We start from the raw sequence: 288358 nt of genomic DNA on the forward strand, positions 1-288358 counted from the left end.
CATTCTACAAGCCCAGGAAACTACCCCCTGTACCATTCAGAGGCCTCCAGCAATAACAGAACAACAACCTGAAAGCTTAAAGGTATGAGTCCAACGTCTCTGTTACAAAACATAAAAACATAACTTCAATCCCTGTGGACCTTTCCAAACAACGCATTTGAATAAATATGAAATTCATTCATATATAAAAAAAAATGACAAATCAGTAAATTCTTATAAAACTTGTTTTATTCCACAACCTACTTTGCCAATTAACAGCACAATTAGAATATATTAATGTATGTTACGTGTGTGTTGTATTCTGCAACAGCATGCTGTAAACCTGCAGTTAAATAGCCGCCTTCTATAATTTCTGCTCCAGTATAAATCAATTAGTTAAGGTGCAAGCGCTACTCAAATCTGTTTGATTGTTAATCACATTATTAAAAGCCATTGTAGATGTTACATTTTTCATGCTCATTGCAGAATTAAATTAGACAAAATTGTAAATGAATCTATTTACTGCACGGCACCCAGAAAACAGAAAACTTCATTAAAACCAGATACTCATCTGCCGTGGCAAGTCCTTAATAACATTTCTGCCAGATTGTTTATGTTCCAGGAAGTCATTACACAAGCTTCTTGTTTTTTTTTTTTTTTTTTTTTTTTTTTTCAATAAACAAATTCTTAGTCAGGACACTAAAACAGAACAAGGGGCTAATCGAATTGAAAGGAAATTGCTAGTGGAAAACCATTTACATCTGAAAGGCAAGAAACAGAGGCAGCTCATAAATTATTCACAGGAGAGCACAGAGTTTAAGGGATAAAGGATTTTCTATCCCCTGCCAAAGAATGACTCAAAAAAGGTTTTGGTCTCTCTCTCTCTCTCTCTCTCTCTCTCTCTCTCTCTCTCTCTCTCTCTCTCTCTCTCTCTCTCTCTCTCCCCTAGCTGCCAGAAAAAGACAGATGTGACAAGATGATTGTAATGACTGCCACTACCCTGTCTCTGAGGAGAAGAGGTAGTAGAAATAATAAAGAGACGAGTGGCCCATCTCTATGTGCCATTTGTTTTGAAGTGGTTAAAGGCCAACTGGGGCTTTGAGACACAAAGGAGCAGCAGCGATATGATTTCCAGGCCCTTCACAGTTCAGAACCACTGACTCCATCAAACTATCGGCTATATAGAATTGGCAGCTTACCATATTATAACACCTTGCATTTTTATTTCAGCGTAAAATGTATTTGGAAGTCAGCCATGATTTGTCACCTGGGTGACATAAGTTCTTTTGTGTTACAGTATGTGTCAGGTGTAAGCAACATTTCACCACCTCCCCTATTCAACACCATCCCTAACTTTAAAAACATTCCAATTATAAAATTAATGGTCCAGTAGTATTAATAATTAATGGTCAAGACATACCGGTGCCAAGATGACTGTAATATTTAATTACCTTCCAGCGACAGCGAGTGGAAGCGACAGCGAGTGGGAGAAGTACAGGCGTGGAAAAGTACAGAGCAGTTTAGAAGCAGAAAGGAGAAATTGCATCTTGAATTGCTTTAATCAGAAAACATAGGACATTGGGGAAACACAGCAGCAGCCGCGTGTGTTTTTCTGATAACAAACAAGCTGAAACACAGAGCAGCTGATTCAAATTCAGCGCCGTTTTGAGACACGGGCGAGGGGAGGAGCCGACAGCACAGCAGAACAACGCAGTTAAACGAGGCAGTCTTCCCAGCGACAGCGAGTGGAAGCGACAGCGAGTGGGAGAAGTACAGGCGTGGAAAAAGTACAGAGCAGTTTCGAAGCAGTTTGAAAGCAGGTTGACAGCTGCAGAAGAAACTAAACTTAAAAAAAAAAACCTCAACATGGTCTTCAAGCCAGTAATCTGTGACACCTGCTTGATGTGGGAAATCCGAGAAAACCCAGCAGAGCTAAACCAAGTGTGCGTAAAGTGCCGCGCGATCCAGGATTTGCATAAACTAGTAAGCATGCTAGAAATGGAGCTGGAAGAAGTGAGACAGCAACAGGATCTTGAGGAACTGGCACACCCACAATTCATGGAAGTCTGCATCACCCCTAACAGACTGAAAGCCACCAGGGAGATAGAAGGTCAGAACAGCTGGGTTCAGGTAGGCAGAAGCAGGGAAAAAAAGAAACTTCGTCAAACACCACCAGAAATCAAAACAACCAACAGATTTGAGTCACTTCAGAATTGTGATGAGCAGAACCAACAACAAGAGAATGAAAGGAACAACATCCAGGACCCTATTGACAGTGGTGACCAGACAGCAAAAAGAAGGGAGGTCATGATTGTTGGGGACTCCATATTGAGAAACACAGCAAGTTCAGTTCGCAGTTTGGACCCCCTTACTACAACAGTGTGCTGCCTTCCGGGAGCCTCGGTCAAGCACATCACTGAAAACGTGGACAGGCTCCTAGAACGAACAGGAGACGACCCGGTAGTAGTCGTCCACATCGGTACAAACAACATTGGAAGAGACAGACCAAAATCCCTGCAAAACAAATTCAGAGAGCTAGGAAGGAAATTAAAAGAGAAAACCAAAACTGTGGTATTTTCTGGTATACTACCCGCACCTTGCAAAGGACCATATGGACAGCTGGAAATAATTAATCAAAACGAATGGTTGAAGACGTGGTGCACACGGGAAGGCTTCACCTATCTTGATCATTGGACCACTTTCTACAACGAGGACTATCTGTATAGACGGGATGGACTGCATTTAAATAACAAGGGAACTAGTCTACTTGGAGAAAAGATCCTCGAGCAGGTTCGGAAGCATTTAAACTAGAAAGGAAGGGGGGAGAAATCAACAAAAAAACAGAAGGGAGACCGCATCAAAACAAGAACAACAACTCAGGTAAGACAACCATTAAATGTATTTATCTAAATGCTAGAAGTATCAGAAACAAAATTCTAGAACTTGAAGCTACTGCACTAACAGGTAACTATGATGTGATAGGTGTTACAGAAACTTGGTTGTCTGAGAGTGATGGGGACGAATATAATATTTGTGGGTATACACTGTATAGGAAAGACAGGCAGGACAGACGAGGAGGAGGGGTAGCGCTATACATAAGAAACAGTCTTGAAGCCCAGGTGTTAAACCTGGACAAAGAAAATAAAACCGAATCAATATGGGTCAGAATAACAGACAAAAATTCAAAAGGCATAATAATAGGAGCATGCTATAGACCGCCAGATTCAGACGGTGAGCACAATAATCTGTTATACAATGACATTAGAAATGTGTGTAGCAAAGGAGAAGCCATACTAATGGGGGATTTCAACTTCCCCCAAATAAAATGGGAAAACCCGGTGGGTAGCACGAAGGATGAAATTGAAATGGTGGAAATGACAAATGACTGCTTCCTAACACAATTTGTGAAGGCACCCACTAGAGGGGAGGCATGCCTTGATTTAGTCTTTTCAAATAACGAAGATAGAATAACTAAAACAGAGGTCAGAGAACCACTGGCAAACTCAGACCACAACATGGTCTCATTTGAAGTGTTTTTTAAATCCTCAAAAGTAAAGACTAAAGCTAAGGTTTACAATTTTAAAAAGGCAAACTATGAAGGTATGAAACAGAGACTAACAGAAGTAGATTGGAGTAAAATAGAGAAAACACCCACAGAAGAAGGATGGTTGTTCTTCAAAAACGTAGTACTAGAGGCGCAAAACAATTACATCCCTAAAGTAGACAAATCTAAATGTAAAACTAAATTGCCAAAATGGTTTAATAGATCAATTAAAAAAAAATATTCAGCGAAAAAAAGGCACTTTACAGAGCATTAAAAAAGGACCAAAAAGAAAGTACACAGAAAGAGTACACAGAACTGCAAATGCAAGTCAAAAAGGAAGAAGGAATTAGAAAGGCCAAGAGAGAAATAGAAATGAACATTGCTAAGGGAGCTAAAACCAATTCCAAAATGTTTTTCCAATATTACAACAGCAAGAGAACATTCAAAGAGGAGATTAAATGTTTAAGAGATACAAATGGCAAAATCATAGATGAAGAAAAAAAAATAGCAAATATGTTAAATGATTACTTTTCACAAGTTTTTACAAAGGAAGATACTGACAACATGCCCCACATGTCATCCAGTTCCTATCCAGTTTTAAATAACTTTAGCATAACTGAGGCAGAGGTGTTAAAGGGACTAGGAGCTCTTAAAATAAACAAATCCCCTGGGCCGGATGAGATCCTCCCAGTAGTACTCAAAGAAATGAAAGAAGTTATTTACAAACCGCTAACCAAGATCATGCAGCAGTCTCTTGACACAGGGGTGGTACCGACAGACTGGAAAATTGCAAACGTAATACCGATCCACAAAAAGGGAAACAAAACTGAACCAGGTAACTACAGACCAATAAGCCTGACTTCTATTATATGCAAACTTATGGAAACTATAATAAGATCCAAAATGGAAAATTACCTATATGGTAACAGTATCCTGGGAGACAGTCAGCATGGTTTTAGGAAAGGGAGATCGTGCCTAACTAACTTGCTTGATTTTTTTGAGGATGCAACAGATAATGGATAATTGCAAAGCATATGACCTGGTTTATTTAGATTTCCAGAAAGCTTTTGACAAAGTCCCGCACAAAAGATTAATTCTCAAACTGAACGCAGTTGGGATTCAGGGAAACACATGTACATGGATTAGGGAGTGGTTAACAGGTAGAAAACAGAAAGTACTGATTAGAGGAAAAACCTCAGAATGGAGTGTGGTAACCAGTGGTGTACCACAGGGATCAGTATTAGGTCCTCTGCTATTCCTAATCTACATTAATGATTTAGATTCTGGTATAGTAAGCAAACTTGTTAAATTTGCAGACGACACAAAAGTAGGAGGAGTGGCAAACACTGTTGCAGCAGCAAAGGTCATTCAAAATGATCTAGACAAGATTCAGAACTGGGCAGACACATGGCAAATGACATTTAATAGAGAAAAGTGTAAGGTACTGCACGCAGGAAATAAAAATGTACATTATAAATATCATATGGGAGATACTGAAATTGGAGAAGGAATCTATGAAAAAGACCTAGGAGTTTTTGTTGACTCAGAAATGTCTTCATCTAGGCAATGTGGGGAAGCTATAAAAAAGGCTAACAAGATACTCGGATACATTGTGAAAAGTGTTGAATTTAAATCAAGGGAAGTAATGTTAAAACTGTACAATGCACTTGTAAGACCTCATCTTGAATATTGTGTTCAGTTCTGGTCACCTCGCTATAAAAAGAGATATTGCTGCTCTAGAAAGAGTGCAAAGAAGAGCGACCAGAATTATTCCGGGTTTAAAAGGCATGTCATATGCAGACAGGCTAAAAGAATTGAATCTGTTCAGTCTTGAACAAAGAAGACTACGTGGCGACCTAATTCAAGCATTCAAAATTCTAAAAGGTATTGACAGTGTCGACGCAAGGGACTTTTTCAGCCTGAAAAAAGAAACAAGGACCAGGGGTCACAAATGGAGATTAGACAAAGGGGCATTCAGAACAGAAAATAGGAGGCACTTTTTTACACAGAGAATTGTGAGGGTCTGGAATCAACTCCCCAGTAATGTTGTTGAAGCTGACACCCTGGGATCCTTCAAGAAGCTGCTTGATGAGATTTTGGGATCAATAAGCTACTAACAACCAAACGAGCAAGATGGGCCGAATGGCCTCCTCTCGTTTGTAAACTTTCTTATGTTCTTATGTTCTTATGTTCTTATTACAATCATCACTGGACAATGTATACAAAGAAACAATAGTAAAATAATATGAAAATCCTGTTGTGACACTGCTAGTTTAGCCACCACATGGTCTCCCAGGATGGCACAAGTGTGTACTGGAGGGATTCAGTGCTGAGAGGTAAGTGCCAGCTTTTAAACTATTGAGGGCAAACCAATGAGCGAAGAAGAGGGGCTGCCTTTAGAATCAGGGTATTTATGGATTCCAAGTTAAAGTGGGTGTTAGCAGGTTTGCGAGTTTAAGGGTTATGGTATTTAGATGTACCGCTGCTTGCATAATTTTAAAGATATATTTAATGCACGTAGTATCTTATGGACTTTCATGCGTTTACTACAGTATAAATAGATTCATTAAGGTGGGACTATTGCTTTGAAACCTGTGTGCTAAACGGGTGTACTTTGCAGAAAGGAAAGAACAGGAGAGTAAAGTGTTGTGAGAATAGCTCACTATCTCCTTTATGAACCCACACAGGGGAGTAAAGTATTGTGTGAATAGCTGACTATCTCCTCACACAGTGCTGTGTGAACAGCTGACTATCTCCTCACACAGGAGAGTAAAGTGTTGTGTGAATAGCCCCTCTGTCTTCTTTATGAACCCACACAGGAGAGTAAAGTGCTTCGTGAATAGTTGAATATCTCCCCACACAGGAGAGTAAAGTGCTGTGAGAATAGCTATCTCCTCACACAGGAGAGTAAAGTGTTGTGAGAATAGTTGACTATCTCCAAACACAGGAGAGTAAAGTGTTGTGAGAATAGCCCTCTGTCTCCTTTATGAACCCACACAGGAGAGTAAAGTGCTGTGAGAATAGCTGACTATCTCCTCACACAGGACAGTAAAGTGTTGTGAGAATAGCTATCTCCTCACACAGGAGAGTAAAGTGTTGTGTGAATAGCTGACTATCTCCTCACACAGGAGAGTAAAATGTTGTGTGAATAGCTGACTATCTCCTCACACAGGAGAGTAAAGTGTTGTGTGAATAGTTGACTATCTCCTCACACAGGAGAGTAAAGTGTTGTGTGAATAGCTGACTATCTCCTCACACAGGAGAGTAAAGTGTTGTGAGAATAGCTGACTATCTCCTTACACAGGAGAGTAAAGTGTTGTGTGAATAGCTGACTATCTCCTCACACAGGAGAGTAAAGTGTTGTGTGAATAGTTGACTATCTCCTCACACAGGAGAGTAAAGTGCTGTGTGAATAGCTGACTATCTCCTCACACAGTGCTGTGTGAACAGCTGACTATCTCCTCACACAGGAGAGTAAAGTGTTGTGTGAATAGCCCCTTTGTCTTCTTTATGAACCCACACAGGAGAGTAAAGTGCTTCATGAATAGCTGACTATCTCCTCACACAGGAGAGTAAAGTGCTGCGTGAATAGTTGACTATCTCCTCACACAGGAGAGTAAAGTGTTGTGAGAATAGCTGACTATCCCCTTTATGACCCCACACAGGTTCACAGCCCTGTTAGAGGCGATGTTCATTTTTATAGGGAAGTGTCTCAAGCGAGGATAGGCTGGAGTGAAGTTTTCCTTCCAATGGCAGCTCTTGGGAAACATGATACAGAATATTAGTTTTAGTGAACCAGGATTCAATTGGGTTCCTTTGTGTTTGTTGCACAATACACATACAGTATATGGAGATTTTTTTGGCAAAAGCAAATGGGTAGTTGTATTATGCTATCCCTCCTGCTGTTTATTAAAACAACCAATTAAGCACAGAGCAGTAAAACAACATGTCCCGGTAACAATTAAATGAAATAACATGTTTTTAAAACACTCCTCTGGGATATTAAGATGTAAATCCCCAATTTGTCTGAGAATATGCCCCAGGATTTCAATTAAGCAGATGGAGCTTTAACAAAACTGTCCTCCACTGGTACAGTACATGCTTTCCAAGAGCTTAATACCATTGCATTACTGTGACACTAAAGAAATAAACCAGTCCAGTGTTCAAGTAGGAATAAAATAAAGCGCACATCAAATTCTCCTTATAATACAAATATGCCATATACATCCTTTGCAGTAGTATGCAAACATTGGGAATGAGCTGATTAGAATTTTTATCCATCACTATAAAACACTGCATAGTATTAACTGTGTGAAACACCTCTACAGGGGGTGGACAAAAAAAATTTTCTCTTGCAGTTTTTGTAGATGATGTAATACAGCACATACCAGGGATGCCACCATCTGACAACTAATTTGCACAAAAGGATGTGTTATGCATGGCAGATGTTTCTAATATTATGTCCAGCTCATAAATATAATCCATTCTTGAGCTAACCTAACCTTTCCTAAAAAGGAACAACATTCTTAAATCCTTGTTGAGCCTCCATGGTCTGCAGACGAGAGACATCCAGACACTTCAGAGGAAGCAGCTTTTGTATGTCCACCGCTGTATAAAGAATGTGCCCCCTGGGCAACGCACACTTCCTCAATCAATGCAGCAGCCAATGGTTTGCAGAGCAAATGCAGAATTAAGACAAGCTTAGGTGCTGACCTTGATCTTGGTGATTCTGCTAACGTTAAGGAATGCTCTAGGAAGTCGATTTAAAAGAGATACAGAGTCTGTGTTTACGAAATTAATTTCCTACTGAGAGTATTTGTTGCAGTCTGTTTCATTTAAAACTGCCTGGGTGGATATTTAAGATACAGTTGTGCAGTAACAACGAGGGTAGCACTGATTTTTCTAAAAATATTCTTATGGCTGCCTGGGGACTGCCCAGCGTTTGGTTGTAGCCAGCAGCACACTCATTCACAATAGTCTGTATGCATGCATGAGTAAGAGAAGAATGTGCTTTGTACCTGATCCAAGGTTATCTCCAAGCAGCCTGGTGAAACCCTCTGCAGAACATCTACCACAGAAACTTTGTATCTGTTTTTAAAAATAATTTTGTAGAATTTTGCACTACATATGTAAGTACATAATTGTATCGAAAGGGGTTTTGAGTTAGGGACCGGGTACGGTTTTGAGTTAGGGACAGGGTACGGTTTTGAGTTAGGGACAGGGTTTGGGTTATACCATGCAAAAAGATGTACAAATTAAGTACATTGTAACTATGCATGATAACATTGTAATTATATGTAAGTACACATGTATTTACTAAGTAACTACTGTGTAAGTACACAGTAATTAGAGGTATCATGCAAAGTGTTATCTAAAATAATATTGTCTCTGACAGGGAACCTACATAATTTAAAAGAATAAAGGTTATATTTTGATGGTTGAATTCTCTAATGAGTATCTATAATTTTACTGAGTCAGTCTGGTGCTAGTAAAAGAAGGTGACACTGAGTTTTAGGGCTGTGATCTTTAGTTTGGAACACTGTCAACTAACATTCTTGCTACTTCTATTCAGGTATCAGTTCAAACTGTGGTATTCCTAAACATACTGATCACAGTCTTTGTGAGTCTTCATTGTTTATCTGTGTATGCTGCAGGTGACTGTCAAAACATCATCCAATGTCCCTACACCTGTAAGGTCAAACGGCAAACTTGTTTCTGTGTAACTTCTATTCATAAAACAGCTATGCAATACAATGAATTTCAAAACATTTAATCTGATCGCAATTAATCCTAAAACACCCATCAAATGAAGGGTGTGTTCTCATCATCACAACACAGTGAGTGTTGACAGAGATCTTTGAAACTATGAAAGGGTGACTGATGCTCACAGTAGTTGTTTAAAGCTTTGTATGAACACTATGTATAAAACATTTATGGAAACTAACAACATTTTTAGTAATACCCTGTCCAGAATTAATTTACAGTAAACAGTGAAGTCAAGGCTTGAAATTATAAACACAGGAATGTGTTAATGTGATACATGCCGACAGAACACTTAATATACAATTATCAAAACGTGAACAATCTACACAAAAAATAAATTAAATGAATTTTCAATACAGTACTTTATTGTAGAAATATACAGTTATTTGGTTTAACAATTAAACAGTCAGCCCCTGTGCCTCCATGTGCTGTATGAGAATCTGAACCCTAAAAGATTTCTTAAAGCAAATTAATGCACTACAGACAAACCACACCTTTAAAACACGAAATCTGCTTGCAGGTCATCTCATGACTCAACTGCTACAAATAATCAACTGCAAAAAGGCTCCTGCATATTTTATTTAGCTTTTAAAAATAGATTTTGTTTTTAATATAAGACAAGTTCCTTTAGTTCTCCCCTACCACCCGGACATTCGGTGAGCACACTACTGCAGCACTAGAAGCTGATATAAATAGATGTGCATTTTGCCTGACACCAAAGACACAGTTCCCAAGTGTTTTTCATTTCCTTAGCAAGCAGTACGCTCAGTTTGGAGAGTTATTTCAGTAAGCTCATAACCTGGGAGCTCTAGAAAACGGCTGCCCCTAAGTTTGCCAAGATGGTCTCACTGGCACCTTTACACTTTTGCTCCTGAGTGGGCTCTTTCCTCTGTTGTGATTGGGTGACCTCTGAGCAGTCTGCAGGTGGTGGGAGGAGTCTTGATCTAATGTAGGAGCCGTCACATCAACCGATAAAGCTTTCTTTAAAATGCTGTGTTTGGGTTGAAGCAGAGCTGCATGAGTGGCTCCCCTTCCAGCAGATGTTGCCAGCAGTGCAGCTTTTTTGTTCTCAGTAGGATTTTTCGTTCTCACTGGGCCTCCTTCCCCTCCCTCAGCGTTCCCGGTCTCAGACTTTTGGGAGTGCTGGCTGGAGCCTTTGCCCTTTTCTCTGCGTTCCTTCTCCAGAGAATGCAGGCTCTCCCAAGCTTGCTCGTACTCAGCTTTCAACGATTCCAGCTCACGAGAGGCCCTGTCCCTCTTCTCTGCACAGTCTATGAGCAGCTGCTCTAGGGAGTGAAAGAATTCCTTCCCAAACCGTGAGAGGGCCTCATCTCCTACAAGAGGAATAACAGACAGGACGTCAGGTTAGAGACAGTGTGCAATACACTGAGCTGAGGTTCCACAGTGTGAGAGGCTTGAATGGGAAATGAGCGGAACCATGTCACAGTGCTTTCCATCTAAATACATCCAACATGGTGTATTAGAAGTGCTGAGATGTTACTGTGTGAAGGCTGGCACTTCAGTCATTCCTTAGTTTACTTTACTTTCAAAATTGCTCACCAGGCAAGATCACTTTTGAAAAAGCAGCATCTTGTTTCCATCTCCTGCTTCTGCACAATTTGTACAGCTGGGAAAAGTGAATCACATGAAGAAGGTTAAGAGACTGCAGCTAAGTTTAGATTATAACCCTCCTGGCTCTTAGCTTTTACCCAAATCATCAGAACAAACTGCAGAGGTCACAAGAGATACCATATGTGCCCAAACCTTAATCCCTCCCACCAAAAAAGGCCTAATAATATTTCCAACCCAGGATATTGTAACATTTTTGTGATGCCAACAAGCTCCTCTGTGTGAATAAAGTTAACGTGGTAACTGCGACATACAGTTCACATTGAGACAGGAGAGTAGTGGAGATTTATGAGGAGTCATGTTTATATTTTAAAGTTTTAAAGGAGGGAAGTGTGAAAAAAAAAAACACATATAAATCAAAGCTATCTTCTGATGTGGCTTGGAATGCCATAAATCTTCCTCATGTATGGGTTCACCTGGTTTTCACAAGAATACCTTCCTCAAACACTGACTGCCTGCCTTCCTGCTCAGAGGAGGCTTCAATCTGCAAATACTGAGGACTACCTGACCCAAGGAAGCCAAGGGGTTCATACCAGACTGAAGGAAGCGACAGGTGCTTGCATGTTTGGTGTGTCTTAAGTGTTGTGGAGCAGGTGTGAAATATTCACAGGAACAGATTTCTGCCTGCAGATAGACAGGTTGAGAGACAGATATACTGACAGAAACACTGATACAGAAATTAAGACAGATAAAGATTGGCAGTAGAGCTGTTAAAAGATACTTTAGATAGACACCCCTACAGAAAGACAGAAAAAATGGATCTATATTTGTCGAGTTTGATGTATTTCTTTCTGGATGGATCTAGATGTTGCTAGGAGAAAAGTGAAACATTATACATTAGCTAGACAGGTATCAAGGAACTTAAATGAGATGATGTCTCTTGGATATAAAATGTGATCACTACATTATAAAGGTTTATTACCAAGATTAAAAAGAACAGGTCTTGTTTACCAAAGGACCAGAAACACAGCTCATTGAGGTTTTCAAAAACATCTGCAGCCCAGGTTCTGTAGAGTTCATAGTCAAGAGCAGATATAACACCCACTGTTAATAATATGGCAGATTCCTTGTCCTGATATGTAATGCCAGAGGACACCTCTAATCTCATTGTATAAATATTTAGGATAATTTTAGTAACAGTGAAAGGTACCAGAACTGGAGACTGACAGCTTATATTAACCTACACAGCATGTGAAGTAAGACCCTGCCACAGTGAAAGCTTCTTACTCACAGGCTTGCCAGCACAGCCACAGCCCTGCCCTGGAGAGACCACACACTGAGCTGGTGACTCGAGCCAACGCCTGGCCTCTCCACTTATACTGCCAAGAAATATATTCCATTAGATTATGGCATTGTGATGTTGGTCATTGCCACTAGAAACCGGGGTTAGACGAGGAGATTCTTTGTAGTTTCTTTCAAGTGTTCTTGCTCGTGATAAGCAAACACCCTGAAATTAATTACTTGCATAAGCAAAGGAATTTATAAAACATTATGGAAATGCATATCATTTATTTAAGACTTTAACAGTGATATCCCGTTCACACTCATCCAGTTGTTTTATATTTTTAATGAATACTTATTGTGAAGTCCATTGGGAATTTAGCTACAGCAGAACTACAAGTCATTGAACTTTGTCATTTTACTTTGTATGGATGTAGATGGATCTACTGTGTATGTCATTGAATACTAAGTACTTCTCTGCAAACAAAACAAAGTCGACATCCTTAAGTCTCTGTTTTATCTTTTTTTTTTTTTTTTACACCTAATCGTCTCTCCTCGGATTAGTAGTGGTTTGTCTGCATGCTGTGTGAGTTGTCAGAGGAGTTAATGTTTTTGTTGTATTTTACAAGGTAGCCAGGACACCCAGTTACTGTGTTCTCTACAATAGTACCATAGGTTACCGAGTGCACAGAACCTATAGTTTAACCTTTCATCTGAAGAAGTCTGATCGCTTCCTAAACCATCCTATTGTCCCTCATGATTAAGACAAAAAGCAACACAGTATCTGTTGCTACACTTTGTGAGAAGATGAAGAGAGCTTTGATGCTGGTGAAGAAGAAACACGGCTCTAGTCAAATGCATCAGAGAATTGCAAAGTTTGGGATAAAAGCTAAAGAGGATGGAGAGGTTGGGATGTATAGTGGTTTACAAGGAACGAAGACTCCAGTCTGCACTGCTCAAATTCATTCTAATATTGCACTAATAAAGACAGCATGGGGCCTTCTTACACAATGGTATTTATTTAGCAGTGCATAGATCGTTACGATAATCACAGCGCAGTTTGATATATAAAGTATAGCAAATAATGTTTGAATTAGTGATCATTAATGAATTTTTTATTCATCTTGTATATTCGATTTACAAAAAAACCTAAAATGTCAGGCTTTTTTTTGTGCACCAAAAATATAAGCTAAGCTTCAGGTTTATAGCATTAAACTTTTACCCCACTCTCTTTTGCCCCCTTAAAATGTCCAGATATAATTGTGTTTAAGCTTACTTTAGGATGTTTAGATATTCATTTAGTTAGATGCCAGCTTGACTAGCCCCCATTTCCAGTAGGCATCAGTGGTCATAGTGTTCATGTACTGGAGGGGCATCATGTTAGCTTCATCTCAGAGGCTGAGATTCCCCGGGGTCGTCAAGACAGGTTGTTCCTCATCATTAAGTGCTGGAGTTCTGCCAAACCTCCCCTTTTCATCTATGAGTGCTCAGATTCAAACACCCTCCAGGCTTGAAGACAGCTGCTTCCAGAGGAGACTGGCCTTGGGCATGTAGCTGTTCACCACCAATAGCGAATCATATTTGGCTCATTAATCTCTACAATATGTTCCTCTGCAAGTGAAGTATCCTCTCTGACATTCTTTAGTGTTCTGTTTTGATATTGCATGATGCCAGTTTTACCTAGTATAGCCAAGTGAAATCAAAATGGTTTTATATCAAAAGAATAAAAGAAAGGTAAGATAAACACTGAGTGGTTTTAGCGAGTTTGTTCATGACAGGCTATATAAAACCAGAGTGGTTTTAGTTAGTTTGTTCATGACAGGTTATATAAAACCAGAGTGCTTTCTCTTAGTTTGTTCATGACAGGTTACGTACTACATTTTTTGGTACTGAATAATTGTGTAAACAAGGGCAGCCGAGGGAAGGCTTTTTGCTGAGAAATGAATAAATGTTCTTCCATTTAATGAATCCTAACAACTAAAAAGATCTTAAAGCAACTGTGCTGAAAATATCTTCACACCCATACTACATATCTTACAAGTGGCTGTGGTCAAACTGTATGCTCTTAAAATCATTAATGCTATGGTTTTATTTTTGGATATCGCTTTTAGGAAAAATTCCCATCTCACCCACCTTTGTCCTTTTGCTTGGGTCATTTTTGTTCCAGTTACTCTGGGTAAAACAAAATAATCAGTGACTCTAACTTGACTTTTTCTAAAGGGAAGCACTCTATGTGAGAGCTGCATGTTGAATAAGATAAAAGCCTCCCTGTGTTGCCTTTCTTTGCTCACCTTGGTTCTGTGATGGCTTCAGAGCCTCTACTGCCTCCTGGATCTGCTCAGAGCTGTTTTTAAAGACTGTCAGAAAATTCCGCAGAGCACTTTCTGAAGCTGTTGTTTCCAGGCTGTTATAACAGGAAAGCACCTCTGCAAGAAAGCAAGGAGGCCAGGGTTTTAGGAGTTGCTTCAAAAACTCATATGAATGTATTCATTGTGTTTTTCAAAAATGGAAACAATTTTATTTTAACTATTGTAACTGTTGTCATTTAACAACATTTTCATATGACCTACTTTGCTGTTCTAAATTAGTTTGTAGCCACAGCCACAGCTGATCTTGTTTATTTTTTATGTTCTGAGTCATTAATCAGACAGATTGACCAGCCTGGATAGTGACCAGCATTACTGTAGCCATTTTGGGATTTAAACATCACATTTCTGCACATTTTCCAGTATAAAGGGTAACAACTGTGGTGTTAACATGTTTCTTGCTTTATTATTTGATAAGATTAATGTAATAACCCAAGGCCAGTTTCAGACGGATGCTTCAGAGGTGTGCCGAACTCAATTGAAATTAACTACTCGTTAGAGCCGCACTTCATTAAATTCGATGAACCAACTGGTTTCACACTGGCAAACCGAAAACGTATCGCACCAAAGGTGTCTTAAATAAAATTGCATCGTAGACAAATGATGACATATGGTTATTATAAAGAAAAACTGTGTTATTTGAGAACAGTAGGCCTACACAACACAGTTCACTTGTGTCAAACAAATACACAGGTAAACAAGTTTCAATGACATTTAACCATTATTTATGTCAACTTTATTGTAAAATAATAATAATAATAATAAATAATAATAATAATAATAATAATAATAATAATAATAATAATAAATCTGAATTTAAAAGTTTTCAGTCTTTAGGGACTGTTTTTCAGCGAGCAGATTCCCTAGGTAGAAGCACGATTTTCAGTCAGTTAAAAAATAGTGCTCCGTGCTGCTGCTTGGAGTTGTGCTACAATATATTGTTTTCAGCAGCATTTCTATTAAGTTGAGTTACAAGAACACGATGAATCACAGCATCCCCATTTAGTTAAAAAGTCTGTCACTGACAATTATTGAAATAGTGATTGTATTGTTGTTTTATTTCTGTTTAGATCTGCCCGAATGTATAAAAGGATCAAAATAAATTGCTCAGATGAAACTAACAGAAGTCTGTGCTCACGTTAATATTTATTTATTTATTTAGTTAGTTAGTTAGTTAGTTAAAAGTTTATTTATTTATTGATTTTAGTAATATGTATAAATCAATAAATCAATACATAAATACATTAATTAAAATGTAACACGTGTTTCGCTGAATCACAATACACATATTATAAATTCAGTTTGCCTTAGGCCTGTATTACTCAGGATTTTTTTTTTTAAGACAACATTTAAGACATTCTTAAGAAGAAATTTAGGATGATCATAAGAAAGGTTGAAGAATTGGACTTAAGAACAATCTTTGGAAGATCTTTTCTTACGGACTTTCGGAAGTTTTGCCTTAAGAAGACTTTCAAGAATACGGCCCCTGGCTCGCTGCTCCTCTGTGGGCTCTGCCATGATTGATTAGCATTGTGGAATGCATGACACTGTTTAGCATATCATCTGTGTATCATTTGTGTATGTTAGCATTACGTGCAGCTTAGTTCAGTTCACCGGTAGAGCTCCTTATGAAACCAAGGTGCAGCAAAGCCACTTGGAGCGGCACAGGAAGGCGTGCTGGCGTCAAAAGAGCATTGAGGAGAACTTAATTGTTTCAGGAGGTGCTTTACTCATGTACTTAACTGGGACTTGAATTGAGCTTGGCACACCTCTAGAGCATCCATCTGAAACTGACCTAATGCTTTACAGCCCCAGAGGGAACTGCTTGTCTTGGTGGAAAAAGTGGGTAACTCTTTGTACTCACTGAATTACATGACACTATTGCATCTGTTAATTTACAAAAATGGATCCATGTTCATTAAAATGAGAACAAGACTACTTCGTCTTCCAATAAAAAAGAAATTCATTAAATAAATATTCTTTGTCTTTATTGTATTTTCCCTTCAAAAAATTAAATGCAGACCTTGAAACGCAGCTCCTGTTCGTGTGTTCAACAGTATATCAGTGCACCTAAATGGTTCACTATGTACATCTTTAATTAACAAAGTAAGAGAGGCATTGTGCCAGTGGCTGTTCTGCATTCACAAATTTAACTTTTTCGATCCAGTGAATCCGGAACAATGAATTACCAATGGCAGTAATGTATATAATATATGAATTACCAATGGCAGTGATGTATATAATATATGTTCTACATAGCTAAACTCTTGTGAAGCAGCGATCATGCTTCAGCTGATAAATCGTGTTCGTCTTCTTGACTCACGTCTCCACTGACTGACCTTGCAAAGGGGCACACAGAGTCTCTGACACATTCTTCTGGAACACTTGGTAGGCTTGCCTGACTCCCTGGATCAGTGCTTCAGTGTATTGGATCTGGAGGTTGTACAGGGACCTGTGGAACTCCAACTCTGCCTGTAAAGCTTCCACCTGGTTTGCAAATAAAACACAGCATAGCTTACTTGTCACATGCATGTCCAGGTAACCAATATGTTTCCATTTGACTAGGGAAAAAGTAAATAATTTATTTAACATATCTTCAAGTACAGATACAAATATGTTGAAGAGAATATAAATTGAACAAAATATCACTGTTATTGCCTAAACAGGCCTGAGAGTTGGTTAGATACAATCTACTTTGAGAACAGGAACTGACAGGCCAGAAAAGCTGATCAACATAACATACAGAAAAGCTGATCAGCGTAATATACAGAAAAGCTGATCAGCGTAACATACAGAAAAGCTGATCAGCGTAATATACAATAGAACTGAAATAAATTGCAGAAGGTTAAATAGGACTTTAGACTTAGACATGCCAATACAAGTATTGTATATTTGTAAATATTGTGTTTGGGCAGCATCTATAAAATTGAACCCCAGCATGCCAGTATAGTTAAAACAAGTTAAACTGCTGAATGTTTCCGATTCAGCCCCTAGCTGCGCCAGGTATCAGGCTGATAGCTTTTCTGCCCCGTGGTGATGTGACCGTGCTGCTAGGCTTCGATGGTCACTTTCACTCTGTACATTCAATAGGGAAGGTGAGGTCCAGTAATAACAAACACAAATCGCTTCAAAACACATGACAAATAATACATAATAACTAAAAGCAATAATGTGTGTGTATGTCTGTGTGTGAGCTGCAACTTGAATCCACATCCTCCTACACAGCATTCTAGCTCTGCAACCACTGCAGCTACTCACAAATATAAGACAAAGAGAATGGAATACAAATGTATCTCTTAATCCTGAAAGTCTCTCTGGGGCATTTTACTCACACCTTCTCATACTGCATCCTTATCGGTCCAAAACCTAAAAAGCATCCTGATTAATAAACAGACAATGAACCTCACTGTATGAAAGCAAAACAACACCAAAATAAATCTGACTGATGTCAGCATCAAAGTGTGAAAAAATATAATGCTTGCGCGTTTCGTAAACAAAGATAAAAGGGAATAGGAAACTTGATGAGGCTTTATGCAAATACCTGGAAGCCGGCTTGAGTGAAATGATACATTTTGAATGTAATTTACATCGGCTTATTTTGCATTTTTAAGTCTTGGATCTGCAGTCCTTAAAAACGCATTACTGTTATGCTCCATACCTCATAGGTTGAGAGTGGAAGAGCGACAGAGGTGTTGCGCATTAATCAAGAGCACCTAGCTATGGAAGGGTTTGTTTATTATTAATGAGCACTGTCCTCTCAGAATGCTACAGCACAGCTCTTACCTGGAATGGAAGGCTTTGTTTATTATTAATGAGCACTGTCCTCTCAGAATGCTACAGCACAGCTCCTACCTGGAATGGATGCTTTGATAACCTCCCAGAGTAGAACAATAGAAGAACATTTGGCACCCTCTGTCCATCACAGATAAACCGCATGGTTTTCAGAATGGCTTTTATAGCACCAATTATCACCTACTTGTTTCAGATATCTGTAAATGTATTTCAATCTGTGTTTTATTCTAATGCAACGCATTTCATAAACATTTGTTTGGTTACCAACACAGCAAACTTACTAGAACTTCTGAGATATCTTAGACAACAGTGTGTTTTGATGGTTGTGCCCTCAATGTTTAAATGTTCAGCTGGCACAGTGTTTATGTCAATGTGCTTGTGTTCCCAGTAAGATGCAATAGAAAAGTAATAAAACTATTGCTCTAGTAACTAAAACAGGCTTCAAAATGAGGCTGAATGATGTATTTTATTCTACCTGCCCTATACAATTACCAGTAGTGAGAAAGTGAAAAGTGATTGAAAAAAAAACAAAACGTCATCTCTGTGACCCATCAGAAAAGGTCAAATAAGAACAAATATAACACACAGTAATACGGAGAATGAAATACGGCTACGACGATAAGAAGGCATAATTGTATCCATAGGGCGGTAACTGCATGTGCTCGGTTTTTGAAAATGTAGAAATGATCGCTTGTAGGCCCTACTTGTTCTAAAGCAAATTACATCATTTCCACTCTGATACGTCCCATACAATCTCAGCAGCAGTAGTCTATTAATATTTACTTGGATTAGCTGCCTGTTGTTGGAAAAATCCTTTTACAGTATTTTCAAGCTCCAGTTACCCAGAACAAATTACCTCAAGAGAATGTGTATCAAACTCTTAAAGAACAAGCTTTTTTCCTTTTTATATCTTTCCAAAAAGAAGTCTATAATATATATATATATATATATATATATATATATATATATATATATATATATATATATATATTTTTTTTTTTTTTTTTAATGTACAGTACATTATGAAGGACATTATAACATCGTAATTACAAAAAAATTGCATTTTGCATTTGTAAGACTCAGTGCTTTTACCCAAACCTTCTAATTTGTCCCACCTGCTGCAATGCCTTCAGTCGGGAGTAATCTGCGGTTTTAACTAGGGCCTCAGCAGCTCTCCTCGCCCGCTGCTGAGGGGCCCCTTTGGGGAGGGCAGGCAGCACTGAAAGCACATTCTCTGCAGTCAGTTCCTGGCTCACCCGCTGCTCCACTCTCGCCTGCAAAACATTCACATAGTCACGCTGTGAGTATCCAAGAGTGCATTTTTTTCATTAATAGCACCCTGGGAGCTGGCGCATTAAAATATGAAGCAAAGGAGAGTAAACACACACACACATACAGAGCACAGGTGTGAAGACATACATCACACACTGAAAAGTTACAAATAATGTACCCAACTGTAATGGAAGGGTAAATTATTTGACAGCTGAGCTTGTTGTTTTACTTGACTAGGCCCCTGCAACACTTGAAGTTATTGTTATTGCTTATATCCCTGTATCCATCAGGGCAGGAATTCCACAGGCAGCTGCAATGCAAGTTTCCTGCTGAAGCTCCAATGTGTGTTGACTGTCTTGGAAGGACCACCATGTAAGTGTTGGAGAAAGCTCATTCCAGTCATTGGCCACAACTGTATGTAGAACAACCAGCTATAGTTGTGTAAATGTATACTCATACGAACACTTCATGAATGTGACCCATGCTACACTATATTTTCCAGTGGAAGATCTATACTACAGAGGAGGAAATAACGTTTAAAAACTAGTTGTATGAACAGCAATGGACAACAGTTTTACAAGACCCTGGAGAATATCTTATTTTGTTTCATAAAGTCGAATGAAACCTGCTGAATAATGTTACGTTAGCATTTTAAATTACATACAGCTTTGTAGTTTTCCATATACAGTGGCTCTCAAAGGTATGCACCCCCCTTGGACTTTTCCACATTTTATTGTGTTACAACATGGAATCAAAATGGATTTAATCAGGAGTTTTTGCCACTGATCAACACATAAAAAGTCCATAATGTCAAAGTGAAAAATAAAATCTACAGATTGTTCTAAATTAATTACAAATACAAAACAGAAAATAATTGATTGCATAAGTAGTCAATATTTAGTAGAGGCACCTTTGGCAGCAATTACAGCCATGAGTCTATTTGGATAAGTCTCTACCAGCTTTGCACATCTGGACACTGCAATTTTGCCCATTCGTCTTTGAAAAATTGCTCAAGCTCAGTCAAGTTGGATGGAGACCTTTGGTTTTCAGCAATTTTCAACTCTTTCCACATATTCTCAATTGGATTGAGGTTCAGGCTTTGATTGGGCCACTCCAGGACATTGACCTTTTTGTTTTTAAGCCACTCCAGCGTGGCTTTGGCTGTATGTTTGGGCTCATTGTCCTGCTGGAAGATGAATCTTCTCCCAAGTCCCAGGTCTCTTGCAGACTTCAGCAGGTTTTCCTCCAGGATTTCTCTGTACTTTGCTGCATTCATGTTGCCCTCTATCTTCACAAGCTTTCCAGGCCCTGACACAGAGAAGCATCCCCATAGCATGATGCATGATGGTGTTCTCAGGATGGTGTGCGGTGTTAGGCTTGCGCCAAACATAGCGCTTAGCATGGATGCCAAAAAGCTCTATTTTGGTCCCATCAGGCCATAGAATCTTCATCCACTTGGTCTCAGTGTCTCCCACATGCCTTCTGGCAAACTCGAGCTGAGATTTGATTTTAGTTTTTTTTTTTAACAATGGCTTTCTTTTTGCCACTCTCCTATAAAGGCCAGTTTTGTGAGCACCCGGGCTATTGTTGCCGTATGCACAGTGTCTCCCAGCTCAGCTGTAGAAGACTGTAACTCCTTTAGAGTTGCCATAGGCCTCTTGGTGGCCTCCCTGACTAGTGCTCTTCTCATGAAGATACTCAGTTTTTGAGGATGACCTTTTCTAGACAGATTCACGGTTGTACCATATTCTCCATTTCTTAATAATGGACTTTACTGTGCTCCAGGGGATATTCAATGCCTTGGAAATGTTCTTATATCCTACCCCTGATTGGTGCTTTTGAAGAACCTTATTCCAGATTTGCTTTGAATGTTCCTTCGTCTTTATGATGTAGTTTTTGTTAGGAAATGTACTAACCAACTGTGGGACCTCCCAGAGACAGGTGTATTTAACCTGAAATCATGTGAAACACCTTAATTGCACCCAAGTGGATTCCATTCAACTAATTATGTGACTTCTAAAGACAATTGGTTGCACCAGAGCTTATTTAGGTGTGTCATAGCAAAGGGGGTGCATACTTATGCAATCAATTATTTTCTGTTTTATATTTGTAATTAATTTAGAACAATTTGTAGATTTTATTTTTCACTTTGACATTATGGACTTTTTTGTGTTGATCAGTGTCAAAAACGAATTTAATCCATTTTGATTCCATGTTTAACACAATAAAATGTGGAAAAGTCCAAGGGGGGGTGAATACTTTTGAGAGCCACTGTACTTAACGTAAATTGTGACATTTCGAAATGTAACATGAAATACTGTACTACTATTATGGCTTCCAGTTGACTTTTGACATGCTATTTTGTAGTTTCTTAAATTACATGATGTTAAATAAAATATCTAAATTATGTTAATGTATTTTTTTTCTTAATTCAGACTCAATCCTAAAATTCTAGGCGATGCAAAACATTTGGTCATAGCTGTAGATTTTTATGAGTGTCGCAGTGGTACCTGTTATCAATTTAAGATTGTCGTCTTGTGTATTTTTTAGTGATGCCAGCCACAACAAAGAATGTATGATTCCATTAAGGTAATGAGTGATGCGTCAGTGTACATATTAACGTACAACTACGTCAGCAGTATTTTGTAAATTTCCTTGTCCAGGTTCCTCCCCACTTAATGAAACTGCTCCGGTTACGATGAAATTGTAAAGCTTGTACATTGTACTATTAAAATGTGACTGTTGGTCAAGATGACAGCTTCCAGTTGACTTTTGAGATGCTATTTTGTAGTTTCTTAAATTACATGATGTTAAATAAAATACCCAAATGATGTTCATGTAGTTTTTCAGTTTTTTATTATGTCTCAATCCTAAAACTCTAGGCGATGCAAAACTTTTGGCCTCCAGGTGACTTTTGAGATGGGCGATTAGTGTCAGTTTTCTGTATTCATCTGAGTCAGGATTTTACAGATTAAATTACCCAATATCTAAATTAGTTTAAGGCATCGATTCAAATAAGTAAACAGGGACACATAAAAAATCAACTCGGGTCGGTGTTATGTTTCAATAGGTGCAATAAACGTAAGGTGAATTCCCATTACCACTACCAGGCAAGTGTTCTCTGAAGAAGCTCTGTATTCCCCATGACAGTCAAAAAGCGTTAAATGCGTCCTAAAGGGGAAGAATCCTACTATACTGATCTACCAAACCACTCTGTCGTTTCCTTGGATATTATGTTACGTTCGGGATCCAAATTCTGTAAGGATTCCATTAAGGTAATGAGTGATGCGTCTGTTCACAAGATGACATTCTTACGAGACATAAGTGTACTGTAGTTTTTCTAAAGAGGACTTTTTAGGATGATATGAAGATTGTTTGTGAGCCAGCAAAGGAACTATCATAAATGAAAGCCAGTTTGTAGGGGAAAGGGTGAAACACTGACAGACTGTACAGTCTTCACATGTTTAGAGGAGGAGACAGGAAAAGCTTAAACAGTTCAAGAGAGTCATCAGTACCTGTGAAATATATACAAGGAAGGTTAAAGGTTAAAAGCCTTTTCCATCATTGTTTACAATTAACAGCGTAATATATTTGTTACAAGCTTGTGAATTATTAGACACAGACGCATAAACACCATCCATTGTCCTGACAAAATGAAATGCTTCACAAGCTCACTTTCCCCTTGAGGTTCCAGAGAGGGGAACGTGCAATACAGTCAAACCTTTGATGCAGGATTTTCCTAATGGAACTTTCAAATAGTTCAGTGATGATTTCACTGATTTCACAGGAACCGTGAATGGAGGGGAGGGGGGGGGGGTGTCTCCTGCTCAATTTGCCTAATCAGGTAGGGCATGGGAAAGCATGTCTGTTTTAGATGTATTTGGATTTGCACTCACAGCACTATGGTGTAAGGCATATTTTACATTACACTTGTATACTAATTCTAAAGGCAATGTGATTGTTTGAAGCTCAAAACTGGTTTCTAATACCGCCAACATTAAATATAACGCACCAAACAAGAACACTCTGTGCAGTAGTTACAAATAACAGCTGTGCATCTTCTGGGGAGCCCTGGGGCTGATTTCACTGGACACCAGAGTCGCTGGGCATTGGGAACACACAAAGTTTGAGTGGCTTGTTTCTGCAGTCTCATTACACAAGGGTGTGACACAGGCCAGCTGATTTTACTGGACACCAGAGTCGGTGGGCATTAGGAACACATTCACTTTGAGTGGCAAGTTTCTGCAGTCTCATTAAACAAGGGTGTGACACGGCCCATCTGCTTTCAACAGTTATTCCATTTGGTACAAACTCCCAGCTGGACCAACTGGAGTTCAGGACTTAATTACTGTATTGTCAGGGTTTGATCCCTCTACCTTCCAAGCAAACATGTGATATTGTGCTCCTGTTCTTTGAGAATACTTTGTGTTTTGCTCATGTGTAAGTCAAGACCAATCTGAGCTCCCATTGCATGTGAACCTGCATATTGCACTCCATGTCCTTGCGCAGCTGTCTTCCCTGGCGTGTCTCTACGGCCACCTGGATTTCGTCTCTGCTTGTTTACACATGCTCAGCCACTCTGTTTAGTTGTGTGCCAATTAGGTGCAAATTAATTGGTGGCAGCACACTTCGGGGTTCCGCAGTTCCTTTTCTCTGACAAGACTTTTATCTTTCTTGACAGATAAGGTGTCTATGTTGTGTTTAAACCCCTTCTTGGATTACAGACAATTCATTGAAACAGAAAAAGAGTTACAGGCCTATACTGCTAAGAAATGTCAGGCTTGAAGATTTATAGCACTCTTTTTTTAACTCTGTGCACTGCTGTGTTTTGGTGTGTGTGTGTGGGGGGGGGGGGGTTGTGTACTGGGCTGTTTCTGTGCCAACTGTGTGAGTTGTTTGAGTCAGATTTTAAATACAGATTCTTCAAACTAAGAAACACTGGACAGTGGGGCCTTTCTCAATTTGGTAGAGAATACACTCTGATTTTCAGGCCAGTGCGAGGGGAAAATGTACTAAAGCACCTCCCTGAAATGTGTCAAGGTTAGTAGCACAGCCATTTGTTTCAATTTCTGTAACGACAAGGCACTTCAGATCAGAAAAGAGGGTGTCCTGTGTATATATCTGAGTACCAGAGTAAAGCCAGGGTGTAAACTAGTGAGTGTTTCAAGCACTGTACAAAGGAGCCGTTACAGAGCTTGCAATCTTGTCTCACTTGCAGGGTCAGAATTCATAACAGCAGTACATCACACAACATTACACACTTTTTCATTTGAGCTTTTACCTTTATTTTAATTAAACCCAAGGTAGATTAGAATTTTCCCTGTACAAAATAATGATTATGTTAAATCCTATAATTCTCAACCTTACACCCTCTGAAAAACGTGACATTTCTCTGGATGTTGTAAACATTAATATCAGTGCATCAGGCAAATGTAATGAAAGACAAGGTCGATGACGTAGCAGGCAATTCTCAATGTCACCCCAGCCTTCCTGCCTGTCAATATCAATACCAGCATGATAAATAATATAACATTGTACTCTAGTAACACAGGAGAACAAAGTAGAAGGATATGTAAGCATCTGAAAAGAAAACAGTAAGCTTGATGTGCTCCAAACTCTGAAACTGTTTTCAAAACTGACCATTATGTCATGAATAGCCCCCAGTGGAGCCTGGAAGAAGTTCTCATGTATATCAAACATCCCACATCACTGTCACGATGAGCAAGCTGCAGGCAATGCACTCACAGTACCCATAGCGCTGGATCCACATTACTGACACATTTCACACAGCTGTAAACTGAACTCAATGACTGGGCACCGTACAATGAATTTGTTCCAATTGCACTCTTACATGACTATAGTAGCAGTATCAATGCATATAGCACCTACCACTGGAACTGTAGAGGAAGCACAATAGATATATTGCACAGCAGGACCAGTATCTTATGAAGAAGGCTTACTGATGCTTTCCTAAAACGCCTGTGAGTGCCAGTACATTTTCTTTAGCTATTTCCTGTTTACACTTCTTTATTATTTTATACTTACTGGCAACAAATAATATAAACACTGTGCATCTCAGGATCAAACATGCAATTCTCAATAAACTCCATCAAGAAAACGTGCTTCCATAACTATAAATGGATATCATATAAGGTAAATAATGCATTTTTCATCAACATTTTTGTATTGGTTGTTCAAGTTCCTGTTAAAATGTTTAAAGAAGATGGTAGTTTGTATTCTCTGACTATTCTTACCATTTTCCAGCCTTCATCCTGACAGGAGTACTCAAACCCTGCTGTTTGTCACAGATGCCCGACAGAGGACACTGAGAAGCTGTGGCTGCACCATCACTGCTGCCAATGCACACCTGCTCTTGGTTCAGTAGAGCACAAGTATTCATTCCTCCTCGTGACTTTGTTAAATCTGTACATCTCAGATGTTTTTTTTCTGTTCTATAAACCCCATATCTTTACTCAAAGTCCTACGTTACATGGTCTATTCATTGGGCCTACTGTGTATGTTGTTTTAATTATTAAAACAGGGACCTTCCTGTTGTTTTACATTGATACACAAAGACACATAATGCAAATGACCACTGGTCAGATTCATGCCATAACCCCTGTGACAGAAATACAATGAGTTCTGGTGATAAATCTTCCTCCCAACCTGTGAGGGCGCTAAAAAACGAGAGGAGAAGTATCTGGAAGGGCTGACCTGACAGTTCATTTCCGGGACAGGGAAGTGGGTCAGCCTGGAAAGAAGCGAGACTCTGTTGTAAGACCGTATTGACTTGAAAGGTAAACGAGGGCCAGCTGCAAGTAATAAGGCAGCTGCAACCGTTTACCTAGATGTCATGTGGGATTACATACAGGGGCCAGGGAAACGCTGACCTTTTCCTTCGTTTGGGTGAACGCTTGGAGAGAGAAGGACAGAGAGAGGAGCTCTCGTTGTGAAAAAGAATACGTGTTGTATATTGTTGTGATTGTCTTTATAACTGTCTGTGTTTTCACCACTAGACAGCTAAACACACAAATCTGGGGCTGTCGGCGAAGGTCAGTACGAACCGGATCACCACTGAACCAACCGTCACGAATTACCCGTGTCTTCACCACCGCACACACATGTCTGCACTCACCCAGAACTGGTGACCGTGTGTTTGTTTTGTTCGGGACTGTGCCCTGTTATTGCTTTCCCCGCGCTTTACACATTGTTGTGTATAGCCGGGGGTTTATTATTTTACGGTCACCAAACCTGAATTACAAATAGAAGCACTTTTTCACAGGATATCGTTGTCTGCCTGTCACTCCTGCATCACATCACCGCTACACCTGTTCCCCTTGACCAGCCACTTTGCCACACCCCTTACCTAGTTACTGTACTGCTTCATAAAGACAATATTCACCATCACTTGTCTGTTTCATTTCCTGCACCCCTGGTACCCATTTCAAGCACTGTTCCATGTTTTAAAATGTCCTCATATTACTCTGGACTGCTGTGTGAAGGTTCTGCCTCACATCAAATGTAATATACTTGAGCCTAGCACACTAGCAATAGGCTACCAAGCCTAATAAATCAAAGGATTCTAGGAAAATATTTTTTTCATACTCACACTTTTTTTTTTTTTTTTTTTTATCATCTGGGTTTGCATTCTTAAGCTGACCTTTATCAAATCCATTTCAACAGAATAAATACAAATTATATACCATCACGATGAACCCTGCATATTGTTATGAAAGAAACAATTACTGGACTTGCCATGTATGGATGGTGTTACCTGTGAAAGTCAGAAGAAATTACATTGATAAAAATCTTAAACACAGACAGGCACAAAACCAGAATGCCAGTGAAAGGACACAAAGGGTGAGAAGGGACTAAGGGAAACGGGAAACTACACGCCTGAATGAAATAGACAGAAAATTGGAAAGACTTTTTCTATGAAGGTTTTTGTGTTGTTTTTTTACAGAGCCCCCTTTTTGGCAGCCCAGCTCTGTACCGAAGACATCCTGCTGCCATGTTGTGGTGAGCTAGAGGCTGGGGAGACCCTTTCTATTCTTGTCCGACTTCTGCAGCCCAAACAGTGCATTAACAATAATGAAGAAAACAGTAGACTGTTTGCCTCTGCTTGCTATCATGCAATATGTGTTCTTAGTCATCATTTATTACTGGTTCAGCATTCGTGGATATTTGGCAAGTTTAATAAAGTCACCAGCACATTGTACCTGATCACTAGGATACACGTAATCCCCATCACCACCACCACTCTAAAAATAACTATGAAATCAATTATTTTTCTGGGATTTCAACACATATTTTGCTGTTATGCCATATCTGTAAGGCATGAGTTAGTCTTAATTTACTTAAGACGGGAAGCATCAATCCAGTTTTAGTACTTTTTACCTGTATGCAAATCTGGAGCCAAACAAACTTTAAGCTCAGCTGTTGTGCATACAATAAGAGACAGGTAAACTATACAGTATTACCATAGTATCTGCAAATGCACAACTGCACAGTGTCTCATAGATAGTATTCCAGGCTCACAGTTGGCTCCACTAGCATTACAACATGTATTTGTTTAATTAGTATTGCAATGTTTTTTTTATTCTTTTTGTAATATTAACCAATGCCTCATTACAATAATTGTAGTACAGCATTTGTCTCATAATATTGATGGCTTACCATGCACTTAATCCAAATGCAGGAGCCATGGTTAATGTTGTCTTCTTATTCTGCTCACCAGAGAAATACATATAAAAGGCAAAGCTGGTCTCAGTGGCACACAGCTTAATAGGAAAGTTAGTGTAAATAAGTAAACAGAAGAGATTGTTGAAGTATTATAGAGTGCAAAAGGTCCCACAGGGGTTTATACAAATTAAAGTCTAGTGTACATTCAAATAGAACAATGCATATCAACAGAAGTCTGGAAGCATGCAGCTGGGGTCTTTAATTTTTATTGACTCAAGCTGTGTGTTAATTCAGCAAAGCTCACGCAAAGGCTTAATGCACTCTGCTGTGCCGGCAACTTGGTGGAGGCTTCAGCTTGTTATAGAACGTTTTTAGATCTCAAGCATGCTACTGTAGCTTGGTCTTAATCACCACTATGTTACATGTTCCCGAGTAGACTTTTTATGTTTTGTTTTACAGTCATAACCACAAAGCATTGGGATAGATGAATAAATGGAGAACGCCCCATATTGCATAAAGTACCTTACTTAGTAAATATATTGCTGTCTACTACTATTTTTATGACCAATGAGCACCACAAGTGGTGAACTGGATTACTGCAGAACTTGAGAAAAGAAAATGTTCTCAGAATTAGACTTTCCCAGCATCCATCACGTTGTGTAGCATGTTCACCCAAAATATGAATGTGAACCACATTCTGAATAATTGCAGTACAGATGCATATGAGTGACCCTTGGATGGCAGCAGATACGTCTGTACAAGTAAAATTTACATATCAATTAAACAGCCAATTAGAAAGCGTTTTTTACAACTTGGCAGGGTCAGAAGTCACCTTGGCTCAATGAGAACAGACATCCAGTGTTTCCTAATCAAATACCTACTGGTTAAGGTGCTTGTTTAACAGGATATCTCCATCATTTTAAATCCCCATTATCCTGGCTGCAATTCAGTCCCATTTAAGTATTTTACTCTGTTTTTAATGTGGTTTTCAACATATTTAAAATACTCTCCTCTCCGATTCTCAGCCACAAACGTGGAGTCTGTGGGTGCTGTGGATGCTGTCATAGGCGTGGGTGCTGTGGGTGCTGTCACAGGTGTGGAGTGTGTGTGTGCTGTCATAGGCCTGGGTGCTGTGGGTGCTGTCACAGGTGTGGAGTGTGTGTGTGTGCTGTCATAGGCCTGGCTGCTGTGGGTGCTGTCATAGGCCTGGGTGCTGTGGGTGCTGTCATAGGCCTGGGTGCTGTGGGTGCTGTCACAGGTGTGGAGTGTGTGTGTGCTGCCATAGGCCTGGGTGCTGTGGGTGCTGTCACAGGTGTGGAGTGTGTGTGTGCTGTCATAGGCCTGGCTGCTGTGGGTGCTGTCATAGGCCTGGGTGCTGTGGGTGCTGTCACAGGTGTGGAGTGTGTGTGTGCTGTCATAGGCCTGGGTGCTGTGGGTGCTGTCACAGGTGTGGAGTGTGTGTGTGCTGTCATAGGCCTGGCTAATGTGGGTGCTGTCATAGGCCTGGGTGCTGTGGGTGCTGTCATAGGTGTGGAGTCTGTGGGTGCTGTCATAGGGGTGGAGTCTGTGGGTACTGTCCTAGGGGTGGAGTCTGTGGGTGCTGTGGGTTCTGTCATAGGCGTGGAGTCTGTGGGTGCTGTGGATGCTGTCATAGGCATGGAGTCTGTATGTGCTGTGGATGCTGTCATAGGCGTGGAGTCTGTATGTGCTGTGGGTTCTGTCATAGGCGTGGAGTCTGTGGGTGCTGTGGATGCTGTCATATGCGTGGAGTCTGTGGGTGCTGTGGGTGCTGTCATAGGCATGGCGTCTGTATGTGCTGTGGGTTCTGTCATAGGCGTGGAGTCTGTGGGTGCTGTGGGTGCTGTCATAGGCGTGGAGTCTGTATGTGCTGTGGGTTCTGTCATAGGCGTGGAGTCTGTGGGTGCTGTGGGTGCTGTCATAGGCATGGAGTCTGTATGTGCTGTGGGTTCTGTCATAGGCGTGGAGTCTGTATGTGCTGTGGGTTCTGTCATAGGCATGGAGTCTGTGGGTGCTGTGGGTGCTGTCATAGGGGTGGAGTCTGTGGGTGCTGTCATAGGGGTGGATTCTGTGGGTGCTGTCATAGGCGTGGAGGCTGTGGGTGCTGTCATAGGCGTGGAGGCTGTGGGTGCTGTCATAGACCCTACCTCGGTGAGTGCTGTCATAGGGGTGGAGTCTGTGGGTTCTGTGAGTGCTGTCATAGGCATGGCGTCTGTATGTGCTGTGGGTTCTGTCATAGGCGTGGAGTCTGTGGGTGCTGTGGGTGGTGTCATAGGCATGGAGTTTGCAGGTGCTGTAGCACACTGGTGTTCTGTCTCTTAAAGAAGTGAAAACAAAGAGAGAACGATGCATCTGTAACTTTACATGGCAAATATCACTAAGGGCTCTATTGTGATTATCTACACAATGGTGCATCTAAATACTGCCTCCCTCATTCAGTATTTGTCATATTATTATATGTAAATATCTTGTGTTAAGTGAGTTAACTATCATTCCCTACCACAAAACAGTTATAAGAAACCTTTTCGTGTTCCCCTTGATTGTGAAACTGAACAATTTCTCCTGCTTTGATGATCACCCAAACAGTTTAATACACTGTTATATAGAGAACACTGCTTGTACACTTGTGTCAATATCCTAGCAACCATTGCAGTACTCATAACGGACAAAGGGCAGAGATTTGCAAACAGTGATCAAATCAAGCTATATTTAAACCTCATTAAGCAGGCATGCATTCTTTTTGAACAAGTCAGTCTTTTGTACACATATCAGCCATCATTTCACAGATAGTTTAACTCAAAAGATGTAACTAGAGAGATAAGATTTGAAACCAACACTGATAAGAATATCTGGAGGTCTTTGTGCCTCAGGGTAGGTGCAGATCACCGAAGACGTTGAATAATTACATCTTATCAAGCCACCATTTTCAAATGATCCTACCCCTTCTGTGTAGAAGTATACAGTCTAATTCCAGCTCCAGGTTAGTAGTACATTACACATGTATATGCACTTACAGAAAAGAAGTACAGACTGCAGAATCTGCTACCCTACTCTTGTTTGAATTCCGATCAACACTACCTGACCATCAACTTATTTTCTACTTTTTTTCAAATCCTGGCTCACTCACTGACTCGCTGTGTGACCCTGAGCAAGTCACTTCACCACCTTGTGCTTCGTCTTCCAGGTAAGATGTTGTTGTAAGTGACTCTGCAGCTGATACATAGTTTACACACCCTAGTCTCTGTAAGTCACCTTGGATAAAGGCATCTGCGAAATAAACAAATAATAATGACCATTTTGGAGATCTGGAAAGAACAAGTGGTGAAGATTATAGATAAACTGATTGATTACTGCTTAGCTGAGCAAATGAAGAGCTACGGTCTGCAAGCTGACTCAGGGTTTAAAACTCTGCTAGATGAAAAGGGACAGATCTAGTTTGCTGATACGAGCCCCGAAGTATCCTATCTGAAGTTGTATTTATTGAAGGTGGGGGGAGTGAACGCATGTTCAATATAGAGGACTGCCATAGGGAATGCACAGCACTGATGAATGCCCACCTGGCTGAATGGCACACAGCTGCTATTGTGTTAAATCCATTTTAATGGCAGGTACCAGGGACATCCCCAGATCTTTTCTCCTTGAAACTCTCCTGAGGCTGGTTCTTCAAAGATTTTCATCTCAAACTATGAAATCCAATGATTCATTTTCTGTTTTGTTTTTTTTCTTAAAGTGTTGTCGATCAAAGGAAGGGAATTTAGACAGGGGTGCAGTGTGTATACTGTTCTATTGAGAACAATACCATACAGCTAACAAGAACTTTTTCAAATTGAGCCACTACTCAAGACACTTGTGATAGAATCTCCTGTAAATAAGTTTCACAGGTGTCTATTAGAATTTTAAATTGAATTATTGACTTTAATAAAGCTGGAAAGAAAATACCTAAAGAAAGACTATGAGAGTTTTCTGGATAAGAACTTGCTACCTTTAAACTGTGTTCAGACTAAAAACGATTTCAGATCCTGGAGATCGGTTCTGACAAAAGATCTACTCTGTTCATACATGGTTCATTTAATCAACCTGTTTCTTTTTATTTTAATGGCAAGGAAAAACAAATATTCAAAACAAGAAATTTTCAGATATTTCTAAAACAGAAAACAGAACTTTGCAAAATGTAAAAGAAGACAAAAAAATGACAAGAATGATAACTGAAAGAAAATAGTCTGATGTAATGTTTTAGTCCAGCACTTCTTTGTGATTGCCAACGAGGAATATAGGCTACTGCTTTAGTCAATTTCTGGAATATCTAAAGCAAACCCTAAAGTCATTCAAGAAATCAAAACATAGGAAAAATATCCCTTAACCCTTTAAGGACCGTGATCGTGTAAACACGATCATACTGAAGTGTCATTCTGAGCCTGTGATCGGGTAAACGCAATTAAAAAAAAACACACTTTGTTTCTTTGATTTACTGGGCCACCATACTTTGCAGTACAGCTTGGTAATGCATATCACTGGATAGAGGAGGGATTGGATTTTTAAAGGTGGAGACATTTCACAGCAGTAAGCAAAGACAAAACATGACACAGGAACTTGTTTACAGCTAAGAAAAAAACGGGGAAACACTGTAAATCCGATGTATTTGACTTAGTTATAATAGAACATGTATTCTTTCTTGTGTGTTTTAATATTTATGCTTATACACATTTATAAATATCAATAATTGATAATAATGGAATGAAGAACTATTATTTTATTTATAAATATTTATTTTGAAAAAATAAATCAAGACTATTGTCCATTACTGCTTATAAAGATCCTGAGAATAAATGTTTATTATGTCTTGTAATTTGCCCAAATATTTTTCAACAAAACTACAGAAGCATTGCAAGGTCCCTCAGGTTATAGAAGAACATATTTCATACACGTACCTCTAAGCAGAATACATAATAAAAAAAAAAAAGAAAAAAGAAAATAAATAAATTAAAAAATGAAGGAAATATCGTGTTGAAAAAAAAGTAAAACGTTTATATGGTTTCTGAATTATTTTAGTGTTCCCCAGAATGTGCTGGAAAAAAAGGACACCAATTCCAAGATGCTACTGTAAGAAATAGATTTTTGTGAATTTTTATAGGAAGCCAAAAAATACCCTGGCCTTGGGGTAGCGGCAGCAAACTGAAACGTGCTTGGTCCTTAAAGGGTTAAAGACAATCTTATTGTATGTTTGCCTGTGAATTAAAAGTGGGTAATCTGCCATAGAAGAAACTCGTTAGATGATCAATCAATTTTTTATATTGAAAGTTGCAATTTACATACAAGACAAGAGATTCAAACACTGGATTTATTCCATTTTGGAAGGACAAATATACAGTAAGAGATAAATAGACCAAATGAACAACAAAGACAGACAGATGGTAATAATTCCATCAACGCTCTGCTGCTTTTCTAATTAAATAAGGAATATGCTGTCCTAACCACAGCCAGCCACAGTTCAGGAAAAGGTTTGTAGGTCTGGCACTTATCAATTCGCTGACCAGACAGCAGTTAGCAGGGGAACAACTAAGTAACTAACTAACTTAACACACTGTAATAAATTGACATCTTAGCCCATTGAACTGAATGGATCAACGACGAACATCTTACCGTTTAACTAAAGAGCAAGCTCTGTACTGGAGATGCAAGTACAGGTCTTGTGCTAATGTCAGTATTATTAACTCATCAGCTGCTAGGAGAAGAGTCAATATAACCCACAAAATAAACAAGGGTCACAAAGAGTTAATACAACTCACAAAATACACAGGGGTTTCTAGTTACTATACACAATTGAAACACATCACCAGAGGCAACACTAAAATCTGTACTGCAAAGAGGCACTGAGCTCATTGTCAGCTGTACTGGAATTACCCTGTGTCTCGACTGTACCGAGAGCGTAGCCTGCTCAGACACGAATGCAAAGACCAAAAAAAACACAAATACCAGGCCCTCTGTGTAAAAAAAACTGTACCAAATACAAATAAAACATCCACCCCCAGTGTCCTTTATGCTACTAATCTACATATTCATCTGATTGGGGCAGCCGCTGCTTTTCTATATGGTCGTACACTGATTTACAAAAACACAGTGCTCCTCAAGCCCCCAAAATGCATACAATATGCTTTATAGCAATTCTTCTATACAGTAAACTGGTTGTACCTCAGTGTAAAAATAGCATTCCAATTACCTTATTGCTTCAACTTTTTTTTTAATTTTGGAATCGCCAATTATTTTCTCCCCAATTTGGAAAGCCTAATTATTTTTATTTCAACCTGGCTCACCGCTGCCACCATCACACTGACTAGGAAGGGATGATGACGGACACGTGTCCTCTGAAACGTGTGCTGTCAGCCGTCCGCTTCTTTTCACTCCGCAGGCCCGCCAAACAGCCACCTCAGAGCTACAGCGTCGGAGGACCACACAGCTCTGGGCAACTTACAGGCAGGCCCGCAGGGGCCCAGCCAGTCTACAGGGGTCACTGGTGTGCGGTGAGCCGAGGGCACCCTGGCCAACCTAGCCCTCCCCACCCGGGCGGCGCTTGGCTAATTGTGCACTGCCCCCTGGGAACTCCCGTCCATGGTCGGCAGTGGAACAGACTCCACGCAGAGTGTCTTTACCGGATGTGCCACTTGGGAGCCCCCCTCAAGACACACTTTTTAAACCACCTGATCAGTTCAGCTCTGGGCAAGCTTTCTTGTTTACCACAGCAGCAGCACAGCTGAATCAGCGACAGTGTCCTCCCTGTCACAAAACATCATAAGCTTCCTGAGGAATTCAAAGTTTTTAAAATTTCAGCGTTGTGTTATTCCAGTCAGACCGTATTTTTCTACTTGCCAAACAATACCATAGTTCACAAAAAGAGAGAAAAACGCGTGTGAGAAATCACAAATGTAAATGAAAAGCAGCGTATGACTGTAATGCTCTGTGTGACAGAGGACTGGAAATGAGAAGCAGCGCATGACTGTAATGCTCTGTGTGACAGCGGACTGGAAATGAGAAGCAGCTCATGACTGTAATGCTCTGTGTGACAGCAGACTGGAAATGAGAAGCAGCGCATGGCTGTAATGCTCTGTGTGACAGCAGACTGGAAATGAGAAGCAGCGCATGACTGTAATGCTCTGTGTGACAGAGGACTGGAAATGAGAAGCAGCTCATGACTGTAATGCTCTGTGTGACAGCAGACTGGAAATGAGAAGCAGCGCATGGCTGTAATGCTCTGTGTGACAGCAGACTGGAAATGAGAAGCAGCGCATGACTGTAATGCTCTGTGTGACAGCAGATGGCTGCAAACTGCCACCATACGTCGTTTGTGTATCTATTTGGTTTTTGATTTTTTCTTCAAGTTGAGGGTGGGACTTTTGGGCTGAGTCTTAAATTCGAGGGCATCTTGAATTGGAAGGAAACGGGTACATTTCCAGCTACAAGCCACAAATCATTGGGTTGTATCAACATTCAAACATTGGCAAGAAAATCTTTCCCTTTACACCTTTTAATTTAGGAAAGCCTTTTCTTGAAGAGATACTGTACACAGTTAGCTTTATGGCATTATTTTGTTTTGCCATCTCTTGTAAATGGACCAGATGATTTTTGAATAAATAAGTAAATAAATATGACTGCTTATATGAAAACAAATGGGACTCTTTATGTATGCAATGTAACTTTCCCATCTGAAGGTACAGTGACATCTATCTTGTCAACATGAATGTGGCAACCATTCAGGGAGCAATGGTGATCTTGATTCAGTTTCTGTTTTGTTTACGGAGGGCTACAGCAATGATGAATGCCCTGCACTCCTATTGAAGTTCTTGATATGTGCACCATCACTCAAGCGGAAAAAAGGATTTATACATGGCTTTGGAGTCCATCAGAAATTATATGAGTGTGTTTATTCAACGAGGCTCTAAGCAATACATTCAGCAGATGGGACCTATTCCCCAGCCAGCAGCCTGGCCCTGTCCTGCAGCCAACAGGCCAAAGCGCTTCTGCTGCTGCTCTCTATACACCGGTTATTAGCTGTGCGCGACGAGAACGAGGGAACGCTTTCCTTACACCTGCTACTAGCTGTGTGTCGATGAGAACCAGGGAATGCTTTCTTTACACAGGCTATTAGCTGTGTGCGACAAGAACCAGGGAACGCTTTCCTTACACCTGCTACTAGCTGTGTGCGACGAGAACCAGGGAACACTTTCTTTACACCTGCTACTAGCTGTATGCGACGAGAACCAGGGAACGCTTTCCTTACACCTGCTATTAGCTGTGTGCGACAAGAACCAGGGAACACTTTCCTTACACCTGCTACTAGCTGTGTGCGACGAAAACCAGGGAACACTTTCTTTACACGGCTGTTAGCTGTGTGAGGCGAGAACCAGGGAACGCTTTCTTTTCATATGGACAGCAAGTCTGTTCTTCTGTTTCCATTTTCTTTCTTTTGACATATTTTATTTATCGCTTTTAAATACTTCATTATTTCAGCAAGCTTCATTTTTTCTATTCTTTTTTGTCCTTTCTTTCCTCCTCAGTATTAGTCCCTTTTTAATTAATTCCTTCCCTTTTCTTGCCAGCTTTCCAACTTCTGTTACATTTTAACAGCTATATTATTTTAACCTGAATTTCTGTGTTGTTTCTGTGGTGAATTTCCTTTTTTTATTTTCTTCAAAAATAACTCCCCTTTATTCATTATTTAGTTTAAGAACTAATTTTAATTGATTTAATTTCAGCTCATTTAATGTCTACTGTAAATTTTATTGTGTTCTGTAATGTTGTACAGTTAATAGGACAATGCATATACAACAGTACGTTACGATACATTACTATCCATAACTTGTCTTTTCAATATCACTTTAAAAAGGGGCCTTTATTGAAACATGTCAACTAAACTCATCACACACACACACAAACATTATATATATAATGGAACAGTGTGTCGGACAAAGAAAGAGTTTTCTGATAACGAAACAAAGGTACGGGTTCTGACAAAGAAGTGCTTAAATGTGATTTGGATTAGGTGATTTGTGGAATTAGTTTAAACAGGGGAACAGGCTTACCCTGCCCTGCATTAGATAGCACTACTGTTAACCAGTTTAGTTAGCGCCTAAAGAAGGGCTAGGTTTTGTTTTGTGTTTCGTTTGTTTGAAACATCAGTTTGCTAATAAACGTACGCCACGGCGTTTACAGAGCACTTCCATTGTATCGTGTAATAATTAAAGAGACAGACACCTGTTTGAAAGAACAACACGGACTCCGGCTGAAAAGGTCAGAAAATATGTTACTATATATATATATATATATATATATATATATATATATATATATATATATATATATATACACACACACACACACACACACACACACACACACACACACAATGCCTTGTAAAAGTATTCGGACCCCTGACCAATTCTCTCATATTACTAAATTACAAATGGTACATTGAAATTTCGCTCTGTTCGATATTTTAATTTAAAACACTTAAACTCAAAATCAGTTATTGTAAGGTGACATTGGTTTTATGTTGGGAAACATTTTTAAGAAAAATAAAAAACTGAAATATCTTGCTTGCATAAGTATTCAATCCCCACATATTCATATTTGGTAGAGCCATCTTTCGCTGCAATAACAGCTTGAAGTCTTTTGGGGTAAGTATGTACCAGCTTTGCACATTGTCGGAGTGATTTTGGCCCATTCTTTTTGGCAGATTTGATCCAGGTTGTTCAAGTTGGTTGGACAACGCTTGTGGACCACAATTTTCAAATAGTGCCACAGATTCTCAATGGGATTGAGATCAGGACCTTGACTGGGCCACTGTAGGACACTCAACTTTTTGTTCTTGAGCCACTCCAATGTTGCTTTGGCCTTGTGCTTGGGATCATTGTCCTGCTGAAAGGTGAATTTCCTCCCAAGCGACAGTTTTTTAGCAGACTGAAGCAGATTCTCTTGCAGTATTTTCCTGTATTTTGCTCCATCCATTCTTCCTTCAATTGTAACAAGATGCCCAGTCCCTGCTGATAAGAAGCACCCCATTCTTCACTGTAGGGATGGTGTGTCTTGAGGCATGGGCAGTGTTAGGTTTGCACAACACATAGCGCTTTGAGTTTTGGCCAAAAAGCTCTATCTTGGTCTCATCTGATCACAAAACCTTTTCCCACATCGCAGCTGGGTCACTCTCATGCTTTCTGGCAAACTCCAGACGTGCTTTCAGATGGTACTTTTTGAGTAACGGCTTCTTTCTTGCCACCCTCCCATACAGGCCAGTGTTATGCAGAGCTCTTGATATGGTTGACTGGTGCACTATTACTCCACTCTCAGCCACTGAACTCTGTAGCTCCTTCAAAGTGATTGTTGGCCTCTCTGTGGCTTCTCTCACAAGTTTCCTTGTTTGAGCGCTGAGTTTTGAGGGACGGCCTTTTCTTGGCAGTGCCTGGGTGGTGAGATGCAGCTTCCACTTCCTGACTATTGATCCAACTGTGCTCACTGGGATATCCAAACACTTGGAAATTATTTTGTACCCTTTCCCTAATCTATGCATTTGTATTACTTTATCACTAACTTCTGTAGAATGCTCTTTGGTCTTCATTTTCCTTCAGATTCACAGCCTTACCAATGATCCTTCAACAGTGGGGTTTTTATCCAGAAAATGTGGCAGCAACCTTAATGGTTCACAGGTGGAGGCCAATGGTAAGGTAATTGTGTCCTCGTTAGGGCAATTTCTTTCATCGGTGCAAACTGGGAGCTTCCACAGCACAGGGGTTGAATACTTATTAAGCAAGATATTTCAGTTTTTTTTATTTTTCTTAAAAATATTTCCCAACATAAAACCAATGTCAATCTTACAATAATTGATTCAGAGTTTCAGTGATTAAAAATAAAATATCAAACAGAACGAAATTTCAATGTACCATTTGTAATTCGGTAATATGAGAGAATTGGTCAGGGGCCTGAATACTTTTGCAAGGCACTGTATATATATATATATATATATATATATATTATATATATATACACAACACACACACACACACACACACACACACACACACACACACACACACACACACACACACACACACAGTATTTCTTTTAATGAAACCCCTACTGTGACTGCTTTTACTTTAAAACATGTGTAACATTTGGTTTGTCAAATCTGTTCTGTAATCTGGTGTAGAAGCTGGATTTAGAATCTCGGTTTGTGTTAGGAACATACGTGCAAGCTTCAACTTGGACGTGTGCCAAGCAGCAATCAATTAACAAAGTTGAATTTGAAAGAATTTCAAGGAGTGGTTTTCTCTTGGATCTGTCAGTGATGAGTGAAGAGAACAGAGAGGCTGTGCTGAGTTCTCCTGTCACTTGCCAGGTCCAAGAGATATCACTTTTACTCTCCAGGGAGATCTCTTCATGATGGTACTGACCGTTATAGATAAACTAGATTCTGCGCCAGAGTGAAGCTTCCTGCTCTTTGCCTCTTATCCAGTTAACTTGTCTCTGCTATATACAAGATGATTCTAACACAACAATCGATTACATGATTTTTCTAGTTGTTTTTTAAAGAATTCTGGGACAGATGTCTAACGTAACAAATATTCAGCAATAACGGACTGTAACTGTGACTCCTTTGTGATTTAAAAATGCTGCTGCAACAAGCACTGATTACATTTTTCAGTAACGTGTAACTGTTCCTTTTTCACACAGATATAGGAATGTGGTAACGGATTACAGTTATGTTTTTCATTGCTTTTAAAAAAGGCTTTTGCAGTGATATGTTCAAGTTACATCTTTTTGCATGGAAGGCATTGGTTGCAAGGGTGTGCGGTTCTTTGATGGACCCAGATTCAGTTAAAATGTGTTTGCCCACTGACGATGGGAATGAGAATGTAGAGTTGGGAGCCCAGCTAACGAGATTTAAGTTTTTGCAGGTATCAGGCTTTTAAAGACCGTCACCAACACCTGTGTGAAAACATGAAACTGACTCACTGAGAGCAGAAACTGACCCAAGACTGTCACAGCTATTGGAAGCAGGCTGATCTTTGGGAAACAAATTGAACATGTGAGAAACTGCACCAATATTAATATATTGTAATAACTGTACTTTGTTTTAAAGAATATAAAGCCATTAGAAAATATTATTAGCAGATCTGTGTAAGGCCTGTGCGAATGAGTTCATTGCACTGAAGGTCAGAATGGCCTACTGAAAATTCCAAACCTCCCTTATCAGACAAAAGCATCTGTTTTAATTGGACTCAAAATATTAAGATCCAGTGAAAGCAGAATGGCAGAATCTGTGGAGCACAGTTAATATGCCAGAAGCAATTGAACTAGGTCTTATTATAGTAAGAAAAACCAACAGTATTTAAATAAATAAGAAACCGAATATAATAACATTAAATAAATGTATGAGCAGTCCTAAGTTTTAAAATTCAAGGTTTCACTTGTTGCCAAGCAGGTGCCTATAAAAATTAACCTCTTGCCTTCTGTGCATGTCAATGGAGTAACTGATTATAACTTATAAAATTACAATTTATAAGAGATTGCTATATTGAAATATCTGAATTGGAACTACATGTTATAAAATCATTTAAAGTATAAACTGTAACTTTACAGATACAGTGAACCGATTTGTAACCTCATCCTTACCTGCCTGTAGTAAAAGCAGTGTTGAAGGTGACTCATTGGTTTTGGCCAATGAAGTGGGGATTTTTGATGGTCAGCGATTTAAAAGCCAAGATCCTCTATATAATGAGCGATCTTGTTAATATTATCAAACAAAATACCTTTTGGATAACAGAAGATAGGAGTTTATATTACAATAACCATTTTATATATATATATATATATATATATATATATATATATATATATATATATATATATATATATATTAATTAATCTTAGGACCGTCCTTTCATGGAGAAAAACAGAAATTAATTAGAACCTGGCAGGAAGAGATGGGAATGGAAAGCGTAGGACGTGTTAATACGTTAAGTTAGATATTGGTTTGAAATACTGGAAAATGCTTCCGACAGTGTTTCATATTAATCAACCCTAAAACTGGCAAAAAACAGAGGTTGTCTCAAAGCCTGCTTTAACTGGATTTTGTATGAACAGTGATGAAGGTCAGACTTAGTTCAGTCACTATAACACTATGGCATTCTAATATATTAATGATAGCCTGTATTTAGATATAAATAACTGGACTTTCCATTAAAAGCTTGAAAGATTTATCAATGGAGTAAAATAACATTACAATTTCTAGGAGCAACTCTTATACTGAAGTAACTTAATTAGAAATACATCTTATAATGCCATTTAAAGTTCAATTGTTGACAGCACACAGTATAAGTTTATTTTAACAGAAGCAATGCATTGTCAATATTGCAAACATATTGTTAAGACACATTTGCAATAATGTTCTTTTAATTTAATCAATTTAAGAATTAGTTCAGTTTCTCCAACTAAACTAAAAGTATTTTAGACATTACAATATTAATTAAACTAAAGAATATAAATGTTTGAAGTATATAAAGGTTTTACTGCAGTAAGAAACAAAGGGATTTATTTACAGGGAAGCTGTAGAGTGAAAGTTTAAATGTTTGTCTCAGACACACAGTAGAATTCTGAAAGGCCATTAGACGTTAAAAAAATAAAGCTTAGTCTTTAGGACTAAGCAGGATTTGGTGTTGGCTCTTGAACGTGAGATTTGCCAACCTTGAATATCTGTCAATGGAAGGTGCTTTAAGAAAGACAGGAGTATGTATCTCATTATAGTATAAGAAAATAATGAGAGCTTATTTATAAAAATTAGGACTAAAGTTTTTTTTTTTTTTTTTATCTGAAAAGATACTGATCCAGGCGTCACTTGAAAAATGACTTCATGGGGTGAATTTGGAAAAGTGCTTACAGTGGAGTTTCATATTAATTAAAACACTAGGCTTGGCAAGTAAACAAGGTGTGTGGAAACCTGCTGGTGCAGGCAACTTTTAGAAACAGAGAGAGAGAGAGGTCGGTTTTAGCAAGGCACAAGTTAATACAAGGCTATAATATTTAACATGTTTATTATAGCCTGAATTTAAATGAAAATGAAAAGGTTTGTGATAAATTCCTACAGTCTTTTTGTTCTACACTTTGTTAACACACATTTGTATATGAAGTTAAACTGACCCATTGACAACACACTGAAAAGGTAACATAATATGCGGCTAATATATATTATATATTAAATATATTTTTTTGGCAGAGGTTAATACAATCAAGAAGATCTGGTGTTACATATTAAAAACACCTCTCATATATACACATCTACTTGTATTGCATTTGGTAGCAAGGACCCTCTGAACTCCAGTTCACCTCATTTTTAGGGAAAGAAGGGGTGAAGGATAGTGAACCATGTTAATTTTGAAAATGAAGTTGACAGGATCCTTCTGGAAAATATAATTAACTCAAAGATAGGAACTGTGAAGGCAGATTGATGATCAGATTTAATTGGGACTCCTGATGTATTCAATGGAGGGAAAATCCTATAAAAACCAAGGTAAAACCCCAGTCAAGTATCGCGCGACTTGCTAACTATAAGTTGTGTGGTCCATGCTCGGAAGACCTGTAAAGGCATTGGAAACACCCAGGCTGCTTAGCAGGGATCCAGAGTGGCTTGTAACCACTTGATCAGTTTTTAAAACATTTAATAAACCAAAAAGAGCACTACTTCTTCTCTGGTTCATTACAACTTCAAATTAAATGAGTCTGTAAGAAAGACAGGACAGAACACTGTAGAATGGAGAAAATAAGAGGGTGACCTATCTTAATGCAGCAGCTAACAGAGTACATAAGTACAGTACATACAAGTATTATTTATATACGCAAAAAACTATCAATAACCACAATGATTAAATAAATTGTGATTTTATTATTTTAAATAATTTTAAAAAATCAAAACGAAGCAATGACTTCAGCCGCTTTGTTAATACTGCATGCATAAAAGCTGAGACTACTGGCCACTGACAGTAAAGAGAATTAATAGAATCTCTACTGGAGTTGTGCTACATGAATGCAGCATCTGAACGAGGTTCGTGAAGAATTCACTCAAATGAAACTTCGAATTGCTCTGGATTCTTTCTATTTGGATGAACTTGCACCAGCCCAAAACTTTTTGTTGGGTTGGGATTCATTATTTTTTGTGCCGTCGTCCCTGAAACACAAAATATTATAGCAATAATCTAATTAGTATGCTTAAAAATAACAGAAGTATGGGGTATAGATGCAAAAGCATTACTCAGGAAGGATACGGGACAGCAACCAGAACAAAAAGTAATGAATGGAAGACAAGAGAAGCAGTGAATGAATACCAGTTACTGTTTGTGCTTTGCTGTTGAACTGATGGCGTGCAGATTCAACAGCACTTTTATTTCTATACACTGGTACCACAAAACACTCTGACACTGAGAATAAACCAGAGCATTAAAAAACAACACCACTAACGAAGTTGCGTGTGCAGAACATCACTTTGTATCTCACTTAAGTGTCTAAAGGCACTGGCAGCTCTGTGTGATTTTATATCTTGCCTCGGGGACAGGGGGTCATAGGGTCAATATACATCTCACCACAGCATGTAGATAGGAGCCTGCCCTTCAGCTGAACAGAGGAACCACTTGCTCCATGAACCTAACACAGAACTTTTATTTCTACAAAGTTTTAGTCTGTGTAAACTATTTAATGAGTTTACCCTCATAGTTAATGCTGTTCTCAAATTAAGTTTTTTTATTTGCATTCTCGTGTAGACTGATGGAGACCAACACTGAATTGCTAAAAACACAGTCTCTGAATTACATGTTTTCATGCAGGTAGGTATATAAAGGATGCAAATGACACATCTTGAGGTGCTCTAATACATTTCCTCACTACTGTATAACACTGAAACCTCAATTTAAAATAATGATGTTGGAATGGAGTTAATTTTCATTAATTCAACCTTGAGAAGCCTCACTGCCCAATCCAGTGATCCTACATTTACTGTCTAGATGCCAGTGAAGGCTGCCTGACTTCTTCCCAGGCAACACAGCATTTTAAAAAGCACTGTGAAACCGTGAAGGGATGTAAGGGCTGCTTGCACGTTTAACTTTGTATGTGAGCCTACATCCGCAAGCAGCATGGACTCACCCACGGAGCGGAGGGGACTATGAGAGACAGGGTCAGCAGGTCCAGGCAGCACTCCTCCAGTGCCAGGTTGCAGCATCTTGCATGATTTAATAGTCTAGCATAGACGGCTGGCGCAAGGATCTTCCTGGCTTGTTCCGGAGGGTCTGGTCCTGGGGCGAGGATCAAGCCCAGTGTTTGCCTCATGCCATGCAGGTGTTTCAGCAGCTGGCTGAGCTTGGATTCCAAAGCACTCTGATGAGACACGAGAAGAGGAGAAAACTACTGTGAGCATTGTCAAGCAGAGCTGACTGCTGCTGGGAGAGAGGTCAGGGGGACCTTGTTTCAGCACCTGCCAATTCCAAACTTTAAACACTGACCTGTCAAATGCAGGCTTCGGTAGGCATTAGAGGATTTAAAAAAGCTTCAGTAGTGCAAACTGCTGCTGTGTGTTTCAGAACCCTGTGTGTCACTCTGGGTGGTGTGAAAACAAAGTGTGCTGGAGGGTTAGCCCACAAACACCACAGCACAGTAATTCATGACTTCAGCCTTTAATATATGAAAACAAAGATCGAACACAAAGATCTGCCCTAAGCAGCACTAATACCACACATGAAAGGTGTGGCAGGTTTCCTAAGCCTATTAACAGTCATTAACTTGTCACTGGAAGAGATCCAGCAACAAGTTAACAAGCTCTCTGTGCACCCAATATATGATGTATACTATGCAGTAACATTGCGTGAAAGGGTGCATGCTATAGCTGGAAGATTACAGTAAACATATCTTCTGTCAACATGTTGCTGCCTGATTAGGTTTTTTTTTTCTTATGCTGATATTTCTGCTGCTTGCCTAGTTGATTTTGATGCTGATGTAGATATTGACAATGTGCTAGCTGTGGCATTAAAGACTCTTTCATCCACTTCATCTGAGGAAGTCAAACAAACAAAGTGCTGTGCACACACTAAATGAGAGAGACACAGAATATTAGCATAATGCAAAAATAATATGTTCCTGCACCTATACTCACTTTTATGGTTTTAATGGCAGGCTGGGGAAAATGTCAAAACTCTTGTAACAAAACAAAAAAACCCAATCAGCAGTTACACAAAGGGTAAAAGCCCCAATCAGCAGTTACACAAAGGGTAAAAGCCCCAATCAGCAGTAACACAAAGAGTAAAAGCCCCAATCAGCAGTGATACAATGGGTAAAAGCCCCAATCAGCAGTGATACAATGGGTAAAAGCCCCAATCAGCAGTGATACAATGGGTAAAAGTCCCAATCAGCAGTGATACAATGGGTAAAACATCCAGTCAGCAGTGACACAAAGGGTAAACCTCTTCCGCAGCCCTTGTTGACTCTGAGGGGGTATTTTCAATGGAGTGCAATGGTGCTTACCATTGAGGATGGTTTTCTGTGTAAATGTATGCTTAGAAGTATTTTTAATATAAGGTTATTAACACAGTGTGTGTATATATTATAATATATAGATATATATTATATATATATATAATATATATATATATTCATATATACTGAGCATATATCCACACACACACACATATATACAGTGCCTATAGAAAATCTACACCCCCTTTAAAAATTTTCACCTTTTGAAATGCATTAAAATAGTTTTTTTTTTTTCATTTATCTACATATCATACCCCACAACTTCCAAGTGAAAAAATATTCTAGAAATTTGTAGAAAATTAATTAAAAATAGAAACTGAAATAGCTTGGTTGGATAAGTGTCCAACCCCCTTGTAATAGCAATCCTAAATTAGCTCAGGAGTAACCAAGCATGGTGAAGCATGGTGGTGGCAGCATCATGTTATGGGGATGTTTCTTATCGGCAGGGACTGGGGCACTTGTCAGGATAGAAGGGAAAATGAATGGAGCAATGTACAGAGAAGTCCTTGAGGAAAACCTGCTGCCCTCTGCAAGAGAGCTAAAACTGGGACGGATGTTCAGCATGACAATGGCTCAAAGCACACAGCCAAAGTTACACTGGAGTTGCAAAGGAACAAAAAGGTAAATATCCTTGAGTGGCACAGTCAGAGCCTCGACTTAAATCCAATAAAGAATTTGTGGCATGACTTGAAGATTGCTGTCCATCAACGCTCCCCAAGGAACTTGACAGAGCTTGAACAGTTTTGTAAAGAAGAATGATCAAATAATGTCAAATTTAGGTGTGCAAAGTTGGTAGAGAACTATCCCAACAGACTCAAAGCTGTAATTGCTGCCAAAGGTGCTTCCACCAAGTATTAACTCAGGGAGGTTGAGACGTCAGTTTTGTATTTTTAATTTTTTTTTTTCCCCCTTAACAGTGTGGAGTATGGTGCGTAGATAAGTGGAAAAATAATCCACATTTAAATGCATAAAACTCTGAGGCACTGACAACAACAAAATGTGAAAAAAGTTCAAGGGGGTGTAGACTTTCTATAGGCACTGTATATATATCTTAGGAGGTAAAAAGGTCTAACATTTTCCACCCATCAGTAGTCTCTGGAAAGCAGACAATCCCCATCTACAAAGAAAAACTGCAGATGTGCTATCTATCAGCTATATAGGTCAGAGGGTACATAGGTCATGAGCCTCATATGCAACTTGTTACTACAGACTTGTGAACAATTTGTAAACGTGGGGCTGCCAAATTCAGTAGGTTTGGGGGGGTACTGAGAATGCCACAGAAGTGCTAGAACATGCTGAACTGTGAAATCATTCCAGATGACATACTTCACTTCCATGTGCAGAGCTAACAGGCTTAAAAGTGTTAACAGCTACTGGAGGATGAATCCCAAACCAGGTGTTAGTGAGGCAGAATGGAATCCAGTCCTCTACAAGTGTGATTATTTATTGCAGCACACTGCACGGAGAATCACACAAGCTGGGGAGAATTCATCTGGTTCTCTGGGGAATGTGTTGGTGCAAGGAGTAAACACTCCCCCAATTTTATGGTTTGCTAATGTTAACACAGTAAAAAAAAAAAATGCAATCCATATCTCCAGTGGTTCAACCATTAATCCTACTTGGCCAGAAAATGCAGCATGGACAGGATGCTAGTTACCAAATTGGTCTTCACTGAAACAATGTTATATTATCCAAAACTTTGAATGCTCAATTGTAAAGTCAAGTTGACAAACTTCTATAAACGTTCACAACTGCATATATAAGCTTGATATTAGGGCAATTCCCTACAATACAAACTGAAAGCACAAAAACAAAGCATGTCATGACATACACCCATCACCACGGAGGTAGACACAAAATCAGAGCACCTCCACACAGCACAGTAATTCCCCATCAGCAGTGACTGTAATGAACACTTAATAATGATAATTTACTAAAAGAAATAGAATAATCTGTCCACTATTAAAAACAGGAATACTGAATTGTTTGTTTTCCACCCCAAGCTCATTAGAGATCTCAGCATGCATGTTGTGACAAAGCTACAGCTCCGGTTCATTTTGTCTGAAATAATGTAACCCATGTTGCTTTCTAAATAGCTTAGCATAGCTTGACAATTCTTATTCTGACAGAACAATCCTGCTGTTTTTCCTCCCACCTTGGCCTCAGTAGCTGTATGTCTAAAATCCATGTTCTGGCTCAGTGTTGATTCATGTCACTCAGCTGGTAAGTACATTACTGTCCTGTCAATCACCTGCAGAGTCAAACTAACCACAGGCAGGAATTTCAAAACTGTGGGCTTGCAGAATGAAATAGTTCAGCGCCTATTTTATCTTAAAGAAAAACTTAAATACAGAAATACATAGAAATATGCTTTTATATAATCCCCTTCAGTCACTGTGTGTATAATTGTACCATGTTAAGTTTCATATCTACTGTATGTATCTATCTTATAATATTATATATTATATTATTTTTCCTTTTTTTTGCATATGTTTTCTTTTATTTATTTCAAAGTTTTGACAGGGCAACTTCTTCAACTCCACAAAATTCCCACAAACTGTTCTAACAATTAAGTTAAAAAAATGTGATTGAAGGTGTTGTTTTAAGATTAGTACTGTAGGCTTCCGCAGATCAAAACAGCGATGGTCTATTATTCTGAACTGGCCTATCATAATAAAATGCATGTGGATAGCATCTGTAGAACCCACACTTCAATATTATAATCATATGATAAGTATTTAAAACATTTACAGTTATCTGTATTTTTGGATGAACTATACAGTAAGTATTAAAAACTTAAAACAAAAACTAGACAAGTCATTTTTAGTATGGTACAGATTGTAACAAAGAAATCATCTAAACAGGGTCCAGTCAACAGGTTCATGTTAGCAAGAGGCTACTGTATATACAGTTTCATATTTCTCCAATGGATACTTCTGTAAACACAGCAACAAAAACTACCACTACTTACTGACTGATTTTCGGGCATGGGACATTTCTTATATGTGTGTGTCCTTTTCCAGAACACCAACACCAAATATATTGAGAAAAGCCATCACCCATAGATTACTGACAAAATGTTAAATGTAAGTGTCTTATACGTCTATCTAGAAAGTGAAAAACAGAGTGGAAGGCTGCTACTCTATATATCAAATACAACAGAACCCTGATAAAACAGTGCTCCCAGGCCATGCTATTTCCCATGTCAGTATGCAATGTGCTTGAGTGCATATATTAATACTGTCACTCTAAAGTGTAAAAACCTTATTTTTATTTTTTTTTCTTGCAAAGCTCATGTCACTGTATTTGTATCGCATGGATAAAGCCCTGGGAGAATTTCACAGCTGGAGTGACCTAGAGTTAAGGAATGTCGGTCTTCAGATCCATTCTAAAATCCACAAGATGTTTTGGACTGCACCACCAGATTTAGTTTGTTAAAAGATTACATAGACAGACAAGGGGAAAGAGTAGGAGTGAGAAAGGGGACTTTCTGGAAAGAAGCAAAATATTATAGAAGTGATTGCATTACATTTATTTTCCGGCACCTTTACCATAAATTAAGCCCGACCATGACTGCTAGGCTGGGCCACAGGCTGTACTATTTAAGCACATTAAATTGATGTCTGACAAGAGTTTCTGTCATTTTGTCCAGGCTTTAGCACAGTGCCTTCTGAAACACCCAGGACTGTAAAGGGAGCACTTCAGCAGATCAGTGCTGCAAAAGGCTAATCACTGAATTCAGTCATCCACAAAGCTAATAACATTCACTCTTTCTTCTAGTTCAAAGAAGGCTGCTCAGCCAAAATGTCAATTGCTAACCTCCCTTAGATTACTAAGAATAGATTGTGTGTGCAACTTGAATTATAATAAATAAAACCCCAAAACTACTACTACTAATAATAATAATAATAATAATAATAATAATAATAATAATAATAATAAATAAATTCTGCTGAAAGGCTGATGATTGCTACTGTTACAGCAGCTTGCTGTCGTTATGTCTGGCTCCTTTTTTCTTTCTCTAATTACAAAAGCAGTAGGGAAAGGTCATCAGAGTCAAGCCTCCAATGATTAATGATGAAGAAGAGGGCTCTGGCTCGGGCATCAATCACTGCCAGCTCTCCTCATCTTCCCTTCACAGGAAGCTTCCTGCTGTCCTGAGCATCAGCCTTCCAGAAGATGGTGCAGCACCATAACAAACCCAACATCTGCTTTACCATCTGGGTAAAGGGTGAGTCTGGAGAGCTGGAAGCGCCTCAACTGTCTGCAAACATGTCTGAAGGTGGGAGGCATCATGAGCTTAGCACTGGAAACAAACATGTGTTTTGTATCAGTGCGCTGTACACATTTATCAAATCTCCTTTTTTAATTATAATAATTCAATTTTTTTCCCCATCAGTTTTCATGTACTGTAACCTTTGATCTTTTTTTAAACCAGCAGTTCTGAAAGATAACCACCTAATGCCCATAAAAGAAAGAGATTGATGCACTCCTTTGTAACAGCACATAGCACTCTGTATTAATGTAATATAACCTATAATATATTGGAGCAAATCCAAGCAACGGCAATACCACTTACAATGGGTGTTTGTCTTGGAATTCACTACTGAAATACAATACTCTACTTGTATCTATTTTTATTATTGCTGTCACTTGGTCAGCTTGAGAGCACTGTAAATGTATGCGATTAATATGCACCTAGGGCACTCTGGAAAAGATACACAGAATTACAAACTTTGTTTAAGTGTTTAACAACCAAACAATATGAACACATTGTAAATAGGTTACTGTACACAAATGTGCTTTCCATCTGACTATAGCATACAGTGATTTAAAAACCTTGCAATTAACTGATTGGGAAAAAAACAAAATATTAATATACTGCAGGAAAAAAAAGTGTTTTCTGCTTCAAAAGGTTCAAAAAAGAAAAGCTACTAGTCAAAGCAACCCAGTTTAATTGGTGACAATTTGAAATTCCTTACTCGGAACATTGTACTCAAAATGAAAAAGGAATCAGGAAGTATCAGATTCCATGGAAACCCAGGTATTCCTCAAGTGCACAGAGTCAAAACACTCAGCTGGTAGCAGTAAAACCAAATGGCTTTTTCTGAGGGACATCCAAGCTATTTCAAACAAAATGAACAAACACTTTGCAGCTCTAACCTGTGCAGGTACATGTACACACACTCACTCACACACACTGTCTGATTACTCTCAATGTATATACAAATCAATATAAGTAGTAGAAAATACAGGAACCATATGGTTTTGATTACAGGCATTTTGTACAATATTTGTAGTAAACAAAATTTTAACTCCAAAGTATTATTGCTATTCTGACTCTGTACACTAAACAGATCTCTCTCTCTCTCTCTCTCTCTCTCTCTCTCTCTCTCGTATATGTAATTGAAAACATCACACTGATAAGGTTAACTTATAAATGTCTATTGAATATTTTTCATTTGCAATATTTGCAATGTCAGAACGAAGTAGGGAGCTACTTGCAATTCTATTGTAACATAACCATTTAGGCCAGTAGATATTATTATATGAATGTGGCTTGTGAATGGATCTCTGTGTATATGGTGGGGTGGGGGTTGTACAGTTTTCAAATGTAATCAATGAGTATCCACAGACTCCACATCCAGCAGGTCACTCCACTGACAGCATCTTGAAAGACTCCTTTATCTCTCCCTTTGCATGTTGCCCTTTTCAGCGTTTCCTCGCATTGGTAGCAATATGTCATTCTCTTGCTCGACTTCCATCAAATATATTCCTGGGAGGCACGTCAGTAAGAGCTTGTGAGCAGCTGTGTAATGTTTGTAGCCCCACTGGTAATCAGTTGTATTGCCCTCTCGTGAATGAAAGAAATCCACTACAATGATTCCATTTAACATGGTGGGCGAACTGAGTTTGGTTTAGAGAAAACGGTAAAGCAAACCACAACAGTCTCTGCTGCTCACAATAAAAGTGACCTCATGCAACTACTGTGTAGGTTTGTAATTGGAATCTCCGTCAATTAAGCGCATTTACTGCAAGATTATGTTACTGATATTAAAAACAATTTGGTGCAGTAATAAAACAAAAATATGATAACATTATATAGCCTATATTCTGTTCTCTCAAAACCCATTTGCATACAAAAAAGAAAATGATTGCTCATAGTCTGAAATTGCAGCAGACTAGGTTTACTAAAATATGGTATCCACGAGTCCATATAACTGGTCCATATTGTTATTAATGTGTCATTCAGTGAGCGAGATATTAAGTGTATCAGGTACCTGCTTCCATGTGTTTGTCGTGTATTTAAGTGCATCAGGTACCAGCTTCCATGTGTTTGTCATGTATTTAAGTGTATCAGGTACCAGCTTCCATGTGTTTGTCATGTATTTAAGTGTATCAGGTAAAAAAAACTAAATATATTAACTATACATGATGAAAGAAAGCTGAATTCTAAAATGTGTTTTAAAGCTTACAAGCTGATACTTGTCATCTGTGTTTTGTGATGCGGGATGGTTTGAGACAACCCTTTTAGAGACTCCTCCTCCTCATCTGCACATTAAGAGAGGAAGTCAAACTGAATTCCTTTTTTTATCAATGAGCTCTAATCTCTTAGCACAGGTTACAGAGAATGAAAGAAATACAAACACAGCAGAAAATACAACTGAAAACATGCAGGACGAGGAAGCCGCTATGAAATGTCAGTTTAAGAGACGTCATACACAGAGCTTACTATCACAAAAAAAAGAAACACCTTATCTAAAACATTTATAGAGCAGTAAAGAATTCCTGCAAAGTTCCCAGTTACTTCAATTGTCTATAAAATAAGAATTGACTAGAGTAGATTTGTCAGTACAAGTGTTCTATATACGTGGTTTATTTAGATTTCCAGAAAGCTTTTGACAAATTCCGGCATACAAGATTAATTCTCAAACTGCGCACAGTACGGATTCAAGGAAATGCATACATATGGATTAGGGAGTGGTTAGCAAGTAGAAAATAGAAAGTAATGATTAGAGGAGAAAACTCAAAATGGAGCGAGGTAACCAGTGGAGTACCACTGCTCTTTCTAATCTACATTAATGACTTTCTGGTATAGTAAGCAGATTCTGGTATAGTGAGCAAACTTGTTAAATTTGCAGACTGCACAAAAATAGGAGTGGCAAAGACTGTTGCAACAGCAAAGGTCATTCAAAATGATCTAGACAGCATTCAGAACTGGGCAGACACATAGCAAATGACATTTAATATAGAAAAGTATAAGGTACTGCATGCAGGCAATACAAATGTGCATTATAAATACCATATGGAAGATACTGTAATTGAAGAAGGAATCTATGAAAAAGATCTAGGAGTTTATGTTGACTCAGAAATGTCTTCATCTAGACCAGGGATGTCAAACTCCAGTCCTCGAGGCCCACAGTGTCTTCTGGTTTTCATTCCAGCTTAAGCTCTCAGTTATCATATTTGATCTAACTATTTGTTGAATTTGACATACTTAATATTTTTCAAGGTCTTTTACAGTTGATGGTTTTAAAAATTCACTTGATTCAAGGTACACTACCTATAAAACATTTTGAGGCCTGAAGAGAAGTGTTAAATGTGTCCAGTTAATCAGATAATTAGACTAATTAAGTTACTGGGAGCTCGGTGGAACAAAAGCCAGAAGATACTGCGGCCCTCCAGGAACTGAGTTTGATGCCCCTGATCTAAACAATGTGGGGAAGCTATGAAAAGGCCAACAAAATGCTTGGATATATAGTGAAAAATGATTAATTTAAATCAAGGGAAGTCATGTTAAAACTTTACAATGCATTAGTAAGACCTCATCTACAATATTGTGTTCAGTTCTGGTCACCTCGCTACAAAAAGGATATTGCTGCTCTAGAAAGAGTGCAAAGAAGAGTAACCAGAATTATTCCAGGTTTAAAAGGCATGTCATATGCAGACAGGCTAAAATAATTGAATCTATTCAGTTTTGAACAAGAAGACTTTGTTCAAGAACAGAAAATGGGAGTCACTTTTTTTACACAGAAAATGGTGGGTGTCTGGAACCAACTCCCCATTAATGTTATTGAAGCTGACACCCTGGGATCCTTCAAGAAGCTGCTTGATGAGACTCTTCAATAAGCTACCAACAACCAAACGAGCAAGATGGGCCAAATGGCCTCTTCTCGTTTGTAAATGTTCTTATATTCTTATGTATATTATCTGTAAAAGAAACAACTTTTCTACAGAACATATATAGACTGAACCAAATGAATTTATTTTATATGCCAGAACCATTTTGCCTCTATAGTTCCAAGTACAACATAAACTTTCTATATGATTCAAATATGCCTGTTTAAAAGAAAATTGAGGGAAATGTGTAAATGAATCATTTTCAAACATAAACATAGACATTTAAAAATCTTGTCTTACTCCTTAATATAAAAAAGTGTCAGACAGCCATTTGAACAATGTTATCAGTTTTCATAAACTCAGTGTCATGATTTCACTTTCATTAATAGCATATGTACCAAATTCATAGTATCAGCTATCTGGCATTCAGGCAAAAAAAACAGAAGCCAGCATTAGGGAACAGTATAGAAACGTCAGCACAAAGTTCAGTTGGTCTATATATATATGGTCAATGTAATCAAGTATAAAATACAGTAACACATCATTTGTTTGTTATAAACTTTACAGAAGTTAAGCCACTGCATTGATGAGAAGTATCATTTCGATTTCTTGAAGAATCGCTGCACGATTCTTTAATACTGATCTAGTGGAAAAAAAGACTTGAAAAAAATGTACTTGCAGTGGTTTGATAGTGTCGATAAGTAAATACATTTCTTTCCACAAGAAAGGGTGACCCAAACTCCAACCAGCACTGACAGAGTTCATATTTAACAGAACAGTATAATCATTTTATTGTATTTATTTTGTTGCTGTTCATGAGATTTCTTTCTTTCCACAACGCTAGAGCTGACTCTACTCTTTAACCGGGAGTGAAACATCTGCCCAATGGCTTCTTTTCTCTGATGAGCCGAAGCAGATTCTGCCAAGCTACTAAGCCCTGGAGGAGAGATTTCAGCTTGCGACCTGACTAGTCTTTCCAAGATTTGTTACAAGCATTATCTTAGTGCCTTCACTTCATCCTGAACTTAAAACAGCCTGGTCGTTTTACTTTTTAAACAGAGCAGTCTTATGACCAAACTGAAAGCAATTGCAGATGGATCATAACAGGGAACATGGACTCATCTGTGCAGAAGTACAGATGAATGACTGGGAACAGGAGGCACAGTATAGCAGTGCTCCTCCACATATGGCTTTCAGTCACGAAACTAAAGCTAAGAACAGTTGCATTTCCTATAGATGAGAGCTGTCTCAAAAACTTTGCATTTATTTGGTATCATCCCACAGAGCTGAAGTAAAAGGGTTTTGTAGGAAGATCCATTGGTAAGCCTCTATCTAATCAGAAAGGGTTACTGAAGAGCAAGCGTTCTCCTTTGGTCAAAACTGTCCGCAGGGTATATCTGTTTATACATTTAGGTTTGTTCATGTTGTTGGCGCCACAATCTACTAAACGTATTAGTGCTTTCTGCGTAAGGGTTTCTATGGCATAATCAAGTAGCAGCGTCTTGTTACCTAGGGAATATTTACACGCAGCCATGTATAACTCCAGTGTAATAATTCTCGAGGTCACCCTGGTGATGCTGTCCCATTATTTGATTTATATTACACTTGGGATTTAAAGTTTACAGTTCTTCTATGTGCACACTTTCAGAATGGACAGATGTTTTGACTTCAAAGTGAAGGAGACGGTGCTGTGGCACCTACGGGACTAACGATACAGAGTAACTGCATGGCTATATCTAGTGTATGGTACTTCTTTAACTGTCTAACTACAAGGTTAAGGGTATATTTACATGGCTTGTGTTGGATTTGTTTTTGCGTAAAAGATTACAGTAATTGCATTGAATAATATAAAACTAAAAACAGTTTAGGAATGATTTTGTTAGCAAACAAACCCTAGAAGAATTGACAAATCATGATTTCCCCTCGTGTACACTGAAAACTAGCCAACCTCACTGAGTTCTACCCATTGCTCTGAATACATATTGTATACTGTCACGTCTCAGTGAGATACCTCCGGGGACCCATTCCCACTTCAAATTGAAACTGGTAGACCAGGTTCCCTGTTATGTTTTTAACAGAAATAATGAGGCTCAGTAGGGTAGAATTGATTAAAAGAAAATGAAGACCAAATGAAGAGTAAATATCTGTTTTCCATTCCAAAGAAAATTATTTAAAAATACCAGTACTTAAACAAAACCTAGTAATACACACATTTAGAGAAAACCACCCTGTCAAACTCTTGTTGAATCTTTCAGGGAATGGATTTATTTTAGGGTACCAGACGTCCCGATAAAATCGAGATCGTCCCCGATATTACGGGCTTTGTCCCGATTTTTAGGGTAAACATTGAAAATCCAGTTGTTTGCTTTGCATCTGTAGTGTGCAAGGTATATTTGTATTTTGACTAGTTTAAATTGTAATAACTGAATACCTTGTTTTGAATTCAAGTCATGTAGAACCCGACCTTTATCGAAATAATCAGACCAGAAAGACCATATATCTAGTGAAAACAAAGTAACAGTTTTATTAGAAATAAAACTAAATCAAGGAAAAATTAAAGGTGCAACAAATAAACTAAGAAAATACAGAAAGGAAGAATTAACTAAACTAAACAGTACAGAAAATAAGGTTCAAACAACAACACCCCCACTCCCGTTGGTTGATTAGCGATTAGCAATTCAACGCAATCTATGGGAGATTCCCTTAAGGTTACAACTGCATTCCTGACAGCTATTTAAGACGAAGGTTAGTCTCAACAGGGGTATCGTTATTAACACAAATATTCACTTTCGTTAATATTTGGTAATCAAAGCAGCTTTGGATATTGTGTGAGGAGCGTCATTTCAATGCTTTTGTATGTCTCTTTCTACCCCTGTGATTGGATAGTTAATTTGGGCAGTGCCTGAGCCCACGTGAAGTGTTTTTCATTGGCTGTTCTCATACTGACGAGGCGCCTTGTTCTCCAATGGTCCGCTAGTCTGCACCCTGCTGGCTGGATTTATGACATAGACTGGTTCTCGTCTTAAGTGTGAAGACACCTAGAATTGTTTGGCTTGTAGCGCCGAATGAGTCATTGAGCGATCGTGAAGATAAGCCATGTGTCCAATATTTAGTTTACGACTCGTTTTGTTATTATTATTATTATTATTATTATTATTATTATTATTATTATTATTATTATTATTATTATTATTTATTGTGACTGTGAATCACAATAATCAAAATAAATTTCAGCATGAGTTGCAAGGAGTTATACAGTTATGTCATCGGCAAATAGGATGTTATGCGCATGGCCAAGTCATCTAGTTGTGGTACTTGATTCCCTACTAAAACAGAGTGCTGTCATTTGTTAAAAGGCATGCAACATCTCCCAACAGTTGCTGCCGACATTCTCTGTCTGGTGTGGATCTGCCCATACATTGAGACTGCACGTCTGCATCCACTGAATTGGTTGGAAGTGTAAGGCAAAGCTTTGCCAAGTTATACAGATGTGGACATCAATTAGAAATAGTCCCAAAACTCGGCTACCCAAAGGTATCTGGCATTCTTTAATGAAGTTTATATATGCAGCACATTCGTTGTCGTGCTATTTGTCTCATCCAGGAATTTATTTTATCAGTACCGAGTCAAAACAAAGAAAACATGCCTGTTCCCTGAAAGGCAAACCGTTGGTACTTCCTGTCAGCTGGTTTTATGTGGATGTGGAAATAGGTGTATTTGAGGTCCACCGTGGTGAACCAATCATCTGGTCTGATTGACTGCAACAGTTGTTGCATTGTCAACATTTTGAACCTCCTTCGGCTCAGGTACAGGTCGAACTGTCAGAGCTAGAGGATCAGTCTGAGGCCACCATCCCACTTGGGCACTAGGAAGTACCTAGAGTAGAAACCTTCCTTCAACTGAAGGGGGTCTATCATGCGAATAACCTGTTTCTGCAGCAGAGCTGCTACCTCTCGAGACACCACTGCGGTGTCCTGCGGGTCCGTGACTGATGTTACATTCATGCCCCGGACGGGCTTGAACTGCAGTGAGTAGCTGGTCTGAATGGTAGTAAGCACCCAGATATCCAAGGACAATACTCCATGAGGCTCCGTGAGAAGGGCCCCTGGGCCTATGGCAGCAAATTCCTTGGTCTAGCACAACGCTGCTGAGCCCAGCAGGTGTGCGCGTATTTCAATAAAGCATTTCCCCACAGAAAACAGTAATAACACAATTACAGTTCACAAAATAAACATTTAATTTAAATCTAGCTGATTTCACTTGGGGCACAAGGCATAATACAGGCATAAGCAACAAGTACTTCTCTAATACCAGGCTCCCCTGTCAGGCCAGTCTTGAAAGCAAAAATGACATCTGTGAGCGAAGTAAATTTATGTCCTTGGGGCAGGCCTTGACTGCGTCACAGGCTAGTGGAACAGCTTTGATATAAATTATTCAGGTTTCCGGGTCTTTAGGAGGTAAATACCCATGCGGTCATGGTTACATTTCATACTTGAAAGGGAACCTCCTTGTACTTTGTCCTTCGGATGAGATGTAAAACCGAGGTCCTTTTCGAAGTGACTCTGCAGCAGCAGTTGTGATGCATAGTTCACCCCCTAGTCTCTGTAAGTTGCTTTGGATAAAAGTGTCTGTTACATGTGTAATTACTAATAAAAATTAATAACACAAACTACAAATGGATTGAACTGTAATTGTTAAAACATTCAGAAGTGTGTTACCACTCAAAGATAAAGCACACTATACTGCTTGGAAGTTAATTTAGGCACTTAATGTCTGCCTGCAGCTTTTTAAATGGAAGGTAGCAGCTTTGAAACAGTTCCACAGGGGACTCCAGGAGGAACTTATCCTGTATTAGACACTGGCTGTTCAACTTCCAGGGAGTGTGCTTTAGCCCCAGGGAGCCCCTTGTAGACAGCATTTATTTCAACAGTGATTATGGTTCCCAATCAGTTTGAAGGGTGCAAAAATTACAATGATGACCTAATTTATACAGCGGTGAAGATAGAAGTAATTGACTATTCATGTTGCAATTAGTACTGTCCTGATTCAACACAAAGACTCCAACCATTACAGAACACAATTTAATATGTCTGCTTTAATGAGTACTATTTCAAATCTGCATGAAACTGGATGTGACCATTAGGCTTACTCCGTGATAGTGTTCCTTAGTCACAGTGATTAAATAAGATTAGATTTCTATAACAACAACATTAGCTCTTTTGAAACCCCAGAGCAGACTGAATGTAACATTCATACACAGAGAGATGAACTCCAAAAGATTCTGGCTCACATTACAAGGATCTGGTGCGTTGTCCCTTTAGTTTAAAACAGACTTTATTTTAATCCCAGTAACGCCTTCACAGACCCAATGTACCCAGCAGACAAGCACTGCTTTACTTGCTGCTATTCAGAATATACACTACAGCTCAAAAGTTTAGAAGCAACAAACTATTTACAGAGCTGCTGGGGGTAGTGATTTACAGAGCGACTGGAAGTAGGGATTTACAGAACGACTGGGGGTTGGGATTTACAGAATGACTGGGAGTAGGAATTTACAGAACGACTGGGGGTAGGTATTTACAGAACTACTGGGGGTAGGGATTTACAGAACTACTGGGGGAAGAGATTTACAGAATGACTGGGGGTAGGGATTTACAGAACGACTGGGGTAGAGATTTACAGAATGACTGGGGTAGGGATTTACAAAGTGACTGGGAGTAGGGATTTACAAAGTGACTGGGAGTAGGGATTTACAAAGTGACTGGGAGTAGGGATTTACAGAATGACTGGGGGTAGGGATTTATAGGACGACTGGAAGTAGGAATTTACGGAATGACTGGAGGTAGGGATTTACAGAACAAAAGAGAGAGAAACAACAAACAACTGCATATGAATAGCCCACATCACTTGTAAACAGAATAGCCATCCTGGGGGTTTGTGTCTGTTTGTCTCTGTCCTTTGTTTGTGGTTTTGTTCGTGCGGGAGTGGGAACACAAATGTAATGTTTGGAATGAAAAGTAACAGGGAAGTAAAACGAGCCTGTATGGACTTCCTAACAAGGTATTCAGCTGTCGTACAGGATGCCGGTTTGAACCTGGTGTCCTGCCTTTTCAGCACTGCCGCTAAAAACCCAGCACACCGTCACTACATTGTTGTCAGAAGGGAGGCAAGGCAGGTACCCTGGCACGCACGTGGAAGCTGGCAGGGGAAAGCATAGAAATGCAAAACTAGACTCGTCCAAATAATTGGCATAGGCAAAACTAAATTGGCCTAGTATCAATGTTGAAGCTTTGAACGAAACTAGCCTCACCCAAATTAATGACATGGGCAAACCAGATTTGCCCAGAATCGATTTTGAAGCGTTGGACTAGACTCACCTAGGCTAGTCCTGACATTCAGTGAAAACTCTTGAAAAAACAGGTTTCACCCAGTCATCTTTTTCAAGTTTTGGGCCAGCCTAGATTCACCTGATTGGACATGGGTGAGTGTCGGAAAAAAGTGGGCCCAGAAGCCCTTGGTGAAATTGGATTGGCCTGGGCAAAACTAGACTCACTAGACCACCAGGTTTCTCCCTTAACATATATAATAACTGGTGAGCAATTTTTTCAATGGGCTCATCCAGTTGATATTATACGGCTGTGTAATACAGGAAACGTGTGCTAATTAATACCAGCAACAGAGCGCTACCCCAGTGCGAGCTGTCAAACTGTCAAACATTAACACATATCCACAATTCTCCAGTGTGTACCTGATAAAGAAAACCCCCAGAGCCCTTCACATCCAGTGAAAATCAGGTACATCCAAGAGAAACCCACATTTCCAACATCAAAACTACCTCGGCAACAGGCTCTGCATTTAACCTTCAAGCCAAACTGCATTTTCTATAATGGAGCTGCATAAACATCTATAATTGACCACCTGAAAAATCTCCCACCCACAGATGAAGATGCTTTGTAATACACTGTGACTCTAACTGAAGCGAAGTCACTTCTCACAAAAAGATACACAGAAATGCTAGCAAACAAACACCCTCGGAACAAACTAGTGAACATCAAAATGGCAAAATGTAACTTTATCACATTCCCTAACCGTTCTATTTCAGCCTCCTCCTCAAAACCTCAGGCAAAAAAACAACAAAACTGGCAAACAAAAAGAACAAAAAAATGTCAGATCCAGAATCCCTGATTCCCTGAAAAACAACTTGCTGTTTTAAAGTTACAAGTTTAAACTGTTCACTTTAGTTACATCGTGTTATAACTCCTAGTACAGCCCACTGCGATTGTAATTTTCTGTCTACTTTCTCATATAATGAAAACTGCATTTTAAGTTTTGTTGACGTTATCAAAGTTGTTATTATTTTAAATAAAATTCTTTATGCAGTTCACTCTCTGTCTAATAACTCACTGACACAAACTACGTAGAGTAAGCCTCCCCTAACAAGCAAAAAATGCTCACCAAGGATTATAAAAAATACTGCACGGAGTAGTGAGTGATAAATGAGAATTGAATGCCCACCCTCGGGTGGGATGTTTGGATAAAACCCTTGGGATTCTCCCTTTGGGGTTTACATAGCATCCCACCCCTCGGTTTGCAGTAAATTCTAATATCACACACGACCCCATGCATTATTCTCTATATACAGCACACCTTACAAATCGGTAGATATTGCAACTTGATTGGTCTAAACAGTAGTACTAAGAGAAATGAAAGGCATGCACACTGTATATTTAAAAGTGAAGCACATACACACACACACACACACACACACACACACACACAGAAACAGAAATAAAATTAAATCTGTCATTCTTTGTCTCTGCTAAAATACCTGTCACCTTCCTTCAGCAATGATTGATTCCCTGCTAAAATATAGGCGCATGCTGAGTACAAAGAAAGATTGCCCATGAGGCTCTTACATTAACTGCACTCACCACTTGCTGTAGGTTCAGGTTGCTTGTCTTCCCATAGCAGAGATCCAGCAGGGTCACTGGCTGTTTGGTCAGATTTCTCACAGGCAGCAAGCAGGGCATGGAAAGGTTCTCCACATTAGTGACCTGCAGTATAAATACAGGACTGATGAATACAGGATGTGATCTGAAGCTGAACACACCACAGACTGTCTTGGCCAAACTACCCCAAACAGTGGCAATGTTACACAATTTGCTTGTATCAGTAGAACTTCATCAATTCCACAACAACAACAATTCTGTACTATTAAAGAGCAAGGCGATGTAAGGCCGGCTTGCAGGTCATTATAATGAAGCTTTTACATCAGCCCTGTATCTCAACAGGAGAGCATGTTACTATATGTACAGTATACAGGAGATTTCCAGTACAGTTAATGCACAAGTAGAATATCTCCCTGTCTCTGAGCTGAATTACTGATTCAACTGAAGTCAAACACAAAACTTTAAATGGTGTTGTGGCAAAGTGGTGAATACGTGCAGGTGAGTGCAGTGCAGAGTGGATAAATGACACAGACGATGATGTACAGGTGCAATGGTGTTTATTAAATTAATTCAATGTCCAGTGCCTTATAGCAAACCTGCAAATAATAATAATGTTGGAAGTGGTACAGTGGCGTGTATCACTTCTGATTATAATCCCACGGGTATGACCCGTAACCCAAAGTTCAGTCCTTTCACCCACACAAAACACAAAACACAGACACAATTCTGACAGTGCGTGATTTTAGTGCTCGTGGTGCAAAGACAGTTCCTGTAGTGGAAACGATGAGTGGTGATATCCGGGTTTTACGCTGGCCTGTGGCTGCAGCTCCGGATCGTGCTCAGTATTCTTGGTGAGAAACGACACACAAGACAAACAGTGTTAATACACAGACAAGCAGAACACTCACGGTTTTTCGTATACACAAGACGGGCTCTTGGTTATTTCGCTTAACCATATGCAAAGGACCAGATCACAAAGCCACGCCTCCCTATTTATATCCTCGCCCATGACCCCTAGGTCAACGAGTGTATCTACTCCTCCAATCTTCAGATGCCACGCCGTTTACCGTCCGGGTCAGTGAGCTTGGGTGCCGTAGCTCTGCCCCTTTCCTAAATGGCCGACTTCCACATACCCTTCGGAATAAATTGTCTTGACATTTGTTTAAGGTTACTCTGTTCCTTCTTTCTAGTGCCCTCACCGGTCGGGAAGGAGATCTAACACCAAGTGTCATTCGATCTCTGTCACAGGTGTTTTAATTTTTTTTTATTTTTTTTTTTATTTTTTTTTTTTGACGTTTACCAACCATTTCAATATATTCCAGATGGTGTTGCTTGAATAGCATATTGAGCTGTCACCTGCTTTTTTCTACCACAGTCTTTACTTGACTCTGAGCTTTGTTTGAGCTTACCTAGATAATTCCAAATGCCAGGGCCGGACTGACTTCCTTGGGACAATCTGACCTTTAAACTCTGTTGGCCCCATCTACTGAAACATCTCATAGGAGTAAGAGGAATGTAGAAATGTGAGTTACTCTACTCAAAGACAGATCAATGACTTGTTTGGACAGCTGGAGGACCGTGGCTTAATTTTACACTATTCTGTAGCTACGGGAGTCTAAAGCAGCTACACTGCAGTACAACGATGATTGGTAAATGTTTTCAAGTGCTATCATTTCTTTATCCCACTAAAGCTTTTCTAATTGAAATCGTGTTGATTAGAAAACAATATTCCACCTGTCCATACAAATGCACCATGGGAGAATTAAAATGCCATTTATTTTCAGATAGGGAAACAAGAAATTGACTACTGTGGATTGGGTGACTGGCTTCTTTGCAGTTTATAGTTTTCTGATGAGTCCACTGTGTCCTTTTTCACAAATCTAGTCTTCAGTTAAAGTGTAAAATGAATCAATTAAAAAAAAAAAAAAGGAATGCCATAAATATTTTTAATATGGGACACAGACTGAGAAAACTAAAAAAACAAACAACAACAAAATGACTATGAATGTCTTTATTTGAACCTTATGTCTAGGCTCTGGTTGTGAAAGTGTTAGCAAAGATTATTTTTTTATTTTTGGGAATGTCTGGGAGTGGTACTGTATACTTGCGCTCCCATTGGTTTAGGGTTACAGACTGGGAGTGGACTGTATACTTGCATTCCCATTGGTTTAGGGTTAGAGATTGGGAGGGGTACTGTACACCTGCATTCCCATTGGTTTAGAGTTAGATATTGGGAGGGGTACTGTATACTTGCATTCCCATTGGTTTAGGGTTAGAGATTGGGAGGGGTACTGTATACTTGCATTCCCATTGGTTTAGAGTTAGAGATTGGAAGTGGTACTGTACACTTGTGCTCACATTGGTTTAGGGTTAGAGATTGGGAGTAGTACTGTATACTTGCGCTCCCATTGGTTTACGGTTAGACACTGGTAGTGGTACTGTATACTTGCATTCCCATTGGTTTAAGGTTAGAGACTGGGAGTGGTACTGTATACTTGCATTTCCATTTGTTTAGGGTTAGAGACTGGGAATGGTACTGTATACTTGCGTTCCGACTGGTTTAGGGTTACAGATTGCAGGGGTACAGACGGAGACTTCCCAGGCTACCCCACTGTCTCCAGGGCTCAGTAACGAGATAAGAAAGCATGCTGGTTCGATTCAACAGGTGAAAATATGGGGATTGGCTTGACAACAAACAGAAGTCGTTTGTATATTATATACCCTTGTCTGCCTTATTTTCTACTGTATTAAAGCTATAGGCTCCAGAAAATACTTTTTCCTGGCTGACAGGGGACAGGCACCACCAGCTATATGATCCCAAGGGAGCATGCATCGATAAGTACAGACACATACAGTGTGAACCCCAAACTACTAAGAATGCGTTACTGTCTGTTCTACATATTAGATACAGACATCTACACAGCTGCAATGCACATTCTTTCCCAACTGTGAATTCTGTCTTGAATATGGCTTTCATTATAATCAGTGAGATATTCTTGTGACTCACCTACCTACACTGGCTCTGTAAACAAAGCAGATTTCGTACTAGTTTACATCATTGTGTTCCATTTGTCACACTCTGAACAAAGTTTTCTGGTTTTCATTAGATAATTATACATATTCACTCCCACAAGGGCAGAAATCTCCCATCCACACACGAAGCTATAACATTTTATAAGTAACTTAAACTGCAACTGTTTAAGAGCTGAAAACAAGTAAAAATGATCAGTTCAATTAAGGGTCTAATTAAGTAATTGAGAGCTCGGTTGGAATGAACACCAGCAGCCACAAGGGGTCCCCAGGACCGATTTTGAGAAGCCCTGTTCTAGAATAACTGGAAAGTAAGTAAAGCTCACATTCAGTTTGGTGCTCTCTTATATTCACAGTTAATGCATGCTGTATACTGCACATGGTTATTAGAAGAATTATACTCCTTACTTGGCATTTTCCAATTTGTAGTCTTTTTTTATGCACTTTCTGTGCTTTCTGTGCAATTTTTATTCTTAGAAATTTCAGACATAGATTGCTGTTATGGGTCCAGATGAATGTACTGTACAGGGCAGACAAGCACATATTATAAGTTAATTTGAAAAAGTACTGCATTTGCATACTAAGGCATTTTTGTTTTTTCCCCCAAGAAAGGACATGGTCTAAAGTGCTTCATCTGTCATTAGCTTTTCTGAAACTACCAGACGTGACCAAAGTTGGCCCTTCCATTTCTGGTCTTTGTTCAAGCCCTGGAGTAAATTGTTTAATTGAACCAAGTAAACCTTCATCCAGACCCTGAAGTAGTTCATGATCTCCTTTTACCTGTTAAACCTGGAGTGGAATCTCCCCAGGACTGGGACTGGCCACCCCTGCTCTGTACCAACTAAAAACATGAAATTCAAGGTTGCAACTCACTGAGCACAGTACTGTATATCAGTTTTCCACATAGAAGCTTGTTTAAATGTTACTACAACTGTGTTATATTATAACAGGGTGGAGGCTCTGTGTGAATCAATGGCAGTGTACACAAAGAAACAAACAAAAGCCTTTCGAAAAAGACGCCTTCAAACACATCTGATTGTTTTCCCCCTTACAGCTCCACTGTCTCAGCCACAGAATAAATACTGCAATGCTCAATGAAGCTAATTTCTGAACATATGTAGTCAGTTATGCAGCTGGAAGATTTTTTTAAATGTATTTTTAAATGCAGACAGTGACTCAGGCTGGAAATAAGCCTACTTCAAGCATTAACCTTGTAGTGCCAGCCAGGGCTCACTTGTTTATATTACTCTAACAAATCTAGTGCCGCTGCAAGGTGAGTAATTATAAGCACCGATAAATGAAAGCCAGATACTGTATATAAACAGAGCAGTGATGACATAGATACTGTATATAAACAGAGCAGTGATGACATAGGATTTACGTGATGATTCTGTAACGCACAAGCCTCGGGATTGGAATGTCACACAAGCATCCAAATCCTGCAGCGGTTCACGTTTATAAAAAGACTCTGCAGTGGTGACAGTTGACTTAAAGTAGCTGATACATTTGTCTTTCTTGAGCAATATCTGTTCTGTACATAAACGTGAATACTGCAATTATAGTATTTTACCAATTTATGGACTGTATATGTATTTTATTCTGGCGGCACAACTCATTGTCAAACCTCATATCATTGCAACAACCTACAGCTGCCCTGAAAGTGCTGGGACTCCTTTAGTAGTGCTTCTGAGTTACCACTTCAAGCAGTCACTCTCATCAACCACTGCAAATAGATATACTATGTGTGTGTGTGCATATATATATATACACACACACACACACACAGTACCAGTCAAAAGTTAGAGTACACCTGCTTGAAACCAGGTTTTTCATGATTACCTATGATTATCTATCACATGACCGTAAAGTAAGAACTAACTTACCGTACGGCTGTGACATCATAGACCGACTCAGAAACTGATCTATTTATATCATAATATTAATTAATACTGAGACATTAACAAGATGAAATTGAGGAAATCAAAACCAGAAAAGCACACTAGAAAAACTACTTAATGGGCAATAAATGTTTTTAATGACTGGTTCAAACAAAATAATGAAGGAAATGAATAGAGCATCTCAAGTTTTTTGGGTCTGAGAGCTGGAATAAATCACTCTCTGCTCTGAATAGTGTTTCTGTAGGTTGAATTGTCAACATAATAAATGAAACAGAATTTAAATCATCCAGTGTACCATTTCTCCACTGGCTTTTACCATGGCAATGGAAGTAATTATTAAGGCATCAAAATGGGTAGTGGGAGGAGAGCGCTTGGGTTCTAGAATGTGACTACCACCAATTCAAGTATACATGGATGACACGACAACCATGACTACAACAGTAGCCTGCATTAATCGGTTATTGGGCAAATTAACAAATAACAATGAATGGGCACAAATGCAATTCAAGCCCACTAAATCAAGGAGCATCTCTATAATTAAAGGTAAAGTAGTAGATAAAAGGTTCTACATTAATGGTCTGAGAAGCCAGTGAGGCAACAACAACAGTGTCTGAGAAGCCAGTGAAAAGTCTAGGGAGATGGTACAACGGGGCTCTAAAGGACACAGTTCATGTGGGAGAAGTTAGATAACAAGCAGTGGAAGGGTTGAAGAGCATAGACAGCAGCACTTTGCCAGGCCAACTGAAACTCTGGTGCTTTCAGTTTGGTCTACTGCCAAGACTGCTGTGGCCACTGACTGTGTACAAGGTTTCCTTGACAACAGTTGAGAAGCTGGAAGCTTTAATTAGTTTGTACGTAAGGAAATAGTTGGGACTTCCACGCCTCCTCAGCAGAGTGAGACTTTATGGTAAAGGAATACTGCAGCTACCAGACTCTGCTCTAATCAAGGAGTTAAAGTGCACCAAGGTCCGACTGGAAATGACATTAGTAGATTCACGGGACAGATGCATAAGGGAGGCAGCACCTGTGTTGAAAACTGGAAGGAAGTGGGCAACAAAGAAAGCTGTGGAAGATGCTAAGGCTGCCCTTCGATGATATTATGGGGCAAGTTCAGCATGGAAGAGGGGGTCTCGGTGTTAGTTCAGCTCCTCCTACATGGCGCAAGGCAACCCCAGCTCAACGGAGGAAGCTGGTAGTCAATGAGGTGCAAAAGCAGGAGGAGAGGATGTGGTATGTAATGGCCATTTCCCAGGCCAAGTAGGGAGAATGGATGAGCTAGGAAAGTGTGGAACAATGCAAGATCGGCTGGCAAAACCTATGGACAATGGAACACAGCAGGATCAGTTTCCCCATCAGATCAACATATGATGTTCTCCCATCATCACAAAACCTAAATCTCTGGGTGGGTGAGGAGCCCTCATGTCCTTTGTGTTCATCACCTGTAACATTAAGGCACATTTTGACAGGATGTAAGGTGGGTCTTAGCCAAGGGCAGTTTACTTGGTGCCATGACCAGGTGCTGTGATGTTTGACCTTAGCACTGGAAGACAGGAGTAACCGGACCAATAAGTTGCCACCAGTTCCATCAAAGCATTACACACAAAAGACAATATTCCTCCACCAAGGAGAGCAACCACCAAGAAAAGGTGTTAAAACCAAGCCATGTCCAGTACAACTGGAAGCTGCTAGAGACTAGAAAATGCTGGCAGATGTTGGTCAACGGCTTATTTTTCCACCTGAGATTGCCACCACTAACAATCAACCAGACATTGTCCTGTGGTCTGGATCAGACACCTTATTCATCTGGTAGAGTTAACAGTGCCATGGGAGGATGCTGTGGATGAGGCGTATGAGAGGAAGAAACTTCGGTATGCTCAACTAGCTGCTGAAGCGGAACAACAAGGATGGACAGTCTGGGTTTACCCAGTGGAGGTGGGTTGGCGAGGATTTGTGGCACACTCTACAACCTGGTTTCTCAGAGATGTCGGGTTCAGTGGCCAAGAGTTACGTCGCACAGTGAAGAATTTATCTGAAGCAGAAGAAAGGAGCATCAACTGGCTGTGGTTGCGACGGAAAGATTATAACCATTCACAAGTTACTGGTCACTGTCTCATGAACACCAAAGCCCGGAGTAGGATCCTTCCCTTCACAAAGATGGCTCCTCCATCCACAGCCTCACGTTCAGAAGCTCCCTCCTCAACATCAGCTCCAAGTGCCAGTGCAGTGGCTGGCTGTTCCGTGAATCCTCCCTCGGATGCAGGAAATCAATCTGCCTTAAACTTCAAATGCCCTTTCGTCTCGAAAATATAACATTTAAACACCAGTGTTCAATTTTACGTTCGTGGTCAATAAAATTAAAAAACAAATATCGAAATGAAACATTTTTAAATAAACATTTTATAAGTGAATTAACCCACTCCAGGGTGTGCAGTAAGACAATTCTTACCGCACTTCCTGGGTGGTTGAAGGCACTCTGCTTCGCATCAAGCCTCACAACGCAGCCAGGGCATGCGATAGGAATTGTCTTACTGCACACCCTGTTGGGAGTCTTTTCTTATTTAAAGCAACCACATAATATTTCCTCTTATTAAATGGAATAATACGAATGTTAAAGAGGATAATAGATATCAGTGGTCAGTTATGCAGTGTTACTTTATTATAACTGTTCACAAGTTACTCTCCCAAGATATTTCAGAGATTCTTTTCCAGAACCTGTTACGAATAAAATAAAGTTTGGTATGCATGAAACTTTTCTAGGTTGTCGTTAAACAGTTTGATGAATTGAAAATACTTTAAAAATGAATGGGCTACAGCTTTGTGAAAAGGGAGCATCATCCGTACCCTCAATCTTTCAAAATACAAACTGGTCTCCTATATTGACGAACCAGACCTGTCATAAAAAACAAGTCCGTGCTATAGATACAATGTAAACTCAGGGCCACGGTCTAACTGACCAATTTCATTGTTCAGGTTGCAAGAAATACAACAGTTGCTAGATTTCCATTTTTATCTTCATGAAAAATGAAGAGAAAAAAAAATCACATTAAGTCAAAATCAGCAAATGTGGCACAAAACAGCTAACACAATTCCCACTGAGGGAGTTCCTATCCTATGAAAGCAATTAATTATATTCAGCAGTGGGCAAAGCCTGTGCTCTTTTAGAAGTGAAAAGCCAGGGAGCAGTTCCTTCTCCACACCAGGTCTTGTGAGCTACGATGGATGATGGTTTGACTGGAATTGGATTCTGTTTGTATCGCTGGCTCTCATGCCAAGTTTACCATCTGGTACATAGCTCTGATGTACAGCTCCTCAAGAGACTCCTTTTCCTGACTCTTTTTCTCAGCTGGCGTGGGATCAGCCAGAAAGCTGTCAGCTAGCTTTGAGAGGAAAAAAAGAGCTTTCTAGTTGTTGATGCCACATGGCAACCATCACCTGAGTATTTCATTTACATGAAGTAGTAAAAAAAAAAATGTAATCCCAGATGAAAAACAAATGGCAGCTCAGCGGACAACTGTTCCATTTATCCAACTGAAGCGGTCAAGAGATGTTAACAGTAAGAGTTCTGAACTGCTATTTCAGGAAAGCTGTTAATGTGTCTCTCCTAAAGTTACATTTGACTGACCCACACCACTGAAAGTCTGACCAAATATTTTATTTAAAAGAATATTTCAGAACGAAGGTGTATAAATCTTTACTATAACCATTATCAACAATGGAATATGCCTGTCTGTTGCAGAACCTGCTCCACTTTGCAGGTAAACGTTTATTGATTAATGTAAAGTATGTCACAGAAATGCCAAGGTAAAACATCCAATTCATGAGTGAGATTTGTGAATATTCCATTAAAATGCATGGTCATTTCCTTTCTTTTAGGAGCGAGACAGACAAAAAGCTCTGTTAACGTTTATAAACGGCTCAAGCTTTGTTCTTATGTTAAATGACCCCCCCCCCCCAAACAATTCACCATACAGAGTCACAGAGAAACTTTCCTGTAGGGACCCTCTTTATGAAGGGAAATATTCCATTCAGTTTCATTCCACAAGAGACTGTAAATACATTTTAAATTAATTAGAATAGTTGCCTTACAGCTGATTAAAAAAATAACTATTTTGTTCACTATGATACAGCGCCCCAGGTGGTCGTATGTAAAAATAAGTGTGTGGATACTAGTGGGTGGAAGCAAGACCAGTTACCTTTGGTGTAGGGGTGTTAGTTTCATAAAGGTTTTAAGATTAAGCAAGTTTAAAGTAACTGTAGCCAACACAATAATTCCATAATTCCAATTTGCACTTGAATTAGCTACACTGGTCTCAAGTGAGCCATTTTAAAGGAAACCTGTGTCATAGCACACACATATTTTAATTTTAAAGCACGATATCTTTTCTAGCACCATATTCTTTTTTAATACATTACGTTAAAGGAAGCTATGTTTCTAAGCCATTTTCTTGGGCTGTCTATGTGCACTTGCACTCCTTGGTTCATTTCAACTCAGCAATGTCTTCTGGGTCAAAGCATGTTACTGGCTGAAAGCATGGCAGTCGATAGGGGAAGCAAATGATTGGTTATTGACAGGAAAGAATGCTCTGAAGGGGTGGGGACAATTTCACTCTCCAGGTGAAATGACCCAGGAAGCACAGGGCCATCTACATCACAGCTTGTCAACAGTTTTCTTGAATCCAGAGTAATAAAACACATCTTTGCTGTATCTTGGCAGAGAAATTGTGTGGAACTATTTTGCTAGCTGCAATTACTTTAAAGGTTGAAACTTTAACATATCGGGAATATTTGTAACTAATCATAAAAGCCATCATGAGATGCCCTCCATCACTTTTCACATTGCAATGCATTACACTTGTGCATTGAACTGAATATGGAAAAGAGTGTATGAGTACAGCATTTTATTGTACAGTACATTTGAAAGACAGTCAAGAAATATCGAATATGAAGAAGATTGACCTACAGCTACGGCCAAAAGTTTTGCATCACCTAGAATTTTACATATATATAAATAGATCTAAATTGTGTGTGTGTGTGTCTATATATATATATATATATATATATATATATATATATATATATATATATACATTGTATAATATAATATATAGTATACTGTATATATAATTGTATACATTTTCATATATATATATACACACACACACACACACAATTTAGATCTTTTATTTAACATCATGTAAACAAAGAAACTACAAAATGATATTGGAAAAAGTCTACCGGAAGCCATAATAGTAGTGCTGTATTTCACGTTAGATTCTGAAATATCACATATTTCGATTTTTTGTCAGTTTTTCATTAAGTATACGGTAGATTACAAAATGGTACGAATTCAATAAGTTAACATTATTCAGCTTTACGAAGCAACATCAGTTAATTCTAGATGGCAGGGGTACTCAATTATTTTAGTGAAGGTCCAACATTCTTGGTTACAGCAAGGTCAAGGTCCGGAGTACATTTTCACTCCCATCCCCATACCGACAAACAAACACAAAGCTACACAAATATAGTTTTTACACATGTTGTTGGTTTGAGAGTTCTTCACTAGGTTTAAATGAGCTTTTGGGGGAATGAAAACTCTCTCGTTTTTACTAGTCTGCCTTCTTTACTGACTTGCTACTGCATGAGTTCTTTCCCAGCCATAAGGATAGAATTGTATAACTACTGTATTGGTACGTGGCTATGTTAGCACAGCCAAACATTGTGTTTCACCATTGCAAAAACAAAGCAAATTGAAGCAAACAAAACTGAAGCACAAGAAGAAAAAATTTGCTTGCCCCATACCCATCACGCAAAAAAGTAGAATATTACTTGTAGGATTTTGGTTTATTTAACAGTGAACACAATCAATCAATTAGTGATTAAAAGGGGCGGATCTAGCCTTGCAGCTTGTCGGGTTCACTAAATTCTTCAAGATACAAAAAAGCTTCCCTGTGACCCCACCTCAACTCAACAAATGTATAACATACTTTAAGGAAATGTTCCTTTCAGTGTAGTTTGGAACACATGTGCTAGTAAATTTAAGTAACATACTAAGAGTACAACTAAAATAAGCAATAGTTGGGAGTTATTCAAGTATAAAATCACAGATACAAAATAATTGCCAACTATTACTGCTGCTTTGTGAAATTCTGATTTTTCTTCACGGTCTTTCAGTTTTGTAACTGTTGAACCCCCGATTTTTAAAGGATTTGTGTAAAACCTGTCAAATTTCTCTGCAGTTTCTCAGCTGTTTTTCTACCAAAATTCATGCAATATGTACAGTAGGTGCCATCCATTTTACAGTTATTTTTCCTCCTCTAACATCTTGTCCCATGATGGCTAGCTTGAACACTGCTGCATCTGTTTTCAGGTCATCTGTTTTCATACCCTGATGGCTTTTTTAGTTTTTTTGGGAGGACAACTTTCTTTCCCTGCACTATCACTGAAAAAGAAATACATAAATGAATTAATATATAAACACATGAGATTTACAGTCTGTATTTTAAAATAAAAAAATTTCATTCAATTGCTATCATTATAAACATATTTGTCAATCTTCACTGTTTAATAGTTTCACAAATTGATGGATTGTCTATGTCCATTAACTAACATCGCTTCGTTCAAATCTAGTAAAAGAATATATTTTTTGCTTTGATTTTGTTTTGTTTTTTTAATAGTGTTTAAATCTAAAAAGAATATGCAAATAGAAAATTAGGGAAGCAACACTAAAATCTAAAGAAAAAAATCATTATTTTTTTTTGCCAGGGAAAGTTTGTCTTGAAATGCTTCTAAACAGTAAACTTTTTTTCCTTTTTTAAAACATCCCAACAAGTACACGCATGACAACGAATAAATTACAGAAAGATGCATTCTAATCCGCTAATACTTTGTGATTATGGTGTTTTTTAGTGTAACTTTACTAGATTGCTACAATTTAATGTCAGGTTCATGTATTAAGAAATCAATATCACTTAATTGCTAATTTACAAAAAACATAAATACTTTAAAAAGTCTGTGCGTTGCCATAGTCTCTAAGGGTAGCCATTTCTGGATTTCTTTGTAACCAATAGATCAACTTCTTCCTCAGCTAGCCAATCAGAAGTGGTAGGGGTGGGACTACTAATTCAGTTTTCAGAAACTTGCGTGGCTCTCTGAAATATACCCAGAGAGCAACAGAACTAACATAAGAAAAATAAATAAATACAAACTTCTTGTCCGATGCGCAAAGTATAACTGCAAAACTTGTTGTCCCTCATACATATCTTCTTGTCCCTCATACATATCTTGTTGTCCCAGATGTCGGGCGATACAAATTGCACATCCGTCATTGCTATGCTTTGCACACATAGCACATTTTGGTGGATCGTGGAATGGTATGATATCTGTCGCGGTTAGGGTTCTGTCCGCTGCGCCACCATTGTTTGCAAAGTGCAGTGTCATGCACACAAGTAGTACAGTATTTTGTGCTTTCCCTGAGTCAGGAATACCAACAGCAACACAAATGCACATTGACTCGTATGTGTTTTTAAAAAGCATTATATTGTATGTTTTACCGGTAGTATTTTTTAATCGGCTTGGAAAAGCTACTTAACAAAAACAGGCTTTGCGGCACCAGCACTTGTCGTTGTTTTCTTGGTCTTTGTGAAGTGTAATTTTCTGAACTCGTATCAGGTATGAAAATTGTATCTTAATTGTGTATTTTAAAAAAAAATCACTAAAGACAGTTTTTTTATTAGCCATAGAGAATGGATACGTTGACACTTACAAAACATGCCAAGGGAGCCAACGAGTTTCACTTCATTTGAGCTGCTAATATTGTTGACTTGCTGTACATTTTGTTTCATTCATAGATCACACTGAGTATCTGCTACTTACTAACACAGTGACACACCTATTGTACCCTTGCACACCACACTCCCATAAGAACTATGCTGTCTGAAAAATTCACAGCATTTACAATGTGAATGCAAATTAAAACATAGATTAGCATATGACCTGGCGGTGCGTTCAAAATGTGCTTGCGGTCCGGATTCGGACGGCAGTCCGTCTACTGAGTACCCTTGCTATAGGGTGATGCAAATCCTTTGGCCATAGCTGTATATTATTTTATGTTAAGATGTAGACAGTGTCATATTTAAGGAGAACATATGCTATGTTTATTTAGAAGGATATGTTTCACAATTCTCATTTTTCAGTCTTGGACAAAAATCTCTTTATGACTTATAAAAAGCAGTGTATATTTGCTATCCCTTTTGAGTTCTGGGGTGCTTGATATTCAGTTTGAGGTAACTGTTCACTACTTGCCCTGTGGCACTAGCAATACATACACCGTTTCTGATCATCTGGAAAAACAATGGTCAAGGTGATCGCTACTCTGTTTCAGGAGTTCTCAATATAGCACTTTGATTGGAATTTCCATCCATGGTCATTTGTAGGTAACATGCACAAAATTAAACTAGAAGGGCAGTTTTGTGTTTCAAGACTACATCTTCAGTATTTTTTAAGTTTTCACATGTCAGGGGTATCTCATAACTTAAAAACTAATAACTTAATATCTCAAAAAAAAAAAAAAAAAAAAATTCCAGGTATTTCCACAAGCAAAATCAAAAGAATGTGAGAGTGTGTGTTGGGTGTCCCTTTCGTGTTGAATGACCCAAGTGAGCACATACAGACATAGCGAGGAGGCGCTTGGTGAAGAAGGTCCTCGGCAAGTTTCATCACTACTGGATGACCGGATCACTTGACACATTTAATGTGCGACACACGTTTCATCCCCAGTGCAGGATAAGAACGCTGGCCGTGTGGTAAACCAGTCACCTTTCATAAGAGTCATCATCACAGAACAGATGAAAAACAAAGTCAAATAAATACATACAAAACTGTTTAAGTCTGGTCTCAGCGTGCAGATAAAAAAGGGTTCTTTATTCTGAAGGCATGCACCAGAACGACTTTCACTACTCATTGAGATATCAACATTTGACTTTCGCCTTTCTGAACAGAAACAGTTCAGCCATGTTCCTTGATCAGTACATTTGAACCTTTTACCTTATCAAATGCTTTTGCTGTCAACTGATAAGACAGGAATCATCCAATTACAACTTTTAACAGCCTCTGAACCAGTGCTGATAGCAAAATTAGCAGTGAAAGCTCTTTGGCAGAAATGGTTTCCCCAGACAACCATTTTTGTGTTTCTGTGGTTAAAGGGTTGAAGTAGTGATGGGGTACTTACGAGGTCAGTCAAACTAGGTCCTTTCTCTCATGAAACACTTCTCTCCAGAAATACAGTATATATTGAAGCTGACAAGAAACTGTAGTGGTATTTGAGAAACTACTCGTTGCTCTTTCTCCATTATAGAATGGCCCATTTAGAGGCACTTGCTGGTAAAAACCAGGACTGTCACCAGTGTTAGGAACTAAGTCACATGTCTCATTGTTTTCAGTGCAGCCCCTAAACTCCCTGCATTCTAGATGACAAGTGTGTGCATCCTGAGCCCCTGCTAGTTCAGCCCTGCATTTACTGACTGGTATGGATTTAGTGTATACAGCAGTCTCTATGTGGTTCTGACACACAGCTGTTAAACTGTTCAGCACTAATAAAAGCCACTCAGTATGGATCATTGCTATTCAAATCTAAGTGCATAAACAGTGTACATATAAAAGAGAAAATATAAATAAGAAATTAAATTGGGTGTGAATCTTGACGTAGGGAGACAAGATAATTCAAACACTATCTTCACAATGCATGACCCTTGAGAGGTGTGTATATATATATATATATATATATATATATATATATATATATATATATATATATATATATATAGACACACACACAGTACATTGAAAAAGTACTTGCCACCTGTCTGATTTTCTGCATTTCTGCCTATTTTTCACATTGAATTTGGTCAGATCTTTTTATGGGCTGTAGTAGTATATAGTCTGAGAGAAAAAAATGACATCGAAGTTTGGAGCTTCTTTCATTTGCTTTGCAGAGAGAAGTTGTCAGTGTAAAACTGGTTAAATGTCTTATAACAGTCCTGATGAATAACAGTTCATATTTATATATCAGTGGTGATCAAGAGACACAGTAGGTGTACAGTGACCTCACGGTCTAGTATAAATTCACAAGTATGAAATCCAGTTTTCATTCTGAACTAACAACTAAGTCAGTCCAGCTCTCCATTCAGCAGACATGGCAGAACCCAGGCTTCTGTTCAGGTTCAAGAGCAGGACTGTCTTTAATAACTTCCTGCTCAAAGGGCCGCTCCATGCAACCAATTATTCCAACCAATTCCATTTCAGAGCAGGGCCTTATCAGGAGGAATCATCTGCACTTTGCGAAAACAAACCCTTGTCCATATTATACACACCTGCCCCCCTCGATTAACCTTTCAACTTCTGCTTTCCTCACAAATTGACTGCTAAGCACCCTTACATGAACACCATATGTGCTGGTAGGTTTTTAATGCATACACAATTAGTTTTGAATGAGCAAATTTGAATGAAAGCACATGCTGGCCTTGCGATTACTGAACAGTGCACACACACACACACACACACACACACATATCACATTTTTTTGGAGTTTTTTCGTCATAATTTGCATAAACAGCCTCCAATTAAAGAGAGAACAGGAAACACAGAAGCGGGCTTCCTAATTGAGAGAGACAAGCCTTGAATTCATGACTGAACATCCATCCCCAATTTCTTAAAATACTGCTCTGCAGGCACAAAAAGGCTGCGTAATATTTTCTGTGTTTGTGAGAAAGAGTTCATTATTAATTTGAGGGGGGTCTCCTCCCCCGCAGAATATATATATATATATATATATATATATATATATATATATATATATATATATATATATATATATATATATATATATATATATATATATATATATATATATATATTGTAAGATAGCAGGGAGGGGGTTAAAATTCCTCCCTGCTAAAAACATGTGAGAATGCACGTTTGGGTGAATGTGCTAAGGGTTTAAATTGTTTTATTGTTTAGTTATCCCCTGCACCTGGTGGTAATTGTAAATTGGAGCCAGGTGCAGGGTATTTAAGAGAGGCAGCCAGTCTACTCAGGGCTGCTGAGTAAAGAGCCCGACTGTGTGTGTGTGTGTGTGTGTGTGTGTGTGTGTGTGTGTGTGTGTGTGTGTGTGTGTGTGTGTGTGTGTGTGTGTGTGTGTGTGTGTGTGTGTGTGTGTGTGTGTGTGTGTGTGTGTGTGTGTGAGAGAGAGAGAGAGAGAGAGAGAGAGAGAGAGAGAGAGAGAGAGAGAGAGAGAGAGAGGAGAGTGAGAGAGCGAGAGCGAGAGAGCAGTCGTTTCAAGGAAAGGTACTGTGTGAAGCCCATGAAAAGTTTTTGTGTTTGTGCAAGGTAAATGGCTTAGCCATCCTGCGTGTTAGTCAGGGACCTGTCTGTGTATAGTCAGAGCTCCAAAACGGAGTTAGGTGTTTGTTTCTGTTTTGTTTGTTTTGATTTCGTGTTTATTAAAAGTGCACGTCAGCGCTAAAAAAAATCAATTTCCGTGTCCTGGGTCTACTGTTAAAGGGGCAATGAACCGTAAGAGTTGCGCAATCTTTCACTATATATAGATAGATAGATATATATATATATATATATATATATATATATATATATATATAGATAATTCTAGATATATATAATATATATATATATATAATTAAATTCAAAATAATTTCTCTTTTATTTTTAATAAACAAGAAATTGCAGGCTGTGAATCCTTGAAGAATTCCAAATTAGCTACGTCAGGGATCATATGCAGCAAATAACACTTCCACATCAAACCACATCAAATCATTGTTTTATCGTATTTAATCTGGGGCAATATGACCTCTATTCAGTTTTGTGTTCAGCTGTTAAATTACTTTTTGTTACTTTTGACGGTAACTTTTTCTAATTTGATAGGTACATATAAAATGTATATTAATCAGATTTTTTTTCCCTTTGATTTACACAACCTACTCAACACATTCAATGTGTGAAAAATGTGTGGGGGGGGGGGGGGATTAAATTAATCAATTAAAAATTACAAATTAAAAATAAATGAATCAATTAAAAATAAAAACCTGAAAAGTCTTCATTAGATAAGTCTTCACCCCCTTTGCTGTGCCACTCCTAAATAAGCTCTGGTGCAAAATTGCCTTCAGAATTCACACAGCAAGGTAAATGGAGTCCATCTGTGTGCAGTAAAAGTGGTTCACATGATTTCAGATTAAATACACCTGTCTCTGTAAGGTCCCACAGTTGGGTAGTGCATTCAAAGCAAAGATACTACCATGAAGGAACCAAGGAACTTTCAAAACAACTTCGGGATAAAGTTGTGGAAAAGCAGAGATCAGGGGAGGAATATAAAAAGATTTCAAAGATATTGACTATCCCTTGGAGCAAGTCAAGTCGATAATTAAGAAGTGGACCACCCAGAATCTGCTTAGTACAAGCCATCCTCCCAAACTCCGCAGCCAGGTGAGAAGGGCATTGGTTAGAGAAGCCACCAAGAGGCCAATGACAACTCTGAAAGACCTACAGCATTCCATGGCTGAGATGAGAGAAACTGTCCATGTGTCAACATAGCTCAGGTACTCCACAAATCTGGCCTGTATAGATGAGTGACAAGAAGGAAGTCGTTTCTGAAAAAAGCCCATGTAAAAGGAAGACTCTGAAAAGATGTGGCAAACGTGACAGATTCTGTGGTCTGATGAAACAAAAATTTAACTATTTAACTTGCCTAAATGCAAAGCGTTATGTCTGGCGCAAACCCAACACAGCACATCACCCAGGTAACACCATCCCTACTGTGAAGCATGGTGGTGGCAGCATCATGCTATGGGGAAGTTTTTCATTGGCAGGGACTAGGAAGCTTGTCAGGGTAGAGGGCAAAATGGATGGAGCTAAATACAGGCAAATCCTTGAGGAAAACCTGATTCAGTCTGGAAAAGACCTAAGACTGGGATGGAGATTCACCTTTCAGAAGGACAATGACCCCAAGCACACAGCTAACACTGGAGTGGCTTAAAAACAAGAAAGTGAATGTCCTAGAGTGGCCCAGTCAAAGCCTGGACTTGAATCCAATTGAGAACTTGTGGCAAGACTTGAAGATTGCTGTCCACCAACGATCCCCACCCAACTTGACATAGCTTGAACAATTTTGCCAAGAAGAATGGGCGAACATTGTACGATCCAGATGTGCAAACCTGGTAGAGACTTACCCCAAAAGACTCACAGCTGTAATTGCTGCCAAAGGTATTGACTCAGGGGGTGAATACTTATCTAACCAAGACATTTCAGTTTTTTTATTTTTCATTAACTGTCGTTTCACAATAAAAATTCTATTGCCTCCTCAAAGTGTTGAGCAGGTTGTGTAAATCAAAGGGAAAAAATCCCATGCAAATGTATCAAGATTTCAGGTTCTAACACAATAAACTGTGAAAACGTCCAAAGGGGGTTAATACTTTCTATAGGCACTGTATAGATGTATAGCTTCACTGCATGTTGGTAGAAGTGTGAATCACTTGGCCCACTTTTAGATATCCACTTCAATGGGATGGTTGTTTGAGTTTTTAAACAGCAATAAATAAAGGCAGACCAGGTTTAATAAACAAAGACCAAGGGGGACATGTATCAAGATTAGCTGACGCAGCACTAAATTGGAGGAGTGTAAAGCAGTGCTCTGCCACAGCACACATTTGACCCCATCGCAAATGTATTAATTGGCTCAAAAGTAATGAAACACAGTGTAAGCTTGCATATTTAAATGCAAAAATTCTGCTACGCCAGTGTTCTTAGGTCACTTGGAGAGGCAATGACCCATGCTGACTAAATGTCTTGGCTTTATATTATACTATTATTACACGACGGATAAAAACAAATATACATAACGAAAATTATATCACGAACCAAGTTTATTATAAACCAATACAAACAATTGTACACGATGAAATAGCCGGTATTGAGCTATAACGTCATCCTCAGGGGGATCAGAAAGGGTAATGCAGACCCTAAATACTCTTCCTCTGTTCCCGGGCTGTTCAGGAAGATTAGGACTGAGCCTGAACTCCCCATCGTAAGAAATGCTCCAGAAAATTCACAATATCACGAATGTCCCTGTTGATTTCATACTTTTATCAAGTAGAATCAGCGCTACAGTAGCTTACACGGTCCTGCTCAATGCCATGCATTTGGTTACTACGGCAATGGGGTCAAACAAATACCAGCTTGATCATTGGTGAATTCCTCATACTATACAATGACAATTCTACCTACTACTAATGTACAGTGTGATTAAGAAAAACACAAAAAATGTGGTTTTGTCATTTCAGGTTTGCAGTTAATGTTTCTCCCTTGTTTAATATTTTGGGAGTAGATGCAGCAAAATAGGCTAAATACACAGTCATTTTAAAGGTTTATAGTTTTAAAGGTTTATAGTTTGTCCAAAAACTATAGGTGAATAATGCTGATATAAACTGAATTGTTCTTAAATATATATTTTTAAACATTCTGCAGGGAATATAAGTATTACTAAATGTAGAGTAGGCACACACACACACGCACACAAAGTTTAGAAAGGAATAATAAATGTAACAGACTTTTCAACTTATGTCAAAATGTGTGTTTCTTTGATAGTATCTACTGGAACTTTGCAAAGGGTACATTTAAGTGTTCAAAAGTTATAGATGAAGTAATAGTAATAATGATAATAGTAATACTAATAATAATTTCACAGGTGGATAAAATAAGCTTGCAGGCATGATTCAGCAGCGAAAGATGTGGAATTTCCAGAATATCAAATATCAATGGCACTAGATAATGAATTGTTTGAGTTTACTGGCACTCAAACGACTATGTACCCAAATGAATGGTACTAGCATAAACACAAAAGTTAATGAAATCAAATCTTTCATGGATTTGAAGTTGATTATGGGTGTTGTCAGCATGCCTGCAGTTGATGATTATGCGGCCCTAAGCACCAGGCATCTAAAAGTTGCAGATGTAATGCCTTTGAAGAGTTTCAAACTTTGGTCACTGCATCTGAATCTAGCCAAGATTGCCTTGTCAAAATTCGACCCGTTCTAAACCGTATTATGAATGATTTTTTTTTTTTTTTGGGCACAGACTTTGGTCTTTGATAGGCTTTATTTTTTAGAAATGTATTATTTAAAAGCTAAATGTGCTGTATTAGGGTTCTAAAAGCAAAAAAGCTGTTTATTTTAGATTTCTTACTTAAAGATCAGTTTTTTCAAAAATATTTTATGTACACAATTTGGAAATGGAACTCGTTTTAGGTCAAAGTATACTGGTGGACAATTAATAACTTTTGCAAAAATCGACTTATGATCATTTGTGATCTATCGGTACAATAAATACAAATGAAAAATTTGCACTGATGCATAATGGCTGTATTGACTTTTAAGGGAGAATCACTCATTGTTATTTAGTTATTTTACAGACACTTTTATCCAAAGCGACTTACAAAGACTTGGGGGTGAACTATGCATCACAACAAGAGTCACTTACAATAGGGCTGTTTGTTTTACGTCTCATCCAAAGGACAGACCACAAGGAGGTTAAGTGACTTGCTCAGGGTCACACACAGTGAGTCAGTGGCTGGGATTTAACCTGGAAGCACTGGACCACCAAGCCCCCTTGGTGTGCAAAGATCCCCCTTCAAAGCACCCAGTTTGCCACCAGACAAATTGGCATTTCCATTTGACAAGATAACCACCTGAAAAATATTGGATATCCACACATTTAATTGCAGTACTTCTGGATTTCCAAATGTTTTTGTGTTAAAAAATAAGTGTCAATCATCTACCCAAAGCAAAGTGGTGCCAGCAATGTGGATATCCACAGCCACCCAGTACATGGCTCACCCATTGCAGTATTGATGGCACTTCGTGGATGAGAGGGGTTGGGTCTCAAGGCAAGATTACTGAGGTGTACAGAGCAAAGGGGGTCCAGGCGTGACAGACCAGCCTGTCTACAGCCCGGAGAGCTTAGGCAAGAGAAGAGGCAAACTGAGTGAAATCAAAGCAGGGAGAAAAGCATGCACTTTGAAAAAAATGGTGTCATTACAGTGCATCAACAGTGAAATGTTAGGTACATTTATAGGTAAAATATTTCACTTGGTCTACATCTGATGAGTGTGGCCCTCCCTCATAATCTTGAAATCAGTTTCAGTTATCCTGTGATTTTCAGGTCGCAAGATCTCTGGTCCTCATGTCTTCTATACATATCATCATAAGGACCACTTATTTGAAACCCTGGACTGGCACACTGTTAGATTCAGATGATTAGCGAACAATGGACTCCTAATTCAAGGTAAGAATGCACAAGCTTGCAATATGATAAAACCTTAATGGGGTGCATTACGTAGACAAGAGCAACCCAGTTTTTTAGAATGAAGTAAGGCATTCTGTGGGGATTGGTGTGACTCTGTACTTGGAGGGGTGTTTGAAATCAGCAGAAAAAATAGCTCAGCTAGCAAGGGAAATAAAGGAAATTACTGTACTTGATGATTGAAATTGGTCTCTGCTCACCAAACCAATCCTAACTTTGTGCTGTTTAAGTTGATTAGATTTGGAGCAATGTTTGTTATATATTCAGGAACAATGCAGATTAAGAATATTATAACTGTTCCATTCACCAGCATTTCAACCTTAGCATAAATAAACAAGATCACTATACTGAGAAACAGACAAGATACTGGGAATACAGCAAAGAACAAGAACTTGTTTAAGAAATAAAAGGAATGGCACTCCTAATTAAGGAGGTTGCAAATTCAACATGCAACATTTAGAATACACATTTTCTGAGGAGCTCCTCACACATTAAGCTTTGTCACTATTTATTTATTTATTTATTTATCTATTTATTTTATTATTATTTCATTCCTCCATTCATATTTTATCAGGCACAGAAATCAAGTGAGTTCTACAGCTCATTGCATGGGTATCCTGGAGGACAGCAGCACCACTACAGTACAGTCCAATTTAAATCAAATTACAATAAACACTAGAACTACATCTCTAGTGGACCTCAATCAGTAAGAAATACAACATAAAAAACCCATGTGGTATTTTTTACATCTACAGGAGGGCAGGTTAATGGTTACAAACTGGTGTCCAAGATTTGGAGGTCAAACACAATTCTAGTCAGAGCTCTAGTGAGGGGACTGAAAACTTTGAATAATGTTTTAAAAAGTCACCAGGATGTGATAACTAAAAGAGAAAATACATAACACAAAGATGAATGTACTAGCTCAGATAACTCAAATATTTCAGTTTTTATATTCACTGATGCACTTGTAATTCAGAGCTGGGTCAGACAAAAGGGCACAGTCTTATACTATCTTATGCTTTTGCTTGTCAAAAAGGCTGTACAGTTATACTTTTAATTCTCTCAGTACTGGGAAAGGCTATCATACTTTGTGCCATGGGTTACATGCTCTGTCACTGGGAGTGCAAATCTGCTGTGTTTCCACCAAGTTTTTTTAAACTGAAACAATAAGAGCAAACTGTCCTCTTCTCTGAAGTCTGTGCACAACACCTAAAGAAATCTCACTGATGAGAACAGGAGCCCCTGGAAAAGAGCATATCGCTTTCAATGATCCCATTAATTTAGCATGACAGATATACAAGATTGTCTATGGGCAAGCACAAGATAAAGCGTGTAATAACATCTCGGCTATTATTTAACTGGACTTTCTATCATAGTGGCATGTTATTAGCTGGCAGATGGAAGTGTTACATCATCCTAGTCTCCTGTGTGCACCTGGTACTACAGAGAGTCCGGACAGATTGAGAGACAGACAACTTGAGACAAAAGGCGGTCGCGCAGAAACAAATATTCCAGCAGAAATGACCCTCATTACAGGGCTCAGTAAATCCACATATGTATTCACAGCAGAAATCAGCCTCGCTCTCTGACCCTGACAAGGAACACAGCTGAGACCTGATTGAACATCAGCTTTGTCATTAAGGGCTCCTCTATATGAAGAAATTGAAGGCAAATTCAGTGATCCAGTTTTCTCTTGAAGCATGTGCAGTACCAATGACACACCCCAGTAAGACAAAGTGCAGACAGTCCACATTAAATTTGTGATCAGTAGTTGACAAGACCAGGACCAGTAACCTACACCAGTTAATAAAGTGCACCCTGCAATACAGACTCAGAGAGAGGGGAACTTTAGCTTTTCTTCTGTGTGGAACAGACACCTAGCTTAATAACTAATAATGAAGAAACGCCAAAAGTGTGTGCACTGAAATATAGGCATAGATCTTCTTAAAGTTGTTGCCATTCCCAAATAATGCACCCTGTACTTCAAGCAGTCTTAAACACACTCAGTATATAGAAGGCATTGCAGCACGGGTACGGTGCTCAGGTCCTCGCTATAGTACTGAAATGAGAAGACATGAGGCATACAGGATGTGCTGCCTCAAAAACATAATCCATTCTACTGTCTTCAGCCCTGCAGCCCATCATTTAAACAACTTACCTCTCACACCTGAACCCACCCCCATCTACTCTGTGCACGTAACTTACCTGTTGGTGTAATCAGGGACCCATATAAACCCTCTGCCAGAACTTTTTACAAGAAACGAGTGTTTAGAATGTTATTAAACAGCTTTTTGAAAGTGCGGTTGCCTTACCTTATTGTTCCGATGTAATCTCTGCCTGACATCTCGACACAGTTCAATCAATTGAGTGAGTTCTGCCCGTGCCATGGGTACCTCCGGAGAGTTGTTTTCACAGCTTAGCAGCGATCTGTCCAAAAACAAAAACATGACCTTGTTAAATCACAGGGGAAACGAGAACCAGGTATCCTCCAGTGAAACATTCAAATTACTTTTTTTTTTTCTAATAGGAAAAGCAAAATATGTATTTACAAAGCTGAAAAGAAACAAGTCATAATGTAGATTGTAGGTCTCCTGTGATGCAAACTTTGAACTGGAGTGAAGCCATGGAGAGTGACCAGGTAAACTTCTTTATGTGAAGACGGTGTCATTTTTGTCCATTGACACTAACAGTCTCATGAACTAGCCCTTCCTCTGGGGGTCTAACCAAGCAAAGACAATTGATCTCTCCATGGCAGCAGTGATTTAAGTACTCAAGAGTTCTAAGAATCAATGGCACCAAAAGGGTTTGCAACACATACAGCGGTACAGCAGCTGGCATTCATAAAAGCTGATTAAGAAGAATATTAGAAGGACAAATCATGTTCTGTAATACACTTCAATCCAGCATTAGCATTCTACTGCGCTAACCAAGTGGAACCAGTATTTTATTAGAAACACCTGGTTAAAATACCTTAATCGGTCAGTGAGGGTTTCCAGAGCATTCTCCACCTCCAAGTTACGAGAGGCGTGAGAACTCAGTCCCTCCGCAAGAAGCACCACCTGCAACATCCAGAAAAAAATCAATAAATAACATCAATGGTATGTGCGTATATCTGGGACCATTCTTTATTTTGTAACAATCCAAATATAATTGTAATCATGAATATTAAAAAAAAAGACTAAAATAAAAACAAAACATTATATACGAAGAGTAAGGATGCTAATAGTGTAAACATTTTAAAAATATTTAGAATGAAATGTTTATAATTGTTCCTAAAATGTAAACTATTTCCCAAAAAATGCATGTCAAATATAGAGGCCATCTTTACACAGTGTCATACATATAGTGCAAGGTTATTTATGTAAAGTGCCTTCCGTATACTCTACACATGTTGTCTCATCCAAATTAATATGTCTAACAGAAGTAAAAAAAAAAAAAAAAGAAAAAGGATGGCTGTTCTTCAAAAATGTAGTACTAGAGGCGCAAAACAATTACATCCCTAAAGTAGACAAATCTAAATGTAAAACTGCCAAAATGGTTTAATAGATCAATTAAAAAAAATATTCAGCGAAAAAAGGCACTTTACAGAGCATTAAAAAAGGACCAAAAAGAAAGTACACAGAAAGAGTACACAGAACTGCAAATGCAAGTCAAAAAGGAAGTTAGAAAGGCCAAGAGAGAAATAGAAATGAACATTGCTAAGGGAGCTAAAACCAATTCCAAAATGTTTTTCCAATATTACAACAGCAAGAGAACATTCAAAGAGGAGATTAAATGTTTAAGAGATACAAATGGCAAAATCGTAGAGGAAAAAAAAAAAAATAGCAAATATGTTAAATGATTAACAAGTTTTTTAGACAACATGCCCCACATCTGCTACTGTTTTAAATAACTTTAGCATAACTGAGGCAGAAGTGTTAAAGGGACTAGGAGCTCTTAAAATAAACAAATCCACTGGCGGATGAGATCCTCTACCTGGGTCGGAATACCCGGATCAGGACCCGGTGTGCTGGGTGTCAGCTATGTGATTTCAAACTGCTAACCACATGCAGCTTTTGACTTATATGGTAACAGCTGGGGTTGATCTGGGTGACAGATGCCTGAGTAAACAATGAAACCCGTGGAAAATTCATATGCCCCGAGACAGCAGCATTGTTTTGGAAAAGGAGATCTTCCATCCAAGCTGAACTCAGTTGGGATTCAAGGAAACACATGTACGTTAACATGTAGCCCAAATGTTGATTAGGAAAAACCTCAAATGGAGTGTGGTAACCAGTGGTGTACCACAGGGATCAGTTTTAGGTCCTCTGCTATTGCTAATACTAATGCTCATTCTGGTATAGTAAGCAAACTCAATTTGCAGACGACACAAAATATGGCTAAACAGTCATTCAAAAATCTAGACAAGAATCAAATGGGCAGACACATGGCAAATGACTTAATGAGAAAAGTGAAGGTACTTAACACAGGCGTGGTGTACATTTAAATATATTTTGTCCGCTGTCTATGCATTTTGTCTCGCTCATCCCGGGTCAAAGCGTGTAAAAAAAGGCCAACAAGACCCAAATCAAGGGAAGTAACCCTGAATATTGGTGCAGTTCTGGTCGCTGGGACAGAAAGAGTGCAAAGAAGAGCGACCAGGCATGTCATATGCAGACCCTAAAAGAATTGAATGTTGAGTCTTGAACAAGACTACGTGGCGACCAGCATTCAAAATTCTGTGACCGACCAAGGGACTTTTTAGCCAGAACCTCGAGTCCGAACCCAGGTAGGAGACACTTTTGAGGGTCTGCGAAATGTACACAGACCTGGTCTGGAATCAACTCCCCAGTAATGTTGTTGAAGCTGACACCCTGGGATCCTTCAAGAAGCTGCTTGATGAGATTTTGGGATCAATAAGCTACTAACAACCAAACGAGCAAGATGGGCCGAATGGCCTCCTCTCGTTTGTAAAACTTTCTTATGTTCTTATGTTCACAAAAAAAAAAAAAAAAAACAGGTCTCTAATGGAGGGCTTCTCCTGATGGCTTTTTTAATTGGTTTCCAAAATTCCCAATATATGAACATGTTTAATCAATAAGTGTAAACACCTGTGAAACTTAGCAGAATCTGCTACTGTATCAAGAGCCCCTTTCACACTGGCATGCTCTACCTGGGTCGGAACATACCCGGATCAGGACCCGGTGTGCTGGGTGTCAGCTATGTGATTTCACACTGCTTTCTTGATAGAAGCGGGGTTGATCTGGGTGACAGACGCCAGTAAACAATGCCCGTATGAATGCCCCGAATGCAGCTTGTTTTGGACGCTTCCATCCAAGCTTCTCTGGATTGAGCCGTCGGCCCAAATGTTGACTAGAGCAAATGTTTCTTCCCCTGCTGCCATCTGGCTCATGGTGTATCTCAATTAACAAAAATATGGCTAAACAGAACAAACAATAAATGTTCCTTGCTGAAGTGAATCCTTAACACAGGCGTGGTTGTTTGTTATTTTGTCCGCTGTCATGCATTTTGTCTCGCTCAACCCGGGTCAAAGCGTGTTGACCCATACCCTGAGGTGGGTCGCTGGGACATGGGTTAACCCGGGTACAACCCTAGTATGTGATTTCACACTACGCAGAATTGTGACCCCGGTAGCCAGAACTCGAGTCCGAACCCAGGTAGGAGTGCCAGTGTGAAAGGGGCTAAGGATGTAAATGTTTAGGAGACCAGCATGTGTCCTATTTGTCTGAACTCTGTCTTTCAGTGCTGGTCCTGTCCATTTATCGGTATCAGAGAGTTGGAATAGGGGCTTCTGCTTTAAATACTTTATATTAACTCAGTGTTGAAAAGCAAACTGAAACACCCTGTCAAATTAATACGGCTTAAGCTGTGTCTGTGCATACCTGTCACAAAGACGGCCGGAGTGGGTGACGTCAGACCAGAAACAGGAAATAAACGACAGTGAGAGAGGTGGAATTTGGTGGAGCTGAGTGAATGGTTTCACTCAGCATTTAATAAATAAACAGAACAGAAAATAAAAAGGTTGTAAGACAAAAACACACAGGACACGGCACTTGTCGCCAAAACAAAAAGACAAACAAAACGGACTATACAGACAAAACACGATGAGCTTCTATTTAACGATTATTATTATTATTATACGATACACTTATTATTATCTCCGTCTCCAATCCCGATCTCCATTCAACGAACACACAACCCCGAGTGGGTGAAAACATGCTGCTTTTATGCAGCTGTACCGAGACTCGATTGCTAATCAATCACTCAATTGGAGTCGCGGTACAACTGCACGTGTATTAATAAAGTGCAATTCCCCATGCTCACATATTACATTTTACTTGCACGTGAAGTGCCGTGCAATCCTCATGCCTAAATACAAATATACATTTTAAACACTCGTGTTACACAGACCCGTTTTTATCCTGTGTACCAATAACTATAGACCAACATTAACACACAACACAAAATACACACAGGGGCAGGCACTTTGCCAGAATACCTTAAATGAAAGATAAACACAGTCCCCTATTTTATCTTCATAGTATACAGTACTGGATGGAAAATTCCAGCCATAAGAGTACAATATGCTTGATTATTAAAAAATGTGGCATATATAAAATGGCTACTGTAGGGCCCTTTGGCAGCAGATTTTGCTGCACTTGGCTGGAGTTACTGTGGCGAGTTTGAGTCAATAAGAATTTACATTAAATTAATGTAAACTCACCACATTCTGAGCAGCTTGTTCAAGTGCATGTTTCAATTGGGCAATGAGACAGCGACAAGGCAGCTTCTAATAATACCCTGAGAGCGGTCTGTCTAGACAGCTAACACACATTCCACAAACAAGGCTTATCAATAAACTTGTATTTAAAAATACTGGTGTTCTTGTCAGCAGAGAACACCCAACATGTCCATCATACCTGTCTCTCCAGCTGCATCACTTGAGCCTTTAACAGGTTCACCCGCCTCTCGTCAAACGTCTCCCCCTTCCCTTCATCAAGCAGCTGCTGATACTGAGTCCTGTAAACAGCATTGCAAATGTAGGCGCTTCATTACACACACACTCAATAAAAACATAAGAACATGTACGATCAAGAGGGGGCCATCTGGACCAACAGTCTTGCTCCACGTCCTAGTAGCTGGGTCTTAAAGGATCCCAATGATTCAGTAACATTGCTAGGCAACCCATTCCATACCCTCACCACTCTGTGTGTGAAGAAGTGTCCCCTACCCTATGTCCCAAGTGTCTCCACTTATTTTCCAACTGTGTCCTCTCATTCTGATTTCAATCAAGTCCCCCCTCATTCTTCTTTGTTCCAGCTAAATACAATCAGTATCCCTCAGCCTATCTTCACAGCTCATCCCTTGAAGCCTTGAGATTGTTTTGGTTGCTTTCTAAGGCCGCAATGGCCAGATCAGAATTAAACAAAATACTACACTTCTGATGAAGTAACCAAGTACCCAAGAAAAAGCCATCATTTGCTTTTAAACAACCTTTGCAAGACTGCAAAATTGTCCTTTTTATTCAGTACATTTTAATTGTGTGCAAACAGTGTTTAAAAAAAGTGTCAGCAAATCTTGAAAACACCATGGATGTCTTACTTTAGGTCTTCAAGATCCTGTTTCAGCTGTACGTTCTCCTGCTGAAGTTTCTGAAAGAATAAAAAGAAAAGAACAAAAGTAAAACAAGAAATCAAATTGCAAACACACACGTTGGAAAACAATGTAACAGCTTTGCATGCAATGGTAAAGACAGCTCCATTTGTACTGTGGTTTGCATTCTCTATCTGACACCATTAGCACCTTTGCGTCCAGGCTGTCCGCTGAGCCTAGATTCTGATTGAGAACACAGACTTCTGCATCCAGGCTGTCCGCTGAGCCTAGATTCCGATTGAGAACACAGACCTCTGCGTCCAGGTTGTCTGCTGATCCTAGATTCCGATTGAGAACACAGACCTCTGCGTCCAGGCTGTACGCTGAGCCTAGATTCCGACTGAGAACACAGACCTCTGTGTCCAGGCTGTACGCTGAGCCTAGATTCCGATTGAGAACACAGACCTCTGCTTCAACATCATCATTGGTATCAGACACAGTATACACTCCGAGATGCTGTATACACAAGGTGAGGGCGGGTAGATTGTCTGTACACCACATGGGCTGGTGGGTATTTAATTGCACAATTTGGGTATAATACTGTACTATCAGATTTTCTTTAATATCTTTTCCCCTTATTTAGTTGCATGTTTTTTATTTGTTTATGCTTGGACATATTGTGAAACAAGTGCAAAGGCAAAAGTATATTTGTATAGAGTACACAGACATTTCTTACACGTCCTTTCATTTCTCCCAGTGAGAAAAAACATCTTAAATCAAAGCAGAAGTTAAAATAGACTGTCAGAGAGTTTGGTGGAATTACACCCATTGCTCAATATGCAGTTCCATTATTCAGTGTTGTTTTATTTAATAGCATAATTTTCAGTGCTAGAGGTTGAGTTGATCTGGGTCATAATGACATCATGTTATGATTACTCCTCATCCTAGTGCAAAGCTTAATTTTAATTACGGTCTGGCTGCATTGATGGTTGAGGTCAATTGGTTGTTCCCCATCTGGCAAAATATACGGATGATTTTAAAAAGTCCACAGTGCCTAATTATATCTTAATTCACCATGAAATTATTTTTGGTTCTACAGACTTTAGACCCAGGAGTTTAATTCAGATAGAGACTTTGGACCCCTGCAGTATTTCTTTCCTTGTGTGTTAAGATTAATGACAGTTAACATTATTCTATCACATACAGTAGCACTCTTCAACTCAAAGCAGATGAGCGTCCACCAGACTCAGGGATGTTTAAGTTGTTATTAGATGAGAGTAGCTGTTATTTACTTTATGCTAATATTGGACACAGCTTTCACCATGACTAAATAAGACAGTAGTGATGGGGACCAGCCAAGACATAGCTTCACTGTAATATGAGTCTTCAGTGCTTTTCCTCTGCAAGTTAACATGCATTTCCTATTGGCCTTGTGTTAACGGCTGGAATGTAATGCTGGCTCCAGAGATCAGCCTATTTGCGGCCTCCCTAGTGCCTCAGCATGGCAACCGTCTGGAATGGGCTGGGTGGGGCACTTCACAGGGGTCATCAGGTAGGCACTACCTTATGACACTTCCATTCCCCATTATAATCAAATGATTACAAAACTGACTTGTATACTTTAAAACAGTGTCACTGAAAGTACAGTGATGCAATGCTGTCGAGCAATCCCCCTCCTCCCAGTGCGTTCACTTCTACCCAAGCCAACAGTCCTCCATACACAGAGGTTTGCATTCTGTAGTGCAACAAGTGTTCATGCCAGCAGTGCATGCACATTCAAATACTGTACTAAAGGGTTGTTTTTCAGTATATTCCCTGATTGTGTGAATAAAAAAAGAAAAACGCTAAAAACGCTCTTCCTCATACAAAGCCCCTAATTGGTGGAGCAGAGTGACTAGTACTGTACAATCAAGTCCTTCACCAGCTTGATCATACACAAATCCAATTCCATTTCTGTAATCGTTAAGAATCTGCAAAGCTGCTTTTAATTGGTATTCTACTAAATCTGAAAATTCTCATGTTTCCTAAACTAAAGGCTATGGCAACTTAAAGTCAAAGTAATTTAGTATGCAGCTGCTGTCGTCCTGATCTCTTACAATGTAACTGAATGTTTTCAGTGCAGACGATTGTTGCTAGAATTAAATATCATGTTGGACTGATATATGACAAATTGATTATTAATCGTTCACATGCTCTGAATAACTGCTGAAACAAAATATCAAGACTGAAAGCATAACTATGAGACACATTACATTTCTATATGTAATATTCTACTGGCTGATATGTAATAATAAATAAGGTGCTTATCTTAAATAAGGTGCTTATGTTATTCGTCTGCTGACAAATAACATATTCTTATAAGTTCACTTAGTACTGTAATGGCTGTTAGTAGTAACACTTAATCTCATCAAGTTAGTATGTAGTTTTTTTTTTTTGTATTTTTCATGTATATTTTCAAAGTGTGTTATTCTTAGGACATTTCTGGTGCTCTGGTTGAAACGAGTGGTGTATTGTGGGAACATGACACAAGCATTGCTGCAGGAGTTAGACCACAACGTTTATAAGAGGAATTCTTAATTTGTGATTAATGACCCATGGTGTGTGTGAGTAAAATATCAAATCAATGGTGATTATGTTAAAAAGAAATATGTTGTGATACAGACCACACAGGATACAGCAAAGGTACATTGACACAGCAGGGTGTTCTGTAACACTTTAATGCTGACACTTCATTGTACCATTTGAACTGTTAATGTTAGCCAACTGAAGAGCATATTTGTTTATGTTGTTCAATGAAAGCTGAAATGGATATCCTGTTGAAATCACTTCGTAGAAAATAAAAATAAGCATTTTGAAGGGTTGTATTCTTAAATACTAAACTAGCTGGGCTGCAGGGCACATATTGTTTGCATCACAGCATTTAATAATAATATATTGCTAAAACATCCTGTGATGACATCAGCTCAAGTAAATTCAGAAGCTCCTAGTTCCTTCACGGCCGAACTTCCTTTACAAAAAAAAAAGGAGAATGGAGGACAAAGTTGAGGATGACCTGTTTCTTACCCCTACTGAAGTCCCACCAGTACAATGAGGCTTGGCAGTGAAAACTGTCTTACTGGAAATCAAGCGTGACCAAAGATTCAGAGACACATCTGGCTTCACAAGCGCATGGTGTCTGAATTGTGGGAAATAACTTTTAAAGAGCTGCATTGTCAGCTCCACAGTTGCTTTAAAAAAAAAGTGGCAGAAAACAGGGGGGAGAATGACTCCAATGAGGAGTGTCACCGGCCACAGTGATGCTTACCCAAGTGGGGTCTAATCCTGTAATGCAACAGAGAGCTTAAAGGGGTAGCAACCAAGAGTTTCTCTTTATTATAATTTTGCTTTATACTTTTAAAATAAAAATACAAGGAATAATTTGTAATATGAAGAAATCAAGGGTATCCAGTTAGAGGAACAGGCAAGCGCAACATTACAAAGTTACAAGGCTACTGCACAAGACAAATGAAAAACAAATAATTCAAACATTAAAGCACTAGATTTTAAAGTAAGAAAAAAGGGCAATGACAAGAAAGCATTTTTTCACCTTACTATCAAAAGTGAACTACAGTGGCACACAACTGTAAAGAAAGCAGATGCATGCATGAGCTCTCATATTAACCCCCTGAGTTAATATACTGTAACAGCTTCTGCATTAACCCTCTACTGTGCATTTGCCCATTGGACTGTATTTCTGAGAGGGAAGCACTAACATACAAGCATTGCACACTTTAAATCCCATGGGAATGGTACCAGGCGGTACAGTTCACTCACACAGCACGATTCATCAGCTTTCAGTACCAAGGGAGGCTGAGTCAGTCCTTGAAGCTGCTCTTTGATGTAGAAGCAGCTCTGCAAAGATCAAACAAAAGCTCTTATACAAATACATGTATTTCTATAGGTTCAAGCACAGTTATTGTTATGAATTGCCAAATGCAAGAGTGCCACCTAGGCAGCTAAGACAGTACTGCATCTGAAAGTGCGTGGTGAGGGCTGATTAAACCCCAAAGTCAATTTGAAAGCACAAGCACATGCTATCCCACTAGATGTGCAGCTGGGATTCAATCCTCTGAGCATGTTAAACCCCGAAGTTGTGACATGTTGTATAACACCCCCAGTTATAGTGATAGAAGTGCTGACTGTAGTGTACTGTACTGTAACAATGCCTTTGCTTCAGAATCCTAATGCAATCCACTACTACCATCTTGGTAGGGGTGAGTGAGAATACCTATATACCGGTATACTGTGATATCCATCAGGCAATACAATAACCGGAATTTGAACAACAATACTGGTATTTTTGGCTAATTCAGGGAACCGTCTACTGGAAAATGTCGGCTATTATCTCACAAGATGATCACTTCCTGTGAAAACTCGTAAAGCGAGCAGTGCTAACACAAAAGAAAATATGACTGAAGCAGACAGAGATTTTGAGCTGCTTAAATTCTGCAAAACAAAGTCACATGTGTGGAATAATTTACTAATGAAAAAAAATCTAAAAAAGGATGTCTGTATTGCATCAAACAAGCAGTATGTTGTTTGTGCAAGGCTGAAGTAAAATGTGCTGGCGGTGTCATGGCCAATTTCGCCCTGCCCTTAGTCCTAAACGAGTCACGTGGTGATTTTGTTTCGCAATTCAGTGAACAGAGTAAAATCTAAAATACTTTTGTGTGTTTCTTATTGGTATTTAATCGTAATGTTGATACTTTTCTTCCTTTTGTTCTTGATCATCTCTGGATGCTTTACACTACATTGATTGCCTGTGATTAAATACATAACCTTTACAGTTAAACAAATAAAACATAAAATATGGTTAATTACTATCTATTTGCCATGACAATGGTACCACCAACCTTACATTCTGTATCACATTCACCGGTATCACCTGGGGTCTTACTTGCAGAAGGAGTCCCAGTGAACAAGTAAAGGCAAGAACATCGATTTCAAGTCAGCAAACTATCACATCTATGCACGGGGCAAATTATCCAGCTAATTCAGCAAGGACGACAACAATCACGGAAAAGCGCGCATTTTAATAATTAATGAACTCAGGCCATACAGAATGGTTGATACTGCAGACTTCAGAGGCTTGGTAAATATCCTTGACCCACGATACGAAGTACCCAGCAAGAAACAATTCAGAGGTGATTATAATAGTTAATACCACAGATGAAGAATACCATGTGTTACTCTGAAATACCAGATTTAGCAGGGGGGGTGTTTATGTGGAAATCAATTTGTAATTATTAAAATCTTTTTTACATCACGTTAATGTATAATTGTATTACTTTTAGAATACAAAATGCTAAACTGAATTCGAAGCCCTTTTCTAAGTGTTACATTTGAAATGTGGAAAAACATAATTAACTAACTGTTAAAATTATTTTTACGTAATAAAACAGTATTCACTTTTCTGTTGAATTGTTCTGACTGCGGTTTCATTGACGAATCAACAATTTTCTGTGGATTCGCTGATCAATGACATATCTGCCCCACACTCAACCAATCAAAAGATCAATGGGTGACGTCACAACAATGTTTTAATGGTACAGTAACGTCATGTGACAGTGTTCCTAACAGTGGCAGATCTGAATGCTACTGCCCTTCAACTCCATATTCGCTTTACCCCAAGGGTGAATTAGGTTCCCCATTTGTTTCACTTATTTACGTCACAAAATCCAATGTAAAAACACGGAGGCTTGAGAGATGCAGAAGAGCCAGTGGACAGTAAGTATTTCTGGGTCAGCGGCAACAGATTTTGATTCATGGCCAGATGCTGTATTGCGTCCAGATTCAAAGAAGCGCTGCAGTGTGTAGTGCATACTTTACATTTCTGCAGTCTTACCAAGCCTAGGAATCTGTGAAGCCTGCTGGAAACTTTGGTTTCTAAACATTCCAAAAATACAGGCAGCCCACAGGCATCAGAAAACATAAAGGGGGTCACTTGTTTTGTTTTTTTTCAGAAACGAACCAAAAGCATTCCTTGCCATCTCAGCAGAACCACAGAACCTCTACTACTGGATATTGATTTTCCTATAGCTTGTGCTATAGTACTGCATACTACTGATTATAGATCTACAATCTGCTTGCATTAGGTCACTAAGATTTTCAAACACACTGTTTTAATTACATTTTTTGATGATTTAAAACTTTGCAAACATCTCTTCCAGTTTGTCCCTGGGTAGTTTACAGCCTTTGTTAACAAATAATTGGCATCAAACGTAAGAGCGAATATCCCCCAAGATCAAGAGTTGCTTGGATTATTTATGGATTATTACCTACAGTTGGCCCTGTTTATTATGGCATATCAGTATCTTCTCTTGTGTATATTCAAAAAGTCCAGCTCTTAGACCATTCATAACATTCAGTGCAAACAAATCATGACAGTGTTTATAGTGAAAAGACCCTTCATCAAGCTTGTTAATACCCATTAATAAAACACAATCTCCATAGTGGCGACTGGCTGGATAAAATGACTCACCCTCATTTACAGACCACTACAAAATGCTTCACTTAATGAGAACGTATTTTACTGTTTCCATTACACTATTTGTTTAAACATAAAACACAGGTTTAGCAACTGCTTTATAAATAGCCAAAGGAGTTAAGTGGCAATTAAGTTATATTATGTAATTGCAATAAATACTTGTATACAGTTTCCAAATGAGCCATGACTGTAAAAGTTAAGCACAACATGATACAGTAGTTATTATTTGACTCATCCGCACAAATTATCGTTGGGACATTGGTAGTATCAGTTAATCCTCTCCACTTTCGGGCACTCTAAATCAGCCTTCTAGTGACGGCACATGGCTGAAATGGTTGGAAAACTACAGTAACTGCCACTTTAGCAGCTATCATGCATTCAAGTAATTGAGCATCTGGTTCGAAAAGATAAACGCAGTGTAACCATGTTCAACACACAGCATTATTCGTGTGCATTATCATCAAATTGGATTTGTACCTTGCCACAGCTCCTGTCCTGTCTGATGGTATGACCAACAGTGAATTATAAATATATAAACCGAGAGCTGTAAATGCCTTAATCGGGGGCTGTGTTGATTCCCAGGACATTAAAGCTAACAATAGAGCATTCTTAATTATCTTTGGACAATAATAATCTAGTGCTATCACCAGACCCAGATGAAGATACTCTCCTCTGGATCTCTCTGCGTTGAATTCCATGGAGGCTGTATTATTGTTTGATAATACATATTTAAGATAGCCCTGCCAACAACCAGGAAAGCAAGTATTGTACAGTAAACAGCAGATCTAATTTATATTCTTCTTGCATTCCCTTACTTCTAGTGTTACAGTAATATGCAATCAAACTAACAAAACAAGGATAATGGAAAACGGCATGCATTAGACAATAGAATCCAAGGGATTTAATCTTTTTCTCCCCCTGGGGTATTAAAGTATTTCAGAAATCCACATATTCCAAAACAATGTCAGAACAATGTAACCGGAACAATGGGCTTCAACTTTGTTTGCGTCCAGGGTTTTGCTTAAAATCAGTACAGCCCCAAAAGAACAACTCTGTTTTTTTGACCAACAATGTTGCTGGCATTTCAGGTGTTTTTCTTCCATAGATACCTTGAATCATGAAGGTATTCAGTATTGCAGTAGGTAGTCAATATCCAGCCTTCGCTGAATTATATTTATGGATACAGTATGCTCTGGGTGGGGAAGTTTGTACACTGTATCACATAGTGTAGAGCAATCTGCCTTCTCAAAGAACAGCAAGAGACAGTAGTTGGTATATCTACCTTTAACAATAATTCCACAAAAAGTGAGCTCCAAGACAGATCCTGGAAGTGAAAGCAGGATTTCAGCAGCATGAAGCTGTAGAATGTGTGTGATAGGTAGGATGGGATTTGAATGTGATGCATTTTTTCCTGTGTGTGTGTGTGTGTGTGTGTGTGTGTGTGTGTGTGTGTGTGTGTGTGTGTGTGTGTGTGTGTGTGCGCTGATTTATAGGTGTGTAAAAGGGGGTCGTGGGCATCCGCTAGAAGTGGAGAGACAGGAAGTGATGTTGCAGCGCCACACAGGCACCCAAGATTTATTCCACAATCTTTAGGATTATATTTCTAAGTTGCCGCCACTAGAGTAACATCAATGGCATCACCTTGGGTGGCGGCAAACAGAACAAAGCATGTGACTATACCAACAATGGTACAGTACCGTACTGGCAGAACAATACACACAAGTGTAAAACAAAGTAAAGTAAACATGATAAATAAAACATAATGGAAAAAAACCCAGCTAATATAAAAAGTTGCCTATAGGCGTCCAAGCGCCGTTCCCACTAAACAGGGAGGTCCCGCTCCAGGAACCTATGCTAACACACCATCAAATACTGTATACTTTAGATCTGGTAATTTCTTGTGGTTTAGCTACTAAGAACATTCCCAGGTCTTCCCAGTGACAGCGTGTGGAAGCGACAGCGAGTGGGAGAAGTACAGGCGTGGAAAAGTACAGAGCAGTTTCGAAGCAGAAAGGAGAAATTACATCTTGAATTGCTTTAATCAGAAAACAGAGGACATTGGGGAAACACAGCAGCAGCTCAAAGTCAAACAGCCACGTGTGTTTTTCTGATAACAAACAAGCTGAAACTCGGAGCAGCTGATTCAAATTCAGCGCCGTTTTGAGACACGGGCGAGGGGAGGAGCCAACAGCACAGCAGAACAACGCAGTTAAACGAGGCAGTCTTCCCAGCGACAGCAAGTGGAAGCAACAGCGAGTGGGAGAAGTACAGGCATGGAAAAGTACAGAGCAGTTTCGAAGCAGTAAGGAGAAATTACATCTTGAATTGCTTTAATCAGAAAACAGAGGACATTGGGGAAACACAGCAGCAGCTCAAAGTCAAACAGCCGCGTGTGTTTTTCTGATAACAAACAAGCTGAAACTCGGAGCAGCTGATTCAAATTCAGCGCCGTTTTGAGACATGGGCGAGGGGAGGAGCCAACAGCACAGCAGAACAACGCAGTTAAACGAGGCAGTCTTCCCAGCGACAGCGAGTGGAAGCGACAGCGAGTGGGAGAAGTACAGGCGTGGAAAAGTACAGAGCAGTTTCGAAGCAGTTTGAAAGCAGGTTGACGGCTGCAGAAGAAACTAAACTTGCAGAAGAAACTAAAAAAAAAAAAACCCTCAACATGGTCTTCAAGCCAGTAATCTGTGACACCTGCTTGATGTGGGAAATCCGAGAAAACCCAGCGGAGCTAAACCAAGTGTGCGTAAAGTGCCGCGCGATCCAGGATTTGCATAAACTAGTAAGTATGCTAGAAATGGAGCTGGAAGAAGTGAGACAGCAACAGGATCTTGAGGAACTGGCACACCCACAATTCATGGAAGTCTGCATCACCCCTAACAGACTGAAAGCCACCAGGGAGATAGAAGGTCAGAACAGCTGGGTTCAGGTAGGCAGAAGCAGGGAAAAAAAGAAACTTCGTCAAACACAACCACCAGAAATCAAAACAACCAACAGATTTGAGTCACTTCAGAATTTTGATGAGCAGAACCAACAACAAGAGAATGAAAGGAACAACATCCAGGACCCTATTGACAGTGGTGACCAGACAGCAAAAAGAAGGGAGGTCATGATTGTTGGGGACTCCATATTGAGAAACACAGCAAGTTCAATTCGCAGTTTGGACCCCCTTACTACAACAGTGTGCTGCCTTCCGGGAGCCTCGGTCAAGCACATCACTGAAAACGTGGACAGGCTCCTAGAACGAACAGGAGACGACCCGGTAGTAGTCGTCCACATCGGTACAAACAACATTGGAAGAGACAGACCAAAATCCCTGCAAAACAAATTCAGAGAGCTAGGAAGGAAATTAAAAGAGAAAACCAAAACTGTGGTATTTTCTGGTATACTACCCGCACCTTGCAAAGGACCATATGGACAGCTGGAAATAATTAATCAAAACGAATGGCTGAAGACGTGGTGCACACGGGAAGGCTTCACCTATCTTGATCATTGGACCACATTCTACAACGAGGACTATCTGTATAGACGGGATGGACTGCATTTAAATAACAAGGGAACTAGTCTACTTGGAGAAAAGATCCTCGAGCAGGTTCGGAAGCATTTAAACTAGAAAGGAAGGGGGGAGAAATCAACAAAAAAACAGAAGGGAGACCGCATCAAAACAAGAACAACAACTCAGGTAAGACAACCATTAAATGTATTTATCTAAATGCTAGAAGTATCAGAAACAAAATTCTAGAACTTGAAGCTACTGCACTAACAGGTAACTATGATGTGATAGGTGTTACAGAAACTTGGTTGTCTGAGAGTGATGGGGACGAATATAATATTTGTGGGTATACACTGTATAGGAAAGACAGGCAGGACAGAAGAGGAGGAGGGGTAGCGCTATACATAAGAAACAGTCTTGAAGCCCAGGTGTTAAACCTGGACAAAGAAAATAAAACCGAATCAATATGGGTCAGAATAACGGACAAAAATTCAAAGGGCATAATAATAGGAGCATGCTATAGACCGCCAGATTCAGACGGTGAGCACAATAATCTGTTATACAATGACATTAGAAATGTGTGTAGCAAAGGAGAAGCCATACTAATGGGGGATTTCAACTTCCCCCAAATAAAATGGGAAAACCCGGTGGGTAGCGCGAAGGATGAAATAGAAATGGTGGAAATGACAAATGACTGCTTCCTAACACAATTTGTCAAGGCACCCACTAGAGGGGAGGCATGCCTTGATTTAGTCTTTTCAAATAACGAAGATAGAATAACTAAAACAGAGGTCAGAGAACCACTGGCAAACTCAGACCACAACATGGTCTCATTTGAAGTGTTTTTTAAATCCCCAAAAGAAATGACTAAAGCTAAGGTTTACAATTTTAGAAAAGCAAACTATGAAGGTATGAAACAGAGACTAACAGAAGTAGATTGGAGTAAAATAGAGAAAACACCCACAGAAGAAGGATGGTTGTTCTTCAAAAATGTAGTACTAGAGGCACAAAACAATTATATCCCTAAAGTAGACAAATCTAAATGTAAAACTAAATTGCCAAAATGGTTTAATAGATCAATTAAAAAAAATATTCAGCGAAAAAAGGCACTTTACAGAGCATTAAAAAAGGACCAAAAAGAAAGTACGCAGAAAGAGTACACAGAACTGCAAACGCAAGTCAAAAAGGAAGTTAGAAAGGCCAAGAGAGAAATAGAAATAAACATTGCTAAGGGAGCTAAAACCAATTCCAAAATGTTTTTCCAATATTACAACAGCAAGAGAACATTCAAAGAGGAGATTAAATGTTTAAGAGATACAAATGGCAAAATCGTAGATGAAGAAAAAAAAATAGCAAATATGTTAAATGATTACTTTTCACAAGTTTTTACAAAGGAAGATACTGACAACATGCCCCACATGTCATCCAGTTCCTGTCCAGTTTTAAATAACTTTAGCATAACTGAGGCAGAAGTGTTAAAGGGACTAGGAGCTCTTAAAATAAACAAATCCCCTGGGCCGGATGAGATCCTCCCAGTAGTACTCAAAGAAATGAAAGAAGTAATTTACAAACCGCTAACCAAGATCATGCAGCAGTCTCTTGACACAGGGGTGGTACCGACAGACTGGAAAATTGCAAACGTAATACTGATCCACAAAAAGGGAAACAAAACTGAACCAGGTAACTACAGACCAGTAAGCCTGACTTCTATTATATGCAAACTTATGGAAACTATAATAAGATCCAAAATGGAAAATTACCTATATGGTAACAGGGTACTGGGAGACAGTCAACATGGTTTTAGGAAAGGGAGATCGTGCCTAACTAACTTGCTTGATTTTTTTGAGGATGCAACATCCATAATGGATAATTGCAAAGCATATGACATGGTTTATTTAGATTTCCAGAAAGCTTTTGACAAAGTCCCGCACAAAAGATTAATTCTCAAACTGAACGCAGTTGGGATTCAAGGAAACACATGTACATGGATTAGGGAGTGGTTAACATGTAGAAAACAGAAAGTACTGATTAGAGGAAAAACCTCAGAATGGAGTGTGGTAACCAGCGGTGTACCACAGGGATCAGTATTAGGTCCTCTGCTATTCCTAATCTACATTAATGATTTAGATTCTGGTATAGTAAGCAAACTTGTTAAATTTGCAGACGACACAAAAGTAGGAGGAGTGGCAAACACTGTTGCAGCAGCAAAGGTCATTCAAAATGATCTAGACAAGATTCAGAACTGGGCAGACACATGGCAAATGACATTTAATAGAGAAAAGTGTAAGGTACTACAAGCAGGAAATAAAAATGTACATTATAAATATCATATGGGAGATATTGAAATTGGAGAAGGAATCTATGAAAAAGACCTAGGAGTTTTTGTTGACTCAGAAATGTCTTCATCTAGACAATGTGGGGAAGCTATAAAAAAGGCTAACAAGATGCTTGGATACATTGTGAAAAGTGTTGAATTTAAATCAAGGGAAGTAATGTTAAAACTGTACAATGCACTAGTAAGACCTCATCTTGAATATTGTGTTCAGTTCTGGTCACCTCGCTATAAAAAAGATATTGCTGCTCTAGAAAGAGTGCAAAGAAGAGCGACCAGAATTATTCCGGGCTTAAAAGGCATGTCATATGCAGACAGGCTAAAAGAATTGAATCTGTTCAGTCTTGAACAAAGAAGACTACGTGGCGACCTAATTCAAGCATTCAAAATTCTAAAAGGTATTGACAGTGTCGACCCAAGGGACTTTTTCAGCCTGAAAAAAGAAACAAGGACCAGGGGTCACAAATGGAGTTTAGAAAAAGGGGCATTCAGAACAGAAACTAGGAGACACTTTTTTACACAGAGAATTGTGAGGGTCTGGAATCAACTCCCCAGTAATGTTGTTGAAGCTGACACCCTGGGATCCTTCAAGAAGCTGCTTGATGAGATTTTGGGATCAATAAGCTACTAACAACCAAACGAGCAAGATGGGCCGAATGGCCTCCTCTCGTTTGTAAACTTTCTTATGTTCTTATGTAACATCAAAACATTAGATCTTACTATTTCTGATCATCTTGCCATTCTTTTTGAGGTGAATCTGCCAGTATCTACAAAGACTGTGGACCGTACATTGGACCGGATAAATAATTAATCAACTGTTGTTAAGCTTATTACCTATTCCTGCAAAACTATTAAAAGATGTTCTTGGTGTTATTCCCACATTAAAAAAAAAATTATAATTGCTTCATTTTCCTCTGGTATAGTCTCCTCAGAACTTGAGGTAACTGTGGTAAAGCCTATTTTTTAGAAACACAATTGAAATCCTAAAGTCCTCAATAACCATAGGCCAATCTCCAACCAACCATTCTTAGATAAGGTTGTAGAGAGATTTGTTGCAATTCAGTTACAAACATTTCTAACAATGATAAATTCCAGAAGATGCAGTCTTGTTTTCATACTGCACATAGCACTGAGACAGCCCTTGTCAGAGTTGTGAACGATCTGCTGATAAGCTCTGACTCAGGCTTTCCATCAGTATTAATTCTTCTTAATCTAAGTGCTGCCTTTGATACTGTAGACCAGGGGTGGGCAACTCCAGTCCTGGAGGGTCAGTGTCCCTCTTGGCTTTTGTTCCAATTTTGCCCTAAATTACTTAATTGGACCAATTATTAGTCTAATTAAGTAATTTAGAGCACAGCTGGAACAAAAGCCAGATGGGACACCGGCCCTCATGGACTGGAATTGCCCACCCCTGCTGTAGACCATTCCATCCTACCGAATCTTCTTTAAAGCAAAGTAGAACTATCTGGCCTTGTCCTATGCTGGTTAAAATATTATCTTTCTGATAGGTTTCAGTTTGTTTCTAGTGGGGAGGTAAATTCAGCATAATCAGAAGTTGTCTGTGGTGCTCCACAGGGCTCCATTCAAGGTCCCTTGTTGTTTTCATTATATATGCTATCGTTAGGTGACATTATCTGCAGACACAGAGTGAAGTTCCACTGCTATGCAGATGATACCCAGCTAAATTCGCCCCTAAAGCACGGAATTTCTTCTGCCTGGGTGTTATTAGCTACTTGCCTTACAGACATCAATTACTCGATGTCACAGTTTCCTAATGTTGAATTCAGATAAAACAGAGGTTATGCTAGTGGGATCACAGAACCAACTAAAAGGAAAAGTGGGATTACATGAGCTCGACCCTTGCAGTCTCTCATCGAAACTTAAACTAGAAATTAAGAGTCTGGGGGTTATCTTTTATCCTGATCTATCATTTGAGACTCATATTAGGGAAGTTACTAAAGTATCTTTTTACCATTTGAGAAATATAGGGTTATATATAGGAAATATAGACAAACTTAGACCAATTATGTCCGTGTCTGATGCTGAGAGACTACTGCATGCCTCTGTTTCATCTAGAATTGATTATTGTAATGTACTTTTTTCTGGTGTCCCAAAATGTGTGGTATCCCGCTTGCAGCTTGTTCAGAATACCGCCGCTAGAATTCTAACTAAAATCAGGAAAAGTGAACATATTAACCCTTTTTGGCCTCTTTACACTGGCTACTTGTGCAGTATAGACTTGATTTTAAGATTTTGCTGTTAACTTACAAGGCCCTGAATGGATCAGCAACTAGTTATTTACAGATCTATGATCACAGGATGTGGGGCTGCTGGTTATTCCTAGGGTCAACAAAGGCAACACTAGAAGTAGGGCTTTTTCTTGTAGAGCTCCTAAATTATTGAATGCTCTGCCTTTGTTTGTCAGGGAAGCTGGGACCATTACAGTTTGAAGTGAAGACTAAAAACACACTTCTTAGTGGGTTTTAATGTAACTTTAAAATTGCTGCTTTTGTATTATTATGTGTATACTGTCATTTAAATGGTCTGACTGTGGCAGTTGTATGTGTGACACGCTATGTGGTTTGTTCTTTTTTCTGCTATGTACTGTAGAGTGTTTTGCGATACTTCTGTATAGAAAGCGCTATATACTGTAAATGCAATAAGTAAATAAATAAACAAACAAACAAACAAACATACTATAATATCCCCCAAATGAATCGCTAATAAATAAAACCACGACCTCGGTTCCACACATGGTGGTCTATGGTTCCTTTGTTCCTTCTGTTCTCTGTCACAAAGACCAATTTACCTTCTGACTCATCAGTCCTGGGGGGTGTGTCAGCTGCTCCCTTTTATAGCATGGACAGGCCCACCAAGGAACCCCAAACATCCAATCCTCGACTGCAATTCCCTGTAAACAAAAGCCAGCTGGCAGCGGAACATGTGACTGTTTCCTGCAGATGCAGGTATGTGTGTGAGAAGCAGACAACCATGAAGATGCATTACCTTATACTATATACAGTGCACTTCAGTACATGTGCCTCATCACAGTATTGATTAAACTTCAAATCACTTCCGAAATGTTTTTCTTCCCTGCCATGCCTAAAATCCAATAACCCACCTTTAAATGAAACATATACACTGACCTAACCACTAAAAGCACTGGGGTTGAAAACACAGCCTCGTGTTACAAGATTACAAGCCTTTCAGCTTGGTAACTGCCTGCGTGGATTTTTACTGTTTTCCAAGAAATACGGTGATATCATTTCTGTTAAACACCCAGGAGGGGAATCAAATTCCAAGAGTTACAGACTTTGGTAAATTGTCATTACCTGCTCCACCCTGGAAGCAGAGTTGCCCAGTTTTGGGAGAGAAGCAGTGCTGTTCATGTGGAAAGATAGCCCTTTCCCTAATATCTGTTGGGTGTTAAAATATAACTAAACTTAAGTTACACTGAGATCCGTCAAGTCACGATACAATACAACACATGTACAGACAGATTTAATGGCCCTGGTGCAGTGTACAGTGTGCCATGTGATAAAATGAAGGGCTTAGTTCTCAAAATATTTCTAAAGAACTTAATAGTAAACTGTAGGTTTTCACTAAACTGACAGCTGTCATTCAAGAGGTCTAATTATCAAGTGAGTTTAAAGGCCTAGTTGCACAATAAGATGCTCAGGACACTTGGTATCCTGTGATATGCCCTTTTCTGACATCACATTTAATATTTCAAAGAAACAGACCATGCTTCACAGAGAAATGTACAAGCTACAACATTTCCAACAACAAAGACTCAAACAGCAAACAGAGAAGGCACCTGCCATGCACTTTATCACCCCAGCTTCACTCTCCTTACCAGTCATCCTGTGAAAACAACATAACTATACCAATGCCATGTGATTTACAGAAGTAATAGCATCGAATATCACCGGAAGCGCTCTTTCAAAACAGGACTCTGTCTCTTTCAATTTACCAGTAGCCACACAAACAAGAAAAAGTTCACAGATCGACAACCTGCAATTTCTGTGCTACATCTGTGTCATACTTGAGTAGGAGGTTCTGCCAAAATGAGGACCCTAGTCTGATAGGGGTTGATGCAATCTGCAGAACTGTAACAGGGTGAATGGTGGGAGCTTACCCCCACCCTCAATCACATTATTTTCACAGGAACACAGAGCTATTTACAACGCAGGAAACAGTCACTGTGGTTCACGGTTATAAATGTTTACTTTGGCACTGGATACTGCAAACAAATTTTGCAAATGATAACTGATGCTCACCAACTAGCAGGTTGTAAATACACTGACGGACAAAATAATCCTCTCTAAGGAAAGACACGGCATTATATAATCTCCAGCCACGCCTACTCCTAACAGGATTAATGATTCAATAAACATTTTAACATGGAATCATTTTATACCAAAATAAACTATTATTTAACATTCATATATTTTACGTTAAACATGCTTCTTCTCATTTATACGCATTTGCATAACTTGCATGAATACCATCCCTGTCTACAAACACATTAAACTATTATATTGCCCACTCGTTATCATTATCACCATTATTGTCTTGTCCTTAACCAATACCAGTAAATAGACAGAAGAGTAGCATTATCCCTTCCATAGAAAGATTACAGAACATATGGCTATAACAGAATCCTTGTTCCACGTGTATAAGTAGGTACGGCAATTTCATTAAGGGAAGCGCCCTAACCTAAATACAGCAATACACTATCATATATCAAACACACTTGATCAACAGCATGCACAACACATAATAAACCACGGCCCTATCGCCAGTAGAAAAACAATCACAATAATAATCACAATAACAGGCAATTCAATATTACAGTGATGGTCTACCCTCACAACAATCATAAAAAATGCTTGAGGCACAGGGACCTCAAAAAAAAAAAAAAGCTTAGCTTTGTTTCATTTTACATTTATGAAAAGTGAACATGAACACCACTGATCCCAGTAGGAAGTCCTGCAGATATGACACTTCCAGTGCCAAAACAAGAGGCTTAATTAGTGAGTAGTTCCGGTCTGACAGCCCAGGCCATGACCTTCCGAAGGGAATAATGAGCCAAGCTACAACTCCAGCACATAACAAGGGTGCTGATTGCAACTTTAGACGTGCTAAACTGACATATTGAGGTGACCAGACAGTGAACCGTCCGCCTGGACCCAGACGCTGAAATACCCCACTGCAGAGAGGGCTCACTCAACTTACTGTTTAGGGTCTTTTGTTTCCAGTTTGTGGAGCTGGATGTGATTGGTCAGTTTATCCTGTTAGGTTGCTTTGTTTTAGGCAGGAGACTATTTAAAACAAGATAATAAACAATGTGGATGCTCGCTGGTTCACTGCCTTGCCAAACAATTACTTGGTCTGAAAAGCTGTCGAAATAAAATATGATTATGCTTGTAAAATAATAGACATGAAAAAGTAACTACAACAGGCACTTGGTTGAGTAGTTTGGATTCCATAGCTTCTATCTGGTTTTGAAGTGAGTTTCAAAATCCCTCTGGGAATACAGTATTCAAGAGATAGAGGTGTGTCTGGTAGTAAACTTGCTAGGTATCCAAAAGCCAAAAAACGTTCTGCTCCTGCACAAAAGCCACTTCACCGCCTTCCCCATCAGTGTTAAGCTAGTGATTTTACTGCTTCTGATGCACTGTTAACATATATTGTCTGTCTATTCAGCACCTTTATTAGGTTTGCTCTTGTTATGGAATCATTTATATTACATACTGTACACAACACAGGCAAAATCCATATCTAGGTTAAGCAAGCCCTTGCTGACAATACTTCAGTACCAGTTTCCACACAGATTAGTCATCCATGCTCACCCCTGTTAGTGGTCATAATATGCCATCTCAATTCCTCTATTAAACCCTGCTTGTTCCATGTCAATTGAAATGGACTAAATTCAGTCACTCTTTATAACTAGCCGACCCCATTAGAAGGCATGCTCCCCTAAATCTAGAGCATTATGTCTCTGCTTAAATATATTAAGAATGCAGCTTCCGCCCCATTAGTTTGTCGTGATTGTCAGTTCGTGTTAGTGCCACTTTTGATACTAACCATTATTTTTTAAAGATGTGCAGAATGTGCTAATGCAACAGTTTGCCAATGACAGACTTAGGTCCCCTTCTAGAAACATATACAACAGGAATAACAGCAAGGATCAGTCAGCTGGTAGTTAAGCAGGCATTCTGTCTTCAACAACCTGTGAGTAAGTTCTGTTTCCTTTTGAAGTGCTATTTCAAACAAGCATGAAATTGTCTTTCCTTGGGATAAGCAGGCAAGACAGATCAGTATGGGAGCCTAATTAACTTCTGCCATAGAAGAAATGACACAACAGTGACACCCAGTGGCAAAACATGTCATTAACTACTGATGATATTTCTGTGTCCACTATGGAGTGTCCATGTTGCTCCACTTACTGATAACTGATATCACTGCAACAGAAAGATCCCCTCATATCTGCTTGACTGGTGGGTAGATACTGTAGACGGATATGTAGGCAAGCTGAGGCTCTATCAATAAGCCACATGGACTCATAATTAATGAATCAATCGACTGTGCTTTGGAAGACTGGCGTGCCTATCTTTTCAAACACTTCATCAAAAGAAAGGAAAGGTAAAGTATAGAAAACAAAGGGCCCTATTCTTTTGAAAGCTTCACTGCTGTAGTGTCTGCTCTTGAGGGCTTGCCCATGCAGCTCCCCAGATTACTCAGGCTTTCCACTGCCTTGGCTTTCATAAAGGACTCGAGCATGCAGGCAAACCCGTCGCTGACAGGTTGTTCTTGGACCAGGGTGCAGTGCATAAGCAGTTCCTACACGCAAAGCACTCAATACAATAACATCCTACATTTATTTAAGGCATGATGGAGGTTCCTGCCTTACGTCTGTGAATGAACCTACTGTGTGCCTCGTTACTAGTCCAGAATTAAAGGATGGCTGAAAATGTATGACTCAAGACCCCCTTGGAAAATCTTACCCTAGACTGAGATAAGAATCTTTATGGCAGTCAGTGTATGTTTCTACCCCCCCCTGTTCACCTATGCAGAATCATCCTTGGGTCTGTTTGAATTGTGATTTTAATGAATTACCTCCCTACCCTTATAATTGCCACAGAGAATCAAGCCTGAAACAAAGCACAGCAGGTACATCTATATGAGAACACCTTTGGTCAATAAATGCATACTGGAATAGACTTACTGTACAATCAACCTACAATATTAAACAAGTGTGTAGACAAGCAAGACTACAAATATGGTAGAAATAAAAATAAAATGGGGATGTGCCTGAGTATGAGTACAAACAAGTATCTGTAACGAGTCCAGATATTTTTTTTCCAGGTATGAGTAATACACAATTTTTGCTCATACTCATTATTCAGCAATAACTCTTTTTTTTAAAGACAGTATTGCATCAGCCAATGGCTCCAATAGGTGGCTGCAATGGTGTGACACTCTTCCAAGCTTTGTGTAGTCTGCAAATTTTACAGTCTAGCTAACTATCCCTCAGCATAGGTCCCTGATGTTGATAGGAGTACTCTCTGCTTCCCATGCTTTAACCCATTATATATTCCTCCATTTGCATGTACTTCCTGTATTCCCACCGATTTCAACTTTAGGATTAGTCTTTCATGTGGTACCAAGACAATTATGTAAAAAACTATTTTATTAATCTATTCTTGCAGAGTTCACACAAAGTGTTACACTAGTTTGAGGACTGTCTTGTCGGGGGGCATATTGTTGACCTCCTTTCTGGTTAAAAGTTGTGCAAAGTAGTCATTCAATACATGTGTTACTGCTTTATCATCCTCCACTGCATTGTCCAGGTCATCCTACATTCCTTAGGTTTTCCTTTTCTGCTGGTGTATTGAAACTACTGTTTGTAGTTGATTTAAATACAATACTGCAAATGACTGAATACATCAGCAAAGAGAAAATTATAATTTCAACATTGTACAGCACTCCAGTTATTCCAAGTTATTCCAAATTCCAAATTAAAGAGGGGTCAGCTGTTACATGCATGTGATCCGAGACGAAATGCAGTGATGAGTAATTTTCCCCATTTTGTTGGAATTCTTTATAGGTTGACCATAAGAATTCATTAGAATGTCTTCAATGTATTGTAGTACAACCAGCCCTGTCTCTGTAAGAAGCTGGCTTTGGGCGTAATGGTCCGAGCATATCAGAGGATGTGGCAAAACAATCAGTTCCTTTGTTATTGTTGTGAAAGGACCCGTGAAAACTAACCATGAGTGTTTTGTGTTGTTTTGTCTGTCTACTAACTATTGTGTTTGTCATTGTTAGATGGCTAAACTATCCGGGAGCTTTCACTACAAAGCCAGCACCAAACCCCAGACTATGCAGCACTACTGTTGTCACTGTAATTGTGTTAATTCACCACTTGCACTAGGCGCACTCACTGTTGGAACTGTGATCGTGTATGTGTTTAAAGTGTGTGTTATTATTATAAGTATTATTTTCAGGATTGAACCTTGTGGGTTTTGATTAGGATTTACACATTGCTGTGTATAGCCAGTCTAATTATTTAAGCAACAATAAAGCTTCTTTTCATCGTTGAACTGTGTTGGGTCATTATTCGATTGTACTGCATCATCACTGCACCTGCACACTGCAAACCACTTTGCCACAAATGGTAAGTAAGCCTGAGTTTAATGCACTTGATTAAAAATCATTCTACATGGCATTAACCATGCAACAAGAAGCTCCAATATTGTACTTTGACATCTCTTACAGCCTTTCACATTGTAATTTACATTCTTTGTATTTGTCTGTACAGTAGTACAGTAGTTTGTTTGTTTGTTTGTTTGATTGATTGACTGATTTTTAAAAGGCAACTTCACTTGTTAAAGTAAGGCATCAAACTGCTTAAAATGATAGTTCAGAGCTATGAATGTAACAATGTGGAAAGTAATATAAAATGTACCAGATGTTACCTCACATAAAGGAGTGTTGTTCTTCAGATTACCAAGAGCTACAGCAAACTATGGTAAGTATTGTAGTAAATAAGGGGCTTCATGCTGTTGGGCAACTCAGTAGGGCTACTCAACAAGGTATAACTTCCAGAACAAATGTATTTATTTACTGTCAAGGACATTTTCATTTTCAGCACACTGCAGACCTTTCAGTGGTTTTACGCTCTTTTTTTTTCCAACCTCAGTGTACTGCATGCTTACTAGTGCTGTAAGTGATACCTCTCCCAGCCAAAAATGTTACAAGGCAAACAGAGACATACAGGCTTGGAACGAGGTGGCGTGTCTTGTGCAATGCAAAAGTCCTATTAGTAGCAGTAAATAAAACAATGTCAAAGGACAAGTGTTTGGCTATACAGTGGCATACTATGAGCCTTCTTAAACAGCACAGTACAATGCATATTTTAAAACTAGCACATCTCTGCTGGTTAGATTCTTCCTTTGGTACTGAAAATAATCTATTGCAAGTTGTACTGTACTGAAACCAGAGGTTTACAAGTTTCATGTGCTGAGTTACCATGGCCCTCTTCATTATAAAGGCACTCTTCAGACTAGCTGTCAGTGGTAATGGTTCACATTAAGGATTCTGGCTGGCTCTAGTGTAAATATACAGGCCAGCAATAATATTCCCTTATTTGCACAAGCCCTAAAAAAATCTATATTTTAAACTGCATCCATAACCGTAAAATGTACCAGGTACATTTCCAGGCTCGCTGCTCCAGAAACAGCCTGTCTTTTACAATGTCTCGGTTTTGACTGATAAAAGGGAGGCTGCTTAACATGGGGGACTGCCCTCTTCACATGGGCCGCATTACGTAAAATAAATGAGCTGAGAAACTGTACCAGAATCAACAGTCATCTGTGGCTTGTCGCTTCTCAATTTATAAAACTAACTTTTTTTTTCATGCCCATATGAAAGCTGAAACGCTTTGCAAGAAGCCATAACTGTTGGAATATAAGGCCTGAACAGAGCTCTATCTGTACCAGGAGAGTCTAGTGTACACACTGTTATGGCCTTAATGTACACAAAGCTAAACCTGTTTATAAATCTACCTTCAAGAAGGAATGCACAGTATTTGCTCGGCTTGGCAACAACATCTCTGTTCATTGACTGAAACCAAGTGATCTCCGTTTATCGCTTAGCCCAACCCACTACAGGTTTTAAATGTATGAGCTGCCTGCCAATGAAGAAGGTTCCTGTTAAAGAGGCTCTTGAAAACAGCAGCCCTTCAACATGGGAATTAAATTGTATCTGCCTCAACAAAAAAGGAACTTTATTTCCCTTCTTGGCAGTCCAGTCTGCCTGCCCTAATAGGCATTAACTAAGCCTCACAGGCAGCTCAATTTGTAACTGAAGCAGCTTCTCTTTTGGCTTAATTTACCTTGTCAGCAGCTTAAAACTCAAGGAACTGGAGCTTTCTCAAGGACTGAACATGCCTTGAGTGGAATTCTGCATGAGCTCCTCTTAAAAGAAATGGCCCTGATATACCAATGAATTCATTCATTTAATTTAATGATTATTCACTATGAAGAAACTGTTCAACTAGATACAACATGTTGTGGTTGACTATGTACGTCACTGTATGTTTTGTGTACATCTTTTGGAATTGGTTTGTAATCATATATAGTGCAGACCTATTGATCTGTGCGTTTCGGGGAGGCAAGTGTGCATGTACAGTAAAGACAAAATCCACAGGTAAAGGAGGGGAATTGTGACTGAATGCATCATTTTCTTAGCTTGCAAATCTAAGCAAATCATACATTGGGCAGAATAGCTTTCGGCTGTTTAAACAATGTAAAATTGTTTTCATAAAACAATCCATTTTAAAAATGTGTAATTATATGTTGTGCCTTTTCTTGAAAATGTTAGTCAAAGTGGCAACCATGACACCTTTTTGTAATAACAACTTACTGTACAATCTAAAAAGACAGCAAAGTTTTAAACAGACAACAACTATACTGAATTAAATGAGCCTAGGAGCCCAGAAAGGCTCCTTCAAACCACTTCATTAAAAGCATTGCTGCAGTCCCTATACTTAAATGTTCTGTGAACTGTGAAGACATTGCTGTTCTTGTTCTGGGAGACATGCAGCAGTAAAAAACACACTTCTGATTAGAGGTTTTCAGCAGTGAAACACACTTCTGATTAGAGGTTTTCAGCAGTGAAACACACTTAGAGCTTTTCATTTCTGCTGCAAATCTTGCTTGTGCATTTTCATCCCCCTTCTTCATTAATCTGACCTAAATTATTCAAATTCCATTTTGAAAGAAAACAACAACATTGGTTAATTTAAAATGATATAATTTTGCAATTTGTATTAAGAGCCCATGAATGAATGGAGTGCACATACAATCATAGGTTGATAATGACAAACTTCAGTTTCTTACATCACCCAAACAGTGCACTTACAGAGGTTTTACTTTGCGGGTTGTACAATGACTGTCTGGCCCAAGACATGCGGGTCACTTGGGTGGGCTGAGTAAACTAATCTTGTCAAAATTATGCCAGGATGGCTGCCAGTCAATCACATTTGATCAGATACTGTAAAACAGGAAATATCTGCTACAATTTCTTTTTGAGGATGTCTCACTCTGGACATATTTACAGCAACAAACATTTGCGCATGTGAACTCATACATATACTGTACATTAACTGAACTGAGTAATTATACACATTTTGCTGCATGTATATTTTGCAGATTTTTTATAAAAGCAAAATTAGTGAATATTTATTTCCAGCAAACCTTTCATGTTTTACAGTAACTTCCAAAATTTAGCTCAGCTTTATATGAAGTGTCATCACTAAATACAATCTGAAAGAAATCCATGCAACCTTTCAGGATTTTCATGGTATGGCGCAAAACTTCCAAGATGCCTCCCAGACATCCTTATTCCCAGACCGAAAAAGGTCACTCAGTTTAATCTACATGCGTGCTTTTATACCTTCTCAGATTCAAGTCAGTAAAACAATAAGTCTAAGCCATACCTGCACAGGAACAACATACCGTTGTTCTTTCTCAAAACCGTTCTTGTACTATTGGTTGCGTCATTTTAGCAATTGGCCTACTATTGGACTGATGCAGATGGGTTCATCATTTCATACCCTATAGTAGCTAGGTATGGCCAATCGTATTCATTTTAGATGCCTGTGTAGTTTAATAAAACCTGGAATGGCCCAGACTTCTGTGAAATAAGAGTCTTTTCCATCCTTTCAGTTATTGTACCCAAAAAAGGGGATCAAAAATCAAACTGCTAACTGTGGCATTGGTTTTACTCATCTTAGTCTATAAATGTACCATTCAGACTTACAACTCAACAAGAATTAAAATAACTATTGGATAGTCTGATCAAATTAAGTGTTGCTGCTTGGGGTTTGTGTTTTTAGTAACTACGTGCCTTACTTATTTTGGATTTCTCCTGAGTTCCCTGTCAAACATCATATGCTATTTTGCATTCTACTGTTTTACTGTTGTTTCGATTTTCCTATACTGTACAGTACAATTAAACCACTAAACATTTAGGTTTCATTAAAATCTTATTAAACACGACATGCTCTGCATAATAAGCGACTTTCCATGTGGTATAATATTAATTGTAAATTGTATACTTATGCTTAACAATGAAATAATAACGTTTCTGATCATCCAATAAATAATAAACTCTAACTAGTACTGTACATTATTACATATTCTTAACATTGCATAATATCACATTGAAAAAACATTTTGCATTTGCGGGTAACTTTTGTTAAAAACCGCAGTGTAAAGTAACTGTGCGTACCTTGTGTGCACGATAAGTATTAGCATATTTTAACTGTTGAATTTATTGCACAAAATAAGTGGTACCTTTGCCATTAGATCTGCGCTTCCACTGATATTCCTGGACGTCATGGTTAAACAGATGTGAGCAAAATACTTTAAAATACGTTTCAAAAGACTATCCTTGAAAAAATGGTGTAGTTACATTTGTTAGTTGTCGGTTACAGAACTCTTGCTATTTCGGTGCTGTTTCCTGACAAAAGCAACGCTTCACCTAGGCAGCCAATCCTGGTAGAAACATAAAAATAAATAGCCAACAATCTTTTTAACTGTAAAAAAAAATAATAATATAAAAAATATGGCTAAAACAATATGTTTTTGTTTTAAATTTAGAACAATGTTTTGACACCCCCCCCCCTTTATAAAAGCATTTGTTGAATCGCGAGGTTGTTTAGTGTAGACAGGACCTGACGTCCGTGAATGCTGCTCAGCTGTTAGCGTGGCGACACTGGATTTCGCGGGTCCACGTGTATAGTGTGTGTGGTATGGCTGGAGTCGGCTGATTTGGTTAGGGGTGTAAATTCTGTCAGGTTTAAGCATTGCAATTATTTTGCTGAAATACAGATATGGGGAAATTAAACGTGGTTGTGCTGAGGTACCTCTCGAGGGAAGACTTCCGTGTCCTCACTGCTGTGAGTACCCGTAGCTCTTAAATTCCGCAGTAGCAACATAGCGTCTGGGCTTTTTTTTAGTTGTTTTACTTTTGGTACTTTTTTTGTTCGTAATTAACTGTCTTTATTACCTGGATAACTATTTTAACATGTCGTTTAAAAGCGTGTCTTCAGGGCTGTTTATCAGATTGCCTGTGCGTCTGTGTGACCCTTGCTGTATTGGTTTATCTTATCAACATGTTTGTAGAACGGGCTGCAGTACAATTGAACAGTAGTACCTGATTCAGTGTATAAAAACGAGATCTTAGGTGTTGCATGTAAAATTTGTCACGTAAATAAAGAGATAGATCATGTGTGTTTTGCTTTCCTAATACCTACAACACACGTTGTAATGTAGCTCATTCAAGGCAAAGAATAGGTGTCCTGCTATCCTGCAGTGATGTAAACAAACTGGAACGTGGTCGTCACTGTCTGGTTAACCCATTAAGTGCCATTGTCCTGATTTGAGGATATATCGGCTACTTAGGCATTTTTTGGAGCATGACTATTGTTCTGATAACTTACTCTGATTGTGTTAACCACAAAAGTTTAGACTAAATGCAATGAATCAGATTGCATAAATACAGCTTGTGTTTTGATTGTTTTATTTCTTTAAATAATTGTATTTGGTATTAAATGGGTTTAAGTTCCCTGCACAGAACTCAAGTCATATTAACCAACACATTAAAAATGGTTGTGGGACCCAGCAGCTGTAGTGTTTGGATTGCAGTACAGTACACAAGTAAAGTTTGAGAACGAGAAAAGGCTATTAGACCCATCAAGGCCCTTGTTTTCACCCCATTCTCCCCTACTGGGGGAACTCATTTAAAAACCCAGAACCCTGTCTGCTTTAAAGTTCCCAGTGTTTTAGATCCTACTACTTCACCTGGTAGCTATTCCTGGTAGCCATTTATAACTGTTTGTAAAACAGCGCTTCCTACCTTCTGTTCTAAACTTACTGTTACTCAGCTCCCATATATGCCCTCTTGTTCTTCTCTATGTCTCGGGTTAATTCTTTATACCATTTATGATTTCAAAGACTTCAAGTCCCCTGTTTCCCTTTTTTTCTAAGCTGAAGGGTTTTAGTGAAAGCTGATGTTGGAATTTGTATTCAAATGTCAGATCACACCTGTGAAACACATTTGAATAAAGTGGTCATTAGTAACTGAAATGATTGACATCATATTAGGGTTAAGAACCCCAGTATTTTAAGGCGATCATATTAGGGTTAGGAGCCCAGGTATGGCCACAGTCCACTCAATATGTTCGGGTCTGTTTGCTTGTTATTTGGCGATGACAAAGCTGTCTTTATTAAGCCTGGTTTAACTAGAGTATTGTATTATTGTTTTTGCAGGTTGAGATGGGAATGAAGAATCATGAAATCGTACCGACTAGTCTGATCGCCTCAATTGCAAGTCTCAAACACGGAGGATGTAATAAAATCTTGAGAGAGCTGGTCAAACATAGACTGCTGGTCTATGAGCGCTCAAAAAGTAAGAGCTTAGCCATCTCAGCATACTTTTTCCTACTCTGCCAGTATTGTTCAGTATTCTAGAAGATTTGTATAATTGGGCTCTTCATCATTGATGGTGTTTTATTTTTTATTTTTAATTAACTAAGCAGCGGCACATTGTCTCAATATCTCCACCATTTACCCGTCCTGGTGTTTTCCTTCATGTGTGACACTACTAATGTCACTAAATCAAATAAAGAAATGACAACGGAGCAAGGTCCCGGATAGGACAGGTTTACCAGTTTTGGGGCAACATTGTTCAGATTGTATAAATAAACTTTGAGAATCAATTAATGACCTTTATTTTTGATGGTTTGCAACCAGCATTATGACATTTATAGTAAGGATCTGGACATGCTTTTTCTAACTCAGGTTATTTAAAGCTTGGTGAAAAGGATTTCCTAAAGCATTGTGTTTTTTGTTTTTAATTTTTTTCTCTTTAGTGGTGCAGGGCTACCGTTTGAGTTATGGGGGGTATGATTATTTAGCCCTGAAAACCATGTCGTCCCGAGACACACTCAACTCAGTTGGGAATCAGATGGGAGTGGGCAAAGAGTCAGGTATGGAATGAGAACTCCTGCTGTTTAAAATAATTTGAATCTGCACAGTGAACGGCATGCCGCCCTCTGCAATTGTGTGTGTATCTGTGGAGCATACTTTACTCAAAATGTACAATCTGTAGCACCCACTTGACCTGTCCCTCATTTAAAGTGATCATAGCTAAAAAGTGACATACATTTCCCACACCACACACATCTATTTAGTACAGTTAGCACTCGGATATACAGCACTCAGATACATGTCAGTCGCGTTTTACCATCCTTGTATTAAGAAACAAATCAATTCCCATTTTATATATATATATATATATATATATATATATATATATATATATATATATATATATATATATACACACACACACACACGTGTGTGTTCGTAACAAATTAATTATTTTACCGTCAGACACAATTTCTGACTCCGTCACCAGTTTTCTAATGCAAAGCCCATCTCTTCAATGTTACAGTGTATTCGATTAACTGCCACAGCCCACGTTTTTTTTTTGTCTTGCATACGCAAATCATCTTTATTATACAGTGACTCTAATGTAAAACAGTTAATCATCAAACAGTTTTAGATACTGTGGGGTTTTTTTATTTTTATTTTTAGTTGCTTTTGTGCATTTTCATTTGCAAGTGAACTGTGACGTTATGGCCTTGGAGAACTATATTCTGCAGTTTTAATTCTGGAAACTTTTTTAATCTTTTGCAAAATTGCATTGCCTGCTCCATTCTACGCAGTTTTATGCATTAGTAACATTGTTATTTCATTTTCCTGTTGGGTGGTTAATGGGTAATTTTACATACTGCTACAATACGTACCGGATTTAAAAGTATGTAGTAAAAGTATGTACTATATTACAGTCCATCTGTCTTTTCACAAGTGTTTTCAGAATCATCGTTCTGAATTAAAATACTTCTGTTGAAAATATAGCACTGTACTAACAAAAACATTTTAAAACAGTCCTTTCAGGTATGTTTTTTTGATCTTGTGTCTTTGTGTTTCCTGGAAAACAGACGAGGGTTGGAATGGGCCGAAAGGAAATAATCAGATATGCGTCACGCACGTTTATCCGTCACTGAAGTCAAAATTGTTTAGGGTCAGACATGTGAGTGCTGGCTGTATATAGGTGCTTGATTAGCAGGGGCTTTCATGTCCAAGGCTACACGTTACTCTTGATTCAAGTGGAGCCGTCTCCAGTTATTCTGTGGCGGGCCATTGTGGAGAACAGACTTTGATTTCCACTACCAGCTTTCCTGAAGAATAACGTCTCAGAAAGATCTAAACACATTGCAGACTCTGTGTCATCCTGCATGTAGCCTGTTCGTGTCCTGTCAGGTGCTAGGATATTTACGTACCCCTGTAGATGCGTCTCCAGACCTCTGCTGTTGATGGTGTGATAGAATAATTTACAGTATTAGCAGCTCGATGCCAAAGTCAGCTGTCAAGATTTAAACAAATGCAAGTGTGCAAATTCACAAGTAAAATTAGCAAAGTTGCATGCATTTTTACTTTGCAGAGTAAAGGCACCTCATTCTACAACAGAAAATAAAAAATGCAAAAGTGCTGTTTCATTTAACACCAAGCTAAGGATTCTGTTCAGCACAGACAGTTTAGAGCTTGGTTGTTCATTTAAAAATAAATAAATAAATAAACTTTATCCTAAATGAAAAGGCTCTGAAATTTGAAATTAAAGCCCAGTCTCTCAAAGTGAAAGGTGAATTCTAACCTGTATCCATTTCCTTACCCAAAAGAAAAAAGGAGACGCCTTCCGATTTTATATAGTTGCTCAGATTTACAATTTGCAAACTGTCTTACTAGCTGAGATGTACAGTGACCTACTGATTGCCCCTCCCCCATCTTAGATATCTACATTGTAGCAAATGCAAAACAGGAGCAGTTTGCATTGAAACTTCAAAGACTGGGGCGAACCTCGTTTCCGAACCTGAAGAACAAGCGGGATTACCACCAGCACCGGCACAAGATGTCTTGGCTCTACCTCTCCCGTCTGGCAGCCATGAAGGAATTTGCATACATGAAGGTACGTGTGTCCCAGGGTAGAGTCTGCTTTTAAAGCTTCGATCTTGAATTGGTATGTAGTACTCCATAGTGTTTATGTGATACAGCCATTTGAAATTTCTTTAGAATATATAGTATCTTTTTTAGGTAATGATTTAAAAAAAATCTGAACATTTGTAAAACAAGAACATTTCGCAAGCAATAAATGTTTGCTAATTTTGCGTTTTATTAAAAATCTGCAAAATTAACGTGCCGTGAAATATTTTATTCATACATCTGCAGCACATTAAAAGAAAAAGAAGCACAGACATTTATTGCAGCAAAAATGGACCTTGAAGATCATTAGCGAAATTAAGTTGCCACAAAAAAAAGTACTGTGCAGTACACATACGTTTAGACCCTTCAGATCTGTAGACTTGTGTAACCTTTTTCAGTTCTGGAAACATCAAAATAATCTTAGTTGAAATACAGTTGTTAGTGTTAAATGCACTTCATACTGCATGATTCTTTGCAACATATTTTGGCCATATTCCGCTTTTGTTGTTGTTAACATGGCTGTTATGTTCAGTTTTAAAACTATTGCAGTAGTACAGCACCGCTATTACGTTATGGATTGTCGCAATAGCTACGTTAATTGAGCCAGTTGGGTTTGACGGCAATCGCAAAAGTTAGTGGGGCATGTGCATCTGTTTGGTTGTAACAGTAAAGTGCTGTTCCTGATCACTAAATTCTGTCTTGTGAATATGTAACAACTGTATCCAAGCAAAGCGGTGTATGGAATTTCTTTACCAAGAAGGAGAAAATGGAATTTGCAAACTGCCAAGGAAATGTTTCATTTAAAGGAGGAAGCGCACTTGGTTAATGTGCTCCACATTTATTTTATTTTATTTATGTGCTTATTTTGCTGCTTATTTTAAAAAACTATAGGGTAGATGTCCTAAAATGGGCCAGTCACAGCACAAACATACTGCAATTTGCATTTTCGTTATGACAATTAGCAAAGTGCACATTTTGTTGTATGAAGTAAGAAGAAATATGTTAATGAAGAGAGCCACAATATGCTAATTATGAATACCTAGTGCACTTTTTTTGAACTTTACCCTACTGGCAATGCAATATAAATCATGCTGCTGCACCGCACGCACTGGTGTACAATGTGAAATAAAAGATTATTTTAAATTGAAACTAAATGATTGGGTTTTTATGTTATTTTAATTATGATTAATAATTGTGACTGTTTAAAACATGCTTTCAAAAGTTTCAACAGCTTATGTACATCTCATTACAATATTTCTCCACCCATGCAGGAACGTCCAGAATTACATTTCATTTTAGGCTAAAGCGCAAATAAGAACTGCGGCTGCAAAGCATTAGTTAAAGTGATGCTAGCAGCATTGCATTTGTTTAGTACATTTCACGCTACACTTCCGACTGGTTTGCAACGATTGTGACAGATGCAACACTTTAGTACATCTACCCCTATGTATGCGCCATAACCATAGATGAAGCATTCTGTATTGATGTTGTTCTATTGTTTTTTTTGTAATTTAGTTCCCAAGAAGAATAGTTGCCTCAGTTATTCTTATTCTTATGTAAGTCAGTATGTTAAGTAACATTATTCCGGAGGTTTCATTTGACTTTATGAAGCAAAATTATTCATAAGAACATAAGAACATAAGAAAGTTTACAAACGAGAGGAGGCCATTCGGCCCATCTTGCTCGTTTGGTTGTTAGTAGCTTATTGATCCCAAAATCTCATCAAGCAGCTTCTTGAAGGATCCCAGGGTGTCAGCTTCAACAACATTACTGGGGAGTTGATTCCAGACCCTCACAATTCTCTGTGTAAAAAAGTGCCTCCTATTTTCTGTTCTGAATGCCCCTTTTTCTAAACTCCATTTGTGACCCCTGGTCCTTGTTTCTTTTTTCAGGCTGAAAAAGTCCCTTGGGTCGACACTGTCAATACCTTTTAGAATTTTGAATGCTTGAATTAGGTCGCCACGTAGTCTTCTTTGTTCAAGACTGAACAGATTCAATTCTTTTAGCCTGTCTGCATATGACATGCCTTTTAAGCCTGGAATAATTCTGGTCACTCTTCTTTGCACTCTTTCTAGAGCAGCAATATCTTTTTTATAGCGAGGTGACCAGAACGGAACACAATATTCAAGATGAGGTCTTACTAGTGCATTGTACAGTTTTAACATTACTTCCCTTGATTTAAATTCAACACTTTTCACAATGTATCCAAGCATCTTGTTAGCCTTTTTTATAGCTTCCCCACATTGTCTAGATGAAGACATTTCTGAGACAACAAAAACTCCTAGGTCTTTTTCATAGATTCCTTCTCCAATTTCAATATCTCCCATATGATATTTATAATGTACATTTTTATTTCCTGCGTGCAGTACCTTACACTTTTCTCTATTAAATGTCATTTGCCATGTGTCTGCCCAGTTCTGAATCTTGTCTAGATCATTTTGAATGACCTTTGCTGCTGCAACAGTGTTTGCCGCCACTCCTACTTTTGTGTCGTCTGCAAATTTAACAAGTTTGCTTACTATACCAGAATCTAAATCATTAATGTAGATTAGGAATAGCAGAGGACCTAATACTGATCCCTGTGGTACACCGCTGGTTACCACACTCCATTCTGAGGTTTTTCCTCTAATCAGTACTTTCTGTTTTCTACATGTTAACCACTCCCTAATCCATGTACATGTGTTTCCTTGAATCCCAACTGCGTTCAGTTTGAGAATTAATCTTTTGTGCGGGACTTTGTCTAAAGCTTTCTGGAAATCTAAATAAACCATGTCATATGCTTTGCAATTATCCATTATCGATGTTGCATCCTCAAAAAAATCAAGCAAGTTAGTTAGGCACGATCTCCCTTTCCTAAAACCATGTTGACTGTCTCCCAGTACCCTGTTACCATATAGGTAATTTTCCATTTTGGATCTTATTATAGTTTCCATAAGTTTGCATATAATAGAAGTCAGGCTTACTGGTCTGTAGTTACCTGGTTCAGTTTTGTTTCCCTTTTTGTGGATCGGTATTACGTTTGCAATTTTCCAGCCAATTCAATTCAATTCTGTAGGGTGATGCAAAACTTTTGGCCATAGCGTATACCGGTTGTACATAATAACTTGTAAGATGGTACCTGTGTCAAACCACATTACAATAAAACTGAAGCTGTGTGGAAAGCCCTTTATTGCTGCAGCACTGATATATTGTGGGGTGGGGGAAGATTAAACAGCAGGTAATTTAATTGAAAATCACAACAACATGACTAATTACTTTCAGGATCAATTTCTATTCAGATGAAAAATCCCTGCAGTTCTTGTAGAAAGAGGGCTGTTTAGAATGTGTTTCCAGATGTTCTCCTGATGTTGCAGGAGTGGCAGATACTTCATGGAAGAGGTGTATCTGTGTGGTTATAGATAGATAGATAGATGTATATACAGTGTCTGGCAAAAGTATTCAGACCCCTGACCAATTCTCTCATATTACCGAATCACAAATGGTACATTGAAATTTCATCTGTTTGATATTCTATTTTTGCACTGAAACTCGGAATCAATTATTGTAAGGTGACATTAGTTTTATGTTGGGAAATATTTTTAAGAAAAATAAAAAACTGAAATATCTTGCTTGCATAAGTATTCAACCCCTTTGCTGTGGAAGCTCCCAGTTTGCACCGATGATCGAAATTGCCCTAACGAGGACACAATTACCTTACCATTGGCCTCCACCTGTGAACCATTAAAGTTGCTGTCACATTTTCTGGATAAAAACCCCACTGTTGAAGGATCATTGGTAAGGCTGTGAATCTGAAGGAAAATGAAGACCAAAGAGCATTCTACAGAAGTTAGAGATAAAGTAACACAAATGCATAGATTAGGGAAAGGGTACAAAATAATATCCAAGTGTTTGGATATCCCAGTGAGCACAGTTGGATCAATAATCAGGAAGTGGAAGCTGCATCACACCACCCAGGCACTGCCAGGAAAAGGCCCTCCCTCAAAACTCAGCGCTCAAACAAGAAGGAAACTTGTGAGAGAAGCCACAGAGAGGCCAACAATCACTTTGAGGGAGCTGCAGAGTTCAGTGGCTGGGAGTGGAGTAATGGTCCCAGGCACAAGGCCAAAGCAGCTCAATAACAAAATGGTGAATGCCCTACAGTGGCCCAGTCAAAGTCCTGATCTCAGTCCCATTGAGAATCTGTGGCACTATTTGAAAATTGTGGTCCACAAGTGTCGTCCAACCAACCTGAACAACCTGGAGCAAATCTGCCAAGAAGAATGGGCCAAAATCACTCCAACACTGTGTGCAAAGCTGGTACATACTTACCCCAAAAGACTTAAAGCTGTTATTGCAGCCAAAGGTGGCTCTACCAAATAATATGTGGGGGTTGAATACTTATGCAAGCAAGATATTTCGGTTTTTTATTTTTCTTAAAAATATTTCCCAACATAAAACCAATGTCGCCTTACAAGAATTGATTTTGAGTTTAAGTGTTTTAAAATAAAATATCAAACAGAACGAAATTTCAATGTACCATTTGTAATTCAATAATATGAGAAAATTGGTCAGGGTTCTGAATACTTTTGCAAGGCACTGTATATGTATGTATGTATATAGATACTTCTCAGGGAAGACACGTATCTGTGTTATTGACAGGGTACTTATTATTATACATGGTGCTTCTCCTGAAGCACAGGTTAGATTTTCATAGGGAGTCGGATACAGGGAGAGGGGGACTCTTCCTTCAGTTGTCTGCTGTTTGTGTTCTTTCTTGTTTTTGTTGAGGAAAGTTGTTTCCATTTCTTTTCATTCCATTAAGGATTTCTAGTATCGGAGGGTCACTCACATTTAAAAAACGGATTTGGGTATTGGTACAAAGCATCCTCTTTGCATTAATTATGTGGCACCTTAAGGGCTTGAAATTGTTGATTCCCTGGAGCCGGATATTACAGAAATGTTTTTTTTTGTTTTTTTAATATATATTTTTAAAACAGTTACCCAGTTGTTTGCTGATTTGATTCATTTCCTTAACTAATAAGGGAGGGTCACTTCCAGTCTTCATTCTGCAGTTCCAAGTAGCCCCAGTGGCTTGCTTATCAAGCATGCCCATGATGGGAGCCATGAATCTACTACCACTCAGTCTCATGAACCATTTCAGCTTGCAACTTCGTATTTTCTGTGTTGGAAACTGGAATCGCCTATCACCTGAAATAGCTGCCATGTTTTACTTTTGCATATATTTTTTCAGTTGCCAGGTACACCAGGTGGAAGATCCAGGTGCTTTATACAGTGAATTGATGGACCTGATTGTGAAATTGGCGAATCACGGCTTGATTCATGGGGATTTCAACGAGTTTAATGTGATGGTGGACGATGAAGACCACGCCACGATCATTGATTTTCCGCAAATGGTGTCAACTTCCCATCTGAATGCTGAATGCTAGCCTAATAGATGAGTTTCTGGTTGTGTGTTTTTTTTATTATTTGTGTGTTTTTTGTATTATACGGAATAACAGTCAAGCAAAAAAAGAAATTAAAGAAACAAATAGATTTAAAAGAGCCACAAGTAATTAAGAATAGGAATCCCTATGCCCTTATTCCCTGGGCTACATGAGAAGCGTATAAACACAGCAGCAATGTTTCTAACTGGTTCACAACTGTATTCTCCCAGGTATTTCGACAGAGATGTCAAATGCATTAGAGACGACTTCCTGAGGCGATTTGGTTATGAAAGTGAGCTGTATCCCACCTTTAAAGATGTTCGGTAATTTTGATGTATTTTTATTCTTTATATTGCTTGTCTTATTCAGTTGGGGTAGATTGACTAAGGGACAGCATGTGGCGTTCAGCGGTGCGCTGTACCTGTAACTGCACCGGAGACTGAGGACTGAGTGCTGGCCTGCAAGTGTTCCTCTTCTAGCTCTGTAGTTAGTGCACAGGCTTCTGAAGCTGATGATGTGAAGATAGTTTACAGAAAACACAACAAATAATTTCACCTTGTTTGCATACTATTATGAAACTATAATTCTCACAATTTTCACTAACATTTAAAAGACTGGCAACCGTGCTACTTTTGGTACGGAGTAATTTGGTTCTGGGTTTTGGGAAATGAAGAAAATACAAGGATCTTAAAAATTCAAACATACACACACACACACAAACTAGCTCTTGTTGGTAACTTCTGTATCGTGAAGCTGGATCATGCCAGTTGGGTGTGGGACTGGCATTACTGAAGACCTGAGCCCCTTACAAGGCCAGGTGGACCTGACTGAGTTCAAACAGGCCGTACTGGAGCTGGAAGGATCGAGGGCAGAGGGGAGTGATCAGCCCCGTACAGAACAGGGGCCTGGGAGTGCCACAGCGACAGAGGAGGGTGACGGGCGGGAGCTCGAAGATGAGTGTCCTGATTTAGTGGACCTTTCTGCAGCCAACAAAGAGTTCAGGGCTTTCAGGTGTCATGCCTCAACATCACCAGTGTATACGTGCTTAAATAATTTCACAAGTGCATAAAGTGCATGTAGGTCGTCGCTAACCATTTCCATGATACTAATATCTTTCCATCCGTGGCGAGAATGTATGTCACTATGGTTAATCACTCCTGTAACCAGAGAAGGCTGACCTCCAGTAAAGTGAATGTTACTTTATTTCTAGACCTCATCGTTAATCGTTTTCTCTTTTTCCAATGCACAGAGACGAGGAGAGCATGCTGCATGTCAACGGACACAGATGGAGAACCAGCAGCATGACGTCAGTTGGCAGCACAGCAAGCTGTTCCACGATCCCGCCGGTGAGTTCAGTGTTCCGAAGCAGCAGCACAGGAAAGGTTAGAAAAGGAGGATGTTCTGATTCATGTTCACGTGGGTGTGAAATACATAAATACCTTGTTCTCTGCCAAGGCACACAGATCTGACACTTAACGCATTTGTCCTTTTTCTGGATTTATTGTTTATAGATGCAGTTGAAGTCTGGGGGGGGGGGGGTTATCAGAATTGAAAACCAGGAGTTGACCCCTTTCCCTGATCAACACCTCATAGGCTCACATACTAGCCCACTGTTGCTGTCCATAATGTTAAAACTGTAGCAGACCTGTGAGCGAAGGAGCCAAGTAAGCTTACATGGAGTCCCGTGCAGGACGAAATGTTTTTACATCAATTGGCGACATCCACGTTTCCTTTCCAACCTTTTGGATGAAGAACAAGGGCTTTACCATCAAACTGTACCGTTATTGAACAACATGTGTCGCTTCTTATATTAGTGGTTATTTTCATCATCATTTTGACAAGCAAAACTGACAATTTATTTGAAGAAAATAAACTTACTGTTCATGTGTAAACAATTGAATTAAATTAATGTATTCACTGTGTGAAGCCAGTTCCGCCATGTGTTAAATTTCAGAAAGCTGCAAAAAAAAAAAAAAAACTAATTCTGTTTCTGTTTGAGCTGATAAAGACTGCAAATTGTCTTTTTTAGCCTGCTGTTCTCAGACAGTGAATGAGGGCCTCCTAGTGGTTGAAGCATGCAACTGATATCACAAATATCGCATTGTGAGAGTGGGGGTCACCTTTTTAAATGGATTTTGGTGCAGTTAGACTAGATACCACCATGGAAGCTAAGCCACAAACTACAGCACTACATCATATTAGGTTTTCTGTAATATGTCCACATCGAACCATGCAGCCAGAAACAGCCGAGCAATAGTCAACAAGGCTAAAGAATATATCTGCAACAAATGGTGACAAGCCTAGTGTATTTTGTTCAAGGCGATAGTTTGATAGTATGCCTGGCACATCCCAGAGAGAACTGGATCTGCTGTGCAAATGTAGGACCTTTTTAACCCTTTGAACAGACCCCTTTCCTTGTAAATTCCTGTAGGAGGAAAATCCACTAGTGTGACTAGCAGTAGAAAGAAATATTATAATTAGGACTTTTGTTTATATTAATTTCATTTTTAGGTGCTTATTTTTATGTACTTTTTTTGGTTTGTTTTTTGGGGCTTTCGCTGTTTATATACTGTGAAATTTATTGTTTTCGGTTAATTTCCAAAATGCTTGGGTGTTTTTTTCTCCACAATATGCATGAACTTACCTTCAATCCTTATGGTCACGGCCATATTCTTCTGGGGATTTTGTGTGTGTGTAGGCATTTTTTTTACAATGTTTTATCGATTACAGACAAAAAATTAGAAACCTTAATTATAACCTACCATGTATTTTCTTATGTAATTCTTGCTTGTGTCATATTCCTCCCTGCCCCCCCCCCGAATGCTCTCTGCCTAATGCACATTAGTAACACGATCGCAGCGGTGTGTTCGGATGTGTAAAAGGACAAAGCAAGACCTGCCCCGTTAAGGTATTACATGAAAAGACTAATGCATTCTGCAATACAGAGCCATTAGTACAGCAGAAAGTTAAGGCAAAATCAATTGCCCTGGATGCATTCCCTCATTAATCCAGAGGATACATTCGTTTCCTGTGCACCTGAGCGGTGAGCACTGCCCAAGAAGCATTCTCTCTGCAGTTTTATTATCCTTTGTAGTCATTTAAAGGGGACTTGACCTACTTATATGTACCATTCAACCCTGTGATGGGGACCGTGTGACCTGTCCAGTCTGTCTTCTCTTCTGATGGGACCATGGCCTGTCCAGTCTGTCCTCTGTCCTGATGTGGCTGTGTGGCCTGTCCAGTCTGTCTTTCTGGCTCTCCTCTCCCCTCTCCCTCTGGTGCTGATTGAAAGTATTTGTGCTTTTTAATGAAAACATAATACATGATGATAATTAATGAATAATACCATCACTTCTTGCATTATTTCTATGAGAGGTGATGGAGGGGCATGGAAGCAGCTGCACAATGAGATATATCGTTACTGTGTGTTTAATAATGTTAACTGCTTCTCGTAGGAATTGGTGAAACAGAAGGTGAAAAGGCAGCTGACGAAGCAACAGAAGTCAGCCCAAAGAAGGCGCTTGCAGAAGGGCGAGGCCAGTCTGGTTACCAAAGTGAGGCGGGACAACCTCCAGGATATTAAATGTAGTGTGGAGGCAGCTTCTTTCTGGGGCTGAAGAGCACATCGCCAACCATGGCACTGGAACAGCTGGAGTGTCTGTACACGATTGCATTGTGGAGCTGTTTCTGTACCAGGAACTGCTTGCAGTACTGTTCAGTCATATTGTATATTATCTACTGAATACATTTTCATAAAGAACTCAGCAACTGAATGTTTGGCAAACTTTGTAATTGTGATAGTGTTTTGGAATGGGTAGCTGTGCTGTACCATTACCACGGTGTAGCTAGGGCACAATCACCCTGCTGTATGAAGTCTGCAAAAAAGCTTTTGTGTCTGTTCTGCCAGGTGGCTCTCCAAATATGATTTTGCAAAGGATCAATGTCTGTAGAACCAGACATTCCTGAAAACCAAGCTTGAAGCAGATGATGGTTTGCACTGCCTCCTAATGTATACACTTGAGGGCTCAATTTAATTCACTTCAACGCGAGGGAACGTTTTGAGAAATAAAAAAAAATGATTGTACAACAATTCCCCCCACCCATCCAAATGCTGGATGAATACTGATGACCATATTATACACCACTAAAGCAAAATCAGAATTCTGGCTTCACAAGACAAGTCCATTAATAAATCCAAAAATATATCATTGTATATCCAGCTACAAACTTGAGCCCAGATATAGTTGTAAATGTTCTGTTGTTCAAAAAAGAAAGTAAACAGCATACATACTGAACTCTGCTATATCGGGGTAACTTGACACAGTCTTGTCAATCAATATTCAGTCCTGCTTTTAGTTTTCCCAGCAGACAGGAAATGTGTGTTTCTGTGGCTTGAGTGGATGTAGGAATGTCACTTTCTATCAAGCATATTCTAATGAGAGACCGTGTGTGTGACCTTGTGTGCCGTGTTAGTGACTGGATCGTTATCTTGGGGATTGCTTGGTCAGCATTCTAATCAGAGACCGTGTGTGTGTGACCTTGTGTGCTGTGATAGTGACTGGGTGGTTCTCTTGATGATTGCTTGGTTAAGACATTTTTTAGTACAGGGTACTGAGAGTGATAACGCTATTGTAGCTAACATTAGTATAATTCCATAACTTGTAGCTGTTGTGCACTACCATGGATTAGTTCTTCAATGTGTAGCTTTGAAAGAAAGACATGTTCCAGTGAACATGCATTTTTATTTACTTCTCCGTGCTTTCAGACTGTGGCGTTTGTCACGGACATCCTGACATCGCACACAGCATCAGCAAGCTGGCTGCACAGATCTGAAATAAGGCACATAAACAGAACTTTCTTTAACCTAACACAGTACCAGATATCGTAGCTTATAATGAAAAACTGCAGGTTTGAGAAGTATGCAATTAATGGAAATGCAAAAGAATGAATATATATGAAATTATATTGTTAGCTGCAATCACTTGACGTTGACCTACTAATCCCCAAACCGCCTTACAGAGTACCAGATTGACACTAATGTTGGCTTTCTTTATTGCCAGCTGGCTGTCAGTGGACACTGGTTTGGAACACGGCCTGCTGGCTCTTTATCTCACCCCAACCCAATCCAGTCCAGTCCGTTTATGTCCAGTCCAGTCTTTCTCTACAGCACAGGATTCCAGCTGTATCTCATGATGTCACTAGGTCATGCAGCAGGTTTGCACAGGGACCTCACTGCCTGTGTTCTGTTTACATTACAATTTTGGGGGTTTAAACAGAAGACACTTCCTTCAGGAAGCTCCCAGGTTATGTCAACAATTTTCTACTCAAACTTTGTAAAAGCTTCCACTATTAAATAGCAAGTCTGAGTGACTTTATTTGGGTTGCAGTATAATAAAGGTGAAAGACTGGGCACACTTTACGTGTCTCTAATTATTGTGTATATACGTAGTAGTTACATAGTAAGTTCATGTGTACTTACACCATTGCAAAGTTATTGTTCATAGTTACAATGTATTTAATAGAAAATTGCATGATATACTGTATGTAAGTACACAATTTATCAGAAAGGGGTTAGGGATAGGGTTGTAACTATGCATAATGACATTGTAATGATGTGTAAGTACACATGTCTTTACCAAATAACTACTATGAGACACAACATAAAGTGTTACGCAGGACTGGACAGATGTTTTTTTTTTTTTTTTTTTTTTTTTTTTTTTTTTTTTTTTTTTGTGAATGGAACACCAAGACATTTTTAATTTTAAGAATTATATTTACCCCGTATCTCCCAGATGAATATGAATCATATCTAACATGACACCCTCCATTCAATGTGCTTCTTTTACAGCTGCTTATAAGAGAGCTGCACAGCACAGGGGAGTGAGAGACAGGTGAGGTGTAAGGACTAATTTCATTTGCTGCACCTTGAAGGTGACATGATGCATTCAAGGGGTCCTGGCACTGAACGCACTGCGTCCGTTTTGATTCCTGTCAGTGAGTGTGTAGGACTGTGCTGCACTGGATGGGCATGTGGACTGAAAGAAGCAGCAGTCATGTGGTTTGTGTTTCCACTGGTGCTAGACATGGTCCACTCCTCCTCTGCTTTTTTCTACTGCATGCTATGCCCCTTATAGAAGGGATTTGCCAGTGATTCTTTAAGAAAGCAAACACGTCTTTTCCTTCTTTTAAATTGTTATCCCCTTCGGCTTTGCATCGCCTTTGGTGTTCTGCTACGTCCTGCTGGTCCTCTGATTGATACAAAAATAACAGCATTATAATACCACAGGCAACACTACAGAGGGCCCCTGTGGCTGGTTTCACATTCACCTCTTGTGTCTGATTGGCAGATGTAGGGGAAGAAATCAGGAGAGAGAGAGAGAGATTCTTTGCATTTGTTCACACCACCTCTATTCAGTTCAATAAAAGCTGTGCTGTTCTCAAGGCATGAGGACTTTGAAGACATGAGGGCTAGGTCAGCCAGGGTGTCCTCGGCTCACCGCGCACCAGCGACCCCTGTGGTCTGGCCAGGCACCTGCAGGCTTGCCTGTAAGCTGCCCAGAGTTGCGTTGTCCTCCGACGCTGTAGCTCTGGGTGGCTGCATGGTGAGTCTGCAGTGTGTAAAGATGCGTGTGGCTGACGGCACATGCTTCGGAGGACAGCGTGTTTTTGTCTTCGCCCCTCCCGAGTCAGCGCAGCAGTGGTAGCAGTGAGCTGAGCCTAAAAAAAAAATAATAATTGGACACGACTAAATTGGGGAGAAAATAATTAAAAATAATAATTGGCGACGACTAAATTTATAAAAATAAATAAAATAATTAACTGATTAAGATGTGGAAAGAGGCTTAGTTGGCTAGATTAAGTAATTTGGGTGCAGGTGGAACAAAGACCAGGAGGTTTCTGGAATTGTGCCCATAAGCTCAGAACTGAGTCTGATATGTCAGGAGCTGGGGCTTTCACAAGGAAATCATTTCTGAGGCAGCATTCAGACAAACAAGTCTGTTCAATGGAATGGGCAAAGGCAATGTGGTCTTTATTAAGGGAGAGAGACGGCCAGCACGCTTGATTAGGCCGTTCTTATAACTAATGTAAGCACATTCCTGTACCACAGCACTCAGTGGAGCCGGAGCAGTGTTTCTGGTCACACTTTAGTGAAGCAGCTACACAGCACTCCGTGTTTCTGGTCACATTTTAACTGAAGGAGCTCTCCTCTCACACAGAAAAAACTCTTATTGGAGTACTGTATGTTTAATAACAACACACACACCTGCTAAGTAACGGTTAACATACAGGAATGTGTTTAATAACAACACACACACCTGCTAAGTAACGGTTAACATACAGGAATGTGTTTAATAACAACACACACACCTGCTAAGTAACGGTAAATATATAGGAATAATAAATGTTGGACAGTTTCGTAGTAATAAACCGTTTTTTATAATCTAAATGAATTTATTGTTTGTTAACCCTCTTTACAATAATTCACAGGGTGTGCCATGTAGATCTGTATTTATTATAATTCACAGGGCGTGCCATATAGATCTGTATTTATTATAATTCACATGGCGTGCCATATACATTTGTATTATAATTCACAGGGCATGCCATGTAGATCTGTATTAAAATTCACAGGGTGTGTCATGTAGATTTGTATTTATTATAATTCACAGGGCATGCCATGTAGATCTGTATTTATTAAAATTCACAGGGTGTGTCATGTAGATCTGTATTTATTATAATTCACAGGGCATGCCATGTAGATCTGTATTTATTAAAATTCACAGGGTGTGCCATGTAGATCTGTATTTATTAAAATTCACAGGGCGTGCCATGTAGATCTGTATTTAGTATAATTCACAGGGTGTGCCATGTAGATCTGTATTTATTATAATTCACAGGGCGTGCCATATAGATCTGTATTTATTATAATTCACAGGGTGTGCCATGTAGATCTGTATTTATTATAATTCACAGGGTCTGCCATGTAGATCTGTATTTATTATAATTCACAGGGTGTGCCATATAGATCTGTATTTATTATAATTCACAGGGCGTGCCATATAGATCTGTATTTATTATAATTCACAGGGCGTGCCATGTAGATCTGTATTTATTATGCGTGTGTTCGTCTTTGACGCTTCTGAGTCAGTGCAGGGGTGGTAGCAGTGAGCTGAGCCTAAATACAATTGGTGACTACTAAATAAAAAATAAAAAAGTGATATCTCTAACAGTGCTTGTAGTGTATTGATGTCTTTAAAAGCAAGTCACCTTCCACATTTGGTAATATTTCATCATCTAAACACGGGGGGTATTAAGATCTACCACTGTTTAGATCAATTGAACTGCCTCTTCCTGTTTCCTCCCCTGGTAGTCCCTAGCTGGAAACACTTGATATCCCACAGTTTCAGATTCACCTAGTATATTCCTAAATTACCATCAAATACTATTGGAATTGGGTACTGAACATCACAACGTGGCAGAGGCATGAGTGGGCTGGCTGTGTACTGAACATCACAACGTGGGAGAAGCATGAGTGTGCTGGCTGTGTACTGAACATCACAACGTAGGAGAGGCATGAGTGTGCTGGCTGTGTACTGAACATCACAACGTGGCAGAGGCATGAGTGCGCTGACTGTACTGAACATCACAACGTGGCAGAAGCATGAGTGTGCTGGCTGATTACTGAACATCACAACGTGGCAGAGGCACGAGTGCGCTGTGTACTGAACATCACAACGTGGCAGAGGCATGAGTGCGCTGACTGTGTACTGAACATCACAACGTGGCAGAGGCATGAGTGCGCTGACTACTGAACATCACAACGTGGCAGAGGCATGAGTGCGCTGTGTACTGAATATCACAACGCGGCAGAGGCATGAGTGCGCTGTGTACTGAACATCACAACGTGGCAGAGGCATGAGTGCGCTGACTGTACTGAACATCACAACGTGGCAGAGGCAAGAGTGCGCTGTGTACTGAACATCACAACATGGCAGAGGCATGAGTGCGCTGACTGTACTGAACATCACAACGTGGCAGAGGCATGAGTGCGCTGGCTGATTGAGACCATGATGAATCTGGAAACCGAGTTCTACGTTCAGGTAGTGTAGTGGTGTGACACATGCAATCCTGTAATTACAGTTTTCTCTCACGGCTGGAGTGCAGGTAGGAGTTCCAGGGTTACTGGTGATGTAGTGTAGTGGTGTGGCACAAGCAACCCTGTAATTACACTCTATAGAATAGGGATACACTTCGGAATACAGGTACATTCACTATACTGTAGCTACACTATGCTTACACCATTGCTACATTATTTATTACATGCACTTTACAGAATTATATGATTGGGACACACAACTTTGTAAAATTCATGTTGTTGTTAATGTATAATGCTCCATTTTTACAATTACAGAATTGGGTGCTAAGTGCATGTAAATATTATTGAATGGCAGCTGCAGTGTAGCTCCGTGTGGCAGTTAGAATGAAACAGAAACAGTAAAGAGCTTGGTGTAGAAGGCTATCCAATAGCCTCTTATTATTTTACTTCTGATGGACTCTGTTTAAAACCAGCTCAGGTTCAGTCTCTAGAGGTCAAAGCTCATTATACACAGGGAATGTGGATCGATAAAAGTTCACCTTGCATCTGTTACATGAAGCTTCAGAATTCAAATTGTGGTTGATCAATACAAATTAAAAGTGTAGGATACCACTTTCTTCTGTAGTTGATACTCACTGTATGTTCTAATGGCCGTGTGACTTACAACGTGCAGTAATGAAGTGCTACAGTCATTTCTTATGTGTGTGTGTGTGTGTAATTATGTATGTAATTATGTGTGTGCTATATGGTCTCCTCTGCTTCATTTCCATGTATAAGTGTTGATTAATATCCCCTTGTGAAGAGGGGTGCGCAATGGAGAACAGGTTTGGTAGGGTCTTGATGAACCACAAGTCAGAAATGAACAAGGATTCAATCTATGCAGATGCATGGACAGCATTTGCTTATTATGGTACATTTTTCCTTTAAAACCTCGGGTGCAAATCCTATAGCAGCTGCAAACCATTATAATACAGTGCAATGAATTTGATTACCAGCAAAGGTGAAAAATGCATAGAAGTTTTATTGGTTGAACTTTCCCTGACAGGAATCTTGTATCTCACATGCTGTGTTTGCTGTATCCAACAGAAAGTGATTTCCTATTATTCACAGCACCGCTTGGAAGAGTGCTTCCGCAGCCACATGGCGCTGGACTGGATCTTGAAGGAGCAGGAGACCCCAGGGATCCTCTCCCAGGAGGTACAGGTGACACTGAGGAAGCTGGAGGAAGCCCGGAGAGCAAGCAGGGAGCTGCGCTTCTACAAGGAGAAGAGAGAGATCCTGAGCCTAGCTCTCAGTCAGAGGCACAGCGAAGGGGCAAGTGCAGAGTGAGTGTCAGGATCCAGCCCCAGCACAGCACCCTGAAGCTCACAGTAGAGTGCTGCACTATTGCCAAGGGCTTCTGGACTGACTGTTCTGCCTCTCCACCCCCTTTCAGTGTCTTCAGTGGAGATTAATGTGGCAAGCAAGTATTGAGAGATCATTCAAAGCTATAGACCAAGCTTATAATACAGAAGGTCTCTGGAAACATGTTTCTTCACTTTTTTCCAGGAAACATTTTGAATCAACACACTCCCGATATGCAGTGTGACGATGGAGGAATGCATTAATATAGTGTTGTGTCTGTTATAATATGATGTGCTATATTGCAGACATGGTCTGTCACACTCACACAATAGCCTCTGATTGGCCAAATGCAAAATTGTGTCTGGAAATGTGTTAAATGTAAAGAACAGTGGAAAGGAGGACACATCCAGCATGCAAAACATTGTTTCCTGAACATGTTTTATTGCAGTCCTCACAGACATTGAATGTTGCATTGGCTGGGTCCAGAACAAATGGCCCGGAGTGAGACAATAGCATTCAGCTCTGTGCATTAGGGCAAGCTTTCCTTTAGCCTTGGTTCTGGGCTTTCGTAGGAGGGTTGTTCTAATGATATAAGACCTCTCTGACAGAAATGCTGCATCGTCACGTCATCTCCATGATGCAAGCCTTCCTCAAGATGAATCGTGGCTCTTGTAGGCTGTAATTGCAGAAGCAAGTCTCTGCTAATGCACCCTCCATGTCCTGTGGGGGTTATCCTAATTTTGCGTCGCTCATCAGTTTGTTTCCCCACCTGCCTAATTTTCATTGCTCTGCAGCAAACGCTTTTCCCACAACAGCAGTGAGAAGTGGTCAGCTGAATTTATAACCCAGCTATATTCATACTGTGCATATCGAACGCTGTCGTAACACCACAGTTTTATATGGTAGCTATAAACCACAATGAGGCTGTAATAGAAATATTTTAATAATACATACTTCTACATTTCTAAAATCAATACAGCATGTTTTCTGAAAGGTTTAGCACTCCAGCACATTGCGGATCACACAGCCTCTCCTGATATGTCTGTCTCAATTAGCAAACCCCTCATTAATTAAAAAAACTACACATCAAAATGAACACATGCTTGGTTTCAACAAAACATTAATGAAATCAATAACCAGTCACTTAATTCATTAACAAGTGCTATGTTTTGCAACGCTTTATTTTGCACGGTAAATATTTAAGTGACTATTCAAATATAACTGAATTTAACAGTAACACAAAAGAAAGCGTTACCATTTTTTAATAAAAAGACAGCAGCTGCCCTTTCAGAAGTGTTTCCAGTCTGCTTTGTCAGTGATCAGTGGCTTGCTGCAGTATAATCATGTGGGAGTCTTGTAATCTGGTGACTCACAGGAGACACGGCGACTGGAAAATAATTCTTGGGTGTTCTAAAAGTTACTCTTTTCTCAGCAGATTTGTCTGTGTCTCCTTACAGTTACACAATTGCATAACTTCCTTGTGAGGGCATCAAACAGGAAATCAGATACAATGTCTCTTTTGAGGTTGGTTTGCTTTTTCCTTGTGCAAAGAAAAGATACAAAATAAAATAAATATGGAGAAATCTGTACAATTAGCAACTTAAGCATGACACACTTGTAAATTCATTTTTTTCTAAATAAAGGACTGTCTAACTGTCTATGTTGTTTTTAGGCTTGTTTTCTAAACAACACATTCGTCCAGAAACACAGAACAGTGTTATTCTGAGTGTCTGTTTCTACCAGGAGTCTGTGAAGAGCCAGGGGCCACTCGCCTGCACACCATTCAGCAGAGGCTTCAGCAGGCTCTGCCGGGCGACCACAGCTACCTCGTCCCAGGCATTGCAGTTCTCACACACGTTGAATGTTGGATTGGCTGGGTCCAGAATAAATGGCCTGGAGTGAGACAAGAACATTGAAATTCAATGCCCTCTGCATATTAGAGGAAGCTTTGTCATTATCCATTGTCTTTTACAGACAGGATTTAAACAACAATGTGGTACAGGTGTGAAATAGCACAGCTATCTTAACTAATGTGCTATTCTTGTTTAGAATCGTTTTCGTTCTCAGTCCTCACTTTTCTTTCCAAGTTTAGTTGGTACGCCACTATGCAACCACTAACTTCAACACCCCCGGTGGACCTACAGATAAATACTTTGTTCTACTGATAGATTTATTCTATCCACTAGAGCAGGGATGTCAAGCTCCTGGAGAGCTGCAGTGTCTTCAGGCTTTCATTCCACCGAAGTTCTCAGTTTCTTAATAATTTGATTAAACACTTCTCTCCAGCCCTCAACATGTTTCATAGGTAGTGTACCTTAAATCGAGTGCATTTTTTAAATCATCAACTGTAAAAGACCTTGGAAAATATGAAATATGTCCAATTGAGGACTTAAGTTGGAATGAAAACCAGAAGATCCAGTGGCCCTCGAGGACTGGAGTTTGACCCCTGGGCACTAGAGGGACAAGTTAAGGGTGACACTTTGGTGTACCAGCTATACTCAGAGCGAAGACATGATGTGATGACTGCAAAAGAAGAGGTATACAAAGTGATTCTCAACAACATTTAAGATAACTGTGACACTTCAGACGCATCAGAGAAATCACACAAGCACAGCCTATAAACAAGACCCCCCCCCCCCCCCCCCCCACATCCAGCACAGGTAGAGAGGGGCCATCTTCGCACCTGGTTTGTTGCTGCAGTGTCTTCCTGACTACCTGGCAGTAGGGAGTGTAGAGCTCATCCCAGAGGATGCAGAGCTCCGTACAGCGCAGCAGGAGTCTGAGGACGGCTCTCAGGCCCTGGAGCAGACTGAAGAAAATGGGCTTCCCGGCCAGCTGCCAGGCATGCAGGGTGAGCAACTCCACCGTGTAGGAGGAAGGCAGCCGGCGGAACCTGCAGTTACACACGAGGGAAAGATCAACCAACCACCATTACGGATGTGACAAAATCCTACATAGATATAAAAAAATGTTATTCACCAAATACAAACCTGATTACATTAAGAGCTTTTCACTGTAATCTTCTTCTTTGTATTATTATTATTATTATTATTATTTATTATTAGTGTTGTTGTTGTTGTTATTATTTTTATTACCAGTAGTAGTAGTATTTACTAAGAATAGGACAGGAGAGAAATAGAAATGAACATTGCTAAAGGGGCTAAAACCAATTCCAAAATGTTTTTCCAATATTACAACAGCAAGAGAACATTCAAAGAGGAGGTTAAATGCCTAAGAGATACAAATGGCAAAATCATAGATGAAGAAAAAAATAGCAAATATATTAAATGATTACTTTTCACAAGTTTTTACAAAGGAGGATATGGACAACATGCCCCACATGTCATCCAGTTCCTATCCAGTTTTAAATAACTTTAGCATAACCGAGGCAGAAGTGTTAAAGGGACTAGGAGCTCTTAAAATAAACAAATCCCCTGGGCAGGATGAGATCCTCCCAATAGTACTCAAAGAAATGAAAGAAGTTATTTACAAACCGCTAACCAAGATCATGCAACAATCTCTTGACACAGGGGTTGTACCAACAGACTGGAAAATTGCAAACATAATACCGATCCACAAAAAGGGAAACAAAACTGAATCAGATAACTACAGACCAGTAAGCCTGACTTCTATTATATGCAAACTTATGGAAACTATAATAAGGTCCAAAATGGAGAATTACTTATATGGTAACAGTATCCTGGGAGACAGTCAACATGGTTTTAGGAAAGGGAGATTGTGTCTAACTAACCTGCTTAATTTTTTTGAGGATGCAACATCGATAATGGATAATTGCAAAGCATATGACATGGTTTATTTAGATTTCCAGAAAGCTTCTGACAAAGTCCCACATAAAAGATTAATTCTCAAAATGAACGCAGTAGGAATTCAAGGAAACACATGTACATGGATTAGGGAGTGGTTAACATGTAGAAAACAGAAAGTACTGATTAGGGGAGAAACCTCGGAATGGAGTGTGGTAACAACCAAACGAGCAAGATGGGCCAAATGGCCTCCTCTCATTTGTAAACTTTATTGTGTTCTTATGAATATTGCACACCAACTGTACATAACAAGTAAAGCATGTTATTGTTACACATGGTATCCAGTGTGGCCCAATCTTACCTCCAGAACATCAGAGCTGTGAGAACAGCAGCAGCATTCACACTTCACCTCCATAACATCAGAGCTGTGAAAACAGCAGCAGCATTCACACTTCACCTCCACAACATCAGAGCTATGAAAACAGCAGCAGCATTCACACTTCACCTCCACAACATCAGAGCTGTGAAAACAGCAGCAGCATTCACACTTCACCTCCACAACATCAGAGCTGTGAAAACAACAGCAGCATTCACACTTCACCTGCATAACATTACAGCTGTGAAAACAGCAGCAGCATTCACACTTCACCTCCACAACATCAGAGCTGTGAAAACAGCAGCAGCATTCACACTTCACCTCCACAACATCAGAGCTGTGAAAACAGCAGCAGCATTCACACTTCAACTCCACAACATAATAGCTGTGAAAACAGCAGCAGCGTTCACACTTCACCTCCATAACATCAGAGCTGTGAAAACAGCAGCAGCATTCACACTTCAACTCCACAACATAATAGCTGTGAAAACAGCAGCAGCATTCACACTTCAACTCCACAACATAATAGCTGTGAAAACAGCAGCAGCATTCACACTTCAACTCCACAACATAATAGCTGTGAAAACAGCAGCAGCATTCACACTTCAACTCCACAACATAATAGCTGTGAAAACAGCAGCAGCGTTCACACTTCACCTCCACAACATCAGAGCTGTGAAAACAGCAGCAGCATTCACACTTCAACTCCACAACATAATAGCTGTGAAAACAGCAGCAGCGTTCACACTTCACCTCCACAACATCAGAGCTGTGAAAACAGCAGCATTCACACTTCACCTCCACAACATCAGAGCTGTGAAAACAGCAGCAGCATTCACACTTCACCTCCACAACAACAGAGCTGTGAAAACAGCAGCAGAGATCACACTTCACCTCCACAACATAAGAGCTGTGAAAACAGTAGCAGCATTCACACTTCACCTCCAGTTCATCTGCACCGTGAGGAAGCATTTCAAGGTAGCATGTATTTTTTTATTTACAGCTTCAGCTACCTGCTTTGAAAAGCCTTATATTGAACTTTTCATCTCTGATGGTGTACATATTTTGAAGTGGGTGCAAAACCAAAGGCTTGTTTTCAAAGAAAAATAATAAACATATTATTAACTGTACTGTATAAGAGTAGCAACAAACTACTGAATAACTGAACTGCTGCTTTCAGCAAGTTGCTTGTTTCCATGCTGGTTTTCTGCCTCTCAGAAAGTGCTAGTGTATTTGCTCTTGCTTCAGTCCACTGGAAGTGACTGGAATGGGGTGTGGCTGGGAGCTCCTTTAAGTACATTTAACTCACCTGTTTTCTTTGCTGGGTTTGGCAAAGGATGTCCTGAACCAGTGCTTAACCAAACGGATTAGATCCTTGACTCCCAGTGTAGCAGCCTTCACAAAATCCACCTGGTATTGCAGCAGGGAAAGGGAGAGCAGCTGAGCCTCGTCACTGTGCCCGCAGTTACACAGCCTCCTGAACAGCATCCGTTTATCATCTGCAAGATCACACTGAAACATTCAGGAACAGACTGGTGCACCAACACCACCACAGCCGGAGAGGCACTGTAACAGCCCTGACTGTGGCAGCTAGTAGCATGATACACAAACGGAAAGTCTGATCAAAGTACAGCTGTGAATCTACATTTAAGAAATTAACATTTTGTGCAAACAGTTAATAAAAATACACTTACTTAGTATATATATTTATATTTACAGTTGTACCTTTGGATGGCCTGGGGCCCAGGGTATCATAGCACAACATGACATCGAAATGGTGACTGTGTGTATTGTTAAAACACTTGAACTGAAATCTCAGGGCGAATGGCGTCTTCTTTTCCATCAATATCCTGAAAGTCACAGAGAGCTCTGGTGAGTACAGCGAGACCCTCCCACACTAACCCTGCACCCTGTAAGCAGGGCTGGATTATCTCCTGATTGTGCCTATGTGTTAATTTAGCTTTGCCTTTAAGTGTTTTTATGGCTGAACATTTCTAGCAAGCAGCCCACCTGCTCTGTACAAGATTACATCCAGTCCAGTTCAATGAGGAAAATTATAATACAGCAACAACTTCAGATGCCCAGTGTACACCAACCTAGTATCGGGACAGTATTGGGACATGCCTAATTACTTAAACATTTCAATTTTAAGCACATTAAACATTTAAACAGTAATAAAATCCATATCATGAGCATTCTCCACCTGTTAGTCATCGCAGTCTCCTTCAAGTTTTTTTCTAGAGCTGCCAGTGCTGGTGTGAGGCTCCTCCTGCAGTCATCCAGACTCGTGAAGGAGTCACTGAACAGCACAGCGTCTACGTCAGACCAGTCCTGTGTATCTGTGCCTTTAATACAGGACCCTCCCTGGGGAAGACAGCATGTTAAAGGAGTGCTAACCAGGATCTTGCCTCCTGTTAACACTGCAGATGTCCTGCAGATTTATATTCATCATAGGAATAATTACACCTTTCGAAATCTGCAAAATGCACCAAATTGCAATTTGAACATTCAGCTGTAGAGAAAACACTTGCATTAGTGGGCACCTATGTACTAAGAGTTGTGCATGCGCAAATATCAAGTTGCATGTGCACAAAAATGTTTTACAGAAACGCAAAATTGCGACATATGTACGAAGGAGAAATGCCCAGTGCATCTCAAAAAATAAGCATGTGCAAATTCGTAAGGGCAACTTTACGCCTCCACAGCAAGATGCTCCAGGGAATATGCAGATAGGTCATTACCATCTCATTGACCTCCTGATTACAAATGTAGACCAGAAGCGCATGTGCATGATGATATGGGAATTACATGGTCATTTTTAATTAATGTATTATCATAAGTTTTAAAAGTTTACAAAATTTGAAAATGTTTGTTAAATGTTTTAAGATTGTTTCTATCGTGACTGAAGTTCCAATGTTACATGTACATTTTAAAGAGCTGACTCAGAAGTTAGACTAAATTTTAAAATATTTCAGCCTTGGTTTTTGGGTGATGTTCTTGACGAACTGTCAGTGATAACACATTTTAGACAAGTGACATCAGTAGAATATAATGTAAATAGAAAATGTGATTCCTGGTGAGGTAAGAAAATCGATTTAAAGTTCAGGTTAGCATATTTGTTATTAAGAAGAAAAAACTTTCTGGACAATATAAAAAATAAAATCCCTGGCCCTACACAAGAAGGAGAAAAAAGAAAAGCTGAAATGTCTTCATCTGTCTATCAATCTATCTACAGTTTTTATTGATCTTTTGATTATCTAGCTATCTATAGTATATTTGTTTCAAAGCAGAAAGTAAACACCTAGTTTTTCTTGTTTTTTGGCTTTCACATAGAAAGCCATTCCCTGTGTCGCACGACTGTAATCCACCTTGCTCCTCTCTAGCAAGTTGGACAGAGTTGCTTGGTATCTCCCTGGCTAAAGCTCTGTTGCTCATGATAAACAACCACTAGACCAAGCCCTTCTCTAAACACTCTGTCCACCCATCTTAATGCAGACAGACGTGTGGCTCCCTCACCTTGACCACGCGGGAGACATGCACCGGGCAGCACTGTTCAATTAGCTCCATCAGAGCCTCCACTTCTCCAGCACAGGCTGTCTTCATCAGCCCTAACTCTGGTCTGAGCCACGTTTCCACAAACTGCTCAAGCTGCTGGGAGCTTTTCATATCCACTATGCTGTTTGGTGAAAATCCTGTGGACATTCTAGCTGTAAAGAGAAGACATTTACTGAAGGATCTGTTTAACCAGCAGAAGGTGCAGAGAAGAGCACCACAACTGAACAGATGGTTTTGTTAATAATCATGTAGGATGCATGTTGCCATGTGAGTAAGAAGTGCACCCAGTATATGATTGTAAAGGATGGCTGCCTATCATCTGTTCAGGATCAGTTCTGTTTGGCTTTCTGACATGCCCTGACCACACCACTGCGTAAACAAATATGCCAAAAAACTGTTTATATTTGATAGGCTTTTATTTTAAAACATACAGATACAGTATTGCCCATTCCTATACAGAGAATTCATTTACTGCAGTGGTCTGGCAGAGGCTTGTGAAAGGAATGGGTGCTTAGGGCCGATCCATATAAAAAAAATACCATAGCATCGTCCAAAAACATTACAGTTTCCTATAGTATGCCTTATCACATAGTTTAGTAAAGGTTAGTATTTTTTTTCTAATGGGAATGAGGGTATAGGCAGAAATAACTGTTTGTAACCAACAGTAACCCTGGGGTCACACTGAATGGAATTCCTCACCTCCTCTACTCCTCTGTGCTCACAGCCAGAAGAGTGACCAGTCAGACGCATTCTTGCCTGGTAGTGGCTGACAATGGAGTGACAAAGCAGCAGGCTATGGAATACATCCTCACTGTCCTGGAGTCTCTGCGGAGCTCCTTTGAGTGATAGAGCAGCGGAGTCTGTGCAGAGCTCTTTCCTTACCTCTTTTGCTGGCAGTGAAATGATGATCCTGCCTCTCATGTTGCTCTCTGCCAAAACTGGTCCCAAAAGCTCTCCGGCACATCCTGCAGGTGACTGAGGTCTGGGAGGCCAGGAAGCGGGACTCTCTACGCAGCGGGGTAGTCCTGACTGAAGGCTTCTGGGCTCCATGTGTCTCTTCATAGTGAGCCTGGAGTGACAGAACAATGCTTTGGCTTTCTACAGTTAATTGTAATAGATCTCCTCCCAGGGGAGGATGAGTTGATAATGAAGATGCCAATATAAGACACGTACTTGCATCTCGACTACAAGACCATTAATAGAATGGTTAGACGATCCCCTTTTATCCATGACCTAACTTTGAGTTCAAAGACGACAAAGCAGTATTCAGCAGTATAAAAGGGACATTTGTACCATTTACGACATTTTCAGAACTTCCCTGTGTTTTTTTGTTGCTGTTAAATACTGATTTAAGCAGAAATAAAAATAGATAATGATAAAGAACACACATGATAGGATAAAAGAGGCAGGATATGAAACATTATGAAAATGAAATAAAGTGCTCCTTTAAAGGGCACTGGCAATGGAAGCTACAATGGCATGAAAAAGTGCTGGTCCATCTTCCTGGTTTGTGGTGCTGGGGAGTGGGGCATTTGTTACCAATTCTAGCCCACTTGGAACCCTTTTCTTTTGCTACCTGAAAGACTCAGTGAGTGCGGTATTTATTGCAAGAACTGGAACAACACTCATGTCACAATCCCAAAGCAATCACCAATAATGTGCCACTGATAATGCTGCAAAACTCACAAGAAACCACTAATATGCATAGAGGAGCTCCTAAACAACATTATTTATTTGAATTGCATAGAGGAGCTCCTTAAACAACAATATTTATTTGAATTGCATAGAGGAGCTCCTTAAACAACAATATTTATTTGAATTGCATAGAGGAGCTCCTAAACAACATTATTTATTTGAATTGCATAGAGGAGCTCCTTAAACAACATTATTTATTTGAAGGTTTTTTCTTTGGGTTTAATTACATTTTTGCAGAAACTTTTTTTTAGGTAAAATGAATAACACAGTCATTCTGCAATATCAGCTGTATACAGTGTGTCCATTTCATATGGAGACTGGTTAATCCAGGCTTTAGTTAATTGGTCAGCTTGTCTCACCTGCTCATGTTCCTGCAGCTTCTCTCTCTCGACCTCACTCCCACACCGGTCACACATTTCCTTGCCAACGTGTCGAGCTCTGAAGTGCTGCTTTAGAGCCATGGGGCTGGCAAAGTCACTGCCACACCGCTCACAATTATAGCACTTCCAAGAGAGCATCTCTTTAGCTTGATTAAATAAGTACTCAGTTCTTTCCAAAGGGCTTTCAACTGAAAATGTTTATTTATTTTTTATTTTTTTATTTTATCAAAGCAGCAATCTGACAATCAGGTTCACAGTTCGTAGAGTTATTTAAATGAATTCTTAATACTGGGATCTACTGTTCCTTATACAACACAAAGTGAAGTATCTACACTATTTCTCCAGTAAGTTCTTAGGTACATAGAGGTGTGTCTGTATATTGTATCTACCTGTCTCCAGGTTACCTGTTGTATAAAAGCCCAGTTGCATTTCAGATTTATAGCAATGGGCAAACACGTCACCGATCATCCAGTTCTTTTCACCTACAGGACTAGTGAGTGAAAGATGAAGAAAGCTTGTCTGTAATTTCAATCCTTCAATCCGTTGATTTTATTGCACTGTGCAACCAAATTGTTGTTTGAAAGTGTCCTGTAATTGAAAATGCCTCACTTTTAATTAAAAAGGAGCTACTTTATTCAAACTCTCCCTTTACCAGAAGAAAATAAAACTTGAAGTAAAACCATGGTAAACTGTAGTAAATATAAGATTAATATAAGAATTACACATCCGCTGGTAAATTAACCTGCACAATTACCAAAGTATATTGTATACTTTTGTGAGACTGCAAAGTCGTTAGACATTAGCTCTCAAAACTACTGTATAGTGCATTTTGTTTAATACTACCACTGTATCACTAGGAACTCCAGTCTTGCATGATTAATGGTACAATTACAGTATAGTGTACTTGGAAATTTGACCACAATTAAGACCTTTAGCTAGCCTCCTGGAAGAAGGACGGACAGTCCAGCCACAGATTCCCAGAGGTTTCATTTCCCCTACTAACCTGGTTAGAGGGGTTTGTTGTTCTTCTCCTGAGTGCTAACGGGTCACGCTGGCACCAAAGCGAGTGAGCATCAGGGGGCCTAATGACTTTCATGAATTTCTTATGCTCTTATTAACAGTGAGATTTTATTTATTTTTTTAACTATCAAATTAAGATTTTGGGCATGTCTATAAGCATGTAATAATGTTTGTTTAGTCATCTTAGTCAGGATAGGAATAGATGCATAACGTTTTAAAAACTCAATATAGTACAGTATGTACTATTTTTTTATATAATAAAGAGTTAAGTACGAATAATTGAACAGTATCTCTAATTTTAATGTGACATCCTATTTTGTAATGCGACCTTTTGCTATGCACTTGAGTAAACTTAAAATCAAATCATACACTAAAAGACATTTAATTAAAAAAATAGTGTCACGTAATCGTTTAAATCTTTTTTTTTCTATCTGTTGCGAATTCTGTGATAAAATCTGTACACTGCGTTTTGTTTTATTCTCTATAAACTGGTGCAAGCGGTCATTACACTTCTTCGGTATCAGCTGGCTCTAGTAGAGCCAAGATGACGCCTGTTTCATTAGTGGTGATACGAAGTTTAATCCTTTTCGTGCCCCATACTGACAGATGGATGTTTTCTTCCGATATTTCCTGGAGGAACAAAACACAAACAGTTAAGTGAGTCAGTCTGTGTTGGTAAATGTTTAGTAATAAAAACTCTATAAAAATGTAAATTGTGGTAGGGTGCGCTTGGGAAAAATATATATTCTGAAGTATGTGTATGCGAAACCGCGAGTATTTTTAGTTGTCATAAATACATTTGCAAAGAATGCGTAATGTAAAATGCATGTGTTATGAGTGTGTGTTGTATGTGTATGTTTTGTATACTATGTTTAAACAACATTTTAAATCTGTAAACGTTAATATTAGTAATTAAAACACTAGAGAAGGTATGTAACGTAGAGCATGGAATATATAATAATATAATAACGACGTGCTGCAGGAGCACAGAGGCACCCAATTCGGGCAGACATGCTCTGATAGTGGACAAGCAGCACTTCCTGATGTCAAGAAAACAGAGCACTGCACACCTGAAGGTGCACTTGAAACCAGCAGTGCCCCTCTTATGGTTTCCTCTCTTCCCCTTCACTTTGTAGCAGCTCAGCTCTTTGCCAGCGAGAGCCAGCATTCTGATAGCAATGTCATTGTGGGGTCTGGCTTTGTAGCTGGAATGCTGTCAGGAGATGTTACAGCAGCCAGCAAATCAGAGTGCAGAGCCCCGGCTGTCCTTCCGCTGATGGAACAGGAGTCCCGGCCCAGCCTGGTTCCTGTGGAGCTGGTGAAGCCAGAGAAGACCTATCAGCGGCTCTACTCGGAGCTGTCCTGCATTTCCCCAAGTACCCTGCCCTTCAGCAGCTGCGACTGTGGGAGCCGGGCTCCTGGCTGGGAAACGTGTAGCAACATGTGAGCGAGTTCGAGGGCATGGCTCAACAGGAGGGGCACAAGCTTCAGGAGCTGCTGATGCAGTACTGGCGCTGTCGCAAGCAGCTGTGTCAAGCCAAGGCAGAGCTGCTGGCAGCTGCCTCAGACTGCAAGAGCACCCAGAACCAGCTGTGGAGCTTCAGAGATGAGCAGCTCACCCTGCAGGTCTGAGGAAAGTCTCTTAAGCATCCGCTCTTCTGTAGCCTCCCACAGTAACAGGGAAAATAAATTAATAACGCAGGGATGAAAAGCTCTACTGCTTGTCTAAGTAAACTAAAACAGTAACACCTGGGCTGTCTCTAACTGCACTGTTATTTCCATCCCTGCAAATGTGTAATTTATAAGTAGCTTATAATTAGGGCTTCTGTTTTTCAGTTTTTATTCATTTGTTTTTTTCGGTGCTTATTTTTAGCTATTTTCGAGTTTTATGTAAATCATTTTTTTCGGGGCTTTTGTTTTTGATATACTGTATGAATTTTTGTGTTTTCGGTTACTTTTCAAAATGCTTGAGCGTTTTTTATTTTGTCAAAATATGTATATTAGTAACTCGACAGTACTTGCACACTTAAGTTGTACCTTCTTCCCTTTGCTGTCTTCTCCAGCGAATCCCTGTGGTCATGGGCACATTCTTCTCTTTTTTTTGTTTGTAGGCATTTCACCACAATTCTGTTTTAAATCCTCCATATTTTAACTGTAATTCAGCTTTAAATCCCGCTAACAAGCCTCCATCCTGATTGTAATCTCGTTTTAAGTCTCGCAAGCGGAGTCACCAATAGAAATGTAGGAATGTGCCGTCACTCAGTAGTTGGGGCGGGTTTAAAGTATTCAGAACAAATCAATGACAGATACAAGTCAAGAAGGCGGGACATTGCCCAGCAGCACTGGGAAATGTATTTATTATTATTTTTGTAGTAAGTTTTATTTTTGTAAAGGGTAAAGTCAACGTGAATTCATTAAACATTTCCACAGTTTTTCCTGTGTTTATTTCATTTTTTTTGTATTGGGGGTGTTTTATCTGGTTTTATCACTTAAAAATGAAAATCAGAAGCCATACTTAAAATTTTAAGTCTATCAGAAAACCACTCAAGGGGGTGGGTTATTATGCGATTACTTCATGGTTAGTCTTTGGGTTGATCTGAACTCAGCACACAAGTTTTATGAAATTCCCTTTTTCACAATGATAAATGCTTTCCCAAATTGCCATCTATAGAAATGATTTTGTGTCAGACTGTTTCCAAGATACACATTTTAAGGATTATTTTATAATTAAACTGCATTTTGCATGCTGCTGTTTGTTTGTTTTTTAACTGTTTTTACAAAACATGTTTCATTTTACTGTCTCTGGTTACAGATTGGTGAGGTAGAATTTTCCAGTAAGTATCTTGTTTGGTCCTCTCCCTGCAGGGTGTCTGCGCTGACCAGTCAAAGGTGTGCGGTTACCATCGCTACCAGCAGGTGGTATTAAACAAGCCGGTGGTGGGGTAACTGCAGCGGCTGTTTGAGACCAAGGCAGAGCTCCTCCACCAGACCCTGGCATGTGTACCGACTGCTGTGCAGTATCCCTGCAGCCAGGATACTGTCAGTGCAGGATCCCCCTAGAGGTGCGTCAGGGTCCATTTTAATTTTATCTCATTAGTGGGGCTTCAAAAATGTAAACGTTTAAACAGTGACAGCTTTTTAATTGAAAATGTGTCTGACAGTTTAAACAGTAAAGAAATGTTTACACCAAGATTTTAAACGTTTAATCTTCAAAACACGGATTTACAGTTTGTTTTTGTGATTACTTTAAAACAGAGTTACCCGAATCGGTCCTGTTCTGTTCAAAACTCTCTTGCCCCATCGTCACAGAGACAATGTGCTAACCATCTTCAGCATTCCAGCTCTGGTATTTATGGTACAGTACAGTAATGTACCAGAAAAAATGCATATGCTGTAATACTATCTAGAGGACATTAAAAATAATTGGTACAGGACTGGTTGCAGCAAACAAACTTTTTATTTATTTATTTATTTTTAAATAAAGTACATTTGTTAGTCATTGCCAGTGTCTGGCTGCTCCTGAGAGAGTGATTACAGTACGTGTACTGGTTTCATGGGAGAGGTAAACAGGAGTTGTCCTTGTTTCCAGCTGAGTCCCCTGATTTGGACTCCCGGCCCTCCTCTTTGCAGCCCCTGAAGGACAGTATCAGCGTCCTCTTCAGCTTCACACGCAGGCTGCTTGATTACGCACAATTCCAAGGAGACATCCACCTGTGGCTGCAGCAACTGGTACCGTGCCCTGGAATCAATCTCTTAGCAGAATACCCGCTGTCCTTGTTAATCTAATACTACAAAGGGACTCATACCAGAATACCCGCTGTCCTGTTTGTATTAATACTGCAAACAGACTCATATCAGAACCCCCCATGTCCTGGTTAAACTAATACTGCAACTACCTCTTACCAGAATACCACCTGTCCAGCTTAATCTAATACTGCAACTACCTCTTAACAGAATACCTAGTATTTTCCAGTATTTTCTTCCCAGTGTCTCACAGAATACCATCTCATTCAAGTGCCACAGTTCCAGTATTTAGTGGTTTGCAGTAACCAGTTTCTCTGGACCCCACTCAAACAGGATGACTCTGTGCTATGTGAGTGACCACTGGGCTCAATACATCAGCATCACTGGGGTGAGCAGGAACCTAATGCAGGAGCAGGCATCTTTCTCCAGGGAGAAACTGCAGGTGGAATTCGACGAGCTGTTCCTGAGAGCCGTGCTGCATGTACTGAAGGCAAAAAGGTGGGTGGAGCCCAGTTTCATGTTCATGGCAGCAAAAGTAAACCAAATACTTACTGTAAGAGAGCTTGTCATACTGAGGAGGACGCTACATGAATTATATATATATATGTACATCTTCAGTTTTTTATACTTGTATGTTGAGATGTAAACGTTCATCGAATTTGAGAAAATGTGGTATGCAGCGTTATTACCTACTAACATGTATGTATCATGTCTGATTTGGATTATGTCAGCTGAGGATATAAGATACGTTCCCCTGACTTTGCTCAACTTTTCATTTGTCATGAAGTTATTGAACATTTAGATCACGTCGCAGGAGACGAGCATTCAGTGTCGCTGTTTTTTATAATGTGTTATTTACAGTGATCCCTGAACTAACTGGTATAAACCATAAGGGGCTGAATGTTTGTGGCTGCTTATTCAATTGTATTGGAAGAATAAAAAGTGTACTGGGGTTTACTGGCTGGTAAGAGCTGAAGGCTTTATATACAAGCTTGAATGTATATGTTGTCTGAAGGAAACACCCCATCTGCTCCACACTTCAGAATTATCTGAATATGTTCCTCTTTGCTTCAGGACATTTCACACCTGAAAAAAATAGTGAGACAACCAACCATTATGTCTGTGGTGCCAGACTTGCGGGTCAGTGTAGTTTACGGTGACATTCCATACATTGTGTTTCTGTGGTTTGTTTTATTTTCTCTTTGTTCCTAGCAGGCTGGGGATTTGGCTCTTCATGTCAGAGATGCCCTACGGAACCCTTTCCAGTGCCATGCTCTGGAAGATCTTCTACATCATGCAGTGCACCGAGAGCGAAGGCTTGGACAGGCTGAGTGCAGACCTGAGCCCTGATGACTGTGTCAGCAGACTGAAAGGTGAGGGCTCACATCCCTGCTTCAGTCAAAGAATTCAGATATGCATACCATGTTTGCTGGGAGAGTATGCAGAGATGATCCTTGACCAATTACAAAACCGTTTGTATCAGTGTAGAGCAGAAGTGTGCAGTTTTCCTTGCTTATACATTGTATTTCCACTGCTTTACAGTGGGTAAACATGCTTTGTGCAGTCAATTACCATGCTGTAGCATGTGCTGTAACATGTGCTGTACCATGCTTTGGCTCTCAGTGAGGAATGAGGTGTTGCTGTAGCATGTGCTGTACCATGCTTTGGCTCTCAGTGAGGAATGAGGTGTTGCTGTAGCATGTGCTGTACCATGCTTTGGCTCTCAGTGAGGAATGAGGTGTTGCTGTAGCATGTGCTGTCTCCAGAGGCTTGTTTGTTATTGCAGACCCGAAGCACCAGGGGAAGTTTGAGCGCTGGCTGGTGGGGATTAACAGCTCAGACGGGATCTGCCTGCTCACCACCTTCGCTCACATGGCCCAGCTGAAATGGGCCGACGGAGGCCCGGAGTTTGTCAGAACCATAGTGCTGGAGATATACGAGGTAACAGGGACCTAAAGAGATCTGTTTACGGTTACTTGTACAAAGACATAGACACATTCACACAGGGACTCCAATCACTTTTCTTACCTTTAATTTGCTGTATTACAGAATAATGTATGTTATTACTGGTCCTGCTTGGCTAGTGCTGTAAGTCTTCAAGTTAATTGAGGCAATCCAAGTATTTTAAATACAGCGCTATAGGTGATATGCTGCATTATGTTAGCTTTGCTGTTGGTCAGCCCCATTTTCAAGCTATTTGTCATCTCTCGTTGCCCAGGTGTCGTAAGTGAGCGTCTCCACAAGAGAGACTTTCTCCAAGGTGGGCCGGGAGCTGCTTGCTGCCATAGCGATGGCTCACCCTCACATCATCTCTGTGCTGCTGTGGAGGCTCCAGGAGACCATTGACAGGGTGGGGATGGTGAGTATCGTGGGGTTTCAAAAATAGGATGGGGCTCCATTAGGTGTAGTGAAGAATCGGAGCAAACCAGAGATTGTCCAAAGTGATGCTATCCTGAATAGAAGCACTGCTCTTCTGTGTCAAAAAAAGATTCATATTGCGTACCTGTTATATGTTATTAGGGTTATTGGTGAGTGGCATATTATTATATACCCACACAGGATGAACTTGTGGTAAACTTACTTGCTAATCACCTTGTATATAAACATAGTTGTTTTTATTTGTGTATATGTCCAATCAAATCTAGCTTTTAATTTAAAAACAAATTATTCCACACACATAGTATGGTTCTAAATATGTAGAATACTGCATATCCATACACTCTTTATAAATTCTGTACAATTGCAGTAAATGTCAAGACAGTATTGTAAAATGGCAAATTTACAGAAAGTCGACCATCACGTTCTGTGTATCTGACTGTAAGTGTTTAGCATTTAATTGTAAATGGAATAGGCTGCATTTAGCCTGCATATTTTTAGAACAGTTGAAAATGTAATGCAAAATTCAATACACTTACCACTTGGCTAACAAATAAAGGAATACATTGTAAACTGTTAACACCCATCGTGTGATTACACCTGTAAGAAACAAGCCCAGCAAGACTGCCTTCGTAAGGAAGTGCTCCCTGTCGTTGTTTGTAAGTGGATTGTGCTACAGCGCCACTGTCTTCTGCCAGGTGTCCCTTTACCTGTTCAAGGAGCTGCCTCTTTACCTGTGGAGCCCTGCGGCTGCTGAGATTGCAGTGATCCGGGACTGGCTGCTGAGCTACAGCCTGCCCGCTGTGGAAAACAGGCTGGCCTGCATCATCTTGGAGGGGCTGAACTGGGGCTCTTGTGGACAGGTAGGATTTTTAATATTGGGCAAACTTGCTGCCCAGTTATTATGGTTACAGCACAGGGAGTACATTGTTTTGTTATTCGTTGTGTTTTTGAAATCAGAAAACAAATGTATGAGTTCGGAAGAATCAGTGCTTCTGTTTTCAGACTTTTTGCTGACTGCATTATTTTTTTTTTTTTTATCAAATATTTGTTTTCCTTCAAACTGTGTTTCTGCTAAAGGCTCATATTCCCTAAAATACTCTAGCAGAAATATGCACTGTAAGCAGATTGTTTTGCAAATTCATACCCTCATCTATGCCCTTATGCTGGATTGTGCATGACTGTATGTTGTTTTGATGATGTAGACCATTGTCAGATTTGAATAACACTAATTTCAACCAGGACCTCTGGAGGTGAAAGGCATACAACAGGCTAGTGAATGTACCTACTTCTTCACTTTGCCCAAAGCAATACATGTTCTGCTTGAGGTTTCAGGCCACATTGTGCAGTAGTCCTAGACACCCTTCCTGTTCCAAGTCTGATGGAGATGGAGTGAGCTGTGTGATTCAGTGACCTGTTCAGGGAGTGAGTGCTCTATATATCATAATGATACAGTGTATACTACCCAGGTAGAAGTCAGCTAGCATTGGTCACCTAGAAGTAGCCAGTTTACAGGATGTGGAACTTCATATTAGCCACCAGCTACAAGCAGGATTACTTTCCAAACACACTTACTGTTATCTCTGTCTCCCTGTAGGTCTCCTACCTGGCTAGCGTGGTGCACCAGGGTCAGACCCCAGAGAGTTCCTTTAACCAGTGGGCCTGGGATCTGGTGCTGTGACTGAAGCTGCACTCTAATGATCGCTGCCCCCAGGACACCTGGTCACCCGCCTCTTCCACCAGCACACAAGTGCCTGAGATCTCAGAGATGCCACTACACCCAGTGCTGAAGGCAGTGAAGGCTGGCATACCCATTGGTTGCTACCTTGCCATAGCCATGACAACCACTGGGCACAGGTAAGGGGGTTTGAACAAGCCCCCTGTTAAATAAAATGTTTCTTTCCAATATCAACCTTTGAGAAACTCCAGTACAAAACTGAGATTGAGATTATTGTGCAGGATGTCATTACAGCATTGCTCTAATGACACACGTTTATACAAGTAAATGCTGGTGGTTTCTGATTTTAGGAGCTGTGGATGGAGTATATGGATATTGAACAGGTACAGCATGAGCTGAGGGAGGTTCTGAGTCTTTGGACTAAGATCAGAACCGAGCCGTCCTGTCTATACTACAGAAGTGCTACTATCTTCACTGATTTTACCAACCCTCAGGCAGGTAAGTTGTTTCAAGGCATCTTTTCAAGGTTTGCATTCCTTTAAGTAAAACTTCTGTACCTCTTGAAATATCACCCTAAATGGGGATGAATATTTTTTATGCAGTGGTACAGAGCAAAATGCCCATAATAACAAGCCTGTTCTCGTAGAGGAAAATCTCCAGACAAAGATAGTAAGAGTTCTTATGATAGTCACAAGCAGGGGGCTGCATGCTTACAGTAATCTTGAAAATGTATATTACAAATAATTAACCAGGCAAGTAGTTTTAACGTAATTTTGTCCAACGAAACATCTGCCACTGAACTCATCCATGATGATCTCAGTGCACTGCAGCACCATGCCAAGTAAGTGAACGAGAGCCCCCAACTCTTTCACCACTGCCATTTCCAAACAGCTTAACATCAGACATGGCTTGTATAGCTTTCAGTTTGTCCTTGTAGTCCAGTTGCAGCCACTAACCAAGGGCTATTTATTTATTCACCCATGGTTAACTTGAAACCACTGTAATTATTCTGTTTCTTCATAATTGAATGGGTAAATTAGCTTTTTTGTAATGGCAATTATCAGTAATACAGAGAAAAATTTACTAGATAATCTAGAAATTACCTTTATTTTATTGCTGTCCCCAGGCTAGCAACGCTCCGGGAGTCCCAGCAGGTGGTGCTAGACAGCGAGCTGTTGGACACTCTGCCTAAGCTATACAGTAATCGGGTGGAGCAGCTGTTCATACAGCTGGAGTGCCGGGGAAGTGGGGGCAGACCATGCCAGGGGTCTGCTCTCATCAGTGTCAAGGTCAGGCCTGCTTCGGCTCACTCGCTGGGCTTTATTCACAGAATTTTCAGGAACCTTTTTCAGAACATTTTCTTAGAGTGTTTTGAAAGGTGACGATAGAATAATAAACGGTCTTTAAAACCGTTCAAAACTAGATTTAATTAAAGGAAACATACTTTAAAAAGCCATAAGCTAAACATTCATTATATGGTCCTTAAAGTTTTGTGAATTAGGCCCATTATCTTTATACCTTAGTTGATATTTAGGATATATTTGTTTATGTATTTCTAGATAAGAGCTGGATAAATCCATCCTTGCACTCAGTGGCCATTTAGTATTGTGTTGCCCTGCTATTGCACCTGGAGTTGGGGTGGCAAAGACTCCACAAAATGCCTTCAGGTGTCCTGTGCAGTTGAGCACCATTCGCTCAGCAGTATTCTCTGCAACGGCTGCTCAAGTAAGTGGTTTGGCAGAGTGTTGCAAACCACACAAAGTTCAAGTTCTTCCCACAGAATGTCAGTTGTATTGAGATATGCTGATTGTGCTGACCACGCGAGATCACATGGTCTTTCTCATAGCAATTTTTGTATTTTACTAACATACTTCTGTAATGAGGTACAATAAAACCACAAGAAACTCAGTCAAGCAGGCAACCTCTTTTTAGATAACACCTTAATCAGTGGTGTTATTATTCTGTGCTTTAATGATGTCATTCACTCTGTTCTCAGTTTGAAGGGAAGCACAAGGATGAGGCTGTACTAAACCAGATTCAGTCCCTGAAACAAGACATTAAACAGCTGCAGACGGACGCCATGAAACACCCTCCTCAGAGTGTGGCCGAGGCCGCTGTGCACGTGGAGAACTTCATAACGTGAGTCATTTCAGATCAACTACAGGTACCCAGTCCACATTCCTTCAGTGCTAAAGACATGGGAGCTTAGATACACATTAAGAGCTTAGAAAAGGATACAGGCACAAAGCCATTGTTTTGAGGGTTTTCTTTAGCTCTCTATTTCTTTATCCCGTTTGTTGATACAGGGCCCTTGTTAATGCCTACAAACTCCAGACAACTGCTCTTTCGCAGAAGATCGGGATCGCCACATTCTACCAGGTGGTTTCCTTCGTGTGCGACAACACTTGGCGTCACCCTACCACAAGGCAGTTTTTCTCCTCCTGCATTGAGATCCTGGGACAGGTAGGGTGCATTTATTAGTATTGCTTTTCAAATAATAGCTGGGTGGGACAAAGGTACAGAGAGTGACTTTCCCCAAGGTGTTTAAGAAGCTGTTTGTATATGGAGCCATGTCTCCCCCATTCATCTATGGAATGGCATGAAAGGCAAATGACTTGTAGAATAGTGTGCAAATGGTTTAGAACACCCCATTGCTTCTGTTCTGTTGATTTGTTGTGCATATGAAATCAAACCACTAGAACTGAAAATCTTGGAATTGTAAAAATAGCCAAATTAGTGATTGTTTCATTGAATTGATGACATTAATTGGCCACACATGCAATTAATTAAAAATAGTAAGATAAAGGGAAAACATAGCCCAAATGGTAAAATGCTTGAGACTTTTGAAAAGTTGTTTAAGATGCCTAATTAAAGCACACAATGGTCTAACATTTTCACGAGTGCACGACCGAAAATTAAAATTCTATACTCTATGTTTTTTATGCATGTAGGCATATAAAGGATATAAATGACAAATCTTGAGGTGTTCTCATAGATTTAAAAACTACTGTAGCAAAATGTATTTTTTGTAAAAGCATTGAAATCACTATATCAGAGAACACCTGCTGTTGTTTTCAAGAGTGCACATTAAGATGACTAGTTATTCTCTAGTTGTGTTTCCTTTGCAGGTGTTTATCCAAGACACACAGCAGGAGTGCAAGCAGATGCTGTCTGCCATCTCTGTAACCTTCTGTCCCACTACTTCACCCCCAACGCTTCGCCCCGGGAGCTGGTCCACCTGTATGAGGAGGTGGTGCTCGCCCTGCACGGGGACAGTGGAGACGTCATCTTCATGCTGCTCACCAAGGTCTTTAGTCTCCTACACATTGCTAGAGACTCATTCACACTGCCTGTGTATGTGGGGCATGCGTAGCAGTGTGGGTTTGACAAAGAATGGTCAGGGCCGTGAAGCTCATAATCTGACCTTTTCAATGATGATCGCTATACTTCTGAAATACGTGTTTACTCTTCAGATCCATGCGTACTGTGTAAAGGAAAACTTTATGGAAAGTTCTTAGTTTACATTCATTATTGTTTATCTAGGCAGATTGTCTGTTTTCATCCTCCAGCGTGGTGTCACTTTAGGTTATGCAGTGTGCTTGAAAATTGAGTAACTGATATTGATAGTAATGACATTTAGGAAGTGAGTTTGGGGAACAGTGCTCTATAAACTTAATTAGAAGTCCCCTTTAGAATGTATTAGTAGCAACTACACTTATAACTTTGCAGCGAGTGTAGCTCCCGCATTGACAAAACCATTATAAACACGTAAACCACAACACATTATTGTAGCAGTTTTTATTTAGATTTAATGACTTGTGTGTTTATAAGTGTTTGGTAATGTGAGAAACACCCTCTCAACACTTGTAAACACACATGTTTTTCTATGGGTTTCTTTTCCAGTTTGACTTGGTTTTCTGGCTAAGGTCCAGCCAGCCCCACTTCTCAGAGCGGAGCCGGCTGATGGAGCTGGTGCACCTTGGAAGTTCAAAGAATATATATATATATATATAAAAAATATATGTATATATAAAAAAATATATATATGCATACATATGCGCAGGCAGAGACATTAATATGGCATTAATTTTAATGTGTCTCTTGTTTTTGCAGGTTGTGCAGAGCAGCTCATCAGTCCTGACTGTTGGAGGGCATCCCTCAGAGCACTGGGGTGCACTTCTCCACCCAAAAAGAAATCCACAAAGATCCCCGGCTCTGCCCGAGAAACTACTACAGTGACCCTCTCTTCTCAACAGGTATGGCAGATGCACTGCTTTACAAATGCGCTCACTTGTACAGAGAATGGTAAGGGTATGGATTTGTAATGTAGCTGATGTTAAGCCATTGGGATCCTTTTAGTCCCGACTTGACAGTTTTCTGAAGTGACTTTACACAATTTCGTGAATTTAACCCTTTAATCCCATGCTTCTGTTTGGGGCGGGTTTCCAATGTAAAGAAAGGAAGAACAGTCAGCAAAAGAGACTATGTACAGAAATAATTTCAGAATGGCACCACTTAGCATATCAAATAAAAGCACACATTTTATCTATAATTGTTACTTAGTCAGAAAGTAACAGAATTGACAGTTATTCACCCTTTCGCTACGTAGCTTTCATTGTTTACAACTTTGATTGGTAATGGCATCTGTCAATCAAATTGGGTACAGTAGATGGCAGCTAGTTCAACCAGTGATAATTGCAAATAATGAGAGAGGCGTAACCAAAGATTAACTAGGAATTCACTTTCTTGTAATATAATTATTGATAAAATGCATGGGATTTTATTTGTTATGCTAGGTTTTGGAATTCTGTTATTTGTTTTTTATTTTAATCTATATCATTCAGAACAATCAAAGAATCAACTTTACATACAAAATTCCCAGAAGCAAGAGTTTACCTCACAGCAGAGAATGAGCAAATAAAAGCCTTGCACAATTACCAGTACAAGTTAATTAAACAATTCAGGTTTGTCAGTTTGCTCGTTAATCTGAACAGAAAAGGCAAGATGCAGCCTATTCATTTGTCTAGTCATTCCAGGTGTATTTACAGCTATAACAATCGTACACTAATGCAATTAAGAGTAAAACACTGCAAAACACTATCACTCTGATTTCCAGATTCAAGAGACAGTAAGATGGCTGTCAGATTTCTTCCTTAAACTCCATCTTTCCAAAGGTGATTTCTGAAGTTTTTATCTTTTTTTCCAAATGATGTCCTTACATGGAAGAAGTAAAGATATTTTGGGGTTATCTATTGAAAAATATAATCGTCTTGGAGTTTGCTGGTTTGGTTAAGAAGCCAGTAGGCAGTGTCCAGATTATACAAGGTATGGGTTCTGTGGACAGGATCTATGAAAAGATGCTTGTACTGTGTCACCTTTCCCAATTTAAGAATAATGGTAAAAAAAAAAAAAAAAAAAAAAAAGTTCCTCTTAATGCTTTCCCTTTTCTTTTTTTTTCCATGATTTATTTTATCTTTTGAATTGGTTGAATCCCATTGATCTAACAGCTCAAAATGCTGTTTAATATTCATGAAACTGTTCTAGACTGTTGATCAGTTGTTTAACAACAGTTAAACAGCAGTTTCATGATATGACATTTCCCTTACATTATTCCCCTTGATTGTGTCTCAGTGAATCATGATACTTTTCTTAACATGATGCAGTTTATCATAATAGAGGGCTTTATTGAGGCACGGCCTATAGCACTACAGAGCTACTTGAGTCGACCAAGTGCCTTCACAATATTAACTGAGTTTGGTCTTTTAACAAAATAAAAAGAAAAAAAGAAAAAAGGGAAAGCGTTAAGATGGAACTTTTTTTTTTTTTTTTTTAACCATTATTCTTAAATGTTAATGATAACTTGATGTTACACATCATTCTAAGCAAGCTCATCAGGATCAGAACATGTATCGTGACTTGCATATCGAGATCCATATTGTATCGTGACTTGCATATCGTGATCCATATTGTATCGTGACTTGCATATCGTGATCCATATTGTATCGTGACTTGCATATCGAGATCCATATTGTATCGTGACTTGCATATCGTGATCCATATTGTATCGTGACTTGCATATCGTGATCCATATTGTATCGTGACTTGCATATCGTTATCCATATTGTATCGTGACTTGCATATCGTGATCCATATTGTATCGTGACTTGCATATCGTGATCCATATTGTATCGTGACTTGCATATCGTGATCCATATTGTATCGTGACTTGCATATCGTGATCCATATTGTATCGTGACTTGCACATCGAGATCCATATTGTATCGTGACTTGCATATCGAGATCCATATTGTATTGTGACTTCCATGTCGAGATCTGTCTCGTATCGCTATAGTTTTATACAGTATTTGCAGCCGTGGCGAGGCATGTACTGTATGTCAGTGACATCATTTTTAGGCAACAGGAACTACTGTATTATAACCCCACTTGAGCCCAACAGTCCCTTTCCCTGCTGCACATAGTGCTTTTGACTGGGAACAGGTGGAATATCTGATGAAGGTGAAGATGAAGATGAAGCCAGTCGGTTTTAGCTTGTATGGATGCTGAAGAAAATGTTTCTGTTTTAGTTCTGCAGGCTCTGCATTCTAAAATCGTGGGCTTTTTTAGACCATGGATACTGGTGCTGGACACAGGGGAGGCAAGGTAGCTGTGCTGATGCAGTTAGTTGTTTTCAATTATTATGAGATGAAATGCAGTCATTTGTTATACAGTTTCCTTTGCCATCCTCAGCAGCCCTCGATATTACCCATGGCTGCAGACCGACACGTCTGCTGCAGCCAGCATGGTGACTTTGTACTCTGAGTTTATTGACATGCTACATGGGAAGTTCAAGGGTAAGTTTTTTTCTTTTTTTTTTTCCTGCTGTTTACGCCAGGAGAACCTTACTGAGGTGCAGTGCCTTGTTCCCATCAGGAAAACTGCTTCAGCTGGGTCTTCTTAATACTTAATTTGATTCTCTTTCTAAATGTTATATTCTAAATTATAACAGTGTATGTTTTACTACCACTGTACTTCAGTACAGCTGAAAGGATGCTCTGTGCTTTAGTCTTAGCTACTGTCTTCCATGACAAAAACATAACTAATGTAAAACAATGCAAAACTTCTGGAAGGTGAGGGGAAAAAAATCAAGTTGAGATTGGGCCAGAAGGTTACCCCAATGTTCTTTTCAGTTATTAATCAGTGATAGCCAGTAATAACCATGCCAGGTTAATTTAAACCCACCTTCCCATGTTGTCGGTACTGTCGTTTCAAAGTTACCTGCTCAAACAAGTACTGTACATGGCTGTTGGCTCTGTGGTAGGTGGTAGGGGTACCACAGAGCCAATCAAAAATATTATAAAATGTTTTTGGTTTGTGTTTTCAAATCAGAAAAGTTGTCTTGACTGAAATATAAATATCAATGGGGTTTTCATTTTGCTTAAAAATAAAATAAAATAAAAAAAAACCCAAATATACGGTATGGTTCGCCCTCTCTGCTGTACAGAGAAGTTACTGCCCGGGCAGAGGGGAGCGCTGTGGCTGCACCTCATGCACTACTGTGAGACCTGCACCGCTCCCAAAATGCCAGAGTATATCCTGTATACCTACCACAGAGTCTACAGCCGGCTGCACTAGAGGGACCTGCACCCAGACCAGGCCCTCATGGATCAGTTCTTCAAGGTACTTTCACTCTTATGCTCCCTTCCCACTGCTTACTGTCATACAGTGTTGTGTGTGTTTATATATATATATATATATATATATATATATATATATATATATATATATATATATATATATATATATATATATATATAATCGTCAGGATGTCACCAGCCATCAAAGGTCTGGGTTGCTATTTTGGCCCTTTGTAAGGGCTGGTAAAAGACACCTTGGAAGCAAAGTCACTCCTAAGGAAAAGAATATGATGGGAACATAAAAGAATGTATGGGACAGTTGTAGAGAGGGAGGTGTATATTGAGGCTAAGATAATTACCTAATTCAGGACTAATGGGAATTGTGCCTAGTATTGCAAAGGCGCTAAAATTATATATATATTGTAACTGATTACTGGTCTTAATAATAATAACAGTAGTTAAACGCAAGGAGCAAACATGTCTCATTTTTCTAGCAAAAAATGCAATTGTGATAAAACATAAGATCTCCGGAACTCTCACTTCCTCAGGTGGGAGACTGCCTAAGTGTGGGAGCAGAGTCCTAAATGACATGTCAATGAACTAAAGAAGTGTGCACTTGTCTGCAGGTGCAGCGAGGCAGCCCGAAGAGCTGCTTCCTGTTCGTGGGCACGCTGCTGTGTCAGGTGAACTGGGTGAGCATGCTGAGCGACGCGCTGAGCCCACAGCCCCACTCGCAGGCCATGGTGGTCTACCTGCTCTACATGATGGTCTTCCTGGCCAAGGAGGATGAGCTCATCAGCAAGCCTGTGAGTCAGATACCTGCACTGTCTGTACATCTGGGGGTCAAAAACAGGATGCATAATTGTAGATGTATCTAGTTAGTAGTTCTTCCTCCATCTCTCACGCTCTTTTTCTTTTTGCTTTTTTAAATAAAGCCAGATCATACTTTTTCTGTACAAGATTATTGTTCCAACTTTTGATAGCAATGTATCGCACCTTCGGTTATCAGCAGCACATGGTACATAGTGTGTAATAAACTTATTTTTTAATGTTTTTTTTTTTTCCCTTACTTGCTCTTTGCAGGAATCTTCTCTTCTGAACTTGCTGGACCCTGCCATGGCACTCTGTGGACTTCACGTCCTACCACAACGTTCTTGGCTACGTTAACAGCCACTACCCTCGGGCCTTCATCGTGAAGAGGGACTCCTCCTCTGAGCTCACTGTCAAGCTGCTGAAGATAGCTGCAGGGATTGGGGCTGACTGTGAGGGGAGGCTGCACCAGGTATGCACAGCACTGCACTTCACCATTCACAGCATCAAAACGCTCAATCACAATTCTGAGGTAAAACTAAAAGAAAACCAGAGTCAAGCAGGCAAACGTTTCGGCTTGTACCTTCCTCAGTTTAGTACGTTTGTCTACTTGATGTCGTTGCACCAGCTTTGTTCCCCCTTTATAATGCTATAATATATAATGAAAATAGAGTGAAGTCATTTTTGCAGTTTAGAAATGTAATGCATGTAGTAAACTGGTTGTTCATGTTACACAGTGCACTGTGCAGAATGCTGTTTTCATGTTTCAAAAATGAGATCCTAACAGTTTAGCTGGCACCTGCAAGACACACAAGGCTTTGAGGGGTCTTGGAGCAAGAGCCATGCTTTGTGTGTTATAGGGCTGTTAAATTCAGTTTAATTTCCAAAATGTTTAAACATTAGGATTAAACACATTTCAACTTTAACATAAGGGCAGTCCTGCTCTATAAAAACTGCAGTTGACATACACATCTTTGACAGTGACTAAAAGTTTAGGAACAATTCTAAAGATGTAAGACATTTTTTTAAAACTATTAACATCCCTAGTTTGTTGTTTGCATCAGCAGGACATGACTCCTAAGTGCCGAGGGTTCATCCACCTGGTGGTTCAGTTCCTAGTGTCCTTGGACCAGAGAGGGAGTATCGCCCTGGCAGAGCTGCAGAGGGAGATGGAGAGACTGCTGGAGGACACTGTGATCTTCAATCCACCATGTCAGGAGTCTTACTAGGTCTGGCTGTCAGTATGAGGCAGTAATCTCACCTGCACTGCTACGACTTGAATCCTTTAGAAAGAATCTCTCACCCTAACCACTGCAGATCATCTAATACACATTTCACTGCAAACATCGGATGGTCATGACATGTGTTGGAGGGACATTTATCCTTCAAAATTACCCATCACTTCAAAATTCTCAATCTGAATTGTAAGGTAAAACTATAACCTTTAATATAATGGTGGTTGATGCTGTTTACACATAGCTGTCACACAGTGAGACTATCCTACTCTAACTGGTTTCATTTTTAAATAACATACAGTTCTTAATCAGTACACTGATGAAAGCACTAGCTGAAAAGTTTGTCTACTGGAATTATAGTTTTTTTTTTTTTATAGTTTTACATCATTTATAAAACAAGTAGACCAAAAATCCCTCCTAATTTCATCCTTTTGTTGTCCTGCAGAGACTGATGTGCAGCAGAGGCACATGGCGACATGCAGCCTGTTTGCAGAGGTGCTGACAGTGCTGAACAGCACTGGTATGTCCACAGCACTGACCCTGCAAGGGAGTCTGCTGAGTTGGGTGGAAAGGAGAGCCCGTGCCCCCTGGTCCTGCCCCTCCTCACCGCGGCCTGCCACAGCCTGGCCTCCGTCCAACACATGGCACACACCACGGAGGCATGCATCCTCGCCTACTTCACCAACGGTAAGAACTTGAGAGAAACTGGGAATTTGAAGGGCTTTCTGGCCCATCGTGGTTCGTCTGCGTTAAATGCAAGCAGTGTATTGTTATTTTTAATGCCGTGCCTTCATCATTATTTTTGTTTTAAAAAGTACTTATGAAGTTTCTCTTTACCTGTCACCTTCTTTCTCCATAAACACTTAAGTTCTGCATTCATTGCCTGTTTCTGTCCTCCTCCCCATTCCCAGGCGTTTCCCTTGACCAGTCCTCCGGCTGGGGCCCTACCCTGGTGTCTCTACAGGTGCCTGAGCTGACTGCGGAGGAGTTCCTACAGGAGAGCCTGTCCCTGGGCAGCTTCCTGGTGCTCTCCGTGTACATCCTGCAGCGCCTCAACCTGTAACAGATGCTGGCCTGCGAGAGGAGGAGTCTGGTACTGCTCAGTGCCTGGACAGAGCAGGTCATCCCCAGGTCAGAGGCACAAACACAGCCACGCTCACCGGGGTTAGGCCCAGCATGCACAAGGAAAATTGATTCCAGACACACGTTTCTGAAAAAAATTCAAGAAACTTTTTCAGATAACATCCTCAAGCAACATGTGATCATTCCCACAGGAGTACATAGAGGAAGGCACTAGCCAAAATGTTTATCTGCTAGATTTCGTGTCTTACAATTTTACCTTAAAATTCTGATTGAACATTTTGAAGCTGTGAATGTGTTTTGTTCTGATTTACAATTTTTTTTTAAAGGTAGATTAAACTATTTGTACTATTTATTAAACTGACATTCCCCCCCTTGTTTCTGCAGCAGTGCGTCTGATGAAAGCAAGCTGTTCCTGTGGTGGCACAAGGCCCTGGAGCTGGTGATGGTGCAGGTGGAGCAGGAGCACCTGGAGCCCCTCGTACAGACCCTGTTGGCCATGCAGACTCAGCTGGGACAGCTGGGGGAGGAGAGACTAGCCTCCGGGATCCTGGGGGCTATAGGCCTGGGCAAGAAGTCTCCCCTTTCCAGCAGGTAGGCAGTGGGTATTGTACCTATGTTTACTATTAATAATGAGACCTTGAAGATCTGCAGTTGCTAGAATGAATGAAACAGTATCTCCAAAGTGAGAACCAATATTAGTGGTAAATCTTTTCATATATATTTTTGTTGTTTGATTTTGTTATTTGCTTAGAGAGATTGTTTTGATATTTTACTACACTGCGCTTAGTAGACCAGGGTGTCCTCTGCTCACCGCGCACCAGCGGCCCCTGTAGTCTGGCTGGGCGCCTGCAGGCTTGCCTGTAAGCCGGCCAGAGCTGCGTTGTCCTCTGACGCTGTAGCTCTGAAGTGGCTGCACGGTGAGTCTGCAGTGTGAAAAGAAGCGGTCGGCTGACAGCACACGCTTCGGAGGACAGCCGCTTACGAGTCAGCGCAGGGCTGGTAGTGGTGAGCTGAGCCTAAAGACAATTGCCTAGTCTAATTTGGGAGAGAATGATAAACAATTGGTGAATACTAAAATTTAAAAAAAAAGTATTAATTAAGGTTTAAAGGGAGGGAGAGAAAATAAAAACCAAAAACTAAAGCCCTAATTATAATTAAGTATAATTAGGACAAGAATTGGTCCTGATTGAACTTTAGCAGTATTACATGTATTGATTCAAAGTCTCAAAGCACACATGCATAAGAAGAGATTAACATTAAACTTGTCCTTAAAACCGTTATGAGTTGAGCTTGTGCACCAGCATTGACCTTATTTAGCAGTTATTTTCCAGCCACAGGTTACTGAGCATAAGTTATAGTTTGCAGTACAAAGACACTCTTATACAGTCCAGTTGGTGTACATGGTCCCATTCATATTTTCCTACAAGGGAGGCAGGTTAATGGTTACACTGATGCACCAGATGTAATTGTAGGTTAGCTTTATTGAGGCCATGGTGGTGCAGTGGTTGTGATGATTGAAACAGACTCTAAACAACAAGATGAGTGCATTAGTTAGGATATTTCACACCCACACCAAGAGGCGCTTTACCTATTTATCAATAGGAATGTTTTTCTTTAAAGTGTATAAATAGGAATTTTTTTTTTATTTTTTTTTTTACATAGCAGAGTGATCTGTAGCTCTGTGTAGTTGTGTATTGCTTGCACAGCAGCTGGGTTTTTTTCTGTTGTACAGTCGCCCTGTGTTTGTACTCTGCAGGTTCCGAGTGTTGGCCTGCAGCATGTCTGCCTTCCTGTTAGTAGAGGTCCCTGCAGAGAATCGGCTTCGACTCCAGCCAGGCACAGACCTGCAGCTCTCGCCCAAAGCACAGCAGGTACATACTGTGGGCCCCATGACGATTGAGAATTTGTGTGTCTTGTATTTAGATATTGCCTTATGGAGAGCATCATACACATGAAATATGAAAACATATCAATTCAATACTCTGCGACAGTAATGCAACATGCAAATAAGAGGAATAAGGAGATTCCCCCATATTAAAATAGTGTGTTGGTAGGTGTGCAATATTAACCACCTGATTCATCTCATTTTGATTAATGGTAAACCAAATATGTTTGATAAATACTATTTTTGAAACTCACCTTTTAAATGCCTTTCCTAGCAATACTCTTCCTGCATTATCTTCCTGAGTTTGAAGACCATACAGATAATGAATTTACTGAATACATTTTAGACTGTAGTACTGTTTGCCATGATGCAGACATTACAAGAGAAAGGTACATTTCAATTTTGAGTTACACCTTGTTATGTGGGTGTGGAAAACAATATTAGCCACTCCTTGTTGTTTTCATACAAACAGTTTAAATTGTACTTTGTATAATCAGTAAATGGGGAAACGTTTGGGTTGGGAAGCTTATTGGGGCATAAAAAAACGAGATGTGTAATAACAGGCTTGATTTCTTGTCCTCAGGCACTAAGTGTCCTAGACTCGATGCCTACCAGCTACCCTGGTCACTGCCTGCATGATGGGAACCGCCTGCTCGCACTCCATATAAACGCCCTTTACCCAGAAGTTCACTATCTGGACATCATACGATCGGGTCTCCTGCCACATTGTATAGGTGCATCTATCACTGGCAGTCTGAAAACCTGAATGATTCCTTGAAAGTCTCAAACAGAGGACTTTTGATTCCTAACAAGTTGGGAGGCAACAGCAAGATTCCTGGTATTGAGGCATGTTATTGAACTACAGTAGATACACTGCAGTACTTGACCGGTGCAAGAGTGTCCCTCAAATCTTTAAACCATCATAGGTTTGACCTGAGGGTAACAGAGGAGTCATCTTCTGAGGATTGAATGCCAAAAAAAAAGAGTTTTCCTTTTGATGCAAATAGGAACTGGCATTTTGGTACAAAAAAAAGAAACACATTTTTACAAAAATAATCTGCAGCGTAGGATTCTCTTTGTTTTACTATGAGTGTACAGCATTAGGAAACAGCTGCGCTTCTTAACAGTTTAGTCCCATGCTATGTGCATTCTATTTCAACAGTACTGTATTTATAGTGATCTTTGTGTCCTGAATTAACTGCTTGTGGAGCAGGACGATAGCCTTTTGAATGTTCTTTTTTGTCTCAATCCTGACCCTGGTTAGCGATTATGACCACATCTTTCTCACCCGAAGATTGTGTTTGCTCGCTGATGGGTTTTTGTTAAGTTGTTTTGCATGTATCACGAAAACCATCATCACAATTTGTACTTTTGTAAATCACAATACTGTATTTACTGGAGTTGTATACAATAGAACCTTTAGTGGGCAAGCATCGGCATTGCTTAGATACGTGATGGATCAAAGGAGGCATGGAGGGTAAAAGTATAAAAAACAAAGTCAAGTAGGGCTTCTACTCTACCTACATCTTGAGTTGTTTATTTATTTTATCTTATGTATGTGTGACTGAGTGTTTGATGATGGGGATGACATAAATACCAAATGATATAAGAGTTATGAGGCACTAAAAGCAGAGAAAAGTGTAACAAAGCATAGTGAAAGCATGGTAGAAGTAAGCAAGTGTGGTGTGACGATTGTAGAGCTCAGAGAGGTATGGTAAAGCATATTAAAAAACATTGCTGAACTATGGTAACTGTAAAGGATAAACTTGAGGGAACCTGCTCATTTATTGTGGTAAACTATTATGAGACACAGTCAGTGCTTAAAGAAGGGTGGACAAGGCAGTGCACAACAGAGGAATACATGTTTATTGTGTTGATTGTGAGCTGGATTTTTTAAAGCTATACAGTTCTGTCTCGAAGGTACTGTTGCTCAGTGCTGTAAGTGCTTTGTGAAACTAGCCCCAGATGCATTATTTTCAATGAAAGGCCACACCCCTGCTCTTCTATAAGCAACACAAGAGCTTCCACATCCACATCCTTCTGTTTGCATGAAATATCAGAAAACCAGCTCACTATATGCCATGGGGATCTCCATGCAGGATTCTTAAGCATATCCAACTGGACAGGAAGCACATTTGTGCTTTTGAAACTGCTCCTCCTGGTTCCCAGGCTAAACCGTTGCTGTTGTCTTCTCAGCCTTAACTGTGTGTCACCCCTCTGCTGCAGTTCTACTTGTCTATGCCATAAGCAGATTTGAGTGTGTGGTGCCAACAGGTTGCAATTTACATACAGACACACATTTAGTTTATAAAACATCAGAGATCTGAGAAAGACATAGCGCAAAACCATAGGAATGAAATTGTATCTCAAACTTCTTTCCACAAAAAAAGGTAAACAATATCAGTTGTCATAAAAGCATACTTTTTAATTTTATGCTCAACATTTTGTCAGCAGCAAACTTAAATTTGAGAAATATCAAAAGAAATAAAAAGTAGTTTAATTGTATTGATAATAAAGAAAGTTCTTTAAAAACCAAAAGATTAAAAAAAAAAGAAAGCCTAGTAAAAATACAAGAACAAATCTGAAAATGTACAAATGAGAAGAGGCTATTCCACATTACCTGATTGATTCAGCATCAACAACATGACCTGGTAACCAATTCATAGCCTCACCACTCTATGTAGGAGCTGCCTCCTTTATGCATGTAAAATGACAATTGTTATCAATGCTTTGCAATACCCAATACTGGTCATGCTAATAAAGCACTTTGAATTTGAAAATTTGAATTTGACTGCATTTATTGTTGTGCTGTATACGGGAAATGACTGTACCAGATATGTCCAGGTGTGTAGTCTACAGGGTTGGGCTTCCCTTTAGGGTCCCCTCTGCTTTACTTTGTTCAAGCGGACACACTTCGAGCTGTGCAATAATAACTCCTTGAGCATTCTCTGTTGCCAATCATCAGAGTGATCGTTTTCTGGGAGTCCTTGTACCTCGACATGTAATGGGGACAAGAGCAATGGATATACTAGATATATTATATATAATATATATATATATAGTTATATATATCTATATGCTTTATCAGTCCCCGGGAAAAAATTTAAGACAGAAAACTGCCCCAATCCCAGTTTTCCGGGGACGTTTGATAGTTACTGTACGTCTCCCAGTGCTCTAGCATCGCTGTGGGTAGTTTCACGTCCTGCTTGCTTTGTAAATAAAATGGGAGTCTCTCGCCGCGGATTCCCACACGCCCCTTTCACAGCTCTTCCCCGATTTGAGTCAGCTGATTTCTTGAGAAGTGAAACCAGAGGTGGGAATGTACAGCTCTAGGTTCAGGAAAATAAAACTACACTGTTTACATGCAGACGTGAATTGCAGCAAGAGAAAGGTGTTTCAGGCTTGCTAGAAAATGAGTGAAAAGGAATTACTCCAGCGCTACTGTAAATACATCACTGAAATTATTCAACCATCTCGCGTCTTGCAGTTCCTGGATTTTTTTGAACCCAGTAAGTAAAAGCAATTGTACTTATTTATTTATTTGTTTAAACTCAGCTGAGTTTCCTCGTTCATCGTATTCACAGCAATGGAAACCAAGCTTGTCTTGGTAGTTTAGACATTGGTCATACTTTATACTAATATATGTGTATCTATCATGGCATTATTAAAATAGTGTGGATTATATTTGCAATACCCTACTTTGGAGTGACATATTCGTCCCCCAAACTGAAATGTGCTATTATTTTTATTTTTTATTTACAACATAATGGTTGTACAGTTTCAACTCTTATAAACTCAATTCCCAATTCCAATTCCTTCAAAGGAATTCATTTGAAGCTCTTGGAATGGGCATTGATTAAAATAGACTGTGTATTGGGAATTGATTTGATAAAGGAATGGGCATTGATTAAAATAGAGTGTGAATTGAGAATTGATTTGATAAAGGAATGGGCACTGATTAAAAGGGTGTGTGAATTGAGAATTGATTTGATAAAGGAATGGGCATTGATTAAAAGGAATGTGAGTTGACCCCAGCCCTGGTGTGCCAATAACATGTCTAACAATAGCCAGGGCATTGCCCCTACCTTTATGAAGGCACACATTCACAGGTGTGTTAAAATAGAGCAGTAAGGGTGTCCAGGGCTTGGGCCCAGCACTTGTAAATGTGCTAGGAAAATATATAGCTTGCCCCACCTTCCCTTTGAGTTAGGCACCTAAGCCTACCACAGAGAGCAAATGAAAACCCAACATTCCTTGTACTGTACATCATCTAGTGCAAGGGGCACACTGCTTGCAGTTTTAGCTAAAAGCTATTTTTTTTAAATGAAATTAATGAATAATCATTTGAAGTCCTTAATGCAGCCCTGAAAAGAAACTCTAGACACAGGTCTCAGCAATCTGCCCTGAGCACATGGTACTTCAGGGACTTGTAGTATTTAGCATTGTAATTAACCCATGGTTACTCTGAAGTACCCAAGACTATACACAGCTCTCTGATCCCCTCTAAACCGAGAGGCATTCAGTTGTGCACAACCCAGTCAGGGATGTTACAATAACAAGTCAGCATTCGACTGTAGGGCTGTGTGTGAGTAATCCTGTGTGTTACCCCAGTGGAGGTGGAGCTGATCAAAGCAAAGGAGGAGAATGAGGGCCCGACACAGGCATCGGTTCTCCTCTTGGATCTGATCAAGAAAGTGGAATCCCTTGGCTGGTTTAAGATGTTCTTGGATGGGCTGAGTAATGCAGGTAGGTGCTTTATCTCTTATGACTTTTACACAAATCATTTCTAAATCTACCAGGTGTACAATAGTGCTTAAAACCATAGTGATGTGTCTGGTGCATCCTGTTGTGCTGTTGATCTTTTCATTTTCATGAAGGTGCTGCCTGTTGCTCATGGTGCTACCAGTCTGATAGAAATATTCCCCACACCCTCAACACTTCACATGCACATCCTCTGTTACAGGTAATAGGGCCCCACCTCTTCTAATAGAGCTTCTCACCAGTGCTAAGGCTAAGGTGAGGTAGTGTTGCCACAGGATCAAGATGAACCTACACCAGCGATGCAGTAGGATAAATGGACTGCATCTGAGTTAAAGCTATTTCAGCTGTTATTGTGAAGTCAACTGGAGAAACCTGAGTTTAGTTCTAGACGCTGTTTATAAACTGCTATAATTGGGGCCTTGCTTTAAGTTATACTGCTGGGTTTTTAATTAAGTAGGATTTTTTTGTTGTTTCCCCTGTCCAGTATTTAGATTGACTTTATGTATTACTGACTGGTATCAAACTCTTGACCTCCCAATCAAACTCAGTTTTTAAAAACTCCCGTGTCCAGCAGCAGCTGACACTGGTCGGATTTTGTAATCTACTGGTTTTCGACTGGTTGACAAGCTTGTTATGCTAATCCCCTTCACGACTGCTGTAAACCTGTACTGGTTTTCCATACCAGCTGGGTATCTAGTAAGACACCCACTGCTGAAGTATTCTTCAGAGTTGTGTCCATGTGTCCCATTGGAATGGACAATTTCCACTGACAGGTGGGCTTCTGTGCCTCCTTCTCATGCAGGGTACCCTAACCTCTCTAAATCGATCGATATGGAGGATTTCACAGAGCTTGACAAGTCCAGGCTTTACAAACAGATGGTGAAAAAACTGAGGCCAACGCTGGAACCAGGAGCTCGTCCCATGGCCATCCTCCCTCGCCTCTCCGAGTGCCTCCTGCAGTCCCAGGAAGAGGAAGTGCGGCAGGTATGTGAGAATGAGCCTGCACTGCATTGCTATACCTGCTCTCTTCACATATACAGTGTTACATCTAGTGTCACATTTCATGATAGTTTCAAACTCTTCCAATATACAGCACCTACATGAATCTGTATGCGGCTGATATAATGTATTTCATTCAACAGGTAACTCAAATCAAAGGGGATCATGCTGGAATGGCTAGACTGCTGGACTTTATCCTCAGGTCTGACAATCCCCACTGGTATAAAACACTGCAGGATGCACTGTCTGCTGCCGGCTATGATAATCTTGCCCTGGGCGATCATGAAGGTGCGGTAAGAACAAGACTGGCAGGATGTGAACCAACTTTTCTTTTTTTTCTGCATAAACATTTAAAAATATTTCTGCAATCTTAAAAAATAAATAAATAAATTGCTATTTGTTTTTGTTCAGTGAATGGTAGCATGTAAATTAAAAAGTATAGATACTTTTTTTTTTTTTTTTTTTTTAATAATTTACAACTGTATATTTTTTTACAGGGAGACTAGTAGTCTAGCTTCCCTTCATGTTAATGAATTTTAGTGGACTGACACAAGGTTTTTAAAAGCTATAGTGCAACTCCATCACTTATAAATTCCTATTACCTGTTTATTCATGTTGAAATTGTTCTGATACTAGGTGGAGAGTGACTTATTAAACCGGTTACACTGTGATCGCTTCACTTGAGGGCTGTAGAGATCATTTCTGTCCATATTTGACCTAGATGCTGATATGAAGAGTGGCACTGAAGAGATAGAGATGACCTACAGCCAGGAGGTGGAAATGGAGGACCTGCATGCCAACCTTGACATAGGTTTATTTTTATTATATTTGGGGGGGGGGGTGTTGTACCTGTTGTCTGCAGAGCACTTTGTGAATTTTGAAAGAGACCCTTTTTGCCAGCTGCTAGTTGTACCCCCTCTGTTAATTGATAATGGAAATAGATTTACAGAATAAGAGATTACAGAAACATTGAGACTTGCTTATTTAATGTTGATGCTATTATGGAACTGTGGAATGTAGCTACATGTCAGCCTTCTATCTGTTTGAATGAGCACATGCTGTACAATATGTGGGTCGGTACAAGTTGGTCCTGTTGGCTGTTAGTGTGTAGCTACTTACTCTGCCATAATTTAGCTTCTTTCAAAATGAGACAAATACAGCTCAAGAAATAAGTAAGGAATATGCAAGAGGTTTGGAACAGCAGCATTCATCTGGGCTCTCAACATATACCCAACCTGTCAATGTGCAAATAACATTGGAGCCGATGTCTGAAGGTTGCAGGTTACTGTGTGAAAACACTGTCCCCCTGTCCAACCCTATGTGATATGAACTGTGGACCAGCCAGCTCCTATAAATCTCTTTTTATTTTTACAGATGCAGAATCAAGACAAAAAGTAAAGAGATATGACTGCAAGATAACCTCCCCATTAACTGAACTGCGGGCCTATCAGGAGGAATTAGCTTTGCCAGCTCTGGAGGGTAGAAACACCATCATATGTGCCCCTACGGGTGAGCTTGTGGTTGTGTGGAGGGGCAGGGCCTGGCCCATTTAAACATCTTGTAACCTCACAAGCAAAGTCCTGTACAAGTATGTGATGAATGAAGATACATAAATACATAAACACAGCCACTACAAGTGAGTAATTACACTTTTCTTGGCCTAGGCTCTGGGAAGACCGTCATCGCCGTGGAGATCTGCTGGCAACACCTGAGACAGGGTACTGAAGAGTCCAAGAGGAAGGTAGCTTTCCTGGCCAACACCATCCCCCTCTGTCAGCAGCAGATGGAGCTGTTCAGGAAGTACTTCCAAGATACAGAGTATGGCTTTAACACCCTTCTAATGCACTTGATATTGGCTCTGTAGACTTGTACACAGGGAGAGCAAGAAGCAGGAACACTAATGAGATGAGGCTGGAAAGGGGATTTGGGGGGATTTAGCCCATTAAACATTTTGTTCCCACATCCCTGGCTTCCCAAGGGAGAAAGCGGAGCAATAGAGAGACCTTTGTGAGACCTCACAGTTTTTCAATGCTTAAATCTTAAAAAAAAAAAAAAAAAAAAAAAAAGAATTATACAGCCTGTTGATGTTTCAAAATCATAGCTCTAAAAACAGTACATTTCAGGAGATATCAGTATGTTAATCTCATGAAGAAAAATAAATGAAAATGTTCCCTACATCAATAAGTGCTGCAGCACTGTTATTGCACGAATGCCTTTAGCTGTTAACAATCAAGAATTTGGTCCTGCTTTTAAATAGCTACTGTACACAATGCAGACTCATGCCTCTCAGGGGCTATTTTATTCTTATGTAACAATACACTTAACCTGAGTGACTGCACAAGCTTCCCACGCTGGGAAGGATTGGTGTCTCTACAAGAGACTTAAAACACTCCCAGCTGGTTAAAGAGGGCAAACGAAAATTAAGAACAAACTTTGATGTTCAATCACAAAAAAACACATTGTAATTCATTGATCTAGTGCTCATTCTTTTTAAAACAACCAGTTGCAATGCTTTTTTACAAGAAAAAAAACAACATTTTGCATGAGACGCAGTGTTTGAGATCGCATGCAAATAATCCACTGAAGTAAAAACTAAGGGAACAAAGTTTTGAGCAGAGGGAACGTTCCAACACAATAGCTACAAAAGTTGCCTGTGTGTTTGCTTTCACAGCTTTGAAGTGACTGGCTGTTTTGGGGATTCTGCCTCTAACCTGACAGTGAAAGTTGCAGTGGAAGAGTATGACATCATTGTGATGACACCCATGATCCTGCAGTTCAGCCTGGAGAACGGCACCATCCCTGGGCTGTCAACATTCACTTTGATCTTCTTCGACGAGTGCCACAACACGAGCAAGAAGCACTCATACAACAGCATCATGGGCATGTACATGGACATCAGACTGCAGGGCCCCCAGAGCGCTGCCCTCCCTCAGGTACCGTGATGGGCACGGGAAACGCAAGGGGAACATAGGGCTTACTGAAATTCAGCAAACCAGGCAGGGTATTCTTACTGAAATTCAGCAAGGCAGGCAGGGTATTCTTACTGAAATTCAGCAAGCCAGGCAGGGTATTCTTACTGAAATTCAGCAAGCCAGGTAGGGTATTCTTACTGAAATTCAGCAAGCCAGGCAGAGTATTCTTACTGAAATTCAGCAAGCCAGGTAGGGTATTCTTACTGAAATTCAGCAAGCCAGGCAGGGTATTCTTACTGAAATTCAGCAAGCCAGGCAGGGTATTCTTACTGAAATTCAGCAAGGCAGGCAGGGTATTCTTACTGAAATTCAGCAAGGCAGGCAGGGTATTCTTACTGAAATTCAGCAAGCCAGGTAGGGTATTCTTACTGAAATTCAGCAAGCCAGGCAGGGTATTCTTACTGAAATTCAGCAAGCCAGGCAGGGTATTCTTACTGAAATTCAGCAAGCCAGGCAGGGTATTCTTACTGAAATTCAGCAAGCCAGGCAGGGTATTCTTACTGAAATTCAGCAAGCCAGGTAGGGTATTCTTACTGAAATTCAGCAAGCCAGGCAGGGTATTCTTATTGTAATTCCTCAAGCCAGGCAGGGTATTCTTATTGTAATTCCTCAAGCCAGGCAGGGTGTTCTTATTGTAATTCCTCAAGCCAGGCAGGGTATTATTATTTTTATTCTTATTTCACATGCGTTGTTTGGAAAGTTGTTTGGTTCATGTGGTCAGTCTGCTACAGGTGGGTGAACTCCTAGTCAGTCTACAGCCAAGTGATGTGCTGTATACAGAGAGTGTGAGCGGAGCGGAGCAGGGAGAGCATATTTTACGCGGAGCGGAGTAGTTGCTGGAGAGGAGCGCAGAGCGGATATTTCCGTCCGGCTCCATTACAGCACGGAGAAGGACTGGACACATTTGTGCCATGGAGTTTGCACAAAAAAAGTTGACAAATACAGATGCAGTCACTTTACAGTATTTTCTGTCATGCCTTTGCATGTTCATTCATTTTCCAGTTTCAAAACAAAATTAGGCACTTTTATGTTTGCAGAGATTTTTTTTGTTTTTTTTTTATATTCAATGTGATTGGCGTTGCACTTTATAATTCATTATAGAAGGAAAAATATATATTCTCCCGATTGGAGCTGCATTTATGCCATATAAAAATGTGAGAAACGTCTCATCAGTGTGTCCATCTGTCTGTAGTTATTACATAGCCTGTGTTCTTGCACATTTCTACCCTTATGCCCCAATACAGCGCTGTGAACACGATTTATATTTTCTGCACTCTTAAGATAGTTAATACACTCGTGAGTTGCTTTGAGCTCCCTGTGAGATATTTGGATACAAACAAGCCCAGTATAAAGCTAATTTGATACTAATCATATGCAAAGTTTGAAGTAGGTGAGTACACTGTACACGACATTGTAGGAATCTGTTAAAAACCTGTTCATTGCAAGGTGATATTTCCTAATTTTACATTATTTTCAATGTACGCATTTTTTCGGTACCAATCAATAATAATGAGAAAGCATATTTGAATTGAATTAGATACCTTCTCTAAGCACTTTATGCTGGCTTTTTTCTTTGCTGATCATAGCTAGGGATTTTTTTCTTATTTACTTGGGTCAAGCTGTGCGATTATAGTAAGGACAATTAAATAGTATTCCTTTCTTTTCATCTGCAATTGGCAACACAGTGAGAAAAAAAAAACAGCTAGTTTATTTTTATTGTTTATTACCATGTGAGTGGAGCCAGAATTGCAAGCAATGGAGTGGACGATATTATGAGAGGCGAGCACAATGGAAGAAAGAGTGGAGCAGAGAGGAGCGGAGCATATTATGAACTGCGAGCGAAATTTTTTCACCACTCCACTCACATTCTCTGACTGTACACAACCAACGCACATCATATACCAGATCGTTTTCTGTTTGTTTGTAATGACACTCATTTCTTCAGCAATCCAACAACTGCAGTTGAATCTCGTGTAACTCGGCAGTCTCAAAAGCTGATGGATTCAGTTAAGATTCAGCACGGAGTTTAGGAACACATCAGTGCAGTCCCATATTATCCCCTAGTGTATCCCATCAGGCTTCAGAAATCAAAAACATCCTTTCTGAAGTCTAGGGTATAGTGTCATCACAACAGGACATTACCTGTGCATTTTATAAATATTCAATACTATATACATAGATCAATACCATATGCATACAATAAAAATAAATATTGTATCTTAGTGATACACTGAATAGTACACACAGACTGCTGCTGCTCAATGAGTACAACTTGGTTCCCTGTCTCTATGCCTTTCTCTAGATTGTGGGTCTGACAGCGTCTGTTGGAGTTGGCAAGTCAAAGAATGCTGATGGTGCCCTGGAACACATTTACCAGCTGTGTGCCAGCCTTGACACCCACACCCTCTCCACTGTGACAACACACTTGAATGAGCTCAGCAAGTTCGTCTTCATACCCAGCAAAGGTAGAGCATGTTCTCCTGCTCGGATCCGTGGTGGTCCACTCCAGTGCAATGGGTTCAAGTGCATTAATCCCTGCTGTGTTCTCGGGGCTCAAATACAGACGTTCTGTGACGTGATTGACTGAAACACTTGCTGCATGATATAATTGCACATACTGTAAATGTATAAAGCAGTATTTCCATCCTGTTCACCAAGAGTTGAATGCCACACTAAGCACTTGTTTCATTATACAAAAACCCTTTTATTAGTATTACTTATCCCCCCCCCCAGATATAAGGTTAGTGAAGCGGCGCTCTGTGGATCCTTTCATGGACGTTGTGTTGGGACTGATGGCACATGTTGAGTCCATTGCAAAAAAAACCTACACTATCGGTAAGTGTGTTACTAAATCTGATGAAAAGTTTCTTTTTAGTGGCTGTGGCTGGTTGACAGCACTGGAGTCATTTGAGTGTATTTATGTATTTGCCTGCACGGCTGTCGTTCATTGAAGCCCTCTGTGCTGCCCTGTCTTGCAGAGTCCTTGTCCAAGGTGCCTATGAGCACGCGGGGCTCCCAGGCCTATGAGCAGTGGGTGGTGTCAGTGCAGCGGCAGTGCAAGGTGCTGAAGCTGGTGGATCAAGATGAGGAAGAGGAGATGAAGATCTGCAGGAAGCTGGTCACCTGCTCCGAGCACCTCCGGGTACGTTTGGGGTGAGGGGAACCAGCAAAGCACATGGGAAGTCATTCCCACAAGCTGCTGCAAGCTGGGACTTTTCACACCTGAATTCCTCAACATGGGCACTGTCACTTTTGGAGCAGTAAAATGTTCCCTTGTGTATTCCTTGTATAATGTGTAACTCTTATATAATGTGCACCCAAAAGTGGCCCAAGAGGAAATATAATAACTTATATTAACTATTTCCCTCAGTGGAAGATTAAAACATTTACTAAGCATCCAAAAATAAAACTTCAAGCATTCTTCATTTACTGTAAATGTGCAATAATTATTGTGATTTCATTAAACATGTACTTGCAGTACTGCAGTGTGTTTTTTAAAGGGATAAAGAAATGAAGTTTGTCTCTTTTCTGTACAGAAATACAATGACTCCCTGATTATATCAGAAGATGCTCGTGCTATTGATGCCATTAATTACCTGCAGAAGTATTTTGATAACCTGGACCCAACCAGATTTGACGAGACAGATCAGAAACTTTTCAGTGTTTTTGAAGGTGCTTAACCGTGTATATTAACTGTTTTAAACACAGCGTGTTAAAGAAAACACATAACAAAAGATGCAATAATCAAGGTTTTAAAAACATCACAAGTCGGGGCTCCCGAGTGAAGGCACTCTGCATGGAGAGCAGGGTGCACCCTATAGTCTGGAGATTGTAGTTTCGAATCCAGGCTGTGTCATTGCAGACCATGAACGGGGGTTCCTAGGGGACGGCATACAATTGGCCAAGCACCGTCTGGGTAGGAAGGGATTAGATCGGCAGGGCAATCCACGGTTCACTGTGCACCAGCAAACCCTGTGGCTGATAGTCTGCGGGTCTGCAGTGGAGCCATTCAGATCTGTATTGTCCTCCGGCACTGTGGGTCTGATGGCTTCGCTGTGAATTGGCAGGAGCACGTTTCGGAGGACGAGTGTTTCAGCCTCCGTTTCCTGAGTCGCCGGGGGTTTGCAGCGGTGAACTGAGGTAAAAAAATAATAATTGGGCATTCCAAATTGGGGGAAATAAATAAAAAAAAATGATAATTGGGGAATCCTCTGCAACAGTTATATAATGGAGGCAGTCGCACATCCATATTTACAGTATGGCACCCTTCACACATTCGCACCGCCACATGTACAGTACATGCACACTTCACACATTTTTGCATACATCTGGAGAACTGATTATCCAGTGTTCATTCATTTGGTATTATTTGTTACCCTGTATCTTTCAGAAAGAAGCAAGGAGCTGCTCTGTATCGCCAGTAGCAGCGGCCGCGAGAATCCCAAACTGCAGGAGCTCCAGAGTGTGTTGAATGAGCAGTATCACTACAACTCCGAAACAAAGACCATCCTCTTCGTCAAAACCAGGGCGCTTGCAGAGGTAGGGTGGAGAACAGCGTAAAGGTTAAAAATACATCTAAACATGCCTCTTGTGTTTAGCCGGGACCATACTGAAGAACTGGGGACACTGGCTTATCAGCCGATTGTAATGCATGTCATTTTCCATTGACTTTATCTTTCACTGTCTAGGCTGTTGAACGATGGATACTGGAGACTCCAGACTTAGCACACCTGAAACCCAAGGTGCTGATTGGCCGCAGAAGAACAGAAAACACTGCTGGTAAGAAAGCTGGATCCTTTCTGTTTGGACATTAATGTCAGGAGTATGGTGGTTAGCTTACAATCAGCATTAGTGTAACTTAGGTTGCAGACATTCTGAGATGAGAAGGGATCATTCTGTAACTGTTTAAAAAGGATTTCTTACGCCATTCAATTTGAGCTTTAACATATCCTCTTTGTTTCTTCCCCAGGAATGACTTTGTCTACACAGAAAGATGCCCTGAGTGCCTTTGAAAGTGAGGGAGGCAGCAAGCTTCTGATAGCTACCTCTGTGGCTGATGAAGGCATCGATATTGCCCAGTGTAACCTGGTGTTGCTGTATGACTACGTGGGTAACGTGATAAAGATGGTGCAGACCCGAGGTAAGCCTCATGAGTGGATCTCCAGTGTAACCTAGTGTTGCTGTATGACAAAGCTGGTTCTCAAGGAGTCCATCAAACGAGGAACATCCTGTAAATTGGGCTGTTATTTTAAGAGCAAACCCTGCTTGTTCGTCTGTGCGTAAGCATCAGTGTGATTGGCTGTAGGGCATGTGGTGGATTCAAGCTCTTTCCTAGTCGGACGGAATCTCAAATTCCAATGCACAGGGTTTCAATAGAGAGTTTATATTTATGAAATCGGAGGGGTTTACATTCTGATTTCCAGGGGTAATTTGTCATGGAAGAACCTATAAGACTGCTTGCTTGTCTGCACTTTGAGTGACAGACAAGCACCATAAGAGGCAGAGTTAACCTAACTATGTGTCCTGCAGACAGCTTTATCAGACACTGTACTAGCCTGTGAGTTAATCCTGTATCTCCCGTGGCTGCAGTAGGGTCAGGATGCTGTTTGTGTTGCAGGCCGAGGCAGGGCAAAAGACAGTCACTGCATCCTGATCACCAGCAACCGAGAGAACGCAGAGAAGGAGCAGATCAACATGCTGCAGGAGAAAGTCATGTATGATGCCATCCAGACAGTACAGAACATCGAGCCAGGCGTGTTCCTGGCCAAGGTGCCCTGCTAATTGTGTTTCCTATGTGTTGTTCTATGTAGACTGTTATGAAAACATTCAACCACTGTGGTGTGGCCCCAGTATCATTTCTTGTACCTCACTAGCATTTATACCAATACACACCTTCTGTCCCACCAGTATAAACTAGATTGACAACTGCACCCTGTGCCATCCCCCCAATGGGAAGGCACAGACCAGCAGAGGCGATGGGTGGTTGCTGTGCCGGATCTCTTCTGTACAGGGTTGGGGTCTGTTTGTTTCCCTTTTGTTCTGTTCCAATTCCACGTCCTTTGAAGGAATTGGACTTGGAATTGGAATTGATTCAATGGGAATGGGAATGGATTTTAAAAAGGAATTGATTCAATGGGAATGGATTTTGAAAAGGAATTGGAATTGCCCCTAGCCCTGCTTCTGTATTGACCTGTAACTGGAGAATCATTGATCGGATTCAGGTGAGGAACGTTCAGAAGCGGCAAAAGAAACAACGAGACCTGGAGAGGAGAATGGCTCCTGAGAAGAAGAAAGAGGAAACCCTCTTCCTGTTACAGTGTGCAAAATGCCGTCAACATGCCTGCAAGTCTGACGAGATCCGCGTCATACAGGTGCAGTACACGCTGCTTGATGCTCCATGCACAAACACCTGAGCTTGCTCATATAACATGGTGTGTTGAGGGTGTATTCCTGCAACCCTTTCCATTGCCTAACAGTAATTGAACTTTAATGCTTGTGTTTTAGGTGTTCATTCTGACCTATATGCACTGATTTTTTCTGTCTGACAATATACTCCAGACTTGCATTCCTCACTCTTAGCCTGCATAGACTTTTCGGATTGCATTTGGTTTTAATCCAATAAACTGCGAATAAAGACCCTGTGAGGTACAAAAGAGTTCATGACATCAACTACATCTTCAGGTGTACTGGGGGTTGTAATAGTTTCTTCTTTATTTCCATTTTGCAGAATAATCACAGGGTTGTTATCAGCAAAGCCTTCAGGTCTCTGTGCAACATCCAGCCTCATCCCAAGCCTCAGGTCTGTGACGTCCTTGAGAAGAAATCCAAGATATTCTGTGGCAAGTGTAACCGGGACTGGGGCATCCTGGCCTTGTGCATGGGCCTGGATAACCTCCCGGTGCTGAAGGTGTCTGGGTTTACCTTTGTGAACTTGCGTACTGGACAGAGGAAGCCAGTGGTGAAATGGCAGGATTTCCCCGGCTTGATCAAAGATTTTGATTTTGAGTTGGATGTCCTAGATCAGGACAGTAGTGAGGAGGCCGGGCCCAGCAGGCTGTCCTGAGGGTTAATGGAAGGGAGTGTTCTTGCTTTTAAAACAAACTCTTATCCTGCACTTGATCTAGTTTTAATAATAGTTTTTTTTCACAAATTCTCCAAACTACAGTACTAGCCTCTCACCGTCATTTCGGGTTAATTTTGGGTATAGCCTAACAACTGCTGATGTTATAAAAAAATTTATGAAAAGTGAATCTTATTTGAAAACATAAAAAAGACAGAATAGAAGCTAACAAATAAATCTCCTAGTTTGTACACTAGGAGGCAAGATGTACTAATCTATGGCATCTCAGCAGCAGATGGGGTGTGCTTGCACAGCAGTCTCTTATTTGTATTTAATGAATTAGGGTCGTTGTGTGCCTGTTGCTATTACTAAATTGAGTGTGTCTAAATGTGGGGATATATGGAAGCGTGCAGCATGTCCGCCCGTCTGTGAAGGTAGGGAATCTCAACAGAGTGAACCAGCTGCTCATTGACTGCTCGGAGTGGCACACCTCATCAGTGTCAGGCATTTACCTTATTGACTTTAAAACGTTTCACTTCACCGACAAGATTCATGAAATGATATGAGCAAACTACTATACTAACCCCCTGCTTATGAGCCAGGTAATGGGTAATTCCAAGAACTCAAACTCGTGCCAGGATATTCCTCACTGTGCCGTTATTAGACATTAGCCTTCAATCACATGCTCTCTGTAGTATAGATCATGATCATTATCATCGAGTTGCAACCAGGTACCATGACTTTAACCATGATTTTAACCATGATTTTAACTGCTTGTAACCTAAAGAAAACATTTAGAAAGCGACAAACCATTCCAATATCTTACAAGATTGTAAATCCTTGGAAGCAGGCATGGCTGCTGCTTTGCCTGCAGTAAGTTTGACGAATGCCTTGCTGTCTTTTGCACAGGGAACTGTAAGAATGCTGATGCTATATAAGTCAGTATTTGAATATTATATATATATATATATATATATATATATATATAATATATATATATATATATATATAATATATAATATATTCTTCAAAATTATTTTAAATTTTGATTAATTAACAAGGAAATTAATGGATCTCATTATATCACACAAAGACTAGACATATTAACAGTTTACTTTAAGTTGGAATGAAATGTACACTTGGTGTAACCTTTATAGGTTTCATGGTCTGTTTTGTAATTTTTTTAAAGTTTGGTACAAAACCAAAAAAAAAAAAAATAGGTGTTTTAATGATTTTTTTATTAGTTTCTGAATTCAATGACGTACTATTGGTGCTCATTGTAAATGTGTTTCTGGTGAAATCATGTCAAATAGTTTTTTTAATTCTATTTGCAATAAATAATGGATTGATTAATGACTGAGAATGGGTCATCATTGTGCACTTATGTGGCAGCTTGTCTTTGCACAACATCACTAATGAAATGAAACGAGTGGGCTATAGATATGCGCTCTTCTGCTGACTCTGCCATGAGGTAAAGTAGCACCCAGGGGCAGACAGGTTCTCCTTGGAGATGTGCACTTCAGTTCACCTGGCACATGGCCAGAAGGGGCCACTGTAACTGGTGAGGTGGTATAATCCCTAAAGACAACATGATGGCACAGCCAGGCTGCAGACCTGCTCTCCTGTCCTTATGCTGCACCTGAAATAGTGACTAGCGTTTGTTTTGTCAACTCCTTTTTAGATTTATTATCCCCGCACTAGCCTGATTCAGACAATACTGGAGGAAAGTGTAGGAATTATAATCTGCAAAACCTTGATTGTTTGCTAGTACTGCTATACAGATATGAATAATTCAAGTTTTAATGGTGTCCTAATCTGCCCCAGTTTGATAATGGAAAGAGAAGAGATTATAGGGGCTGTGTAAATATCTTCACATCCCCACCCCAACATGGGAAGGATAACTGGAGACAGGCATGCGTGTTTGAAAGGTTACCCAGTATAAATATCTGCCAAAAATGGATGGATGCCCTGATCCTTGCTGCATGAATGCAATGGATCCTAGTGGTGGCCATGGTGTTGACAAGGGTCTTGTGTAATAGAGGACACTACCCAACATTGCAAGAGATGAGCTATGAGGTCACTGGCCCAGAGTTCCGAGAACAAGCTCTGATAATTCGACAGGAGTAGGTGTGTTGTAGTCAGAGTACTCTCCTGTGTAACAAAGCATCCCGGAGTTACCCGGTGTGAAACACATTCAAATAGTCTCTGTCAAAGAGCATGACCCTGTATGTATAAAACCTGTCCTGTCCTTCAGATGAGACGTTAAACCAAGGTCTATTGTAATTGACACTGCTGCAGAAGTTGTGATGCGTAGTTCACCACCAAGTCTCTGTATGACTAAATAATAATAATAATAATATAAAATATAGACCACCACTGTTTGATTTATAATCAGTTAATATGTCATGTATAGTGTCCTCTCTTGCAAGGAGACAGCCTCACAATTCTGCTCAGTACTTATAATAAGGGCAGGCCACACAATCGGCATGCTGAACCCAAAACAAAGCTTTATTAGCAGGCAGGCAGAATAAAGACTGTGGAACTGACAGTAACTAAGACAGCATGTACAGCACAGTCTACAATGCACGTGGAACTGACAGTAACTGAGACACTTAAAATACTGTGTTCAATATTTGGTAACCACATTTCCAAAAGGACATTGTGGCCCTGGAGACAGTCCAGTGAATAGCAACCAGACTAATCCCAGCAGGGCTTAAAGGAATGAGCCAAGAAGAAAAATAGAAAGAACTGAATGTGTTTAGCCTGAAACAACAAAGAATTAGGGGGTACTTGGCTGAAGTCTTTAAAATCTTTTAAGGCCCAACTCAACACAATCGGCTACTGGGAACCGGACAAGCGCAGTCCAAAAAAGCACAGAAGAGGCCTGTTTGCACTGAGCAGATATAGAGATTTTAATGTCGTTTCACATTCAGAAATCGGAGCCCCTTAAACAGATACATGCAGAATGGACAAATCAACACAAACTACAGGCAGAGTTTGGTTTCATTTTTCTAATTGTCCAGAAGCTGTCTTTATTGAAGTGACAGCCAACAGCACAACCTGAGCTAAACTCTTACATACAGAGGAAACCCCAAGCTTTGCCTCGTTTAGAACATACAGAGAGAACAGAAACTGTACCAGAGAGAGGAGGCTGTTCGGCCCATCCAAGCTCGTCCGGTTCCTAGTGGCTGATTGAGCTCAAAATTTATCTTAAGCTTGATTTGAGATATTTTGCTTTAATAACATGACTCGGTAATCCATTTCATCACCTCAACACTGTGTGAAGAAGTGTCTCCTTCCATCTGTCCTATGTCTATCTCCACTTCATTTCCAGCTGTGTCCTTTAGTCCTGGATTCTGTAGTTTAGTAAGACATATCCTGACCTCACGAAACTCCCCACTCCCCACCTAGAATGGAATCCTTCAAAAGCATGTTAATCATGTTAGTCACCCACACACTGCATCCTCATTTGCATAATGGCTCTTGAGAAAACAAAGAACCCACTCCTAAAGCCACATTGGGATGAATTCCATCGCCCCCAGGACAGGACAGGCTGTAGATTGACAAGTGCTTAATGAGACCGTGCTCTTTAATTGAGAACTGTGATTCCATGGGCACTGTTCCTCTGACAGCCCACAGGCATCCTTTTTTCATTCCTTTTTAGTCATGCAGCGCACATACGTAACAGTGGGATGGCTTCAAATGCTTTCTCCTGAAAGACAAGCTTAGGCTGACAGTGTTCCTTACGCACCACCCACACACCCACACAATCACACATACTCACACACACTCACTCTATCGTTACCATCACCAATAACAGACATGCGAGTAGGCAGAAAGGTAGTGTGGAAATTTATAGGCAGCTACTGGGCTGCCTCTGTGTTGCCTAGCCAGCTGTTTAAAGCAGTTGAAATCCCATTTGATCGTCTCAAGGATCTTGAACCCTGCCTGAGAGAGGTGCCATCATTGTGTGAAGCTTTTCCACTTTAAAAAAATCTAAATAATCCTTGTTAATGTTATAATAAAACAAAAAAAGGATTACACAAAGCCAGTGTTTGTCTAGATCATGGAAACAATAACTCTTTGGAAAAAAATGTTTGTGCAATTTTATTCCACCCTTTTGTGCAGCTGTGAAGAGTAAATGAAAAGATTCTAAGTATAAAACTATAACTCTGAGGGAAGCTCTGTAAAGTATGCTGTTATCTGGCTGCTATCAGGGAAAGAATGTTTTATTGCCTGAGAAAGTATCAGTAAAACTGACCTGACCTAGTGTAAGCAGGAGTTGTCTGGTCAAAATGTTGCTGACACACAGAGATAAGTCAACAGATAAGCTTTGCACGAAAAGGGGTGTAGAGACAGAGATAGAATGATTATTGGTGATAAATCTCCCTCTTGACCTGTGAGGGCGCTGTGTAAAGGGAACAGAGTGCCATGGACTGGATGGTCAGACATTCCCAGGGTTAGACAAAAGTCGGCCATCTAGAAAGGGGGTGGGGCTACAATACACTAAATCATCGACCAGGAAGGGAAACAATGTGGCAGCCATAGATTGGAGGAGAGGTTGCGCTTGTTAACCAAGGGGTCATGATTGATGGTACAAAAGGGGACGTAGTGAAGTGATCTGTTCCTTTGAATGGTTAATGCTGAACCAGAATGAAAACCTGTATTGTTATCGTGAGTGTTTTGTTTGTTTGCCTTGTCTAAAGAATTGCTTGTTTGTTGTTATTAGACAGCAAACACGATCTGGAGCTGTCGCCAAAGGCTAGCACTTACATAGACATCACTGCACCATTGTTCACGATTAACTGTATTTGCACCACAAGGACTATAGCACTCACTGTGGACTTGTGATCGTGTTTGTGTTACATGTGGGTGTTTAAATATCAGGACTATTATTTCAGGACCGATCCATGGATTACAACGGAGCAATGCACAATGCTGTATTGCCTGTTCTCATTGTTATTATTTACTGTGTTTGTCATCAGACTGTGGAATATAAAATAAAACACCATTGCACCTGGATTATCATTGTCTGTCTGTTTATTGATCACCACAGAACTCTGCACCTGCACACTGTTAACCACTTTGCCACAAGACTGTATAAAACAGCAGACACTTGGAGGTGCATTTGAGAACACACACCAGCACAGTGTCCGAGGCTTCTTCCAGAACCGGTAACCGACATTGCTGCTTCCTTTCTGTTAATAGCTAGGGTCTCATTATTGTGTCTAATGATAACGATTAAGCTGTAAAAGTGTATTTTGATTATTAGGATCAATAAAGGAAACTTGTTCTGCTTAAGTCCTTGTTGTGTGCGCTCCTTCACACAGAGAGACACAGAAATAATGTGTTTTCCTTACACAACTGTCAAGCAGCTGCCAGCTTGAGGTAGATTAAATAAGCACCCTTTTCATCCAGCTGTGCTCATAGGGGAGTAATTATCATGCACTGCCCAAAGCAGCTTTGCTATGACTTGCACAGTAGAAAAACTTTGGTGTAAACAGGGTTTGAACCCATTGGTGATGATGGTGATGCTGCAGAGAATGACTCCAGGAAGCACGAGGAAATGGGTTTACAGTATCAAGTAAACCACATATTTGATTATTTTTTTTTTTTTAATTTGTCCTTGTGTTCTATCTACATAGCATGTTTTATAAACACAAATTATAAAAGTTTGCTGCAGTGTGAGACATACTGCAGGGGGGATGCCAGTAATGAAGCTTGCACAAAGCCACAGGATGAAACAATGCCCTCCTCGTCTATCTGTTAAGAGGAACACAGCTTGTACTTCAGATCAGAGTTCATTCATACTGGCCCTGGTGCCGCCTCTTTGAAGGGGGCTGTGTGAATCACTCACACACTGGTAATCAATGCAGTACAATCCACTGCTGCCTCCTCTACCTCGCAGACCCCATCAGCACCACTCATGCTTTCATTATTGGCTGACATGGAACTCATATGGTGTGCTTTTGATGAGGGAATGTGATGAGTATTTTGTATATACAGAAAATACTTGCCACAGGCAGCATTTGTGCTGAAAAAGTCAAGCTTTATTTCATATTTTGACATTATAACTCTTTGAGATTTTATGTCTGAATCAAGTTATTAGAAAACCTCTGACCTTATATGGCAGTTGTCCAGGTTCTCACATAAAAAAATAAGCCTTATGCTGATGTCAGTATTATTACCTCATCAGCCACTAGAAGACTAGGAGGAGATCTATAACACAATTCAATTGAACTAAGAAACAGTAGATCTAAATACTTATATTTTGATATTTTAAATATATTTTCATTTTATAACTGAGGGAAATAACATAAAATGATTCACATACGCTGTTGTTAATGTCTGATCCTCATAACCTTGAGCTCTTTTCTAATTATTTAAACAGTGGCAGTATTTAGATATACCACAGTATTGATCAACTGACTAGACAGGGTCTACACTGGTATACTGTATACATACAGTAATAGTGCCAGGAATATTTTAGCACTGTAATGGTGCAATGCAATATTGCGGTTGCAGACAAGAGCAGTAGGTTTATTTTCTTGCCAGTTTTATACATATAAGATTTTTATATTAAGATTCACCTTCACCCGGACTTTAGAAGGGAGAGGTGAGAGAGTGCAGGAGAGAGTGTGTGGAAGCAAGGTCACTTCTACTAGGAGATGAGAGGAAGCTGGGGGAGGAAGGGAGGGGGTGGCTGTATCCATGGGAGCTGTGTGCTGGATTGAAATGCATTAACATGTAAAAAGCAAACACTGATATGCTGTAGCTGTGCACTACATCATGCAGCAGCAGAAGAGCAGAAGAGGCACAATTTATGTTCTGAGTACAGAATGTACTTTTTTCAAAGGAAGTATTTAACTGTGGTGGCCCCTGTTATCCCACGCCAGAGATGCATATCCTTGGCAACAGCGGAGATAGTGGAGGCGGCATGATTGAGAGTTTAACATACAGTGAGTCTAGAGAACAGCTTCTTCAAACTGTGTCGAGGATAGCTAAGGACAAGCAGTACATCAGAATAACTTCTCCAAACTGGGGCGAGGTTAGCTAAGGACATGCAATACATCAGCACAAGTGATTGGTTGGTCAGAATGTGTGGGTGCATTGAGGCAGCCAGTCTGAGCAGCTTGCATGTTTGCTTGCATATAAACTGAGGGAGAATGCAGTGTTCAATATTGTAATGAACACTGGGGTAAACTGAGGGAGAATGCAGTGTTCAATATTGTAATGCACACTGGGGTAAACTGAGGGAGAATGCAGTATTCAATATTGTAGTGCACAGAGGGGTAAACTGAGGGAGAATGCTGTGTTCAATATTGTAATGCACACTGGGGTAAACTGAGGGAGAATGCAGTGTTCAATATTGTAATGCACAGAGGGGTAAACTGAGGGAGAATGCAGTGTTCAATATTGTAATGCACACTGGGGTAAACTGAGGGAGAATGCAGTGTTCAATATTGTAATGCACACTGGGGTAAACTGAGGGAGAATGCAGTGTTCAATATTGTAGTGCACAGAGGGGTAAACTGAGGGAGAATGCTGTGTTCAATATTGTAGTGCACACTGGGGTAAACTGAGGGAGAATGCAGTGTTCAATATTGTAATGCACACTGGGGTAAACTGAGGGAGAATGCAGTGTTCAATATTGTAGTGCACAGTGGGGTAAACTGAGGGAGAATGCAGTGTTCAATATTGTAGTGCACAGAGGGGTAAACTGAGGGAGAATGCAGTGTTCAATATTGTAGTGCACACTGGGGTAAACTGAGGGAGAATGCAGTGTTCAATATTGTAGTGCACAGTGGGGTAAACTGAGGGAGAATGCAGTGTTCAATATTGTAGTGCACAGAGGGGTAAACTGAGGGAGAATGCAGTGTTCAATATTGTAATGCACACTGGGGTAAACTGAGGGAGAATGCAGTGTTCAATATTGTACTGCACAGAAGGGTAAAATGAGAAGCAATGCAGTGTTCAATATTGTAGTGCAAAACTGGGGTAAACTGAGGGAGAATGCAGTGTTCAACATTGTAGTGCACAGAGGGGTAAACTGAGGGAGAATGCAGTGTTCAATATTGTAATGCACACTGGGGTAAACTGAGGGAGAATGCAGTGTTCAATATTGTAGTGCACACTGGGGTAAACTGAGGGAGAATGCAGTGTTCAATATTGTAGCACACATTTGAAAAGGGTTGTGGGACACTACAGCTATAAGAAGGGATGATTATAATAATTTGAACCCAAATGGTGTACCACATATCATAATCATCAGATTCAGATGCCAGAAATGAAGTTTGGAAGTGCCTAGGAGGAGGTCTAAACACAGCAGTTACTCAAGGAGTGATGACATGCTAAGCTAGAGGAAATGATGCACTATCCACAAGCCAGTCCTCTCGTTCCCCACATTTCTGACCTTGTCCTTGTTTTCTGGTGCTGACATGACGATGCAGGCAGCCCCCTGCCTTTCTCTGGAGTGACATGGTATTCAGAGTGCTTCTTCTATATATGTTGTGCAGAGCTGGGTGTCAGCTGGTGCTGCGGGCCCTCGGATAATTGCTCATATAACTTAAGAAACAATTACATACTGTACAAAAAACTAGTGACTAAACAGCAGTGCCACAGGGAATACCTTCCAGACAACCACAGCACTACAATCTCAACCAAACTGAAAGTGTAACAGCACCTTCAGGATTCTTTTGAACACCATGCAATCTGCACCTGTTTATTACCTCTTTAATAGTCTTTTGTATATTTCCTGTGTAAGACTAAAACCAATACTTAGCCAATACTTTAAGCACAGCACAGACCCCTGAACCAGAGGACACAGTTGTAGATGAAGTGGAGATAGACTTAGGACAGAGGGTAGGAGACATTGCTTTACACAGAGAATGGTAAGGGTATTGAATGAGTTACCTCACCATGATGCTGATGCTGAGTCATCCATCCTGAACTACAGTAATTAAACACCTTGTTGAACCTGTGCTTCCTGGCTGCAAATTGTTAAGAACATAAGAATATAAGAAAATAAGAAAGTTTACAAATGAGAGGAGGTCATTCGGCCCATCTTGCTCGTTTGGTTGTTAGTAGCTTATTGATCCCAGAATCTCATCAAGCAGCTTCTTGAAGGATCCCAGGGTGTCAGCTTCAACAACATTACTGGGGAGTTGATTCCAGACCCTCACAATTCTCTGTGTAAAAAAGTGCCTCCTATTTTCTGTTCTGAATGCCCCTTTGTCTAATCTCCATTTGTGACCCCTGGTGCTTGTTTCTTTTTTCAGGCTGAAAAAGTCCCTTGGGTCGACACTGGCAAGTTTTAACACTACTTCCCTTGATTTAAATTTACAACACTTTTCACAATGTATCCGAGCATCTTGTTAGCCTTTTTTATAGCTTCCCCACATTATCTAGATGAAGACATTTTTGAGTCAACAAAAACTCCTAGGTCTTTTTCATAGATTCCTTCTTCAATTTCAGTATCTCCCATATGATATTTATAATGTACATTTTTATTTCCTGCGTGCAGTACCTTACACTTTTCTCTATTAAATGTCATTTGCCATGTGTCTGCCCAGTTCTGAATCTTGTCTAGATCATTTTGAATGACCTTTGCTGCTGCAACAGTGTTTGCCACTCCTCCTACTTTTGTGTCGTCTGCAAATTTAACAAGTTTGCTTACTATACCAGAATCTAAATCATTAATGTAGATTAGGAATAGCAGAGGACCTAATACTGATCCCTGTGGTACACCGCTGGTTACCACACTCCATTCTGAGGTTTTTCCTCTAATCAGTACTTTCTGTTTTCTACATGTTAACCACTCCCTAATCCATGTACATGTGTTTCCTTGAATCCCAACTGCGTTCAGTTTGAGAATTAATCTTTTGTGCGGGACTTTGTCTAAAGCTTTCTGGAAATCTAAATAAACCATGTCATATGCTTTGCAATTATCCATTATCGATGTTGCATCCTCAAAAAAATCAAGCAAGTTAGTTAGGCCACGATCTCCCTTTCCTAAAACCATGTTGACTGTCTCCCAGGACCCTGTTACCATATAGGTAATTTTCCATTTTGGATCTTATTATAGTTTCCATAAGTTTGCATATAATAGAAGTCAGGCTTACTGGTCTGTAGTTACCTGGTTCAGTTTTGTTTCCCTTTTTGTGGATCGGTATTACGTTTGCAATTTTCCAGTCTGTCGGTACCACCCCTGTGTCAAGAGACTGCTGCATGATCTTGGTTAGCGGTTTGTAAATTACTTCTTTCATTTCTTTGAGTACTACTGGGAGGATCTCATCCGGCCCAGGGGATTTGTTTATTTTAAGAGCTCCTAGTCCCTTTAACACTTCTGCCTCAGTTATGCTAAAGTTATTTAAAACTGGATAGGAACTGGATGACATGTGGGGCATGTTGTCAGTATCTTCCTTTGTAAAAACTTGTGAAAAGTAATCATTTAATATATTTGCTATTTTTTTATCTTCAGCTACGATTTTGCCATTTGTATCTCTTAAACATTTAATCTCAGCTTTACCCTCAGCTCCCTACTGACAATGTTATGGCAGGTGTTCTATTTATTTTTGCATCTGGGTCCCATGTATAAACGGAGGTAAACAGAATGCTTACACTGCAGAACCCTCATACAGGACCTCCTGTTTACAAACAGATGACAGTGCAGCAGGGTTCCACTCTTGGGGCTTCTTAGTGTCACAAGCAATGTGAGCTACCCCTGAATGTTGTCTGTGGCCTGGGGGCGGTTAAACCCCTCCTGGGTCAGGCATATTATTATCTCTTATAAAAGGAAAGTGCAGTAACAGTGGAAACCGTGGTATTCATGGGTTAAAAAGAAAAACTATATAAACAGTAAGAGCAATAGGAAAATAGCCAATGTCTGAAGGGCAGCCCTGACCACGCCCCTTGTGACATCACTGAGATCCTTCTGCTTTCAAATCTACTGCTTCTCAATAAAAAATCATACTGGCTCTCTCCACCTTAGTGATGATGACTAATATTACAATTCGACTATTCACACGGTTGTGATGACAGCATCTCCTGTGGCAACCACCCCAGCACCTGGATGACAGTCTGTTCCATGTTACCCCTCTCCCCATACTGAACTATCCCATGGAGTCAATCTTAAGCATTGTAAGTGTGTTGGACACATGTTTAAAACATGGTAAAGCATGTGGATTTATCTATGTAAGAGCTCAATTAGGGTTGTAAGGGGACAGCAGCCCTTGTGTGTTACATTCTCTCACTTGTTATTAAAAAGGTCCCTCGTGATAGACAAAGGGTCATTGTCCTCAATGTGTCAACTTTTAATTGCACCATACTAGAGTCAGATCTGCTTTAATTATGGCACTGGAGTGTGCATGGAGGAGGGACTGACACAGCAGCAGGGAACATTTGTACTTATTCATTCAGTGTGCAATGACTCACTTCGTCTTTGTTCTTTGATTTGTACTTCATGTAGTTGTAGCTCTGCATCAGTTTCTATGACAGCCTGGCTTTCCAGCCATGCCTAATTTGTCCATGCTTCCTGTCTGTCAGGAGGATCCTCGATTCCAGATTGCTTTTCATTGGCCCCGGTTTACAATAGGAAGCCCTGACCATGTAAGTCCTGAAGTCTGCTGCCTTCTGTAGACATAGTAAGACTAACCTCATTAATAATCATGAGAAACTGAAATAAACCACAGACAGAAGGTGGGTGGCTTGGTTAGGGTTTATGTAACTAATAATAAATCGTGTTAATTGGGTGAAGGTCAACCGAGACGTTGAACATGTTGGCAAAGAATTGTACCTTATTTAATTTAGTGTTGCTCCCCTAGTTAACCAAGCCTGCACTGGGCAGCCAGCACTGCACTTAATGGAGGTGACAAGTCTGCAGGCTGTATTCACTGTTCTGGAGGGACAGGAGATCATCCCTCACTGAAGTCTGTGTAACAGAATAGCTCATCACAGTGACAGAACAGCTCCTCTCAAAACATCACATTCCTAACATGCCCAGCTGTGGACAGCACCTGTCAAGAGAGTGCCTGCTTTGAGCTCTCTATATTTTCATCTTGCATGTCTGCTGTCCTGCCCATCGTGATGAACTGGCCTGCAGCACATTTGATATAGTTACAACATATGTGTCCGGGGTGGCATTTGTACAACAAACTAATTACTCCAGTGAGAGGCATAAACACAGGGGCTGGCAGGTTAGGGCAGTATTTTAATGATCTTAACAGTGGCAAATCTTAATAACACCACCCTAAACCATAAAAACCTGCCCTACTGCATCATATTCAGTTAACAATGGGTTTTAAATCAAGGAATGTTCTCCCATAGCCCAGACTCTGACCCGCACTGCAGAGCTGTCCGACTGCTCTTGGGTACAGTACAAGGATAACGGTTAACCAGGCTGCAATAATATTGTAGGAACATTTTATTACGGGTTAATATGACACAAATACTGGATTTGGGATAACGCTGCAACCCTACAAAATATTATAAACAGGCGAGATTATGCATGCATTCCTTTCTTACATATTGCACACAAACACTGCTACAAAGTACACTGTTTATTTTAACACACATAGTGTACTGTGTAGCAGAGAATGTTTTGTATTTTTTTTTTTTTTTTTTTTTTTGCCAGCAATGTGCAGTAAAACGATGAGTGCATATTATTAACTGCATTTCATTGCAAAGGATATTATTTTTTCTAAGAGCTATCGATGGAGGTCGAATGGTCGATATTACAGGGCTCAGGATGAAGTGTTCTTTTGGGCACTGTGAAAATCTCCAGCGTCCTGGTAGCTCTGTGTTCACGTAACTGCTCGTGACAGCCCTGGTGTATGCAGATGTGAATGAGTTGGACTTGCTGTGATCGTCACTATAGCTTCTGGAAGCTTCCCTGTGACTCCAAACTCTGACTCACCACTAAAGGAATGCCGGCATCTTCAACAGCACCAAACATGAGAGGGGAGAACGCAAGCCGGCAATGGTTGTAAATCCCTCCAATGAGCTAGCTGTCCAGGTCAAACAAAGGGTAGGGCTTATAGAATGAGTGGAGGAAATGTAGACCAATAGAATTTAAGAACAAGTTGAAAGAGCCTATCTGAACGAGCAATGTGCCATTGAACCGCGTGTCACTGAAGCAGGAGGAGTCCTCGCTGGAGCGTAAAATGCTGGACGACCAACGAGTCTCTCAGATTATTGATTGACAGGGTGTTCCATTAAGTGGGCGGTGCCGAGGGAGCTGCGTTGCTCAGTATAGGCGGAGTTTGTGGAATAGGTTGACAAGCGAAGCGGAGTGTCAGACAGCAAAGCCGATACTCGGACACGGTAAGGTACTAGGATTTTTTATATAAAATGAGCCTTGCTTTATAGAACACTGTTTCTGTATAAACGGCAGCATGGTTTTACTTGGACTATACATCAACGTGGTTGAAAAAGGAGTAAAGCCTTCCATTACGTGCTTGTTAAACACGCAAAACACGTGCTGGGTAAAACCGCGGTGAGAAACAAACTTAATATGATATGAATGTGTTGTTAATTCATTGTGGATGGGTGTCATGGAATTGATTCGCTTGTAAATGTAGTTTGAGAATGTGGAAACTGAATCCGTGCATGTCATTGTCGGCTGTGTGTGTAAATCATTCCACCATGTGTTTGCAGACAACATTTACATTGCTTAGCATCGCACAGTGACGGTGGCATTTTTATTTTTAGCTATGGAAAGAATGTTATAGTTTATTTAGATAGTAATATTGTTATACACCGTTATATGCATGATTCAACTTTTATTTTTCATTAGAGAAATTAACGAAGGCAACGAGCTAGGCAAATATGGGGTTTCGTTTTTGGAAATAATTGTTTGTTATTTAATGATATGCTTCAAATGTTAACCTATGTTTTTGGCTACCTGGACCTGCATTAGACAGATACAACTGTAATACAATGCGCAAGGTTCGAGGAAAGCTACATTCAAATCTAGCAGCACTGTACTTCTGTGTGTAGTAAATGCATTACTGTTAAATAAATACAACTTGCTTACTTGTGATTTTAACCAACACTTGTTCATTAGGTACTGCTACGTGTTTCAGCCATACTAGGTCGCCTACAATTACACAATAATAACAGACCTGATGAAAAAATAAGTGTATGTGTACCCCGGCGCGCTTTCTTGCGTTGCTGTGATGACTTGATGTCTTTTTAAAACTCGGAACTAAAATTAAATATCCATTCAGAAAATACACGTCATTGAAACTAAAAAAAAAAATCTGTACATTTGTATGGCACTAAGTGCAAGACATTATAAAGTTATGTTGTGTTAATTGGGAATATATCGCATTATCTTGTGTTAGACTGAGCAGATTCGTCTTTTGTTCAGGGATGTGTTGATTTATGTTATTTCATTGTAATCCGGGTTCTGAAAATCTGTAAACCCCCTCTGGGACACACACTGACGTCAGTCCTCAAGTATTCCTGTCGATTTGTTCTAGTTTGAAGATGCTGGCTGTTGAGGGAGGCTGTTCTTTTTGCTCTAATGCTGTACAGCATGTAAAGCTACCTGATTGGAGATCTCGGCGTGTCCCCCTGTGTGTCACAGGCTAGTCCTTTTCCAGAGTACAGCTGTAATTATCCTCCTCCCACGCTTCCATGAGTGGAATCCATAAAACTTCATGCTGTGTGTTTTTTTTTTTTTCTGCAGTGTAACATCCTCAAATGACTGAAACTTCTGTTAGAGTCCTTTGCAGGTTGACTTAGTACAACAAAATCTGTAGATTTAGCAATACAAAATATATATATTGAACTCCTAGGACTAGAGGCATATTGTTTTAACTTACATGGATAGAAATAAGTGGCAAAGGATTTCATCAATTAGATATGGCCTCTAATCATAGTGATGGGTTCTGTTCACACACACATACTCACACAGAGCTGTCATTCACAGTGTAATCACAGTGATGGGTTCTGTTCACACACATACACAGAGCTGTCATTCACAGTCTAATCACAGTGATGGGTGGTGTACACACACTACCGCACACTGCTCTCGCAGTGCGGGGCGACCCAATCCACACCACCACACACAGTTCTTCACCAGCACACAAAGGTGGCACTGGATGAAATGTTTGTCTGCTTGATGTGTTTTCCATGTCTTTTGTAGTTATGGATGTGTGTCACACTGTTGTCCGCGGGCTGCGTCTTGCTAACCCAGTGCTTTTTCTCCCACTGGTTTTGGCAGCAAGCGAGGTTGTTTGTTCCAGAAGAGCACTAATCGTGAGCTCATCGCCATGGGGAAAGATTACTACAGGACGCTGGGGGTCCCATCCGGCTCCAACGAGGAGGAGATCAAGAAGGCCTACAGAAAAATGGCGCTGAAATTCCACCCGGACAAAAACAAGGACCCCAACGCAGAGGACAAGTTCAAGGAGATCGCAGAGGCCTACGAGGTGCTGAGCGACCCCAAGAAGAGGGGCATCTACGATCAGTATGGAGAGGAGGGTGAGTGAGAGCCTTATAGAGGAAGGGGGGACATGACACAGACAATACAGGGGGCTGACCTAGTCGCTGGCAATACAGAAGAGGGTGAGCTAGTCACTGGCAGTACAGAAGAGGGTGAGCTAGTCGCTGGCAATACAGGGGCTGAGCTAGTCACTGACAATACATATTAACCCATTAAGCACCAAATAAAATGACTTCAATAAGAAAAAATAAGAACATAAGCTGTATTCATGTAACGTGATACATTACATTTAGACTTAACTTTCATGGTTTATCAAAGTTAGATTGTTATTATAACAATATAGAGAATTAAAATGACAGGTAGATGCCAGTTTTATTTGATTTTAGTGGCACTAGTAGTGATACTTCACCAAACCTGAAGGCTGTAAACTTTTAAACTTACTTGACACCCCTGCAGTAGTTTCCATCACAACTTAAAATGTCCTTTGTCCCTCCTGAGACCCCAGGCTAAGTTTGGCATTTGTCTAGGAATGGGTTCTGGAGAGGTTATGAAGATTGAGTATGCAATGTGATTTGTTAATGTGTATATAGGCTTATTCAATATCTATTATGCAATTTATCCTTTGCTGTTTCAGTACATTTTCTAGCAATTAAAACGTACAACCATGTTACTGTAGAATAATGAGTAGTTGAGCTCCAGCTGCCAGAAGGTTTTTGTCATTATTGGTTGATTCTTCAGAGTGTTTTTACACAGTTCAGATGGAAAATCGTTTCTTTCAAATGAGGTGCGAGACAGTGAGTTATTTCTTGGAGATGTGTCCTCTGATAGTGCTAGACTGGTAACCTCTTTACAGATAAACACACACACACACACATATATACCTTTTCATCCCCATTCTTCAAGCTGGTCTCAAATACCAAGACAGCCTTACTGTAGGTCAGCCTAAAACATCAGATTTAACTACCTGTGGGATATATATATTGTTCACTACTGTACACACTCACAAGCAACGCCTAAATACATGTTTCTTCTATGTGGTGCTCATGAGGAAGGTTCTTGTCTTCGGTCTGCAATGAGGGGCCTTACCTCTTGCTGCAGTATAGGAGTACTGTACTCCTTTTCTTTACCAAAGACAGCACAGACCCCTCAGAAATAAATACACAGATTATTAATCTGACCCTTTTAATATCTGAATATTAGTGCAATGGGAAAACCTAACCCTAGTTTAGGTCCTGTATGGACTTTTTAGACCCATTTTTTGTTGAGTATTTTCCAGAAATGGTAATGAAACTTAATATACAAAAATGAATAATTTTCGTTACCATTCTTGTTCGATTAACAGCTGCATGGAAACAGACAAATCCAAAGAGTGAATTCCGCTCAAATATTTGGATGTGAAGTAAACGGGAGAGCTAAGATTCCAGAAGTGACCCCTACATTCTAGGCTCGGTCCAGAATAGAGACACATGCTACTGTCCTCAACTCCTCGACAACACTGCATTCAGCCCTGCTAGGACACAAATATATACAGGGTGCTATAAAACAAAAGAAGGTTATTAATTTACGAGTATCAGTGCATACAGCAGCAATACAGTAGAGAGGTCTCCCATAGAGCAGGGTTTGAGGGCAGCAACAGTTAATAGTGGCTGCTGTTCAGACACATCTCATAGCAACGGCTATGTGTCAGTTTGTTTTATGTTCGTTTCAATTACCCTGACATGTTTGTCTCTAGCTTGAATCCTGACCTCAGCTACCCTGTACAGCACAATATTTTCATTTCTGTTTTTGGTTTTGTGGCACCATTAACCCCATCACCACCACCACCCCCCCCCCCACCTGAAATGGATTCTTCTCTAAGCAGAGCGTTTAAGTCGGATGTGCAGTAAAACGCTGTGTGGTGTAGCTGCTGTTCTGAACTTATTAAATTACAGGGCCAGTCCGCAGATACCATGTCTAAAATTAGAGCTGGCAGGCACTGTGAGCAAATCGGAGATTAACAGATGAGCTCTCTGAGTTAAAGCTACCGAATTAAATACATTTTTGTGATTTTCACTTAGTCCTTGATTTCACTGGCTTTAGCACAGAGACTCTACTGTTCCATGCATATCCTGCGCTTGTCAGTGTGGGTAAGCGGTTTGATACCCAGGGCTTTAGAAACGTTAGCGCTGATTCATTTTCTTATGATTATCTCTCCTGCTGGTTAGTTTTACTCTATGCAGACATACAGATTTTACGCAGAGATACGCTTTGAAAGTATGGAATTTATTCTGTAGCATTTGAATGGTACTTGAAAAACATTGAGAAATGACAAAGGAGGCAAAAAATATATACTCTTACCTTGCTTGTAGCTCTCACCCCTCTCACGCTGCTCCTCCTTGTTTCCGCAGGTCTGAAGGCTGGGGGAGTGGGCTCGTCAGGGGGTCCTGGGAGCACCTACCATTACACCTTCCACGGGGACCCCCACGCCACCTTCGCCTCCTTCTTCGGGGGCTCCAACCCCTTCGACATGTTCTTCGGGCCTGGCCGCTCGCGGGGCACCACCAACGGCTTCGACCACGTGGGGGGGGAGCAGGACATGGACCTGGACATGGATGGGGACGAGGACCCTTTCAGTGCCTTCGGACGCTTTGGCAACGGTTTGAACGGGTTCCATCACGGCGGCGGCGGGCGCAGGCATCCCGCAGAGCCTCTGCACAGGCGGAGCAAGCTGCAGGATGCCCCCGTGGTGCATGAGCTGCGGGTGTCCCTGGAGGAGATCTTCCATGGCTGCACCAAGCGCATGAAGATCACGCGGCGCCGACTCAACCCCGACGGCAGGACCACGCGCTCTGAGGACAAGATCCTTCACATTGTTATCAAAAGGGGCTGGAAGGAGGGCACCAAGATCACCTTCCCCAAGGAGGGGGACGAAACCCCCGAGAACATCCCCGCAGATATCGCCTTCGTGCTTAAGGACAAGCCTCACCTGCACTTCAAGAGGGACGGCTCCAACGTTATCTACAGCGCCACAGTCTGTCTGAAAGAGGTATGCAATGCGAGTTTTCAAAGTGATGCTTTGTGTCAGCAGCATTTCCCTGGCACAGCGATCCCTTGTTGTTTCATGATTGAACCATTCCGTGATTCAGCGAATTCACTGATCATGTTGGCAATAAATTGTACTACACTGTTTTAGGGACCTTCACTCATTTACTGTTTTCAGTCATTCACTATTTGTTCATGTGTATGACTGATAGTAAAATATTTGAGGTAGCTCTGTATTTAATTTCTTGCCTGCTTTATAATATTGTGTGCCTGATAGACAACACACTTAGGAACATTTAGATTATACTGTCCCTTGAAACGCAGAATAAGTAACATTTCTTGTCTCTCTTTAGGATAATTATAAAATCTTGTACTGTATAAGTTCACTTCTTTCCTGTGTAACAGGAAATAGGACCCTACCTGAGCCTCGTGTTCCAAGCAGGCAGGTGGAGGATCCTATTAACTGTAACATAAGAAGTTGAACTTATAGTACTGGCGGGGGGGGGGCTCTGAAAAGGGACTGTGCCATGGGTAATGTGATGTGTTGTTGTGAGTAGTGAGACCAGCATTAGTTGGCAAGGTGTATGGAGCGCAGGACTGTACTTTCACAGAGTTCAGCATGGCTTCAGCTCCCAATACAGCACCTGGTACTATACATGAGTTACATGGACTGTGCCCACTTCCCACCCCACCCCCAGCACAGCCGCCTTAAACACTGCACAAGAATGTACCAGTTGTACAAAGAATTCAGCATCTATGCTGCATGTACTAAGTTGTCTTCCATCCACAGCTGCTTCTGCATGCCAGATTAAGCCTAGGAGCCTTGAACACTGACACAAATACAGATGAAATGAGTGTCATCTTCACCCCCCATCAGTAACAATCAGGAGATCTGTGACGAGAGATGTGAGGCTGCATGATGCAGTGTTGACTCTGTTAAATGATAAATGACTGATTTAGTGTTGGAACACCCCACCTCCTCCACCACCACCACCTATCTCTACACAGAAAGTGTTCTGCTTTGAAAGTACTTGTGGAGCCTATGAGATGCATTACGTCTGCAGCTCCTCGTCAGTAGCAGAATCACAGCAGTCTGTGGGAAGAACCTGTTTGCAGGGGAGTTGTAGAGTCTGTCAGTATGTGAAGGTTGGAGTCACACAGTAGTTGTTGCCCAGCTCGTATTGCTAAGTGTGGGGCAGCAGGCATAAGGCTGTCACATTCCCCCCCTTGGCTCAGGTGAGGCAGAAGGCAACCCTCTTGCGTATACAGGGGCTGGACAGAATGTTAGAAACATCTGCCATAGCACTGTCACTGGGTGCGGCCAGTGCTGCACTGATTTGGGATGAAGAGTCTGGTAGGGGTTTGAATTGTTTTGGAAAGACACGTGAACACTCCTCAATGATCAGTGGCTCATTAAAGGGATTTAGGAGTAGAAATATGCACAGAGTCCGTTTTGAAAGACTGGCTCGTAGTCCTACTAGACAGAGATGCAGCTTATAGGCACTCCTGCACATGTCTCTCTATGAGATTCAGTTTTAGGAAGAATAACATGTGTGAATCACTTGTACTGCACTGTGAGGTATGATACTGATTCATAGTATTAACAACTGCAAGCCCTTTGCACTTTAAACCCCCAGCCTTCACAAGCACCTGCAGATGGGTAGAGACTGCAGATTCCGTCCTTGGTCTCGGCTTGACTCTAAAGCAGCGAGGCAGCTGGCTTAATCCTGGGATAGCCTCTCGATCCCAGAGCTGTGGCACTGCAGAGCACACCAATGTTAGCGAGCAATACAGACCTATTGAAAGTGCGCTGTGGAGGAGTACTTCTGCATCTTACAGTAGGGTTGTTCTAGGGAAAATGTGCTTTGTGAGTTCTGAGTGCATTTACTAACTTACCACCTGGTGTGGTAGGAAGGGAATGGGTGAATGGCCTCTTTTCATTCACAAACCTGTGTTCTTATTATAGCTGTTCTTCTAATACATACTTCATAATAAAATAGCTATATTTGTGGCAAGTATACATAATTACACATACACTAGTTTTATAACAGTTCATTTGTATGATAAATTTGCTATCATGTAGCCTATTTATGAGAAACCAACGCATAACCATACTTTATAATGGATTTACTTTGCTTGTCTGTGCTTTCCAAAAATGCTTTTACAATTACATACCACAGTAAGCTTTTATAAGACATATGACATGGGTAATTCACCAACAGCAGAAACTCTTGATAGCGTCCTGCAAAAGCATAAAGATGTTTTTCTGTGCTCTCATTTTATTTCTGTATATTTTTCCGAGCTTATGTGTCACAGTACTGGGCCACCGTTTCTGTAGCTCGTCCACTTGAGTCCACGCAGTGATGCCGCAGGCTGGTTGATAGGACTTTGCAGTGCATTGAGTGATTTAAACCCACCCTGGGTGTGGAGCTTCCAGGAATGTGGTGCTCCTCTGCGATGTGTTAGTCCCGCAGAGGTCTCTGTGCAAAAGGCTTTGCCAGCACTAGAAGAGAATCATTGTACTGGGGTGAGATTTCAAGGTATGGGCTTGACTAGATTAGATTAGAAAGCATGTCCAGAAATAAAATGCTCCCATAAGCAAATGGCAGAGTTTAGGATATCCTTCAGTGAAGCTGGGATAAGTTTCTGGGAACCACTGGCAGGACTTCCTTTTCTTTTTGCCAAGGCAAGTTCCAGCTTTGCAGGTCCAAGTGTACTAACATGCAATACATCCCTGCAGTGCCAAGCTTGAGCATGAGGCAGTTTGTTTCCATTCGTGTTTCTGCTTATAACTGTCTTTACCTGGGTGATATATTCATTGTGGTAGAGACATGTTGCGAGAGAGCCAGCACCTCAGTAGCACGCGTGTATGTTCAGAGGGGTTTCAGTGGGTAAAGCTTGTGGGATGAACTGCAAGGGACTGTAATCCACAGCTGCAGTACAGTAACATAACTGATAAAAAGGGCGATAACGTCTTTCTGCTCACATTGCATGTGTATCTGCTGTGATTGGGAAGCACCAGTGAGAATAATCATTTTACTGCATTTTTTTTTCCAGTGCTCTTTTGCTCTTAAGGGTGAGGTTAGATCTGTCTCTCTAAAGATATGATGCTTGAGTTCTCATTAACTGAAGCCAAAACTGGTCATCTCCCTTTTATTAAAATAGGGTACAGTGACACAAACTGCAAATGTTTTTTTAGAGTCCATGTTTCTAGGCAGATGTTAAAAGCCATCTGAAATCTAAAAACAAACACTGATGTCATGAAGCATGTGCAGAGTGGTTAATGATGTATTTCAAGTCCAGCTCGGAATTGCAGTCCTTACCCGATGGGCTTTTCATGCTGGCTTTGTTTTGTTTGGTTTGGAAATTAAGCGGAATCAAACATGCCAGGCTCACTGGGTTACACTATGCAGTCCTAGACTAAGTTTTGTTTTCTTCTTCTTCTAAGTATCAGAATACCAGCACAATTCAGAGCACATGATTGTCATCAAGATTCCAAAATGCTTCAAAAATTTGAGTTAAAATAATGTTGTCTTTGATTGTTTGTAATATATTTAGTTTAAAACTTGGGAAGGACTGCCCCCTGCACACATTACATCATCCAACACTGTCCTATCAGAGAACTAGACTGGTTGCTTACCCTTCCATTGCATTTGAGTCATTACCATCTCTCCATCTCCCCCCAGCTCCACTCTTGCAGCCCCCTACTTGGTACTTCTCTGCTATGGAGGGTCTGCTGCCTCATCCAAACACTCAAACCAATCAGAGTTCTTTGTTGCAGGGATTTGTCCTGATCTACTAAATCTAAACTAGTGCAAGCCATTGGATGAGTTGACCTGGAATGAACCTGCAGTGGTTTGTTTTTCTGTGATTAAAATAAGGTCTGCCAAAGGCTCTGACTGCTTTCCGTCCATGCACTGCTTGGCTGTAGGTTATGGATATATATTTAACCCTGCTTGGCTACAAGACTCTGCATTCAGCAATTTCCTATTTGGGTCGCAGTCGACACGCCATGGTTTGAAAGCTTGCCTTCCCAAGCAAGAATACACTACAAAACACACTCAGCAGAGAAAGACAGTATTTCAGTATACAGGGGTGCAAAAACACTGCAGAATACAGCACACATTTAATCACCAGGCACTTTACCTGCAAAAGTTACATATCTCAGTAGGGTCACGGGTTAGGCACAACATTGACACAACAAATTGCTCTGCCACATGGATGGAAAGCCTACCTAGAAGTGCGTACAGGTGAAGCACCCTGGTGGTTAGGTTGTAAATTGCAGTTGACAGATTTATTAGAATAATGGCCCGTCTGTATCCGAAGGGTATTTCTACTGGGAGTCAGGCTTTCAATATGCTGCACATGGGCTATTGAGGTCAGCTGGCTTTGAATAGCTGCTGTAGCATACATTGCTTGGGGGGGGGGGGGTGCTGTTTACTTTTGACACACTTAAGCCTCAGTTTAAAGGGCAGCTTGGTATGGATATTAAATATCCACGTTATCCTAACCAATGTACTGTGTTCCTCTTCATGTTTAGATATCAGGGTGTGAGGAACAGAAATCCTGAATGTTACAAAGCAAATCTAAATCACAAGAATACAGAAAGATGACTGTTTCATACCCTTACCCACACAGCAAGTACACTGTTTACCAACCTTTAGCAACTCAAGATATTAGTTGATTCATACTCACTGCATTGAATTCATATTAAACAATGACATATTCCCCCTATTCATTCTCTCTCCCTCTCCCTCCCACTCAGTTTCCAGCCCACGTTCTCTCCTCCCCACCCCCTGCACAGACCACCTCCAGAAACCATTTTATTAGCTCAGCTGATTCCTCAGTTACCTCATCAGCTCTGGAAGATGAGAGCTGTGCTAAATTTAGGGCCCCTGAGCAGGCCTGCACTCCTACGCAAGCACGCGCACACAGAAAGCTGGCAGAATTGTTATCCTTTGCTAGTAAAATTGCTATTTTCACTCATTCTCCTCCGCCTAAGACAGATCTGTAAAAGCAACCGCTAAAGTCATCCCCTTAAAAAAGCTGGTTTCTAACGCTGCATAACTTCTTTACAGGCTTAGTAAAGGTCACAATATATTTTGAATTGGTCTTGCTTGCAGGTAGAATTCAAACTACACATGTAAGGGTGGGATGGGTTTGTAGGATACAGGTCAGCTCTGTCACTGGTGGGATGAATGTGTCATACACACAGATCCCATATTGAACATGAACAGGTTTTGAGATGAAGCACTGCTGGAAATACTAATATAGCACTAGCCATGACGTTTCAAATGTTGATTGAGTTGCACAGCACCTATATGTATAATGTTGTGGCCGGATCTTATTAAGTCCTTCCTTTGCTTTCTTTCCCAGGCTCTGTGTGGTTGCACGGTCAACATTCCCACCATTGACAACCGAGTAATTCCTTTGCCTTGTACTGACATCATCAAACCAGGGACAGTGAAGAGACTGCGAGGGGAGGGGTTGCCCTTCCCAAAGAGCCCCACACAGCGCGGGGATTTGATAGTGGAGTTCAAAGTGCGCTTCCCGGACAGAATCTTACGCCCGGAGGCGTTTCATCTCTTTAGGAATTTGCGTGGAGGGGTACAGGATAACAACTTGAGGAGGGGGGGGGGGGGGGGGGGGGGGGGGGGGGGGGTCTGGGTAGGGGGGGGGGCTTTATTTGAATTGGATTTTTTTCCACAGACACTGACATTTCAAAGGAAGAAGGACAACAACTGAAATGGAGTATTCGTAATATTATTATTTTTATTATCATCTTATGTAAATTGTATTATTTTTGTAAATGTAGAATGTTTATTTTTTCTTTTAATTTTGTGTTTTTTTTTCTTTTGTTGTATTTGAAAAAAATTGCTTCTGGGATTAGTTTCCAGTCACAGTGCAGGGAGATGTGGATTTTCTAACCCACACATTTGTACATGTGGAACTTTTTCTAGATGATTTTTTTAAGGGATCTGTAGACAGTTGAGGATGATGGGATCTTAATTTAATAACAACTGTACACCTGTTCCGCTGAATGCTCCTGAAGGAATTCGGCACCGAATTGGAAACTGTGGGACTGTTCTTAAACTTCCTTAGTGGCCTTTTTCTGTTTTGGGGATGAAAAAATAAATTTAAAAAAACAAAATTGGGTTAGATAGCACAGAATATGAAGCTGTATCTTGGGTAAATACCTGTGGGAGTCAGGTCACTTTACAGGAAAGGGTTTCCAAATAAAGTGGAGTCTTGTGTCCTTTCCCAGTGTGAACATGGTGCTGAGGGAATGACTCGGCAAGGGTCCTTCTCTACTCCATTCACAGAGCAGTTTTGAGGGCCTTTGCTCCTAGAGCTGAGCTGTTGTGCTCAGTCCCCTTTATAATAGAGACGGAGGACATGAATGGATGTTGGGGGAACGTGGGTGTTAGGTAAACCATGTTACTATTTATTGGCCCTGATGTTTATAAAATGTGGGGTGTTCTATTTCTTTTTTCTTTTCAGAAGGAGGGTTTAGAGTCTTTGTCTAGAAGAAACAGTACCTCAGTGAATATGGAGGAATCCCTGAAATCAATAGATAATCCAAGGGACTTCAAACAAAACTAACTTATTTATTCTACTGTTATAAAAAAATATATATATATATATAATATAAGCAGCTAACCTGAAGTGGAGTGTTTTTACTGACTGTAAAATATGTAAAGAAGCTTTGTTGAAAATGATATCTAATGACAAAACCAATTTTCATTTTATATCAAATGGAGTTTGTATAAAAATTGCAACAAAAAATATATCTATATTAAAAGGGTTTCATAAGAAGGGTTATGCAGCGGTACTAAAAGAAACTCACTGCTGCTTTCACAGATAATGCAACGCCTTGCCTTCTGACTTTGTGTCAGAAAATGTGTCTTCTGATTGACTGATGTAGAGGAAGGGTTGCCCCCTGCTCTTGATCACACTGTTGGCAGTGTCTGCTCCCATCAGAAGATGCGAGTACACCTAACCCTGTTGTACTGAATTACATTGACAAGTTCACGAAACACAAGGCAACCTTTTTCAGCCAACTGCTAAAGCAGCTTATTGACTGTGACATTTTAAAGTTTTTTTTTTTTTTTTTTTTTTTTTTTTACGAGATTGCTCAAATTAGGGCTGTTTTGATGCTGCTGCTTTTACTTGACAGGAATTAGTTGGAAAAAGTCGTCACCAACATCTAGGTGGAAATGTTTCCAGACTAAGTTTACTTGTTTCATAGGCTTTAGGTGAAGGTGTGTTTTTTTTAATTTATTTTTAATTTACACTACTCCCTCGATAATTCATATTACACCAAGTTGACAATACATTGTAAAAATGTACTAACTTGTACTGCATAAGGACCCTTCCTAAGTGTGGGTGCATAAGCCTGTCCCTTCGCTTGGCTGCTCGGCTTTAATGCCCTCAATCCTATGAATGGCAGGGACAGAGATGCTTTGATAAGAATGTCATCATGATCTGTTTTCTGAAGGATATTAGATGCCAAACTGTGCAGTAGCTTTTGTCAGAAATACATATTGACTTTTTTTGTAAACCAATTTAGAACCAATTCATAACTAGCAACATTAAAATGATGTGACATTTCTGTAGCTCTATTTTGTTGTTGTCGTTATTGTTCAATTCTGAATCAGTCATTCAAGGTTTTAGCCATGCTGTTAGAATTTTAATATGGTTTCTTATCCAGTAATTTGTCAATATGTAAAACATCCAAAAACGAAAATCACATTTAAGATATGTATTTTATCTTGATGCCTATGGATGCGATGTGCTTGCACACTATAGCACTCTGCTTACTCAGTACAAAAACGGCTGCATATTGGGTCACCATGCTGCTTCAGACTGGGAGAACAGTTGCACAATTTTAATCTGGTTTATTTATAATGTTACCAGGGTGTAGCAATGCTTTTCCTACAGCATACATAAAATAAATAAATAATTAGTAACCAGCAGAAAAAACCTACAATGAAAAAAAGGTTTATTTGTACAGAAACGTGTTGTAATACAGACACGTTTCTTTTGATGCTCGGTATACATACAATCCAACCCAACTCCTTTTTACTTTATTTACAACATCTCTGAAGGTACAGCACCACAAAACTGGTCTACAGTATTACTACAAATATATACTGTGTCACAGTCTGCCCCACAGCACATCATGTTTTAGATAGAGTGAAATGGGAACTGCAGAGAAAGCATATTGCAGTGGGGGAGTAGCTGCTCTAGAGCTTCTGAAACAGGTGGAACATATGAACAACGAGCACAGCAAGTAGAGCAGTGGAAATGACAGTGAAGATAATTAAGGGTGGGAGAAACCTTCACGCCCCCACTAGCCAGACGGCAGCCCGCCACCCCCACATGTGAAATTATGAGCTTTGATCCAGTAAAACTACTTTATTTTGTACAGACTGTTAGTCTGCGAGGTACGAGAAGTTGCCTTGACAAGATTTTGAAAGAAAACATGTACACATTATAAAGTAAAGCATGCAGAAGAAACATCACCAAGACCTACAGTTGGGGTGGCCAACCCTGGTCCTGGAGATCCACAATCCTGCAGTTTTTCTGGGTATATTTAAATCATGAATGGCTAAAGACGAGTTAAGAAAATAATTGGCTTAATGAAGTAATTGAGACTGCAGGTGGAACAAAAACTAGAAGACCCTGTGGCTCTCCAGGACCAGGGTTGGCCACCCCTGAACTACAGTGTATCCACTCTACAGTGGCTCTCAAAAGTATTCACCCCCCTTGGACTATTCCACATTTTATTGTGTTACAACATGTGCTCTTTGTTGGACTCTCTCCAATGCCACACTGTCCATTTAGTAATATGGAGACCAGAATTAAACACCATTCTTGTCTGGTACAATAGGTAACCTGCCCCAATTCCCAAATACAGTCTTCCTCATTCAGCACATTCTCCAGAGCCAGACGCATGCGCACACACATACACACACAGTAAATGAATGCAATCTGACAATACAAATCTAGTTTTTACAGACACAAAGTCTAGTACTTATTCACACACTTTTTTATATTAGACAGCTCAGATTTACTGGAATGCATCTGAAGGCAATGCACATTAAATGATACTGCACAATAGCATGTAAATGAATCTTGTGTTAAACAGTTAAGCAGGAGAAGTGCTAAAGGGATACAGTACATACCGTACAGTACTGCACACTAGTTCAATTATCTCTATAAATAAATATGTATGAACTGTAAGGCACCCAGTTGCCTCTACCTCATATGCACTCTTACAAGGAATGCAAGCTGTTTTGCTATAACCTAAATTTAGAAAACAGTGGAGTGCGTGTTAATTACCTTCGAGAGTCCTAAACCGCTGGAGTACATTCCTGGTTCGTGTTCACCAATCACTTTCATTCAGTATCCACAATATCAAAAATGTGGCTATTTATGGGCCTGGAGCTGCAGCCACATGCAATCTCATTGCAATTCAACAGCAATGGTCATGCTCTCTCGACAACTGAAAAATACAGAAGTACATGTAAGTATATCAACAAGTATGTCAGTGTGACATTCATCCCCCACCACAGCTGTAAATTTAAAAATACAGCTATTAATCTGTCAGAACACAAAGGAACAGTGGCTTGAAACCGTTACACCTAGTGAAGCAACTTTGCTATATCAAACCCAAAGTCTCTCCTGGTGTGCCTTGCAATGGCCTAAGTCTCCTGAAATCAAGTTTGTGTTCCCTCTGCTTTAGTAACATGAAGAACTTGATTACCCTGACTGCATGCACGGCATGAACATCCTTTCACACTACCCTACAGTCCCGATCTCAGGAGCTAAACAAGGTCAGGACTGCTCAGTCCCTCGATGGGAGAACGCTGGGGAATACCCTAACCCTAACCCTAACCCACACTACCCTGCAGTCCTGATCTCAGGAGCTAAACAAGGTCAGGACTGCTCAGTCCCTCGATGGGAGAACGCTGGGGAATACCCTAACCCTAACCCTAACCCTAACCCACACTACCTTGCAGTCTCAATATCAGGAGCTAAACAAGGTCAGGACTGCTCAGTCCCTCGATGGGAGAACGCTGGGGAATACCCTAACCCTAACCCTCACCACCTTGCAGTCCCAATATCAGGAGCTAAACAAGGTCAGGACTGCTCAGTCCCTCGATGGGAGACCACTGGGGCATAACCTAACCCTAACCCACACTACCCTGCAGTTCCGATCTCGGGAGCTAAACAAGGTCGGGCTAAACAACTGCTCAGTCCTTCAATGGGAGACCACTGGGGAATAACTGGTGCTGTAGGCTTTTCTTCTTACTAGTCAGCAGGGGGCACTATTTCCAGTCTCTAGCAGCTTCCAGTTGTCATGGGTGAGGCTTGGTTTTAACACCTTTTCTTAGTGCTGGCTCTCCTGGACAGAGGAATATTGTCTTTTGTGTGTAATGCTTTGATAGAACTGGTGGCAACTTACTGGTCAGGTTAAACATGTCTTCCAATGCTAAGGCCAAACATTGCAGCACCTGGTCATGGCGCCAAGTAAACCGTCCTTGACTAAGACCCACCTTACATTCCGTCAAAATGTGCCTTAATGTTGCAGGTGATGAATACAAGGGACAAGAGGGATCCTCACCAACCCAGAGGTTTAGGTTCTGTGGTGATGGGAGAACATCATATGTTGATCTGATGAGGAAACTGATCCTGCTCTGTTCCATTGTCCATAGGTCTTGCCAGACGATCTTGCGTTGTTCCACACTCTCCCATTTTCATTTTCCCTGCTTGGTCTGGGAAACGGCCTTTACATACCTCATCCTCTCTTTTGCACCTCGTTGACTACCAGCTTCCTCCGTTGAGCAGGGGTTGCCTTGTGCCATGTAGGAGGAGCTGAACTGAGACCAAGCCCCCCTCTTCAATGTTGAGCTTGCCCCATAATATCACGATTTGAAGGATAGCCTTTGCATCTTCCAGGGCTTTCTTTGCCGCCCACTTTCTTCCAGTTTTCAACACAAGTGCTGCCTCCCTTAGCATTTGTAACGTGAATCTACTAATGTCATTTCCAGTTGGACACTGGCGTACTTAAACTCCTCAGTTAGAGCAGAGACTGGTAGCTGCAGTATTCCTTTACCATAAAGTCCCACTCTGCTCCGGCAGTGTGGAACTCCCAACCATTTCCTGACGTATGAACGGATTAAAGCTTCCTGCTTCTCAACCTCATACAGTCAGTGGCCACAGCAGCCTTGGTAGTAGACCAAACAAAGCACCAGTTTCAGTTTGCCCGGTAAAGCGCTGTTATCCATGCTCTTCAACCCTTCCACTGCTTGTTGTCTAACTTCTCCCACATGAACTGTGTCCTTTAGATCCCTGTCATACCATCTCCAAAGACTTTTCACTGGATTCTCAGACACTGTTGGTATTTTCTCATCATTAATGTAGAACCTTGTATCTACTACTTCACCTTTAATTATACAGATGCTCCTTGATTTAGTGGGCTTGAATTACATTTGCTCCAATTCAATGTTATTGGTTAATTTGCCCAATAACCACTTAGTGCAGGCTACTGTTGTAGTCATGGTTGTCATGTCATGCATTTTTGCTCGAATTGCTGGTAGTCATAGTCCAGAAGCCAAGCAAGCAAGCGCTCTCCTCTCACTACCCATTTTGATGCCCTAATAATTACTTCAATTGCCATGGTAAAAGCCAGTGGAGAACTGGTGCATCCTGCCATTATTCCAACTTCTAGGCATTGCCATGTAGTGCTGAATTCTGAAGTTGAAAAACTTAATTGCAAAGCTTTCACTAAATTTGTTATTGTCATCGGTACGTTGAAAAAATCAAATGCTGCCCAAAGAAAGAAGTTCATGTGGCATTGAACCATATGCATTAGCCAAATCCAGGAATGTTACATGGAGTTCCTAACTCTCCTTTTTAGCTGATTGAATTTGTTGCCAGATCACACTGATGTGTTCTAAACATCCTGGGAAACCTGGAATGTCCGCTTTTTGTACTGAAGTGTCAGAAGCAGTTCTTTAACAGGTAAGCTGACAATCTCTGAGCAATAATGCTGAAGAAAATCTTGCCTTCTCCGTTTAACAGGGAAATAGGGTGAAACTGACTGACGATTGTCGAATCTTTTTTTTTTTTACTCCATTTACTCGGCGCCATGCTCTGGGTACAACCTGTTTCTCCCATGCCACTTTCATCAATTTCCACAGGATTCGTAGAACTCCAGGGGCACTCTTGTGCACTCTATATGGAACTCCATTAGGCCCCGGAGATAATGATGCCCTTGCTTTTTTCAGTTTGCTCCACTTCATTCCACTTAGGTGCACAGTCCTCCATTTGGTATTCTGGTGCATTGATAGGTGGGATGTCTGAAGGATTTGACATAATATCCTGCCTTTTTGAATATGTATGTTTCCTCCAAATATCTCTCCAGCTCAAACTTAGATGATTTTAGTGTGCCATTTTTCTCACTGGTGAATAACTTCTTTACAAATTTGAATGGATCTTTATAAAAGTTAGTTCTCGCATGCTCCTTCTTTTTGTAGTGTTTCTGTAGGCACTCAGCTCTGCTCAATGTTGCAAGCTTACCTTTTATGACCCTTTGTAACAGATTGAGTCCCCCCTCCTGATTTTGTTCTGCTCTTCTCCACTGCTTCCTCAGCTGCCTCCTTTCTCTAGGGAAGTTTGTACTTTTTCCTTCCTTTTTTCAACTCCAAACCTCTCACTTCCATATGTGTAGATGATGTTCCCAAATGTATCCAGCTTCTTTTCAACTGTTACACTTAGCCTTTCCAACACAAAAGAGAGATCCGTGTTTACTGTGTCCCACGCAGTTCTCACAAACGCTTGGCCATTTAACTCCAGGCTTGTGCCCGTTGAGTTTCTTTTCTCTCTTACGCAGGTTCGTCTGACCGGGTTCACAAGGATCATTAGGTTCATCACTAGTTCCATGCAACTCCTCCTCACATCTATGACAGGGGTGCCGATATTCTACGAACTGTTGTTTCCTTCCTGTCGCTGGATTTCATTCAACTGACTTTGTAAGAAGTACTGATTAATGCAATACTTACACTGCAGAGGGAAGGGCTGACAGACCAGGTTATATTCTATACATCACCTTTACAATACTTACACTGCAGGGGGTGGGGCTGGTACCCTGTCCTGTGGCATACTGTCTGTAATGTATATGCTGGAATATATTGTAGTCAATCCTGAAAAGTCTAATAAAGTGTACCTGCTCCGGACTTCACCAATGATCAGGCCAGGCTTCAGGGCGTGTCTCTGCCTGTTGTCGGGTGCTGTGCTGGAGGAGGAAGACCATGTTTTTGACAAGTTTCAAAATCACCAAAATGTCATGACACAGCCTTACAGGAAGTGCCTCACATGTCTTGCCATCAATTAATTTCCTTTGGGATGTGCACACATTATACTTGGGGGTTTCTTTTAGGTGCCGTTAGGTTTCAGATAAAAAATACCAGTAACTGCCCAAGTATCTTATTTAAACACATACGTTTGTTATGACAAAAGTGGATGAGTTGTAATTGCACTTACTCCATGGTGAAGTCTACTGATCTGAAGTTAAAACAGGTCTATCATACAAGCTGTATTTTACCAAAGTCAATAATAGTTGCAGTTTGCACAGGATACACAACACCCCCAAAAGATCAGGAGTGCTTGGCGGCAAACAGTTAAAATACTACAATATCAATCATACAGTGGAAAAACAAAATGTCCCTGCATAATCATGAGGTGTTTTTACAAGATGAGGCAAATGGAAAATGTGTGTGCATGTGCCAGTACAGTACAAATTGCTGTAAACTCATGCTATGTAAACTCATGCCACTCATGTTAAGTGTCAACTCCTGTCACCCTTAAAATAATTTACTGTAACAGCAGAGGAAATATACATGTATATTAGTACATTATCAGACTTAAAAGAAAATACGCTGTAGTAAGATTCAAATCAATTCAGTTAGTAATTATAAATCACTTTAATATGCTTACCTTAAACTTTTTTTTTTTTTTTTTACAGAAAAGAATCCTGATCATTGTAAGGAACAGAACTCTTGCTAAAAGGCTTGATGGTCCAGTGGTTAAAGAAAGGGGCTTGTTACTAAGAGGTTCCAGGACCCTGAGCAAGTCACTTAACCTCCTTGTGCTCCGTCCTTCGGATGAGACGTCAAACAAATGAGGTCCTATTGTAAGTGACTCTGCAGCACTTGTTGATGCACAGTTCACCCCCTAGTCTCTGTAAGTGCTGCTAAAACCAATTATTATTATTATTATTATTATTATTATTATTATTATTTTATTATTATTATTCATAATAACAATAAACAAAAACCTAGGTCCTTGGGTGGCTTATCCAGCTAATGCGCTGTCGCTGGGAGTGCAGGAGGAGTCACACAGCCTGGACGGTGCCGGTTTGCATCCAGGTTGTGTAAAGGCCAAACTTTGCTGAGGACTCTGAAGGGGCCATCGCATTGGCTCTGACACGCCAGGGGTGGGGGATGGGAAACCGCGTAACCCTACTAGCCAGACACCGATAAAAAACAAGGCTGATCTCTGTTCTCCGGGATCGGTAGACTGCCCATCTCTGCTCTGGACTGCTCAACGTAAAAATGATTCTGGCTTTAGGCTTGTGAGAACGGAGGACGCTCACACAACCTCAGAACGTCTGTGCTGTGTGGGAACTCGCTACAGTGAGGAAAAAAAAAAAAAAAAAAAAAAAAAAAAGCATAATTGGGGGAAAAATAAAATAATAAAAATAATAATTGGTCACTCTAAATTAAAAAAAAAAAAACGAAATACAAACCCTTTGACTGAAGGTCTATTCCAGAAGGGTAGAGAGCCCTCTGCTGGAGATTACTGGAACAGCCTTACAGAATCCACACTGAATACAACACCACTGTACTGATTTAAATACTGTGTTTTGTAAATATAGACTGAAATAAAAAGGGGGTCCCATGGTTCATCCAGCATTGGCACACTTGTGATGGTGTGCAGGGTGAGACACGTGTTCAGGGGATTGCTGGTTCAAACCCTGGTAGTGATGACAGGGGATTGCTGGTTCAAACCCTGACGAGAGGGGATTGCTGGTTCAAACCCTGACGAGAGGGGATTGCTGGTTCAAACCCTGACGATAGGGGATTGCTGGTTCAAACCCTGACGAGAGGGGATTGCTGGTTCAAACCCTGACGAGAGGGGATTGCTGGTTCAAACCCTGACGAGAGGGGATTGCTGGTTCAAACCCTGACGAGAGGGGATTGCTGGTTCAAACCCTGACGAGAGGGGATTGCTGGTTCAAACCCTGACGAGAGGGGATTGCTGGTTCAAACCCTGACGAGAGGGGATTGCTGGTTCAAACCCTGATGAGGGGATTGCTGGTTCAAACCCTGATGAGAGGGGATTGCTGGTTCAAACCCTGATGAGAGGGGATTGCTGGTTCAAACCCTGATGAGAGGGGATTGCTGGTTCAAACCCTGATGAGAGGGGATTGCTGGTTCAAACCCTGATGAGGGGATTGCTAGTTCAAACCCTGATGTAGGTGGAGACAACACAGACTGAGCCCTCTGTCTCCAGGTTCAGCCGCTTGGTAATATCTAAATTAACAAGACAATTCAAACAAGACAATTCAAATTGGGTATAAAATTGATAAATGATCACTCCCAATACCATTCACTGCAAGGGTCCTTGAAATACATGTTGGCAGTAGGGAAGGAAAGAGGATTGACATAATCTAGTGCTCTCATCTGAGATATTGCTTGCCCTGAACTACTGGTTAACCGGTCTATAGTTGTTAAATTTGGACTTTTTCCCTTTTTTGACAATAGATAACCTCAGACTTTGATCTGCAGTCAGGAGTTAGCTCAGCTCTGATAGTGAAAGTATTCCAGCAGAAGGAAGGAAAGAAAGGGAGAAAGAAGACCAGCACCGGCTGCAGAATCACAGCGAGGTAAGGACAGCGAGATTGATCATGTACCACTGCTTTTTCAAACCAGGACTTAGAGAAGTAAGCACTGCTGAAATTAAAGACTTTTTATTTTATCGTGTTACAAGTTCCCATGTGTTGCTACAACTGTTTAAGTAAGGTGTGTGTATTGTTTTAATTTTCTATTTATTTTTGTACATTTTGACCACTTCTTTTTTTTTTTACTTTTAAAATTGCATTCCCTGCCTCAAGATGGGCTTCACATGTACACACATGGACCTCTCAGAACTACATTTCCCATCATCCTCCTGCTCACATATGTAACAGATTGATTTACCAGTGAGCAGGAGGATGATGGGAAATGTAGTTCTGAGAGGTCCATGCAGGTACATGTGAAGGCGTCTTGAGGGAATTTTAAAGTAAAAAAAAAAAAAGTCACTATGTTAAAAAAAAAAAAAAAAAAAAAAAAAAAAAAAATTAAAACCACACACACCTTACGTAAACAGTTGTAGCAACACGTAGGAACATGTAACACGATACAATTAAAAAGGTCCTTATGTACCCTTTAAGACATGGGCTCTTAAAAAAATGCTATTTACAGTGCACTGGAAAATCAGAAATAAACCATGCAAGTTTTGAGAATCTGGACCATGATTTAGCAATTCATGACAGAGTGCTGTAAATGTGTATGTTAGTGCAATGATGGAGTGCTATTCTGTAAATGTGTAATATTAGTTCAATGATGGAGTGCTATTCTGTAAATGTGTAGTTAGTGCAATGACGGAGTGCTATTCTGTAAATGTGTATGTTAGTGCAATGACAGAGTGCTATTCTGTAAATATGTATGTTAGTGCAATGATGGGAGTGCTATTCTGTAAATGTGTAATATTAGTTCAATGATGGAGTGCTATTCTGTAAATGTGTAGTTAGTGCAATGACGGAGTGCTATTCTGTAAATGTGTATGTTAGTGCAATGACGGAGTGCTATTCTGTAAATGTGTATGTTAGTGCAATGATGGAGTGCTGTTCTGTAAATGTGTAATATTAGTTCAGTGATGGAGTGCTAGTCTGTAAATGTGTAGTTAGTGCAATGACGGAGTGCTATTCTGTAAATGTGTATGTTAGTTCAATGATGGAGTGCTATTCTGTAAATGTGTAGTTAGTGCAATGACAGAGTGCTATTCTGTAAATGTGTATGTTAGTGCAATGACGGAGTGCTATTCTGTAAATGTGTAGTTAGTGCAATGACGGAGTGCTATTCTGTAAATATGTAGTTAGTACAATGACGGAGTGCTATTCTGTAAATGTGTATGTTAGTGCAATGATGGAGTGCTATTCTGTAAATGTGTAGTTAGTGCAATGATGGAGTGCTATTTTGTAAATGTGTATGTTAGCGCAATGGTCCCGATGTGAAATAAAATGAAACATCAGTAATGACTGACTACTTTGTTAAAAGTCAAAACCTAAAATCAGACGGCGAGCATGTATTTATGAGTGGTATAAATCACATTTATTTATCATTCAAGAATATTTGGAGCAGCTAAGCAGTGGTGCTTTTGGTCATCAGCAAGGGGTCAACAGCATATCACTTCCCAGTGAACGTATTGTTCTTTCCGTAGTAGCATACAGAGGACTCTCACTGATTAAAACACCTTTGTCCAGACTAACATAGAAATTTGTTGAAATGGAACATTTCCAAAACATAAAACACTAATTTGATGGTTGGTAAGTAATGCTGTTGTTCATGAATCAGGATGCATGCCAACACATAGCTTGTACCTGTAGCTTACATTTAGGGAATGCTTGCAAAGCTTTTATTCAATGTCCTTGGGTTCGTTCTGTAGGTACCCAGCTCCAAAACCCAATCCCAGGACACACAGGCAGAAGATGCCACTGGTGGGCCTGGGCACCTGGAAAAGTGCACCTGGGTATGTGAGAATCAGTGCTAGATGACAAAATGGTCTTATTATTACCATTATAAAGCAATTATTCTTTTCTTTAATGAATCCGGTTCCATCACTAAATATTTATTTTACAGAAGGCTTGTTGAAAGTTAATTTGAGGCTGCTGTACCCTTGTCATTTCTTCTAGTAAATCAGTGAAAGAGCACATACTGTATTAGAGGTCAAATGGCTCACGACTCAGACTCTGGTAACTGATCAACCCATTAAGAATCCAACAAGCCCTCAAAGTTCAGCAGCACATTCAGCCAGCACAAGGAACTTTGGAAACATGTTTGGTGGTGCAGTATTTAAACTGTCAGCTTTTTTTCTTCTCAGACCACCACTTGACTTGTATAATTTGCTCTCTCCTTACTCAGGTCAAACAGGCTGTGCTGAGAGCCCTGGACTCTGGATGCAGACACATTGACTGCTGCTGCCTATGGCAATGAACAGGAAGTAGGGGAAGCCTTGAGGGAGAGAGTGGGGCCTGGCAAGGTAGGTCACTGTGTCCTTCAAACTAACCGGCCTGGTGGGGGCCTAGAGAAAGATGGACGGGTACTCAGCTTGTGAACAGGACAGATGAGTTCCTCACATGTAAAACAGTTTGGCTTTGTGTACGGAGCACAGAACTGCAAAGACACACATATCTAATGTTTAGAGCTGAGGAACAGAATGCAGTCTTGACCAAGGTAATAAATAGAGGAGGCTTGGAAATGTCATCCTGGGTGTTTTAAATGTTTTCACTGAGCAGCTTTTTGGATGAAACTGTTCGGTACAGTGAAATATCTGAGTGAGTCTGTTTCCATTCTATAAACCAAGATGACCTTCAACTGCTTTTTTTCTCGAAGTGGGGAGGTGGCCCAGGCAAATTTCAGACTGAAGATTTAAAAAAGTAAAGGAAAACATTAGAAAGGGAAATAAACCTTCAAATAATAACAGAACAATAAAGGCTCTGTTTACCCGTTTCTAAATGCAAAAAGTCCTGATTAATCTGGGAATAGCTTCTGCATGATTACCTTCCTGACGCGGTCAACTACCAGACAATAATGCCTCTAAACAGGGTTCTACTGCTTAATTGGTTATCTCACTGGACTGTGATCTCTCTCCAGCCTATCAAACGCTAGCATGTGTTTGTTACATCGAAGCTGTGGAACACCAAGCACCACCCGGATGATGTGGAGCCAGTCTACAGGAAGTCCTTGGCTGACCACGGCCTCTCATTCCTGTACCTGTACCTCATGCACTGGCCCATGGCCTTCGAGTAAGGGTTCAATAGAGAAAGCATTGTTCTTCAGCCAATTCAAACACTGCTCAACCAAACTGACCTATAATCTGAGCCAGCGGCAAAAAACAAACTTCAGTGTTCCGCGGCCCCTACAGCTAGCGGGGTAACAGCTCTTGCTAGGCTTCAGTGAAAATTGGCTTGATCTAGAAGGGGGCTGCAGCTATGAGGTGGCTTTTTGCAATGTAGATAATTTAAGTATTTTTTTCTGCTCTGCATCAATTTTTCCAATGTGTAATACATCTTTAAAAAATAAATGCAAAGTATAAAAAATCTGCAAATTGCAAGCGGGCCTACATAATATTTGATACACATGGGGGGAAAATAAGAATGTGACAATAGACAAGTTTATTTCTCCACATAGATGAATTGGTGCATCAGCACTTACAGCACCTATCAAAGTGCTGGAGTCACTGTATATACATCGCTCACCAGGATGTGGGAGCTCCACACTCCATGCTCTGTACTGCTTGCTGCAGCGTAGCTGCTGAAGTTCTTGCATCATTTTTGTCATGTTTAACAAAACAAGCATGTCAGTATTGTGCACCACCCACCATGGCTGTAAATTCAAGATTGAGCTATCAGAATAATGAAACATTCGATGAGAGTGACATTTATCAACAGTATGTGCAGCACTATAAAGAATAAGATTGAGCAATGAAATATTTTATCGCACTTTTATACACAATTCTCCAGATAAAATCAAAAATGTAAATATGGTGTACAAACAGATATATCCCCAGAATCTGATACTTTCAATATGTTATGTTGAATAATGTCGATACCACGCTTCCTGACAACTGGATAAGCAGTTCTCCAGATATATGGAGAAGTGCGTGAAATGTGACATACATACTTAAAGAGTAAGTAGTGGGTTTCCAATAAATACAGCGATACACATCCCCACATGTTGATACAACACATTAAATAGTGTACCTGTCACTGTTCTTTTCATTGTTAACATCCTGACAACTTTTTACACTTATAACTTTGAAGTCTGTTTCAAAGCTCTTTTCAAAATGGTCGCTCTAGTGTATTGAAAAGGATTATTGCCCACATTGTCAAACAGCAATAACGATCCACAACAGAAAAGCTAGAGCACTTGTTATGGGTTTTCTTTGTGTTTTAAAAAAAAAGATCGTTATTTCTGAAGTTACAAGTGTAAAATATGTTAACATTGAAAAGAAAACTTACAAGTACATTATTTAAACAGTTACAGCAACACGTTGGGAACGTATGACGCTATATTTTTTGGTATCCCGCTACTTACTCTAAGTACGTACGACTGCCTGCACTAAATCCCTCTGCATGGCTTGGAATTTCATCAGTTGAAGTCATTGGTGTCAAATGTTCAGTTTTAAAAGAAATATGTCATAGAAAACTATGCAAAAATACTATCTGCTTCTACATTAGGTTAAAGACAATGATATTAAGACACTATCTGCTTCTACATTAGGTTAGACAATGATATTAAAATACTATCTGCTTCTACATTAGATTAAAGACAATGATATTAAAATACTATCTGCTTCTACATTAGGTTAAAGACAATTCTCAGTTTCCATGCCTTACACTTGCACTTCCAAGACAATTTCACAGCAGTATCTTCTGACTCAAAGCCTGTAACTGGTTGAAAGCATGCTAGTCAATAGGGGAACAGCTGGTTGGTAATGCCAGTGAAAGTGCAACATTATCTGAAAGCATGGCTTGCAAACAGAGGTTTTCAAGCCAATGTAGTATGAGTATCATGTTTTAAAATAAAAAAAATTATGTTTACTATAATATGGGTTTGTAGCAGCATATACAAGACCTTTGTAACAAATAGAAGCACACAACACTTTAAATGCATGGAATTATCTTGTTAGCTAAAACCACTTTAAAGCTCCAGTCCTATCCAGTCCTAATCATACAAATCAAAATCCTATCATCAGCACTGATATCCTCATACAACCCTGTCAGTGTCCTGGACACAACACAACAAAAAAAAACTATTTTAAAACGCCTTTTAAAATACAGCATGCTAGCCATTAGTCAAAAGTAATTTCTGTGCTGCCTGCTCTGTTGTCACATACCGCATGCTACTGAGTCTGTGACAGCAGACCAATGAAAGCAGTAAAATCCAGCTTGTGGCTTATTGTGGCAGGGAATATGTTAATCTAGTCAAACCCTAAATCAAGGCAACAAACACCTTTGGTTAATCAATGCTTCCCCCAGTACTAAACAGTGTCTCATACTGCAGTTTTACCTGTGAATCAACAGCAGGTGGCAGTCATGTTGTCTTAGTGATTGTGCTTCTGGGTGTGTCTCAGTGAATTAAGCATGTGTGTCTGTCTGTTTGCAGGTGCAGAGAGGGGTGGTGGGTATCCCCCCCCCGATTCACCAAAGACTGACCTTTGCTTTCATGTTCCTTGCAGAACGACGGCCTGACAATCTGGAGAGATGGTGGGCACCCACACTTCCCTTTTCATGACCTCTACTAACCGAGGCTGTAATGCCAGCCCAGCCTCCAACAGCTCAAGGGAGCGTGGTCCCTTCCTACAACAGGATGTCCTGCCAAGCATTTGCAGCATTTTTGTTAATTACTAATTAATATAGGATATGAAAATGTAATTTTAATTGTTAAATACCTTACTTATATATCGCCTTGCACAACAGGGAATATTATTGTGTTGATATGAGCAATCCTTTTCTTCAAATTCTGGAATTGCACTGCCAGGTTGCATTATTCAAATAAAATGACAAATCAGTGGCGCTATGTCCTTTATTTATTCCAGAGGTTTTGACTCTGTGTGTGTGTGTGTGTGTGTGTGTGTGTGTGTATATATATATATATATATATATATATATATATATATATATATGTATATATATATATATATATATATATATATATGTGTGTGTGTGTGTGTGTGTGTGTGTGCATGAACATGAATGCATAGGTAAGAAAGGGCTAGGGATCATTAGCTGAGTTATCTACAAGGCACGGTCAAAATTCTAATACTTACAATTTAAAAAATGTGCACAAAACTGTTTTCCCACAAAATCCAAGCAAAACCAAAAATTACTTTACTTTCATCCTCTCCCCACTGACCATACTTTCAAGTGTTCTCGAGTAGTTTATTAGACACATGAAATAAAACAAAATAAATACCTGACACTAACACAATTACAAACGTGAATATCACTTTGAAGAAAATGTGTCTTTGCTAGATTATCCCGAATGAATTACCGGTACATATATTGTCTTAATAAACACCCAAAGGCGCAAAAATGACAGTTTAACAGTAAAAGTACCTTCTTTTTGGTCACAGCACCAAAGCAGAAAGACAACACAGGCCGCATTTGACCGAACACACTTTCTGAAGAAATCAGCTGAAAAAAAAAGAGTATTAGTAAGAGCAGAGAGAGCCGGTTAGGAAAAACACAGTTCACCTGTGATAACCGAATTCCGTTTTTTATTTTAAATTGTTTTCATTAAACCTGGTTACTGAATCGTTAATGTTGTAAAAAAAAAAAAAAAAAAAAAAATCATAACAAAAATTTGTTTGTAATCAATGTCGCAGTTGGATCCTGACTTACTATCCGGAGGGTTAGTACAGTCCGCTAATCCCCCAATTTTGGACGAGAGACTGCCCGTCTCTAGTTTATCTCTGCTTATACTTTTACTGATACCTTGTGTTGTTCTGCTGCTACTCTTCAACTGCGTGATACTGGGATACAAACTTCTGTCTTGGAAGAAGAAACGGAGGAGAAGGCGGCGGCTGAGGGAACAATGGAGTTTTTTCTCGCCTTCAACCGAATTCAGTAGACTGAGCGGAACCACTAAACTTTCAGAGGAACCATCGTTTGCTAACAATGCGGGGCCGGGTCGCATATGCCCGGTTTCTTCCGCTCACAGCTTGGGAGAGAAGCGGGGCGAACCTAGGCCGAGGGGTAGAGCTTACAAACCAGACGGGACCGCCGGAGAAGCGTCTGGCTCATTGAGGCCACCCAGCACCATACTAGCCGTGCTGTCAACTACAGCGTCTACAACAAGAGCCGACCTGCCTCGCAGGACTCAGGTTCATACCAACAGCTCATCGGACTGGCGAGCGGGTGTTCATCAGATAGTACCTTTCTCGAGCGATTCAGAAACAGAACGACCTCACCCCGTCCCTCCAAACTCGCCGGAGATCACTGTGCAGAGGGTAAGTGTGGTTACTGAAGTCTTACCGTTGCCTTCAGTTCGTCTTTCCACACAGAAAACCAGCAAACTACAGTACCAAAAGTAAGAGCTACCTGTGCTAGTTATGTTTTGGTTAGTTGTTTTCTTATGGTGGGAGTCTAACCTTTCAAGGGACACTTGGCAATCAATAGGTCAAACTAATGTTGATAGGGATAGCTCGTCTCCAGGTTCTTCCACCAAGGGAATTTCCAAAGGAAGTAAGACATAAAAAAAAAATTAAAAATAAACCCAGTTTTACTGCACTGGGGAAGGGAGGATATTTCAGTCTCAGACTTCATGGGAAATAATTCTGTTAAGGTTATGGCATGTTGTCGAATATTGGCTGTCATCCCACAAATGTACTGGCTGTTTAAATAAATATACAGGTGTTCAGTTTCAGGTACAGCTCTAGCATTCATTACAGATACACAATGTGAGTTCAGTTACCTTGCTGTTTCTGATTGTGTATTTCTGTAAGCAGGATTTGCCAGGTACCAGGCAGATGCACCGCAGCAGCACCATGCGGCTGCACAATGAACGGCACATCCGCATCATGAGCCCCCCGGTGGACTCGGTCCGGTTTGAGTGTGCCAGCAACATACCTTGCGAGGAGACCGGCTTCGTCCACTCGGGCAACTCTTCCACCCTGGGGCCAGGGCTGGACAGTGACTTTGGTGCCAGCGCAGGTCAGACTTGCGATACCAAGATTGGCTTTGTGTTTTTATCCACCATCCATACAGGGAATGACTAGCCCTTGAGGACAGAGGGATTTTAATGATCTAAACAGTGACCAATCTTAATAACTGCAAAATATGTTTTCATAAAGGCACCGGGGAGCCAAGGGAGTGCAGGCTGACGACCTTTGCTAGGCGAAATCAGCAGGTTCTGTCACCTCACCACGCTAAAGCAGACCCTATTGGCCAGGTGGCCGGTGAGCTCAAGCAGACCTGCAGGGTTGGCCTCTCTCCTCCAGGGGCCAGTAGCTCATTGGCATCCTCTGTAGAGCACCTGCACGTTTCATCAGAGGATGTCCACTGACTTTCAGTGCTCCTGAGCAGTGTTGAAGGGTAAAGTAACTGACTGAGCATTGATCATATCTCCCATCTCTCTCCTCTCTCCTCCAGGTATCTCCCTGCGCATCCTGTCCTCAGACAGTGAGAGCTGCTCCAGTGTTCTGTGGGCCTCCGGGCTGGAATGGGATTACTATGACCCCGGATACAATAGACGGAAACAGATGCGCAAACACATGGAACAGCTGCCTGCGCTCTGCTCCAGACAGTACTGGGTTTAACCGCTGTGTTAGTAGAACACTGACATCCTGCACTGCACTAAACACTGGGTGAATGCACAGTGGAGAGCAGCGATCCTGCATCTCTCTCACACACACACCCACACACACACACACACATGCACGCTGGACCTCTAGGGTTCCCTACATTTGAAATGGAGACCTGACACTCAGTTTGATCGTCCTGTTGATCAAATTGTCACTTGCATCTTCTTTCTGTCGAGATGTTAATCACTTATTCAGAAGCTATAGAAACAAAAAAAAAGTTACTTTTTTTTTTTTTATGTTTTTTTTTTTTTAATTTAGATTTTTTTTTTTTTTTCAGGAGTACACCCCAGAAAAAAGATAAAATATCACCAAAATTAATGGAAAAAAAAAATATTTGTAATGTACACCAATTGTCCACACACTATTTGTGGTTCGTTCACTGTTTAATTTTTTTGTTCTTGAATTGTTTTTTTTTTTTTTGTTAAAGAGTTACACACACAGAAAATACATTTAAAAAAAAAAAGAATAGTTCACTTGAAATGTATTGTAATGCACACTAATGATCCATACAAAATGTGTTTGTAGTTTATAATTTGAAATGATTTCACCTCTGGAAAAGGAAAAATATTAAATTCACAGGGTTTTTTTGTTTTTTTTGTAATAGATGCATTTTGTAGTGCACGCTTTGCTTCAGAGGGGTTTCATTTGGTGCTCCCTCACGCAAGTTATTTTTTGTTCCACCCCTCATTCTTATTAAGGAAGTTCTTTTGTCTGAGGTGTTTAGTTTTCTTATTAATAAATTCACTCTGCACTACTGGTGCTTTTTTGGCACTCATAATACAAAAAACCAACGCAGCATGTAATCCAATTATTTGTAAATATGTATTTTAAAGATTATATTTTAATTACCGGTATATATAACAATGCATAATCAGAATAAAAAAGATTCAACATTTAATATAAATAAATGGTGCAATGTGTCTTGTTTTGTATGGATCTGCACCGACTTTCTTGGCATGTAATGGTTGATCTGATCAGCCTGTACCCTACTGGCATTGGCCAGAGTTGGATATTTTTTTTAAAGAGCATTTTATATCCCTCTAGTTTCCAACAACCACTGGTTATCCTGGAAAAAGGTTTTCTGGTACTGTATTGTAAAATGCTCAAAAAAACGATCTTATATCTTATTTTCCCCATTTTTATGATTTTATGATTTTAGACGTCTGAGTGGGATTAAAATGACTGCAAATCATCCTAGTTGTTCTGCATTTAAGTCCCAGTTTTAGTTCAGATGCAGTCCAGACTGATTAATAGACAGACTGGTGTCTTTGTGTGTGTCTATATATATATATATATATATATATATATATATATATATATATATATAACATATATATATACAGTGCCTTGCAGAAGTATTCAGACCCCTGACCAATTCTCTCATATTACCGAATTACAAATGGTACATTGAAATTTCGTTCTGTTTGATATTTTATTTTTAAACACTGAAACTCAGAATTAATTTCTGTAAGGTGACATTGGTTTTATGTTGGGAAATATTTTTAAGAAAAATAAAAAACTGAAATAACTTGCTTGCATAAGTATTGAACCCCTGTGCTGTGGAAGCTCCCAGTTTGCACCGATGAAAGAAATTGCCCTGACGAGGACACAATTACCTTACCATTGGCCCTCACCTGTGAACCACTAAAGTTGCTGTCACATTTTCTGGATAAAAACCCCACTGTTGAAGGATCATTGGTAAGGCTGTGAATCTGAAGGAAAATGAAGACCAAAGAGCATTCTACAGAAGTTAGTGATAAAGTAATACAAATGCATAGATTAGGGAAAGGGTACAAAATAATATCCAAGTGTTTGGATATCCCAGTGAGCACAGTTGGATCAATAATCAGGAAGTGGAAGCTGCATCACACCACCCAGGCACTGCCAAGAAAAGGCCGTCCCTCAAAACTCAGCGCTCAAACAAGAAGGAAACTTGTGAGAGAAGCCACAGAGAGGCCAACAATCACTTTGAAGGAGCTACAGAATTCAATGGCTGGGAGTGGAGTAATGGTGCACCAGTCAACCTTATCAAGAGCTCTGCATAACATTGGCCTGTATGGGAGGGTGGCAAGAAAGAAGCCATTACTCAAAAAGTACCATCTGAAAGCACGTCTAGAGTTTGCCAGAAAGCATGAGAGTGAGCCAGCTGCGATGTGGGAAAAGGTTTTGTGGTCAGATGAGACCAAGATAGAGCTTTTTGGCCAAAACTCAAAGCGCTATGTGTGGCGCAAACCTAACACTGCCCATGCCTCAAGACACACCATCCCTACAGTGAAGTATGGTGGTGGCAGCATCATGCTGTGGGGATGCTTCTCATCAGCAGGGACTGGGCATCTTGTTACAATTGAAGGAAGAATGGATGGAGCAAAATATAGGAAAATACTGCAAGAGAATCTGCTTCAGTCCACTAAAAAACTGAAGCTTGGGAGGAAATTTACCTTTCAGCAGGACAATGATCTCAAGCACAAGGCCAAAGAAACAGTGGAGTGGCTCAAGAACAAAAAGGTGAATGTCCTACAGTGGCCCAGTCAAAGTCCTGATCTCAGTCCCATAGAGAATCTGGTCACTATTTGAAAACTGCAGTCCACAAACGTCGTCCAACCAACCTGAACAACCTGGAGCAAATCTGCCAAGAAGAATGGGCCAAAATCCCTCCGACACTGTGTGCAAAGCTGGTACATACTTACCCCAAAAGACTTCAAGCTGTTATTGCAGGCAAAGGTAGCTCTACCAAATATTAATGTGTGGGGGTTGAATACTTATGCAAGCAAGATATTTCAGTGTTTTATTTTTCTTAAAAATATTTCCCAACATAAAACCAATGTCACCTTACAATAATTGATTTTGAGTTTAAGTGTTTTAAAATAAAATATCGAACAGAATGAAATTTCAATGTACCATTTGTAATTCGGTAATATGAGAGAATTGGTCAGGGGTCTGAATACTTCTGCAAGGCACTATATATATATATATATATATATATATATATATATATATATATATATATATATATATGTATTATCAGTGTTTTACTATTTATAGGTATGTGTTTGGGTAAAATTAACATTTTTGTTTTATTCTATAAACTATTGACAACATTTTTCCCAAATTCCAAATAAAAATATACATTTTAATGGCGAGAAAAAGGCAATTAACAAAGAAAGACAGACAGACCATTATAACCCTTAAAAGTGTAAGTCTTTCCTTTAGGGAAATTGAAAGCCAAGGTGTCAGTGAGTACAGTTTCCTACACCATCAAAAGGCACTTGGAAACTGGAGGAAACTCTGACAGGAAGAGGTTTGGCAGACCCAAAGCCACAACAGAACCAGAAGACAAGTTTCTGAGAGTCAACAGCTTGCGTAATAGGCGGCTCACAGGACAACAGCTTCAAGCACAGCTTAACACTGGTCGAAGTAAGCAAGTCTGGAAAGAATGGTTCCTCGGTGTGTGACACCAACTGTCAAACATGAAGGAGGAAGCGTGATGTTCTGGGGCTCTTTTGCTGGATCCAGAGTCGGCGATTTGCACAGAGTGAGTGGCACCCTGAACCAAAAAGGCTACCACAGCATTTTGGTCAGGGGTTCATCCTACAGCAAGATAATGACCCAAAACATACCTCCAGGCTATGTCAGAACTACCTTAGAAGAAAAGAACAAGAAATCATGGAATGGCCAGCACAGTCTCCAGACTTAAACCCCATCGAGCTGGTTTGGGATGAACTGAACAGAAGGGTGAAAGCAAAGCAACCTACAAGTGCAACACATTTGTGGGAACTTCTGCAACAGTGTTGGGAAGAACTTTCCGAACAATATTTGATTTCCATTGTAGAAAGAATGCCACGAGTGTGTTTGGCTGTTATATCTGCAAAAGGTGGCTACTTTCATGAGTTAAAAATGTAGGTTAAATTTTGTTAAACAAAACAATTCCATGATTTCTTTTTTATCTCCAATTGTTTATCTGTTCTATGCTTTAATTTCAGAGTACATTGAGACGTCAAACTACATAAATTTCAGTAAAACTGGAAAAATGGAGGTGTTCTAAAACTTTTATCCCATGAGTGAAATGTCTTTGATTCTGACTTATATTTATAGTACCCAGGGCCCTGCTCCTGGCGTCAGGTGGTGTGTTTGGCTGACTTGTCAGTTCATTTTTTCAACTTTTGAGGGAGTTATAACTTTGAGGTTCTTCTGTAGTGTATAAAGCCCCATCCCCCTCCTTTTGTTCTCCTTGGGAGTTTACTTCCATCTTGTCCTTTGTTAAAGGCACTTTTTAACTTAATGCCTTGTTTCCACTGCCTGTCCGAGGTATATCTGAGCTGGACGGCCTAAGCAAGGTGTAGCTGGAGGGTGTTCCACTGCCTGTCCCAGGTATAGCTGAGCTGGACGGTCTGGGTAAGGTGCATCTAGAGGGTGTTCCACTGCCTGTCCCAGGTATAGCTCAGCTAGAGGGTGTGCCACTGCCTGTCCCAGGTATAGCTAAGCTAGAGGGTGTGCCACTGCCTGTCCCAGGTATAGCTGAGCTGGACGGTCTGGGTAAGGTGCAGCTGGAGGGTATTCCACTGCCTGTCCCAGGTATAGCTGAACTAGAGGGTGTGCCACTGCCTGTCCCGGGTATAGCTGAGCTGGACGGTCTGGGTAAGGTGCAGCTGGAGGGTGTTCCACTGCCTGTCCCAGGTATAGCTGAGCTGGAGGGGTTTCCACTGCCTGTCCCAGGTATAGCTGAGCTAGAGGGTGTGCCACTGCCTGTCCCAGGTGTAGCTGAGCTGGACGGCCTGGGTGAGGTGTAGCTGGAGGGTGTTCCACTGCCAGTCCCAGGTATAGCTGAGCTGGACGGTCTGGATAAGGTGCAGCTGGAGGGTGTTCCACTGCCTGTCCCAGGTATAGCTGAGCTTCCACTGCCTGTCCCAGGTATAGCTGAGCTAGAGGGTGCCACTGCCAGTCCCGGGTATAGCTGAGCTGGACGGTCTGGATAAGGTGCAGCTGGAGGGTGTTCCACTGCCTGTCCCAGGTATAACTGAGCTAGAGGGTGTGCCACTGCCTGTCCCAGGTATAGCTGAGCTGGACGGTCTGGATAAGGTGCAGCTGGAGGGTGTTCCACTGCCTGTCCCAGGTATAGCTGAGCTGGAGGGGTTTCCACTGCCTGTCCCAGGTATAGCTGAGCTAGAGGGTGCCACTGCCAGTCCCAGGTATAGCTGAGCTAGAGGGTGTGCCACTGCCTGTCCCAGGTATAGCTGAGCTGGACGGTCTGGGTAAGGTGCAGCTGGAGGGTATTCTACTGCCTGTCCCAGGTATAGCTGAGCTAGAGGGTGTGCCACTGCCTGTCCCGGGTATAGCTGAGCTGGACGGTCTGGGTAAGGTGCAGCTAGAGGGTGTCCCACTGCCTGTCCCAGGTATAACTGAGCTAGAGGGTGTGCCACTGCCTGTCCCAGGTATAGCTGAGCTGGACGGTCTGGATAAGGTGCAGCTGGAGGGTGTTCCACTGCCTGTCCCAGGTATAGCTGAGCTGGAGGGGTTTCCACTGCCTGTCCCAGGTATAGCTGAGCTAGAGGGTGTGCCACTGCCAGTCCCAGGTATAGCTGAGCTGGACGGTCTGGGTAAGGTGCAGCTGGAGGGTATTCCACTGCCTGTCCCAGGTATAGCTGAACTAGAGGGTGTGCCACTGCCTGTCCCGGGTATAGCTGAGCTGGACGGTCTGGGTAAGGTGCAGCTGGAGGGTGTCCCACTGCCTGTCCCAGGTATAACTGAGCTAGAGAGTGTGCCACTGCCTGTCCCAGGTATAGCTGAGCTGGACGGTCTGGATAAGGTGCAGCTGGAGGGTGTTCCACTGCCTGTCCCAGGTATAGCTGAGCTGGAGGGGTTTCCACTGCCTGTCCCAGGTATAGCTGAGCTAGAGGGTGCCACTGCCAGTCCCAGGTATAGCTGAGCTAGAGGGTGTGCCACTGCCTGTCCCAGGTATAGCTGAGCTGGACGGTCTGGGTAAGGTGCAGCTGGAGGGTGTTCCACTGCCTGTCCCAGGTATAGCTGAGCTAGAGGGTGTGCCACTGCCTGTCCCGGGTATAGCTGAGCTGGACGGTCTGGGTAAGGTGCAGCTAGAGGGTGTCCCACTGCCTGTCCCAGGTATAGCTGAGCTGGAGGGGTTTCCACTGCCTGTCCCAGGTATAGCTGAGCTAGAGGGTGTGCCACTGCCTGTCCCAGGTATAGCTGAGCTGGACGGTCTGGGTAAGGTGCAGCTGGAGGGTATTCTACTGCCTGTCCCAGGTATAACTGAGCTGGACGGTCTGGTTAAGGTGCAGCTGGAGGGTGTTCCACTGTCTGTCCCAGGTATAGCTGAGCTGGAGGGGTTTCCACTGCCTGTCCCAGGTATAGCTGAGCTGGAGGGTGTTTCCACTGCCTGTCCCAGGTATAGCTGAGCTAGAGGGTGTGCCACTGCCTGTCCCAGGTGTAGCTGAGCTGGACGGTCTGGGTAAGGTGCAGCTGGAGGGTGTGCCACTGCCAGTCCCAGGTGTAGCTGAGCTGGAGGGTCTGGATAAGGTGCAGCTGGAGGGTGTTCCACTGTCTGTCCCAGGTATAGCTGAGCTGGAGGGGTTTCCACTGCCTGTCCCAGGTATAGCTGAGCTAGAGGGTGCCACTGCCAGTCCCAGGTGTAGCTGAGCTGGACGGTCTGGGTAAGGTGCAGCTGGAGGGTGTGCCACTGCCAGTCCCAGGTGTAGCTGAGCTGGACGGTCTGGGCAAGGTGCAGCTGGAGGGTGTGCCACTGCCAGTCCCAGGTGTAGCTGAGCTGGACGGTCTGGGCAAGATGTAGCTGGAGGGTGTTTCCAGACTGTCCAGCTCAGGCAGTGGAAATGAAGATCCTGAACTTTCACCAGGCCAATCACAGAGGAAGAGGAAACACAGTTTCTGCATCAGATACTAATGCCTTAATTAACCCTTGGATGTTTTAATTATGCTCAAACTCACTGGTTACTTGGTCAGTGAGGTCACTGTAGTGCAATGAAGATGTTGACTTTGTTTTCGTATATCATGGGAGCACAGGGCCAATGCAACTCACTCTGTGGAATACCTTGCCAAGGTAGACAACTTGGCACAACCAGCATGCAAAGCTGCGCTCCAGTCTCACTCTGCACACTGACAAGGAGTTCCCCCGGGGTCCAGTTTAGTGCAAGTTCTTGAGTAGCAGTAAGTTTGGATCTATGGAGGCATTGCATTTTTGTATATGCATACAGTGGATCTAGATCACTGCAATTTGCTTTTCAATGTACCCAATAGCTGTAGTTTTATATGTACAGGGTATGAAACCGACACTTGAAGGCAATATTTTGTAATAGTAATGGTAAGAAAGGCTATATTTGTAATAGCAAAGGTAAGTAATGTTGTTTTTGTAATAGCAATGGTAAGGTTGTTTTTGTAATAGCAATGGTAAGAAGGCTTTATTTTTTTCCACCAGTGGTTAACACGGACTTCACGATTCCTGTGAAACTTCTCCATTGCCATGTAATACGTAGTTGCCCATGCAGATTCCCACTTTTGAAATAATAATGTAAATATACATCTTTAGCACTTAAAAATAAATACAGCATGTGTTTGTGTTCTTGAAACCCTACCCAGCACACTGCATTGAGGAACCAACAGCCAGTTCAGTTTGCTTCTGGATAAATCAGCGGCATCAAAGATTGGAAATATTTCTGCTAAAGAGCAGCCTGTTCAGTACAAGTGCAAACTTCACATATCTGTTTTTACATTTATGTTTTTATTTTGTTTGATAATTCACTGATTTTTAGGAAAGCATTTAATTTATGAATATTTGCTGAGAAACATATCAGTTTTGAACGTGTATTGATAAGGAAGACGAGATAATTTATAAAGGCGAAGTAAATAATTCTTTAGAACTCTATGATCCAAACTTTGGTATTGTGTTGTCACGGTGAAATGGGCCATGTTTCGACCACATGCATTAGGCCTATATTGATTCTAATATTTGCCGCAATTATTCCAGAATTGTAACACGGTTTCCATACAACTCCACGTGTGACGTGTAAGGTTGTTGACTTGAACTGACCTAAAATTTACAGAAATTAACCTAAACATACATAGAACAAGTGTCACACGGTTGGGGTGGGGGGGGGGGGGGGGGATTTAAAAATAAAAGGGACAATTTGCTTGGATTCCGACGAACACTTAGACACCGTAAGTACTTTATTAAACAATTAAGAGATGGATCAGAACTTTTAGAGCAAAAAAAGCATAATAAAAAAAAAAAAAAAAAAAAAAAAACACAAATCATACCACAAAAAACTCCATCTAAAAAAGGAGCACAGAAATCCGCTACTTAAATCCCACAGAAACACACCTTCTAGACACGAATTAATTTATTTTCAGTTCTTAAGATTTTTTTTTTTTAACCATTTAAATTCAACCCCCCCCCCCCCCCCCCCCCCCCCCCCCAAACCTGGAATACATTATATGCTACCGCCATAAAAAATGAAGTCATTAGCAATTTTTTTTTCCTCCTTACAGGCTAGCGTTGTACCCATCACTAAAGCGGATCACAATGCAACGTTGAGAATTTAAAAAGACAGTTCCGAGAATGAAGCCTCTACTGTGTATTTATCTACTTAAATACTCCCCCATACTTAAAGATCCTTTGGCTCTGGAATTATTACCCTCTTGAAAAAACCAGAGTTTAGATACAAGCAGCAACATGCTTCCTCTGATAGGAGGTGGGGAGACAAAGAGGGAGGAGAGAACAAACAGGGCGTATTTAAGAAAAAAAAAATATAAACACAATAAAGCATAGTCGTAGAAATGTGGATTTGTTTTCTGCTTGTAGTTTTGTACAGCGTGGTCTGGTTTGTATGGATTGTTCTGGTCCACTGCGGGGTCAAGGTTAACCATACAGGTCATCATCGTTGTCCTCGTTGAAGACAGTGCCGCCAGTGCCTCCAGCAGAGCCCTGGCTTGGTCCAGCACCTCCCTGGTTGCTGGTGGGGAATCTGGGGAGGAGAAACACAGCCAAATGAGGGATGGGATTTATAAATAGTGCTCTCTGGGTGAGAACAGAAGGGCCCTATTTCACTTGGCACCTTTAGTGGCATCCACCTACTGTAGAATCTGTGATCACTGGTCTATGACCAAACATTTAAAAACTGAATTTGATTACACCTAACCTGTAGGAAATTATTGGACACCTGGAAAGTTTATTGTAAAACATATCAATCAAAAAAAAAAACAATTAAAAAAAGTCCACAGCTGTGTATGTGAATGCAACAAACATGATTTTTAAAAACTACCAATTACAAATATCCAGGGACATTTAATACAACATAAATGAATATTGCCTAAAGTTTTACAGGATGTAAGAAGATTTCATGAGGATTACTTTAACACCCAATACTGATCCTTAACTGCCAAAACTTAAATTTAAAAAACAAGGCATAAAACAGATCGATTGGAAAGTGGATAGCGGTACAAATCGTGCAGACAGTGACTGGAGGGGATGTTTGTTTTAGTCCAGTCCTTGCTCACCTGAAGCTGCCGAATCCGCGGCTCTGCTGCAAAGTCTGTGCGAACATCTCGTACTTGCGGATGTCATTGTCACTGACAGAGCGGCGAGCGAAGCGCATGGCCTCCTCGAAATGATCCTTGCGAATCTCAGGAACGGGGTCATCCTCCTCTACCTCCTGTAAGCAAACAGAGACAACACTGTATAACACAGCAAGGCATGGCAAAAACAAGAGGCACTGGCTTCCTCAAATCTGTCAAGAGGAGCAACAGTTCAGAGAAAACAAAATACTTGGTCGTCTCTGAACTAGTATGGCCAATAATTTAACTCAATTAAAAAGTTTCAGTAGTATCAACCATATATTTTAGTACAATTACTTTAGGTATTCAGAAGTCTAAAGTATCATAAAATAAATCTTCCAGAGAAATACAATGTGAAATAGTTATTGCTAGACAATGAAGTGTCAGGGGGAATAACCCTGGTACACTAAAAAGTCAAAATTACTCCAAGCAAACCAAAATTATTTGCCAGTTTATAGACTTGTGGCACTCTTATGACACAGGTCACGCTATTCCAGCCAGTGAAACCTGCTGAACTCTCACCATGGCAGAAGGGTTGGTCTGCCTCTCGCGTTCCCGTCGGATCTCATTCTCAATGGACTCTCGGATGGCTAGCTTGCAGGCGCGCTGACAGATCTCTGTCAAGTCAGCTCCAGAGAAGCCATTGGTCATCTTGGCCAGGAAATCCACGTCTACATCCTAAAGCAGAGTGTGCAAGATAAAAAGCACCATATCAGATATTTAGATGGGCTGGTGACAGACAACCTAAAATATACGTCAAAAAGGTAAACATTTTCAGATCAGAACGTGATTAACTGTAGAAATGTGAGGAAACAAGTAGAAAAGGTTTACTTTTTGGATCAAATGTACAATGGAGGAGATACAGCAACTCAAACATCAACAAATTCAGATCCCTTCAGCAGATGAAGTTTGATGTGGTCATTAAACAAGGCAACTTTGCAAAATCTATTCCCTAACAGGTAACAGTCGATGCTGTGTGGGGAAAACAAGAGCGTGCCTTGCCTTGGAAATAGGAGACTTCCTGAGGTTGGCCTTGAGGATGGAAATACGGGACTTCTCGTCGGGCAGGGGGATGTAGATGAGCTGGTCCAGTCGGCCAGGTCGCAGGATGGCCGGGTCGATGATGTCAGGTCTGTTGGTGGCCCCAATGATGAAGACATTCTTCTTGCTGGACATTCCGTCCATCTCAGTTAGGATCTGGTTGATTACTCTGTCTGCCGCTCCACCGCCATCCCCAACATTGCCACCGCGAGCCTTAGCAATGGAATCCAGCTCATCGAAGAACAAGACACAGGGGGCAGCTTGACGGGCCTGCAGAGGAGGAGAGGGACTGTTTTAACAAAGAACAAAATACATTCATTTAAAACAATTATAAAGTCCAGCAGCTTTTAGCTGGAGGGGTATTTATTTTTAAATACATACGATACAAATGTAAATCGCCAAGCTATATACAAATGTAAAGTAATTATTTTAAAGTAAACTTTTTGATACATGCATCTGAATAAAGATGTGCACCACAATTTGGGGGACACCAAACAATGGGCCACATAATAGGACTACCATTCTGGGTCTGCTTTTATATTAACTGCTTAACATGGACCACCTGCTCAACAGTACAGTATACACAAATAAAAACAGTGGTATTGTGTTCTTCACAGAAAAAGGGGTGCAGTGATTTCACCTACTCCTTGTCAATACCCCTCCCTCACACTTTTCCTTTGGGAGACCAACAGGCCCTCGTCCCAGGTTCTTTACCTTGTCGAAGATCTCGCGCACATTGGCCTCAGACTCTCCGAACCACATGGTAAGCAGCTCAGGCCCCTTGATGGAGATGAAGTTGGCCTGGCACTCGTTGGCAATGGCTTTGGCCAGCAGAGTCTTACCACAACCAGGAGGCCCATAGAACAGCACACCTTTGGAGGGGGTCATACCAAACTTCAGGAACTTCTCTGGATGCTCCACTGGGTACTAGACAAAACAAAATTACATTCCTTTCAGTTCATCTTTAGTATGCACAGAACCAACACACAATACATGTTTTTATTACTACTATTCACTTCCCCTTGGCTCTCTTTGCTATTTATCAGCATCCATTAATGTTAATGTCCATCCCTTACCTGTACAAGCTCCTGCAGCTCTCTCTTGACATCCTCCAAACCACCAATATCTTCCCAGGAGATATTTGGCACCTCCACCACAGTCTCACGCAGGGCTGATGGGTTGCTCTGGCTCAGGGCCCACTGAAAAGAGAAAGATAGAGATAAAGAAGGGTACACTGCATTTCATTATTCTTATTTATATATTATAAAAGGTCAGAGTGGCTTTAATATCAGCTTTTTCATACAAGAGACAGACTGAAACCCCTTGCACTCTTACCCTGAAGTCATCCATGGTGACTGCCAGCGAGTTCATGACCTCAGCATCAATGGTCTCATCTTCCAGGTCGATGAGGTCCATCTTCTTCCTGATGGCCTGCAGAGCAGCCTCTGAGCAGAGAGCAGCCAGATCAGCACCCACATGACCATGGGTCTCATTAGCAACCTGCAGACATACACCAAGGCACATTAACATAGGCCAACCACTTCCACCCTAAGAGCAAGGAAAACAGCTCACTTTTGTCATTAGTTCTGCAAGCCCTACACCTGAAAGATGATACTGTAGTTTTAAATGTAAGCAAAAAATAAAAAAAAAAATTAAAAAAATACTGGGTTCCTAGCACAGCCATTCAGCTCAACTCAATAAATTATCTACCACATTTAAGTTTAGTTACCTTTTTGTTGGATGCAAGCGACTGTAAAGTTGTGTAAACACACTGAATCACAATAGGAGAAGTAGCATATTTCTAGTGCCATTTGAACTTAACCTTACAAGTAAATGAACTACAATGCCACATCAACTTAAATAAAAAACATCGCCCCTACCTGTTCGAGGTCAACATCGTCAGCCAGTTTCATGTTTTTTGTGTGAATCTGCAGGATTTCCAGTCGTCCTGTGGCATCAGGAATACCGATATCCACCTCTCTGTCAAAGCGACCTTTAGGGGGAGGGGAGGGTGGAAAATGGTTTGATCAATCTGGATAGATTTTATCTTTATACCCTGTATTGGGACATTGAGCCCTGATTGAGACAGAAGTCCCTTTTCTATTAGTGCAGTAAGGAAATGCTGGAGCCGTTAAAGACTGAAAGGGAAAGTCTTACCAAATCGCCTGAGGGCTGGGTCAATGCTGTTTGGCCTGTTTGTAGCTGCCATGACAATGACGTGTGCCCTCTGCTTCAGACCGTCCATCAGAGTCAACAGCTGAGACACAATGCGCCTCTCCACCTCACCGTGAGTCTACAGGGCAGAGCAACAGGAAGCAGTCAGCAATGCACTGAAATCCAGCCTCTGAATTACAGATCTACCACAGCATGCAAGAACCACTGCTCCAATCCCAATATACAACACCAAATGTATTTTTACTGGACGACTCCCTTAATCAAACATGAAAATACAAAAAACTGTAGAATACTGTTTATCTGGGGAAAAGTCAACCAAGTGAAAATATGGTAGTGGTAATACATGTCAGAGGGTAAAGAACTCCTTATTTGTCCAAGGTATATGGAAGGAGATATGGCCGGAGGATATAACCTGGCAAAAAACACATTTTTATTTGACTGCAGTAAGATTATCAAGAGAATTGTAGAATGCAGCTGTATACAAAAGGGAAGGCACCATCTCCAAGTGTGTGGTCTCTTGGACTTAAGCTCTAACCAGCAAAGCACAAGTAGATGCTACAAAGCACCCACCTTCTCTCTCTTTGGTGCAATGGCATCCAGCTCATCAATGAAGATGATGGCCGGGGCGTTCTTCTCGGCTTCTTCAAATGCTTTTCTCAGGTTGCTCTCAGACTCTCCAGCTAGTTTGCTCATAATTTCAGGACCTGCCGAAACACATGCATTAGCTCCCTGGGGAAGATCTTTATGTACATCCATCAGGCCCTCATAGAGCAAGCTAATCAGAGCCATCAACTCCAATCTCTGAACTCCTTCCCAAATCCAAAGACCATACAAAAACTTCCCTGCCCCAAATCCTGCATATGAAATTGTAAAGCCTGCAGATTACACTTTTTAAAACACACTGATAAATTGCTGTGCAGTGCTATTGTGTACCATCCATCTCATGGTTATCTGGTTATTAAATTCATATAAATCAATCATAGCATTATATAACATTACCATTGCAATGCCATGATCAGAATCCTACCATTAATGAGGAAGAAGAAAGCTCCAGTCTCATTAGCCACAGCTCGAGCAATCAGGGTCTTGCCAGTACCAGGGGGTCCATACAACAGAATACCACGTGGAGGCTGCGCACAAAGGAGAAGACAGACCTTTAATAAATGGCCTGAAACCTCAGGGGCATAGCAAGGAAACACTGCAATTGGGTCAATGATACATGTATCCCACTTACTCAGGCTCAAGTTTCAGCCACATTATACAAATATTAATGAGGCAAACAAAATAATTAATATTTTTATTGCTCTCAAGGTTGCCTTTTTAACACAATAGTTTTCCACTACAAGATCAAAACTGCCGTGTGCATTTTAGATTTTATATACATTCTGATGAATCTTGCAAAGTCACAGGGCATTAGTGTTTTGACAATTTACTGCTGTGACATCATTGATTTTTGACCGCTTGGTTTATGGGCAATAGCACAATTTTATTTTTGGTGACATGCAACACTATTAGCCAACTGGGTTGTGCGTTTCAAAATCTAAATCATAATATACTTAATCATAATCATAATGTCTTAAATCATAATATACACAGATCAGTTTCATCCAGACTGACAAATAATTTGAGAGATCTCCTAACCTCCTCCTGAGGAGGACCTACCTTGACACCAATAGCCTTGAAAAGTGCAGGATGTCTGAGAGGAAGCTCCACCATCTCCTTAATCTGGGCCAGCTGTTTCCTCACCCCTCCGATGTCATCGTACCCAACTTCATTGAGAGACTCCTCCTCATCCTGCGGACAGAAAGCACACCAGTGAGTGCTGTGCTTTATTAAAGACTGAGTGTGCCAGTAAGCTGTGGCTCATGCCAAAGCAGCCATGCACTGATAAGCTGGGCAGTGTCGGGCCAAGGCATTGGGGTTAATATAACTGCTGTCTGGAGAGTGCCATGGGATCTGCAACATTTTACACTGGCTATATGATCCAAAAAAATACAAAATGACAAGATTCCCCAATAAATATTCTTTATAATATGAATGTATTTCATACCAGCGCCTGTTCCTTACCTCTCTCTTAATGGGCTCTCCCTCACAGTGAATCACTGTGTCTGGAGCCACTATACAGTATGGGCTGGGGTCTGTCTCCACCACCTTGAATTCCACAGCTCGCATTCCTCCTCGTACCAGGAAAATATCTCCTACGAAGACGAGAGCAAGCAATTCAGCTGATTAACCAGCACAATACATATCCGGTGCCTACCATAATAGTACTGGAATAATACAGTTTACACCAAGCTTCTCTCACATTAGCAACATACCCATTAGTAAATAATTCTTAAGTTATTTCTCAATTACACTGCAGGATGATCCACCCTCTCTAACTTGGATTACAGCTTAAGAAAAAAAAAAAAAAAAAAAAGAAAAAAACAGCCACCGCACACCGGCTTCACTCTATTGATCATCATGCAATTTAACATTCAAGTTCCTGCAATGTAAGTACGTATGGTTTAAACTCCAGATTTAGTTAATTTGGATTTCAGGTTAGAAGTTTTACACCACCATCCCAGTACACTAGAATTCCTTCTTTGCACTGTGCATACAATTCCACTGGAGATTGCATTTGTACCCCAGATCTAAAAACGACAATAAAATAACTCAATGAAATTTACATTGTTCAATTTGCAGCACAGTATGTTTGTGAAGATTATTTTTGCATGTTTAATAAATATTAGTATTATTCATAAAACAGTCCATCAGTAAATCTAAGATTAAAGCAAAGGGAGCACCGTGATCTAGAGGAGCTCTTTCTGCACTAAGAGCAGCCACTCTGGTTACAACTGGCAGGCATTTACCTTTCCTGATGGGCCTGTATGCCTCCAGGAAGTATGGCTTGAGATAAACCTCGAAGATGTTACCAGTGATCCCCTCCACAGTGTCGTCAATGGGGAGGACATGGATACGTTTCCCATACTTCACATCGGGGCATGGCTGGATGCTGGAAATGAGGAAGAAAAGGCTTACACATCAGAAGAAAAAAAAACCAACACAATCTGACTAAACTAATACAAACTCATACAAAAAATAAATACAGCTCATTATCTTAAGGAATAGCTTTTCAACAAAAACTGAATTAATTCTTTGTTCCCAGGGATGTGAAATTTAGATCACTGAGGCAGTAATTAAATTTGAAGGACATAGTAACCACTGTCTTTTCTGTGGCTCAAACACGATTTGTAGTCTGTGAATATGTCTACAGCCACAACTGAATACAAAATATCTATAAGATAGCTGTGTCAGCATGGATTGATTCCAGGTATGTATCTGACACCTGCCGTGCTGGACCTGTCCTACCTGATGACATCCCCCAGCCGGACCCTCAGGTTATTGCGGACAACCCTGTTCATGCGCACTTTCTCATCTGAGCAGGTATCATCAGAGAGGACGATGCACACACTCTCACGCCTCTTCTTCCCCTTCAGCAGCACCGTGTCTCCCCTGAACAGCTGCAGCTCATCCATCTTTGCCTAAAATATTAAATAAATGTTTAACATCTATATGAACTATACCTTCAGCAAATTAACTTTGATTTCCCTCTGTCTTACTCAAGCTGGATAGGAAGACACTCTCATCTCACTAAATTATACTAAAATGCACATCACTCAGCCTGTTGTAGACTAGACTTCAGTTAAACAGGCAGGCTAAAAGTGTACACACCAACATCTGATAAAATATGGTGTTTAACAACTTAATGTTAGTTTAAACTAGCTATGGTAAATGTGTCCCAAACAAACTTGCTAGAAATAACACATTCCTACTGTATTATACCCTAGAAAGTTAAATAAAATAGAGCATCACCTCATCCCTGAATCATGAAGTAATAAAGATCACATTTTAGAGTAAACACCCACAAAGTTCAGGTTTTCTTCATGGGAAGCTTTTACAAATACCCTGTATGTATCTGTTTATGTTTAGCATTATTTTATCAAAGCAATGCAACACTAATATCCAAATACCTGAGAAAGCGAAACCACGCTGTTATCCTCATTGATAGACTCATCCACAATCAGCCTGTTAGGCCTGCTCTTCTGTTTTAAAATCGCAGTGGAAAGATCATCACTTTTGGAACTGGGGAGAAAAGACAAAATGCATGATAATTTCACAATATCAAATGCACATATAGGTGAGAGAATGCCAACTGTTCTGATTGTTCTTAGGTTCCAAGTATATAGATCTTATAAAAATATTACATGTAGAATTTAGAAGAAAAAAATATATACCCCTGAATGCCCCTTTATCTAATCTCCAGTTGCGACCCTTGGTCCTTGTTTCGGTTCAAAAAAGTCAGCTGGGTACACTGTCAATAACTTTTAGAATTTTGAATGCTTGAAATCAGAGCTGACTATTCACACATACTGAACAAAATCACAGCTGCCTATTCATAACTACTGAACAGCTGTTCTCTTGATCATCAATTAACACTCAGCAGCACATTATTCTATTCAAATGGAAATGGTTGAGCCAATACAGCCATTCAATTCCAAGATGCAGAAACGTATTCAATATTGGGAAGCTTTTATGAGAGGTCTATAAAAATAAATTAAATTGCATGTCAGCAACTTTAAAATATGAAATACCCCAAGGTTACAAGGGATTAGGTCATTCTGTCACTGGCTCAACAAGTCACTGATCAGACGCAATGCAATTTACAACCTCAGCAGGAAAGTGTTTAACACAAGTCAAACCAAAGACTTTATGGAAAATTCCTTCCCAGTGAATAATGTTATAATAGAAAGGGTCTGGAATCAACTCCAGTAATGTTGTTGAAGCCGACACCCTGGGATCCTTCAAGAAGCTGCTTGATGAGATTCTGGGATCAATAAGCTACTAACAACCAAACAAGCAAGATGGGCCGAATGGCTTCCTCTCGTTTGTAAACTTTCTTATGTTCTTATGAAAAAGGTGTGTAAACCTCATCGTATGGGGTGTTCTATCAGTTCAAAGTCTTTTCAATTATTCTACTCATGTGAAAACATGTTTTTTTTCTTTTATGCAAGCATAATACAACTATTTCATTACACTTTGTTTTTAATGCCTCAGTTATTTTACTAAAAGTTAATGTTAATTACTTTTTATTTTATTAGAATATTTTACATATTCACACTCTCCCTCCCAGTCCATCTGTATTTAGAATTAAACACAAACACACTTGTTAGAACTGTATTAAACACACATGTGCATAGGGGTTTATATCAAATTATGGGGCAGTTTGTGATCCTATTTAAATTATGATTTTTCATGGGATGCAGCATCTGAACTGCTCACGTGCTGTAACCATCACATACTACTGCAGATGACAGGCAGCTTGGTCATCACCTGCGCAGTCCACAAGCAGGGAATGGGATACCTATTAAATCAAATAACCTACATCAAGCATGCTACTGCACACATGGCACAGAATACAATACAAATAACTGAATAGCCACTTAGCCAGAGAAAGAATCGTTTTAGTTTACAATTGTGTTCTCCGGAATCACCCAACCTCGTTATGGGTAGAGGAGGTGGAGTTCCAGACTGTTGTGTGTTTGCAAAGTCATGGCGCAAGGCCTATGATGAATGCGAAGTTCATCTCCTAACCCTTTTCATCACTATTCCTGTTTTAAAATAACAGAAACACTCGCTTGTTATCAGGTTATATATAAAATAAATAAATAAATAAACAAAAAGCTACATCTGAAACCGTGGCATTGAGATGTGTGAATATTACGGTTCACGGCTCTCTTTTGTTCTTTTACCAGAGCTCATAAATGTCAGCTTTACTACATAAAAACACACACCTCGCCCATTCTCTACCTGTAATATGTTGATTGAAACGTAATACGTCAAATAAACGTGTGCAATTGGCGTTAGTGTCTTCCAGAAAAAAAAAATTAACCTGCCTGCTGGTTGAATTAAAACATTTTAATTATCATCTACACTATTAGGCCTACTTTGGAAATCTACAGAATGAGGAATATCGAGGAGAATAATTACAATTGTTACGAAGCGTAAACCGTTTAAATTTAAAGCGGACGCCTGGACTGAGGAAACAGGCCCTGATGACACCAGAAAGAAACGAAAGTGCAACAGTGCACGAAAAACAATTTCCAGCACAGGAAAAACACGTATACATAACAATCGCCAAAACACGTCGTTTAACAAAAATCCACTGCCGAGGAATAAAAACGACAACGGCGACAAACAGCATGATCTAAATAACCGATTAAAGCCAACCAAAACAATTCGCCAAATAAATTACAATTTAAAAAATGACCGGATAATAAAAGCCGGCATTCTCTGCTCTGAACTGTAACAATCCTTTATTGCTAAGACATGGGTATTTTCCTTTACAACGACCAAGGCAGGAAATGTATGCACAATAGTTTTGTCTACCAGTATAACTATCATTATCGGGTCTTTCACATACAAAAGCATTATTGCTAGTGTTTGTAGGTTAAAATTATTACTCTCCAATCATGTTTTGCCAGTTCATGGTGCCGGTAGGCCCAAGCCTTGTCACGCCGAGTTCAGCACTGGTTCAGAATAGAAAAGTAACCCATGGCTTGTAATGACAGTCACAGACACACACAATCCGCATCGGCCACTGAAAATCAACGAACCAAAACATCTGTGTTTATATTCAATACCGTTTTCACGGTGTTAATAACTCAGGAATCAATAAATAAAATTAAAAACACACTATGAAAAATGATACATGTCTATTACAAAAAACAACAGCTTTAAAATAATATGTTGGTCTTTAAACAATAATGACGTTATAATAACAAACGTATTTTCTTTCTCTACCCCCCCCCCCCTACCCACACTGAAGTAAAATCTCTTCATCGAAGATGATTAATTAGCAATTCATTTTAGGCAACTAAGGATAATCAACCCTTTTAAATACACACGACTCCGTGCTGTTTATTTGTACTTACTCTCCCCCTGACGCCATTGTTTCTCCTCTGAATAATTATATAAATACAACGTATATCTTCAGATTTCTTTATAAATTGTTACTCCGCCTCCACACGTTACTGTCTTCTCTTCCTCTCAAACTGAATCCAAAGCCGGTCTGCTCGCTCACATATCAAAATGCGAAGAAATCACACCGAGCAATCAGAAAAAAAAATGTTTTTTTCTGCCTAGCAACCGACAGATGATTGGCTCACTGGTTAAATAACCCAAAATAATAATACAAAAAAAAAAACTGTATCTGCCAATCAAAAAAAAAAAAAAAAACATTGTCACCTATTTCAACATGGTAACCAGGCTGTGGTTGGATACATGTTAAAAATTTAACAACAGCAGCCAATCCTGAACAAAACCAAGATTGAAGATTATTATTCTACCTAGTAACAGTAACAGTATTGGTTAGATTATTTCCAGACCGACCTAGCAATGTCTGTCAGAAAGCGTTCCGGAGGACGGACGCAAATCGACATGTCTTTTTTTGATTGGTTGCACAAGACGTCACTTTAAACATGTTATGTATTTTTTTTTTTCTGTGCGGATTGAGCAATGTTACCACTGCCTTGATCTTTCTACAGCATTCTGCAAAACGACATCCCAGTAAAATTCCTGGAACAAACTGGTGGTTTTAGCAGCTCCCTAAATGCCAGCCCACCATAACAAATCCACACTCATCCAATCAATTGTGGTCAGTACATAGGCTTCCACATGTGGCTAGATAGGGTGACAGTATGGCTCGGGATTCCTTGAGCCATTTGTTCTGTTTTAGCTGAATGCATTCAGGTACATTTTCACCTGTCTCTTTAAATCTGAGGGATGTAAATTTCTCAGGAAGTGGCTTGAAATCTGGTTTCAGGAGACCAGGAGACATACATTTGAGGCAACATTGCTGTGTCAAACACCACGTCTCACCTGGTGTGCCATGCAGTGGCCCGAAACCTAGTCTCCTGAAAAGTTTCAAGCCATAAAGTGGCTTTGCGTTCCCTCAGCTTTGAAGACAGTGAATTTCTATATTTAAAACCCTGCTGAGACAGGCCAGGATTGCACCCCCTAAAAACAAAATAGACAGCAGCCTCTTTAGCAAGGCACTGTACATTAGCACACTCCACTAAACGACAGCACAAAACATACATGTAAGCTCTGTTTATTAGTTTTGTGAGGCATATTGATCCCCAGGATGATGGTTGGTACTGTTTCTGTGTATCTTAAAGAACATGATATACAGTTTGTGAGTTTTAACAACATGCTTATACAACCCTAAAACAAGTTAAAATGAAAGAGTATTTGTTGTACCGTGATATATTTGATGTATCCTAACAATTATTTGTCACACAGAACACTACATCCATGGTGTAATTCTGCCCAGTGCTTTATAGTAATGGAGTAATTTAGATCACCCATTGCTGCTAAATAATGTATTCAAGGTTTTTTCAGAGTAATGTATATTTATCAAAGTACTTTAATAATGATTTGATTTGAAGTAACAACGTTTTCTTTACACAGGTTATTTTGATTTGATACTTCAGGTGAAATTTCCAAATAAGAGTTTCACAAAAGTTCAGGTGACAGTTCCTTTCAGACAGGGTTTAGACCTGGCACCATCTTGTTACACAGGTGTTCAGGCAATGTGTCCTGCTGTGTTTGTGTAAAGGTGGAATACTTAATGTCATATGCACAAACAGGACCATCAAACGATAACCAGATACAGTAAAGGCTTGTTTGATTTATTGATTCTCCAACACTGACCAGCAGTGTGGGGCTCCAGCATGTTGAGGTGACAGAGCACCTTACCAGGTGAGCCACTGGGGGCTCTAGTTAAACATGCTGGTCAGCACCAGCATATTTGGGATAGATGTGTTTGTTCCTAAATAATAAAAAAAAAAAAAGCTGGCCCTTGCACATCCTGTTAGTGTTCAATTTGCTTTTTGCTTGAAACCGGTTTCTGACATGTGCTACTGCACATATATTTTGTTTTTGTGTTGTTCATAAACCAGGGCTACTACAGAAAATGACAGCAGACATTTCAGCAAATCATCAGCCTAAGGCGTCTTAAGCATATTAAATATTTCATGGGCATTAGGAGAGAGAAAGACAGAGATAGCTCAAACAGTAATCCGAGAAGCAATCGTGACCCTCTAATCAATATCTGAGACAGATCTGAAAATACTAAACATGACCTTCACGGATTGTAGAGATTTCTTTTAAAATTGCAGACAACATTCTTATGCAGTACTTCGATGAAATTGCATGCCTTGGTGATGGTGCTGGAGCAGTCAGGGAGCCAGTGTGCAGAGTACAGTTAATCTGGGTTCCTGTAGCACTGGAACCCCACAGTGGTTGTTTCATAATCAGCGTCATTTGATCAAGTGTCTGGTAAACACATTTTCTGTCTGGGTCATATGCTGTATACAGGAACCTAGTAAGTGCCTATTACAGCTTATTGCAAGCCACTGGACTATTATATGTAGCATTGCAACAATACATACAGTACATCCATGCAAGTTACTTGGTAACACTTTAGTTTACAAGCTTCAGTTGAAAAGTGGTTACATACATCTTGTAAAAAATACATATTACAGTAAAAAAATAAATTATGGCAATAGAGCATTGTAATGCAGCGCATTTTATTTCTAATAATAATCTATAGCTAATAATTACATGTTTATAGATCATATATAACTAAACCAAAGTAACTACCTTTTTCTGCAGTGCTCCAGCAGCATGTAATATTACAATTGGAAATGGCTAATGTTAATATTGTAGCACCCTGGTGCAGTAGCTTTACAGCGGGCTGCATTCCTCCAGCACCCTCCTGCTCAGACCCTCCCAGTCCTGAGGAACATCCCCCTGCAGGGGGGGCAGCAGGTACAGGGGGTAGTCTCTGGAATGAAACAAAACAAACAGCTTTTGCTTTTTAAATGGTTATGAACTTGTTATTTATGGCTTCCATTATGTTCTCTTTAAAACTGATCAGTAAAAACTACACTAAGAAATCTGTTGTGTTAGGTTTTAATTCAGATTTCTAATGATTTAATGGACTTTCTTTAATATTATTATTATTATTATATTTTTTTTATAACCTGACGTATACCTTCGGAGTTGCTGATCTAGCATTCAATACAAGCACTAGACAGCATGCTTAAGAGGCAGCTATTCAGACAAAGCCAGAAAACAGACATGTAATCTAGATTGTCCTGCTCACCCCTGGAGATCCTGTGCTGCTGCCTCTGCCAACCTCCCAGTGTAGCTCTGAAACTTCCTCCAGCAAGACAGGGCTTCCTCCCTCCTCCCCAGCCTCCAGAGCAGCTCCAGCAGCCAGTACAGCCCCTCTACTACCCCTGCATAGACACAGACAGGGTCAGAGTCCACTCCCAATACAGCCCCCCACTCCCCCTGCAGAGACGAGCAGGGTCAGTCCACTCCCAGTACAGCCCTCCACTACCCCTGCAGGGTCAGAGTCCACTCCCAGTACAACCCTCCACTACCCCTGCAGGGTCAGAGTCCACTCCCAGTATAGCTCTCCACTACCCCTGAAGGGTCACTCCACTCCCAGTATAGCTCTCCACTACCCCTGAAGGGTCACTCCACTCCCAGTATAGCTCTCCACTACCCCTGAAGGGTCAGAGTCCACTCCCAGTACAACCCTCCACTACCCCTGCAGGGTCACTCCACTCCCAATACAGCCCTCCACTACCCCTGCAGGGTCAGTCGACTCCCAGTACAACGGTTATTTTGTAAAACTAGAGAATACGATTTGATTGAAGCAGAGAGAAAAATGGATAATGTAGTATAAAATTTGCTGTCAAATCCATTTAGTGCAGGAGATTATGCACAAGAAATCATAAAAAACGGACCACTGAAACTGAAACTCTAGTTAGACAGAATGTACAAAGAAGCAGGGAAAGAGTTGAAATGGTGTTTCAGTGAAGCGTGTACAAGTCGAGTGGATCTGTGCATGTGGGGAGACAAACAAGCTATTCTGCTGGTCGTGTCTATTTTTCGCTAACGAGAAGTGTGTGTGGAATAAGGCTTGATACCATGATTTAAACACTTTACACAATGCATGCAATCGTCATGAAACTAGCCAGCAACATCTAACAGCATGTATACAGTTACGAACATTTGGACAATTGCGCACTGATCTGCAGTTAACCAAACAATGGAGACTTGCTGTCAGACAACACAATGAAAAAGTTGGAGAATGGTCTGACTGTGACAGTTGTATGTGTGACATGCTATAAAAATGTGTTGTGGTTTGTTCTTTTCTGTTATGTACTACACCGTGCTTTGCATTACTTTTATATAAAAAAGTGCTATATAAATGCAATAAATAAATAAATGAAAACTCATTGACGATTGAAAAGGAGCTGCTTAGGAACCTGCACTGGCTACCAGATTTCCATAGTTCAGTCACTGAGTTTTTGAAAAAAGACAGATGAATAGAAGTCTGATTTCAGTAGAAAATAAAGGCAAGCACATGTCTTTTATATTCCCAGTGCATGTTAGAAAACGTTTTTATGTCATGTAAAAAGTTGTTGCATGCCTTGCTAAGGAAGTCTACCATTATTTCGAGTGTCAACCCGTTATCTTCAACGATTATTTGATCAAAACAGAAGCCGACAACTATAAAGTCCTCATGTAATATTGAAATTAATTAGACTCAATGCTTCTCAAGATGATTTTATCCCTTTTCACTTATATAAATATTATATATATATAATATCCCTGTTTTGGCCTCTTTACACTGGATCTCTGTGCAGTATAGAATTGATTTTAAGTTTTTGCTGTTAACTTACAAGGCCCTGAATGTATTAGCACCTAGTTATTTGCAGGAGTTACTGATCTCATATCTTCCAAACTGCACTCAGAGATTACAAGATAATTCTCAGGGAAGGTGATGCAAAACTTTTGGCCATAGCTGTGGTATAATGATTGAGCGTGCTGCAGTCGCGGCGCAGTTTGACAGTGAGGACAGGAGAGCCAGTATGGTACCTGGGTCAGTCTGCACACTGAGCTGGAAGCTGTGCAGTGCCTCTCTGTTCTGAGCCCGCTCCAGGAAGCACAATCCTCTCCCAGTGAACGCCAGGCTCTTCAGCCTCTGCAGTGACCGCACTTCACTCTGCTCAGAGTCCCCTCCTCGCTGCTCTGAAACACAGACACAACAAGGCTACCGTCACCTGCCCCCACCCGCAACAATGAGTGAGCCTCCACTACTCTCTGTAGTTTGTATACTGTCAACATGCTTCTACTCCTCTAGGAAAGTGTGTGAGCCATGCCTACACCTGGTAGAGGGGGTGTGCAGTAATGCAGTCAGGGGGTTGAAATGAATACGAGGTGTGTGAGCCACTTCTGGTAGAGGGGGTGTGCAGTACTGCAGTCAGGGGGTTGAAATGAATACGAGGTGTGTGAGCCATGCCTGGTAGAGGGGGTGTGCAGTAATGTAGTCAGGGGGTTGAAATGAATATGAGGTGTGTGAGCCACTTCTGGTAGAGGGGGTGTGCAGTACTGCAGTCAGGGGATTGAAATGAATACAAGAACGGATACTTGCCATTGGGTGATAACATATATTTTTTCTTTTTTACTAAATCACCCAGTATATACCCAAAAGAACTGCTTATCCCGTTGTGTTGAAGCTTGTCACTCTCCAGGACAGCGATTGAGTAATGTCATTTCCACCCACATTGTACTGCCTCCTGTACTGTCACTCACCTGGATAAGTAACGTGGACCTTAACCAACAAATTTATACATCTGAAATAAAGAGAATGCAGAATGAAGAACCGATCAGACCTGCAGTCTTATTATTATTATTGTTATTGTTTACTGTCCCCTTACCTTTCTACGATGTTTGCAAACTCAGGACTGTTTATTGTGTTTTCTCAAATAAAGTATTATTAAAATGATCTATTAGAGGTTCAGGAGCTGGTCTTTGTCATATAATATTCATATGTAACATAGGCCAGAGCAGCATATGTTTTTAAATGAGTAAGTGCCAGTACCATCTTAGTGAACAGCAGTGTATTGCCAGCTTCTAAGGAATTTAGCTGCTCACTAGATAGGGCTGGCTCTTACTTCTACAAAAGGCATCAGCTGATCTAGCTTATGTTACAAACTTCAAATGGCAGGCAACTAGAATTAAAAGAGTGTTTTAAGTTTCAGATGGGGTCCTGATACCTGTTGCACAGGGAGTGAATTGCAAAGTTAAAATTAAACCATTGAAACACAAAACTAAAACTACAGAAACATGTAACTCGTAACTGGTCACAAGGTCAGCATACGTAACGAACGTGCTCACCTGCTGTAATGAGACAGCGATTCCTTGCCCTCCTTGAGCTGGGTGAAGGCCTGTCCCTGAAGGAAGCAGGCCGCCGCGGTCCACAGCACACAGTTCAGACTCTCTCTCTTCTCTGATTCTCCAGGCCAGAGGCCCTTGCGCTCCGTGTTGGGAGGGCACTCAAGGGTCAGTCTCTCAGGGACCAAGGTTCCTGTCTTGCTGACAACCTCTTCACACACTGTGATCGCATCTTGGTACCTCATGGCCTTCAGTAGGGCCACTGCTGCTTCCAGGTACAGCTCTGGGATTCTGGGGAAGGCCAGGCTGCTGTCTACGATCACCTGTGTTGGAATACATCATGCAAAGCCAGGTCATCGAACAGACCCAGCAGAGCACACCCCCAGCCCCGCCATCTCCAGGAAACTAGGTATGTAAAACATAGAACCTGATATTGATGTGATACAGCCATGCGAAATGTTTGTGTCAGACTGTATCAGATGGAAACTATGCCACATTAAAATGAGCTGTTCAATATGTAGTATAAAAAAATATAGATGATTTTCACTCACTGAAGGTCAGAGCGGCCAGTAAGCCCGCTATAGTGGATCGCCAACACACACATTATAAAGCAAAAAGACACACAATACAGTATTTGTAATCTGAAAAGTTTTAAATTCTATTTTCTATAAACAACCTGCTGCGTTGTTCAGTAGTAAGCCATTTCTAGTAAGTTGGCTTGTGATGTGGTCGTTTACTGAGACCACCCCTTTGAGAATCACTGGTGCAGAGGATACCCCGTGAGCAGTAATGGTGTGCGGCTGGGGTTCTTCCACAAGCCCAAACAATGGGCTGAGTGGGCTGTTTGCAGACATTGTCATAAGTGAAGTAAACACAGCACTCGTTCACATTCACAGACTATTCCACGTAAACAACAAGAACAATGTCATGAAAAGAGAGTAAGTTTAGAGCTAGATAAACAGCTACATTCAGGGAATCACTTTCCTTAGCGCAAGATCTGCATCTGGTTTAAGCAACACTGAGGTGTAATTTGGAACAGGGTGATTCACCCCTAGTCATTATGTTGCTGGATTTGAGCAAATGAATGTAGAGATAGATTCCAAAATGAAATCCGGTTTAGCATTGACATGAAGGGCTCTATAGAGATGTGTGTATCTGTTGTCTGTGTGCAGTGTCTCTATAGAGATGTATCTGCTGTCTGTGTGTAGTGTCTCTATAGAGATGTGTGTATCTGCTGTCTGTGTGTAGTGTCTCTATAGAGATGTGTGTATCTGTTGTCTGTGTGCAGTGTCTCTATAGAGATGTATCTGCTGTCTGTGTGCAGTGTCTCTATAGAGATGTATCTGCTGTCTGTGTGTAGTGTCTCTATAGAGATGTGTGTATCTGTTGTCTGTGTGCAGTGTCTCTATAGAGATGTGTGTATCTGCTGTCTGTGTGCAGTGTCTCTATAGAGATGTGTGTATCTGTTGTCTGTGTGCAGTATCTCTATAGAGATGTGTGTATCTGTTGTCTGTGTGCAGTGTCTCTATAGAGATGTATCTGCTGTCTGTGTGTAGTGTCTCTATAGAGATGTGTGTATCTGCTGTCTGTGTGTAGTGTCTCTATAGAGATGTGTGTATCTGTTGTCTGTGTGCAGTGTCTCTATAGAGATGTGTGTATCTGCTGTCTGTGTGCAGTGTCTCTATAGAGATGTGTGTATCTGTTGTCTGTGTGCAGTGTAGTGTCTCTATAGATATCTGATAGCCCCATGCGCTACATAGATAACACAGACATAAACAAAGGACATAGCTGCTTCTGCATCCAGCGCTCAAAGAATATCACAGACATTTGCAGAGCTTCTTGAGATGTTATAGTAATAAAATAATGACTTTGATTGCATTATTGAGGATTTTGGTGATAAAATGAGGGATCAGGAGATAATTTATCAGTATGCACATCTATGAAGAGGTATGTGAAAAATACAGTGAACAAGGGGTGGAGCTTGGATGGAGATGCAGTACTGTATGTTCTTTTGCAATTCAGTGCCTTTTAAACATGTTTTACTCTGAACTCTGAAATTAATCAGCATGTGTAAATTAAACCGCGCGTGTGAAAATAAGTTGGACCTGATGGGCCTGACAAGCGCTGAATAAATGGACTGCAAAGGGTTAAGCCTGATATCTGCTAATCTTCTTAAAGAGCCATGACAAATAAATACAGAGTTGAAGAGTGCAACGCACTGCTGCAGTATTTTTGCTCTTATTAAACATGTTCCATGTTCAAAAGCTTACACAGCGTTTGTTTTTTGCACTTTGAGTTGTCCAGCCATCACCTCCGAGTCAAGACAGCTACACTGTGCAGCTCAATGAGCCTTACACAGTGTGGCTCAAAAGCCTTCCGTCGGACAGCCCTGCTTTACAGAGTGCCATCGTTCTCAGCTGTTCCAAGAGATCTAAACTCACCCGCTGAGACACCCCCTCCTGGAGCGAGGCCAACAAGTCCAGGTAGTGCTCCACTGCCTCTGCTGTCCTGTAACACAGCACACTGCACGTCACGGTATGCTTTTATTACTGACCACTATAATGACTACTGGGCGGTGTGGGGACACTATTAGCCAATATAGTTACAAGTATTAATCTAAGGGTTCTGTATATACTATAATAACTCTGTACCTGCCACTCTGCAGGCTCCTTTGTGCCAGACAATGCTTCACGCAGGAGGGGGGTGGCTTCCTGAGCAGACAGATCAGGGTGGGGCTTTTCAGCAGAGACTCTGGGCCAATCAGGGCGGCAGAGTCACAGGCCGGGTCACAATGTGCGGGTGACATCAATGCCTGGGGGTGGGGCAGCAAAAGGAACAGTAAAATTGTAAAAATCTTGATTGAAATGTGATTAATTCCACCCCCAACCCAACCTCCACCTCAACCAGCCAAGTCAGTGAAAAAAAAAAAAAAAAAAAAGAGCATTTACAAATAAAAGCAAGAACCAAAATACAAATATGTTTAGCAACAAATTTAGAGCAGTTGATAGGCTTAGTGGCATTTTAATTTCTATACACTCATGCTAGCGAGAGGTACTCACAGTGTAGAGCAGCCCGAGAGCCTCAATCTCAGCCTCTGCCTCTCCCAGCTGTCTGTACACCACGCAGCTCTGATAGAGGGCACACAGGCACCCGAAATCCATCTCCAGGGCCTGTCTATAGCACTGCAGCCCACTCTGAGGCTTCCCCTGGGAACCAGCCAGAAAACAACAGTCAAGAAAACCACCACACACTGCAGGAGCAAGGTGAATGCAGACTCCTCTTACCAGCTTAGACATGTTAGGTTAATCCCATATTCCCAAGTATAAATGAGACGCTCTCTTACCATTGAGGATGCATATGACGGTCTGAGGTGAGATGGTCGAACTCCTTCGTCTCAGGGCCAGTCCCACTCTTCGACTCGCCGCTTCCCCGGACCCTCTTCCGTCCCGAAACTTCGGACGACCTTGCAGGGGGTCGCGGAGGACCATGACGGTCGAAGGTAGGTGAGGTGTGTGATTCCAGTATCCTTTTGTAAGGTCGTACAGTACGGGACGACGTCCCAGCGTTTGTGTTTTGGCCAGAACACTACGTGACGTCCCTCTCCGTCTGCAGTATGGATGATCAGAACACCACTCCACACTTACACTGGTGTGTGTTTGTGTGGCACCACACACACACACACACACGTGTGCACTGGAGGGAGAAGCAGAACCACACACACACGTGCACTGCAGGGAGGGGCAGAACCACACACACACACACGTGCACTGCAAGGAGGGGCAGAACCACACAAACACACACGTGCACTGCAGAGAGGGGAAGAACCACTCATACATATGCATACACATGTACACTGCAGGGAGGGGCAGAACCACACACACACATATATGCACACACATGTGCACTGCAGAGAGGGGCAGAACCACTCACACATATGCATCTAGCATGCGCCAGGTTCTGTGATGTTTGTATAGTGTGGTACGACCACTCCACTGCCGGTACGTGACACCTCCCCGACTTCTACCACACACTACTCACTCACACACACACACACACACTCGTGTGCGCTGCAGGTCCCTGGGGGCTATGCTGGTAAAAGCACTGCTGCTTGGATTGCAGGGCAGCCCCATGCTGGTGTGGTTCGAATCTTGTTCATGACAATCTTGTCGACACTGGCTGGAGACCGACAGGGAGCACTGCAGTGGCCTATCGCAGAGTGGGGAAGGAAAACTGGCTGGGTTTAATTATCCTTATTCCACCTCAGCGACCCCTACTAGTCAAGAGCCTGCTCAGCCCAGGTGCAGTTTCCAGGTTGGGTCTTTCCTTCCCTCCTGGGCTCAGTGTCTTGGTAACAATCCATTGCTCAGGGTCAGAGGTTAACAAGAGACAACTGGCTTTAAGCGGAAATTGATTTTGACGATTGATCTTCAGTAAGTGGGTTTTTAAAGGGCATGTAATGCTGTTGAAAGTTTGCCAAATAACAATGACTGGCTCATTCAGACTTCATAGCATATACATTATTGATACACATCAGCACTTCCCAACTCTGGTTATTAGTTCCTTAAACATTTAAAGTTTAACAGTGTTGGAATCATACAGTCAGATAACCCAGAACAATCAACCAAAAAAGTATAAAATAAAAACAACTACAATATGAATGTGTAAAGGCTACACATGTACAACTATTGTGTGAATACTGAATATAAAATAAAAATCTACAAACACACTGTTACCACTGTATACAGATTCAAGCCAACATCTATACTATACATGCATACTTCTGAGAACACTCAAACATCTACACAACGTTCTTTCACGTATGGCTGACTTTCAAAAGCTTGAACTGTAAACTATTAACAGGCCAGTTTGAAAGCAATGTCCAGACCGGAGCCCCTGGCTGCTTCTTACCCTGAGTGATGGCAGTGCAGGTGTGGAGCAGCTCCCTGAACTGGGCTGCACTCAGCACCTCTCCAGGGGCAACTCTGCTCTCCCAGGACAGGCTCTCTTCCGCCAGGACACTCGGCACACCCAGCGGGGACCCAGGGCAAGCTGGAAGAGACCAGGCCTTAAAACAACAAGACACAAACAAGCAGGTCAGCGGCGTGCAGGACAGTGGGGCTCTCCAAGACCTGCAGCTATGCATCACTCTATAGAATGCAGGTCATTTCAAAATCTAACATGAAACACTGTACTACTAATATGGATTCCAGCAGACTCTTGCAATATCACTTTGTAGCTTCTTTGATTAAGTTATGCTAAATAAAAGATCAACATATATAAAAATCTTCAATCCTAAAGTTCTAGGTGATTCGTCCACAGCTATAAGTTCAACATATGCATGTCCGTGACTGTAAAACACCCAATGGTACAATAGCTGTAGTAAAAAGAAACAAGTGGAATTTCTTTGACAAGCGTTTTGGTTATAAGAGACTTGACAGGCTTCTAAAACGCCATTGAGACTGAATTCAGCCTCTTTTATATTTCTGCACTGTGTCTACAAGTAAACACTTGAAATGTGACACATACACAGTGCAGACAGACAGTTTCATCCATGCATTCTCCAGGTTTTGATACAGCCGACAAGAAAAGGTAATGTCATGGGACCCCTTTTGAACCATGGCATAATAGCCCTGTATTTAAATGTTATGATAAAATAAGCTGTAAATTTTCATGGCTTTGAGGGTTATTGTTGCTCTTAGAGGAACCTTTTAAATTATGTTTTTATTTTACTGTTTTGTTTTTTTTTTTAATACAAAAATATTAAAAAAATAATGTAAAAAAAAGAAAGTTTTGCTTTCTTTGGTAAAAAACAACAAAAGAAAAGAAAAACATAATTTACTTTCATCACACACAGTGTAACAGATACACATACATTTGTTTTTACGTAAAGTCACCAAACTAAAACAATTTCAGATTCTTTAAATACACATAAAACGTGACATGCATACTAAGCACACACTGTACGGGCATTTCCACTATAACCATATACTGCACCCCAGGGGTTGTAATAACCTGAAACACAGTGAGCAGGTAGGCTGGCTGCCCATTGTTCTCAGGGAGCCGATTCCCTGCATTGTGTGTGTGTGTGTGTGTGTGAGAGAGAGAGAGAGACACACACACAGCTAACCTGCACCATTAGCACTCCACACAAAGGCCTGACATCAGCCCAGAGGCTCCAGAATCTCTACAGGGACAGACTCAGCAGCACAGAGACTCGGGCAGCAGTGAGACTCGGGCAGCAGTGAGACTCAGCAGCACACAGACTCAGGCAGCACTGACTGAGACTAACAGAGGCAGCTCCAGCTCCACTGAGACTGGGTCTCTGCCAGCTTCTAGACTGTATTGATTTTTATAAACACAATCTAAGGCGGTAGAGGAGGGGGAAGGGAAGGGGGCCGGTATATTCATGGGGTATTGTGACAGAGATCGAATGACGTTTGGTGTTAGATCTCCCTCCCGACCTGAGAGGGTACTAGATAAAGGAAGCAGAGTACCCTGGACTAAAAGGCATGTGGAAGTTGGCAGGCTGGAAAAGGGACTGAGCTACGATACCTGAACTCAATGACTTGAACAGGAAATGGTGTGGCATCCGCAGATTGGAAAAGCGGATGCGCTTGTTAACCAAGGGGTCATGAGTGAGAGTATAAAACAGGGGCGTAGAAAATTAATCTGTTCCTTTGTAAATGGTTGGAATTAACCTAAAAGGAGTAACGGTATTGCTGAAGACCGTAAGTGTTTGTTTTGTAAAGTGTCGGCTGTAACTCGTTTGTCTTTTTAGACTGTCACTAACACGATCTGCCAGCATTAACCTGGGCATCACTTTTCACCCCAGCACTTCATGGAGTACTGTAATCACCACTAGCACTTAAATTCACTCACTGTCTTGTGCTTGTTTTTGTTTCGTGTTTAGTGTGGGTGTTTGTAAAACCTGGACTTTTAGTTGCGGGTCAAACCTGGGGATTACAGTTACGAGAGAGACACGTCGCTGTATCACTCAAGCATTTATTATTTACAGGTGTTTTCCTTAGGGCTCTAGACATTGTTATTATTATCACTAAACACCCTTGCACCTGAAAGTAATTGACTGTGTTCTGTACCTGCACTGCACTGCACTCACCTGTATCCACTCATCACTTTGCCACAGGTATATACAGTACTTATCAGGTCTTGGATCTTCAAATACTCTCTCAAAATTCACAACACTCATTAACATTCATGCACCTAGTTTAAGTCACAGTCAGTTTTAATCAGTACAGTGATGAAGTAAAAGTGTATATTGAGTCTGAGTAGTCCTGTGTAGCGACAGCTTCCCAATTGAGGAGCCCCTTGGCCTTTTACGTACATTCACCACATGGATACCCATAACTGCAAATCGCTCAGCAGCAGAATACGCATTCATACTGGGAAAAAAAAAATATTACAAAAACAGTAACATTTGTTTGTCCAACATTTTGGCTACAAGTCATACATGTCTTCAACTGAAAAAATTCTAGGTCGAAATGTTTACCAATGTAATTGAAGTACCCAAAACCCCTGTTCCCCCTACCCGAGACTCAGGCAGCCACAGGAGCAGCTCCCTGACACAGTGAAGCTGGCAGGCACAGAGCCAGTATGCCCACTGCAGACAGGCTAGTCGGGTCAGTGAGGGCTCCCACTGCTCCCAGTGCTCCCAGTTGAGCAACTGCAGGACCAATCGCCACAACTGCAGGGGATCCGAGCCGGTACCGGGGCGGCCAGCGGCTTCCAGAGCTGGACAGGACGGGACAAAGACACATGGAGGGGTCAGTACAGGGCAGGCAGGGCGCACCTGGGTTGGTTTATTTAGGATCATAAAAACTTCACCAACGAAGGAAGGCCATTCCGCCCATCAATGCTCATCTGGTTCCTAGTAGCTGACTGATCCCAAAACTTTGTCAACTGGGGGTCTTAAAGGAACCAAATGATTCTGTATCAACAACATGGCTATGTAACCTAATCCATTCAGTATGCATTTCCATCTACTGGTAAACATAAATCTTTTACACTTTCATATTGCAGTAAAAAAAAAGAAAAAAAGGAAAAGAAAATGTAAGGGGACTCTATGAGAGGGGGTCTCTAGGAGGGCGTCTCTGTGGGAGAGTGTCTCTCTGTGGGAGAGTCTCTGTGGGAAGCGGCTTCTCTGTGGGAGGGGGCCTCTCTGTGGGAGGGCATCTCACGCGATGATGATATGAAGGGTCTAGTACTTCAACTATAGTAGCCAAGGCACAGCATGCAAAATGCACACTCATAGTAAATGAATGATGTGGGCAGTTTGGCCACACAGTGGAAAATCTGGCCCAAGGTATATTATCAATCAATAAGGACTCTTCCAGTGGAGGACGGGTGTGAGTCTGCCATACCTCTGAGCAGCGCCTGCGTGATCCCAGCCTGGTCTTCCTCCCTGGTGTTAGCGGACAGACGAAGATTCAGCACAGAGGCGTTATAGAGTACGCTCAGTTCCAGCGGCACACTAGACACAGCCGGGGGCAGGCCTGCAGAAACAAGGGTGAGTAACCAGCGCTAACAGCATCCACAACCAACATCATCACAGCATCCACAACCAGCAGCATCCACAACCAGCATCATACAGCATCCACACCCAGCAGCATCACAGCATCCACTCCCAACAGCATCACAGCATCCACACAGCACCCTCAACATCCACACCCAGCAGCATCACAGCATCCACTCCCAGCAGCTTCACAGCATCCACTCCCAGCAGCTTCACAGCATCCACACAGCACCCTCAACATCCACATCCAGCAGCACCACAGCATCCACACCCAGCAGCATCACAGCATCCACTCCCAGCAGCATCACAGCATCCACACCCAGCAGCATCACAGCATCCACACCCAGCAGCATCACAGCATCCACTCCCAGCAGCATCACAGCATCCACACAGCACCCTCAACATCCACACCCAGCAGCATCACAGCATCCACACCCAGCAGCATCACAGCATCCACACCCAGCAGCATCACAGCATCCACACCCAGCAGCATCACAGCATCCACACAGCACCCTCAACATCCACACCCAGCAGCACCACAGCATCCACACCCAGCAGCATCACAGCATCCACACCCAGCAGCATCACAGCATCCACTCCCAGCAGCATCACAGCATCCACACAGCACCCTCAACATCCACACCCAGCAGCATCACAGCATCCACACCCAGCAGCATCACAGCAAGCTGAGGCAAAGCCAAGATAAGTCACAAGTGTAGATTAGTTCATTGCCTACAAACACCATGCTAATTTAGCGGGGGATTCATCAAGACGTGGTAAATATTACTTTCGTTCTGTATTAGGCTATGAACTGCAAATTAGTATTTTAGAAGTTATTGCAATTTTTATATGGGTCTACAATATAACATGATTAATATGAATTGTTGAAATAAAGCAGCATGAACCTTGAACACAGAGTAACATCTATTTCCTTGCTTGATCTGTTATGGTCTAATCTTGATAATCTCATAATAATATTAGAATGGTGGTAGAATACAATTTGATTAATGTTAAATTACTGTTTACCATATTCTTAGCTGTAGAAGTGTTACATATCAATATGAACATAAAAATAATTATTACAGAGAATAAAAACTAATTATCATGTTCATAAATTCCAACTGTTTCAGATCTAAGGTGTGTTTCCAGAACTCCCTCTAGACCCCCTCACTGAGATGCAAATATTAAACATTGAAAACAAGTAAGATGCATTTCGAAGTACACTGTAACATAATAGCAATGTATACCTTGTATCTTCTGAAGGAGCTTCCTCAGTTCAGAGTGACACTGCTTTAGAGCCTCCTTCTGTTGGGTTCCTTTCTGAGTTCTGCAAGCAGTCTACACAAACAGTCAATGCCAGGCTTTACAAAGCACAGCGAACCACAGTCTACTGAACACACATCTCTGTACCTCATGCTCCACTCAGATACCGGTGCTCACCGGATTGCTTTTTAAGCTTGTTTCAAAACCAGCCAAATCTGTTGTGTCCGCCTGTTGTAAAAGCAGCTGAGGCTCATGGGTATGACAAGACTGTTTATAGAGCATTTTACAGAGCTGGAGAATCCACCCAGATTGCATCACCCACATATTTTTTGGGTTAACCCTTGGATACCCACGGATGTGCTTGATGCTATCCAAGGAGATTACCCAGTGCTGTAAAATGCTCTAAATAAAATCCCTCTGTGGATTAACTCAAAGGAAAACAGGTTCATCAAATCAACCCTTAAGCTCCACAATATAGCTCTCTTGTTTTAGACAAAGTATCCCAATGAAGGTTTGTAATGGGGTTAAATGAACTGGAAGCAGTGTTCTTGTTAAACCTTAACAGACCTTTTTATTCATAACTGTTTAACCGCTGCCCCCTACTGGATGTATGAAATACCCCATTTGCTCTATGTGGTATTTCTTACTGGTGTTCTTACATGCAATAGGCAGGTTAATGGTTACTCTCTGGTGTACCAGGTGAATTTAGAAAGAGGACATGCTTGAAGCACTGTTGGGGCCAAATGGGTGCTTCAAACTTCTTTAAATGAATCAGGATGTGATGACCTACACGTGTGATATTCCACACCCATACATACATGAAACAGGACGTGATGACCTACACATGTGATATTCCACACCCATACATACATGAAACAGGACGTGATGACCTACACGTGTGATATTCCACACCCATACATACATGAAACAGGACGTGATGACCTACACGTGTGATATTCCACACCCATACATACATGAAACAGGACGTGATGACCTACACGTGTGATATTCCACACCCATACATACATGAAACAGGACGTGATGACCTACACGTGTGATATTCCACACCCATACACACCACATGGCTCTTTAATAACGGCTCCCTGGCCTTCAGTGTGGTGCTTTCAAATCAAAACAAACCTTAGTCCTGCTAAGGACAGGTAGGAAGAACTGGCTCTGGGAATATTATCAACTGAAACAAGCACAGTATCAACCCGTAGTGCGCTAAAATGAATAAAAGGCAATCAATAAATAGCTTGCACGTTGCTTGCCACCTGTCCCTGTTTTCCCGGGAAAGTCAATAAATATGCTTCAATATGAATTCAATATGCTTTCCCGGGACACCAAAAAGTCGCCTTACTACAGCATCACCTCAGTGGCAGTACCGTACATTCATCGGCACATGTTTACCACGATAATATTAATGCAATGGAAGCACGATATGAATTGGTTGTCAATTCTATAGCAGTGTGATATTATTAGAACATAAGAACATAAGAAAATAAGAAAGTTTACAAACGAGAGGAGGCCATTCGGCCCATCTTGCTCGTTTGGTTGTTAGTAGCTTATTGATCCCAAAATCTCATCAAGCAGCTTCTTGAAGGATCCCAGGGTGTCAGCTTCAACAACATTACTGGGGAGTTGATTCCAGACCCTCACAATTCTCTGTGTAAAAAAGTGTCTCCTATTTTCTGTTCTGAATGCCCCTTTTTCTAAACTCCATTTGTGACCCCTGGTCCTTGTTTCTTTTTTCAGGCTGAAAAAGTCCCTTGGGTCGACACTGTCAATACCTTTTAGAATTTTGAATGCTTGAATTAGGTCGCCACGTAGTCTTCTTTGTTCAAGACTGAACAGATTCAATTCTTTTAGCCTGTCTGCATATGACATGCCTTTTAAGCCCGGAATAATTCTGGTCGCTCTTCTTTGCACTCTTTCTAGAGCAGCAATATCTTTTTTATAGCGAGGTGACCAGAACTGAACACAATATTCAAGATGAGGTCTTACAAGTGCATTGTACAGTTTTAACATTACTTCCCTTGATTTAAATTCAACACTTTTCACAATGTATCGAGCATCTTGTTAGCCTTTTTTATAGCTTCCCCACATTGTCTAGATGAAGACATTTCTGAGTCCCCAAAAACTCCTAGGTCTTTTTCATAGATTCCTTCTTCAATTTCAATATCTACCATATGATATTTATAATGCACATTTTTATTTCCTGCGTGCAGTACCTTACACTTTTCTCTATTAAATGTCATTTGCCATGTGTCTGCCCAGTTCTGAATCTTGTCTAGATCATTTTGAATGACCTTTGCTGCTGCAACAGTGTTTGCCACTCCTCCTACTTTTGTGTCGTCTGCAAATTTAACAAGTTTGCTTACTATACCAGAATCTAAATCATTAATGTAGATTAGGAATAGCAGAGGACCTAATACTGATCCCTGTGGTACACCGCTGGTTACCACACTCCATTCTGAGGTTTTTCCTCTAATCAGTACTTTCTGTTTTCTACATGTTAACCACTCCCTAATCCATGTACATGTGTTTCCTTGAATCCCAACTGCGTTCAGTTTGAGAATTAATCTTTTGTGCGGGACTTTGTCTAAAGCTTTCTGGAAATCTAAATAAACCATGTCATATGCTTTGCAATTATCCATTATCGATGTTGCATCCTCAAAAAAATCAAGCAAGTTAGTTAGGCACGATCTCCCTTTCCTAAAACCATGTTGACTGTCTCCCAGTACCCTGTTACCATATAGGTAATTTTCCATTTTGGATCTTATTATAGTTTCCATAAGTTTGCATATAATAGAAGTCAGGCTTACTGGTCTGTAGTTACCTGGTTCAGTTTTGTTTCCCTTTTTGTGGATCGGTATTACGTTTGCAATTTTCCAGTCTGTCGGTACCACCCCTGTGTCAAGAGTGCTTCCTGGATGACTATAGGATTTCTATCCTACCTTGCACTTGTGGACAATGCTGTAATTCTCTCCTGTCCAGATCGCTAAGCAGCCTTGGCTGGCGCTGTCCCGGTCCATTGTCTTCAATGAGCTCTCCGCCGTCTTCACTGAAAACAAAAGCAACACAAGACAGCTAAGACCAGGCGTGTACAGCTTTACTGTTTATGTACGGGTCGCTCACTGGGCTAATAATTAATATGCAACTCAATCCTTGCACATTATAATATGCATGCATGTTACAAAATACCCCTAAAGTTCGGACAGCTGTCATAGACACAAAAAATACGGAATTATTTCAAAAGACAATCAAAACATGCCTACCTTACCTGCTGCAGATCTGCATACACCACTTGAAAACCCCGAACTTTTCAACCAACACTTCGTCGTGTAAACTATTAAAAGAAAGTGTCTGCAATAAAATATTGACTATCACTTTATAATGTCTGCATTTACTAAAGTATTTATTAGATACAGTAACAAATAACTCGCTCATTTATCTAGACATACTGTAAAAGCTTCCGATCCTCAGATTAGTCTATGAAAAATAAATACAAACCCGTCTACACCGTGCTATGGTTGGCTAATTTGTTCAGCTACACACACACGAACCCACGGGCAGCTGTGCTCGTGATTGGTTGAGCTACACGTCAAACACAGAAGGAGCTGAATGCGCGAGCCTTACTGGGAGAGCGGGGTTTCAATGCGCGGAAGGTGGACGTGGATGAGCAGAAGCAGTATTTAATGCACAGATCAATCGTGAGAACAATATATCGCGCTAAATAGGGACTATTAGTTTCGCGCTCGTAGGATATTAGTTTCAGTTTTGTTTTTAATAGCACACAGACACAACTAGCAAACCCTCATTCAGCGGCTTTACCCGATTGATGAAGCGCTGGACAGGACCACGAAATGAACTGGTAACAGTTGTCCCATGTCTCAGGCTTAATATTTGATAATAATACTTAATTAATACTGGATGTGCTGATTTCTTTCCGGTGTGAAATGTCTGAAGCAAAGACTAATGCCCGTCTGATGCAAAGCGAGGGCCAGCATCACAATGTTGAACAGAACACTTTGGAAATAGTGATATTGCCTATGAATCGCCCGACGTGGTTATTATGGGACACCCTACATATACAACTTAGAACATAACGAAAGAGAGGAGGCCATTCGCCGCGTCAATGCCCAACGTTTTCTATTTTAATACCCACTGATTCACCAGCATCACAGCATGGCTAGGTGACCGACGCTTCACCCTCACCGTGTAAAGAACGATGTGTCTCCAACCCCCGGCTGTGATTTGAATACCAGTAATTATACTAGCAGGTAACATTAACGGTTACAGCCCTGTAGTTTTCCATCTAGTTTATCTTCTGTCCTACTGACGTTCTCAGTTGTGTCACATGCGGCAGCTGCACGGTACTCTTGTCATTACTTTACTGAGCCTATACTGCCATCTAGTGGCAAAAACACTGAATTTAAAAATACTGCACTGTTCAATATCGTCATGTTACTGAAGTAACAGCAACATGTAAACTTTTTTTTTTCAGTGTAATTTTGTCTTTATTTACGTACAAACGTTCTATTCTGAAGGATATTGGCAGTCTTTAATTTGCTTCAAAGGTCTGTTTAATCTTGCTGCATTGTATTTTACAACAGCCCTATACAAGGCATGACTTTAGATACACATACAGTATGTGCTGATTGGGTTGACTGCAGGCCCTGTTGAAAGCAACAGCTGAAGCTCAGTGTTCTCTCCCTAGGAAGAACCCCCAGCACTGCTCAGTGTGAACCAATGCTATCACTCTGTAAAATGTATGTGCCAATGCATTTCAATGAATAGATTAACTTGTTGCATGCAGCATAGCCACCATGTCACTCATGTTAAAGAGATAACTACTTCAACATGTGTTTATTTTCTTTACCTGGTAAAACAGTAATATTAATATTATTGTACTACAATATGAATACATCTAGCATACCGTTCTTTACTATTGCATTAACTACTACCCTCCAGCAAGCTTTGGGACTGACGTACCAATGTAGAGATCCTGTATGGTTCAATTCACAGCAGCAGTCTGGGCTTCCCTCTCTAAACACGAAACAAGACTGATTGTGGTGAAGAGTATTAGTGCTAATCAGGCTTAGTTCATTCTGTGCACAATGCTCCACCTCTATTAATGCTGATCAGGCTTCGTTCATTCAGTGCACAGTGCTTCATCACCTCTATTAGTGCTGATCAGGCTTTGTTCATTCAGTGCACAATGCTTCATCACCTCTATTAGTGCTGATCAGGCTTTGTTCATTCAGTGCACAATGCTTCATCACCTCTATTAGTGCTGATCAGGCTTTGTTCATTCAGTGCACAATGCTTCACCTCTATTAGTGCTGATCAGGCTTTGTTCATTCAGTGCACAATGCTTCCCCTCTATTAGTGCTGATCAGGCTTTGTTCATTCAGTGCACAATGCTTCATCACCTCTATTAGTGCTGATCAGGCTTTGTTCATTCAGTGCACAATGCTTCACCTCTATTAGTGCTGATCAGGCTTTGTTCATTCAGTGCACAATGCTTCATCACCTCTATTAGTGCTGATCAGGTTTTGTTCATTCAGTGCACAATGCTTCCCCTCTATTAGTGCTGATCAGGTTTTGTTCATTCAGTGCACAATGCTTCACCTCTATTAGTGCTGATCAGGTTTTGTTCATTCAGTGCACAATGCTTCCCCTCTATTAGTGCTGATCAGGCTTTGTTCATTCAGTGCACAATGCTTCACCTCTATTAGTGCTGATCAGGTTTTGTTCATTCAGTGCACAATGCTTCCCCTCTATTAGTGCTGATCAGGCTTCGTTCATTCAGTGCACAATGCTTCACCTCTATTAGTGCTGATCAGGCTTTGTTCATTCAGTGCACAATGCTTCATCACCTCTATTAGTGCTGATCAGGCTTCATTCATTCAGTGCACAATGCTTCATCTCTATTAGTGCTGATCAGGCTTTGTTCATTCAGTGCACAATGCTTCATCACCTCTATTAGTGCTGATCAGGCTTCGTTCATTCAGTGCACAATGCTTCATCTCTATTAGTGCTGATCAGGCTTTGTTCATTCAGTGCACAGTGCTTCATCACCTCTATTAGTGCTGATCAGGTTTTGTTCATTCAGTGCACAATGCTTCCCCTCTATTAATGCTGATCAGGCTTCGTTCATTCAGTGCACAATGCTTCACCTCTATTAGTGCTGATCAGGCTTTGTTCATTCAGTGCACAATGCTTCATCACCTCTATTAGAGCTGATCAGGCTTTGTTCATTCAGTGCACAATGCTTCATCTCTATTAGTGCTGATCAGGTTTTGTTCATTCAGTGCACAATGCTTCATCACCTCTATTAGTGCTGATCAGGCTTCGTTCATTCAGTGCACAATGCTTCACCTCTATTAGTGCTGATCAGGCTTTGTTCATTCAGTGCACAATGCTTCATCACCTCTATTAGTGCTGATCAGGCTTCGTTCATTCAGTGCACAATGCTTCATCTCTATTAGTGCTGATCAGGCTTTGTTCATTCAGTGCACAGTGCTTCACCTCTATTAGTGCTGATCAGGGTTCATTCAGTGCACAATGCACCTGTATAGTGCTGATCAGGCTTTGTTCAGTGCACAATGCTTCACCTCTAATTGGTTCCCCAACACTACAATCAGCCTTGAGGAGTCTTTCCAGAAGCATTTTTCTTTCCTAGAATAATTAGTAAGCCAGGCACATAATAAGAACATAAGAACATAAGAAAGTTTACAAACGAGAGGAGGCCATTCGGCCCATCTTGCTCGTTTGGTTGTTAGTAGCTTATTGATCCCAAAATCTCATCAAGCAGCTTCTTGAAGGATCCCAGGGTGTCAGCTTCAACAACATTATTGGGGAGTTGATTCCAGACCCTCACAATTCTCTGTGTAAAAAAGTGCCTCCTATTTTCTGTTCTGAATGCCCCTTTGTCTAATCTCCATTTGTGACCCCTGGTGCTTGTTTCTTTTTTCAGGCTGAAAAAGTCCCTTGGGTCGACACTGGCAAGTTTTAACACTACTTCCCTTGATTTAAATTTAAAACACTTTTCACAATGTATCCGAGCATCTTGTTAGCCTTTTTTATAGCTTCCCCACATTGTCTAGATGAAGACATTTTTGAGTCAACAAAAACTCCTAGGTCTTTTTCATAGATTCCTTCTCCAATTTCAGTATCTCCCATATGATATTTATAATGTACATTTTTATTTCCTGCGTGCAGTACCTTACACTTTTCTCTATTAAATGTCATTTGCCATGTGTCTGCCCAGTTCTGAATCTTGTCTAGATCATTTTGAATGACCTTTGCTGCTGCAACAGTGTTTGCCACTCCTCCTACTTTTGTGTCGTCTGCAAATTTAACAAGTTTGCTCACTATACCAGAATCTAAATCATTAATGTAGATTAGGAATAGCAGAGGACCTAATACTGATCCCTGTGGTACACCACTGGTTACCACACTCCATTCTGAGGTTTTTCCTCTAATAAGTACTTTCTGTTTTTTATGTTAACCACTCCCTAATCCATGTACATGTGTTTCCTTGAATCCCAACTGCGTTCAGTTTGAGAATTAATCTTTTGTGCGGGACTTTGTCTAAAGCTTTCTGGAAATCTAAATAAACCATGTCATATGCTTTGCAATTATCCATTATGTTGCATCCTCAAAAAAATCAAGCAAGTTAGTTAGACACGATCTCCCTTTCCTAAAACCATGCTGACTGTCTCCCAGGACCCTGTTACCATATAGGTAATTTTCCATTTTGGATCTTATTATAGTTTCCATAAGTTTGCATATAATAGAAGTCAGGCTTACTGGTCTGTAGTTACCTGGTTCAGTTTTGTTTCCCTTTTTGTGGATCGGTATTACGTTTGCAATTTTCCAGTCTGTCGGTACCACCCCTGTGTCAAGAGACTGCTGCATGATCTTGGTTAGCGGTTTGTAAATTACTTCTTTCATTTCTTTGAGTACTACTGGGAGGATCTCATCCGGCCCAGGGGATTTGTTGATCACATAATGATCTAAGCTGACACCACATTAGAGAATCATGCAGAAAGCAGATTAGGATATGTGTCCGTAGATACAACACACTGGAGTTCTCTGCAGCCAATTGATATTGAAAACAGATTCCTCTGAATAAAACAAATGAAGCCCAAAGAGCATGCTATCATTCCCTGTAGGGAATTAAAGCACAAACGCCTCTACTTGACATAAGTTCTTCTACTGTGCAGTCAACTCGTGTTCATTATACTGGTCATGCTGCTTCAGTTTAAAGTCCCTTTACTTTAGTGTCAAGTTGTCTGCACTATTAAACGAAACTGCTGCAAACCAATACCAGGGTATCCAGCAGCACTAGGATACCAGTACAGCAAATCGTATGCTCCACTCCAATACCAAATGCTTTCTGCTCAGAAACTGCTAGGATTTTCAGAAGGGTTGTCTTTTCAAATTCGTGCTATTACTGTTTTTACTGAGTGTGTCCAGAGCGCTTGCTTCAGAAGTGGGTCAAGTTGGTTCGTATGACGACTGTAGTTCACACATGACCTACAGCGTACTGGGTGCAGCAGTATAAGCATATATCTCCCGTCATTCACTGTCAGTCTCCATTCCACTCCTCAACGACAGAGGTACAACTGTCTCTATTTAACAGTTAACTGCGGCGGCCGAAGTGCGAATTCTGCAGCGTTCATCCAAAATGGTAAGAATTTTCACAACCTGTTTTGTTTTTATCTGGTTGAAAAATCAAATGCGTATCGTGTTTCTCAGGAGTTAGTTCTTGGAGAGTTTCTATATTAGGTGACGCAATGGATCAAAGTGTTCCTGTCATTATTAAGAAGAGATATATATATATATATATATATATATATATATATATATATATATATATATATATATATATATATATACGACAACGGTTGGAATTATATATGCTGGTTCGTGTTAAGAATGTAGGTACTGATTTAACATGCATTGATAACGTTTTAAAATTAGATAAAAAATCCAAATGTGTGCTCAGTATATATACATATTGATGTGTACGTAGTAGTGTTTGAACTTGTGTAGCTTCTTAGGTGTTTTGACGGTTTGTTTTTATTTGTTTACCTGAAAATCTTCTCAGCGTTTACTTTAAAAAAAAATCCACAGTCATGTTCCTTAGAGGGGGTGGAAGAAATTGGAATTGCTTTACCCCCTATTTATAAATAATTAGTCCCCGCCCGCTTTGCGCTTATTGGGCGTTGGATTCGGTGACAAGCTGGAGGTGCCTAGATGTGTAGTTTTGCAGCCTGTGCGACCAAGGTTAGAAAGATGTTTACGTTTTAGGCTTTTAAATGTACCGTGTGTGCACCATATATGGTTTTACAAAAAACAGGAAGAGGGTGGCTTTTTAGTTCATAGTGAAAGGAGCACAGAAAGCTTTAAAAACAAACAAACAAAAACTGAGGAAGCTTGTATGCCACTGTGAGTCATGTAAACAAACTGGTAACCCAACAAAGTGCGCTTACCGAGTAATCAAAGTACACACGCAGAAGGTCAAACTATGGAAGGTATCAAAAAAAATTCACCTAGGGGGTGCCTGTATTTTCTTTTTTGTTTGTTTGTTTTGTTTTGTGTAACTAAGTATTCGTTATAATCTCACAGTGAAGCCCATATAATTTTTTGTCTGGAATGAAGTGCTTTTCTGGAGGTGACACTGGAAAGGGTTTCCGCTTGTTCAAGTTCAAGTGCCATATTGAAAATTGCTTGAAAAGTTCCCAGGTTACTTCCCAACTCTCCCACCCTGCTTGCTCTGCTCCTTCCAGGTGAACTTCACAGTCGAGCAGATCAGGGCGATCATGGACAAGAAGTGTAACATCAGGAACATGTCTGTGATCGCTCACGTGGATCATGGCAAGTCCACACTGACAGACTCCCTGGTGTGTAAAGCAGGCATCATTGCCTCAGCGCGGGCTGGGGAGACGAGGTTCACAGACACACGCAAAGACGAGCAGGAACGCTGTATCACCATTAAATCCACGTAGGTATTCCAGGGTGGACGGGTAACCAGAGCCTCGCCCCTGTCTGCCACTGGGTTTCACTTGAAAGGGATTTGAAATCACTATTGCCATCAGCACAGCTCGAGATCAAATCACTTTGAGTCGAGAGTCTGTCAGCTCCAGTGCCTCTTTCCAAAAAACATATTTCAAAATATCATAAATCACGGACGAGAAAGCAGTCTGTTAAAGTAAAAGTAATTGTAATAAACATTTTTCCATACTTTTTATCCGCCATTATATAGGTTTTAGATGTGCAGTTTTGAAAGAAACATATGTTGTAGCACACATGCATTTTCATTTTAAAATATGAAGTCTGGTCCCACACCAGGTTAAAGACATATTTAGTTTATAAGCCTTGTGCTTCCTGGGTCTCTCTCATTCTAACAAAAATCATTTAGCACAGTTTGAGCAATCCAAACTACACAATAAGAGACATCCTGCATGCGACATATTAACTTATACAATTGGAAGTGAGATATTAGAAGTAAGATATAAGAAGTGAGACAGAATAGTTAACCCTCCTCTCTCCCTCCTCTACCTCCTCTCTCCTGCCTCCCAGAGCAATCTCCCTGTATTACGAGCTGTCGGAACATGACATTGCCTTCATCAAACAGAGCAAGGACGGCTGCGGCTTCCTCATCAACCTCATCGACTCCCCCGGGCACGTGGACTTCTCCTCCGAGGTGACGGCTGCCCTGAGAGTCACCGACGGAGCCCTGGTGGTGGTGGACTGTGTGTCAGGTAGGAGAAATCGACCCGGCTTCACTATGACTGGGGAATGTCAGGTAGGATCAATCGACCTGGCTTCACAGTGACTGGGTAGTGTCAGGTAGGAGCAATCGACCTGGCTTCACTATGACTGTGGAGTGTCAGGTACGAGCAGTCGACCCGGCTTCACCATGACTGGGGTGTGTCAGGTAGGAGCAGTCGACCTGGCTTCACTATGACTGGGGTGTGTCAGGTAGGAGCAGTCGACCTGGCTTCACTATGACTGCTATGTTTCAGGTAGGCGCAATCGACCCGGTTTCACTATGACTGGGGTGGCTCACCTGGTTTGCTGGAGAGGACCCGCAAGGGGTGTTGTCTGGGGAAAAAAAATGGCTGTGGTAATTCATCTCATGTCAGTTGTAGTGGTGAGGCGATTTCTGAATTGAGTATTACAAATCGGGCAGGAAACTGGGAGCATCTTAGCTGGTGATTCCATAGGGAACGTTGCTTTGGTTCTGGCTTTCCAACAGGTTAAGGTGCAAAATCAGAAGGGGCTGTTCCTCCTCACAGAGCTACAGTGGCACCTACTGGTCAGGCACACAGTGAGCTCAAAATGGATACCTTCAGGACTGGTCTGTGTCCTCCAGAGAGCTGGTAGCTCACCAAAATCTGCTGTCATGCTTCCGGGGCGATTGGCTTTGCGGATAATACATTCTGAATTGGGAGAGAGAAACGGGAGGCACACAAATTGAAGTTCCATCAGATCTGGGGATGGGGTTCTCTGCTGGAGCTCCTGAATCTTGAGAGGCTCTGCATTATTACCCTGCTAAGGCTCCATGTGTGCGTGTGCGCCTGTGCAGGTGTGTGTGTGCAGACAGAGACGGTGCTGCGACAGGCCATCGCTGAGCGGATCAAGCCGGTTCTGATGATGAATAAGATGGACCGGGCCCTGTTGGAGCTGCAGCTGGAGCCGGACGCGCTCTTCCAGACGTTCCAGCGCATTGTGGAGAATGTGAACGTCATCATCTCCACCTACGGAGAGGGCGAGGCCGGGCCCATGGGCAACATCATGGTGAGGGAGACACAGGGCACCGCACACGTCACCTCAATCTCACTGTTCTTCCAGAGCACCGCTCGCTTTATCACTCAGTAAATAATGCAAATTACTGGCTGGTTTCATAGACCGCATTAGCCATTAGCACTTATCTGGGTGGGATTACCGATTCCAAGCTTACTTAGGTACTATACTGTAGTACAATAGTGATGCTCTGAAACCTGCTGAATTTCATTTTGTAATATATAGTTAAGTAGAAATAGCTAAACAGTAAACCTAATCTTGATTGTAATCCATTTTCATCCTGCTATAATCTGTTTGGTAAAAGCCATCACATAAAAAGAACTGTCTGACACAAAGACATTTTTCCTACAGTTGTGTCACATCAATGTCAGGGTCTGCTATATGTAAATATCTATACAATAATGAGATGTGAGTGTTGGTGCTGTTTGAACCCAGGTGGATCCGGTTGTTGGTACCGTGGGGTTTGGGTCGGGGCTACACGGCTGGGCCTTCACTCTGAAGCAGTTTGCTGAGATGTATGTGGCCAAGTTCACTGCCAAGGGAGACAAGGGGTTCCAGCTCCCCCCCACAGACAGAGCCAAGAAAGTGGAGGACATGATGAAGAAACTGTGGGGAGACAAGTGAGTATCAGAACACACACTGAACACTACACACTGAACACAACACACTGAACACTGCACACTGAACACTGCACACTAAACATACACTAAACACACACTGAACACTACACACTGAACACTACACACTAAACACAACACACTGAACACTGCACACTAAACATACACTACACACTGAACACTACATACTAAACACTACACACTGAACACTACACAATGAACATAGACTACACACTGAACACAACACACTAAACACACACTGAACACAACACACTGAACACTACACACTGAACACAACACTGCACTCTGAACACAACACATTGAACACAACAAACTGAACAGTATACACTGAACACAGTATGAATACTACACACTAAACATACACTGCAGACTGAACACACTACACACTGAACAATACACACTAAACACACTGCACACTGAGCACAACACACTGAGCACTACACACTGAACACTACACACTAAACACTGAACACAACACACTGAACACAACACACTGAATACTACACACTGAACACTTCACACATGAACACAACATACTAAACAATACACACTGAACACAACACACTGAATTCTACACACTACACACTGAACACTACACACTGAGCACAACACACTAGCCACTGAACAATACACACGAACCCTACACATTGAGCACAACACACTGAACACAACACACTGAACACTACATATTAAACACAACACACTGAACACTACACACTAAACATATACTGCACACTGAACACTACACTCTACACATGGACAACTGTACAGACATGAGTATCATTACACACAGACACAACACTATACACAAGTGAGTACCACTACACATGCTGAACACTGTAAGTATGTGAGCATTTACGACACACACTCCACTCTGTACACACGGTATTCACAACACTTTTCATTTCTTCAGGTACTTTGACCCAGCCGCTGGGAAATTCAGCAAGACCTCCACCAATGCAGAAGGCAAGAAGCTGCCTCGCACCTTCTGCCAGCTAATCTTGGATCCCATCTTCAAGGTGCATTCCTTCAGTCACCCGCAGGGGAGCCCTATTCACAGAACTGCTGCTTTAAGGGATGCATTTCACCAAGAGTGCTGTCAAAAGCGTTCTTACAGGTTCAGCAGTGTTGTGCAAAATGAGAGTAAACTGCTGAAAAAAGGTTCAGGGCTGCAAAATTTAAAGTTAAAACAGTCATCAACAAAAATCCTTAAAACAGCACTTAAAGTTTTATGAATTGGTCCTGGTATTGCATTGATTCTTATACAGTGCATATAGTAGGTGTCAACCAGAGAAAAAAACAGGCTTATTTAAAATAATCTACAGTCTCAAAGTTCTCTTCATGTGTGACACAGACAGAGTGTACACTAAATGAAATAAAAAACACTGAGGTTGTAAGATTCTTTCCACACCATCTTCCGCCCTGCCCTTAGGTCTTTGATGCAATCATGAATTTCAAGAAGGAGGAGACTGCCAAGCTCATCGAGAAACTGGACATCAAGCTGGATGCTGAGGACAGGGAGAAAGAGGGCAAGCCGTTACTCAAGGTAATGAACCTGCAGGCCCCTTTTCCATAGCAGCTGTTGAAGGGCACTGTAGGGTCAAAGAAGGCTAAACAAACAGCACTGGAGCTCATCACAGCTGTAAAGTAAGCAGATGTGGGAGTATGTTTTTCTTCTCAACCGACCCAGGACACAGGAACAAAGAATTGATAAAGTGGGGTACATTTGACCTTGTGTATGTTCTTTGTCTGGAACAACATTGTAACAGAGGTTTGTGTCTCTGTTATTGGCACCAGCGTCTGTGCTGCTCTGTTCGTGTCTGTGTTATTGACACCAGTGTATGTGCTGCTCTGTGCCCTGCTTGTGTCTGTATTATTGACACCAGTGTCTGTGCTGATCTGTGCTGTGCTTGTGTCTGTGTTATTGACACCAGTGTCTGTGCTGCTCTGTGCTCTGCAGGCTGTGATGCGTCGCTGGCTTCCTGCTGGAGAGGCTCTTCTCCAGATGATCACCATCCACCTGCCCTCCCCAGTCACGGCTCAGAAGTACCGCTGTGAGCTGCTGTATGAGGGACCCGGGGACGACGAGGCTGCCATGGGTAAGAACAGTCTCTCCTATACCCCCTACCTCAACACTACACCCTCCACCCCTCCACCCCCCACCTTGAGCTGTTGTATAAGGGACCCGGGGACGACGAGGCTGCCATGGGTGAGAACAGTGTCCCGTATACCCCCAGCCCACCCTCGTGGTCCCTCTTCCGCTAAAGTTAAAACTATTACTTAATTTGGAATATGGAGTACAGTAGCACCATACTGAAAAAGAGTAATACATTTATACAAGTCTCTTTGAAATATCTTCATATAGCTTCATATAAATTAAAATATCTAAAAAAACAAGAAAAAACAAAACAAAAAAACCCACATTATTTAAAAAAAGAAATGGGCAGCGGGTGAAGACGTCACTAGAGTGAGAAAACGCAGGAGTATTGATTTGATTGGGCTGCATGGGTTTTCAGCAAGTGAATGTGCTTTCAGTATCCTGGCTAGAGATAATTACAGTACAGATGATCATGGCCAGTCTCGGAGGCATCCTGTCCTGATAAGATGCGGTAAGTACAGTTTTGGGAGTAGCAGGTAGACAGAGGGAGGTGCCAGGGATGTGGCTCTGCCTGGCAATGAGTGTGATGCTTGTTAAACATTAATGTTATTGGGCCTCGTCTTGGACAAAGCCTAATGAACTGTGCGTAGGTATGAAGAACTGCGACCCCAAGGCCCCTCTCATGATGTACATCTCAAAGATGGTCCCCACGACCGATAAGGGCCGCTTCTACGCCTTCGGGCGCGTCTTCTCCGGGATTGTAGCCACAGGACAGAAGGTGCGCATCATGGGCCCAAACTACACTCCCGGCAAAAAAGAGGACCTGTACCTGAAACCCATCCAGAGGTGAGTGAGAGGGTGAAAGGGTGAGAGAGTGAGATAGTGGGAAAGGGATAGATAAGGGTGAGATAGTGGAGAGGGTTGAGAGTAGAGAGGGATGAGAGAGTGAGATGGGGTGAGAGTGAGATAGTGGAACGGGGTTAGAGGGGTGAGAGAGTGGAGAGGGGTAGGATAGTTGAGAGGGGTAAGAGAGTGAGATAGTGGAGAGGGGTAAGTGGAGAGGGGTGAGTGTCAGATAGTGAAGAGGGGTGAGAGTGGAGGGGTGAGGTAGTGGAAATGGGTAAGAGGGTGAGAGTGGAAAAATGTTGGAGTGGAGAGGTGTAAGAGTGGAGAGGGGTAGGAGAGTGAGATAGTGGAAAAGGTTAGAGAGTGGAGAGGTAAGAGGGTGGAGAGGGGTAAGAGAGTGGAGAGGGGTGAGGCAGTGGAGAGGGGAGGGGTAAGAGAGTGAGATAGTGGAGAAAGGTTAGAGAGTGGAGAGGTAAGAGGGTGGAGAGGGGTAAGAGTGGAGAGGGGTAAGAGAGTGAGAGTGGAGAAACGTTAGAGAGGGGAGAAGGGTGAGCTAGTGGAGAGGGGTGAGAGAGTGAGATAGTGGAGAGGGGTAAGAGAGTAGAGAGGGGTGAGGTAGTGGAGCTGGGTAAGAGAGTGGAGAGGAGATACAGTGGAGGGGAGGGGTAAGAGAGTTAGAGCATGGAGAGGGGTGAGAGTGGTAAGAGAGTAAGAGTGGAGAGGGGTAAGGGAGTGAGAGCATGGACCGGGCCAAGAGAGTGCAAGAGTAGAGGAGTGAGAGTGGAGAGTGGAAAGGGTGAGAGTGTTGAGAGAGACTTGCATTGAACCTGCACTCCAATGCAGCAGTCTTTACCTGCTAGATCATTGACAACAGTTAAGAGTCCCCGGCCGAAGTCACTTAACAAAAGAAAAGGTCAATTATCTACGTCTGTCATAATGTAATATTTGTTTTGTGTGTACAAAGATATTTTAAAATATGTGGTTTAAAGCAAGTTTCCTTTGGCCCCCTTCTACTCAGAACCCGATTGGAACATTGTTGGTGTGTGTACAAAAGCTTCCCTTTCCTCTTCTCTCCAGGACTATTCTAATGATGGGGCGCTACGTGGAGCCCATCGAGGATGTGCCCTGTGGTAACGTTGTGGGTCTGGTGGGCGTGGATCAGTACCTGGTGAAGACCGGCACTATTTCCACCTTCGAGCACGCCCACAACATGCGGGTGATGAAGTTCAGCGTGAGCCCTGTGGTGCGTGTGGCCGTGGAGGCGAAGAACCCAGCTGACCTGCCCAAATTAGTGGAGGGGCTGAAGAGACTCGCCAAGTCAGACCCCATGGTCCAGGTAAGGAGAGAAGATGAGAGGGGAAAAAACACCCCCGTTGCAGTGCATCACAAAGAATCTGCTCTCCAGTCTGTGTTGCTGTGCATCATTAAAGGGTCTGGTCTCTTGTTCTTTTGCATCATTTAAGGGTCTGATCTCTGTCTCTGTTGTATCATTGAGGGGTCTGATCTCTCTCTGTTGCGTCATTGAGGGGTCTGGTCTGTCTCAGTTGCATCATTGAGGGGTCTGATCTGTCTCCTGTCTCTGTGTTGCAGTGCATCTTTGAGGAGTCTGGAGAGCACATTGTGGCTGGGGCTGGGGAGCTGCATCTGGAAATCTGCCTGAAGGATCTGGAGGAAGACCACGCCTGCATCCCGCTGAAGGTGAGAGGAGTTGCTGTAGACGGTGCTACAGTAATTTATTTATACCCCTTTCATTAAGTGTATTTATAATTGTACCATGCTAAGTTTCCTGTCTGTGCTGTACTCATATAATGCACGTTGGTGTCGTACCCTTACAAACGCTCAATCAGAAACAATAAGAAAAGTCAAGTTTCCGCCAAAACACTTGCCTTCTTGAATATAGTTTTATCCCAGTAGAATTCACATAAACAGTTCAAAAGAAAAGTTATAATCATTTTACCAAAAGGGATATGGAGGAGCCCTGCTCTAAACCATGGTCGGCACACTCCCTTTAACTCTGCCTGAACCCACAGAAATCAGACCCGGTGGTGTCGTACCGCGAGACGGTAAGCGAGGAGTCGGACCAGGTGTGCCTGTCCAAGTCCCCCAACAAGCACAACCGCCTGTACATGAAGGCTCGGCCCTTCCCAGACGGGCTGGCCGAGGACATTGACAAGGGGGATGTGAGCGCACGGCAGGAGCTAAAGACCCGCGCCAGATACCTGGCAGAGAAGTACGAGTGGGACGTATCCGAGGCACGCAAGATCTGGTGCATGGGGCCCGATGGGACCGGACCCAACATCCTGCTCGACGTGACCAAGGGGGTGCAGTACCTCAACGAGATCAAGGACAGCGTGGTGGCCGGCTTCCAGTGGGCAACCAAGGAGGTGAGATGGGGCAACTGAGAGGAATACAGTAAAAGGCTCCAGTTCTGGTACAGAGCACTTACTCAGACAGCTGTAAAGTAAATACTGGAAATAATTAGTAATAATTAATTGCTCTGTATAGATGTGCTTTAGCACAAGTTATTGAGTGTATCATAATCTGGGGGTGTGCAAGGGCTTGCTGTTCCATCTGCCTTGTAACGTGGTATGCATGCTGTGGGTGTCATTCTTGGTGGTCTTTGCTGTGCTGTGATGTGCAGTCTGTGCTCTGCTCAGGGCGTGCTCTGTGAAGAGAACATGCGAGCCGTGCGCTTCGATATCCAGGATGTGACTCTGCATGCCGATGCAATCCACCGTGGAGGTGGCCAGATCATCCCTACAGCCCGTAGAGTGTTGTATGCATCGGTGATCACCGCGCAGCCACGACTCATGGAGCCAATCTACCTAGTGGAGATACAGGTACAGAGAGAGGCAGAGACACATACATAGACACACACACTGCAGCCACGACTCATGGAGCCTATCTACCTAGTGGAGATACAGGTACAGAGAGGAAAAGAGACACATACATAGGCACATATACACTGCAGCCACGACTCAGGGAGCCCATCTACATAGTGGAGATACAGGTACAGAGAGAGGCAAAGAGACACATATATACACATACACACTGCACCCACGACTCAGGGAGCCCATCTACGTAGTGGAGATACAGGTACACAGAGAGAGAGGCAAAGAGACACGCACGTACCGTACCCATGACTCGGGTCCCATGGACCTGGTGGAGATACAGGAACAGACGCAAAGAGATGGGCACACACACACTACAAAAAATGCTTAAGTACTGGAGGCTGGAGCATTTGCTGCTCATTTTAAATTACTGTACAAAGACCCTGCTCACTCCCAGTAATACCCAACACTCGCACATTTTCAACACTAGTCAGAAAGGCATGTGGGTTCTCTCTGCAGTGTCCGGAGCAGGCGGTGGGAGGGATCTACGGCGTGCTGAACAGGAAGCGTGGTCACGTGTTTGAGGAGTGTCAGGTTACAGGGACACCCATGTTCATCGTCAAAGCGTACCTGCCTGTGAACGAGTCTTTCGGTAAGCTCAGCATTTTCCACGCTTGTATACCTGGCCTTTTTTTTCATTTGTTACACTTTTCTGTACTTCAGAACCAACAGCACATTATATGAGACAGAATGGGGGTTTATTTAACGATTAAGCCAGAATAAAGGGCACGAAACTAGGCAGTAGACCTAACCCCCCCCCACCCCCCACATATATTTTTTATATTTTCTAATGGCTGTAAGGTTGTATTATAAGTGTAAAAACTTTACACCAAGGTAGGGTAATACAGAGTTTTCATGGGTATAACCTACAAACTGCAGGACTGTTTTAATCTAATATTAAACAGATTTGCAAGCAAATATTGGAAAAAAAGGGGACAAATCAGACTACAGATGTCTGGTTTAGCGCACTGAACTTGATCTAGTCCAACTGAGGATCCCAATGACCTAATCAATTCACTGTAGCAATTGGGAATAGTAATAGTACTAACGCTAGTCCAAGCAAGGGGCTGGGATTCAGTTCATCCCCGTTGGATGCATCAAGCGGACTTGGTGCACTACAGTCGACTTGTAGCTTTGAATTCCCTTTTGCTTCGTCTCCGCTCAGGTTTCATAGCAGACTTGAGGTCCAACACTGGAGGCCAGGCCTTCCCACAGTGCATCTTTAACCACTGGCAGATCCTCCCTGGAGACCCCTTCGATCCCAAAAGCCGGCCCTGCCAAGTGGTAGCAGAGACCCGCAAGCGCAAGGGGCTGAAGGAGGCCATCCCTGCCCTGGACAACTTCCTCGACAAACTCTGAACACGCTTGCATCTGTCACCTCTCATGCACTTTAAAAAAAATCACACATCACAGGTAACATCTCCGCAAAAATAAATACAGCTTTATAGACATGTTCAGTATTGTAAAATCACCTTTAAAAAAAAAAGTAAAAAAAATAAATAATAAAATGTAACTGCTGTTTTTTACTGTTCTATTTTTCATTCATGAAACTTATAATTTTAAATTCTGTGCAAGAATCTCCAAAACAAGTTACTGAAGATTTAGTTTGCATGTGAAAAATAAAATAAGGTGTTGGTGGTGGGGATCTCTCCTGTTTACTATGTAAATCACACCATAAACAGGTGAATGGGCTTATACTGGCAGTCTCTAGCAACCACGCAATCACACCTTCTGATTCTGTGTTTAACTAGAACAACCACATCAAGCCAACAGGACAGAGGTGCAAAAGATGTGGTTCAGCATTTATACATGTGCATACAAAGCAGCTGTATAAATGGTTACAAATTAATATTTCAGTTTCATACAATTGACTCCAGCCCACCGATGGACTATGGACTGTGTTTTTTTGTCTGGTCCCCCCCCCCATGCACTCAGCAATTGTAACAACCACAACAAAATTAAACTGGTTGTCTAATGAGCCCTTACTGAAAATATCATCTGGTGTAAAAACAGAAACAATCCTGATCTATACCAAAACCTAAAGAGCAGGATTCAAGGAAGCCATTCTGGCCAAGCTGGAATAAAAGAGGAAAACTAGTGACCAGGACCGAGCATTATGGGGAATCAAGGGCATTGCAACTCGACAGTTACTGCAGCACCCCTCAAATTACTGCTAGGAAAAATTCTGAACACTCCAACTTCACGTACAAATCAATGTGTTAATACCTGTGTGATCTGTTTGAACTATGTAGCACTTGCATACTGAATCAGATATTTGAGAAAACTGCATGGCCTAGCAATCTAAAGCACTGTGGTCAATACTCCGACACATGGGTACAAACCAGTGGGGTTCTGTTTTTACTTTTAATAGTTAAAAAAAAGAAAAATAGCTTTCATCTGTCCAAATATATTTCACATGTGTACAAGAGAGATAATACAATATGCTAACTTGGCCTTTTTTGTACATGTGAAATGCTTTCAGAGCAATATTAATTCCCATAAACCACCGTCTGAAGTAAGTGGTACGACGAGATTGCCTATCTGGTTCACTGTGAAGGATTTCCAAGGATTCAATCGAGGGAGTGCCTATGCAGCTTAATCTGTATTAGCAGTATGTAAAGAAACAAGCTCCCCCCCTCGCAGGGGTCACTGAATCACTATGAGGCGATCCATCCCTAGAACATTACCAGCACAAGGGCCAATGCAATGCTGCCTGTCCCCAGCCAGGATCAGTACTAGTGCAAACAGGCTTTGAATCACACTCACCCTGCAGTCCAAGCCACAGTGCTTTTACTACTGTGGACCCGCCCACATGGTCTACATACAGCACAGTACATACAATTTTATTGAAAAGTTTTTGTTATTTTTTATTATTATTGCTGTGTGTAACCGAGTCAATCAAGAAATTGAAAAAAAGTATAATTATTATTTTTTCTTTTTTGATTTTAGAAAGTTGTTGAGCTGCAGGTGAACACCACCTCAGGTGCGTCTCAGAAATGCACTCATTTGAGTTTCAACGTTTGTACAGAAAACAATTATTAACTTACACATAACTAACATTGCCATTTTAGGGTCTGGTATGTACATTCAATGTCCATTTTGTTTTTATTCAAAAAGGCATAAATGCAATATATATATATATATATATATATATATATATATATATATATATATATATATTATATATATATATATATCTAGATAATATAATATATATATTTTGTTTTTTTAAATTATTTTGACTTTTTTCAATTTTCCTTTTTTGTTAAATGCATGTAAAAACAATGGGCAAGTTTGTTTGGTGGCAGCATTTCATACTGCTCTGCAGAGGAGAGGGGTGAGGTGTGGTGGGTGGTCAATCACACTTCAAGTGTCATCTAAAAAGTCACTAATCCAAAGAAATGATGTCAGTGATGCTGGTTCCTCTCCCAGCCTCATTCCTGCTGGAGCTGCTGCTGCTGCTGTGGTGGCTGCTGCTCTCCTGGTGATGGTGGCTGGCTGTGGAGGAGGATGAAGCAGAGATGATTCCTCCACTTGTGGGGGCTGCTGCCTGTAACGTGCTGCCCAGGCTATCCAGGAACATCGGAGCACAGTACTGCTGGGGAGTGCAATAAGGGTTTCAAGACTCACATTGCAAACAGCACTTAACCTAACAGCATTGTCTCAAATCAGTTCTTAAAGCTCTCGGTCATAAATAAAATCACGCCCCAAAAGATCATACCTGCGAGTCTCCTTGAATTAGTGAAAGGAAATCCAGACCTAGAAACAGAATTCAGAAATGTATTACTTATAGGACAAACTGAAGACAAATGAATGGCGGGTGTCAGTAAGGCATTTAAAGACCGTGGGTGTCTGAAAAATGACATTTCTGGAAAACTAAATTTTAATGTCAATTGATAGTTGATAATATCACCTTTGTAGAAAATCATTGGACGGTTGTCTACAGCATTGTTTCCATCACAATAAACTGCTAGAAGTGAAATAAAAAACAATAAAACAAACTTGAATTTCAGTTTCACCACAACAATCTGCTAGAAGTGAAATAAAAACAAAACAACTTGAATTTCAATTCCACCACTACCGAGCCTTTTTTATAACTCTGGATGACAGAAACAGTACAAGCTTCAGCCTGGAGTTACTGTACGGAGGGCAGCAGTTTGAACCCTGTACCTTGCATGTCCGTGGGGATGGTGGAGAGTGTTGAATGATGGAATGGAACTGCATAGTCAGAGAGTGCAGAGGGCAGGAAGGATGTATCCACAGTCTGCATGCTGGGCCCGCACCCTGCAGAGGGCTGGTATGATACCACTCTGGAGACACACAGGCAGAATGCAGTGAGAGTCTGGCCTGGCAGCACAACCTTACAACTAGTTAAGTGGTTGTAGATACAAAACATATTAGCTGTTGTGCACACACATAGCTATGCAGTTTTCTATGAAGTTGACCAACAAGTATTTATAATTAAAAAAACATATCTGGTACTACGCCAAGTTAAATATATCTATGTTTGCAAGTAATGCTTCAGTTAGTTTTGTACTTCCTTGCTCAGATCCCCTAGAGGTCAGATCCACCCTAACCGTTTATCCGCCATGATGCTGCTGTTAGTAGCATGCATTACAACTACCCTATTATTGAAATAATCAAAAGCAATCAGACCCCAGTTAAATACAGCTGCAGGAACAACTCCTAGTTGTAAACTTACTCAGTGAGAGACTTAATCGTGCTGTGATGAGAAGCAAGATCAGTTAGCTGGGGCCTGAAAGCTGAAGCCTGAGAAATCATTTCAATAATAAGAACAGAAGTTGTGAATGCCTGTGGCAAGTTGCAAAAAACACATTCAATAAAAAAATATCTCCTTTAAAGATGTTCCCCTTAAAAGGTTTCTCAAGGTTTAAGGGTGTTGCAAAGAGCAGGTTAATCAAAACTATATATACATGTTACACTTAAACTGAATACTTAAGCCATTTTACGCAATGTGCCAGATTTTGGTGCAGGACTAGCGAGATTTTAACCGTACATTAGGTTATACAGCTTTTAACACCTTTATGTCAGGTCTAGAATCAAAAGCAGATGCTGAAGTAAACCCCCACCTGGTGTTTACTGAGCCCTTGCCATGACCCTCCTCTGTCTTCATGTTCATGTAGAGGCAACGCTTCTTAAGAGATTGCTCCTCCTCCTCCTCCTCGTCCTCAGAGGAGCTCTCTATTGTCAGGTCGATCACGTCTGCTTTCTTCACTCCTATGGGCTCACTGCCGGCAGCCAGCACAGAGCATGAGCGTGTCACCACACTGGAGCCTGCAAACACACAGAGACCCAATATAGAGTCACGCACACACAGACAGACATCACAGAGCACGAGGGGCTTGCCACACTGGAGCATGCAAACACATAGAGCCAATAGAGTCACGCACGCACGCACAGACAGACAGACAACCGGCCAGCCAGATATCCATCACAGATCATGAGGGGCTCACCACACTGGAACCAGGTCCAACACACACATACAGTGTTTGCAGATTCTAGCACACACACAGTTAATCTGGAGTCTGCAAGTTCTCACATGCACGCAGAGTTGGTGCAACATGTACAAGCTCACACAGAAAGAATAATGCTACATGGTCATTCCCGCTCAAGTGTAATAATGGTTACTCAATCTCAATGACTTAAATTAAAATGGGTTTGGAAAGCCCTTGAAACAAGCTTTATTTATTTCCACTTCTCAGAATTTGCTTCACTTGGGTTGGGATGACCCGCAGAGATCTTGGCACTTGGGTGCTCACTTTCAGTTTTAGTAGAACACGGGCTTGACACTTTCAGAGCCTCTTTCTTTGGTCTCATTGGGCACCAGGTTCCATCTTCCTGGAATTTTATTTCATCGACATCCAAACATTCATTTAAGATTTCCATGAAAAGCCTGAAAAAAATTAAATAAAAATGAAGAAATTCAACACAAACCCTATTAGCTGAGGCTAAACCCAACCCAAAGCATGCCCCAGGGAGAAGGCATCAGAAATCTGACAATGCTGTTAACCCAGCAGGCAGACCTACAGCCCACAGTCTTAGCTACAAGGCAAAATCCTGGTTACAGCCAAGTGCATGCAACTAGGAAAAGCTAATTTTTACTCAAAAAGGAAAGTTACATACATTTATACAGCAAATATATAGATGCAGCACTGTCCCCAGGAATGACACAACTCACCCATCTATTCTAAGACTTTCGTAAGCTGCTTTCTTATCACAGACAGGACAAATCCAGGTGGACTTCTTTTCATTCATCTGCAGGTACAGTGCTGCGTCGAAGCACTGGAGATGAGAGCACGTCACCGCGCGGCAGGGAACCGCCAAGCGCATCTTACCCAGCTGGGGGGTGGGGGGGAGCAATAGTTTCAGTCAGGCAAACACTATTCACATTACAAAATGAGCAGTCACATACTGGCAACATCTGAAAACAAATAAGGGTGTTCAGGGGAAATCACTGCTGGATTAAAATTAGGGCTCCTGATTTTCGATTTTAACATAAAACAACCCCCCCCCCCGATGCAAAAAAATGAAATCGGTGTATGCCAATAAACATCGGAAAGCAACAGAAAAACTGTGGAAATGGTTACTCAATTCATGATGACCACCCTTTTCTTATTTAAAAAAAAAAAACAAAAAAAAAAAAACTAAAGAATACACCTTTCCCAGTGCAGATGGGCAATGTCCCTCCTTCCCATCTTGTACCTATTATTGATTCGCCCTGAATACTTTAAACCCACCCCAATTACAGAGTGACACACAAAAACCACAAAAGAATGTGGCCATAAGGACTCTGTTGTGGAAGACAGGAAAGAAAAGGTACATTTGAATTATGCAAGTACTGTCAAGTTACTATACATACACAGCAAAAATCAAAGAGTAACCAAAAACAATAATTCCATACAGTACAGAAAAAAAAAATTTACATAAAACTCAAAAATAGCTAAAGGTAAGCACCAAAAAATGGAATTAATAAAAACCAAAAAGCAGAAGCCCTAATTATAATACCAGATTCTGTTGAAGCAACGCCACGGTTTGAACGATCCCCCCTGACCCCAACTTTCAGCTGAAAGTCGAATTTTCACCATTCATTTCCGGTTTTTCATAACCATGCGCAAATAATGCCAGAGGGGAAATACTGTGGCTCACTAGAAAAAAACTGTAATAGTTGCTCTGTGCATGAATGATTCACACAATTGCTGCATCATCAATTATAAAGGTTCAGATGACGACAACATGGAGCTCGGCGGTTTCGGATCAGAGGATGTAGACTCCACAGTCTGACTGATTACGCTTCCCTGTTACACTACAATCCGTATTTTTGTGGCGCTGATCTTAAAGTTAATGGCAA

At 40.7% G+C, this 288358-nt stretch overlaps 11 protein-coding genes, 2 long non-coding RNA genes and 1 pseudogene across 25 annotated transcripts in view; 7 read left to right on the forward strand and 7 right to left on the reverse strand.

Moving 5' to 3' along the window:
* Nucleotides 1-9629: 9629 nt before the first annotated feature.
* LOC121313883 lies at nucleotides 9630-116166 on the reverse strand. Its single transcript, XM_041246668.1, has 11 exons — nucleotides 115999-116166; nucleotides 90788-90837; nucleotides 90106-90205; nucleotides 86156-86244; nucleotides 85498-85612; nucleotides 61878-62000; nucleotides 44443-44673; nucleotides 19410-19568; nucleotides 16842-16989; nucleotides 14428-14562; nucleotides 9630-10620 (listed from the first exon to the last, which is right to left on the reverse strand). Exons 1-11 carry the CDS (start codon nucleotides 116041-116043, stop codon nucleotides 10112-10114), a joined length of 1704 nt encoding a protein of 567 aa, XP_041102602.1. The 5' UTR covers nucleotides 116044-116166; the 3' UTR covers nucleotides 9630-10111.
* Nucleotides 116167-116410: 244 nt separating this feature from the next.
* LOC121322831 (serine/threonine-protein kinase RIO2-like) lies at nucleotides 116411-129937 on the forward strand. Its single transcript, XM_041263195.1, has 9 exons — nucleotides 116411-116603; nucleotides 117976-118114; nucleotides 118578-118694; nucleotides 120561-120736; nucleotides 125760-126171; nucleotides 126403-126496; nucleotides 126927-127184; nucleotides 127423-127519; nucleotides 129629-129937. The coding sequence occupies exons 1-9, from the start codon at nucleotides 116538-116540 to the stop codon at nucleotides 129788-129790; spliced, it is 1521 nt and encodes a 506-aa protein (XP_041119129.1). The 5' UTR covers nucleotides 116411-116537; the 3' UTR covers nucleotides 129791-129937.
* Nucleotides 129938-137539: 7602 nt separating this feature from the next.
* Nucleotides 137540-149543, reverse strand: LOC121313891 (2'-5'-oligoadenylate synthase 1-like). Of its 2 annotated transcripts, none has more exons than XM_041246682.1 (9): nucleotides 149442-149543; nucleotides 146364-148034; nucleotides 145192-145378; nucleotides 144271-144461; nucleotides 142958-143118; nucleotides 142480-142604; nucleotides 142064-142253; nucleotides 139298-139507; nucleotides 137540-138507 (listed from the first exon to the last, which is right to left on the reverse strand). In XM_041246682.1, exons 2-9 carry the CDS (start codon nucleotides 146520-146522, stop codon nucleotides 138351-138353), a joined length of 1380 nt encoding a protein of 459 aa, XP_041102616.1. In that variant the 5' UTR covers nucleotides 146523-148034; nucleotides 149442-149543; the 3' UTR covers nucleotides 137540-138350. The 2 variants fall into 2 exon arrangements, with proteins under 2 accessions (XP_041102616.1, XP_041102610.1); XM_041246676.1 differs by lacking the exon at nucleotides 149442-149543 and adding an exon at nucleotides 148475-148561.
* LOC121323013 lies at nucleotides 148510-170629 on the forward strand (annotated as a pseudogene).
* Nucleotides 170630-171156: 527 nt separating this feature from the next.
* LOC121313904 (antiviral innate immune response receptor RIG-I-like) lies at nucleotides 171157-184565 on the forward strand. Its single transcript, XM_041246689.1, has 18 exons — nucleotides 171157-171358; nucleotides 172461-172595; nucleotides 173413-173594; nucleotides 173753-173897; nucleotides 174331-174420; nucleotides 174984-175118; nucleotides 175274-175427; nucleotides 176281-176542; nucleotides 178884-179046; nucleotides 179315-179416; nucleotides 179560-179723; nucleotides 180118-180253; nucleotides 180972-181120; nucleotides 181270-181360; nucleotides 181551-181721; nucleotides 182199-182350; nucleotides 182803-182952; nucleotides 183309-184565. The coding sequence occupies exons 1-18, from the start codon at nucleotides 171262-171264 to the stop codon at nucleotides 183642-183644; spliced, it is 2814 nt and encodes a 937-aa protein (XP_041102623.1). The 5' UTR covers nucleotides 171157-171261; the 3' UTR covers nucleotides 183645-184565.
* A 12411-nt stretch (nucleotides 184566-196976) lies between these two features.
* LOC121323324 (dnaJ homolog subfamily B member 5-like) lies at nucleotides 196977-208444 on the forward strand. The gene is made up of 5 exons (XM_041264320.1): nucleotides 196977-197133; nucleotides 198868-199127; nucleotides 201477-202114; nucleotides 207487-207717; nucleotides 208376-208444. The coding sequence occupies exons 1-5, from the start codon at nucleotides 197033-197035 to the stop codon at nucleotides 208442-208444; spliced, it is 1299 nt and encodes a 432-aa protein (XP_041120254.1). The 5' UTR covers nucleotides 196977-197032.
* Nucleotides 208445-217960: 9516 nt separating this feature from the next.
* LOC121313924 lies at nucleotides 217961-223972 on the forward strand. Of its 2 annotated transcripts, XR_005950069.1 has the most exons (5): nucleotides 217961-218065; nucleotides 219886-219969; nucleotides 220362-220479; nucleotides 221094-221245; nucleotides 223681-223972. It is a non-coding gene; the product is annotated as an uncharacterized LOC121313924 (long non-coding RNA). The 2 variants fall into 2 exon arrangements; XR_005950068.1 differs by having other exon boundaries at nucleotides 219886-220479.
* On the reverse strand, nucleotides 220473-225030 carry LOC121313934. Its single transcript, XR_005950070.1, has 3 exons — nucleotides 224939-225030; nucleotides 224561-224638; nucleotides 220473-220860 (listed from the first exon to the last, which is right to left on the reverse strand). It is a non-coding gene; the product is annotated as an uncharacterized LOC121313934 (long non-coding RNA).
* On the forward strand, nucleotides 224672-227038 carry LOC121313914 (protein huluwa-like). The gene is made up of 3 exons (XM_041246698.1): nucleotides 224672-225453; nucleotides 225952-226156; nucleotides 226595-227038. The coding sequence occupies exons 1-3, from the start codon at nucleotides 224821-224823 to the stop codon at nucleotides 226759-226761; spliced, it is 1005 nt and encodes a 334-aa protein (XP_041102632.1). The 5' UTR covers nucleotides 224672-224820; the 3' UTR covers nucleotides 226762-227038.
* An 8379-nt stretch (nucleotides 227039-235417) lies between these two features.
* LOC121313941 (transitional endoplasmic reticulum ATPase) lies at nucleotides 235418-246718 on the reverse strand. Its single transcript, XM_041246719.1, has 17 exons — nucleotides 246576-246718; nucleotides 243615-243726; nucleotides 242953-243125; nucleotides 242454-242596; nucleotides 241669-241799; nucleotides 241264-241395; nucleotides 240629-240731; nucleotides 240172-240305; nucleotides 239584-239719; nucleotides 239307-239419; nucleotides 238762-238926; nucleotides 238503-238625; nucleotides 238141-238353; nucleotides 237388-237696; nucleotides 236908-237063; nucleotides 236329-236483; nucleotides 235418-235796 (listed from the first exon to the last, which is right to left on the reverse strand). Exons 1-17 carry the CDS (start codon nucleotides 246590-246592, stop codon nucleotides 235691-235693), a joined length of 2421 nt encoding a protein of 806 aa, XP_041102653.1. The 5' UTR covers nucleotides 246593-246718; the 3' UTR covers nucleotides 235418-235690.
* Nucleotides 246719-249216: 2498 nt separating this feature from the next.
* LOC121323610 (Fanconi anemia group G protein homolog) lies at nucleotides 249217-256388 on the reverse strand. The gene is made up of 9 exons (XM_041264763.1): nucleotides 256244-256388; nucleotides 255960-256150; nucleotides 255552-255712; nucleotides 255342-255408; nucleotides 252904-253223; nucleotides 252319-252359; nucleotides 251602-251754; nucleotides 249812-249947; nucleotides 249217-249490 (listed from the first exon to the last, which is right to left on the reverse strand). The coding sequence occupies exons 1-9, from the start codon at nucleotides 256386-256388 to the stop codon at nucleotides 249391-249393; spliced, it is 1314 nt and encodes a 437-aa protein (XP_041120697.1). The 3' UTR covers nucleotides 249217-249390.
* A 1214-nt stretch (nucleotides 256389-257602) lies between these two features.
* On the reverse strand, nucleotides 257603-266215 carry LOC121313951 (Fanconi anemia group G protein-like). Of its 2 annotated transcripts, none has more exons than XM_041246728.1 (6): nucleotides 265977-266215; nucleotides 265651-265757; nucleotides 262678-262768; nucleotides 261279-261410; nucleotides 260447-260649; nucleotides 257603-257965 (listed from the first exon to the last, which is right to left on the reverse strand). In XM_041246728.1, the coding sequence occupies exons 2-6, from the start codon at nucleotides 265726-265728 to the stop codon at nucleotides 257714-257716; spliced, it is 756 nt and encodes a 251-aa protein (XP_041102662.1). In that variant the 5' UTR covers nucleotides 265729-265757; nucleotides 265977-266215; the 3' UTR covers nucleotides 257603-257713. The 2 variants fall into 2 exon arrangements, with proteins under 2 accessions (XP_041102662.1, XP_041102667.1); XM_041246733.1 differs by having other exon boundaries at nucleotides 265972-266215.
* Nucleotides 266216-271258: 5043 nt separating this feature from the next.
* On the forward strand, nucleotides 271259-282502 carry LOC121313969 (elongation factor 2). The gene is made up of 15 exons (XM_041246742.1): nucleotides 271259-271394; nucleotides 272497-272711; nucleotides 273290-273471; nucleotides 274299-274510; nucleotides 274952-275136; nucleotides 276068-276173; nucleotides 276587-276700; nucleotides 277115-277253; nucleotides 277903-278098; nucleotides 279176-279434; nucleotides 279689-279796; nucleotides 280129-280482; nucleotides 280756-280938; nucleotides 281449-281581; nucleotides 282155-282502. The coding sequence occupies exons 1-15, from the start codon at nucleotides 271392-271394 to the stop codon at nucleotides 282346-282348; spliced, it is 2583 nt and encodes an 860-aa protein (XP_041102676.1). The 5' UTR covers nucleotides 271259-271391; the 3' UTR covers nucleotides 282349-282502.
* A 1743-nt stretch (nucleotides 282503-284245) lies between these two features.
* Nucleotides 284246-288358, reverse strand: part of LOC121313980 (E3 SUMO-protein ligase PIAS2-like) — a 16990-nt gene continuing 12877 nt past the window's right edge. For 6 of the 10 annotated variants that reach the window (XM_041246768.1, XM_041246752.1, XM_041246794.1 and 3 more), the window contains 7 exons: nucleotides 287189-287349; nucleotides 286770-286903; nucleotides 286080-286284; nucleotides 285160-285299; nucleotides 284903-284959; nucleotides 284711-284748; nucleotides 284246-284587 (listed from right to left, as the gene is read on the reverse strand). In XM_041246768.1, coding sequence (XP_041102702.1) covers nucleotides 284378-284587; nucleotides 284711-284748; nucleotides 284903-284959; nucleotides 285160-285299; nucleotides 286080-286284; nucleotides 286770-286903; nucleotides 287189-287349 — 945 coding nt within the window. In that variant the 3' untranslated portion in view covers nucleotides 284246-284377. The remainder of the gene's footprint in view (nucleotides 284588-284710; nucleotides 284749-284902; nucleotides 284960-285159; nucleotides 285300-286079; nucleotides 286285-286769; nucleotides 286904-287188; nucleotides 287350-288358) is intronic. The other 4 variants (XM_041246757.1, XM_041246762.1, XM_041246811.1 and 1 more) reach the window with 4 other exon arrangements.

This window comes from Polyodon spathula, chromosome 1 (genome assembly GCF_017654505.1).
Source record: "Polyodon spathula isolate WHYD16114869_AA chromosome 1, ASM1765450v1, whole genome shotgun sequence".
NCBI lineage: Eukaryota > Metazoa > Chordata > Actinopteri > Acipenseriformes > Polyodontidae > Polyodon > Polyodon spathula.

Excerpts from the sequence above, each read along its gene's own strand:
- LOC121313883 (XM_041246668.1), bottom strand. The coding sequence starts at position 116,043 with ATGACGTCCAGGAATATCAGTGGAAGCGCAGATCTAATGGCAAAG. Across the intron at positions 90,838-115,998 it reads GCGCAGATCTAATGGCAAAG|AAACTTCAGCAGGAGAACGT; the intron begins GTACCACTTATT and ends TTATTCTTTCAG. Across the intron at positions 62,001-85,497 it reads GATTACATCGGAACAATAAG|GTCACTAATGTGGAGAACCT; the intron begins GTAAGGCAACCG and ends TTTATACTGCAG.
- LOC121322831 (XM_041263195.1), top strand. The coding sequence starts at position 116,538 with ATGGGGAAATTAAACGTGGTTGTGCTGAGGTACCTCTCGAGGGAAGAC. Across the intron at positions 118,695-120,560 it reads GGGAGTGGGCAAAGAGTCAG|ATATCTACATTGTAGCAAAT; the intron begins GTATGGAATGAG and ends CCCCCATCTTAG. Across the intron at positions 120,737-125,759 it reads AGGAATTTGCATACATGAAG|TTAACTAATAAGGGAGGGTC; the intron begins GTACGTGTGTCC and ends TGATTCATTTCC.
- LOC121313891 (XM_041246682.1), bottom strand. The coding sequence starts at position 146,522 with ATGCTCTCTTGGAAGTGCTATAATTGTGAGCGGTGTGGCAGTGACTTT. Across the intron at positions 145,379-146,363 it reads AGCTGCAGGAACATGAGCAG|GCTCACTATGAAGAGACACA; the intron begins GTGAGACAAGCT and ends CTGTCACTCCAG. Across the intron at positions 142,605-142,957 it reads GAGACTGCGATGACTAACAG|GATATTGATGGAAAAGAAGA; the intron begins GTGGAGAATGCT and ends TGTGACTTTCAG.
- LOC121313904 (XM_041246689.1), top strand. The coding sequence starts at position 171,262 with ATGAGTGAAAAGGAATTACTCCAGCGCTACTGTAAATACATCACTGAA. Across the intron at positions 174,421-174,983 it reads GCATGCCAACCTTGACATAG|ATGCAGAATCAAGACAAAAA; the intron begins GTTTATTTTTAT and ends TTATTTTTACAG. Across the intron at positions 179,047-179,314 it reads CGTCTTCATACCCAGCAAAG|ATATAAGGTTAGTGAAGCGG; the intron begins GTAGAGCATGTT and ends CCCCCCCCCCAG.
- LOC121323324 (XM_041264320.1), top strand. The coding sequence starts at position 197,033 with ATGGTTTTACTTGGACTATACATCAACGTGGTTGAAAAAGGAGTAAAG. Across the intron at positions 202,115-207,486 it reads CCACAGTCTGTCTGAAAGAG|GCTCTGTGTGGTTGCACGGT; the intron begins GTATGCAATGCG and ends TTTCTTTCCCAG. Across the intron at positions 207,718-208,375 it reads TTAGGAATTTGCGTGGAGGG|TGTGAACATGGTGCTGAGGG; the intron begins GTACAGGATAAC and ends GTCCTTTCCCAG.
- LOC121313914 (XM_041246698.1), top strand. The coding sequence starts at position 224,821 with ATGTCGCAGTTGGATCCTGACTTACTATCCGGAGGGTTAGTACAGTCC. Across the intron at positions 225,454-225,951 it reads CGGAGATCACTGTGCAGAGG|GATTTGCCAGGTACCAGGCA; the intron begins GTAAGTGTGGTT and ends TTCTGTAAGCAG. Across the intron at positions 226,157-226,594 it reads TGACTTTGGTGCCAGCGCAG|GTATCTCCCTGCGCATCCTG; the intron begins GTCAGACTTGCG and ends TCTCTCCTCCAG.
- LOC121313941 (XM_041246719.1), bottom strand. Across the intron at positions 243,126-243,614 it reads GCGTGGTTTCGCTTTCTCAG|GCAAAGATGGATGAGCTGCA; the intron begins GTATTTGGATAT and ends TTAATATTTTAG. Across the intron at positions 239,720-240,171 it reads TTGCACCAAAGAGAGAGAAG|ACTCACGGTGAGGTGGAGAG; the intron begins GTGGGTGCTTTG and ends TCTGCCCTGTAG.
- LOC121323610 (XM_041264763.1), bottom strand. The coding sequence starts at position 256,388 with ATGGTCCTCCGCGACCCCCTGCAAGGTCGTCCGAAGTTTCGGGACGGA. Across the intron at positions 255,713-255,959 it reads CTCTCGGGCTGCTCTACACT|GCATTGATGTCACCCGCACA; the intron begins GTGAGTACCTCT and ends CCCCACCCCCAG. Across the intron at positions 253,224-255,341 it reads AGGAGGGGGTGTCTCAGCGG|GTGATCGTAGACAGCAGCCT; the intron begins GTGAGTTTAGAT and ends ATTCCAACACAG.
- LOC121313951 (XM_041246728.1), bottom strand. The coding sequence starts at position 265,728 with ATGGACCGGGACAGCGCCAGCCAAGGCTGCTTAGCGATCTGGACAGGA. Across the intron at positions 262,769-265,650 it reads GCATTGTCCACAAGTGCAAG|ACTGCTTGCAGAACTCAGAA; the intron begins GTAGGATAGAAA and ends CTGTTTGTGTAG. Across the intron at positions 257,966-260,446 it reads TGTGGCTGCCTGAGTCTCGG|GCCTGGTCTCTTCCAGCTTG; the intron begins GTAGGGGGAACA and ends TGTTGTTTTAAG.
- LOC121313969 (XM_041246742.1), top strand. Across the intron at positions 275,137-276,067 it reads AAGAAACTGTGGGGAGACAA|GTACTTTGACCCAGCCGCTG; the intron begins GTGAGTATCAGA and ends TCATTTCTTCAG. Across the intron at positions 280,939-281,448 it reads TCTACCTAGTGGAGATACAG|TGTCCGGAGCAGGCGGTGGG; the intron begins GTACAGAGAGAG and ends TTCTCTCTGCAG.